This window comes from Meleagris gallopavo, chromosome 14 (genome assembly GCF_905368555.1).
Source record: "Meleagris gallopavo chromosome 14, MGAL_WU_HG_1.1, whole genome shotgun sequence".
NCBI classification, from domain to species: Eukaryota; Metazoa; Chordata; class Aves; order Galliformes; family Phasianidae; genus Meleagris; species Meleagris gallopavo.
In genome coordinates this window covers 8,976,613-9,204,696 of record NC_139417.1, presented here as the reverse complement: position 1 = coordinate 9,204,696, position 228,084 = coordinate 8,976,613, and the positions used below count along the sequence as shown (strand labels likewise).

The 228,084-nt window shown below is 47.1% G+C and overlaps 6 protein-coding genes and 1 long non-coding RNA gene across 60 annotated transcripts; 3 read left to right on the top strand and 4 right to left on the bottom strand.

Moving 5' to 3' along the window:
* The first annotated feature begins 37,152 nt into the window (after positions 1-37,152).
* On the top strand, positions 37,153-63,759 carry LOC116217170 (uncharacterized). 2 transcript variants are annotated; one of them, XM_085236155.1, is made up of 3 exons: positions 37,153-37,382; positions 62,155-62,456; positions 63,547-63,759. In XM_085236155.1, exons 2-3 carry the CDS (start codon positions 62,181-62,183, stop codon positions 63,637-63,639), a joined length of 369 nt encoding a protein of 122 aa, XP_085092281.1. In that variant the 5' UTR covers positions 37,153-37,382; positions 62,155-62,180; the 3' UTR covers positions 63,640-63,759. The 2 variants fall into 2 exon arrangements, with proteins under 2 accessions (XP_085092281.1, XP_085092282.1); XM_085236156.1 differs by lacking the exon at positions 37,153-37,382 and adding an exon at positions 38,544-38,945.
* On the bottom strand, positions 62,828-67,126 carry LOC146543416 (uncharacterized). Its single transcript, XR_014886433.1, has 3 exons — positions 66,862-67,126; positions 65,237-65,454; positions 62,828-63,611 (listed from the first exon to the last, which is right to left on the bottom strand). It is a non-coding gene; the product is annotated as an uncharacterized LOC146543416 (long non-coding RNA).
* LOC116217168 (uncharacterized) lies at positions 66,660-160,166 on the top strand. Of its 50 annotated transcripts, XM_085236150.1 has the most exons (34): positions 66,661-67,390; positions 67,875-68,028; positions 68,804-68,862; positions 78,398-78,601; positions 80,700-80,781; positions 82,082-82,192; positions 83,569-86,831; positions 87,040-87,123; positions 89,472-89,588; positions 92,072-92,243; positions 94,161-97,743; positions 98,830-98,880; positions 106,008-106,127; positions 107,719-107,803; positions 118,853-118,908; positions 119,056-119,199; positions 119,898-120,051; positions 121,140-121,289; positions 126,902-126,989; positions 129,328-130,197; positions 133,914-134,228; positions 135,322-135,446; positions 135,573-135,668; positions 138,496-138,568; positions 141,184-141,354; positions 142,800-142,870; positions 143,156-143,252; positions 143,850-144,027; positions 146,454-146,510; positions 147,438-147,560; positions 149,322-149,372; positions 151,210-151,345; positions 152,646-159,302; positions 159,979-160,166. In XM_085236150.1, the coding sequence occupies exons 13-17, from the start codon at positions 106,095-106,097 to the stop codon at positions 120,009-120,011; spliced, it is 432 nt and encodes a 143-aa protein (XP_085092276.1). In that variant the 5' UTR covers positions 66,661-67,390; positions 67,875-68,028; positions 68,804-68,862; positions 78,398-78,601; positions 80,700-80,781; positions 82,082-82,192; positions 83,569-86,831; positions 87,040-87,123; positions 89,472-89,588; positions 92,072-92,243; positions 94,161-97,743; positions 98,830-98,880; positions 106,008-106,094; the 3' UTR covers positions 120,012-120,051; positions 121,140-121,289; positions 126,902-126,989; positions 129,328-130,197; positions 133,914-134,228; positions 135,322-135,446; positions 135,573-135,668; positions 138,496-138,568; positions 141,184-141,354; positions 142,800-142,870; positions 143,156-143,252; positions 143,850-144,027; positions 146,454-146,510; positions 147,438-147,560; positions 149,322-149,372; positions 151,210-151,345; positions 152,646-159,302; positions 159,979-160,166. The 50 variants fall into 50 exon arrangements, with proteins under 50 accessions (XP_085092279.1, XP_085092280.1, XP_085092276.1 ...); XM_085236149.1 differs by having other exon boundaries at positions 129,328-134,228; XM_085236151.1 differs by having other exon boundaries at positions 129,161-134,228.
* On the bottom strand, positions 129,222-129,916 carry DNAJB8 (DnaJ heat shock protein family (Hsp40) member B8). The gene has a single exon (XM_019620112.3). It carries the CDS (start codon positions 129,914-129,916, stop codon positions 129,290-129,292), a length of 627 nt encoding a protein of 208 aa, XP_019475657.1. The 3' UTR covers positions 129,222-129,289.
* A 13,893-nt stretch (positions 160,167-174,059) lies between the features above and the next one.
* GATA2 (GATA binding protein 2) lies at positions 174,060-190,561 on the bottom strand. Of its 4 annotated transcripts, none has more exons than XM_085235672.1 (6): positions 190,358-190,561; positions 184,392-184,826; positions 183,164-183,763; positions 180,531-180,709; positions 177,575-177,700; positions 174,060-176,760 (listed from the first exon to the last, which is right to left on the bottom strand). In XM_085235672.1, exons 2-6 carry the CDS (start codon positions 184,618-184,620, stop codon positions 176,461-176,463), a joined length of 1,434 nt encoding a protein of 477 aa, XP_085091798.1. In that variant the 5' UTR covers positions 184,621-184,826; positions 190,358-190,561; the 3' UTR covers positions 174,060-176,460. The 4 variants fall into 4 exon arrangements, with proteins under 4 accessions (XP_085091798.1, XP_085091800.1, XP_085091799.1 ...); XM_085235674.1 differs by having other exon boundaries at positions 180,531-180,676; positions 190,358-190,560; XM_085235673.1 differs by lacking the exon at positions 190,358-190,561 and adding an exon at positions 185,224-185,593.
* On the top strand, positions 188,376-193,946 carry LOC146543415 (uncharacterized). Its single transcript, XM_085236160.1, has 3 exons — positions 188,376-188,429; positions 189,972-192,364; positions 192,811-193,946. The coding sequence occupies exons 1-2, from the start codon at positions 188,376-188,378 to the stop codon at positions 190,980-190,982; spliced, it is 1,065 nt and encodes a 354-aa protein (XP_085092286.1). The 3' UTR covers positions 190,983-192,364; positions 192,811-193,946.
* Positions 193,947-220,528: 26,582 nt separating this feature from the next.
* On the bottom strand, positions 220,529-227,839 carry RPN1 (ribophorin I). The gene is made up of 10 exons (XM_085236022.1): positions 227,551-227,839; positions 227,174-227,238; positions 225,520-225,826; positions 225,102-225,311; positions 223,982-224,174; positions 223,564-223,663; positions 223,178-223,316; positions 222,881-223,000; positions 222,171-222,416; positions 220,529-221,125 (listed from the first exon to the last, which is right to left on the bottom strand). Exons 1-10 carry the CDS (start codon positions 227,776-227,778, stop codon positions 220,943-220,945), a joined length of 1,791 nt encoding a protein of 596 aa, XP_085092148.1. The 5' UTR covers positions 227,779-227,839; the 3' UTR covers positions 220,529-220,942.
* Between the last annotated feature and the right edge of the window lie 245 nt (positions 227,840-228,084).

The following is a 228,084-nucleotide window of genomic DNA, read 5'->3' as shown; positions in this document are numbered from 1 at the left end:
TAACGTGGCTTGTGCTGCCAGCCTTGCTGGAAAATGTGTCCTTCTATAATGAAAAAAAAAATGCGTTTCACACCCCTGTCACCTCTCCTTCCCTATTTCTCTTCTTTTCCCAGACACCCCTAAAGGCAGTCTTTGGAAAGAATATTTTTTGTTATCTTTCTATTAAGCCTTTATCAAATCCTGTTTTGTACCCTGCGCTGTTGCTTCTGCTTAAGATACTGCAGTGATGGAAGCTAGAGAAACAGATGGCATAGAAGGGATGCCATTATTACCATACTATGTTAGCCTAAGAATTACTGGTATCAGAAAACCTCTCTCATTCAATAATTTTTTTTTTTTATAAAGTGAATTATTAGGGGATTTGTTTTTATCTGTATAGATTAACGTCCTTGCCAAATTTTAAATGGGTAAATAAATTCTTCTAGCTCTGCTTAGAGTTTTGGAAAGAAAAGGATGCACATCCTGAAAAGCATCCTGCTGTAGGATATTGTTGGCCGCTCCACAGTTGCTGGTCTTGCCTTACAAATGAAGAAGACAAAGCCCTGTAAGTGTGTTATTGAATAGATCTGGAGAGGAGGCCTGATGTCGGTGTTACAGTGGCACGTGTATTTTTAGAAGGCGTTATCTGATTGTTTTCCCTCTCTATTGCTGACTGCCCTTAGCAGCCTCAGTGAGTCAATCGTTATGGAATTTGATGTGTTTGAAAACTCTTTAGCGCTGCGTACTGACAGCTCTGCAGCTCTCTGCTTGGCTCCTCACCAGTCATCTGGTGTGGAGTGTCCCACAGTTTGTTTGCTTGGGGCACTCCAAGGGAGAGAGCAACAACAGCTTTTGCAGAGCTGTACCTCCATCCCTTTCTCCACTCTTCTGTAATGCGTGTTTTTTAATCTCTACCCCCACCTTTTCTGTCAGCTCCAGTCTAGAACGCTAACTTGGCATCATTGTTCCATCCCCTCAGTCCAAAATCTGCCTTCCTCCCCACTGCTTCTATTTCCAAGCATTTTGCTTCTCCCACTTCTGCCTCTGGAGAAGAAGACAGAAACCCAGGCAGCACGTACCATATAAGCCTCATGTGAGTACATTCACCTGCCACCATTTTCTGCCCCGGCGCTTTGTAATCCTCTGCATAAAGCCCCTCATTTTGCTCCCCCAGCAGAGATTTGTGTAGGATGGAGTGCTGCAGAGATATCTGGTGGAGGCTGTTTTTTTTCCCCCAATTTTGATTCTAAAAGAACTTACATGTGCCTAAGAAACTTTGATTATAATGTGCTGTTACTGCAGATCTCTGGCTGCTGTCCTCAGGCTGTTGGATACACACTCGAAAAAGGGTGAAATGGTGGAACAAAATGATTATGGGAAAATCAAAGCTTTTAAAGACATTTGTAGGATGAACAGATGTTCAAACATTCTTTTATTTGGTTTCCAGACAGACGTAGAGACTTACCTTTCATCCTCGTAATCAGTACATTATGCTGTAATTTGTAAAAATGGCATTAAAAAAATATTAACAGGGTCATATTGTGATCTACTGACACTGTGTCATTAAGCCGTGAAGTTAAGAATGGCAAATGGAACAGGGGTTAAATGTTGCAGAATGTACCGTGTTGTCAGACTGCATTATAATGAACCCAAAATGGAATAAAGATGTAAGGAGGTTATTTTTTTTCATTCTACGAAGGTTGTCAGTGTTGCAAAATTAGAAATTATGGTGGTTGTGCAGATGTTCAGTGAGTAATACATCTGTGGGTTGTGGGGAGAGTAGCAGTGAGAAAAGCTTTGTTTTTCCAAGCCTGTTTTCTGCTTTTCCTCGGGATTCCTTTTGGTCCTGCAGCTTGCCTTGTGATCCTGCCAGAGGTCTCGAGCTGAGAGGTCAGAGCGTGCAATCGTGGTGGCAGGGATTCAGTAGGTGGCATCCTTTGCTTGTGATCAAAACTGAATCTCCCCACCAAGAAACAAGGGTTGTGCTGCCATTGATAATGAAGATTTCAGATTAAAACTTGCAACCCACCTCTCGAAGAACAGTTTCTACTAAGAGCTGCAGGGCATGCGATTACCAGAGTAGAGCCATTAAATGGTTTGTGCCTCTTCTCTTAGCTTCCTGCCACATGTGGCGATTCATCGCCATGCCTGACCGTGAAAGCAACAAGCCACCTACTCTGGCAGACTTATTGAGGTGCATACAGCAAACGTTTGGGTGCTCATTGGGCTGAGCAGCCACGGGGAGGCAGAGCAGGAGGAGATGCTGTGTCCTCGAGCAGCTGTGTTTCACCCCAGGACTGGCTGCACTTCACTGCTGGGAGAGCAGGCTGTGTAGTTACATTTGTAGAGAGCTCTGAGATCTCGTGAAATGGAGGGTGAAAGGCAGCAGAGGGAGTGATAGTTACTAGCAGTTTTTAAAACCTTTGGCATTTTCCTTTTAGTTACAATCCCCAGTGAGCTGAAGAGCTTTTTATTTACTAACACGTGAGTTTTTAACCAACTTATTAACTGAGTACATAAACAGAATAATTTGAAAATAAAGCCTGGCACAGGGAGCTCACCTGCTGAGAGGGGAGCAGGGGGAGAACTGTAGGATTACATGCTGGTGAAGCCAGTCTAGATGATGGGTGTCCAGAAGTAATTCAAGGGTTTGGGAGGTTGGATTTAAGCAAGGTATTGAAGAAAGGGGAGCAGTCTTCTGGGCAGTCCCACAAATTGTCCTACTGTTCTGCACAAAAATAGGTTAAAGATGTTTGAGTAGGATTGTAGCTTCACTACAAACACTATGTATGAGGGGAGTATGAGTATGGTGGTTCCACTTGTTTTTTGTTGCCGGTACCAAAATAGGGCCTGTCCCACATCCACTGTGCATGCAGAGCTGCTTTTATTTCCAGTTGTTAGTGGACTTAGAGTTTGGGATAGAATGTGTTTTCCATTTCTCAGAGTTACAGTTCTTTTATTGCTGTGCAAATGAATGCTTTTCCAGGATCAAGAATGAAACCTTGGTTTCCCTCCATTAAGATGACTGTTGTTTGTCAAAGATGAACACTTAAAGGGATCTCTTTGTCTCAGACTGCTGCACATTTCCACTGTATTTACTATTTTATTTATTTATTTATTTTGTAATGGAAGACCAGAGAGTGGCTCCCATCTCATTCATTCTGAAGGTTATGCTCAGGATCAGCTTTGAAAAGAGCTCATCAGACATCATCAGAAAAAAAAGCAGCAGGATCTTGCTGTCCTGCTCTCTCTCAGCAATCTCACACTCTTTTGCCTGTTGAGGTCTTGCTCAGTCCTGTATTTGTTGCAGTTTCTTAACCAAAAGATAATTTGAGGTCTGGCTTGCAAGCTTCAGAACAAACCTGGTAGTGACTGAGGTGCCCACAAGCAATACTGTGTTGGCATTTTGGCTGAACTGCTGTGATTATTCATAATGCCTGAAGAAATCTGTCTGTTCATCAGCTCTAGAAGGTTCTGTTTAGATCAATTTCTTCTCCTTTTCTTTGACTGAAAGTCCTGCAGTCATTTTCTTGCTTTGGTTGCTCATTCCTAGATTTCTCAAGGGCCTCACTCACATCAATCAGATTCCATTCTCCTTGGACTGCAAAATTGCTTTTAGTAGGCTCTATGTAGCCCTCATGCAGACGTGTAGGAACCAGTTCTTTTATACTACTTTTCTGTGAAAACTGATATTTTAGTGCCCCGAACTTCAGCCTGACAATTAGGAATAATCCATGTCCTCACAGTGAATTCATTCCCAGAATAGCATTCCATAAGGACAAGCTGAAACTAAGACCCCATATGGTGTTTTTGCAGAAATTCCTTTATTTTAAGCAAAACAAGCAATCTATCTAGTTTTTCTTAGATTTGATTACGGAGAAGCTTAAGCTGGACTCTGCACCCTCCATGTGAGAATACTGTCTTGTTACCTGGTAAGACCAAGGTCTTTCAGAAGCTCTTCCAAACAATGTCAGATTACTCAAAGATTATTATCCACATTGGTGCCCACCTGCTAGTTTAGCAAATGTTGCTTGTCTCAGGTTGCTAAAATGGGCAGAAGGGCATTTTGCTTAAAATAATAAGATCTGCGAGAGAGCAACAGAGACCACCTTCAATTTGTGGATAAGGCTTGCTAATTTGCAACATTAGTTTTGGTGGTTAGTGTTTTTTTTTTCCCCCTTTAATTAGAAATTTTAATTACTGCATGCTGTGTATTAAGATGTTAAAGCTTTGAGTGGCAGTTCGGAATTGCAGAAGGATCAGCTGTCTCTGTAGGGCTGCAGCACAGCAGGGATTAGCTTGCACCCTTCTGCCTGCAGGTGTGTTTTGTTTCTTGAGTTAAATCATCAGAAAATGTTCTTCACCATAGCGTTCGTTTTCCTGATCAGGTCTTGTCCAAGGGACTCGGAGATTTAGAGGTTCACTGATCATATATAGGGTGAAAAGAAAGTCTCAAAACTGAATGACAAATAGATGAATTGTTGGACTCTTTCACCGTGGCACTGGATCAGCCTTGCCCATTTCTTTGCTTGCTACCTGTGTAGGGAAGATTCCCTGTCTGTGTCTTGGGAAATCAGTTATTATGTCTGCAGATCTGCAGCTCTCATTTTCAGTCCTGTCCAGTAACGTAGAAAAGAGATGTCTATAGAGTCTTCACCATCTTTCATCTGCTAATGTCAGCTAACACATCATGCACAGCATGTTGCTGAACACGAGGGAGCCTTGAGGGCAGATGTGCTTTGTGTTCTTCAAGCTCCCTTCATTTTTCTCTCTCCCGCTTTAAAGCAGATTCCTAGGAAGATAGGGGTAGATTCTAAAGCATGTAATGTTTCCAGCATCACACTCTTAGAAAGTACAAAAACTTCTGCCATGGGTAATTATGAAATAACCTACTTGCAAGGGAGCTGTTTGCCCAGACTCTCATACTTGGCGGGTATCTCATGTCCTTTAAGCCTGACGATTCGTATGTTTGCTCTGTATAATGTCAGTGTGGCTTTCTCTGTTGTTTTTCTCTGACAAATAACCAATCGTTTAAAAAATTGTTGAAACGCATTTTCCAGGCTATCTTGTGATACTCTAATCCTCAAGCTAATTATGAACCTGCAATTTTAATTTGCTGTTTTCAGTTAATTTTATGTTCTGTTGGAACAGAAGTATGTGATTTTCATTCCTTTCTGCTGGCGTGTTTACCTTTTCCAAATCTCATCTCGCTCATCTGTCTTCAGAAGTGCAAATCTTTGCAGCCTCTGTTGGTATAGAAAGCTATTCGTGCTTCAAATGGATTTATCAAATCAATGTGCTCTTCAGAATGAAGATTGATCAGTGGCATTTTAATAATTTCAGTAATATCTGTCTCTTTTCTAAAGCATCTTAATTCCTGCATCCGCCAGAGTCCTGCTGTGAGAGACCATGTTCTATTAAGCTGTTCACAGTGATGCCCAGATCTTTTATCTCAGATGCTTGTGTAAATGTATCGGTGTCGTTCAATTTTTTCTTTCTTTGTGGTTACTTTTCACTTGTCAATACTCCATTTCAGCCCAGCTTTTGGTGGTACTTAAATTCTTACTCCTTTTCCTCCCTGCTGAATTAGCTGTGGGCTCTTTGCAAATCTCACTAAGATGTTGTTCTTTCCTTTTTGGGGAAGGTCATTGAAGTTAAGCAACAGTGAAGTTAGTGTGGAGGTTATTCTTTCATTAGGTTAAAGCCTGACTTCTGTTTCTATCCTTTTACTGATTTATAACACAGAACATTAAGATAGGAAATGGCCTCTAAAATCATTGATTCCAACCATCCACCTACCACTGATATTGCTCAGTGACCGCGTCCCTCAGTGCCGCATCTCTGAACACCTCCAGGGACAGTGACTCCAGCACTCCCTAGGCAGCGAGTGCCAGTGCATCACCACCCTTCTGAGAAGGGATGTTTCCTGATATTCAACCTGACCCTCCCCTGGTGCTACTTAAAGCCATTACCTCTTGTCCTATCGCTGTTATGTGGGAGAAGAGAATGGTCAACTTCTCATCCTGAGCTACTGGATTTTCTTCTTAAAGTCTTGCAGAGATCTGGAGGTGCCCAATTTTTCTTTGCATTTTTGGTACTGTATCTCAGTCAGCCTGGTTTTGATTTTTGTGTTACTATTTTACCTGGTGCAGAACTAAGCTCATCAGTCTGTAATCCCAGGAGAATTTATAACCTGAGCTTTAGAGAAAGTAGTGATGTTTGGTAGCTGACTATAGTGTAGATAAGTGTTTCTGTTAGCATGTGACTGTCTTAATAGTTTAGTCAGTAATGCAGCTAAGTATTGCAGCACTTGTCTTATGATTGTCCAGTTCATTAGTGGACCACTTTTATGCCAATTGGTAGAAGTGTGTACCCAGCCTGCTTTTAAAACAAACAAAAAACCACTAAAGAGGAAAAAGAATCTTAAAATAGTTTCGAATTGTGCTCCTTTCTGTTTGCTATACGTTGCTACATGAACCTGAATTAGCACTTGGTAATTAGTGGATAGTGGTCTGCTTTGAACAGAGCAGTGCTAGCCCTCAGATAGCTGGCCCAGGCATCAGCACAAATTCTTGTGTTCTTCACCTGCTTGTGAAAGCAGCTTCTGTTTTGTGCTTTGGAAACTGAAGGGCTCATTGTTTGTCTGAACTTGAAGCTAGCACTGTCAGAAAGCACAGTGGAATGAGTTTTTGCTGGAAAGACTTCTATAGGTACCATGTGGAATGAGCCAGGCAGCTTAACACAACCAGCACCCCCTCCTGCACCAGGCTGCTCCAGGCCCCTGCCCCATGCAGCATTTCAGTGCCTTAAAAAGGAAAACTGGGAGAGGCTTTTCACCAAGTAGAAAATGAGCAGTGGTGTAGAAAATATGCCATGATTGAAAAAAGGCTGATTTAATTAAACGTTCATGGCTGGGACACTGATGTAAACAGCCTGTGGCTCCTTGCTTGCAAATTAGGTGTGTCTTTATAGCTAATCTAGCTGTTTGTGCATGCAGGATCAAAGTTTCTAATCACTCTGAACTCAAAATACCGAATCCAGGTAAGCAGCTGTGCACTATGAGGGAGGAGAAAATCCTCACTTAACTGCAGGTGTGCAGCCTTTCCAGGAGGGATGGGGAGCAGCAGCACACAGTGAGTGCAGCTAGTGCAGCAGTTAGTGCAGTGCTGCCTGAGCCATCCTGACGTGTGGCTTTGTGTGTGAAGTGGGAACTCCATTTTTTGGTCACTGGAATCTTAAGGCTTTGTCACATCAACTTAGAGTGCAGCAGTGTTCAAAAGAGAAACGGTTATCTTAAAAAAAAAAAAAAAAAAAAAACTGAGTTGTGGGGGATTGTGTCTGATTTAGGATCAATATAAAAAATTTAAGAAAGCAAATCTTCTTGTTTTATCTGCTAGTAAAGATCTCTTCTGAATCTGTCACAGATAAGTATCTCTTTGTGCTTTTACAGTACAGAGTTGTCACACACTGGATATATAGAATGACAGGGCTGTCACTACTTGAAGTGAATCCAAAGGCTGTCCTGTTCCCACTCATGAGTACTGGCTGAAGGCAGCAGGATTTTAACTTTGGCTTTGTCTCAGGCTATCTTCCAGTTTCAGCTTCCCTGTCTGCTGGTTTTGCAGAGCCAGGGTGATGCCACTGTGGCGATGCTGCTTTACAGGTCTGTTGCACAAGAGTGTTTTTCCATTCTGCACTTACACATTTCTGTGTAATGTATTACTGTGTCCCCTCTTAAATAGCCTCCAATTTTTTCAGGCTACTCACCCAATTTGTCAGGATGACTTAAATCCCAGTCCTTCCCTCCAGCATACTCATTAACACCTGATCAAGCCAGTCATCAAGATCATTAATGAAAGTACTGAATGAGATTATCTTGAAGACAGACCTCTGTGAACCATGCTTCTAATACATCCTCCCAAACAGCATACTGGTGATAACTACTCTTAACACTCTTCCTACAGTGTCACGTTCAGGCAGTCAAAAGTTCTGTACTGACCTGCAAGACTGCCTTCACTGCCCTGACTCCTTCTGTGCTATAGGCACAACCCTAAATCTGAGATGTCCTCAGACACCCAGTACAGTGTCCAAGCCCAGCCTGGGTCCAACCTTGCAGCTTTTCTCTCTCTTCTTAATCGCAGCCAACTGTGGCTGAGAAGCTGCAAAATTTGCAGATGAATTGAACGATAGTTTGGTGGCGAAGATGAATCCTAAGAAGGGTCTTTTTCATGTAGAAATTAAGCAGGGATTTCACTTCAGGTGGGTGTTCTGCCCCATTTCAATAACGTGATATTACCAGGTGCAATTAAAATGTTTTTTCTTAATAATCAAAGAAGACCTTTGATAAGTTTTTCCCCCTTTTCTGGCCTTGTAATACGCATATAATAAATTAATCAGTTAACATCACTAGGAGTTACTGGATTTCAAGCCATGTGAGCATGTAGATATTAGGACACCTTCTGCACCTTTGCATGCAACAAATGAGTTATGATGAATAGCAGCCCAGCTTCACCCATGTGCAGTGTGAGGCAAACAGTTCCTGGCAGAATGTGTTTGCTATGGCCTGAGCTCTGGGAAATGCTCTTTCACTCCATCAGCCTTACTGCACTTGCTCATTTTTTTTCCTCTACGAACTGAAAAAGAGGAGGGAAATGTATCTTTGCAACCACGCAAGCAAGAATTAGCCCAACTGTATTTTACAGGTAAACTAACAAATAAGAGGAATCTGAGCAGCCCCAGGGAACTGAATTTGTTTGCTACTGGGCTGTTCTATCTGCAGCTGGCATCGGCGGAAACCTGAGTGCTCCATTAAAAGTCGACAACCTCTGTTCACTGGGGCACGGGACAAACAGAGCCAGGCTGTTCTGCAGACAGACTGACGGCCTTCTACACCCCCCCACACCGAGCTGGTGATGGGAAATGGTGGGACTGAAACAAAAAGCTTGAAACTAGGACTCTGTACTCTTACCCTGTGGCCATTGTACCAAGGAGGGGTAGCGACACCAGGTTGGTTTTCGGGGCAATGTGGGAAATACGCCGAGTACAGGTGAGGACGGGGGCTCATCTGCAGGTATTAAAAGGAATGAAGAATACATAGCGCTGATATACCCCACATAGTGAACTCAGAGGTGCACATCTGAAACATCAGGAATTGCATGAGACCACTTGAAGACAATGGGAACAATTTGATAAAGCATCCACCTTTCCACTGTGTCCATTGGTTAACGCCTTAGGTAATCACGTACTCCTCTCTCACCTGCTCCAGAATGCCCGGCCTGTGTCCTACAGCATCTCCTTGCAGTAAGCAGGGCTGCTAAAATGATGCATGGATGCTCTTGCAGAAAACTGGAGTGTGTGTGTATATCTATGTCTCTGTGGTAGAACAGGATTAAATTGCACCTCAAACACCTGGCGATAGGGATAATTGACATGAAAATACATTGCTATTTTTGTTTTGTTTTTTGAAGAGACAACATTTCAACTAAAGGACAGTGTAGAAGTGCACAGGAAGTACACTGAGCTTCGATGGTATCGTATTGTGAAGGGAAATGGATGGTACTAACCCAAACACAAGGGAAGTGGTCCTTCCACTCTGAGTTTGCAGATATTTGAATGGTCGGTTCATCGGTTTTCCTGTGCCAGTGCATGTGTCTTTACCTTGTCCTTGCTGCTGTCTGTCCTGTGTTCCATCTCCTGGTTGCATCAACGGAGCTCTTTGGTGCAGTGCTGCGTTGCGTAGCTGTGTGAGTGGCACTAGTGATCTACAGAAGAGTTCTTCATTGCACTGTATGGACATGCCCAGAATTAGGATGTTTTCCTCAGAACTGCAGGGATTGGGCCTTCTATTTATTGGGCGTTCCCTGATGCCAGGATAATTATCTATAAAGCTGTTGAACACAGTGAATGCTGGCATCCCCACAGAGGAGTTAGGAAGGGAGAAGGGCTGGGAAGGGTAACACATGAGCACAGACTATTAAATGCATTTGAATGTTGTGTTTTGGTTATATTTGAAACCTAAGGACAATCCTCTGCAAAAACAGGGCAAGGATGATTCCACAAAAATAAATACTCTTAGCTTGCAGCTTGTGACCTTGCTTTGTGTTAATTTGTCCATGGTGTTGCACTGCACAGGAATAATCCAAAGCTGTTACGTGTTGAATGGATCGGTACAAGATCCTGCTGGAAGGGATTTGTGGTTGTGCTGTACTGGTATGTATTGGCTAATGTAGAAGTCCTGAAATTTTCTGCTTTTCCTGAGGTATGAGGGGATGCTTGAGGTCTTACCTTTTTCATGGAAGTTTCTAGGATCTGCATGAAGAATGTAAGTTAAGGTTTGGGGTGGTGGAGTGGGTGGCAGGAATAGGGTACAGCAAAACCATGCAGGTGTTTTTGTTGGTTTGTAATTAGCTTTTAAGCCCTCTCCCTGCACCATGCATAGGTCCAAGTCTACTGCATGACCTTGTGGATTCTGAGACATCAGAGTCACTGGGGTAGGAAGAAGCCCAATGACCTCAATGTTAACAAGGACCAGGCAGCTGTCTTTCAGGCATGCATGTTGAATGCTGTCTGTTGGGTAAGTGGATGTCTTGTCTTTATGGTCTGAGCTTCAACTATTTGTCTGATCTGAAAATGACAGACACCAAGTTGCAGTGGGTGCCTCGTGGTACCAGGAGAGGCAGCTGGACTTGCTGTTGAACTTGATGGTCTTTGTAGATCCCTTCCAACTGAGTTACTCTGTTCTAATACCGCTTGTCTTCGAGAGTTCTGGAAGATGTGTTTGGTTTGCTCTGTTCTCTGCCTCCTGTTTCATGATCAATTCTCTTTCTCCCATCACTGTTTTCTCTGACATTCTTCAAGAGGTTTTGTGTCTTACGGTGCACAAAGAGCAGAGTTGGAGGCGGAAGCAATGCAAAACTCAGATATGTCCCCATCTCTCTTCAATCTGTTTATCTTCCGCAAAGGCCAGATAGTGAATGACATTCATATAAACAGTGGGTAAAAGACCTGATGTGCACAGTTCAAACATCCTGTCATGATCTGGGCACATGTACTTGGTTGAAAAATAAACACCTAACATGTATAAACATCTGATGTGCACTCCTGGTTAAATTTCATGTCCCTATGCTGTAATTTTCTTTTAAGACTTGCAATTTATTCCTCTATTTCTCCACCATCCATAAAATATAACCTGTTTTTATTTCCTCTTTGTGATGCTGCTTGTGGCTTGGTTTCTGCTGTAGACAAATTTGCCTGAACACAAGTTTTTGTGATGTAACAAAGAGTATTTTAGGGAAATACTTTGCTTTTCTCTTTCTAGCTGTGACCCAATGAAACTTTTTACACAATTTAACCTTGTACAGCCTCTCCCATTCAATACAGTTGAGGGAAAGGACAGTGCTTTAATTTAGAGAGCCAGGTAGGAAGGACCAGGCTATCATTTGAGTTTTACGATCTCTGTTCTTGGAAATTTTTTGAAGACCCAACTGGACAAAGCCAAAAGCTACCTGGTCCAAGGTAAATGTTGACTGTGGTTTCAGCAAAGCTGGTGCTAGATGATCTTCCAGTGACTTCTCCAACCAAAGTGCTTCCAGGAGTTGGTGTTAGATTTGTGCAGCCGTAGTTAAGATCAGATGTTGTCATGCTGGAATTGGTGTAGCCTGGAAGAAAAACAGCAGCTGTCAGTGTTTCCTGGGAACTGTTCAGCATTGTACTCAGTCTCTCACTCTTGTCAGAAAGCAGCTGGGTGTGGGGGCCTTCACAACACATCGTGTTGCTCCTTAAAGGAGCTTGGAAGCAGACCTGGTAATGAAAATCCATCTGTGTAATTCTCAGGCTCTGGAAAAGAGAGGACTGGAAGTTCTGTTTTATTGGGAAAAAGTGATATGAGCCTAAATAATAGATGTGCATGCATGGAAGTAATGCATTGACCAATAGTATGGAAAGCCAAGATGGTGCTCCAGCATGAGATACAATTTCTCTTGCTGTCTTGTCTGCAGTAGGATAAGCAGTAAAAGTTCTGACCCGAAGATCAGTCAGGGACCACATGTGGTGGTCTTGCATGCTCACCTCATTTTGGTAGAGGAACATGACAGCATCCCAGGGCCACGTTTCCAGAAAGAACTCCATTTCAGGGCAAGGGGAAACATGCTCACCCACATTACTCTCAAGGTGCAACTCATGTGGCAAAGTCCCTCAAACCTTTTGCTTTCTCCTACCACTGGGGAAGCAAATGGCAAGCCTGTTTCAGGAGGTGCTGATGTTAGAGGGGATAAGGCTTTGAGCCTGAAGATCTGTACTGGCAACCATTTTAGCTGTAGAAAAGCCTGGTAAAATCTCTACTAGAGGCTGACATTCACAGTTGCCAGTTATGTCCATGAGATGTTTGTTTTTACTACGAGACGCATTGTGCGTGCTGTTCAGCCCTCGCTGTCTCTTTGCCCTCCTGCTATCCTCAACTCTTTTCTGAAAACTTAGATTTATCGCTCTTGGATCGTCTGCCTTGTTCTGGCTTTTAAAAATAAAAGCTTTTCAGAGGGCCTTTGGAACAGGCAATGTTATTTTTGGCTTAGGGTTTAGTCACAGTCGCTGCAGAATTAGAACTTCTAATTAGAAAGCCAAAAAAATGCAAAGAAAGGAGAAAGTGTTGCTGCAGAATTAAGGTGGATATCTTAATTGCCCTGATGACATGTAATTCAGGTCCATTGCACGATTTGCTCTGCTACGAAAGATCAATATAGATATGCTTTCCATATGTAATCTAGAACCTTTTAATTTCAAAACCTCAAGCTAGCATCTCTGCCAAGATGCTCAATTGATGCAAACATCCTAATAAGAACCATTTAAGATTTACACAGTTGATGTGAAAAGAACAAGATACCAGGAGAAAGTAGTAGTTACAAATAGTAAGGGAAAGGTTATAATAAATAGAATGCAATGGAAATATGAATGAAGGTAACCTCTCTGACTTTGGATTAGATATTCTCCCTGGGTCTTGGATTTTTTTGAATGGTTTGTTTCCCCCATGCCAATTTAGTGAAAATGGCATGGCAGTTATCTACCAAAAGGGTCTGAGCTGTAAAGGAAGAAGGCGTGTCTGCAGAAATTCTAATGGGCTCCTTCCCGGTTGGAGTGAGTGCTGTCTGACACTGCTCAGTTTCCCTTTATAGAATCACAGGATCATTAAGGTTGGAAAAGACCTCTAAGATCATTGGGGATTGGAACGTGATGATCTTTGAGGTCTCTTCCAACCCAAGGCAATCTACGATCTAGTCCAACTATGCACCTACCACCCAGTATTGCCCATCCCCACACGTCCCTCAGTGCCACATCTCCATGATTCTTGAACACCTCCAGGGTCAGTGACTCCATCGCTCCCTGGGCAGCCTGTGCCAATGCATCACTACTCTTTTGGAGAAGTTTTTTTTGCTAATATCCAACCCTTATGTGGTTTCACACTTGGCCATGGCCAGACCCTCAGAGTGGGTGTGTGTCTTTCCGTGGTACCCATCACCAGAGAGGGAGGAGAGGGCGTTCCTGTGCTTGATTGCATGCATTTGGTTCTCCTGAACACGTCTGAGTTCCCAGTTGTGCTTTCTGCAAAGCTGCTTTGAGAAGGGTGAAGGAAACAGAGAGAAAAGGAGATGATTGGCAGTAGACCTTTAGATTTCTGTTGTTAATGCACCTGTAATAAGATAAGCCTTATCTTTAAATGTTCATGGAATCGAGACTTTGATGGAAACGGACTTTTGGGTTAATATATTTTTGATAGATAAAACAGTAAAATGGAAAGACCGGGGGAACCTGCAGTATATGGGGAAGGACGTGTTTTTCCTTGAAATCTTTCTCCTCACGTGCTATCTGTGCTTGGCATATGTATATAAATGGTGTATTGGCAAATGTGCACTCTGCATGCGTTTCTTGGGAGAAGGTCCATAAATGGGCATTCCTTCTCTAAGATGCAAAAGCAGGTCTTTCTCTCCTTCTACCTCAAGTTGATCTGACTTTGCCAGGTAGATAGGATGAGAGGTGATGGCCTCCAGTTGCACCAGGGGAGGTTCAGGTTTGAAATTAGGAAACGCTTCTCCAAAGGAGTGGTTGGGCACTGGCACAGGCTGCCCAGGGAGCGGTGGAGTCACCATCCATGGTGATGTGGCTTCGTGGGCAGTATTGGTGGTAGGTGGATGGTTGGACAGATGGCCTTAGAAGACTTTTCCAACCATAATGATTTTATGTTTCTAAATGGGTGCAGGGAAGAGGTTGCAGTGCAGCATGGATTTTTCTTTTCCTGGAAAGGAGCTGTGTGCCACCCCTTGGAGGAGTTTGGAAGCCAAGTTCTGTTGGCTTTGTTGTCCAGGGGAGAGGTTAGACGCTGTGCTCATGCAGTGAACTTGAACTGAAGTACATCTGCTTTAGAGAAAGGCACAGGACAAAGCCAGGTGAGTGTAAACGATCATACCCTCTCCACATACACTTGCAAACCCCCACCCCATCTGACAAAACATGGCCATATATTGCTGCTGGAGCACCATTCTTAACTGCTCATGAATGTGGCTTGGCAGGTGAGAGGTGCATTTGAGAGGAGGGTTCCAAGGTCTTTAGAGGCAGAGAAAAGTGGTCCTAAAAATGCCTAATTCAGATCAACCTGGAAGAGCAAGAGAGACAAGCTTTCATTCGATTTTGCTAAGTCTTCAGTGCCAAATTAGGGTTTTGACTTCTCTTACTGCAGTAAGATTTCTTGAGCTCAGTTTGAGGTTTTGCTTGTTTTTAAGAGGTTATAAATTAATCTCCAAAAATGAGACATAATGCAGCCAAGGCTGGAATCAAAGCCAGGCAAATAATTTTTCAAGAAGTAATTTAGCTCTCTCTTCATGGACCAGGCTACAAATGTAGTAGGGTATAAATTCCTCATTGAATCATTATGGTTGGAAGAGACCTCTGAGATGATCTAGTCCAAGCATCCATCTACCACCAATACTGCCCACTAAAACTCTCATGTATCTTCATGTTTTTACCATGTATTGCAGCCTTTCACTGAGTGCTGATGTCTTGGTTCTGGCTTGGTGCTCACTTCTCCCAGGCTGTAGTCATGCTGGAGGTGTTTCTGCTCTCAGCTGTGCCCACTGGTACTTGTGAGCACCATCCACAGCCACCAGTATTTGCACCATGCTGAATTTAGCTTCCTTTGAGCAGTTTTCAATGGTGAAGTTCTACCATTAGGAACAAAATGCATTGTAGAAACTGGCGTGTGTGCTGGTTGGAATGTATCTGTGTAACTTGTGGACTTCTATTTAATAAATGTAAAACAACTGTCTTGAATCTAAGAAGCTATCTAGTTGCAATTAGTTCTTGTTTGCTAATTAATTACCAATGAATGATTAACGACTTGTTTACTGAGGTTTAGCAGCTATCAAAGACACACATCTAGTACTCGAGGGATTTACTATGCAGTAACTGTATTGTTGAATTAAATTCTTACTGGGGACCTCTAGACTGAAACTGAAGGAAGATGCTGTGCATTTGGGGTTTCTTCCAGCAGCTCGCCTGTGTTTTCCTGGATTGCTGGATTTCAAGGTAAGGAAAAAAAGGTTCTCAGTGCTGCTGTGTTGGTGGAGCAGCTCTGCTCCATGCAGAGTGCTGTCTATAGGCCATCAGACGTGTTTCATCCCGTCTCCTCTCTGCTGCTCATCATGTCTTACTCCAAATAGACTGCTATGAATGGAGTCTTTTTTTCTGTTGAGATTTGTTTGCAGACTGGCTCTTGCTTTTACTTACAGGCTTTTTTTTTTCCTTTGTCCTTTTAACAATTTGAGCGGTTTTGTCGAATTGCTTTAAGTCTGTGGGTTTGTTTGCAGATTTAGTCCCTGTGTTTATGGTCCCCTTGGTCACCAAAACCCGAGTTTCTACTTACCACTTGATGAATGAGAGCAAGATTTATGGTGGTAATTAGTGGTTTTTACGGGTAACCAGCTTAAAGAGGCTTGAGAAAGCGATGCATTGGCTGTCTGCTCACAGCCAAGCTCTCCAGGTGTGTGGAGATGTGCAACCAACGTCACTTGCTGCCTTTGACAGCCTCACCCTGCATGCACTGGGGACAGACAGGAAAATTAAACGCCCAGATTCACGCCAGCTCTTGGTTTACCAGCAGAAAGCTGTTTCCTATAGACTGGTGTTGAACAAAAGCCATTCACACAGATGTTGGTGAACAATAAGGGACAGAAACGTGGTTTGTGAGAGCAGTTCAGAGTATGAAGAGATTTTTTGAAAAACTGTCTTGCAGGATCTTTTGGCCTTTGCTTTGTCTCTGCATTTTGGTTTTATGCCAGTGGGTCACTAAGGCAGGAAAGCAGGCAGGGTGCTGGGAGGTGCTGCACCAAGAGAAGTCTGGTAGGATTTCATGGAATCATTTCACCCCTTCTTTCATTTTCTCTTCTGCTTTCCTTATTATAAGCCTGAGGTTTGGATTGCTTTCCTACCAACCTCTCTCACTAAGCAGAGCTGCCAGGGAAAAAAAAAAAAGAGAGAGAATGAGCAACTGTGGCAGAAAAGTGATTAAAAAGAATAATTAGCATTTGCCCCTGATAAATGAGCAAAGCCATTAATTAGACTGATTTACTCCTGGTTCTTTTTTCCTTCTCCCTTTCCTCTCTGTATTTTTTTTTTCCTCTTTATCAAATGGCAGCGCCGTGACTGCCCCTTTGGTATGTTTTCATCAGCTTTTCAGCAGTTGTCAGAGCTAACACCCTCCTTTCCTGGAGCCCGTGCAGCCTCTTGTAGCTAATGGATATGGAATGCAGCCAGAGCTGATAGCTGCGAGATCTGCGCTGGCTTACAGGTGTTTCCATCATTACTGCCGTATTATCTGCCACCGGGTCCCTTTCCTCCTCCTCTTCTCCTCTTTGCTCTGTTTTCTTCCTTCTTTGCAGTGTTCCAGAAGTAATTACAGTTAAAAAAAAAAAAAAAAAAAAAAATCCTGGCAGATTTTTAAGAATTTTATTTAATGCAACACGATGTCCCGGTGATCAAATCAATTTCTTTTTTTGGCACGGTGACAAGCGGCGATGCTGCTGCTGTCGCCTGTTTGAATGTAATTACCAGGATGAAAGGGAGAATTTTAATTAAGACAATTTCCCCCACACACCTTCTTCCCTCCCCTTTATTCAAATCATGAGCTGGGGGCTGTGTTGTTTTTTTTTATATGTATGCTTTTTTTTTTTTTTTTTTTTTTTTTTTTTTTTTTAAGATATATTAGCAATCATCAGGCTGTTGCATATTATATCACGGGTGTGTCCTCCCCTCTGCTCCCAACCGGGTTCTTCTGAGGGCTGGCAAAGGGCTGTGCAGAATGGGGGAATTATATGCATGTGGCCTCCAGTGGGGGCTTGGCAGTCTGCAAACACAAGCAGAAGTCCTTGCTTTATATCCGAATGGTGCAACGGCGTTTCTGGCTTATTGTGGTGCTCGGAGCCTTTTGTGATGAATTACTGTGTGCATTCTTTAATGCCCAGAGGTAAATTTTTCAAGCAGTTGGTGGGCACTGGAAGCAGAGGCAGACCCAAATCACTGCCCTGGAGCCAAATGCCACAGAAACATTGCCCAATCTGTGTTTAACGTTCACTCCTTAGGGCTGCCTCTGGTTAACGGGATGTTTGAATTGTGAACTGGGGAGCAGGTAATGGAAGGTGCTTCCAAGGTAGGAAGCTGCTGAGAGGTGTGAAGTCAAATGAGAGAGTGCTGGGGTTAAGTGGAAGGAGCTGGTAGGAAGCTGAGAAGAAATAAATGGAAGCTTGGAGATGAAGGTTTTGTGTGGAATGAGTGTGACATTTTCAGGCTGAAGCAAATACAGATGGATGCACCTTTGACACAGAAGTACATTGATGAGAGGTTTTGGAAGTAAAGATTGCGAATTAGACTTCTGTGGGGAGGGTGTTCTTGTTCATTGCAGGGGAGTTGGGCTAGATGACCTTCAAAGGTCACTTCCAACTCAACTGATTCTGTGATTCTATGATGATTCAATGATGTGAGATGCTGGGGAATAGCTAAATTATCCAGCTATTCTGCGGTGTGTTCTTTATCTCCAACTATTTTAAGCTGGGGATTATTTTAAGTGGCTGCTATATGGGAGGGACACGTTACACTGCACTTCCATCATCTCTGCACCTGAATCCCAGCATTGCTCTCAGTACCACACAAGACTCCTCTGGGAATGCACAGCTTGAGGGGAGCTTCTAGGAAAGCAGCACAGAGGGATTTTCGTAAAATCATAGAATCACCAAGATTGGAAAAGACCTCTAAGATCATCCAGTCCAACCATCCACCTATCACCAACATTTCCCACAAAGCCATGTCCCTTAGTACAACATCTAAACGTTTCTTAAACACATTTCCTCATTCCTTTGGAAAAGGCAGGCCTTTCCAGTCCTGTCAAGATTTAATGATGTCTGCTTCCATCCCATTACTTGGAACCATTACTTGGAATTAAAATTAAGTCTTCAAAGGGGACCTTTAGCACTGGAGGGGGCACATCCATTTCCTTGCTGCATTTTTGAAGCATGTCTCATGTCAGCAGAGGGCAATTTAGGCCAATTTAGGCTCTCAGCTTCCCAGAAGTGCTGTGTACAGGTACCAGAGCTGTGCATCCCTGCATGAGTCACGTGGAAGGTAAGCTGCAACACCAAGGTGGGTGGGTGGGCATAGGAGGCCAGAGGGGTTGAGGAGGGGAGCAACACCAAGGACAAGATGCTAGGATAAGGAGGAGAGGATACAGCACTGCGTTTCCAAAAGCCTTGGGGCTCTGCTGGATCTGTCCTGAACCTGACAGCTTGTGGTGAGGTGAGGGTCAGTCTCCCAGGTAACAGAAGCAGGACAAGAGGGAATGCTGGAGGTTGGACATTAGAAATAATGTCTTATCCAAAAGAGTGGTGGCGTGCTGGATCAGACTGCCCAGGGAGAGTGGTGGAGTCACCTTCCTTGGAGTTGTTCAAGAACCGTGGAGATGTGACACTAAGGGACGTGGTCAGTGGGCAATATTGCTGATAGTTGGGTTGGAGTTGGTTGTCTTTGAGGTCTTTTCCAATCTTCAAGATTCTACAGAGGCTGGCAGCGAGCACTACCGATCAGGTCAATACTAACCAGTTGTGTTGGAAGAAGCTGTTTCTCTTGGATGTCAGCCCTTCGGGGTTTGGCAGAGCTCAGATACACTGGGTTAGGGAGAAGGGATTGGTATGTACATCCCAACCACACACAAACAGATGCAGTAATCTGAATTCTTCGTGTGCAACCCAGGTCCCTTGGCTTGCTCAATCCCAGAGTGGAAATTGCGCCTGAGGTTAATGCACTACAAAGAATGTACGGGAAATGTTTCGCATTTTAAACAAATAAAAATCAGTGCGTATTTTTTTAACGCTTGCTGACCAACTCTTCACATCCTGTTAAGCTAAATATTTGCACGGTAGTAGTGCAAAGAAGGCTGAGCAAGGAGCCCGTGCGTTTCATTTGGGTGGCTGTACATTGCGATCAGCTGCTCTTTCCTCTTCTGTCTGTTTTTCTTAGCAGGGTCAGGACGAGTTTCACAGTCCGAACGGTTCACTGCAATTCTCTACAGGATATCCTCATTTTACTTTAATGGGGAGGAAATTAATGAAACATACAGGCCCTGGGGCTTTGAATACTATACATTAATATTATCCCAACGCGTTGTGGTATGTGCGCTCTCTCAGACTAAACTTTACACTGGACAGAGGAAGTTGTGATCAGATTCAGGTGCCTGTGAAATTTAAGTGGTGGGGGGTAGAAAGGAAAAAAAATAAAGGGAAAGAGAAGCTTGAAGCAGTTTCCTTCCGTTTCAGCCCCTGATCAGTGTGAGAACAGGGATGTTCAAATGAGATCAGGTCAATACTAACCAAACAATCCCAGCTCCTAGAGCAGAACTATTTAGCTATATTTGTGTTGAGAAGTTTGTTCTGATTTGTCAGTTTTTGGGGGAGTGAGGCCTTCCTCTCTTCTGTGGGTAAATCAGTAGTGATCTGTGAGGCAGCGGTGATCTTTACAGGTTTGCAAATCTTCCCACCTTCCTTTACTCTAAATGTAAAGCACCAAAAATGCTTTTGAATGCATGCAAGCAGGTGGGCAATAAAGTGGGGAATATCCAAGAAAGTTAAGTTCAGCTTCAATGTTGTTTTTTTTTTGGCGGTAACTGAGAACAATGAGAAAATGGGGCTGAGAGTGAATCCGTTACCCCTTGTGCAGAGCACCTTACGTGAGCAGCAATTCCTGTGCATCGCTGCATGCTGGCTTCGTCCCAGTGCCAGACTTAGGAGCTGGAGGTGCATTGCCCAGCAGTGGCTTTGTAGGCTGTAGGAAGCCTCTCTAGAAGACCAAAAATCTTTTGCTGTAGGTTGGAACAGCTGAAGCTCGGGGCTCTGAGCTGTCATCCCAGTGTTGCTTAAATGCAGCCCCTGCCATGGCAGCTGCTCCTGTGGTTGGAAGGGGATCGTTACCGTTGGGTTGGGCCAGGCCCACTACTCAAAAACCTGCTGACAGTGGATTCTGTTTTTCCTTCTGGGATTTTTGTTTTGTTTTCCTTCCCCTTGTGGTACAATTTTCTCCTCTTACAGCAATTGGCGCTGTCTTTGCATCAAAAGGAACAGTCCTCCGCATTTTTTTTGGTGAAAGAATGTGGAGAAGGGGATCTTGTTTGGGGAAATTGGCTGAATCAAGGAAAAATTAGAAGTTAAAAGGTCATCATGGTTTTAGCCTCTCAGAGGGGTACCGAGGCTTGCTTTCTTTCTTTCTTTCTTAGAAATATGCTAAAATGACAGAAATTTTCTATGGGTTGAAGGAGGAAGTGATCCCCTCCCATTCCCAAACTCCACATCGCCAACTCTGTCCATTTGATTTTAAATGTTGCTGAACCTTTTGCCTGGTGGAGAAAACCACAGCTTGAATATTACCACATTTTGCGAACTGAAGGCTCTGCCTTGGGATATGGGGACAATTTATTAGTGGAAATATCTTTAATTAATTTGTGCACAAGTTCGTGTTTTTCTTTAATTCTTCTCCCCAGGCACTTGACCCATAGTAATGAAATCCGAGAGTCCTTTTCAGAAAATGACTTTCTCAGCATTTTTGTTCCTTTTAAAGTTAAGTGTATCGCATAATGACCATGAAATGTTATCCTTTATTAGGAACACACTTTTCACTGAGAGTCTTCAAATAGACTTTATTACCAAGAACTCTGTGGTAAGCTGCCATCCACTGCCTTCCAGTCATCAGGCCTGGCTTTGAACTCCACACGTAAGTGTCTTCGAGGACAAGTGCCCTGCTCTGATGGCTCCATCAGCGGAAGTATTTGGGTCCTGGTCATGTTCCAGTCTCAAAAGACAGACTGGAAGTAGTTCTGACCTTCAGTAACCAAAAGCAGGTCAGTGGGTACTTGCAAATAATGGATGTCCAAAATGAATGGGCGCTTGAGGGCCTCATGTCTAACTTCCACCGTTGGGTGGCTTTGGGTGCCTCCGAGTATTACTGTTGGAAACACAGACCTTTTTGCTAGGTCTGAGTGGAGAGTATGGCAGGGATAGCTCATGCTGGCCCCGTCCCTGCCAGTGGAATATTGGGGTAATATCACCAAGGCTTTCTTTTCTCTGGGATTTCCCTTAGGGAAAGTTTTCCAGCTCAGAAAATCAGGGCATGCCTCAGGAATTGCTTTGGTGTCTTAGATACACTTTGCTTCTCTCTGCTAACAGTCCTTCAGGACAGAGCAGTTTCCTTTTACACAGAGATGGATCAACAGTCCCCTGTGGTTTGGCATGTGGGAGCATTAACACTGACACAACACACACTGGTGATTGAGGGTTTGTTTGGAGGCAGTGCTGCCAAAGCAGAATGGGATTTTTCAATTTTTTTTTTTTTTGCAACCAAGAAAGATGGGAGGGGGGTTGTTGTGCCTAACAATAACGGGCGATGAGCAGTTCTGATTTATAGCCCATCTGAAAGGCGTTATCTCCTCAGCCCACCTCCTGCCCCTTAACTGCCACTCTCAAAGCCTGGCACTATCTGATGCAACATTTAGGGTGCTGATTCTCAATGGATTCAGAGGACACGGTGTCATTGCTGACTAGCTTAGACTGACATTTCTTAGCAGATCTTTCATTCAGACACTAATTGGGCTTTTACCCTGCTGGGAATATGCTAAGGAAGCCACCATACTAGAACATGACCATGTTCTGGAATGGGACAGAGCTACTCTTTCACATACTCATCTCCAGCTGTAGGTCTGAACCCCCTTTCTGAGAGCAGTAACGCAAGGCATTTGCTGCTCCCACGTGTCTCTAATGCTCACTCCAAGTGGATTCAAACCCCAGGGCTCGGGGTAGGCTCCCTGGAGCCGATTCACATCATGCTTAAGCGATTCATCTTATCGCAAAGACATGGTGGGGGGTTCTGAATGCTCACAAGCAGTAGAAAGGGCTGTTTCACAAAGGGTCTGTCCCTATTGTTTTGAGGTCATCCATCTCCCTGTCCCGGTCCCATTTTCACTCTAATTTGTTTAGACCACAGAATGGGTGTGTGAACAACTCGTTTTATTTTTGTTTTTGATGGGTGACCACAAGAACATTGGCTGCATGTGCTTTTCCTTTGGTTGCAGTTTAACAGCTGTTCCCTTTGAAATAACCCTGTTTCTGCTGGCTTTATTTCTGAGTTGCTCTTACCCAACTTTTCTGACCAGTAAGCGCTCTCCCTCCTCCCCACCCACCTGGCCCCGTTCCCTGCCCTCCCCTCTGCCACCATAGGAACCCTTTTGGTTATTTCAACCTCCGTGATTAAACTGGCCCCCAATTGTTATCAAGAAGATTCAGGAAGGAGGATGAAAAAAGGAAACATAATCTTATCTGAGAATAGAAAATATGATAAGGGCCCCCTATCTGGAGGCTGCAGTGTCCCTCGTGGTGGGGCTGCAGCAGTTCCTTTGAAAATAATCACCGACACCATCTCTGCTAAATCACCTTTCACACAGCTCAGGCCTTTGATACAAAGGCCTCTGGCAAAATTAGAGCAGGATTGTGTAGACCCCAGAGCAAACGCATTAAATGCTCAAGAGATCAGAATTAGGGGCACCCAGCTATAATTGCATAGGATGGACTGTTCTGGGGGAGGATGCCATGCCTCCTGCTTGCGTATGTGTGTGCGTTTGTGCACCCGTCTGACTGCTGCTAGATGATGACTACAAGTTATAAAGGCGTGACATGAGGTGCTAATTAATCACTCTTTGTACCTTTTAATCATCTGCATGGGAGAGGAATTGGGGCTGGACCAAATGCGGTGTATGATTCTGAGTGCTCAGCTCTTACAGGCTTGGGATAAGGCACTGACAGAACAGTCCTGTGTCTGTTATGTGTAACAGTAAGCACAAGCCAGTCTCTTGCTTTTAGGATTGTTTTTTTTTTTTTTCCCCCTGTGTTGTTTTTGTTTCCCTGCCTGCTTTGCTGTCAGAAGCCTCAGGGTTAAACTTCTCTTGTTAATTGCAGCTGAAGTGAATTTCAGAGTCTTGTATGCTAATGGACCTTACTGGGCATGGGAGGGGGGGGGAGGGGGATCAAACCAAACAAAAATAACCAATGCAATACATTGCTCCCAAGATTTCACTTTTTCATGCATAAACCTGATCTGGAAGAGTACTGGTGCAGTGGGAGGAGGTCACTGGAGCTTGGAGAGTGCAAATCCTGCAGGACTAGGACTGGGGTGCATTGGGTGAGTGCAGAGAGTCACAGGAAATACAGATACGGGCCGTAAGTACTACTATGTTCAGAAGGGAAAGCAATCTTCCTTGCAATCTATCTGTCTGTAAAGACTGACGTTGTAAGCAGTGCCTATTGGTTTTGGGTACCCAGTTTATGGCCCAAGGTGCCTTTCAGAAGTTGGCCCTTTCCAAGAAATGAAGTTCTTCTAAAATGTCTGATATTAGTTATCTAAAACAGGTTCCCCTCATCCCAGCAACCTTCTGAAAATCGTGCATTGCTAACTGTGGTTGCCATGTCTCATGACTTTTAGGAACTTAAGCTGAACTGGAAAAATCTCACAAGAACAGCCTCATCTTGCAGGTGTGAGCCATCATCCAAATTACCCATTCCCGAGATCTGAGACAAAACTAAAGGTATGCTTAGAGGGGGAGGAAAAAAAAAAGGCTTCTAAAACCTGCAGCAGCCAGCCAACTCCACTCTTGCAAATATCAGGTTCAGAAGTTTTGCTTGGGGCATAGGAAGTGCTGAAATTGTCACATCTTGTGAAATAATTTAAGTGAAGAATCCAAGCTGAACTTGGCAAAGCTCAAACTGTAACACAGCTCCTTTGTAATGTACTCATCTGGAATTAAATCCCTTTTTCCCATAGAGAAAAATAACTTATTTCTCCTATTTTTGTGGTGGGACACTGGAACACAGAGGGAAGGGCATCAGAGTGTTATCATTGGGCGTCTCAAGGCAAGATGCCAATTCCAGGTCTATTTTAAGGTAAAAAGTTTGAAGTAATAAAATGCCAAGTGTTGGCTTGGAAGCAAATTGCAGCGGTGGGAAATTGGCATGGGGCGTGAGAGATAAGCTCAGAAACCCTTGTCTTTCTGCTGATCTGCTTTTCAGGGGCTGGCACTTGTGAATGCAGCCCATTAAGAATGAGTGCTGTAGCGTGTTGGTTTGTAACAGAAACGTGGTCTGGGTGGGATAGGGCTGTGGGTGACTGGCAGAAACCTTCCAATTTTCTCCAGATACACACAATGTGCCCTTTAGGCCTTTTCCTCCTATTCTTTCCCCTCGACAGTGAGAATTATGGATGGAGGTGCCAGCATCATCTTTGAGTTTCCTGTTGTGTGTTGATTGGTGGGATATTTGTGCAAGTGAAAAGCACAATGATTTAAGGAGCGTTCACAGGGGGTTCAACAGTGACTCTGAACGTAAATCCCACGTTGCCTTTCACAAATGGGCAGAATCCTTTCCTTCACTTCGGTGGCTGTCTCTGAAATGCATCTAAACCAAACCCTAAAATTTTGTTGGCATCTGTGGGGAGCTCAAATCTGAGACTTCCTATTGGGGGCTTTTATAAACCAAAATGTCTGGTTTATAGGGGCTTTTGTTTGTTTTTGCAATTGGACGTAATTACGGACTTGGAGACACTGCTCAGATTCGCTTGCAGTGAATGAAAAGAGGCACAGGCAGGCCATGGTTTCATCTGCAAAACCACTCATTGCCATCATGGTTTGGAGGATTTCCCACCCCTAACTTCTCCCTTGTGATGGTGCCCCTATAGGTTTGTAAGGCTGTACAACAAAACATCTCAGGGAACTGATCTGGTGCACAAGTGGGAGAAATCCTGCTTTAGCCTTGCGTGTTGCACAAGTGCTTCAGTTCTCCTCCGGGTGGGTGCTATGCACCACTGCGGCAGCACTGCAGAGAGGACTGTGTGCTGCAGGGCAGAGATGGATGCAACACAATCCCTGCTCCCCCACTGCTGCTGAACTTGTAGCATCAACAAGTGAGTGCGCAGTTGTGCAGTTAGGGAGACTACAAACTCCTCATTTGTGTTTAACAGCAGCAGGAGGTGTCTGTGGCCGTATGGGGAGAGCCTTCCTATGCAATGTCTGACCTCCATGTCCCTTTCTATGCCACTAAAAGGGGCTTTGTTTTCCTGCTCCAGTTTCAGGCCCTTATTATGGTTGCATCTCTTAGAGAGGGGTTCCCAGGCGTTGCTCAATCTGTAACCTTCATGCACTTCCTGCGGAGCGCGCTCTTATATTATTTTTTATCAAAAAGGCCCAGAAATTTGATAGGGGAGATGAGAAGATGGGCACGAGCAGGGAGGATAATAAAGAAGAACTGTCACTTCCCCGGCTGCAGCTTTGTTGGCCCTCCTGCTTTCTGAGATAAAGACACAGTGGCTGGTCTGGGTTCTATATCAAAAGGCTGATTTGGCTGCTTGATTATATATGAAATATAGATTTAAAGCTTAACTTATGTTCCCAAAAGCGAATCAATCGCAGGGTAAAGCCTGACACATTTGTTATGATCACTAAAGAGCTTTGCTGGGCTTGTTGATGCTCATAGTGGCTGGAGGGGCTTTAAAAAGCTGTTTGGATCCATTTTACTGAAATCTTACCTGTTCAGAATACATTATTTATTAATAACAGCTTGGGGTGGGAATGCTTTTCTCTCTGTTCTGAGTTTCAGAAACCACCTCCAGAGGAAGAGTTTAACCTTACATTACCAGGCAGACAGAAAGAAAGTAAGGCAGGAATGCTTCCAGAGCCATGGTGCAGAGCGCTCTGTTTCTGCAGAAGCTCTGTTTTCTTGTGCAATCCCTGGACCAACAGTTCGTGGGATCTGCTGCTCCAGGTTCTGTTCCTGGAAGGCAGAGTGCATCAACATGAAGGGGACAGGCTCTTTAGCAGTGTCTGTTATGATGGGACAAGGGGAAAGTTTCAAACTAAAAGAGGGAAGAATCAGACTGCGTATAAGGAAGATGATTTTTGCAATAAGGGCAGTGAGGCACTGGCACAGGCTGCCCAGTGAGGTGATGGTGTCCATCCCTGCAGACAGCCAAGGTCAGGCTGGACAGACTCTGAGCACCTCATGGAGCTGTGGGTGCCCCTGTTCATTGCAGGGGGGTTGGACCAGATGGCCTTTAAGAGTCTGTTCCAAGCCACATGATTCTGTAAACATGGAGAAAAGCTGCCCTGCGGTAACACAGCAGCCTGTGGTACCCTGGCAAGCTCCCCCAGAACACCCAGGGGTATCTCTGTGGGTCCTGCAGGTAGAAAGGTCCCTAGAGCTGAGGATGGAGCTCGGGGCCTGCAGCATGTCTATGCCAGAAGCGTGGCTGGAGCTGGCCCGCCTTGGCCGCCAGGCCTCGGAGCCCATCTTGTCGCACACAAATAAAGCCCTGGCAATCTCTTGCTGCTTCCAGGGGGAAAGAGAGCGAAGTAATTTGATGCCTTCATTATCTTCATAACATGAACCAATTTGTCAGCAAACTACTGTGCGGCCTGATTCCTGATTGCAGGGAATAGCAGGCTGAGGAAGAGCACTATTATTTGCAACTAGTTTAAGTGTTGTTCTTTTCAGAGCAATATAAACATACAGCGTAGAGCTGGCTCATTAGACACTTATCCGTTTGTATTTATGGTTTAATTAAATAACTGCACAGAACGACCTTGATTTCTAATCATAATAACAGTAACAATTTTGCCCTCTTCACGGCAGTTTCTGGGGAAGGCTTTGTAAGCACGAGTGCGTTGAATCTGCCAGCTCTCATCCTGGAGGGAAGGAAGGCAGGAGGTGGAATATCTCAGCCCCGTTGTACAGATGGGCTCTGAAGGGTGCTGCTGGGAGTGCTGGTTTTCTGCCTGAATCATGGGTTAGGGTGTTACTGTGAATAGCTGATTGCTCTTTGCTGCTGGAGAGATGGGTGCCCACACTGCTTCATTACAGCCTCTCTGCCCTCCCTCCTTGTTTTGTCACAAATTCCAGGCTGAATCTAGCTTTCCAGCCATCCTGAGTCTTGGTTTTGGATGAATTCTGTCTGAGCTGCAGATATGGAGATGATTTGCTTGTCATGGCTCCAAGCCAGGGTGGGAAGGGTGCCATGTTCTGGGTATGATCCCCCCACAGAGGGGCTTGAGCTGCTGCCCTGTCCTGGAGCAGAAGCCCCAAGGCCCATCACAGCTGAGGCCATGCAGTACAGGAGCAGGAGCTGCCTGCTGCTGGGGGGCTGCTTTAGCAGTTCTGGAGTCTTGTAACCCAAGCTAAGCACCCCTCTGCCTGTCCCTGAAAAGGTTGTCTGCAGACTGGTATCACTGGTGTTGCCTTTGGACCTACTAAACCCTGTAGGCTTCTTGCCATCCCAGATTTCCCATAAAAACAGTTCCATGGGTGATTGACTTTGAGTTTTTGATGTGAGTGAGTCAGTCTCAGCTGAGGGCAGAGGGGTGAATGTCAGCTTACTTCTAGGCCAAGGTGGACTTTGTATCCACATTCTCTATGTCTTCTTGCTGTCTTCCCTGTGTTGTGTGATCTTGAGCTGGGACAAAGGACAAAAAGGTGGTGAGATCTGGTCAGCCATGTGTCTTCAGGCAGTGCTTTGACTTTAAGGCTGAATTTTCTCTTTGAAGAGTCAGGGGAAATCTAAAGGAGCTGCCTGTTGCTTAGGGAATAGAGAGAAGGATGCTTTGACATCATATTTTGTTGCTCCTAATCGTTGCACTAGCTGATGTTTTTATTTTTTAACTCTTCTGTGTTTAATGTGGTCCCTTAAATTGCCTAAGCTTCCTTTTCTTTTCTTCGGCTCAGTTAAATCAGATTCCCCAGTACCCTGAAATATAAAATACATGGAGGTTTTCTCTAAAGCATAGTTTATGCAAATAATTCCCTCTCTGCATTCCTGTGCTAGAGTCAAGCACTGCATATCTGATTGGGCTCTTAATGACTTTTGGGAATCATTTAAATATCTAGCTGACTAGCCCAGTTAATAATCAAAGCTGCAGCTCCTTGAAGCAGGAGTGACTCATGGAAGGAGAAGGAAGCTTCTGGTTATTTCTAAGCCCTGCTCCTGCCCCTTCACCGACGTGCAAACTCTGAAGGGCAGGGCGTTATCAGATGTTCCCAGGCAATGTGCATCCTTTCTCTCTAGCTCCCAATCACACATTCAGGTGATGCAAACTGCCAGCTCGGTTTCTGAACATCTGTTGCCTGTGCGTCCCATTGCAGGCAGATCACTGGAGCTTGCAGATTAAGCAGTTCGGGGCAAATTTAGTGTTTGAATTGCAGATTTTTCTAAGGGGGAAGTTCATAGATGCTGTAGTGGAGATAATGCTTGGGATGTGCCTGTCTTTACTCCTGCATACTTAAGTGTGCCCCGGTGCTGCTAGTGCTATCTGTGAATGAACCAACAAACAGGAGTACAGGAATTTGCCTTTGGAATTACTAATCTAATTCAGGGTGTTCTTTTCTAAATAAAACGTTACTGTATCCTGTTTGTCCCAATTTTATAGTATTTCCAGACCATCTCACCTAATGCTTCCTTAAGTTTCACTGAATTTCTGGAATGATCTCTGTTTTTATCTTCTGCTCTGGAGCACTGTTGTTCTGTGGTGTCACTGCTGGTGGCTTGGCACGCAGACAAAGCTACTCTTTGGTCAAAAATAATAACTGGTATAAGCTTTCCCCTTCTCTTGCCCCCCAGAGTTTCTCTCCCAAGCTCAAATGTGATGTTAGGAGTACCTTTTTGGCATCTCTGTGTCTTCTTTTGTATCCTCAGTGGCAGTATTCACTGAGTGCTGCTGCTCTGATTTATGAATCGAGATATATTCCACTAGAGAGAATGAGAGCCTGGGGGAGGAGAGCAAGGCTTTGATCTTGCTATGCTTTTGAAATATGACTGTAAAATCTGAATTAGATTGTAATCTCTTTGGGGCAGGGACATCTTTGTTTGCCCTGTACAGTGCCTAGCATGCTTTGGGTGCCATGTTATCAACAACAGCAGTTGAGTAATGAGCGATGCTCACAAACTGTATCTACTGACCCTGCAGAGAGCAAGGAGCTGTTCTTTCTTTGTCCTATAATTAATAGCGTGTTTTGATTTCTTTCCTCTGCTTCCCATCTCCATAGCAGCTAGACTTTTCTGAGCTCTCTAACCGTAAGAGCATTGGGATGCCATTGCCTAGGGTTTGGTGCTCTGCTGTGTAGTTCTGGCCTCACGTGTCAGTGGGGAAGAAGAGGGCAGGGAATGCTGAGTGCTGGGCCCTGCCTCTTGTGTGCATCATCTGGTGTTGTATTGCAAAACAGCTCTGAGATAGCTGGTGGCAGGCATTGTGAAACATCTGGTGGTGCTACACCCTGCACTGGGGTGGCCACGCTCAAGAGTTTGGGGACCAGGCGCAGAGTTTCCCCTCCAGAAGTGTGAGCACAGAAGTGGCAGTGCAATACATGCAGGGCTGGTGGAAATGTCTTCGTCTTGGGTGTTCACCTATTGGCAGCTGCTCTTCGAAGAGGGAAAGCAGGATGGGCTCTGGGATTCTTTGAGCTGACTTGGCTGGGAAACACAACCCTTGTGGAAGCTGTTTCAAAGAGGGCTGTTTCCCGGTCTGGTGTGATAAGATGTAGGAGCACGTCTTAGATTTTTGCTCATTCCTTAATGAGTAGATTGTAATTCAGAGAGAAGGAGAGAAAAGACGCCTTTCTGGAGACCCACCAAGCTGCCAGAGTTAAAGCTGATACACTTAGGTGGTGTCTCCAGTTCAGTACTTTCAGTACTGCAAGTACTTTGTAGTGAAATGGCATGTGTTGTATCTCGTTTCACATGGGCTGCCGAGCTGTGTCCTTAAACACTCACCTAACTGTCTTAGTTCTTCAGCTACAAAGATTCCTTAACAAAGGCTGAAATTCCTTGCATCCCCAGCCAGGAACAAAAAGGCAAAGGACTTGTGAAAGACGAAGGGAGAGCTCCAAAGGAGACTTTGCTGGCAGATGACTACAGCGCATCTCACGGCCACATTTAGCGCATTGGTCTCTCCAGACCAGCTGATGGCACATGCAAAATGCAGCGAGTCCTTGGGCTATTGTGTAACTGGGGGGATGCATGCAGCCACTGCTCATAATTAATCATTTAAGCAGCAGTAAAATCAAGTGACTTTACTGACAGTACCCAAACTGCTGACCTCAATGCATTTTAAAAGTTCGCTCGATACTGAACCTCGAATGACCCATGGATGGATCTCGAATAATAATTTTCATAATCCTCAAGTCATTATCTTAAGAGGGAACGTATTGTTCTCCTAATTAAGTTCGTCCACACGCTGTGCATCTTCCCATGCAAATGCACTGTGCATAAACTAATTAAAAGAAATATACAGTCACAAGGACTTAAACTGTCTTTTATGCAATCTCTTTAAATTATACAGAGTCTTCCCTCCTCCCTCTCCACACACAATCTAACAAGGGATTCGGCACCATATTCAGCAGGGAAAACCACTGAGCCCTTTTGGATCAGAATGTGGAATTCCCCACAATTTATTAGAAAGCTTTTGTTTTATGACATTTTTGTGAGGGCCCTGAATGTGTAGAAGACCTTAATTAAGAGAGAGTTATGATCACTTAATGGGATACAGTCCCTGTCCTGAAGAGCTTACAGTCTAAACAGACAAGACAGCCAAAAGCTGGAGGAACCTCATTCTGCAGTTAACAGCCCAGCCATTGAAGAGTTGAATGACTTTTTCAAGGTCATATGTACAGAGCTGGAAACTGCAGTCAGTTCTGCTTCAGCACTGCAAGTACATTCTTTTACCTTTAGCAGTAGACCCGAAAGGTGCAATGCAGAGAAACCTACTTGATGCATCAGCAGCAGAAAGCAGTTTCATGGTGAAACTTGCTTGCAGGTTAGTTGAGAAGTGGCTGCTTGTGCTTGGTTGTAGCAGGAGCATGAGTGAGGCAGGTTGAAGGATACTGCCTGGGTGAGCCTTTTTGTTGCAGTCTACCCGGGAGCTGCTGCTGCCATTGCCTTTGGCTGCTGCTTTGCAGGAGGAGCAGTGGAAGCTCTGGATGTATCACGTGTATTATTTTCACTCCTCTCATCGGTGTGTCAGTATCTGGTGGCCACACATCTGCTGGAGCACTGTGACACCACTACTTGCTCTTCTTCTGTAATAAATCAACAGCAGCTAAGTACTTTGTCCAACATATCATCACAGGCTCCATGAGCATGGGAAGGGTGTCTGTGTACTAACATACTGAATTGCAGGTAGCCTGAAACACTGAGTATCGTAGCAAAATAACCTGGGTTTTTTCTTGCTGAGTTTCTCCTGCAAACTCTTTCCATAACTTCAGGAGTTATGGGATATCCCAGATCATATCCAGGGCCTCTGGGTTGGAGCAGCTATCTTGTGAACTGAGTCTGAGTATAATGTTGGAGCATCAGTGTTTTCTCTGATCTGAATGCTGATGGAAGCTTTGGCATTTGCAAATATCATGTGGATACTTATGAACCAGCTCTGCACAAAGGCAGCGAGAACCAGGTCATGGCAAATGGGCAGACAGCAAAGGAATGGCTTGGCAGCCAGGCTTGCAGAGCCCAAGCTTGCTAGCTGGGGAGAGGCATGTTCTCCCTTGCAGAGGAAGTCTGTTGTTGCAGAAATGGGTACGAGCTGGATTCGGATTATCTTCTGGTATGTACAGCTTTGAGCACTGTCCGAGAATGGCTATCAGACAGACCTTTAACTTGTTTTGGATGGCAGTTTGCACATACATTTTGAGAAAACCGAATTCCTTGTTTTTTTTACTACCTTTTTTTTTTTAAATTATTTTTTTAGCGAGTGTTTAGAACTGCAAAGTGGAAGATGAAGTTTCCTTCGGCTGGTCTTGATTCCTGTCTCATTCTTTGCAAGCGGCAGGTTTTCTGGCAGCATACCTAGCAGTGCAGCAGCCATTGAAGCAGCAGCTGAGAAAGGAGGGTGAGGAAGAGCCTGGCTCTGCCAGCGGGAGGTCCCTGCAGAGCAGCTTCAGAACTGGAGCGAGCAGTTCTTATCTGATGTAGCCCGCAGAGCAGACAGGACTACAGCAGTCAGTATGATGGGAATGTGGTGGGTGGACTCTACCAAGAGAAAAGAAACCCTCCCCTTTATGGATGAGCCTTCATCCCTCCAAGATGCTTCTCCCCTCTCCAGTCCTCATTCCGGCAAGAGGGAGGATCTTTTTCCCCATCCAGCGATGAGATGAAAGAGTGCCCCCCACTTGACACTTCATGAGTTGGCTGAACCCTACAAAATGATCTTCATAAAATCCTGATTCCAAAGCATCAAAGCCTTTTCCTGACTGGTAAAAACCCTAAAAATTCCTGGAAGAATTGCCAAAGGGCAATGGGGCTGATTCTGTCAACTGCCTCTGGTTAGAGCTGGGCTTGGTTATTTACGGGGGCTGAGGGAGGCAAGAACTTTCCAGATGGGCTGTTGAACCAAATATAACAATGATAACAATCAGTGCAGTTATGTGAAGGGAAAAGAATGCCTGTGGTGAAGGGCTGTGTGAGGCACACTTCTCTGTGCTGGAACACCCCCCAGTGCCGTGCTCTCTGTGGCATCCCAGCCCAAGTCCTGTGTACTGCATGGGAATCTCCTGTGTCTGCTGGCATGCGGCTTTTCTGGAGAGAGATCCTAGCTAACATTAATGGTGCCTGACAAGGCTGTGCACTGCTTGAAGAGTAAATACGGCAGATCTGTTCTGAGCCCACGTAAGAAGCCCACAAGTGATTAGCAGCATCGTTTTGGCTTCTTCAGAAAAGTAATTAGTTTAGCATCCAGATCACACTGGGACTTCAAGGAAACTGCCTCTTGTGGAAACCCTGTGGCATTCCCTGTAGCAGATGTGTCTCTTGTCAAATTGTATCTCAGACAGAACTGGGGAGTGTGGGATTGAGGCTGGTACATAAGGTATTAAGTGGTTTGCATGGAAGCCTTTGGATGAGAGTAGAAGATTGAACAGTGAACAGCTCTTGTCTGGAGAAATTTGCTATTGTGATATGATGGTCTGCAGGAACTGAGCAAACGGGGACAGCCTTCAAAGTCATTTGGGTTCTTAAGTCTTCCTGAAGTATTAATTCTGATCACTTAGAGCACTGCTGGTGTGTGAGGCAGTCAGGGCAAAACATTGTCTCTTCTCTAAATGCTTTGCACAAGGGAAAAGAAACTTAAGAAAAGGAAAAACATGTGGAACTAAGACTGATCATTAGGTCTTTGTATGCATCCCAAAATAGAGAATGAAGATTTATTAATTCATTCAAGGAGGAGGCTTGCTTGCCATCTACTTGGAGAGGAAGCATGCTGAGTATCTGCTGTAAATGGGGAGATGGCTTCGAGTCAGGACAGAGTGGGCGAGATTAAATATCTGGCAAGATGGAAGGTTGCTGGAGGGAGTGGGAGTTGGTGACTGCAAAATGCCTTGGGCTGAGCATAGCCTCAGGTTTCCTGTATGGATTTGCACGCTGAATGGTGGTTAATGGCAACACAAATAGCCAATCCAGCCTTCCTAGTGTTGGTCTTTATTTTTGGAGGCATCCTTCAGTGGAAAGTCTTTGATGCTCTCATGGAGAAGTATGCAAAGTCTAAATTCTCCCTTGGGTGACTGCATTTTTTTTTTTTTTGCCAGGTATTTGCCGTTCTTGATCTCATCTGTTGAGCAATGTGTTGACATTGCTGATGGGGGTGGTGAGGCTCAACGTGCTAAGGTTGCTGTAATTCCAGCTCCAGGTAGGTCTAATGAAATTGAGGAACCACTTACCCAATAGGCAGCCTTAGCTAGCTGATTATTTGTTGCTCTTGTTTAGGTCAGGTTCTCCATCCGCATTTGTGCTCCTGCCCTCGGGTCTCCCCAGCCTGCTGCCCTGTGCAGCCACAGCCATCAGTCAGCAAAGGTGCCAGCTCCATTCCTTGCTCCTCACCGATGGGCAATTCAGCAAAGAGGAGGCCAGGATGAGGTGAGTGGTTGCTCACCAGTGAAATGGCAGGACCCTTGGTTCCTGTTCAAGGCACAGAAGATAGGAGATGCTGCTGATGTTCTTGTCATAGACCTTAGGCTGAAATGACACTCTTCATCCACGCTTTCTCCCCAGTTTATTGACAAAAATTTAGCCATTTCTCCCACTGTCTCCAGGCTCTGGAAAGCCCCTAGACAAAAGAATTTTTTCAAACACATAGTTTCCTTTTGTGAATCAAATTCTAACCCCTTAATGTTCAGCAAATAATTTGTTCCAAAGGGACCTTGTTGTATGTGATCGTAATTACATTTGGTTTTTAATAATCATAAACACTCTTGTTTTCTAAGAACCAGCAAAACTGATTTCCAAATCATTTAATTTGAATGGCATGTTTTGTGTTTGTGTAGCATCTTCTCCCCCCATACACACTTCTAAAGAAAAACAAACAATGTATAAAAAAAAGAAAGGCAAGTGTGTTGGGGGAGAACCTTGGAGAACTTTAAAAGACTAAACCTGAAAAGGGAGGGTGGGATCAGCTAATTTGTCCCTCTTTTGTGTGGTTTATTAAGCCTTTTGTTCTGGAACGCATGGGTTCAGTGGGAAAGCGGTTTTTGATATATAATGTATTTACTTTTGCTAATTAATTAAAGCAGTATTCATATGAAAATGCTGACTGATAATGGCTTTCACAGCAACAACTGTGTTTTTTAAAGTAGCAACTTTTAATTACAAATTGACTGGCAGAAATATATAAACCCAAATATTGTTCCACTGATTTCCTTTTAACTGCGTTACTCTTGCTTGATTTATCGGATTAGGGCTTTTCACACATAGTGCGTACAAGATATTGTTTTTAATGAGAAATTAAAAGATTACCAACAATACCCATAAACCATTAAAAACACAAACTCTAGATGAATGGTAATTAGACAGAATGATTTGAGGCTGATAAATTGAAAGCAATTAATGTATTTGTTTGGGATTCTGGAGATAGCTGTGTGTTCCAGAAAGCACTGAAGGGCTCAGATTTGGTGTCGGATTGTGTGCAGAGATACCTGCACTGCTTCAGGTGTCCGGGTCCCAGGAAAACACCAGTGGAGAAGATGCTGAAAGGGCTCCTGGGGCTTCGAGAGGGGGAGACGTGAGAGCTTATGTGAGGGGCTTTGTGGGGAGGGCCGAAGGGGAGGTCACAGCAGGGCGTCAGTGAATCAAGCCTTTCCTGTGGTCTGATGTAAAGGGATATGTGAGGTAGGAGGGGGGAAAGTGCTGAGGACAGGAAAATGTTTCTCATCTGTGCTGTGGTTTATTAGTACTGAGTCTTCTGCTTAACCCGAGCAGTCCTCAGTTGGTGAGCAAGTGTGAGATGCTCCCCTCTGGGACATGAGGGGGATGTGGCTTGTTACCCCAGCAAGATCGCTGCTGCTCATGCTCTTGGCAGAAGCAACTGTTCCAAGATGCTGTGTCTGGAAAGGGAGCACTGTTGGATGTTCCTTGTGCTTGCTTCCAGACCAATGTAAATTCTTCAAATATCAAAATGAGGACTCGCAGCAAACAAAAACCTGAAACCTTTTCCCTGTTTTTCCCTCAAGTCATCAGAATCAAACCCTTCTCACACAATGTTTTGTTTGTGATAATTTGGTGTTTCTGATGGTAGGGAGGGTCTAATAAAAGAAATTCTAGACATGGAATTGTGCAAGTAGAACTCCCTTCTTCTCACCATTGGCTTATCTCTCTATTCCAATCCCTCCTTTAGATGTATTTCTTCCATGAGGCTTTTCAGTGCTTATCCGCTGTAGAAGGAAATGCATTATTTAACAAGGCAAGAGCAAGAAAACAGTGCATGCCCTTCACGTTTAACCATCAGCTGCTGGTATCTTGTTCAGGGAATCAGGTTTTCAAAGGAGCACAAGCTCTTGAAAGGCCTTAGAGGAGCAGATGCTGGCTCTCTTTTGAGAACCTGGCCACCAGGTTCCCAGTGGGAGCTGTTGGACTGAACCAGACTCTCTTGAAGTTTTGCCCTGAAAAATAAAAATGATGTTCTCTATGGAAACTCTGTGGCTTGTCAAATTTAGGGCGCAATTCTTTCAGTTGCTGATTACTTCTGGGAGTGTTGCAGGTGCTCTGAAGCATACACCTGCAGGAGCCCCATGCGATGCTCACAGGGGGATGTTTCTTATGGCTCTCCTCTGTTCCACTCGAATCAAAGCAGGTATGTCAGCAAGGAACATACTGCTTCTGGGGGTGAGGGAGACAAGGCACGGTTAACCCAGAGGGCTTACTCTCTAGGGAACATTTGTTGGGTTGCTGCCACTGCTGTAAAGTAGTGTCCTGGGCATTTCATTAAGTATTCTTCATTCCTTGTTGCACGAATTCAGCCATCAAATTAACAAATAAGGGTCCTGGAGGAGCCACCTGGGGCCTATTGCGAAAGCTGGATGCCAGTAAAATCCAGTTGCATATTGCAAAAGGGAAAAGACCAATAAGGAAACAATAACAGAAAAGCTCTATTAAAAAGGCATATGGATACAATGTTGCTGGCCCAGTTAATGAACCTGTTATATTCAGTAGTGCAATAAAATCCAAAGTAATTGCAAATGAAACTTAATGCCTTGTAAAAGAGTCCAGCTCCTTTTTGAAATGAAGGCCTGATCCAGCAGGAGGTGTATGTGTGCTGCACAGCTTAACTCGTGTTTTAGGAAGCATCTGAATAGCTGTGGATGATGTTGAGGTTGTTTGAAACGTGCCTGCTTTCTTAGCCCAGCCTTCTGCAGGAGGATGTGGAACAGGGCAGCGCATGGAGAATGTGACCTCGACCGTGTGCGTGTGGGATCCTGCATACCCTGCTCTTCCCTCCAGGCTCAGGAGTCACTTCAGACTGATGCAACCAGGAAGTTGTTGAGGTGACGGTAATTTTTTTTCCCCCTTTTCTCAAATACCTTTGTTTCACTATCATTCTAACTGGATTGGAGGCCTCAAAGCCCTGCAAAAGCAGGCAGAGGAGTCCTTCCAGCCTTCCCTGTACACATAGCCTTTCTTCTTTACTTTTTTACTACCTGTCCACTTCAAACAAACTCCATTTGTAGACAGAAAATAGATTAAGAACCCCATGATTTTCCTGTCTATTGAAGACTTTGGATAGTAGCAGTTTCTGTAAGTAGTAGGGATGAATCCTGATCATCTTCATTCAATTCTCAAGCTTACTTTGTGTGAATAAGAAATAGATGTAAGGGAGAGGATGTGCAGCACCACCATTTTCTGGTGAGGCTAGTGATAATTTCTTTGGTGATTTAGTACCTGGTCTGTGGGATTTAAAGAGCTGCGTTGAGAGTTTTAGCTTAATTTTAAAAGCACATTTCTAGTCCTCATGTTTGTGTAAACTCCATCCCCCCACCTAATTCAACTTGGTTATGCCTAAAAGACTTGGGATCCAGAAGGCAGAGAAAAATAACACAAGGCTGGTTGTTATTAGAAACAAACACTACCACCCATTCCCCAAACTGATGGTATTTGAATTCCTGAGTTTGCATTGCTGATTTGGGGCCAAGGGAGCTGAAGGCAGGTAGAGCCTGACCCGCATCAGATTACAAGCTGGAACCTGGTTGTTTTTCTTGACAACAAACTGAGCCTGGTGAAGAACCCACTGCAAAATAATGGGTTGAGCAAGGGCAGAGGGCAATAGGAGCCCTCAGAAAATCCTTCCCACTTTCATCCGTAAAACTTCATTTTTCAGGAGAGATGTTACAGTCCTGCAAAGGATGCCATCCCCCCCCTCCTCCTTACTAATCAGGTTTTCATTTAATTTGCAATGCTTCGTTTCCCCACATGAATTGGCTATAGCTGGTAAATAAAGCTGCGAATGGCCCTTTTAAGTTCAAATGATGGTTCTAGCTGCACATTCCTCAGTTAAAAATGTGCAGCATCTTTCTTTCCTGGCATGCGCTAGCAGAAGTCATGGGGGGCAGTCAGAGGAATAGCCTGTACTTTCTTTATTGTTGTTCTTTCCTTCCTCTGATGGCATGAGTCAGGGATACTGCTGGTCTCTGAAATGGTAGTGTCTCCAATCCAGCAGTTACTCTGCCCATTCCATTGTTTTACTGAGCTCTGGCAGGCTATAAAGTTTATCTTGAGCCTGTGTAGTTGACAATAAGGGACAAATTTCTGAAATTCTAGTGGGAATTCTAGGGAAAGCTCCTTCTCGCTTTCCCCTCTTTGAAAGGAAGCAATCTTCTCCAGCCCAGTTCTTTCCTTACGGGGCTGGGACTGGATTCCTTTATTGGTTTCCTGTGTTAAGCTGGGTTTCACTTGGCTTCTGCCAAAGTTCTTGCTGAAACTGTTCCAACGCTTTATCCTCACAGCCGCACACACTCGTGAATTCCTCTGTGTCATATGTTGGTTTAAATCCATGCAAGTCATGGCACCTCTCAGTCTTCACCCCTGTGAAGTTGTGCAGCATTGAAATGGAGGTAAGTGCAAATAGATTCAAGGTGGGGAGCTTTCCTTCTCCGGAAATAAGAGATGGAGGCAGTGAAGTTCTGTGCAAAGGTGCTAGGGCTTCTCAGTAGTTAGAAATACGACTGTCCCTTAAAGTTGGATGCAAAATCTGCTGAAGTGAATGGAGAGAGTTCTGCTGATGTCAGTGAACCCTGGATCAGTCCCTTCCAAAGCTGCAAGAAATATGGTCCTAATCAGATGATGCAATTGTGGCTAATTACTCATATATTGGCAGCTGGATACTATAGGGGCTAAAAATAGGTCTGAGCATTTATGCAGGACTCTAAATACGAGTTCAGGTCTTTTAGAAGAGCTCGTTAGGAGAGGGACAGATCCTGTACTCAGGAGGGCATGGCAGCAGTGAATATCGTGTGTTTTGGAAACTCAGCCCCTTTGTTTGGTTAAATGAGAACACGGGGTATTTTTGGATCTGGCTCCAGCTGTAGGTGTTGAAAGCTTGAAAGCCTATTTCTGAACAAATTTTAAAGAATGCCTCCCTTTCCATTTCAGAACTGAATTTTGCAAGGTGTTATGTTCCTTCAGCTGCTTTTGATAGCACTGAAATGGCATGGAATATTTTAGGGCCATATGTAGAGATAGTCGAAGGCCTGAGGACCACTGTTGGCTTTGGTTATTTAGATGAAGGATACGAACATTTGAGATCACTTTAGAAACAGCAGGCCAGCCAGCAATTTCACATCTAGATCTTGATTTGAACTGCGAAACCCCAGCAAAGTTGGGATATACGATCCCAAGACTGGGGTTGTCTAAACATGGAAATCGCTCAGAATTCAAGTCAGAAAAAAACAAATGTGAAAACACTGACTAAATGCAGTGGTCCTGGGTAGCTAATGTTCCCACCCAAGAGTTCTGGTATGCTCAGGACACAACCATTATCAGCTGAAATACTACCTGTCTTGTTGCAGCCTGGATTTGGTCTCCTTGCCTGTGGATTAGACGTAAGGAATATAAAACAAAATACATGCACAAAACCCTTGTGTTTCCTTTGCAAATTCAGGCTGTGCACATAGTTAATTCTTTTCATGTTAATCTACACTTACAACCCGATAACAAGTTAGAGCTTTCTTCTAATCAGGCTTGATTAAATTTGGAAGATTTCTTCCCAACAGGAGAACCCTTTCTGCTTTCATGCAGTAAACATGATTTTGTGCTTTCTGTATTTCTCTCTTTTTTTTTTTTTTAATTTTTATTTCAGGAATTCTTTTATTATTATTATTATTATGAATAAGCTAGTTTTAAATCAATTTCAACAGCTGGAATTAATTTTCCTGTTACTGACTCTTCACTTGGGCCTGTCACAGAGCGGGAGGCTTTCTATTAGCATAAACATAACTGAAAGCTCTGGAATTTGCATTAATGTACTTTTAACAAGTTGACAGTCTTTTGGCACGCGCTCCTGAGATCTGAGAAGCAAGGGAAAAAAAGACTGTATTATACCTTACACTGGCTGGATTGTAAGAAACTGTCAGGTAAAACCTCAGGTTTCTTTTCCTACTGCAAAAATATGGGACAAAGTATCCACTCATATCCACTCATAAGCAGGTGCATATATCTGACAATTTTGCAAAGTCCTTGCTGCTCACTCCTGTCCTCTGACAGAGAATGCTCATGACTCAAGCAAGATGTTTTGTTGTTATTTAGTGGATGTGGAACTCGCAGAAGGACTGCGGAGGTGCTGAGGGTGCAAAATATTTCTGCAAAGTTTTTAAGGGGTCTCAGGAAATGTTTAGCTCAGTGAAAAGGGCTGTGGATCCTTTGAAAAGTGGTCCAAACCCTGCTAGAGACATTGGAAAATGTTAAGTGAGCTGGTCCTGCAAGCCCCTTCTTGCCTTGAGGCAGGCAAAGGGCTCAGCATGGCGATTCTGCTCACTTGTGACATGAGACAATGATTTTTTGCCTTTGTTTAAACCAAATAATTTCAGTGAATGACTGAATCACTAAGTTTGGAAAAGACCCCCAAGATCTAGTCCAACCATCAATGCATCACCACCATACCCACTAAACCATGTCCCTAAGTACCGCATCTATTTTCTACAAGATGTCATCTTGTCATCATGTCATCTTCTACAAGAGAAGGCCTTTCTTCAAGGTCTTTTCTTTCCATTTTTTCCAGGTGAGGGTCTTTCCATCTATTTCTGTCTCCTAAGTGGCAATGAGTGGTGTTTTGAATATTTCCCACATTAGTCACAGGACCAGCACTCAATTTCTACATAAATAGAGGCTGACATATTTGTAATTAGGAAAGAAATCACTTTCAGCTATTGCTTACGTTGAAGGTGTTACAATGTTTGTGAAAAATGTACAAGTCTGCATCAAATTTGTGTGTGTTTCTAGTTATATTAGAAAAGTAGGCAGAAAAAGGTATTTGGACCGAAGATCAGACTTGTATCAGTTGCCATGGAAATAAAAGGAACACAGAAAATTGAGGGAATCCTTTAAACTACAGGGTATTCTAGATTGAGTTCTTATTTGACTGTTTATTTAGGCCCTACATTAAGACAAAAATGTGCGTATAGCCAGCTCCTCCTGCTGGATCCAGAGCAACTATTGGAGCTTTAGAGATATGGCTGATGCTGGCCTCAGAACAGAGGAGAGGAGGCTGGGGAGTGCTTGTGATGGTGCTTGGCTGGCTCCCCCCAGTTCCCCTGCTTCATGCTCACACAGCAAGGCCAGAGATTTGGAAGGGCTGTGGTATTTATCTGCTTCAGGCTCTGTTCTTCAGGCTTGCCTCTTGAGTTTGGAATGACCAAAATGGTACCCATTAGGTATGGAAATGACGAACTGATCTGGCTGACACTGGAGTGATATGACACTGCTTACAGGCAGTCATATGGTAATGGTTGTGCTGCTGGGAACAGTCTGCTAACAGCAAAGCGTTTGTAAATAGCTGAAACCTGACTGAATTCCTCTGTCAGCTCAGGACGGAATCCTTCTGCCACTCCTCTTCTTGCCTCTTTGCTCTTGAACCACAGTGAAGTATTCTGTGAGAGTGTCTCCATGCCCACCAAACCCTCAGTGCCACATCTGCATGTCTCTCTTCCCTCTCCCAGGCAATACAAGTTCTTACCTGGCCCCAAGGCCACTTGCTGAGAGCAGGAGCAGCCTGCCCAGCTCCGCTTGGCTGAGATGCTGCTCTCTGTTGCTTCAACTCATGAAAGGCACTTGAGGTGCACCTGCTCAGCTGTGGCAGCCACATGTATTTTCCAAAGCTAGCTTGAAATCTAGGTCTAGGTGTTCCCCTGGCTCACAGAGCTTCATTGGAGAATCACAGGTTGCAGTCGCTGATTAGAGTACAAGGATTGATCCTTGGAGAAGGGCAACGGGCCACTTCTCTCTATCCTCCAGACCAAAAAGTCTTCTAGGAGGTTTGTCTCCAATAAGCCTTTCGAGGAAACCTGTTGTGTTGGTATAAGTAGTTCACAAAGCAGAGAATGGGCTGCAAACACATGAGAGCTTTACCCACCTGTCTGCTTTGTGTCCTCCTTTGATTTAAAAAGCAGGCTTTTTTCTTTCACAAAAAATGAGGTTTCTCCTTACCCCCCCAACTCAAGCCATGCAGCCTTGAATCATCCCAAATGCAAGGGAAGGGATAACTGCCACATTAGTGACCCAGCAATGGGGACCTGGTGCCTCTGCCAGCATTGACCTCACCAGCGTCAGTGGAAAGTAAACATCAGACCCTGGGCAGGCGACGTGTGGGAGCCGTGGGCAGGGGAGTTGAGGGCTGGGAGAGCTTTGCAGTGATGGGAAGAGGAGTGTGAGAAAGGGAAAAGGAAGGGTGTTTTGGTTTAGAGATACTGTTTGCAGCGCTGATTCACCAGGCTAATCGGATCTTGGTGGCATTTCTCTTCTGGTATCTGCTTGGAGAGTCTGTCACTGTTTTTGAGAATTTATCTTTCTCATCAGAGCTTGGGTTATGTTGTTTTTTGTATTTTTTTGGTCTTTTTTTTTTTTTTTTTCCTTCATTCAATGCCTATAAGAGGAAGGCATCTGAAAACAAAATGTCCTTTTCTCATAGCTGAGTAGGCCTGAGGCCCCTTGTGCTGAGGAATGGGGAGCGATGACCAGTGCTGAACCTTCAACTTCTGCAGCATGGAAAGAGGGTTCAGGGATTAGTTATGCCAGCTAAAACGTCTGCTCCAACCCCTGTCGTATCTGTTGAATATCTGTGAGAGGGGGACTGATGGGGGAGCGTCTGATTAAAGAATATTGGCTATGCAGGGATCCTTCAGTGAGACTTCTCCATAAATAGCACTTGTTGCTAACTTAGCCTTGCATGTTTACAGACATTGGTGTTAAAATATGCAAATGAATTGAGGTATTTGAACAACCAGTGAGTATCTATTTCATATTACTGTTGAATGTATGTATTAGAGACCTTTTAGTACAATAGATGAAGGTTACAGCCATCACAACTACATCCCAAACATGGCTGATGTGGATCCAGCCCCAGCCTGTTTCTTAGACAGGTTCCAATGTAGAGATCTAAGTTGTTATTTCCAGATGCCTGACAACTTGCATTTCTACATTTTTTGAGTGTCTACTATCACAGAGTGCCTTATGATGCCTCTGTTCTTGCTGAGTTAACACTGTAGCCTAAGAAGACTCATACTGGTTTCTAAAGCCTGATCTTGGAGTAAAACATGGTTTGTTCTCAGTGTCTTGTCCTAAGTTATTGATCTCATCCTCCCTACTCACTGATCTCTCATGTTCCAGAATTGAGTACGTCTATTCTTTACTCATCTTGTACTTTAGTGAAGTATTTTCAGCAGCATTCAGGATTAATCAGAATCTCCTGAAACCAAAAGGTGTTTTCCCACTGCTTTCAGGGGGAGCTGTTAGAGCAGAGCTTGGTGCTGTTGGGAATCCTATGCTAACTGACTGAGGAGGCAGGGGAAGGGCTCAAAGGATCTGGTATGTTTCATGGCAGAAGCAGTTTTGGAGGACTTCGGATAGAGGATCCCAAACTGAGCCTGGAGTGCATGAGGAGAACACAGAGAGGAAGACACGGTTAACATGACTTCAAGGAAACCTGTTCACATCTTTGGTGATGGCAATGAATGAATGAAAGATTCAGAACGTCCCTGTGATACTGGGGTGGCCATTTATTGCGGTTAACACAAGCGTAAAATTGCCATGAGTAAAAAAAACAAAAACAAAAAACATCCTGTTGTCCAGAAATATAAGACAACAGCATTGGCAAAGAGGGCCCATCCTCCGCAGCCCTTCCCCTCATGACTCCTCCACACTCAGGAAGTGGCAAGGCTGTTCTGTGTGGCCAAAAACAAGGCAGCAAAACTCCGGTGAAAAAGGGAGTTAGAGCTGATCGGTAAGCCATGGGCACTGAACATCTCTCAAAAGATAAGTCTCTGATGCTTGATTCTTTTTAGTCCTTTTGGAGACCGTGATAAGGAGGCGGCAGTTGCTTTGTCAGGGTTGCTCACGCTTTTTTGCACACTGTGTTCAGTTGCTGAACTTGTTCAGATAAGACAAACATCTAAACTCCATTTCCGGAGACACATACCAGTCTTTACACTCAGGCGATGGTTATACCAGGGGTGGGCTCCCGGAGGCAAAACTGATGTCAAAAGCCTGTGAGAAGGATTCTCTATAGCAGCTGGTGCTTTTGCATCTCTTCTGCTCGAAAAGTGGAATCCAGACTTTCCAAAGGCACTGGGGTGTTTGGGAAAATGGACTGCCAGCATCCCACTGGGAGCAGTGGGGAGGATTGCTTTAGGACACACAGGATTCCAGTTACTGCACAGTGACAAATTGGTGTTGACTTGTCCTAAGCAAGGTGCCCAATTTTGCTGTTTTTCTGCACTGAAAATTGAGGTACTTCAAATGCTGTCTAGAAATCCTGCAAGGAGAAAGGCTGCTGAAAATTAGATTCAGTGCCTTCTTTCCTTGCCTCCAACAGATTTCAGCCCTCAAAATATCTGATCCCTAGAATGTGCTCAAAGTGCTGTCACCGCTGCGTCCCTCAGAGATGTTCCTCCCCATGACCCTGCAGAGTGCTCAGCTTAACTCTGGTGGGCAGCAATTGCATCACTTATGCATCTCATCATCTAATCCCATTTATAGCCCAAGATGCCAATAAATTTTAAAAACCTGCAATGGAAAGACCTATTACTATGTCATCTAGGCTACAGTTCTGTCAGTGTAGGGTTATTCAATTAGCTGGGATACAAGTCATTAATATGGCCTTTTTTTTTTTTTTTTTTTAATTGCTACTACCAGAACAGCGATTTAAGGCATTTCTGAATTCCATTGACGTTTCCTTTCCCTGCCAGTTGCACAGGGTCAAATGCTGGGCCTAAAGCATGTGACTTCTTGATGTCTGCAGCAACATCAAATCCTGTCCTGAGATCGTCTTTAGGAGGAGTGGATGCACAGACCCCTCCTTTCATGTGCTGCATTGAATTCTCTGATACTGGTAGCTCAGAAGTGCTGTCTAATGGTGTGGATTCCCAGCTTTTCTGCAGTGGTTTTCTCCACTGCGTGGGAGCTGTTTTGGAAAGCAGTGACCTAGTCACGGTGCCAAGGCCTCGGTGTATTTGTGACCTCGTGCTTCACAGTTTCTTCCTGTGTTCTGCTGATGTGCTGTGGAAATTGGAATAACGTGTTTTGCCTGCAGGCAAAACCTCCCAGCCCTGAAGTCTTACGGCAGTGTTTCCCAGATGGAAACGTTTCTCCTGCTTTATCTGTATACACCTGCCAATGTGTAAGTATACCCCTCTGTGCCCATCCATTCTGGTGCCTTATTCCCCCAGGCTTTCATTTTGCTCTTCCCATTCCAGGCTGCCCGCTTGGAAAAGCTGTGTCTCCCTTCCTATGGGAAGCAGCTCCCAGAGCTGCCTGAGCCCTGAGCAGTGAAACTTTGCTGTTTCAAAGTCACATTGACCCGAGTGCTGCAGCAAATGTGTACAGCGTCTGCTGCCGTTGTTTCGCATGAGGGAGCTGCAGTCAAATATTAAAAAGGCAGCAAGAGCATTAAATTATTCGACAACAGAACATTGTCATTCCTCCATAAAACTATTTTGACCTGTAGTTTTCTATGGAGTCCATTGCTCTTAAATGTGCAATGAGAAAGGAAATTAAAAATTAATCTTTATTTCCATCTCAGAAGAAAACCTTAATTCTCTGCATTGAAATTATACTCGTAATCCAGGGTAATAAATTATAGTTTTTAATTGCAGCCAGTCACAGCCAATCACATGTGGATGTCTCTCTTTCTCTCGCTTGCTTTAACTTTGCTATGCAGAAGAACTCGTGGAGTGCTGGAAAAAATTCATGCACATTGACCAAGGCTCTTATCATGTAGCATAAGCTCACAACAACTGGGCTCTGCTCTTTTCTGGCACCCTAGAGCTGATGACCTGAGAGTACCTTATAGGGCAACGATTGCACCATACTCTCAGCCACAGGCAAACGGGTCTATTCAACCATTTCAACATGGAGGTGGTGGTGCAGCATCTTGTTCAAGGTTACGTGCTGTCAGTCAGTGAGCTAGGAACAAAATCTAGATTTTGTTCAACTGGTTCAACTGCTTCTGACTACCAAACAGCGCTCCCCCAAGCAGATACTGGGAGCCAGGATGTGCTGCTCTGGCCCACTGGCTGACTTGGCTGGCTTTAAGTACCAAAGCTCTGATGTTGTGTCTCTTCTTGGGGGAAATAAAAAAAAAAAAAAAAAGAAAAGACAGTTGAGTAATGCAGAGGTTTATTCTCAGAGCCTAATGAAGGGACCTTTGTGTTCTTTTACAGTAGTTGTGTTTTACTTGTGTTGTAGGCGAATGAAATGTCTATTGGTGTTTGACACTGTTGTATTACATATAATGAGAGCTACCTTGGAGTTGGAGTAGCTGACCTTTTTGGGTCCCTTCCAAGTCAAACGGTTCTATGAAATGAGTTTGCTGAGATATGGCATGCTTTTAAACCATAAAGAGAGGCATTTCTGTTCCCAAATAACTGATGTTTGCATTTGTCAGCTTCTTCCAGTGCTGTCTCACAATGTCTATCTGAGTACTTTCACACCTTCTGCTAGATGATCCTGGCTGGCTGTCATCTCACCACTTGCATGGTGGCACTAAGCCAGGGGTTGTTGTCTCTGAGAGCAGCCCATAAAATTCAAATACCTGGGAAGTGCATCTGAGTTCTTTCTTAGCACCTTTGTCCGAGCAGCTCAGCCTTGACATATTTTTTATATCTTTTTTGCTATGTCATATCCAAACAATGAGCTAGACTTGTATAGAGGATTTTAAAGGTGTCTTAGCATTTCCAAGCTCAGCTAGGAGAAGGGAGAGTCAATGGATGGATTGGATTCTTTGGCTGGAGGCAGTAATAGTGGGGGTAGAAGTCTATAGTTTTGATAACAGTCCCTAAGTCTGTTTCCTAGCTTTTTCTTAACGTACTGATATGTGGAAGAGTGGGCATGAGAGAAGGGGCAACAAAGTGACTAAACATCACAGCAGCTGCTGTGGGAATAGAATGTGGTCCACCTGACATTAAAAAGCCTTCTCCAGTTGCACAGTGTTATCAATATATATATTCACAGTGAAGGTTACTAATCAGGATTAACCTGATTAATCTATAGTCTTTGATTTGGAGAAGGCTGTAAGATTTCTGCAGTGTGTGGCCATTTCTCCTCACGTGCTCAGTGTGACTGGTAGCAATGAGGAGAGTGGTGAAATCCATACTTCAGGATGCATTAAAAAGAACAGACAGTAAATCTAGCAACGTTTTTGACCAAGAGCACTTACGTTCTTGATGAGTAGTCCCCAGATTCCAGATATGAGTTTTATGGAGTCTTATTCTCCATTGGCAATTAAACAGAGAGCTTCAGCTGGGCTAAAAGAAACATTAGCCTTGGCAAAGCATCCCTTGGCTATGGCTGATGTGGAGGCCACTGGGAGTTCTGCTGCCCACCCCATATCACCGATGGCGAGCTGTCTGTGGGAGAGCTCTGAATCCTGTGTAGAAACAACAGCAGTGTGCATCAGCCAGGGCTGCTTCTGTCTGCAGTCGTGGGGATGTGGCTGAGCAGCTTGCCCTGGTGTATTTTTATGTTATGCTGCTAACAGTATGCCTAGATTAAAGGTACCTTATGTACACTTACAAATGCTAATCACACCTGATTTGTTTTATCTGAGCTGCTTTTCCATGCGAATTCTAACCCTTTTCTAGACAGGATTCACCGTGCCATAACGAATTGAATTGCTTGGAGGCTTTTTCTGGTGGTCTAGTTGAATTTTGCAGTTAACTTCCTTTCCCTCTGTTTCTACCAATTAGATTTACTTCTTAATGCTTCTTTTTTTATGTTGTTTTTTTTTTTTTAATTTTTTTATGAGCATTTAATCACGAGTCAAGTCTGGATAGCTTTTCCTCTCCACTGTTTTCCCTCCTGAATTGGTTCCTGCCAGTTTTTGGTGGGTTTTATTTTGCTTTTATTCCCCACTTTGTCTCTTAGATATCTACTGATAATACAGTGTAAAACAATTTTGGAGTCTGTCCTCCTAGCTGCTGAAACTGCAGAAGGGCGTACTTGGCGTGCTGAGGTAAGTGAACATATCCTCTTATGGACCACTAAAGAGATCCTTCAATTTTGAATGAGGCAACTTTGTGTGCCAGGAACACGCTCAGCCCAAACATCTGCTTCCCAACACGGAGCAGTCAGAGCACCCAGCAGACAATAACTTGTGTCTCCATACAAACAAGGCTCCTGGAAATTAAATGGTTTATCTCAAGTTATGAGACTGCTGACTGCTCATTGAGAGGTACTTCAGGGCTGGGGAAATAACTGCAGTCCTGTTTGTCATGTCCAAAGAAAGAGTGATCCTGGAATTTATTGTCCTGTGTGCGTAATTTTTGTATCTAGCAAAATACTGAAAGTAGGATTTATGAACTAAACAAACATGTTTCCGGAAGATGCTGGCAGCTGTGTGCCTTGAGCAGCAGTGGCGGCATGGTGAGTATATCTCCTCTGAAAATCTTCTTGTTTTATAGGACAATAAAATTAGTGAATGAAAGCAAAAAGGGAGATATAATGGATCTGGGTTTTAACTAGCGTATGAATCAATATCTCATGAGATCTTGCCTGGAAAAAAAAAAAAGTACTTCAGGAGCAAGGGCACGAAGAGAACAAGGGAAAAGAATGGGAGGGGTGGTCTAGTGACTGCAGCTGGAGGTCTGAGCAGAACAGGGCCTCAGCCAGTGGCTGTAATTCTGTGCTCTGCCAAAGCTTCCCAAGGCACTTGCTGCTTTTCTCTGCACCTTGGTTTGCCATAGTTAAATGAAGACAGTACCATTAGAGCAATGGTTGCTTGGCTTGTGGGCAAGGTGGCGTTTCAAGTTGAGAGGTTCTCTGATGTGTGGGAGTGGAGACCACGCAACATTGTCAGATTTTCCACCCCACCATATCAGCAATTACAAGAAATTATTGATTTCTCACCATTGCATGCTTCGTGCACAAAGCAGAAGATTTTGGTGCCTATTAAGATAGCAATATTTCATACACATTTTCCATTGGTTGGGCAAAAGTTCTTTATGGTTATGAGCTAACCCTGTCCTCACAAACAGCCATAACTCATCTGTTACAAGTTGCTGATTCTTTCCTTTGACTCGGAAGAGGAAAAAGATGTATTTGGCATTTAGAAACTTCCATAGCAACAACAGGAGAGAATAAACATCTTTGATTTTCCTCAGCCCTGGAGACAGGTCAGAAGAGGTCCTTGATGGGGCTGCAGAGTGGTCCTTCAGGCTTGCAGCCACATCGCTTGGTGCTGCCTTGGGTGGCTGGTGGGGGGGGGGCAATGAGGATTGCCTGCAGGGAGGATGCTGCTTTCCTGGGCCCAGGAGCGTTTGCTCAGCCTCCAAACACGTGTGCTATCCAGAGAGATTGTCTGCAATGAATGCTGAGCGGCTCTTCTGTATCAAACACTTCCCACCTTGAAAACTTCCTTGGTTAACTGCTCATTTCTAAATCATTATTAATGTATTTGCACAGGGATTTTAGAATTTAATTAGCCTCTTTTGAACTGCTCTTAGCGTGTTTGTCTAGAGAAACAGAAAATCCCTCCATGACTTGTTTGCTTTCTTCCTTCGCTGGTTTTCACTGGAAGGGGAAGATACCTCTGGGCTTTGCAGGGTTGCAGCCTCCTACGTTGCACGATCCATGCAGGCACTCAGGTTTCATTTGGAGCCTTCTTTGGAGTGTTTCCCTTTGCAAAGCGAGGCTGGGCAGAGCGGAGCAGGGCTCCTGGTGCTCACGCACACGTGCACTTTCCCTCTTGCAAACCACAGTGGTTCTGACCGCTGCCTCTGGTACTGTTGTGTTGGTCCCAAATTGAGGAAGGATGACTAACTTAATCACTGGATAGTTTTGATTTCTAAAATTAAACAGCCTGCCACATGTGCAACGCTGTTGCTGTATTTATGCTGGCAGTTAGCAGGCAGCACCAGGCAGCGAGAGGGACTTCACAGCTGCAGCTTGTGCCTGCACTGATGTGTGCAAGCAGATGTTCCTTCGTACTTCTCCCAGCTTTGTGGATTTGTCTCCTTGTAAAAACAACAGCACTTGTGCTCAGAGAGCTTTCTGGCCAAGCTCTCAGCCATCACTTTGTAAACGTATGCTGATGAGCCGTGGTGCGACTCAGCTGCAGAGATGGAAGGGCTGAGGGGCTGAGCAAAGCCAGAGTGCAGCAAGGCACTGCCCCAACCCAGTGCTGAAGCAGCTGTGGGCTGCAGGATGGCTTCTCTGCGAAGCTGGGGGGCTCTGCTCCCCAATATCGTCCAGGTGGCTCTGCCCCGAGCTCTTCGGTCAATAGGAATGAGATGCCTTTCTCTCACTGTTTGCTTTATTGCTAGCACCGCACGGATTTATTTGGGTTATTGGAGAGAGGAAATAAGAGCAATAAGCTGTGGATAAAAGCTAAGGTGAAACGCACAGAGGTGGAAGGACTTCATTCTTTGGAGGAGGACGGGCTGAGGAATGAGATGTTAGGTTCTATTTTGGTTCAAGCAGTAGTTCCCTGGTCTTAGATGTGTTACTGAGCTTTGTTTTCTCACAAAAGGCCTGGCGGGAGGATCAAGAGATGGAAGAAATTTTTAGCACTAACCAATGAGGAGTTTTTGGGTGAAGTGAAATATTTTGACGTAATGGATTGGATTTACTGAGTCAGTGACTTAGACGTGCTTTCGTTTGGTGTTAAGCAGGTGTTACTGCAAAGCATCAGGGAGGTGTGTTTTGGTAGAGCTTTGTGTGCGTGTTGAAGAGGTGGCAGGAGAAGGTTTGCTTTTCATTTGCAAAGCTTCTGATTGAAAACAAGTGAATCCTTTGGGATTTCTTCGTGAGCTCTATGGATCTGGCAAGTGTATTTAATGGAAGCAGAGAGTGTTCAAGATAAGGTATTGGATGGGGCGCTGGTCTAATACCAGATCTGGAGGTTGGTGGTCCTGCCTGTGGCAGGGGGGGTTGGAACTTGATGATCTTTGGAGTCCCTTCCAGCCCCAGTCATTCTATGATCTGTCCCTTAGAACAATGTCAAATTAAGTAAACCCTATCAATTATGTCTGGAAAAAAAAATTAGACAAGTTTCATCAGTGCAATGCTGCATGCTCTCCTGTCAGGTTGCATGAATGCTGCTGGGGTACAAGGACACTCTGGAGCACCAAGAGATGATCCAAACTTCACAGCCTTGTGCTCTGACCTGTCACTTGTCATCTTCCAGGCATCATCTTCAGCACCTTCAGTGCAGTTAGATTGTTTTTTGAGTGTCAAAGGTGTGAATTTATGCCTAGGGAATTGCTCTTGGGATGCAAGCATGACTTGTAATTATTTTTTGTTTCCATGAGTTAAATAACTTTAAGTCCATATTTGGATTCATATTTTAATGATAGAACTGCAGCACAAAGGAACTGCTGTTTGTGCCAGCAGGGCACTTGGCTCTCTCATTTTTGCTGCCTCCTGTCTGAAAAGGAACGCAGCATATATTGATCCCAGCTTTTAGAACTCGTTCTATTTATGAACCCAAATTGCAGAATGAAGGTACGAAGAACACTTGAAAAGGGGAAGATCTATACGAGAACGACAAAGGGAATAAATTAAAGCAGCCTCCCCTCTCTAATGGGCTGCCAGCTGCTGTTAGCGAGGGGATGCCCCAGTGCCATCTACCTGAGTGATGCTCCAGCATCAGGGGATTTTCTTGAGCACAGTATTGATTTTTGTTACTACATTAAGCTTTTAACTTTGTCAATGGTATTCTTGGAAATCATTACTGCTGTGATGTGCAGCACAAGAGGTGAAATATCTCTGCTGCTTCTGTGTGGGTGCAGTCTGCGATCGCTTCTCTCTTTCTTCCCTTTGTTGTGGAAGCCCCATTCAGCTGATGCACCTCAAGGAGAGCGAGGAGGAAAGGAAGTAAAATTGCAAGCCAGGATGGCCTTGGAACAGGGTGAGAGAGACTGATTTTTTCAACAAATTGGTGACAACTTTTTAAGCTTTCCTAGTGGCTGTGAATGTGGGGTAGGGGGGTCAGAGCACAGTCCAGGGCTGGTGCTTGGGGTCCACTGGGTGGGTATGTGGATGTGCGCTGCAGGGGCTAAGAGCTACATTCAGCATGCTTGAACAGTGCATCTTAACTGAACTCAGCCCCCGGGTGAGCTCAAACTCTTCCTACTTGAGACTGAAAATAGTTAAATTGGGGAGCAAAAGGACAGGAGTGGAGGACTGTTGTTACTGAGGTTTAGGCTAGATCCTAGGCTCGTTCCCTTTAGGCAGAGATTAACATAGACAGAACACAAAGCTGCACGTCCAAATGGCTGTGGTTGTTTCTAATCCATCCAGCTTCCCGTCAGAAGGGAACTGCTTGCAGACAGGAGCATTTTACTGCAGACTCAGCTGTGCTGTGCTGTTAGAAGCTGTTAATTCCCCATCCTGTCTCCTCCTCCTATTGCTCCCTTCCCAATAGCTGTTCTTGGATCAGACTGGCTGCCTGCTCCTTGGGGTCTGTGTGTGAGCCCTGAGGTGTTCCATTTCAGGACAAAGTAAGGCGATTCCTGCCCTTAGCAATCCTTCACTGCTGTGACCTCCTGAGAGACGTGAAGGTCCCAGAGGAGGGAATACCTCATTAAGGAGAGAGCTGATGTCATAGAATCAATGGAATCATACAATTATCAAATCTGGAAAAGGCCACTAAGATCATCAAGTTCAACCATCAACGCATCGTGTGGTCACAGAAATAAGAAATGGCCAAGTGTTATCTGGCTCCACAGTTATTTTCATGTCAGTTCTTTGCAGGAAAGAGAGGTGTAAGGAACCAGGAGGAACTGTCCCATCCCTTCCACTGCCCCAGGATGGAGCCAACTCACTTAAGGTTTGTTTTGGTGCAGGACAAGAGTGTGGGCTCTACTCTTTGCTTGGACCAGCTCTGTCTGCCCCACTTCCACCAGACCCCTCTGCACAACCCTTTGCAACGAGATCAAATGCTGCTTAGGTAGGAATATGTTGTTCTCTATAGTGTCTCCATGCTGATAGCTCTGATATAGCTCTGATGAGAGGTGGTCCAGCTCGTTGCTAAAAAGCATTCTGCTGACAGAATGTATGCCTGGGAGGGTGATGAGCCTCCACCTTAGCAGAAAGCAGAAAGAATTTTCCTCTTCTGCAGTCTTCCCCCCTCCCCCCGTCCACTACTGTGTCAAAACCTTGAGTTTTGTGTAAAGTTGTTAAATAAGCTTCTGGGCAAAATAAAAGATCAAAAGAGGTCTAATTAGCTGCAGTCTGCTTAGGAATTGTGGATGTTCACCTAGTTTTATAAATTGACACTTTTAACATTAAAACTCAAAGCAAAAAACGATGTAATTATTCCCTTTTTTTTTTTTTTTTTGAAGCTTAGGTTTAATGTCTTTATTGAAAATTGGGTACTTCTATGGCATCTCAAGATGCTTTATTCTATCAAATCTGGAGCAAGTCATTTTTCATTTTGGATTGTAATGTGGTATAAATGATAAGAGCCTGATTCAGAAAGCTTTTTTTTTTTTCCTCCCCACTGGCAGCTTGACGAGAGAGCCTCATACTCACGTCACAATAACCCTGAAGATAATCTATTGTTTGAGTCTTTGTGAAACTGCTTGCTTTTATAAAGGGGAAAAGTGAGATTTTTTGAGCCCATGGTTAGGGTGCCTGAACCTCACTTGCTCTCACAGGATTTCTGCTTCTTTTTAAATTTTATTTCTTTTACCAGACACGGGATACCAAAGTAGAAGTAGATACCTGCTATGATGGTCTGTGCTGTGATCATTTATTGAAGTCTATGTGCAGTCTAATTGAAGCTCAGAATGTAACAGGTAGCTGAATGGAGAACATCTGGTGGTTAGAAAAAAGGAGGAATGAGAGATGCATAGATGAGCTTTGTTATATTTTTTGGGCTTCTTTCCAAACTCTGATCATTTGGATGTACCATGCATGCTTCATGTTCACATCAGGTCTCCCTGAATTTGACCTCAGTATCATAGAGTGGAGTGGACACATGAGAGGAGGGTCACAATGAAGTCATTTTGGAGCTGGACTGTTTACAAGTATTATTTACACTGTGGCAAGACACACAGTCTCCATTTAGAACCAGAGGGTGATGGTGCTGGCTCTTCCCTAGTGCATAGGAAGTCCTGGTGCCTGCCCCGAAGACCTTACCACCCATAAAGAGAAATGGCAAATGCAGGGTTTGTATTTGTGTGAGGGTGACTGCAGAAAAGGGTCAGTCCCCCAGTGAACTTTAAACTTTTTTGGATGTTTATCTAAAAGTTCATGCAAATGGAGGTGGATTTCTTTGATCTGGGGTTCTCATGAGAGCTGTCTTTTGTAATTTCGACTGCTCCCTGGCTTGTGTCAGAAATGCTGTGAGTGGGGTCTGCCCTGGGATTTGGCACAGCCCAGGTTTTAACGGGCTGGAAGGGAAATGGAGCAAGATTCAGACAGCGGAGTAGAGCTTGCAGAAGAGAAATTTTTATTGGCATCTTTTATATCATTCTAATTCAGAAGTTTCAGTTCTTGATGATCATGCTGGGCAGAGGTTCAAGATTTCATTTGCAGTTGGCTCAGCTCAGATGCTGGAGGAAGCTTCTGCGATTGGGAGGAAGGTCCTTTTCCTGCAAGAACAGAATTTCTTATTTGACATTAGGAGTGGGATTAGAGCCTCCTTAGAGATTCCAGTGGGGATTTGCTTGAATTTTTCCAACTCTGCTTCTCTGGCCCAATGTGGCAATTAGAGGAGAGATGTTTGATTGTTGCTGCAAGTGATCTGGCTGCTTGCTCTTGTGGATTTCTTGATAATCAGAGCTCACTGATTTGCTTGCTACAAATGTGGTTATTGATTCATAGAGATTTTACTGAGAATGGAAGCTTGTCCTTTATTACTTTTAATTTGTTTCATTGGCTAGATAGTGAACAGGCATTACTTTCACTCACCAGGACAGCTGCTTTCTGGAAAAGGCTCAATTATTATTCTTTGCACATGCTCTGTATGGGCTGTGCTACCATACAGTGTGTGTACAGTCCAAGCCTTTTCCCATTTGCTGCATAGCAAGATATCCACTGGCTTCTTTGGGAAAGATACTGACAAGAGTATTGGTGCAGGCTGCCCAGGGAGGCGGTGGAGTCACCATCCCTGCAGGTGTTCAAGAACCGTGAGATCTGGTACTGAGGGTTGTGGTCAGTGGGCAAGGTGGGCAAGGTGGGGGTGGGCTGATGGACTGGATGATCTTAGTGGTCTTTTCCAACTTTAATGATCCTGTGAGATAGAGCCTGGGAGCAGCTCTGGAAGCAGATGCAGTGTGATTCCATGAGTTGTTGCTTTGTTAAGGAGTTAATGAGGAGGAGTTTCAATCCCTCTGCCCCATCCAAGAGCAAGAGGAGATGGGTGTCTCCTTGGCTGTATGCTGGGTTGAGGATTTGACCTCCAGTGAACAGCCTGGCGTGGTGGAGCTGCTCCGTGTGTTTGCTGTGCTGCTCAGAGGGTGTGCATCACACGGAGCATCGCTCCTGGGAAGCTGAGCTTGGACAACACAGAGCAGCTTCCATCTGGCTCTCATATAGCCATAATGATCATTAAATAACACTTTAATGTTTTACAGCTTAATGTTTTTGTTTTAATATTAAACAAAGGTTTTCTTTAAGGGAATTTAGTTTAATCATCTGGTTGCATGGCTGACCTGAGGAGGAGCACTGAAAGCCTACAAAATTCCCCAGATGCAGCAGAGAATGAAAGCCCTTACAATTTAATAAACTATCCAAGATGAAGTAACTGGACTAATAAGTTTGTGACCTGTACCTGCGGGATGTGAATGCATGCATATATCGGAGGAAGGAAAACGCCACTTCCATCAAACACAGCTGGTACTTAAGGCTAAATGCATAAATTGTTTTTTTATTTTAATTCTTTCATCTTTCCTATGTTTCTTGTGCCAACCTGCCTATTGGAAGTACTTCAATTGCAAGTATGTGAAATTGCCATTTTTTCTGCTCAAGAACATGCAAGTCTTGTAGATCCCAGTTATCATTTCATCTTTTAGAAAGTTACCTGAGTTGACAGATGAACCATGCGGATGCCCATCAAATCTGCTCCACCACTTCAAGCTAGTGCCTTGTGTTTTAGTGCCCATCCAAAAATTCCAAATGGGCACATCACCATTTAGGTAATAAATGAAATAAATTCTTATCTAAACACAGGGTTATGACCACACATTTAAGAGATGGGTTGCCGTAAGTAGTTATAACTTGTAAGTTATAAGCTGTCGTGGGTTCTGATGTCTCTCCTCCTCTCAGAGAAATCTTGTTCTTAAAGCTCATTTTCAATGCTTTTGGCTCTTAAGAATTTGCTAGGTGTTTTCAAGCCTCTTGAGAGCCACACATCAACCTACAGGAAAACATACATTTGTAAAATGATATTAACTTCTATAATTTCTTGTCATTTATAAACTTCATTCAAATGACTCTTGACCATTTTGATTTCAGAAGCATTCAATAGAGTGCTGAATTTTCATTTCCCTTTAACAGAGAGATTCTGGAAACAAAAAATGTGCTTTTCTGCTTGCTGCTGGACAAGGCTTATGGGTAGAGATAATATCTTAGACAAACTGGGATGGCTGGAGAGCTAGGTAAACTTGGAAGCATTGAGTCCTTCTTCAAGCCTGAAACAGAAGCTTGTAATGCTGAATTAGCAGCTGCTCAGCGTTCAGACAGACAGTCGTCACTTAGAACTTTGGAGGAAAAAATGTAGTAAGTATTGGTGTATTCTGGTTTATTTGAGACACAGGAAGGATGACAGCTTCTGTATCTTAAGTATAGGACAGATTTGTTTCTCTTGAGTGGCCCATAAGAGCATATGATCATGTAAACTCCTACTATATGCTTAGGGGACTGTGCATCCCCAAGAAATGACTCACGTGCTTCCCTGTTTTCTTCCCTTTTTAAATCTCTGCAGGCTGTCTGGAACCCGGGAATTTGGCTTTTACATTTGCAGCTTTTTTTGCTTTAACACAGAACAATCTTTCAGGTGGAAGCTGAAACCTTGTCCCTGGGGTGGCGAGGCCAAGCAGAAGGTCACAAATGGCTGACAGTGCCGAGCTGGTGAGATCTGCTCTTCTGGTTTTGTCAATGATTATCCCGGCCTGACAAAGGCTCTACCATGAGCATTGTGGTAACTTCTAAAAGTTGATTGGAAGCTATTAAGGAGTGATAAAAATCAGGTATTTCTGACCATGGTGATCAAAGGAGGAATTCAGTGATACTACAATAGGTGCTTGGAGTTCTCCGGGCATTGCCATTGGTATTGTTTAATGACCCAAATGCTATGGCTGTGTTGGGCAAATAGCAGCACTGGCAGCCACGTAGAAGTTCTCAGGAGACAGGGATTTCAGAGCGACAACATAACTCATTGCAAGCTGTCTGCTTCCCCTGAATGCTGGCAGTTGTCATATTGTGACTGTCAGCCCGGAGGTTGACCCCACTTCCAGAATCCTGATTTATTCAGAAACCTGCAGATTTCCTCTCTCGGATTTCAAGCATGTTGCTTGTGGTCTAAAGGCAACAGTTCCACCAGCTGAGCTGTTGAAGGTTTCTTTCTGGCTGAGGTTACAGGACACGTGTTAAAAGCTGGTGTCAAGTGAATGCAGCCTAATAGGATTATGAAGTTTTCCTCCCCCTGTAAGAATGAGGGTAACTTGATGCTCCCGGCCTACCTAAAGGAATATGCTGTTTGGGGAATGGATCCTCCACTCTGCCATGCTGAAAGGTTGCTAAGATGTCAGGAGGCTCAGAGCACGAAAAGCATTATGCTGAGAGCTCAGTGAGAGCAGCACTAAGTCCCCTGGCAACCCAGAATGACCTTTCCCCAGATGTCTCCCACAAAAAACTTATTGCACATCCCTTCCCTGTTGGTGTCTTTAGCAATGGCTGGCGGGAGTTTGGCTGTTTGCAATGTAGGCCTTTCATGCACGAGTCCCCAAACTGCCGGAGCCCATTGCACTGGGGAACTCTGTGAATCTCCTTGCTCCTACTGACCGACAGCCAGCAGTTTCCCAGGCATCGAGCATGTGTGTGAGTGTAGTAATGAGTCATTTCTTTGGGGCTATTGTTTAAGTCTTCAAACCATGGAAGGAAACCAGGAGCCTGTTATATGTCTCTAAAGGTCACTGGCTATTTTTACAGATTACATTAAAGAACACCAAAACTGCACAAAAAGAATATTCAGGTTACAAAACTGGAACTTTGAAAAATATTTTCACTGTTAAACTATCACAAATGACTCTGGTGTGTATGCAAACTGTCATTTTTCAGGGACTCACAGCTTGGCCAAAGGTGTGTTGCTCCCCATGGACTATAAGAATATTATTCTCTAGCACCATTGTGAACTTCCTTCCAAAATGAAAGCAGTGTTGCAAACTATCGTGCTGAGACTGTTTGACCAAATGTTTGGAAGAGATAGCAGTTTATTTCTTTTTAACTTGGGTTAAAAGTTTTTCTCCATTGGATAAACTGTATTAACTGAAACTTTCACCCAAATCCCAGCTGGGGCAGACAAGCAGCATGGAAAGCTTTAATTTGAAAGATTAAAGTGAAATTCTAAGCAACTGGAGCCTTATAATTCTGTACAACGTGGTCAGCCTATCAATGGGAAATCATTTTTTTCCGTCTGTTCTGCTTTTAATGCCATTCTATCAAACATTTAATTGGGAGACACAGCATTAGCTTCAAACTCATTTTGAAGCAATGAGCATTAGTCAGACATAAACAAATGGGCTGGGGGCGAACGACACAGCTGCCAAGTGGTGGGGGAGATTTTAACAAGGGCCTCGCGAGCCGATACCCCCAAGAGAAGGAAATTAGGATGGATAGAAGGAAAAGGTTTTTGCACTAAGTGTGGTGAGGCACTGGCACTGGCTGCCCAGAGAGGTGGTGGTGCCCCATCCCTGCAGACAGCCAAGGTCAGGCTGGGCAGGCTCTGAGCACCTGATGGAGCTGTGGGTGTCCCTGTTCAGTGCAGGGGGGGTTGGACCACATGACCTTTAAGGGTCCGTTCTGACCCAAACAATTCTATGAAATTGCCACAGAGCAGAGGACAGAGCTCTGAGGAGAGGAAGCAGAGGTTGTGCAGCAAATAGGAGGTGCTGGAATTGCATAATCCTGAGCAAGGCATGAGAGTGCTCGGGTTGGGAATGAAGCCCTGGTGTTGGAGCGCTCCAGGCAGGGAGTGGGCTTCAGTGATGTGCTGTGATCTGAGAGCCACCTGTGCTCCTGGGGACATGGGGTAATCTGGTGGTTCAGGGGCAATTTGTGAGGTTAAACTGGAGGTTGTGAGGTTGAATTAGTCCCCATGCAAATGTGGGTCAAAATGCTAATGTATACTTAAAGAAAAACTGTGCAGGCAGCAAGCTCCTTGAAATATCATCCTTGTGGTGACCAGACCTCAGGGAGCACATAATAGGGAGCAACCTTTGCTAATTCTCAGCCGTGGCTGCAGCAGAGCACTGTGGATGAGGGGCCCAGGACAGAGGCAGATGTGACTTCTTTGAGGTCATATCTCAAGTCAGAGCGCAGTTCACTCCTGGGTTTGTGGTCTTGCTGCTGGAGCAGGCTGCCCAGAGTTGCTGGGAATATGTTTGCTTTTGATCTCTGAGCTGTTCTACTTGCTGAAGTGCCTGGAATTTGTCTCAAAAATATCTTGGAGGGGAAATGCAATCATAAAGCTGGATCTTTGGGCTATGCATGCTTCGTTTCAGAGCCATAATATCTTTGATGGGGGTGAGTGTTGCTAACCTGCCTCCTTTGTTTTCTGACAAGGAGAGTAATTTTAAAAATAACATTTTAATCCCTTACACTGCATCCATGTCAGCGTTAGCTTAACTCAGCCCACATTTCAGGAACTCTGAGAGGTGTTTCACTTTCACTCAAGTAGATTTAGGTCTTTTAATACTTTCATGACACTACTGCTAACTGGGACCAGAGCCTGGTGCGTGCAGCAGGCAGCAAAGTCCTACTCCCAGCAAAGTTCCTGTTAGTTCCTTGTGCAAAGCCCTGTGCTTCCTCTCCAGCATCTCTGGAGCCTCATAATACCTTTCCTCTTCCCAGCACAACTCAAGCTCGTCCCATCCCTGCTCTTGGAGCTAGTCGTGTTTTTCCTGATCGAAAGGAAGAGGTTCCCAATCTCTGCAGATGCCATCCAACCATCCCAGCCAGCTCATTTCTGCCCTGCTGAGAGATGCCCACAGGGGTAGCGCAGGCATTGTGCCGGCCTTCCACTGCCAATGGGAAGGGGCAGGGACAAAGGTAAGGCTGGCAGCATGAAAAGGCTGCTTGTTGCAGCGTTTCATGGCCAGTGAGCGTGACCAGCCTTCAGGGCTAATTACCAGAGGAGAGAGAAGTATGTTCTTGTCAGCAGGCCTACGGGGTTACTAGTTAATGAAGCAGATATGCAGGTAGCTTGTTCGGTGGCAAGAGTGAGTGACTGCCTTGTGTCCTCAGGGATGTGGGCAAACCCTGGTGTTGTGCTGGCAGGCTTACAGTGTGAATGTGTCTCTATGCTGCAGGAATCCCTTTGTATTGCTGGGTCGTCATGTGCCCAAAAGCTAGTTGTCTGCTGTCCCAGTGCTGTGCTGGTCTCCATGCAAAAGAAGGGAAAGAGCACAGGGGAGTAAACAAAGTGTGAAGTCTTTGCCCAATCTGGTGTGTGTGGACAAACCTGGTGGCTATTTCTGGCTCTTGATTTCATGCTCTCAGTTCATGAAATTTATTCCATCTCGTGTCCCTCTTTGGCTTGTCCTGGAGTAGGTACTGCTAATGAGAGGCAGTGGTATGAGACTCCCCCAAGTCTGTTGTGGTAACTGCTACTTGCTAGCATCGTTGTTACCTGCCTTTTAACCCATCAATGGGGTGATATTTGACAACGGATCTCTGTAATACAAAAAAGCTGACTTATGTATCAGACGACGTTATGCATCTCCTCTGCCACTGCTCCTTGTGTATGTACCAGAAATGATCCTTTCATTGTCAAAATGTCACCTGAGCTGATGGTTGGCCTGTGGAACTGGATGAACATCCCAATGCAAGACTTGTGAACCAGTATCACAGCAGAATGGCCTGGCTGCACATGGGGAGCACAGAATGCAGCCCTGAAGATGCTGCAGCTCAGAAGTGAGACATGTTGATGCAGAAATCTGGGACAAGGTGCACTATGCCTGGCTGGAGCCTGCTGTTGCCCACCTGTTTGTTTCTCCACTTCTGGTAGAGAAAACACCTTTTTTTTTTTTTTTTTTTTTTTTTTTTTTCCCTGGGATTTTAAGCAAACATATCTTGGGAAAGAGCCAGCCTCCTTTTAGTCTCTGACTGCTACACAATCCACCTGATAAGAGGCAATGAAGATGTTTTGGGGTACAGTTGTGTCTTTGGCCTCCATTCAGGCTACAGAAATGTCTGCCACCCCCAGGAGAGCACGAAACAGGGATGTGAGACCATAGCTGCGCTGCTGCACAGTGCTCTGCATCCCAGCATCCGCATAGTGCAAACAGCTGCTGAGAGGCAGCTCCTGCAGCTCCAGGTCTCGACACCAACATCTTTTAATGGCTCTGGGCTTGTTTATAGTCATGCTGCTTCACTCTGTATTTCTACCAACAGGTTCCAGGCTCTGTGCATCCCCTGGGATGGATATCGTTGCTGCCCTTTCTGCTGGGGACTGTGCAGGGGGCACAGAAACGCTGCTGCCAAGAGGTGCAGAAACGGATGTGACAGCATCACCAGCCTTAGAAGAAACAGCAGCAGCGAGAGAGGTGGAAAGTCTGGACGTGGCCGACCCTGATGAAGCAGTACTGGAAGCATCAGAAAACCCAGAGACAGAAGGAGTTGCTGAAATTATCCGAGCAGCAGAACGAATAGCAAAATCTGAAGTGGCCAAGGTGCTGCAGTCAGCAATAGCTGAGGTAGAGGCCCTGAAGCAGTGGTGCCCACTTGGTGCCCCTTGGGTTAGGCTCATGCAGCCAGGGCAAAACCTGGCCTTGCAATCCTGCCCTCTGAATGCCTCAGGTGGATGACACTTCTCCTGGAGCTATGGGAGAGTGTGTTATTTTGGGAAAATTGAGAATGATTTAGAAAAAAAAGAAAAAAGGAAACAAAAATCCTTAAAAATCTCCACTGAGGGCTTGCGCTCTTTTCCCATCTGGTTTCCCTCTGTCTTTCAGATGAACTTTTTTTCCACAATAGCGGGCACTTCATCAGCCCTGGCAGAGCTAAGGATACAGAGCGCTCTCCATTACAGCCCCGCTGGCCACATGCTCATCCTGTTCTGAAGCATTCATATTTGGGGATCAAAAAGGGTCCACGCACAGTGTTTACTCGGCCGAGAATTTTTATTTGACATTTGAGCAATTATGCCTTGTGTTGTCCGTGAGTTTGCCGAGTGTGATAAATGTGCTTTTCCCATTTGAAAAAACCCGTCTTTTAACATTGATGATGTGGCGACAGATTTTCAGCAGGGCTGGGTGCAGGATTTGCCAGGGCTCGGTGCCCGTTCTCAGAGCCAGATTGTCAGATGTTCAGCAACCAGCAGCTCCCTGTTGGGTGTGAGGCTTTTGACATGTTTGTTTCCATGTGCGGAGCTCATTTGTTGCCTGTGCACCACTGAGCATCCACCTTCAGCTCTAAGGACTGCGCGCAGGAAAATCTGGATCTCATCTCCCCGGGCTCTGATTTCATTTTGAGTTTGCAGGGTCAGCTTGCTGCCGTCACCATTTCCTGGGCCCCAGCGCTGCCCTGAGTGCATGTCTTTTCTGGAGGACATCTTCCTTTAATTTACCCCTGGTTCTGGAAGTAGCTTCGCTCAGGATGGGCACTTTGGCGTGTGTTTCAGTGTGCTTTCATGTCTCATGGAGATCAGCTGGACTTAGGCACATGCTGAAACAATTCCTTAAATCAGAATGTACAGAGGGGCCTTTATTTATAATTTATAAATATCTGTGGTGTGTTTTCCTATGATGTTTCTGATGTTTCATGTATTTACTCTTGACTTTTCAGCTCACGGAGATGAGGAGGAGCGCATGGTTAAAGCCAAAGAACACCACCCAACAGGAGGAGGAGGACTGGGAGAAGAAGAGAGAGGTGATGTGAGGGGAAGGTTGGTTCATACCCAAAGTAAGGCTCATACCCTGAGCATTCCCATTACATCCCCTTTGTAAGTGCCCACGCTATTAAAAAATAAAGATGTGCCACATTCCACGTGCAATATCATTCATGGGTTTGAAGGCTCTTGTCTTCTGGCTTTGTAAAATGACAGCTCCACACCAGCTCTTTCATGATGAGGGAGGGGAAGGAGCTGATTGTGATGGAAAATGTGTTGCTGGCAGAAATGGTATAAAAAAGGAAATAATTTTAAATGTCAGGTCCAGTTGCCATGCCCTGTAGGCCAAGACATGATCTGCAGGAGGACTGCTAATGTAAATTAGTTTCACATCCCAGCAGAGCAGGTGCAGTTGCTAGCAGCCTCTCCAGCATGCTCCAGCTCTGAAGCATTTCTTGTCTGAGTACGACAGGTAAGTATGATCACTTTCCTGTTTTGTTTTTCAAATTTTGGTTACTTATCTGGTGAAAGTAATGGGGAAGACCTCTCCATCCAGACTGATGATAGTGAAAAGAAAGAAAAAGTCCACAAGAAAGTCAAGAAATTGGAATCAATTGGTAAATTGGAAATCAAAATGGTATTGTCACCATGAATGGCATGCTCCCCAGGCAGTGCAGATTGTCGTTAGATCTGGCGTCACGATTTTGAGAGGCGAATATGGTTTCTTCTAAGGTTATTATCTCAGCCTGTGAGGTGAGGGTAAGTTTGGGTGATGAAGCAGTCACCACAGGAAGCAAACTGCTGACAAGATGGTATGGAGTGTGGGATCGGAACCAAGAAAGGCTTGGTGCACATCTCCCAGATTCTCCCATGAAGGATGATCGCAGTGCGATGCCTGCAATGAAGTGGGCAATGCACCCTTCTCCTGCAGTGACGTCAAAGGGGTTTCAGTGCCCTTCCCAGTGCACCCAGCACCGGTGCTGCCTTCGCTCTGGGGCAGTGACAGCCAGGGAGGGGAGAACAGCAACCTCTGATCAGAGCTCAGCCCCCTGGCCCTAGATCTGAGGAGACAGAGCCCGCCCTCCCTTCCCTTACAATAATTTTATTTTATTACAAAAAGAGCCCATATTAAAAAAGCTCATGATTATGTTTTCTGTTCACCAAGACTTTTCCTGTATTCGACCTTTGGATAACCTCCAAGGCTTGCAAACATTTGAAAGGAGTAAAGGAGCTCGTTTTATTGCAGGGCCTCAGCATACATTCTTTCCAGCCTATCTTTAACATCAGTTGACAAGAATTATATAATTGCAGTCTGTGATCCCTTTAAGGCTAAAACGTATTCGTTTTCCCTCAAAGAACACTTCAGGTTTCAGAGTTAAATGTATACATTTTTTTCCATCTGGGCTATTCTGTAAAAAGCTGCTTTCTCTTCAGCTGGCAAGTCCCATTCTAACAAGTTGCATGGATTTATTTTTTACTGCGGTTTTCAGCTCACATGTTAACAAGTAGAAGAAAGAGCCTCCAAATCCCGACCTGTGTTTCCCATTGCATTGCAAAATTAGTGGGTTCCAAAGACCACGCAGGGGGAATTATCCTCCTTAGGTGGAACCAAATAAAATTTCAGCTTGCTGATTTTAATCAAATTACCGTCTAATGCTAATTGATAGGCAGCCTGGAGACGGGCAGGTAGCTGGACTGGATCTGATCTTGCATTTCAGAGGCATGATGTAACCCTCTGGGTCAGGAAGGAATTGCTGTTCTCTATCAGAATGGCATCTGCCACCACGTCGTAGGAAAGCCGTGGACATCAGATACTCGGGTAGGAGCTGGGGAACGATGCCAAGAGAGAAATCTGAAGATATTACCTAGAATTTAAAAGAATGAATTGGCTGCAGCCACGATGACACTGTTTGCACGTTCCCTATAGTTCAGGTTTTCACTGCGTTGAGAATAGCAGCACTCGGACTGTCCTCAGCGAGATGCCCCAGCGCTGAGCGCAGTGAGCAACAAACTGAAAGTCTGCAGAAAGGAAAAAACAACAGAAAAAGCCCTCCCTCTTAGTACTTCCCAACAATGAGAAATGGAGGGAGCCGCAGCCTGGTCATGGGTATCTGCATGCAGGAAGGGAAGTTGCATTTATCTGGTAAATGAGCTATTAGGAGCGATTAAGCTGTTTGAAGCTGGGGCTCAATGGGCCGATTGTCCGCCCTGGTGCAGCTGAGGGGCTGGCGGTCCAAGTGGGGGCTGAGGGGTGGAAGTGGTTTAAGTTGTGGATCCCCACTTTGCTGACCCCAAACCTCCGCGTCCTTACCTGTTGGGTGGTGGTAGCCAGTGTGCTTTTGTCTGAGTACTTTAGGAAGTGCAAACTTTTATTCTAAGTGGCGTTTGCCTGTAAAAATGGTTCCCTACTTCAAATATTTAGTTACTGTAATGGTGATTGCCCCCGCACCCCTTAGGGGTGGGGACAGGGGCAGCATTCCAGGTTTTATGGAGGGGGCAGGTTTGGAAGGGCTGTAAATGCAATAATCTGTGAGAGAGGAGCGTAACAGAATCCCTCTAATGAACTACAAGCCCACAGTTTATAAACTTGGATGTAGATTAGGATCCTGCCTACTGTATAAAAATAACTGTGTTTGGATTTCTTTCTGGCCAAAGACCTCATAACCTGTTAAGTTCTCACCACCCATTTTTCCAATGGAAATGGGGCCGTGTAATACCCCGTGTCTCACTGAAAAGAAAATCTCGGCTCCGTTAAGCTGTTTCCTGCTTTTGGTAGCCTCTCTGTATCAGGATTCCCATTCTTGTTTCTGTTTCAAGCAGGAGACTAGTTTACAAGGCAAGTTTCTCCTTGGAGATCACAAGAGGCTTTCTTTCCCCTTTCTTTTTCTAAGAGGAAGGATTAGGTCACCAGTAATACCATTTGCTTTTTATTTTTTTCTGCTTTGGCTAATCTGCTCTCCAAGATGTCCATGTTACAAGAGAAATAAAAGGCTCTAAGCGGCGGTGTGATATTCCCCCCTCACCTCAGCTCTCCAGCCGAGGAGGGCGACTTACAGAAATCACCTCGTGCAAAAGCCTTAAACCAGAATTTCAGATGCTTGTAAGACAAAGCAGAGAGACAGCAGAGCGTCAGGTGCTGGCGATTACCAGCATGTCCAGCTCTACTGGCAGTATGGCTTTGTACGGAGAGCTGCCGCAGCCGCTCACCTGCAACCAGCAGGCTTATCGCTATGCCGAGACCTTCCTGTTCTATTGTCTCTGTGCATTTTTACCTGGGAATGGTAGGGCAGCAGTGCTGAGCTGTGCTGGCAGAGCCTGGCACGCTGTGTGCGATGCGCCTGGCTTCACCCAGGGAAGGGCGCGCGCTGTGTGCGGAAAGTTTCGGGGCTCTGAGCAAAATGGGTTCGGTCAGAGAATAGCGAGCACCAGCAGATGATTGCTTTTGTCTCGTCTGAATACCGAGCGCTGGTTTGTGCTGGAGCCATAAACGTCGTGCTGCAATAAATAAGAGTCTGCATTGGTAGTTTGTACCTAGCGCAGTACAGTGTGTTCGTGCTGGTTACGTTACTTTTGGCAACCTCTGTTAAAGGGCCAGGTAGGACTGGATCTACATCAGTGCAGCTCTGCTGAGATCCGTGCCAGCCCCCAGCAGCCAGAGCTCTGCCTCTCGCATGTTTTCAGCTGCCTTTTTTCAGCCCTTTCTTTCCAAAGACTTTTAAAAACACAATTAAATGGACAGGACCACTCAGCAGCTGAGCATAAAAAGCCGTTTATCTGAGGATATCAAAGTGCTTGACAAAGGTGGGTAATTCTCTCTGTGCCCTTCTCGCAGGGCGGGATGCTGGCATGCAGAGACAGCGAGTGGTTATCTGAGTAACGGAGTCGGTAGCAGAGGCAGTAATTAAAACTCCGGTCTCATGACACCCAACTCTGTACTGTAACCACTAGACAAACTGCCTCCCCGAACCGTATCTCATCTCTATCTCCCTCCATATGCACAATAAAGCTTTTGTAGTATATGCTGTACGCTTGCTATTGATAGTTGTATCAGCTGAAAGATAATGCTTGCTCTTCTAACTGGCTGCAAGTGCACTCTGTACAACCTCAATTATCTGAGCATAATGGGGGAGCGGTGGAGAATTTTGGGTAATCGAGGTTTTGGTGTAATGAACGGACATGGTGGGACACGGCATCGTTTGGAGAGCAGGTTGGGAGAGCTGGGGTTGAGCAGTCAGTTCACAAGCAATGAGCTGCAGCTTGGGATATGGTGTTCTTAAATTTACAGAATCATTTGAGTTGGAAGAAACCCTTAAAAGCCATCTGGTCCAACCCCCTCGCAATGAACAGGGACACCCACAGCTCCATCAGGTGTTCAGAGCCCATCCAGCCTGACCTTGGCTGTCTGCAGGGACGAGGCATCACCCCTCTCGCTTCTGCAGGTACCCCTCTAAGATCAGTGAAGGCCAACAGCAGTTTTTAATGGAAAACGTCTATGTGGCAGCTCAGAACACCGCTCAATAGGAGCACACGGGGCTACGTGGGTGGCTTCCACTGTTTGCAGAGAAGCAGGGCCAGAGAGCGTCCGAAAAATAATTTCCCCTGCACATGCTGTAAATTCTAGGTTTTGAGTACGACCCAGCTGTTAATGAGCTCCATACGGGCGGAGCAGTGCAGTGTCTGTAGAGATGTATTTGTTTACGAAGTTAAAGGCAGGAGCTGGGAGCTATGTATTCTGGCTGTTACCTGCAAACTGGGACACACTGATATGTGTGAGCTGATGTCTGACGTTGCTGAAGCAGCCCACTCTTTAAATTGCTTTAAATTCCAGTCTGTGCTGCTCCTCTGGAAGTTGCAGTGGCTGCTAGTTGTATTCTCAGCAGCCACTTCAAATGCCTGGAAAAATAAAATGGGTTTTCTTGTGTGCTGCAGCACTTACCCCAATCTGCATGTTTGTGCAAGGAGAACGTGCGTATTTGTGATCTTTAATACAGTCTGGATACACACACGTATGCATGTAATTCCCTTTATTTTCAGACACCAATCTGTGTATGTGTATTTATGAGGGCTTGACACAGACTTCAGTAGAAGCAGTACTGACCTCAACATTTTGTACATTATTAAGAGGAACAACAGTTCACCCTTTAAAATGCCTATATTTGGAAATCTGATTCTAAACTCGCGCTGGTTTAGCTTAATTTTGTGGCGTTTCTCCAGATTTTCATCACCAGAGGAGATGAAGACAGGACCGAGAGCAATCCTCATGCTCCACAGAGGTGAGCACCCATTTCAGAAGCCATAAAGGTACGGGACGAGTCCTACTGCAAGGAAGTAGCTGCACCGGTGCTGTGATTTGGTGCCTTTCCTCCTGCCCTACTCTTTTCGTTCCAACCTTTTTGATTGTTACAAGCCCTAGCTCTTTTATTTGATTGGTTTCCAATATCTGGTCAGCAGCTCCTATGGGAACCCCACACTCCTTTTGCTTTTCCTTGGGTCCTCCTAATCACTTTGGGGGATCACTTTGGGCACAGAAAGCAGCGTGATAAGGCACAAAAGGCCTTGATGGAGCCCGAGTTTTGTTTAACAGTTCAGATAGTGAAAGTTTACAAGAGCCGTACTGGGAAAGCTATGCTGTGAATAGAGCTATTATTGCCATTATCACATTGTTTAGACTGGTGGGCCAAAACACAGGCATTTCGTATTTGTTTAACAGCTTCATCAAGCTGTATATTTGTATTGTCCTTTGGGCTGTGTTGTCAGAGGGTTGCAAGCGACATAAGAAGAAGTATCAGCCGTTCCTTGGGGGATTTGTCGGTCCAAGAAGTCATTAATTACAGAGCAGCGGAGCCGAGGCAGAGGCAGGGTTTGGCGCTCCCGAACTCGAAGGAGCGGCGGGGCCGATAGAGGGCAGCAGGCGCCTGCGGCTGCGGGGCGCCCGGTCTGCGGCTGTCCGGTGTCGGGGCGGGGGGTCCTGGTGAACTTCCCCTTCGTGTCGGAAGATTAAAAAAAAAAAAAGAAAAAAGGAAAAAAATAATTAAAAAAAGAGACCCCCCCCCCAAAAAAAAAAAACTTGGGAAAAAAAAAAGGAAAAACACGCAGAAACCACAAAATCTACAAAGCAATCCTTATGCTGCAAAACGTCCCCCCTAAAGAATGTCCCGATAAATGCGTGTATCGTGTCTGTAGGTTCCTGTGAAAGCAGCTTTCTGTGTTCTGTTTCTGTATGAAACCCAAGATGATCTATCGTGTTCTGCTCGGGTCTCTGTTTCACGATAAAGCTGTGGGTAGGTTGCACGACTCATTCTTTCACTTATTTCAGCACTTATTCTCCCGTTTCAGTACAGGCGGTTCAGCACTAAAAGCAGGTTATCACTTTTTCCCCCTCTTTGTCGCAAAGCAAAACCAAATCCCTTCCAGATCCGCCGTGGATTTGTTGCTCTGCTGTCGGTCCCGGTGCCGGGCTCTGGGTTTACGGGCAGGGAGAAGGGGAGCAAATCGTTAGGAGTGTTTGCGCTCAAGGAGTGCAGCAGAGAGCACAGAGCCACCGCTTACAGACAGACTCTGCTCCTCAGCTTTCTGCTTGTCTTTAGTGCACTTTATTACACCTTTTCTGCAGTTCATTCCAAGGACGCTCACACTCATAATCCCTCTCTGACACAGAGGAATCCCCTTTGGCTCTCAGCATGCAGCCATGGCTGCATTCTGCTGCTTGGTTTGTTGTCTTTGATCGTTTCTAATTACTATTTGCATCAGTTCTTGTTCGAGTTGCTGGTGCTGCTCACTTCTGACCGCGATCTGAGACCAAGTGCTGTAACGTTGTCTCGGCGTTTTCTATTGCTGCGTTGTTTTGGGGGCTGATGATGGGGTCAGCCATCAGCTCAGGGTGAAGAGCTCCTGAGAGTCGAGGTGTGTGCATGCTGGGGCTCCAGATGTGGGCACAGTGCGCTGCTGGCGTTGGTTTTGATCAGCGGTGCTCTGAAAGCAGTGTGTGCTTTTTTTTTTTTTTTTTTTTTTTTCTGATGACAGCTCAAACTATCCCTCAAACCGAAAGTAGTGCTCCTCCTGTATTTTCATATACAGAAGCCCTTCCTGTATTTACAAAATCAGTGCATTGCATTCAGGCTGAGCAGCGAGCAGGATTCTGTTTGAAGTCCCTTGATACAGTAAGTTAAGATGTTCTATGTGTTAAAAACAGGATCAGCAATTCCTCACAGCCCAGGACTGTTGGGATCAGCACTGTTTTTAAGTTCCCATGAAGCAGTGAAGTCTTTGCTCGGGCATGGAGCAGTACTGGTTGGTTACAGCCAATGAAAGAAGTGTGCTGGAGGCAGGGCTGATGGGACTGGGGTAGAAGTGGGGAGTGCACATAAGTATTTGGTGCTTGGTTTTTATTAGCTTCCTTTTTGGGTAAAATATTGTCACTTGGAACAAGTAATTTGTTATTATTTATTATTATTATAAATCTAAAAGGGATCTGGCCACGAAAAATTTAGTGCTGAACCCCGATCCTACAACAGACATCAGCCCATCAGCCTGACTGACCCCGTGCAGAGAGCGAAGGCCACTGGAGAAATCCCACACAGGGAAACATCTTTGCCCTATAAACTTTATCTGATCCGATCCCAGGTGTAGGCAGAGGGCTCACTCACTCTTGGAGCACTGAGCACTGCCTCTCCCCCTCCAGTGGAGTTTTGCCTGGACAGACATGGAGATGCAACCACTATTGAGCTGCTGTCTGTTGCTCTGCATTATCTGTGGCACTGTGTTGTTCTAGAAACTTTTTTTTTCTTGCCTGGAACGTTTTGCTTCTGCAAATGAAGAAGGGGGGAAAAAATAATGAAGAGACCTTCATTTGGTGGCATAGAAAATTTGCATAAAATATCGCTCTAAGCATTGAAGGATCTTATTACATAGCGTTTTGATGATAATCTTTGTTGAAATAATATTTAACACATGCTGCACTTTTAATTAAGTATCTGAATAATCTCAAATTAATACCAGAGGTTTAAAAATAAGTTTTCATTTTAGTGAACTGTAACATAATAGCAAGCTGCACCGCAGCCCCCTCCTTTACCCTTTGATTTAATTAAATGCCCTTCTGCGCTTCTTCTCACTTCAGATACGAGCAGAAAGAAGTCAGCCCTCGATGTTTTACTTAGGATTGCACCACTTTTCCTTTCCGTACATCATCTCCATGCTCTCAGAGGGGGGCTGTGGGGACGGTGGCTGTATGGGACAGGCTGTGGTGCTGGGAAGCGCTGCGTTGTGCACTGGGGGTGGCTCCGCTCCCAGAGTTTGGTTGTAAAGCAATAGAGGTTTAGCAGTGTAATGGTTTCAGAGCGCAATCAACCCACTGCAAATAAATTCACGTTGATTCTATTTATTTTTTCAAATTAAAAAGGCCTGATCCAGCCAATTTGTTTGCCTTGCAGTGAGGCGCGGGTGACAATCACCGCTTCATTATTCCATCTTAAGAAATTCCATTAACCAAAGGAGGAAGAGAAAAAAAAAAAAACAACCCAAGACCTCACTTAGATGCGTGTCGGCGAAATTGTTTTGCTGCGCCCGGCCGGAGCGGTGCATGGGGGGGAGGCTGCATGCTGCCATCAGGAACGCGCAGTTTGGAGGGTGTGAGGCAGGCTGAAGGCTTTCTGTCAGATCTCCCCTTTATCCCTCACCATCTATCATTGTAAAGGAGATATATATGCCCGCCGCGCTTTGTATATTAAGGGAGCTGCCTGCTTTTTTCCCTTCGCGGAGATAATGACGCCCAGGGTTGTTGACTGCCGTTATCTCCGATGACAGCCTTATCTGCATGGCTCCGATTCCTGCTCCCGGAGTCGCGGATCTGCAGCCCTCCATGCAATGACCACTGCTCCGATTGTGGCACGGAGCTGCCGGCGGTGAGGTGAACGCTCAGCAGCAGTGTGACATCTGCATTCCCTTCCTACCCTTCAGTGTAAAGCACTGGAGTGAAATGCTGAGGGTAAGGTAGGATGGGAGCCTTTAAAGGTCACGTCCCAAGGAAGTGCTCCAATGGGGGACAGGAGGGCGATGAGCAGTGCTGGATGGTGCCCCAGGTTGGAGCACCCCTTGCTGGTGCACCCAGCTATGCTGTTTGCAGAGCACAGGAGGGACCATTGCACCCTCCTGCCTGCATCGAGTAGGAATCCGAGAGTTTATTTTAACTCCTCTAAACATAATAATCTGCAGTTAATTGGAGAACATTCACCGTGCCTCGAAGGTGCGGCGCGCTGCAGTTGTTTGGCAGGCTGGATTCCCATCCCTTGGAGATCTCAGAGCAAATTTCAAATATTTATGAATTTAGCCTCTTAGCGCTCTTGAGAAGCAGCCGTGCTTTACTGCTGCAGAGAGGGAGATGGGGAGATAGTGCATGTGTTTGGCCAGGCTCGCCCAGAGCCCACGGTGCTGCATCAGACCCAGCCACGTGCCCACAGTTGATCCCATGAGCCTTAAAAATAACCAACAGAACCCCCTCTCCCCAACGTGGACATCTGTGAATCCTGCCTGCGGCCACAAAACTGCAACTTACACGCAGCCCTCGCTCTGTGCACGCAGCTGGATTTTTCCTTGCACGTTTGTCTGCTCTTTCTCAAATTCAGGCTTTTATTCTCCCTGTCATATCGTGTAATGTATGCTTCCATCCGAACACTCAGAGCATTTTCTCTGGGAGCTGATCCTGCCCGGCTCTCCTGAGTTGCACCTCTGATGTCAGTGCTCAGCTGCGGTTTGAGGCTGCCCCGGTTGGAACTGCACAGCCTTAATGAAAATGAAGTATGCTTTTTTTTTTCCCCCATTAAAAAAAAAATGGAAACTGTAGCAGGGGGAGGCAATTCATTTTGCCCTAGAAGCTTAAAGAGAGGTTTGTTTTTCCAGTGCTCCAGAAGGCGGCACAGACAGACCCTTTTCTTGGTGGTGAAGAACCAATTATTGATTAAACTCCTTATTTTGTCCTGAAAAATTGCTTAAATGAGACGCAGTGATGCATAACAGAAAGGTTTCTCTTTGAAAAGCATTTGGGTCTAAAAAGCCATTTTTATTGGGTAAGAAGTTTGCCCACGAGGACTCAGAACTGCTCCGGTGCCTGGCTATGGGGCTGCTCCAAGTAACCCAGCACCAATCTCCCATCAGTGATCATTTCAGATTGCAGACAAACTGTTTAGGATGCTGTTTGGGAAATTCAGTTGCAGACCACAGCACGCAATGTTCTCACATGTTCTAAGAGCAGTTTGAGTATAGAGAACTTGTCTGTTTTCCCCCTCCTGTGCTCACACCGTGTCTAACAGGAGCTGTACATGAAGACAGAGCAGGTTGCATGCAGAACTCTTCTTTTCCAGACATATGCTGAGCTGAAAGGGGCTGAGTTGGGCAGTGCTGCCTCACTGTGCAGTGGCCATACCACTCCTATAGCATTCTCCATCCCAAATTCTCAAAGCGTGACACAAGCATTAGTGCTGGCAGCATCCCCTTGGGCACAGTTATCACCCAGTGGAAGACAGGGAAGCCTGGAGAGACAGATTTTGTAGCAAGCTGGGTGCAGAATTGGGGTTACATGCTGATGTGTGACATCTCTTTCCATCTGGGTCTGTCTATCAGACACAGCTCTGCTGGGTTATGTAGTCTCAGCACACAGACAGAATAGAAATTTCACCATTGGTGCACCATTATTTTGCCCACCACAAGGATGGGTAAATTCGTGTATCCTTTGCAGGATAGAAACTTCCATTTAAACTTTGGGAGGATTTCATGCTCTGGCCTGGCAGTGTTTATCTGCTCCAAGTGTGAATGGGAATTGGAAAAGAGGAAAGAGAGAATGGCTGCTGTTTAAAAAGCTAATTTAAAAGCAGGTGCAGTCTTCTGTAAAGATGATTCTGATTGTCCAGAGCTCTTTTAAAGGGACAAGGTTAAATGCATTTGTATTGAGAATGTGGGATTAGGTGCGGACGCAAAATGAACAACATCTTCTTTATTTATTTCATACTTAAATGGCCAAGAGTGTCAGTCAGTCAATTCCTGATGATTCAGGAATGCAAGGGGATTTTCTGTATTGTTTTGGTGTTTTTTTTTCATATAGCTTTTTATCTCCAGCTTTGTATATTAGCTATTTCTGCAGTGCCACCGAGCTTCTCTTCTGTCCACTCTTCTCCTGTAACCAAAGGGGTTGAAATAAGCGCCGTCTGTAAATGGTTCAGCAGATTGGAAGCTACAGGTAAGGACTCGAGTCTATTCCCCAGTGCCCCAGCTGAACAGTGCACAACTGCCTCGTGTGGGAGAAGGAGGCTCAGGTTGGATATTAGGAAAAAATTCTTCTCAGAAAGAGTGGTGATGCACTGGCACTGCTGCACAGGGAGGTGGGGGAGTCACCATCCCTAGAGGTGTTTGAGAATTGTGGAGACATGGCACTGAGGGACGTGGTTATGGGCATGGTGGGGTGGGTTGGGGTTGGACACGATCATCTTAGAGGTCTTTCCAACCTTAATGATTCTATGATGATCTGATAGCTGCTGTTCTGCATCCAATCCAAAATGACCAAAGGTTTAAAACAACCCCACAAAGCAGGGAATTGCAGAATTATTTACAAAGTGCTGATGCTTTGGCAAACAATAACAACAAAGAAAACAACACAAACATAAGCAGACCCAGTTTAAAGTGTTTACAGCCCCTACTCAGTACTGTCTGGTGTGGGAGCGCCTTTTTTTGTAGATTTTTACTCTGTGATTTTAATCTTGGTTGTGTGTTCATTGCCATTATAAAAGGAAGAAATCCTAACAACTAAAAGAAAAAGGCTGATGAGAGGAAGTGGGAATTTCTTTATTGTCAGCTATATAGTTGGGGAAACTGAGGCACGGAGAGGTCTTAGGTGAAGCGAGCTGGCAAAAAGCAGTGCAGGAACCAGGGGTAAACCCAAGACTCCAAGCATGGCAGGCGGCATTCCTTGTGCCAAGTGTTCTGGGAGAGAACCAAAGGACCTCCAGCCAATGGAACTTGCCTGGGGAGCCAAGGGCTGAGGCAGGCCATGTGCTCCGCAAGCTGAGGTTTGGTAGGATAAGCTCTGGTGTGGCAGCAACAGGAGATGCTGTCTGCTTTCAGAAAATCTGTTTGGAAGCAGCTCAGCTTATAGCTCTTTTTGGGTGAGCGCAGCCAAAGGGTTCCAAGGGTCCTTTGTGTGGGTACCATGGAAGGGAGCTCTGGCCTCGAGCTGTGCAGCGCTGTCCAGATATTTTCCCATCAGTGGAGCCTCTTCCTTAAAAAATAAAATATATGTGTATATTAATTCCAGCTTGTCACACGCTGTCTGCCTTCTCTCAGCTGTCTGGCTTCGCCCTCCCACCCGAGCTTTGGTGGGATCTCTCTAGATCCTATCTTACCTTTCTGGAGCCAGCACAGCCTCCTCCTTGTATAGACTGGGCCAGAAAAGCTGCATGTCACTGCTCAAATGCACTCTGTTGGGTCATGGCAGCTGGAGATACCACTGGTTGGAATTATTGCTGAGAAAAGACCAAGAGTGAATACCCAGCACAAGGACGGGTCTGTCTGATGTGCCCTGTAGGCTTAATTAGCGCTTGGATTTTGTTCACCACTAGTTCTTCAAACCAAACCCACTAGCAAACAGATGACGTCAAGGAGAAGGACAGGAATGCTGTGTTTGTGGCTTATTACTGTTTATATAGCACCAAAGTTGAGTAAGGCACTTGAAAAACAGGCAGGATGGCATGAAATACTGGCCTTTATTAAGGCAGACAGGGTTTGGGTGTTGATCTTTTTTGATTGTGATGGAATCAGGATTGCTCTTTCCCAGGAAGTTCCAGTTTTTGAGAGTAAATCTCAGGACCAGTTTGGGTCTGCTGGGTAGGACTGGAGGCTGGAGGAACCCCAAACAGTGAGGGTGAGCCCCCAAAGGCTGCAGAGCTGTGCTGTTTGGGGACCTCTCCATTCAGCAGAGGGATGTCCCAATGGACCTCTGACTCTTCAAACACGCTTGTAAATCAGTTCTTATTTATACAGATGGAAATATCATAATACAAATGGTTTCCTGCAACCAGGACCTAAATTCTCTGTACATTCCTACTCATTTCTTTGTTCCAGGTTTATTCTTGGCAGTGAATATCCCTGGATTCCTGTTCGGAGTAGAGTGGACTATGCTTTCTCCTAAACCTTGCTCTGAATCACAAAAAAAATGTGTTATTTCCTTGCAATGGTGTTGTCCAAGATTTAGAGGTCATGATCCAATACATCAGCCAAAAGGATGACCTTGGCTTGGAAATGAGGTCTGTTGAAAGGTTCTTTGAATTGTTGGAGGTTTTTGCCTTCTTTCTGTTTCTGAAACCATTTGGACACTTTTATATTACGTTGTCAGGCTTTTCCCAGAGCTCTGAAGGTTAGATGCTCACTTTTCCAGCTGAGGAATATGGGACAATTTGTGCTGCCTACCTTTAAGGCACCTGTTTTTGGTCCTGAAGCGACAAAGCTCCTCCTCCAAACTTCTGTGCTTCCTCTGGAATGAGCTCTTAGCATCCAACCTCCCAGAACTGGGCACGTAGATCAGCATATGTGAGCACCCTTCACTTCCATCATCTCACCAATAGTATTTGGGAGCTAAAATTGAAGCAGTAGGGGAAAAAAAAAGTTGTATACTGTAGGCATCATGATAACAACAGGAGCTGGCAGCACAGTAAGCTTGTGCTGTCAAGCCAGCTGTTAAAACGTAGGTGTGGGAGAGAGGGCCCAGCTGAGCTGTTTCCTGGAATGTGGAAAATAGGGCAGCAAAGTGTTCTAGGATTGGAATCAGATTTTTTTACATCAACCCCTTTGGCTGCATTCTTGCCTTTGTCTGGTCGCTGTGCCTGTCTGTGCCAGAAGGTTTCACTGGCGTGTGCTGCTCATGCCAAGCAGATTTGATGTGGGTGCCCATTCCCTGCATACCCCAAAACTGGGAGAGAGTGCTGCCCATTGGCTGAGGAGCTGCTCCATGCACCTGTGTTGCCCCCAGGCTCAGGTAGGCAGCATAGCGATATCCACAGAGAATAGGAAGAAGCCTTAAATAAATCTGAGGAAGTCACAATTTGCTCATAGATGCTCCTTAGCCATAAAAGGTGGTGAGAGCTGTGGAACCAGTTACTCCTCCCAGGCTGTTCAATCTGCTCCTATACACTACAACCAGAACAAATGCACTGCATGTTTGAGGATGCAGATCTCACTATCAGCATCTGCATTCTGTGCTCATGTGCTATGGGTCAGACCAACTCAAAGTGAGATCCAGCACCCTAAATCCGTGCAGCACAAGAAAACCAGGACACAGAAACAGCAAAGCCAAAGGGACCAACAGGCTGACAGGGGTATTTTTGGGGTTGGGGAAACCCTAATGAATAGATTTTATGGTGTACAAATCCCCCCTTTTTTTTTTTTCCTTTTTTTTTTTTTTAGCATTGATGTTTCTTTCTGCCTCTCCCTTCCAGAACTGAAATGCCATCTCATGGAGCACAGTGACCTCCCTGGAGGTGTGTCTCCAGGCTGTGGCTTCATGCCTCCCTGTCTCATGGGAGACACGGGATTTCCTTCCTAGCCTGTCTCCCACACAGTGCTTTCTTTGGAGCATTTATGTTTCTGTAGCACAGGACTGAGCTGAGAGGCAGCTCAGAGCACATGTGGGAAGGTGTCCTGTGCAAAGGCTGCCCTTAAGCATCGCTCTCCAGCCCCAGCTTGGCCATTTACGGTGTGTTGTGTTTGCCAAACATAAATTGAAATAGTCCTTGAACAATTGCATTGGCATGTGTGTGTCTTTTTCTCCAGCCAAGCAGTGAAGGCACCATGGCTCCTGTTGCAGAGCATGCCAATACTTGGAACATGCTCCTGCCAATATCCCACATAAATCACGCCTTATCCAGCCCTCCTCAGTCCTTCTGGAGATTCCTACTTCATTGCAAGCGATACACGATGGATCTGTGCTTCCTCGGAGCATCACATTGCAGGCAGATCTCAATATGTGTATTTACGGTAAGTCTGAAGTTGTAGAACTGTTCTCCTTTCTACTGTCAAGTGTGTGCTTCAGCCCAGCATGGGATGTTTGAGAGGGGATTACAACTTGTTGAACACCACAGAACACTTTTAGCCCTCTAAGCATTTGGGTTTGAAGAGCTGATCTTCCTGCAAAGCTAAAGCTAAATCTAACGCTGTAAGGTGGATGGGATTTTGGTGAACATCCACACTTCAGCAGGAAAAACTTGACCAAGTCTCCTTGCCTGTTTGGGTATAAGTCTACAGTTATACGTAAGTTAGTTTGATTGAGGACCTTCATTATACCATCCAGATTTGGCAACCCTGCCCATGGCAGGAGGTTGTAGCTTGATGATCTTTAAGATCTCTTCCAACCTAAGCCATTCTATGATCTTTGCTTAGTTTGACTTTCTCTAATCAGCAAGGTGCTACATACCAGAAAGGACCATTTGGATGACTTGGGAGTGTCAGCGTGGAGCCTAGAACACGTTTGGCAGAGCCAAAATACCAAAACCCAGCAGAAGGGGACAGGTTTCCATGTGAATGTTAGGAAAGAGGCTCACACTCCTCATTGTCTGAGGAGATGGAAGCGGGGTGGTGGCAGGGGCCAGGTCCCATTGGGAATGTGAGTACCCAGCCCCACTGCCAGCCCTCTGCCATGCGTCCCAACTCGCTTTGAAGCCCTGAGCTGTGGGAGGGATGCTCGCTGTGCACCTTGCCTGCTGATGATCCCTAAATTAAGAAATGCAAATCTATTCAGGGCCAATTCCTTTTCCAAAGGCAACTTTCCTCTGTTGCTAATTCCCCGCGTGGCTTCTATACAGACCCCTCACAAACACCTGCAGCTCTTTTTTTTTTTTTTTTCCCTCTTTCCTCTCCCCCTTTTCCAGGGAGGGGGTGGCGATGGGGAGTTTATTGAAAATCTTTGTTTTCTCTGGTGCGATGAAACTTGGTTTGCTCTTTTGCCTCCTTTTCTTTCCCCTTTTCACAGAATAAATACAGCTGATCCATCCCCAGCCCCTCTGCACGTGCCTGAAGAATAAATCGCCCGCCTCCCCCCCAGCCCCCTCCGTTAATTCTTTCCCCCGCTGCTGTGTTTGCTTTTTTTCACTGCAGCTGTAGCGCTGGTCGCGAGCGTGAGCTGACCTATTGCTGGTTTGTTTGGCACCCCCAGAAAAGACTTTGAAAGCAACCCTAGAGCCTTTAGTAGTCTTCTCCCTCCCCTCCCCAACCCCCCCTTCTTATTATCACAGCACTCTCCTTTTGTTGCAGCGCAATGCAAACATACACGCGTGCAGCCCAGGGAGCAAAGCGTTGGGGACCGGAGCCCCAGAAATATTGCACTGTCCAAAGTCCACGGGTTAAAACAAACATCAACACTGCGTCAAATAGTTTGCCCGTAAGAGTCTTTTGTTATGAAGATAAGCTTGTTATCTCTTTCATTCAGATTTTAATCTGACAGGTCATTTGCATACTGCCAGCCGACTTCAGGGTGTGCATTAGATCCACTTTGCATTTAAATCCTCTGTCACTCAGGCAAATAAAAAAGGGAGGGGAGGTGGGGGGACAGCGAAGGACCTCTTTCAGATCCTCCCAGTTACTGCCGTTACTTTTAGTTGGTCCTATTGATGTATGAAAAGTTGTCCCAGCTCTTGGTGCTTTGCTTGGTTTTGGGACATCAGACACCCACCAGGCTGTGAGCTGCATGGATCAGGTCTGCTCCAATGACCCCTGGACCCTTCCTTATTCAAATCCTTCTTCAGACCCCATTTGTGTGGGCCCCTTCCCGAAAGTGACCCCTGTGGCCAAGTAATAAACCCCAGAGCTGCTCAGTGGTCCTCAATAAGGTTGAGCCTCTGTGGGGCTGCACGAGATAGGTTCAAGCTGTGCTAACAGGACAAGGAACATTAAATGGCCTGGGCACAGTGCAGCTACCAAATCACCTATTTGTCAGCTTACGTGTCAACGTGCCTCTTTGCTTGGTTATTCTGCTTGCCTAATCACGGAATTGTAGAACAGCTTAGGTTGGAAGGGACCTCGAAGATGGCTTCTCTGTATCTTATGTGTATATATGTCTTCTCTTCTTCTCTGTATGCAGCCTGAGCCTGACCTCGACTCCTTGGGTTGCATTGTGTATGTGTAGTGATCCCATGGCCAAGACTACTCACACAGCTATGGAGGTGAGTTGTAAAACAGCACCCGTGGGACACAAATCAACCATGGATGATGGAATAGTGTTTCTCTGTGGGCATCGAGAGATGCAATGGTTTCTGGTGTCCATGAGGTAATGTTGGAATTACAAATAATCACAACAAAAGCCTCCCTGGCCGTGCTTCCCACACCTCCCCACCATGTCAGAACAATGACCGGGGACAAGATTAAACCTGGCACCATTCTCCTCCTGCACACGGAGGTGGAACTGCAGCTCTGCTGAAGACCGCAGGAATTACCCCAGGGTGAGTGAAAGGTGAAACTGCTGAGTCTCCCTCCTCAAATACAATGGGGAGCCCTCGAGATAAGGCTGCAGTCCCCCTGCAGAGAGCAGGACTGTGGCCACAGGGATTGTGTCCCAAACCACCGCACACCGAGCCCCAGGAGAATGCTTTCTTCATCCCCAATGGGGTTAAAGATTGGATCTGGGGCAATTAGTGTATCCAAAAGTAGACCAGTGAATAGTGGCAGGGCATTTATTCAGCTCTAATGTGACAAGTTTAATTCCTCTGCTGAGAGCCAGTTATTTTCTTACATATATCAATTATTTGAAATAATTCTCTGAATAACATCTAGAAATAATTCAGGCAATATATCTTGATAATGAACCCATTGCTACTGAATGGCTGAAATCTCAGCTGTGCTGGTGACTTTGGCTGGGGCGAATGTTCACACGGCATTGTTTCTTCTCTTGAACAGTGGTACGTGACTTTCAGAACCAGATTCTGGTCTGAATTGCCATGTTTAGGAGGTCTCTATTATTCGCCATTTCTATAAATGTTCCCGGTAGTAAATACCTTTTGTTAGAATATTCTTGGTAAAGCAAACATAAAAAGCATATGAATTAAACTAGAGCAAATTTAAAGTGTTTATTTGAATGGACAATTAGGAGGAAAATATTTTCCATGATAGGTGGCCACCTCTAAGCCTTTCCTATCCAAATTCCACACCGCTTCGCCAAGGCTGGAGTGGAAGGGGATGGCAGAGAGATCTGTATGCAAACAGGGAAGAGTTCCTTTTGCAATCCAGTTTCTCACTCGTGCCCTTAAACTGACAACACTTAAGACCCCCAGACTAAGGGCAATGAATGCAAAATGAGAGCTCTGCAAAATCCTCTGGTTCCGGGCCAGTTCTCTTGCTTTGCTTTGCTGCTCCTTGGCATCAGTCTTTCAGCCAAGTGAGCAAATCAATGGCTAGCTTCATTGCCAAAAAATCTTCCTCACTGTTTCCCATATAACTAATGAGAATGCAAATGTGCTGCTTTTCCAGGCTGGCTTGCAACCTCCGCTGCATCCTTTCTGTGCATGGTAACGAGGAGCTTTTCTTCTGCCATGAGACCTACACGTGTCACACTGGCTTGTGGGATTGTCCTCGCTGCAGGTGAGGACCAGAGAGCTTGGGTGGCAGAGCTGGGAAGCCTGCAGCAAAGGGGGAATTGAAGCCTTCCAGACTGTTCTTCCAAGTGCAGAAGGACATGGAAGAGTAGTTTAGAATTAGAAAAGCAAGAAAGAAGCGGGTTTCTATTTGAGTTAAGACACTGCGTCAGAGCAGAAAACACAAGAATTCTGTTTGCACCTTTTGCTGTACTTCCATGTGAAAGACCCAGACCCTCCTGCCTGGGCTCTGCCTGAGGATAATAACATGTCATTACATAAGCAAGCAGCCCTGGGTGTGTTCCAGCTAGCAGAGCCTGGCCAGAACCCAGCCACAGTGTCCCCAGCCCTGGCTCCCAGGGACACAGCCCTTGCCTGTCTCCCTTTCTGGGGATGTTGGATCCAAGATGAGAGCTCAGTAGCTTATGGGCATTGTCACATCATCTGTCTCGATGGGCACTCTGGGCTCTTTGGGGACCACAGGACAATTCAATAAAGGGATGCAGTGCAAGAATTTTTCCCACAAAAACGTGTGCTCTCCATTCCCAGACAATGAACGAGTGATGCAGAGCAGGATGGAGCCTCCTGAGCAATGCCCTTTTCTCCACTCACGTCTGCTGTATGTCTTGGGGTTTGCCTCGAGTCTTCCAGGGAGCCCAGGTTCCTTGGGCTGTGCCTTCCCACCAAAGGCACTGGAGAACTCATTATTTTCAAAAGCAGCGTGACATCTTTCCTTTGTTCCTGGCTTTCCACTAGGATTTTCCATGATGCAATCCTGTATGGGGTTCCTGGCACGGAGCTGTTAAAAATCAGTAGCTGTGCCTGGAGCAAACCCATTGTTCTGCCAACACAGAGCCCTTCATGCTGCTGACTCCTGTATGGCACTGCTCCTACTGCTGAGGCTACCAGTGCCAACACAGCCATAGCTAGACACAGGCACAGCCACCAAGTTGTCACACCAAGGTGATATCAGACCTGGGCACAGCTGCAAGCTGGGACTCATTTCATTTGCAGTCCTCTGCTCCGGCAAAGAAGGGTTACTTTGGAGTGGGAAATTGAGAGGCTGTAGCTTTTATCCTGTTGGAGGAGCAATTTGCAAGGAAAACAATGCAGGATTCTCTTGGAATAAGAAGCATTAGCTGCATCATCTTTTAAAAATAATTCAGTGAAGGGAATGTTGGCTGGGGATTAGCACCCTTGCAGGCACTTGGGTTGTGGTGAGGGGATGTTGGTGAGATTTATTGATGTTGGGGATTGTTTCAAATGCATAGGTGACATCTAATGCCAGAGCGACTCCGGGGCTCACTAATAAGTCAAAGGCTCAAAGTTTTCAGCAGTACAGTTATTAACCCTGAGATTATGATACCCTTTGTGTTTTTCCAGTGTGTCTTGCCAAGGTTTTGCCTTAAGCAGAGGAAGGATGAAAAATGGAGGGCCAGAGATTTTCTTACAGCTGAAAACCGCTGTCTGCTGCGCTGCTCCTCAGGACAGCACTGAACAGGGAAACGCCTCTGCCACCCAGCAGTCATTTTCTTCATAGTGGAACAAGTGCAGAATCGTGAAGGGGAAACTCAGATGATGGTCCTGTCCAGGAAGATGCAGTCTTCCCACCCTCCTCTGCTTTGATGCCTGAACTTGAAGGACTGGTAAAACTCAAATTTCAAAAGGGCTTTTTCAATAGTTTATATAAATGCATCTGTTCCCAGGTAACATCTTCCAAGCAGATCTTATCAGGAATTATTTTTGTGGTAGCAATGAGGTGATCATCATAGAATCATTAAGATTGGAAAAGACCTCTAAGATTATCTGGTCCAACTGTCCACCCGTGACCAATATTGACCACTAAACCATCATCTCTGCTCTAAGTGGTTAATCTTAACTGAAGCTAGCACACCTGAAAAGAGACAGCTGTAGCATTTCTCCAGGTTTGGAGATGGCAAAAAACTCTCAGCTAAAACATTTGTAGCAAATAAATGAATGCAGTTACAGTGATGTTTAAGCTTAGTGACTTCATCTGAATGTGGCTGAATTATTGCACTTTGTATTTTCTGTCCCTCTCCCACACAACACGAAACATTTGCTCCCTAGAAATTTCCTTTGGTTTTATTTAAGCCATTAAAAGTAAAACAAATAGTACCTCCCTCAAGAAATAGCTGAGTTGAGCTAAACTTCTTGCTCTGCTCCAAATTTTTGAGAAATACTGATTATATCAAAATGAAAACCAATGTGTTTTGGGTGTTTGAAGGAGAATTCTTGTTTCCTTTTATTATCTGTAGTTCCTCAACGAAAAAACTACTTCCAATTGAGCCACCTGGACAATGATTTGCAGATTAAAAACAAAGAAACAGAATCTCAAGGTTAAAGAGGTTCCAGTACTGGGACAGGTGTTGAGAATTGCTCTAGATTCCATTTGGAGAGCAGAAGGAACCAACAGCAGTGACTCGGGTATAAGCTAGTGAATTACTTCCAACTTTCAAGGAAAAAAAACAAATAGCAGTGATAGCAAGATAATATCCACTGTTACTGCTAGAAGCCATACTTCAGTCTCAACTACATACTGAACAAACAGCTTTGGCCTCTTTTGCAATGATCTGAGTACTACGTATCTTTTATTTGCTTGAGAAAAAAAGACTCCTGACTATTTCTAGGCTTTGTCCTTGGAGAGGTGAGCGGGAGTGGAGGTGGTGCCTAAGACAAGAGCAGCTCATCTGCTCTCCCAGCCCTCTGGAAGAAGGAAAGCCCTAAAAAGGACCACAACTGTGTCATAGTGGTCCTCATAACTGTGCCTGTGCTCAGCTCCAACTTTGGGTTTTGTGAGATGCTGCTCCCAAAGCACACACACTCTGAGGCCAAGGATGAGTCAGAGGGACGCCGTGAGTGGTGTGCTGGGTGGTACAAGTAAGTCCTTGTTTGTGGGAGTCCATTAAAGAAGAAAAATTGTAATTAATGCCAATCAGCATGAGTTCATGGAAAATAGAATGTGATGTCTCTCTTTGGTTTTGTTGATAAAAGTGATAGTAGTGTACAAGGGTTCTGTGAGACGTTTGACTGGGTACCACATGACATTTTGATTAAGGATCTAGAGCAGTATAAAATCAAGAGGGTGTGCGTTAAATGGATTAAAACCTGGCTCCCTGACAGGTCTCCAAATGTAACTGTAAATCATCCGCCAGCTGTGTTTGTAGCGAGGTCCCTCCAGTATTCTTGCAGTTAATATCTTTATCAATGACATGGAAGAAAATGTAAAATCACCACTGATCTGGTCTACTGATGGTGTAACGAGACAGGAAGCGATAAATAATGAGGAGGAGAGGTCATGGAGGAATATGGATCGCATGGGGAGCCAGGCTCCAGCAAACAACAAATATGGTGATACAGGTGAACGCAAGAACCAAGGTTAAAGCTGCTTTTCTAGGACAAGTGCTCCAGGATGCTGAAGAAACACCTGGGGTGTGGGCAAAAGTCATCTGCGAGCTTTGGCTAGGCTTGGTAATGTATGGTCTGCCTCCTTACAGAGCATCTCAGCAGGGCTGATCCAGTACAGATTGGTGACTGGCATCTACATGTAGGGAAAAGCTGAAGTCCTGCTCACAGTGGGGTCAGTATCAAAAATCCCAGTGGTTTGGAGGAGGTGGAACTTCCATGAATGTTCTTAGGAACATTTTACCCTGGGCTATGCACAATGGTGAAACAAGCCAGAAGTTATTTTTAAACCAATGTATTACATGTTCCTGGATGAAAGCTTCAAAATTAATTTAGAACTACTGCAGGGTGTGTCGCTTGCAACTCCAGGGCTCTAGAAAGAGGTTCAATCTGCAGCAGCTGTGCTAGCTGACACATTACCTTACTCACGGGTTTCCAGTGGTATGTGATATCCCATCTTGACTTGGAAAGGCTTATATCCACCAGAAAGGTGGCAACGTACATCTTGTGGTCAGAGCAGCATCTAGCACAGCACAATCTAGAGGAGAGGGATGTTCACAATCCCTGTATTTTCAGCATGAATGTGCTCTTAGGATTGAGTTAAGCATGTTTAAGTTGGTGTTTCTTTGTGTTAGTGTTGCTTGATAAATAATATTGAGAACAGTTCAAGATTTGGTGAGATGAACAGGCTCTTGCCAGAACCTCCCATGGGGCAACTAGAGGTCATTCCCTCCCATCCTGTCATATGTCAAATCCCCCTACACACAGAAAAACAGGTTAACAGCATGCTTGTGATGCCTTAATGAGCTGAGCTACTCGGGAAAGCAGTATGCTGGTAGCCAGGTTACATATGAGCAGAGTTAGGCTAAGCAAAGACAACAAGTCTAAACTGAAACCACACCTCACAGTGCTGCACGGGGTGGAAAGTCACTGCTATAGGCATAGCTGCAATTCAGCTATCAGTCTGGTCCACGGTGACGCTGGAAGAGCCATCATTTGCCTCTTCAATAATCAGTCACCCATCACTGCTGCCTGCAGCAGGGGAAGTTTAATTTCCTGTGAATCATTTGCAAGCTTTAATTTTACATTTTTCCAAGCTTCTGTTGACAAAATAGTTGAGAACAAGCCTGGTTTGGTGGCTGCTGTTGGAAGTTGTCCTCTGGTCAGCACTATCTCCATCATCTCCAGGGTCACCTGTTGGCTGGGCTCCGGCAGCATCCCAGGTTGGTGGACTGGAGATGCTGGGAGAAAAGTTATTTGAGTTAAACACGAGTGTCTGATGTCAGGGGATTCCTGCCAGTCATTGTTCTGCTGCCTGCTTGGAAACAGGCTGAACTCTGTGGTTTTTCTATGTAGCATTCTTATGTAGCTGGCTGAGTTGACAACATGATAAATGCAATTATTTTTTCCAATTGTTATTTTTGCCCAAAGCATGCAATTGACTCTGAAATCTGCTGGACAGAGAAGGAATGCAGCATCCGCTCACAGCCCCGCAGTGGCACAATGATACTGAAGGTAGGAGTAGCAATGGTGGGAAGCAAGTGCTGCCAGATGGCAATGGTTAGGGACAGGCACCAGCCCATGCCCCCTTTATCCCACCCATGGGTTCTGGTGGTTGGGAACAACCTGCTTTCTTGTTGTGGGGAAGGATGAAGCACAGGATCAGGCAACCCTGATTTTTTTTTTTCTCTGGAAAAAAGATGTCTTGGGGTGACTTGGGCCGTTGGCATCCAGTGCTGCGTGTCGCAACATGGCATTGAGTGACAGGGTCTAGAATGGTTACAGACATAGGTTGATGGTTGAACTAGATGGTCTAAGTGATTTTTTCCAACCTTTATGATTGTATGAGTGAGCATGGTGGGGATGGGTTGGTGGTTGGGCTAGAAGTTCTTCATGGTCTTTCCAGCTTTTATGATTCTATGACACCCAGCCAAGCAAAAGGACAGGCTGCCTGAGCTCTCATCGTGGTGGTTACAGTTTGTTTTAGCCATCTTATCTAATCTCCCTCCTAACTTTTGCTGGGGGAAAACATTTATTGCTTATACAGTGTTATTCCACGAGCACTCGCTGGCTGGGGCTCTTTGCGTGTGTGTGTATGTAGATGTGAAGACCGATAACTTCAGGCCCCACAGTTTTATGGGTCAGTCAATCCCAACTGCTTACAGCGACAGATGTGGGGATGTGCTGCCTTCTTACCTGTGGGCCGTGCACTATCAGGGCGTAAATCAGTAAAGCAGGGCTCTGTTTATGCACATAAATTGCCCCAATATGACAGCTTAATACCCTTTTGACTTTTTACCCTCTGCGGGGGAGAGCCTGCAATGTCTTATGGCCCTGCTCGCCCCAGTGGTGATGCAGCCCAGCTAAAAAGGCATGGAGCACACTCTGCTCCTTAGCCTTCAGGCTTGGCCGCACAGCCACCAGCACCCCGGAGGGGATTGGCCCTTCAGCAGACTAGTCCAGCAGGAAATTATCTACTCTCCCTCTGCTAAATGACCTGCTGGGCGGCCGGTCACAGGGGCCTGAAAATGCCAGCTCCAGCTATTCCCCTGTGGACATGATTCCTAGGCACGCAAAAGCAGTAGCTTGGTCACCGGAGGGCAAAGCCACCCATCTGTGTCCTCAGCAGCACCTTGCGCAAGGCTGAGGCTCTGCTCCGCATGGCCCTGCCCAGCTGAAGGTCAGCAAGGGGAATTTTCCCTGAGCAGTGTCATGGGAAAACCTGCTGGGCTGCCTTCAAGGTGTTGGTTTGCTCCAGGAGAACTCTGGGTTTTGTTTCGTGTTTTGGCAGGGTGAGAGATGAGATAGCAAGGGGTTGGTGAGAAGGGATGAGGAGATGCCAGGACATTGCAGTGAAATGGATGGTTGAGGTGTTTTCTATAGATTCCCAAATTTAAATGATGTGAGAGTGGGAGTAAGACTTTGAAGCAGAGATATTGCTTTTGAAATATACTTTTTAATTCTTACTCCTCTGTCTGTTTCATCGACTTGGACAATAGGCGCTCATTGCCCGTCCAAACCCTCGGTAGCTCTCTTGGATTTTTTTTCCTTCATTGATTACATCCAGCATTGAACTCAACCTGAAAAAAAAGACTTCTGACCGAATTTTTGCATGTGCTGGCAGTGACTGGCCCTGGGGAGGCTGCTAACTCAGCCATTGTGCTCTCTCCCCAGCCAGAAGCATCCCCACACTGTTACATAGGAAAGTAACACTGGCAGCTGACCATTCCCAACCTGGTTTTAAAGTATAGGTCAGGGCTGAAAATTGATGTTTCTGATGCCAGTGCTACCCTATGGCTGCAAACACCTCTTTTTACCCAGCTGGGACAGCTTTTCTTGCTGATCCCACTCTATTTACTGATATTTCTCAGGAAGAGGGGATATCAAATCTGCTGTTTCTATGGAGCACTGAGCTCAGCTTCCTGCAGAGAAGTATACGAGACAGCTCAAGGTTGGATGCTCTGATGTTTTGTATCAAGCAAGCACATGCTGCAGCCTTTCTCCCAGCCTGGGTTTGCCTTTCTCTCATCTGCCTGGCCCTGGGAAGGCTCATAAGCAGTCAAGTTCTTCGAGGACTCTGCCCTTCTGGCAAACTTGGTTGAAATTGGCCAGCGAGTTCACAAGGTTTATTAGGGACAGACAGACACACCCATGGCACGGACACAAAAGAGTTGTTTCTTTAGGAAACCAGGCTGGGAAAAAAGAGATTGTTTAAGTAAGCAAATATATTTCTTGGAGACAGCAGGGCAGAGAGTGGTAAGGGAAGCACTTTGTTTATGCACCTATTGGCCTAATGTCTTTTTAAGCATTGGAGTTTCATGACTGAAATCCCTTTGTCTGTGTTTATGCCTGTTTTGTTGCAGTTCTCAGTACTCGCTCTGCACTTTGCCTCCCAACCTCCTGTTTTGCTGCAGGACCCCATGGAGCACAGCCCTGAAATCAGCCTTGCACATACAAACAGTGAACCCATGGGGAGGAAGGTGAGCATGGATGTGAAACATTGGTAGCTAAAGCTGTCCTCTAAAGCTCCTGTTTTGGGATTTGCAAACTCCCCATCTCCGAAGCACCAGAGCTGCTCATTCCAGAGTGGTAAAAGCCCTTTTGGTCTGAGCTGTCAGCCCAAAATCCAAGAGCTTGCGAGGCACTCTAAGTGTGCCAGAAACTGGTGCAGCACTCAGGTGTCCCTTTGATGCGCTCCTGTTTATTTACAGAGGGCCCAAAAGGTCCCATTCCCCCTCAAGGTGGCAGGAAACAGATGAGGACAGAGCCGGTGCCCCGTCCTTCCTGCCAGGGCTGACCCCATTCCCCTATGTCCCACCCCTGGGTGCACATGTGGGTCCCCGTGTCTCCATTTCATTTTTCTCCTGGCAAATTCAACGCAGGAAATCAGGCTGATTAAAAACTTTTTTTTCTAAAAAAAAAAAAAAAGAGGGGGAAAAAAAAAGAAAAAATGTATTTCTTTAATTTTTCCCCCCTTCTCTTCTTAACGATCATTTTAATTAGGTTTGAAAAACTTACTGCTGAGCTGACAGCCAACTGACAGGGCTCCCTTTCACTGGATCACCCAGCTCAGGGCTTTTCATCTCGCATGCAGAATATTTTGACATTCGTGCTTTCTTGGCTCCGCGCGTAGAGCCCAGTGGAACCTGCAGCCTAATTAAATGTAACAATTCCTGAAAATGAGGGTTGTTATTTTTTTCCTTGGGATAAGAATAGAGGTTTTATTTTTAAAAAGAGCTAATCTATTTACTCTGGGCTGCCTGCTTCCTGACCTGGCCTCTGCACCTGAGGGGACAGGAACAGAACAGATTAGGCACTGGAAAAGATGATGGTGTTGGTGCATGCATGTGTCCCATGTGCTCAGAATGTTGAGAGGCAGGAGGTTAGGAGGCCATGATTTTCCCCTGACTTTTTCCCTTACTTAGAATCATAGAATTATAGACCCATAGAATTGTTTGAGTTAGAAGGGACCGTTATAGGTCATCTGGTATGACACCTCTGCAATGAACAGGGACACCTACAGCTCCATCAGGTGCTCAGAGCATGTCCAGCCTGACCCTGAGCGTCTCCAAGGATGGGGCACGAGCATCTCTCTGAGCTGTTCAGTGCTGGTTTTTCGGCACTGCTGTATCTATATGACTCCAGGGACCCACCTGTTCCTCCTCGACCACCTGCTTGCAGGGATGGGGAGCTGATCATTTGCAAACAGGCCCACACAAGCCAATGAGTGATGATAGAGCCACTGTATCAAGAGCTTCATGACACAAGACAGCAAAAGGTAGTCAAGGTTTGGGTCTGCCCAACTGTATGCCAGCAATCTGCAGCTCTGGGTGCCCAGAGCCTTCCTTCCAGAGCATTTATCACATTATTTCATTTTGACTGTACTTCTGGACCCTTTAGCAAAACCCTTATCCCCATCACCAACAAAGCATGGCTGCGCTCCAGGAAAAAGCGGAGTTGGCACCCAACTTCCTTTCCATGCCCTACCCAAAGGTGCAGATGTAGGACATGAGCAATGCGAGCCACTCAGGCTCTCCCTCTCCCCATGTTCTCCTCCCCATCTCAACCCGCTGTCCTCCAGCACCAGAAATGGAAGCCTGCAGGCTGTGTGCTCCATCTGGACATAGCGGGCTCACCAATGGTGTCCAGAGCCTTTCCCAGACTGCAGCCTGATGGCAGCAATGAATCAACAGCCAGTGGACTTGTCAAAGGCATTCCTCCACTTTAATCCTATTGACAGGGACTACTGCCTGGAACAGGAACTGCGGGGTGAGCCATGTCAACAGTAGATTCTTATTACAGATAATATTGATGGGGCCTTTACTTGAATAATGAAGGGAAGAGCCCTTTGCTTTGACGTTTGTCTCCAAAACCTAGAATTACTAAGAGTTTAACCATCGGAGGGGAGCTTAAGATAGTTGCATCTTAAAGGATCTGCTTTCTTGTCGCATTCAAGGCTGGGGAAAGGAGTTTAGCCCATACACTGAGAGCTCTGCACTGACCTTTTCACTGCTCTTAATAAATGTTACAGTTAAATAAAGTCGGATGGATTTTTCTATCTACTGTAGCATGTTATCCACTTTCTGGGAGAAGGAAAAAAAAAGGTAAAAAAAAAAAATAACCCAAATCCCTGTTTAATATCACTGTTACTCATTATCTTTGGAAGCTGCAGGGTGAAAGGCAAGTAGGAAGGGCAGGGGCAAGACAATCCAGGCTGAATTATCAGGGTAATTCCTACCATCACACATGATTATGTGTCTCTCTTTCTAAATACGGTTGAATCATGGCTGTGTAAATTGGTTGTGATCTTACGGTTAAAGCTCAAACAAGAGTCAAGAGCTCTGGACATGTCTGGGAAAAGGTTTTTTTGCCTTTTTTTTAACTATCATTTTTATTATTATCTTATTCTATTTTCCACTCTTCAAAAAGAGCTGCAGGGTCTGTATTTCTTGGTTCCCTACAGGAGTGGAGACGCCAGAGCTGCAGGGGAGAGGCTGCCTGGGAAGTCAAATGAGGGCAGAAGGCATCAGCCTTTCCAGGAAAGAACCTGTCCTTGCACATTTCCTCGTGTCTGGGCTTCGATATCGTGATTAGGAGCACGTGCTGAGAAAAGGGATGGAAGATGGGGCTAAGAGGTGGGATGCCCACTCCTGGATTTTTAAATGCAAGCAGGAGCTCCAAAGTGTCCCTCTGAAGCCCTGTTGTAGAGCCCTTTATAAGTAGGGGTTGGACCTCTGGCTCCTATTTGGACAGATGAGGAAGACAGCAGGCAAAGTTGGCCTTCGGCCACACTTATACCTCCCAGATCCTAGCGCTGGCCCAGGACTGAACCGGCAGGTGGTTTAAGTTAGAGCAGCCCCGTGGCTGCTCTAACTTAAGCCAGCTGGAATCTCTTCTGGGGCCGGTTCTACCAGCCAAGGTTTGCTGGATTACAGCAGGGCCCCGAAAGGCTCCAGCCCACCCCTACATGGCCTACACAAGAGGTCCAGGGAGCAGATGACATGAAAATGTCAGGGCAAGTCCCAGCTGGTGCTTTAGGACAGCTTTAATTCCTTCACGCTGCTGCAGAAAATTGGTGTCTGGTCCAAGGGAGTCTGTTTTCGTGATATTTTTAGTCTGATTTTGAGGACCCTAGGAGTTTTGGATTGTCCTTAAGTCTGAATTTTATATTTTCTGACTTGAGCTATCAAATATTTTCCATATATAAACAGCAGCCACAACATTTCAGGTTGGATGAGTTGTGTTTTAGAAATAAAATTGAAAAAAAAAAAGAAGAAAAGTGAAAACACCAACTGGTTCAAAATTACTGTCCTTAGCTGAGCATACCTTGCTTTGCAAGGTTTTCCACACTGGAAGAGGCTTGCAGCAAGAGGATAGGCATGTCCCCTCACGGCACTGATTTAACAGCTAGATCTGTCCCAGTGCCCTCATGCTTTCTGTCTCAACCAGGTGTCCATGAGATCCCACAGCAGACATCCTTCAGTGCCAGGGAGAAGCCCTGGTCAGGCAGTGGAAGGTGGTGGTGCTTGTGAGCTCAGGACACGAAGGGATCAGCAGCGTCAAGTTGCCCTTGAGCCTCTGAGAGCTGTGGCATGGCTAGACTATAGAATCATAGAATGTTAAGGTTGGAAATACCTCTAAGATTATCTAATCCATCCACCAACCCACCCTCAGCATGCCCACGGCCACATCCCTCAGTGCCACATCTCCACAGTTCTTGAACACCTCCAGGGACTGTGACTCCACCACTCCCTGTGCAGCCCGTGTCAATGCATCACCACTCTTTCTGAGAAAAAATGTTTCCTAACACCTGACCCGAACCTCTCCTGGCACAACTTGAGGCTATCACCTCTCATTCTATTGTTGTTACCTGTGAGCAAAGGCCAATCTCCACCTCACAACCTCCTTTCAGGGTATTGCAGAGAGTGATAAGGTCTTCCCTGAGCCTTCTCTTCTCCAGACCATCGCAGTTCCCTCGGCTGTTCCCCATCAGATGTGTTCCAGATCCTTCACAGATATTTGTGGCCCTGCACTGGTGTGTATGAGCAGAACAGTGTGTGGCTGTGGAAGTACTGGGGCAATGCCATTCTCATCTTCATGTAGTTTCACTGGGAGCTGAAATCTGGCCAACGTGGGCCACAGGTGGTACCCATGGAATTATCTGAGACTTCATGTAACTCAATTGGGCCCTTCAGGACATGGGAATAGATGAAAACCATGAGATATTTTTTCCTTTAAGAAAAGGAAGAAGAAAATAAGAAATCTTTTAAAAAGAAAAAAAAAAAGTTGTTTCCACAGTACTTGATTTCAGAGTTGAGGAGGTGCTTTAAAGTTTACTGGGCTTGCATTTCTCAGCCTTTCTCTAGAACCTGGAGGCTTGTGAATTGCCTGTTCCTTTTTCTTTTCTTTTTAAAATGAATTGTGAGATTTTTGCATATTTCACCAGAGCATGGAGCTGGGGAGGGGGTGAAGAAAAACATTAAGTACTGTGGGACTGAAATTGCAAGAGTTGGCAATGCTGATTTTTTTGTTTTTTCTTTCCTTTTTTCCAGAGAAAAAGAAAACACCCCCCATTTTGCTAGCCCCAGCAGGGTGAACAGAGGGAAAAGGTGCTCCAGGGCAGGAAGAAACTGTGAAGAAATAGGTTTGCAAACTCCATTTATATTAGATTGTTTAAAAATTGTCCTGAGAGCTGCCTTCTGGGGACAGCTGTCCTACTCTGAAGGAAGAAGAGCAGAGATGTGTGTGGGGAGAAGCTGTGTGTGGGACTCGGGGCTGGGACGGGACTCAGGTTGCAATTGTCTCTGGTTGCTCTCAGGCCTGGGGAAGGCAGGGAGAGGCTTGGGCACATGGAAGAAAGGCTCCGAAAAACCCTTCGTCCTGTAGGAGTGACATCTCCCTCTGCAACAGGAGAGGTCTCAGTTGGCCATAAGCAGCCCTGTCAAGTAGAGAGTTGAGAAAGGCAACTGAATCATAGAATCCTTTGAGATAGAAGGGACTCTTAAAAAGACATCTGGTCCAACCCCTCCGCAATAATCAGGGACACCTACAGCTCCATCAAGCGCTCACAGCCTGTCCATCCTGACCTTAGGTGTCCCCAGGGACCTATCGTCTCCAGGTCCCCTCCCTGCCAGCCATCTGAAGTCATGGCAATGCTGCAAATGCCTCGATGCTCAGGTAGGACATGCAGAAAAAGCTGAGCTGCCCTGGAGATTCGCATGGGCTGGTGGTACCCAACCTGCAGCCACAGCAATGGATAAAAGGAGGCTCAGCATTGCATTGCATTAATGTGCTGCATCCCAAGAAATGTTTCCTCAGGGTGGAGGAATACCAGTAAGGGTCTCTACTAACGCACCCAAAGTCAGTATCTGGTCTGGACTGCTCAACAGCAGAAATGAATGCATCCATCTTGCTTTGGCTGCACATGGCATGCACAGGGGGACTGTTCCTTATTAGCACTCGCAGCCATTGGCAAGAGCTGCTGGAACAGAGGTTGAGCTCCAACTGCTATTCCTGCCTCTCCTCCTTCACTTGTGCTTGTGTCTTTCTCAAACTCATTCCTTTTGGAATTTTCCATGCTTCATCCAAGCTCAGTGACAAGTTTTTGCTCTGAAGGTATGGACTGTGCTGGTTGGAGTCCCCTTTGTGAAGCTCCTCACCAACGGTGAAAGTTCATCTTTCATGCCCAAGGAGATGTCAAGCTGAAGAAAAACTTTAGATGATGTATTCTGATTTATTTACTTGTTTATTAGTTTTGAAAAGTGACTTAAAAGTTTACATTTCCATCAACTGGAACATAAAAGGAAATCAATTATTTAGATCTCCCCAAGTGGAAAGCTGCAAAGGTCTGGCAAAATTGAAGTTTTTCCATGGAACATTCAGATTTTGTGAAAATCATGCTTTCTGTTGGGGGGAAAAAAAAAAAACAAAAAAAAAACCTGATCATTAGTCTTTGATCTGCTCTACTTTTAAAGGACGAACAAAAATATAAGGGCAAATATCTCCACTTCTAGCATCTAATATATCAAGACTTTTTTAGCGTGATTTCAATTCCATCCCCTTAGTGAAGAGGCTAAAAAAATTTCTCAGGTTCAGGAAAAGTATTTTATCAGTTAAAAAGTTGTGGAAATTTAAAATGGTATCTTAGTGCGCGTACTGGATTTGCAGCTTGCCTTTCTTCCTATCTGGATTGAGGATGCTGGTCTTAAAAGCCCAGTGTTAACTCAGTTATGAGTATCCCTGGTAGGAGGCTTTTGGTTTGCTAGCATTTTCTTTTTTAATTTTATTTCTTAAAAAAAGAAAAGAAAAGAAAAGAAAAGAAAAGAAAAGAAAAGAAAAGAAAAGAAAAGAAAAGAAAAGAAAAGAAAAGAAAAGAAAAGAAAAGAAAAGAAAAAGAAAGAAAAAGAAAGAAATAAAGAAAGGGCAAGTCAAACACAGAAAAATCTGTTCAGAACTGAAGAAGCAAAAATTACATCTTGGCACTGAGAAACCTCCATTCATTATGTTTCTGTAGCAGTGATTCTAGGGTTGAATTTATTATTGACAGGAATTTTGTGGTTTAATGCACATTTTTCTTTGGATTTTCAAATTTAAAGATTGTTTTCCTTTGACAGCCTTCTTTTTCTTAGAAAGTCAGGATAACCAAATAGTAAGCCTGACTAATTAAATCTTCAAAAGCTAGCGAGTTCCAGTCCAAGGATTTGTGGCATTACAAAGTTAACACAAGGTCATCGCACAAATGTAGAATTTTCTCCACTCCCTTCTCTACCCCATCATATCAGGACAACTTCCTGAATGTCTGGAAATTGTCTCCACAAGCGTATGAATGTAAATATTAATTTGGTACTTCCAGACGCACACACACACATATGAAATTGGCGTACTCTGTGTACTGAGCACGCATGAAGTAGTTCCTTGAATGCTGCACAGTGCCTTTGCAAAATGCTCAGAATGTATCATGGTGGATGGCTTGATTTGAAACATAAGATAGGTGATAAGAAATTCTTGCTCTAAAATCATTTATGTATGTTTCAAACGACTCACTTAAAGGGGAAAAATATTTTATAATTAACATGACAGATAAGAGTAACTGTGACACTTTAAATAAATGCAGTGTATTTGATTTTGAAGTAGGGTTTAAGATTCTGGAGATGTGTTCAAGAGAGAAGGAAGATGCACTCAGAGTTGAAAATGAAGAAGTACTGTATATCATCTTAAGAAATTAAGTGACCTCACATGGATCCTTATTCCTAATTGCCTTTCACTTGGAGCTCCTAAGAGATGGGAACAGGGCTAATTAAAACAGAGCTGGCAAAAAGAAGACCCTACAAGGGAACTTGGGCTTCTTTTCCATGCCGACAGCCATGCAAGGAGAGGGCATTCAAAGATCTAGCCATGGTGGAAGTAACTGGGGAAAAGCTACCTCTACAGATTTTAAGGGAAAATACAGGGTGTACGGTACTGTAAATGTTAGACACAGCAGGTGTGGTATTGGAGAGCCGGTGACCAGTTCAGTGGGCGGTTTTGCTTAGTTTGAGCATGTGTGATCTTAGGCCCTGTGCTGGGCCATGTTCCTACAACCTTTCTGCAGCTAAATGGGCAGCAGCTAGAGGTGGACAGCTGCATGGCAGAAAGGGAAATGGGTGTTTCCCGACAGCACGTTTCTCTGCAGAGTCCATCATCAGGATGAATTAAAAAAATACCCTGATTTCCATGGCACTTTCTTCTCATTTCTTAACTGCTGCTCAGGCAAAGCTGTTATTAATTCAGGAGGAGTCTGCCTGAGCAAGAAGTCTCCAGAGTCCAAAATATTTTGCAGAGTAAATATAAGAATTTTTCACCTACCACAGAACAGCATCAGCCTCTGGGTTGAACGCAGGAGCTGTTTAACAATGCACAGAAACATTTCCCCACAGGTTTGGACAGGAGTTGAAGGTTTATATGCCCAACTGAGCCTACAACTGAAAGCAGTGAGCTGGACGGACACTCTCGGTATGGGATGGGCTTGGAGGGTGAGTGCTACCTGCCTGAGTACCACACCGCTTCCTTTAGGACACTGGGAGACTTGCTGGAGCTCGCCCATCTGACCCAATCCTCCACATGAGATCTGGCAAGATAATCACTCCAAGCGTCTGGGTAAGTACTGCAAAATGCTTCAAATAAATGAATAGAAATCATCTGCTTCATAGATGCCAAGGGCTTTCAACATGTCGTTTCTTGGTAAACAAAGAATTTCAGCACGACAATATCTTAGGATGTTATTGGCCATATTTGTTCCCTCGTGCATATTGAAGTGAATGCGAATGAAGTTGCACAGCTTTCCTTTACGTTCTCCTCTGGCTTGGAGATTTTCTTCCCGCTGTAGTGGAGATGAGGGGGCTGCTCTGGCTACACCTAAACAGATCCATCTGCCCCTATACCCCCAAGGTCTTATTTCTGTGATGGCAAAGGGCAGGTGGAAGTTCTGCTCGTGCTTGGTGTTGCATGAAGTGCCATACACTCCAAGTAGAAAACAAAACAAAATACATCTTTTTTTGGTGGACATTAGAATGCAATAAAAACGTGTGTGCTCCCCCCCCAACCCCAGCTAAATTGATTACATCTGGTGGCATGAAAAAAATAGCCAAAATGTCAGACTGAGTCACACAGCCCCCTTGGGTGGTTATATTTATTTCAGGGTTGGAGCACTCATCAAAACAATTTATCCTTGGCTCTCCTTCTCTGCCTTCCCATCTCTGTGCTTACAAACTCATCTGTGTTCCCTGACACTTACGTTTAGCCCCAAGCTCGCTCCTTCCCTGGACGTTCCCTTCTCCCTCTTTTTTCTCCCTCTCTAGCTCTGGCTCCATTCCCTCTCTCCTTTCCCTTTGCTAAATCAACCCCACCAAACCCTGTAGCTGCAACTTTCCACTGGGGATAGCAGAGGAAGCTGGAGCACAGACTGTTTCTAAGACTGTGTCACCTATTTAGTATCTTGTTTCACATTACTTGAGGTGAAGGGACTTGATAAAAATGAGTGAGTGAACTCCCTGCTGTTGTTTCCATCATCTCTGCCACCAGTGGAGCAGCCAGTGTAGGACTATCTTGTTTGGACTGCCATGGCTCCATCCCCAGCCTCACTTGTTCTCCCTTGGCTGTGACAGAGGTAGATCTGCCAAGTCTCTTTTGGTGGATTCTTTGTCGGGCTCATCTCACTTGTGTCCTATGTTTTCTCTCTGGCAGGGAGCATCACTAGAAGCAAGTTCAGGGTAAAGAGAGAGTGTGATGCAGCAGGTGAGGAGAACTTCATCACCAAGAACATAAAACCTCATTTTCACCCCTCTTCCAAAACCTCATCCTTCTATCCAAATCACAAATGGCCACATCCTACCTGAGGATACCCTATATATCTTGGTTCATAAATCCCTTTGCAATTTGCTGCTAGGTTGAGTCTGACTTAGGATGAGAAGGAATGGCTTCAAGTTGTGCCAGGGGAGGTTCAGGTTGGACGTTAGGAAAATCTTCTTCTCCAAAGGAGTGGTCAGGCACTGACACAGGCTGCCCAGGGAGTGGTGGAGTCGCCATCCCTGAAGATGTTCAAGAAATGTGGAGATGTGGTATTGAGGGACGTGGTTAGTAGGCAACATTAGAGGACAATTGGACTGGATGATCCTGGTGGTCTTTTTCAACCTTAACAACTCTATGATTCTATGCTCTCATATATTGTGCCAACCACAGTTGTTTAGAATCCTTGTGGACTGGAATGGCTGCAGAAATCATAGAATTATAAGTTCATTTAGGTTGGAAGGGACCCTTAAAGGCTTCCCAGTCCAACTCCCCTGCAATGAACAAGAACACCTACAGCTCCATCAGGTGCTCAGAGCCCATCCAGCCTGACCTTGAGTGTCTCCAGGGATGGGGCATCTGTCACATCTCTAGACAGCCTGTGCCAGTGCCTTACTGTCCTTATTGTAAAAAACTTGTTCCTTATATGCAATCTAAATCTTCCCTCTTTTAGTTTGAAACCATTTTCCCTTGTCCTGTCACAATAGACCCTGCTAAAGAGTCTGTCCCCTTCTTTCTTACAGTCTCCCTTTAGATACTGAAACGCCGCTCACAAATCTCCCAGGAGCCTTTTCTTGGGACTCAAACTCTTGATTACTCTTGCTTTGGGGCTGAAGGATTGCCCAGCACACTGCTTTTCCTCTAACAGAAAGAACCCCTTGCTTCCTCCACTGCTCCTGAGGAACCAATGGCAGATGATGGAGAGAGTGGCTCACTGCTCTCATGGCTGGAGAAGTGGTAGGAAGCTCTTGGCACCATAACATCTGAGTTAACATACTCTGCTCTGCCTGTTGTGCCTCCTTGCTCCCAGCATGGGCATGGGCTCCTGTTATGCAGTGTGCCACATTTTTTTCCTGCGGTAAGTCAGAGCCCCCTGGGATCTGGTATTGTGCTTTTTTCCCCCCCCAGGTATTTTTGTCTGTGAACCACAGAAAGCTGAATAGCAGGAAATGAAGTGCAGATTGAGAACATGGTTGAGTGCACTTGCTAAAATAAAACATTGGGGGGAGGAGGGAGAGATTCTTTTATAAATAGAAAATGAAGTGTGTTTATTTTTTATTGATGAAGTATTTAATTGCTGTGAGGATTTGAGAGATGTTTGTAGCTGTGCATTGACTAGAAAAGCTGCTTGGTCTTTGGTGCAATCACCCTGCTCAATCAAATCACCTGCTTCACAGCTGGGAAGGGCACGGGGATGTCAGGATTTCTTGAAGTTCTCTGATTTGCCACAATTGTGCCAGCAGTTTTGGAGAAATTGCTGGTTTCTTCTCACTACATCCTAGGAAGACGCAAAGACTAGATGAGAGGATGTGTTCAGCAGCAGAAGAGAAAGTCTCTGGCCAGCACACTTGCACTTTGGCCAGGCTGGCTTACCCAAGCAGTGATTCTGGTCAACACACGTAAGTGAAGGGTGTGGAGATAAGGCTGTGACCTTTTAGTTTATTTTGTTCCTCTCCCACAAATGCTGGATGGGTCCAGCCAGGCAGCTGAGTTCTTTTGTGAGGCTAAATTAATCTCATTAATTCAAATGTCTAAAATTAGCAACCTTTAGTAATCAGTGACCTGGACTGCTTTCTTCTGGCATGGTGGTGGGTTAAATCTCTTCAGGCTATCTCTTGTCTCTGGAGCTGTTCTGCTCTCCCTGTGTCTCTGAATTACCGCCTGAAAGATTGCACTTTTAAGCTGTTTACCCCAGTCAAGGATTATGGGGCTGCAAATGCAGAGATCAGTGTGCTTGGAGTCTCCATGACAGGTCTGGGCACCTTCATAGAAATCATGGGTGTAACCAAGAGATGTATTAAAAGAAAAAGGGGGGGCTGCTTTTGTTTGAGGTTTTGTATAGTCTTAACTTAGTAAAGTGTCCAGGGAAGCTTTGAGGCACATGCTGAAGTCAGTGAGTTAACCGTCTTTATCAAAGCTTACTTGAATTAGATCCCCAATGTACTGAAATTGGACACACTAATTGCATTTCAGAGGGACCAGTCATTCATCAGCCACGTGCCTGCGGAGCAAAACCATCGTGAAGGAACTCAGGGTCACTGTTTCAGCTTGCTTTCACCCCAGCTGTTCCCATGCAGGAAAAGACATCATTCCCTTTGGCCATAAGAGGCTGTATAGGTGATCCAAGCCCTTTTGCCTCATCTATCTTACCCATTTATACTAAGCCTCTACTTCTGAAAGTCTCGCCTTGACCTTGCCTTAACAGAACTCCTGTCTTGACATTGCCATCACAGAGGAAAATGTCCAGTTATTCAGCCTCTGGACTAAACAGCCACCAGCGCAATGGAGACTACCTCATCTGTGAGTAAACTGCAAGTTCGTTTGCCTTTCTTGGAGACGAAAACCTCTCAGCAGCTCATGAGCTCTCACAAGAAGGTCTGAATCCCTCTACATGGGAGTGGGTAGTCCCTCTGCTGACTGATGTTCCAGTGGAAAGCAGAAAGGGGATTCAGCAGAGGAGAAATTCTAGAGGGGAGAATAGATGCAAGAAATTCCGAGGAATGTCACAGAAACCAACATCCCCCCCTCCGCTCCTTCCAAACCAACCCACCTAAAAAATGCCATTCTGTGGGCTATTTTGGAAAGGAGTCCATGCCTGGGGAATTTTTGGCTGATGCTTATGGCTTTTAGAAGTTTCTGGGAGATCACACGAATAGAAACAGGAACCAGATGGGACTTCTAGCTGCTGGAAAGAAAGGGAGAAAGAAAGGAAAAAAATAATAATCCATCTCTTGTTTAAAATCTGAAGAGCACTTGTTCACTTTTGGGGAGTTTCCCCTTCACCCTGGTTTTCTTACTTTAAAGTAATTTAGCACAGTTCCATTATATTCTCATAGGACGTTTCTCTCTTTTGTTGTTGCTGCTAGGAATTTTTCTTTCTTTTGCAATAAAAACCAGTTTATTCTTAGGAGAATTTAAGCCTTTGCCTTACTAGATAAAAAGAAAGACAGCTGTTGGTTTTGTTCTCACAGCAACCTCAACATCCCTTGGCCATTTACTCACTGAGTTTATCTCTTTGTGACTGCAAAATACAAAATAAGATGGTGGCAGGGAAGAGTAGAGCAAGGTCAGAGACGGCTCTGAGCTAGCAAAACTGAGTGCGTGTAATTTCCATTTTATGTAAGTGACCAAAAAAGGGAAAGTTGCACTATACTGAAATGTGAGGCGCACTCAAACATGGATTGCAGATGCCTGGTGCCCTCAATGACCCAACTTGTCGGGTACAGCATTGGATCTGTAGAATCCTGACTGTTGGGTTTTGGGGGTTATGGATTAAAAAAAAGAAAAATAGCCTGGTCCAGTCCCAGGCTCCATTTTATCAGACCTTGGCTCTGGAGCTGGTTCATTTCTGGAATATATCCCAGAGACTGAATAAGGGCCAAGGAGCATTTTCCAGCTCCTGTGTCCAAGCTGGACTCCGTGCTGGGAGTCACAGTCCAGCTGAGATCTGACACCATGCTGGAACTGGGCTTAGTTGTGCATCATCCCCGTAGTCTTTTCTTTCCATATTGATGGGCCAGAGGGAACCAGTGCCATACATCACATCGTGCCCCCACTCTACTCAGGAAAAACATGAGATCTTATTCCCTGGCTGGTGGGAAGAATGGAAAATAGATAGCAGCTCATAGGTGAAGGTGATAACTGGCTATTACCGTACTTAGAAGCTTTGCCAATTGTCTTCTTTTAGGCATTCTGCTTTTAAGGAATTCTTTTAGTGGTTAATGTGTCTTCCAATTTTCCAGATATTTACTGCTTCCTGGAAAAAAATGCACTCTTCCCAGGATCCTATCTTGTTTTACGGTCTTCCTCTCTGAACATCATTTCGTATTATTTCTTGTGCTCTCTAATCTGCAGCCATTCCCAAGACAGGGTCATCAACACAATGCAATGATCCCTGATAAACTTTCACCCATGGTTTGTGTGTCAATATGAGAGGAAATCCGTCCTTGGGACTTAATAAATGTGTATTTCTAGGGATTGGATGTTTCACAAACAGCACTTAGACTATACTCCGTGTTATGATACTTACTAGTGGTGATGCACAAAGTCAACAGTAGGTATTTTAAGACATGATAGTTGATGCAAATGTGCATGCGCTTGAACACATGGCTTTGGTTCTAAGGTTTGTCACAGACAGACCTAACTACGCCAGCTGCTTGAACCCTCTGTTATGGTGACCAATTGATTAGATTAGTTTAAATGAAAAAAATGCCCCCAAATGTAAGGCATTGGTTTTGTACATCCCATTTGAGCTCTGACTTTATGGCTTGCTTTTTTCTTTTGGCTCTAACTGGTCAGGCAGGATGTCCCGTGTTAGAATGCTGCTCAGTTGTTGTTGTTCTTTGTGGTTCCAGTGAGCTGTTTTTTCAGAAATGTCTGGAAGGAAAGAGACAGAGGGGACTTGGTTCACAGGTTTTGTACAAAAGCTTTTATTTTCCCTTTTTTCCCCCTCTTTTTTACTTCCCATGGATCTGATGTGCCTGTGCTCTCAGGAGTGACATGCTCAGATTTTAAAGCGAAGCACTTATCACATGACTCAGGTGGCTGCTGTTGCGGTTGAAGCAGTATCATCCTAGGAATTTTGTTTGAATTTAGCTGCCAACTCAAACAAAAGTCATCTGAGTAGGCAAGCTTTTACTGGTTTCACTTTGGCTTCCCACGTCGGTTTAATTTGGCCCATGCTTGCTCAAAATGTCTCCAGCTGTCTAGAAACTTGTTCCTAGCGTTCTGGAACACTCACAATCCTTTTGGCCAGTGTGACCTTAGTTGTAAAGGCTGGATGTTGTTTATTTCAGATCATTTTTACTAGCTCTATTATATATAAGGCAGCTTGCATAATCATAAGAGACAGATGTGTTGGTTGCTGTCCTTCTGTTCACAGGTTCTAAGTTACTGTTGTCCACAATGCTTAGGGATGAGATTTCCCAGAGAACACCACCTCATTTTGTTCCATGGGAGTTTTTGCTAGTATTTTCTTTTATATTATCACTCTCATTGTTTCTCTGTTGGAAACTTTCCATGCACTTCACATTGAGGACCAAAGTGTCAGAAGATTAAAAGAATGTCTTTTTTGCCCAACTAACATGAATTGGGTGCTGAACTAGGCACAACTATGCACTACTCAGAAAAAGAAATGCCTTCTAAAGAAGTGGCTGGAAGGAGGCAGTGAAAATCCATCAGATTTGCATGACTAATTAGCTTATCCACAAGTTATTATCCTTGTGTTTACTTGTAATGAGAATCTTCAAAGATTATTCTATATTGGATATGTAGCTGACTTTTTGCTTACATAATTCTTTCTGTTCCCAGATATTGCTGTGATGGTTGTTCTACTTCAGCAAATCTAATTTGCTCTTTAGATCAGGTGCAAGTCACGGAGGCCATAAGAAGGAAGAGGAAAGACTCTTCAGCAGGGTCTGTTGTAATAGGACAAGGGGAAATGGTTTCAAAATAAAAGTAGGGAAATTTGGGCTGGATGTAAGAAGTTTTTTTACAACTAGGGTAGTGAGGCATAGGTTGCCCAGATGGGTATTGGGTGCTCCATCCTTGAAGACAGCCAAGGTCAGACTGAACAAGCTCTGAGCATCTGATGGAGCTGTGGGTGTCCCTATTCATTGCAGGGGAGTTGAACCAGGTGGCATTTAAGGGTCCCTTCCAACTCAAACAATTCTATCATCTTCCTTACTCATAAATGTTGAGAGGATATGAGTTGTCATTAAAAAAAAAAAAAAAGTCACCTTTAAATACCTACTAGTGTTTCTGTATATCCCACAACTAATTAAACTTACTGCTGGGGAAGGGATTAATTTTCACATGCTCAAAGCAGGGTGCAGGAAGCATGTTACCTTGGTGTTTTGAAACGTGGCTGAAAAGTAAAAATTTGAGGTGGGTTTTTTTTTTTGCTTTGTTTTTGTTTTGAAGTGTCTGCTAGGTAGTTCTCTTAGAAAGACTAGTAGAACTGAAAAAGAAGACTGATAAAATAAAACTGCCTTTTGACAAATAATTCCAAAGAGCTGAATTCAGCACTGTTCTCTTTCTAAGCATCACAACCAAACAGGTCAGTATCGTTTCCTCTTTTCTGACATTCACAGACTTCCACTGGATACATAAAACTTTACATTTACCACAAAAAGTCATCCAATTTTAATAGCAACAACAACAAAAACAGTAAATATTAAAAGTACTTTCAACCTGATGAGGCCTTTATGTATGAAAAAAAATCTGTGTTTGTTACCTAACCCATCAGCTTCCTCTTAAGAAATCTTATGATTCTAGAATCATTGGAAGAGAGAATCTTAAAGGCCATCTAGTCCAATTCCCATATCTGAGCCTTCTGTAAGTGAGGAAGCTTAATTTTCCAGCTCAGTTGTATTTATTTTTTTGTATAAGAGTTTTCAAAATCAGAGACAGGTCCTATGGGGGCATGCCAGGTGTGTTTTGCCCAAAATCAAAGTTCCTGATGTTTGGGCTCTTACCTTCACCTACTCCTCTTCTTTCAATGAGAGTGAAAGAGAAGCGGCAATTGATATTCTCTCCAAGCATTCACCCATAATTTCTGTACGTTTTTTATAGGGCTTCTAAGAAATATTAAGTGTGTGTTGTCTGGAGCATGAAGTGGTTGATATCCCTACAGACAGCCAAGGTCAGGCTGGATGGGCTCTGAGCACCTGATGGAGCTGTAGGTGTTCTTGTTCATTGCAGGGAGTTGGACCAGATGGCCTTAAGGTCCCTTCCAACTCAAATGATTCTATGTTCAAAGCATCTGCCCTCTGCTGCCTGGACAGTGGAAAGAGGGACATTGCATCCTTGGAATTGTCTGAATTTCTGCAGTGCTCTCCATGCTTTGGGTCTCCTAGGTTCCGTAGGCTGGCATTTCACAACAAGGACATCCCCAGAGCAGCTTGGGACCTCCACAGTGTGCATCCTCCAAAGAAAATCGAGAAATGAAGATGAAAATGGGTCTGGCTTTGCCCTGGGTGAGTCTGGCTGGGCCTGATTCAGAAAAGCCCACCCGTGTTTCCCTCTGAGCACACAAATTGCTGGGACGAGACGTGTCCCCTCGGCGAGCACTTAAGTGCTTCGCTGAACCGGGGCCAAGGTCCGGCCTGGAGCCACCCCGCTCCGCCGGCTCTGTCTTTGGCGCCGCACCGTGGAGTTGGCCCTCCTCTTGGGCTGGAGAACGTTACGAAATCCTGGCCCTGACAGAGAGCAGATGCATTATTGGGAAGCCCTCGGGTCATGAGAGGGCTAATAGTCACATTCCTGGCTGGGATGGCGAAAGATTTACGCTGGGCGCTTGCTCGCCTCGCCCTGCACCAGGCCGGCTCCCTGCTTCACCAGCCCCCTCGGCTTTAATTGTTGTGTTAATGGCCCTTTTATTTGAAGCAGATCCCCTGGCTTACAGAGGAGAATGTCATTATGTCGTATTTTAGATGTATTTACATTCTCCTTGCCACAGGGATAACGTTCTAATTATTTTCTATAGCTGACAGCACCAGCGTCTCTGGTATTAGGGACCCCTTAGACCTGATTACGTGGTCTGTTTTTCTTCAAATCACCCACAAATGACAGCGTGGAGCAGGTTTATTATCAATTGACGTACCTTTGCTTAACGCAACTTGCTCCCAAAACAAATGTCCTGAACAGATAATACATGTTAAGAGCATGTCTTTCTGCCTGCGCGAAGGCAGATGGGCTTAGGAGGTCAAGCCAACGGTTGACCTCTCCTGACTCCTCGGCACAGTGCTGGGCCATGTTTCCTATGCAAATCCTATCCAAAGGCCATTGGAAAGGACTGCTGTAAATTATACAGCTACCGTGTCAAACGATTGCATGGGAAGGGAGAAATGGGTGCTAGGCTGGTTTTGCAGTGAGGTGTAGGGAGGCACCAGGCTCTGGTGTAGATGGTGGGGCTGTGCTTGTGTGAGAAGTTTCTTTCTAAGGGGAGAAGAGGAATGGGGAGCTGAAAGGAGCCAAGTCTCCTTGCTGGATAGAGCTTACAACGCACATTGGCCTTGATGGAAAGGGTGGTGAGAGGAGATGCCTGGCAGCTGGGGGGGCTGTGGAGGGAGGTTGGGAACTGCATGGAGAAAAGTTGCAATGGAAGACAAGCCAGGAGAAGCCTAACAGCTTTGTGGGAAGAGCTGGGTCAGGGACTACCATAGCCAAGCACTGGAGACAGGGGTGGAGAGGGTGGCTGCAAAGAAGGGTTGAAGCCCTGAAGTTGGCCATGCAGGTATGGGGGCATGCAGAATTAGGGACAGCAATCAAGATGAGGAGAGTGAAAGAAACAGTTGTTAGAACAGAATGATTTGATTTATCCCAAGTAATTTATTCACCAAATTTTCCCCCTGAGATCTTAAACAGACTGAAGTGGTTTCAAACGTCATTATTTAGGACAATTCAACAAAATATTTGTTACTTTGAAAAGAAAGGAGAGGCGGGGGGGTGGAGAAATGAAAGAAAGAAAGGAAAAATAAAAGTCTGGATAGTCTGGTTTGCCACATTTGAATTTTATTGCCAAATTGGGATGGGTCAAGAAAATCACTCTTTCTCTTCTCTGAACAGGGGAGTTTCACTTACAAAGACCCTTCTGATGTGAATGCTTACGCAAGCCCAGATGCAGTCTCCTTGTGTATTCAAACAACAAAAGGCAAGTATTTGTTCTAGTGAAACCCTGTCGAGGAAAAGTTTGTGCACCGGGACATCTCAACATGAAGACAATTTCATTACAAAACTCAGGCGCGTCTTAGTGGAGACTTTTCTCCTTGCAGCACCAGAGATTATTTTTTCCTCGTAGCTGCTGGGCATGCAGGGCATTTTAAAAGCAAATAGAAAAGCAAAGATGCTGCCCCAAGGGGAGTTACAATTTAAGTCAGACTAAAGCAGAATGAAAATGCTGGCTGCCTGGTATTAAAAGCCAGAAGATGGGCACTTTTACTTGGAAAGCCAAGACTTCCATTAAGCTATTTAGATTTTCTTGTCTGTACGCGTGGCTTCTGTAGCCATTTTTAACTTCTCCTTAAAAGAAATAGGTCTCACTGCTTCCTGCAGTAACTTCAGAGCCTATCTGCAAGGTTCAATGAAAGGTGGCAGTGGGGTGGATGTCTTACGTTTGTTGAAAATAAAAAGCCAGGTAGAAGAGAGACAAACCATTTATTTCAACTGAAGTAAAAGCTTGTCGTTGTGCAGAAGCAGTATTACTAATCTTCAAAAAATCTGAGAGGGAGACAAGAGGGATAGATGTTTTCTTGCAGTCATTGCAGCTGCAGCCAACTGGAGAAAATTTCCATCACAGCATGTACACGAGAGTTGTATCCTTTAAGATGCAGGATAATTCAACCATGGGAACACAAAGTCCGGGAAAACAGGATCTGTGCTTCCACCTCTCTTAAAGTTACTACTTCAATTTTAATTTTATTTTAATTTGTTCATATGAATTTGGTGGACAGCAGTTTGGGGATTCTTCTTTTAGCTCAAAGAATGTGAATAAGCACCGCATCCTCCGCCTCTGCGGGAGAGCATTTTGCGGTGGAGGTGCCAATGGGTCATCATCCAGTTGGCCACAGTGTTAACAGGAGGAGAGAGGATGAGCTGTAATTTTCCTACCACTTTTCTTATGTTGGACTGAGTAATAGAATTGAATATCTGTTGCCCCGGCTTGATTTGATTATCCGTAGGTCTTAGTATAGGATGAGGATTGACTATGTGCCACTGGGTTTGTACCAGTGTCCATTTGTAGAGTTTCCCTTGAAAATACTGGCATATGTGTGTCTTTTGAATAGTTGACTTGTAATTAATACTCGTGGAAAGCAAAGGTTTAATTAGTTCTGCTGTTTCCATACTTTCTTAAAGTGCACTTCAAATCATATATTTCATTGTGAAATCAGTCATCACTGCTGTATTTAATAGTTACAGAAGTTGGGTGTTTTTTCTTAGCGTTTCTTCCACAAGAGACCCTGATCACTTGGCTTAATTTTCAGAATGCAGCACAAAAGAATAAATTGCAAGTTTTCATTGCAAGTACTCTGTGAATTATTAAAGAAAATATTATGGATAACTTGGAAGAGGAAATGTGTGCAGGAATTTAATGTCATGCTGGCTAATTGTCCAGTAACAAAAGGGAAAAGAAAGACTAACTCCATTAGCTCAGATTATTTTTTAGAAGTTGTTTGCTGATAACTTTTGGGTAGCAGTGCTTGGCAAACCAAATGTTAGTATAAAGGTCATTCCAGAGATCTGAGGCTTTGATTTATTTATTTTTTAAACAAAAATGATTGGATCGTTCCACCAACTGATGGAAAAACTTTGTATGCTTCTGTGAGGCTTTTCTCTAAGGGTGACTCCCAAGCTGTACTGATACAGTGCTCTTCCAGAGTGGTCAATATGTAGCACTACAGGCAGATAAGAGGGGCTGCCGTTTAGCCGGAAGCACTGAAAAACTCTGGACATGCATACTGAACATGCTGGAGCAAAACTCCAGAAAAGTTTAGGGTCTATAAATCACTGCTGGTGGAGCCCAAGAGTGACAGTTGTAGCATGGACAGACTTAGGATACTACACCTCTGCTGCATAACAAATGGTCTTGTACACTGTAGGCACCACCATTGTTATCTCAGGTCCAGTTGGGTCTTGCTAGTGAAGATTGACGGGTCACACTTCTGCATGGAGCTCACTTTATCTTCATCAGGAGGTTGTAGGGCTGAGTCAGCCCTGCTGGGATTTGCACCGGTGGTTCCAGGATGTCTGGGTATTTCAAACCTAAGGCTTAGACCTCTAATCATCCTCTTATCTAAACTGCCTAACATCTGAGTCTGCAAAATTGGGTTGGAAATCTCACACAAACATGCTTTACCCAGTAGCACTTCTGTGTTTATTTGCCAGTGGAGCTTGGGACTACTGATGGGCACAGAAGATTCAGCTTGGAAGCCAAAGGTTTAATCAAAGTATTGCTTGAAAGGTCCAGTCCTTGACTGATAGATGGCTTGCTTGCTGACAGCTGGAATGGTTCATTCTTTGGGACAGAAAGCCAGCGGCAGCACTCAGTGAGGCAAGTGTTGACCTTTCCTGGGCCATAAGACTAAAGGAACCCAGTTATTTTATATTAAGTTTTGAATCCACTGAGGATGGAAGGAAGAGTTGGTTGCTTCCTTGTACCTTACAAAGAAATAGCCTCATCCCCTCCCAGTCCCTATTGCTTGGTGCATGCGGAAATTGTTCAAATTAACCAATGTTGTTGGTGTCGTTTTTTTTTTCCCAACCAAAAATCCAAAGACAAGTAGTATGAGGTCCTACAGCAGCCCAGCATCTCTCTGAATCCTTCCTCAAGCAACTCTTTCGACAGCACTTGGCCACAAAGTCTACAGAGCTCAGATACGAAATTCTTACAGGTTTTATGAGAAGATGGTTGAATGGAGATGACAGACTAAATTAGCACCTCTATTGCAAAGAGTAGTGTTGTAGTGTTAATTAATTCCTTAACAAACAGCAGAGGATCCTCAGCAGAGGCTGGGTCAAGGGGAGCCAAAGGGCTTTCTGATCTTCCCCAGCTGTGGAGAAGCTCCAATTAAAACTCTCACTTTATCAGCCATCTCATTGTGCAGTAGCACCTTGGAAAACAAACAAACTGGTTTTATTTGTTCCCTGTCTCTCAGAACTTCTTGCTTATGTGACATCTTCATTGATATCTTATGTACATATGGAAGCTGTATCTCCTCTTTAGTCCCATTTCTGAAGGAAAGGAATATCCCCTGGCTTAGAGCCACATTGGATGGGGTGATACAACAGAAAGGAAACTTTCCAGTTTTGTCCTCTAGTCAAGAAAGAAGGCTGGTGTAAATAATTCCTCACAAATGAGTGCTTTGATATGTTTGGCTTCTTTCAGACTATCTGGGAGTAGATGCATGATAAATTTCTCATTTTACTGATGTAGCAAATCTCTGGAGAAACCAACTGCTGTTTGCTGCACATCTATAGTAGTTAGCCAGATTCCTCTGTTCTGATTTGTCAGATAGAGTGACAGATGATGTTTGTAAATGTAAATTTTAAGTTTCCTCAAATTCTAGTGTGTAGAGCTTCAAAACAGTCATTTTCTATAAACACTGTTGCTTGAAAAAGTCCTGCCACTTGAATATCTGGTGAAGATGAATGCTCATTGCATGCAGAGTTGGCAGCGAAGCACCCATCTATAAACATAGAGTTACTATTCATGGAGATTTCTTTTATCCTCTTTCCAGTTGTACAAACACACCACAGCCACCACCCCCGGCAATATTGCATTGTAAATTACCCTCATTTTAAAAGCCCTCTCCCCTTAGTGCTTTTCATTCAAGAGATGGGAGACAGCCTTGGGCTTGCTGTCTTCAGATCAAATACAAGCTGCAGACTGAGTATTCACCTGAATTATATGAACTTCTGCCGTGGCTATTTACTTGTTGTGATACATTTCCTTTTCTTGATTAACTAAGCTCTGAGAGGACACATCTGCTTCAGCATTGCCCCCTCAAGGCAGTCCATCAGCCCTCTGTCACATCTTTTTCTCCCACCTTTTCCTTGCCTGATCCTCTATGGTCTGCTACAGTTTTTTGTCATATGTTCGTGATCAACAACAAGGGAGTCCTGGGATAGCGAGTATGTTGTGGTGATTGCCCATGAAGGTCTCCTATCATGCAATGGACATGAGAAACGTTTAGGGAGACAGAGTGCTGCAATCTATTCTAAGTAGTTATGTAGTGCCTCTCAATAGCATCCTATGATGCTCCAAGGTCTGATTGAGCAGTTTGCTCTCTTGACTTCACTGGTGTTCATTCAGCATCTTGGATACCAGGTCCAGGCCGGTCTGGTCCTTGGATACTAATGTGCCAAAGTCCTTTAACATCTTAAATATATATGTGTATATGTTGGACACTGCAACAGGCTGCCCAGAGGGGTGGTGGAGTCACCTTCCCTGGAGGTTTTTAAGAATCGTGAAGATGTGGTACTTATAGACATGGTTTAGTGGGCAATGTTGGTGATAGGTGAATGGTCGGGCTAGATTATCTTAGAGGTCTTTTCCAATCTTAACAATTCTGTGATTCTGTGTTCATTGCTATTTTGTTAGAAATTGAACAGGACCGCGATTTGTGGTTAAAGTAAATACAAAGCAATTTATTAGAACACAGTCTTGGAGTCTCAGCCTCTGCAAGACATTTTCCTCCACTATACTATCCAAGTACTGGAGGTGTTTACTGTATGGTTTACTACGTGTCATCCAAAACCCCTCCATAAACAGCTGTTGATTTGCACATAGGAACCATGCAGGGGAGAAAGAAGAGCAGGAGCCTTAGGCTGAGGCTTTGATCAGGGCCTTGGGAGAGCAGCATGCCCCCACCGCCCAGCAGACCTCATGCCATTGCCACATCCCATGCCCTGCAGTCCTCGCCTAGCGGTGCTGCTATCTGCCACTGTGTTCTGCTCCCCGGCCTCTCTCACCCTTTGAAGATTCCCCATTGTTTGGGCTATTAACATACTTTCGGGGTGGATGTTTATCTTTTTTGAAACTTTTACAGCAGGCGCATTGTTAGAGCAAACTCCTCGAAGCCCCTTGCAGGCAAGCACCACCAGCGCCCTTCAGTGAGCGCAGTGCAGCTCTTCTCTTTATTTGATCAGCTTCTAATACCTAACAGTTCTGTAAGTAAACATTTATAGATCAAATCAAAAGCTCGCAGAAGGAAGCACTCTCGATAGATTAGAAGCTAAACTGATCTAAATTAGAAGAGATGCAGAGATAACCTTGCCTGGCTAAAAAGCATATACTATCGGTTGCACGCAGATAATTAAATGAATGAGCCCTTTTCTATTGAACAACTGATGTGCAATTGATAAACTTAATTAATAATTAACTTTTTAATTAAATATCAATTTAAAACAAGTGTGGTAATGTGCTGCTTGCATTTAATTTTGCTGCCTTTTCTTCATTAAAGAAACGTCATTAGGGTTACAGGTATCTGTTTAAGATGCCTCTGTGCACTGCTCAGGGAATAAATGTGTCCACTGGGCACTTGCCAGTGAGAAGATGGCTGTAAACAACAGCACCCAGAGACAAAGCCAGCATGCAACTTCTGAGAGGCAGCAGGAACTGCAGATAAAAGGCATGTACATCTCCATCCGTAACTTTCTCAGCAGCAGAAGGCCTACCTGCTGTATGCCCTTGTTTGTATAAGAGAGGCTACAGTGGGTATAGAGGAGCTGAGTCCCTGTAGCAGCCCGTTGGGAAGAAGGTCCCTCTCCAGCTTTATGAATGGAGTGGCTTGGTGAAGGCAAGGCTAAATATCCAGAACCACCAGATATTGCCTTGTTTAGGAAAACAATCCCTAATAAGCACGGGAAAGCTGCAATCTTTTTGCACGCTCTTCTCACATGATGCCTTAGTGCAATTCCTATTAGTGCTAATGGGGTAATTGGCTCCCCTCAATGTGAACTCGCTATAATGCATCCACATAACTTGATTTGAGAGTGTAAATCCCATTAGCCTGAATGGCGATCTTCTCTGCCTCTCATTTACCCATTTGATCCTGCAAGCACTAACAGCCGATCGTCTCCCTTTGAAAGCGATAAATAGTCATCCAACTTCCGCTAAATGGCTCTCAGACACCTTCCAGATCGTTCCTTCCACTATCCTGCATACAGCAAGGAGCAAGGCAATGTGCAGAAGGCAGGAAATTGGGTTTGCAAACTGGGGAAAAAAAGGTGAAAGGCTGCAAGAAATATTTCCACCAACCCTGCGCCTGCTAGCAACAGGAGAAATATTTGAGCGCCTCGCTGAGGATGTAAGAAAATCTTTCCACTGCGGTGAAGGAGGATCTGGATGAAGATTAAGGGTTGCTATTTTTTTTTCTGTTAATGACTTGATTTGTTTCCAGCTGAAAGAAGTTGGATGGAGGATAAGCCAATGGGCCCTACATTGTCTGTCTGCAATGTGGGGCTTGAAGCCAATTGGAAATGACTCTTCAGAAGGTACCATCTTGGACACAGCACCAGACACCTATCCGGTCGGAATACACCGCCAATGAAAGGATGATTTCTTTTCCTGCTTTGCCTCATAATAGGATATTCTTGCTTCTCCACATGTGAAGGGAAGATGGGTCCCTCCCGTGGGGAATGTTACTGCTGGCCACCACTTCCTTTCTGAAAGCCCCATTTGAAAAGGAGGAAATAGTTGGTGAAGGAAGTTCCTGAAAAGGAATCTTTCAAATCCTTATTTTTGTCAGTTTTTTTTTCTTTCAGGGGACACCCAATACGATGGAAATAATTGGCGTGGCTGCCTCAAGTGATGGAAAAATTACAGAAAACTGCAAGGGGTGTGACAGCAAGAAAACCGGCTTCTTCTCCATTTATTGTACAATATTTATCATCAACCCGTTTTGTATATTTTGCTTTCTTTTGTGTAATCTTATCATCACTGGGGTTGAAAACGATGTGATTTTTCTCCTTTGAGTAGTTGCCAAAAAAGCACTTACGTCGGAGTATTAGTGTATCATTTGGCTAGCACATCACATAATGGTTTTTTTACAGCAACTATTTAACCATGTTTTCATCCTGTGGGAAAGAATGATGGGTCTGTTTTGTAAAAATAAGACCTTGTGGCAATGTGGACATGCAAGAGATAGAAACATAATGCAACAAATTAGTTTCAACACACAGAAATGAGGTAGTCCAGGCTCCATATACATTCAGCAGCGCTGGTTTTTCTCTCTCTCCTTTGTCTCTACTTTTGTCTCTTATTTTGAAATGCATTGTCTGATCTTATGGAAAAAACTTTGCAAGCAGGACCTGTTAGAATTCAACCAGCCACCTACCTGGTTTGGGTACGCAAGCATATGTTCTTTGCATATATGTAGGTAAAACAGTGTTTGTGAGAACATGTGAGAGAGGGAATAGTTAGGAGTGCCGTGCAGATATGATCAATTCATCCATTTTGTGTGATTCGATGCAAGCTCATGGTGTTGTATCAAGAAGCAAATTAGCTTTATTACAGGCTGAGAAGATGCTTTGGTTTTTAGTGACAGTGAAGTACGAGAAATTTGATCATTCTAATGTCATCACAGAAAATGGAGACCTGAAGAAAAAAATAATTTGTCTTTAGGTACTTCAGAAATAATCAAACGTTCGTCGTTACAGTTTCAAGTGATCCCATCAACTCTTTTCCAAATAGCAGCTAAGTGAATCTCTATTATAACCTGAAACCCGCCATTAACTTGAAAACCATTCATGCTGTGATCCACATCTTTCCAATCTGTGTGTTTTATAACCTGCCCAGAGTAACAGTCATGCTCACCTCCATCAAGAGGGGGAAAAAATATGTTTAGAAATGGGAGAACTTTATTCTTTTTAGTAAAATATCCCAGTGAGCTATGACTTTCTTTTCCTTCGTATGTAAAAATTCATCGGGCTCTCTCTCCGTTTTCATAAAGTAACTGTATAATCTGTTTGATGTCCACCTTCCCTCTTCCTACCAGCTGCTTATCCTTTTCTGCAGTTACATGCACATTCGTATTTTGTCATGTCTGAATTCAGACCTGCAGTCTGGAAATGCCATGTACGTGCCTAAATGTACTTATGTGAGAAGTGGATTTAAGCATATGGCTACATGATTTCTATGTTAAAAAAAAAAAATGCCATTCAGTAAATTTATTAGGGCTTTATAATGAGTTATCATCAGTAGTTGCACTAAAATACAACTCAGAAAAAAAAAATCCATTGCAAAGGCTTTGTGGCAGAGTGGGCCTTTTGTGTGTCTTTTATTTGCTTGCTAATTTACAACATTCCATAATTCTGGCCCTTCTAAAAACATCTACGAATTGTTCTCCGAAAGCCTTTCATCCTGGAAGGTGCTGGACAGGCACAGAGCCTAATGTGAGGCAGGGTGCTTGGATCCTGCCCTTCGGGTGTGCGAGTCACTCCTTGGAATCATCGGGTTTTATGGCAGTAGGAGCACACCTAAGGAGGGTTTCTCTAGGCTGCTTCAGTACTTCGGGACATGGACTGTCCTGTTTTGAAAAACAGGAAAGCCCCTGTTGCATAATGCTGTCCTGTTGTACTACAATAACAAGTCATTAGAAAATAGAGGTGGCAGAGGGAGATGAAGGCTGTCCTGTTGTGTCTACAGTCCGGCTAAGGAGGATGCACCCAGTGGCACAGCAGAATTTTTCTAACCAGTTTGCTCTCCTAACCAATTTTGCTCTCATCGCAAGTAGAGCTTCACCTTTCTTGTGCTGTAGCAAGAGTGATTAAAGGCAGCTGAGAGAAGGTGAGTCAACAGTGACTAAAGACCGTGCATAAATTCCTAACGAATGGCTAGCAGGGGTGATAAACAGCAGAAACATGAAGCAGCTTTAGTATACTTTGAGTAATGCTTTATCTTCATGGAAACGCCACCACTGTGTTACATCATTTCCTCTCCAGATATGGCAGTGGAAGTGCAAGACCTTCCCATAATGGGGCATAAGGTGATTGGGATGTTTTTCATGGCTGCCCAGGGAGTGCCATCAGCCATAACAGAGCAAGTACTTGGGGCAAGGAGAAGAGCTAATAAATGACCTTTGCAATAGGGTGATCAAGTCAAGCCCACCAAAAAATGATAGGTGAGGCAAGAGTTTGCTCAGGAGCTGTGTCCTTCCCGCAGGGCATAACCGGGCAGTCAGCTAGATAGGAACAAACTTGCAACACTGGATTTTTTTGGAGGGCTTGTGTTATCCTTGATAAAAATCTCTTTGGTATTTGGGGCAGAATGGCTCTGCTGGATGCTCCATCCAGCTCTTTCCCATTACCTTTACAAGTATTTTCGTTGCCAATCTGCCAAAATCATGGTGTTTACTAATCCTTGCTTCAAATAAAATGCTTTGGTCTAAATGAATCTCCTTGAACTTGGGGGTGTCCTCCTCTTCTGCAGGGTTGGATCCTGCACAAACACACATGGCACAAATTCAGCAGTGAGCATTGCCGCAGGGCTGCACACATCTAGCATTCCTTGTAAAAGACTCAGAAGTAGATGTCTTGAGCAGAAAAAAAGTTTAAATAAAACTTAAGCTTCTAGAAAATCTTTTTATTTTTCTTGGAGAAAGAAAATCTCCCCTCCCATGATGAATTCTAATTAATTTTTGGGAAATATGTTTTTTTGCAAGGTCTTACGATATGACAGGAACCAAAGGATTACACAAAGCCTTATGTCAAAATCAGAAATTTAACAGAAAGATTTGTTTTCTTGTTTAATGTGACTTTGAGCTTAAGGATTTGAATGTTCCATTTCTCGTATTTATTTTTTTTTTCCCTTAAAAAGTTTATCTTACTGTCTGAAATATTTTGTGAACCTTGCTTTTTTACTGCTGTAGGGGGTATCTTTCAGGTAAGTTCTTGTTTCTTGTATTTTCTATTTTACAGTTTGGGGATGTAAGAGAGGGAACATGCGTTTTCATGGAATAATCATCTGACATGAACTTATGGTAAATGTATTTGCTCTGCCTGTTTCCTGTTTGTATTGACTTTCCATGAATTTCCTGGCACACATACAGATGAGTATATATGGGAATATGGCTGGCAACAGATACATGCAACTAATGGTAGAAAATGGTTGGAGTGGGGGTCAGTTTCAAGCTCTCTTTAGTGTCTTTCTCTAAAATTTTGATCGACTAACAAGGTATACACAGTCATCTGACAGGTACGTTCACTTAAAGCTAGATGAAAGATGTAATTTCTGTTTTTCCGATGACAGATGCTGCAATGAGTGATGCCAATAACAAAAATTAGTTGCAGAAAATTAAAAAAAAAAAAAAAAAAAGATATCCAAAGCCATTGCAAAGTCCTTACAAGCTGTTTGCAGGGTGAAAACAAAATTCATTAAATAAATAATTTGATCCAAATGATTAGTCTGGTTGTTGGTGGGGCTAACAGGATGTCTGGGCTTGTCTAGCAGTTTGGTTAGAATTAGAGATGAGGAATGTGATGCAGAAATACATTTTTTTTTAGAAAGCTGCTCTTTTCTTGGCTGGGAAGGAAGCACTAGTGCTGTATCATGAGACCTTTCCCAGTCCAGACTTCAAATGCAACCATTCAGTTAGAAGAAAATGGTACTAATAAGGAGGTGGGCCAATGCGTCTTGTTGTTGATCCCATCACTAGAATACTGAAGCACAAAATTGGAACACTACTTGTAGGAATGGTTGAGGAGCATTTCCATGTAGCTTGGATAAACTGTGTTCATCTTTGGCCCCACTCTATAACATGGAAATCAGAGTGGTTTTGGAATATGCATTTGGAAAACCAGGTGCAGCATGGATCCAGTTTTGGTTTCATCCAAATGAGTGGATCTTAGAGAGTATAGATTTAACAGAAATGGGTTTGGCCATGAGAGCAGTCCAGTAAATTCCACCAGTACCAACAAACGTCCCTGGCCTTACATATAGTTCAGAACTATCTCCAAACTCAGGGACCCCCTTGGCTATGGGTTTTATGTGTCACAAAGGCTGGCTCTGACAAACATTTTTAGAATCACCATCTGTCAGCTTTTCCTTCAGGGATCCCCATTTACAATAGCTTGTATCCAGGCCATGTGCAAATCCCACTGGGCTGAAACTTGGCCCCATACTAGGTTGGCCTGGATGCAATTAACAAACACAAAATTTATTCAATTTAGTTTGGCCAAAAATATAAGATTCTTTTGTTTGCAGATGCTGAAGTTGAGATGCCTTTCCAAACTTATCAAGGACAAGGGAACCGTTTTGGAGTAAGTAACAGCCAACCCCAAAGTCATCCTAAAATTCAAATTGAACTGCAAACCTAAGCTCCAAATCATTTGTGAAGCTCAGAATTTGAGTTCATTTTTTTTTATTTCTTTAATTTTCATTGCTGTCTCTGAAATTCATTGTTGTAGTTGGGCTCTAGACAGAAACATTGGAAGAGGACACCCAGCACTCGCAACATCCAGCAGGAGCAGCAGGAAGAATCAGATATTGTCAGGGAATTCTTCAGTTCCAGAAGTTTTGAAGAAACTTCTGATCCAAATTCTGGAGTAGAGGTTAGAACTCATGGCAGCACCTCTACATAGCTTCGGTCTGGAGATCTTGTAAGATCAGGATCTTTCCCTCTTGATTGTTCATCCAAGCCTTCCATTTTTCAGGTCTTATCTGTCCAACTTGAGCATGATAAACCTCATGGTGCCCGATTAATCTGTCTCAGAAAGATGAAGGGCTGAGTCAATCCTTCTGCATTCACATCTTTGTTTCCCAGCTCCCACAGAGGCACCAGACCGCTTAATTTATTCCCATTATCTGTGCAGGTACTCTGTGATTATAAAACAAAATTCATGTCTAGGACATGGACTTTCTTTGAGCACTTTTAACCCTTCACCACCCATCTATCACAGTGAGCTCTGGAGTCATAGAATCATTAAAGTTGGAAAAGACCTCTAAGATCATCCAATCCAACTGTCCATCTTCCACCAATATTGCCCACTAAACCATGTCCCAAACCATTAGCCCTGATCCAGGGATGTGCTATGCCTCTACCTGAGTTGAGCATGGGATGAGAAGATAAAGGTGAGATCCTCTGCACATACCTAGCAGCAAGGAGGCCTGAGGTTAATGCAGTGCAGGAAAGAGTTCACATAGGCACTGATCAACGTGGTATAAAATACTTGCAGATGTTGCCTCCCCCAGATTACTTTACTCTGAGAACTCACACTAGAACATTATATATTTTTTTTTACTAATTAAGGGGGAGCTGCCCCCAACATCTCCAATAGTGCGAAGACCCAGAGGTACTGCTGATGTTGGGTCACCCCTTCTCCATGTCTCCCAGCCATCCTCGCTGCTGGTGGATAGGAGCTGATGGAGTGCAATGAAGCCACCAGCACCCTCCACTGCTGCAGGTTAGTTAGTATGCTGGGGCTGTGCGGTTCCTCTGCCATCTTCATTCACCTTAGAAATGTGGAGTTTGAATGGTTTATCTCTATTAATCACCAGCTCAAAAAGCTTTGTGCACCAAGGGCCACAGATAATTAACTTCACTATACTGCTTGTCTTATCAGTATCAACCTCTTGTCCTCCTGTGAAATAGTTAAAACCATCAGCCCCTTTTTACTTTTCCATTTAACTCTAATGCTTTAACACTGATGTTCTAAATGGCCCTGCGATTCATACTTATTAGACAAACCTTTCTTTCTGCATCTCTTATATTTTTTGATAATTGGCCATGTACGTTTCTAAGGGGCTCAACAGCTTTTCATGCCACTATACTAATAATTAAAGGTTTCTCACAGCCTTTCAGATTTCTCTTTACCTTCTCTTCTTTGATAAGTATAATTTGCTGTTTAATTTAGGGGCGGGGTGGGGGTGAGGAAAAGTAGTGAGAGGCTGACTGAATAGGAAAATATTTTGTTTAACAAAATTCGCTAATTTTAAACAAATCTCCATTGCTTCCTCATTTTTGTCACTCCTCTTGCTGAAGACACCCTCCCTCCTGCAAAGAGAGAAGTGGGGATGAGGCTCCATTCTTGCTGTTCTGCTTGGTGTAGCCCTTTGCTGTGCTGGTGTCCTCATCCCCATTGCTCCTGTCACTCCAAGGAGCTGATCTGTGACCAAGCCCTCGTGCAGTGGAGCTGGGTTCCGGCTTTTCATCTCCCAGGTTGCGTTCAAAGGAATATTCCTCCCAGAGGCTTTCTTAGCTCCATCAATCTGCCATTCGGTTCCCCCATCCTATTTACTGTGGGCTACATCGGGGTGTTTGTGCAACTGATGCTTATGCCGTTCAGAAGTTTTGCTCCATTTCCGGCCTGTCTCTCACTGTTCTTCAGGGCTTTCTTCCTTCTCCCATTTGCATTACTTGAGTTTTTCCCTTTTATTTCACTTGGGTTGTGTATGCTTGTTTTAATCCAAATTCTCCAGTTCTCAAACTAGTATCTTCTCTGTTCTGTCTTTAAAGTTCTTTCATTTAATTTCTTCTATTGTTCCTGCACAGGGGACCTGCTGGGGAGAGTGACGTGTCTGGACTTATCCTTGTCCCAAGCAATAGAGCCATCCCATGTGGAGAACAACCTCAGGGGCATGATCCTGCACCCATGGAGAATGCAAGGACAAAGAGGTTTTGGATCTCTTAGCACCACCCTAGGTGAGTACCACCACACCAATGGAGGGAAGGCACAGAGTCTGGGGAAACCCTGTTACTGTTTGTCATCTCTGCTTGCCCAGATGTTGCCTACTTTGAGAGAGGTATTTAAGGGCTCCTGGAAACAGAGGCATTAGGGAAGACTGGGTCTAGTGCAGTGATAATGCTGCTGTCTCTGTTCACACAGGTGAGGCCACCTGAGCTCAGAAGACCCAATGACTTTAGTCTTCAATAAAACTACTCTGAAAAATAGTACTCAACAGCTCCCATTCTATTTTTTAAATGAACTCACCCTAACTCCCTAGCTCTTTCCATGCACGTAGGTTCCACAAGCATTGATGCTCATGTAGGACGTGTGCTTTGAGTGACATGGTTTAATGGGCACAGTGGGGTTGGGTTAATGGATGATCTTAGTGGTCGTTTCCAACCTTGATGATTCGATGATTCCATAGTGTACACTCTTAAACCCCTGTTCCTGGAATCATGCAATGGCAGGTTCTTTAGCTTTCCTTCAAAAGAAAACATTTACACAGTTTTGCAGAGAAGGATGCACGTGTGACCCCAGTGCTCTGAAGTACTTACACAAACATCCAATGCAGTTTTTTAAGGCTTGTGATTTTTACACCACCTCTTAAAGTGAGGAGGAGGTGGGAGCAGAGGGAAGAGCCGATCATAAATTTTTCCTGTTGGAGATGGGCAGCGTGGTGTTGTGCTCCTACAGTTAACACACAGCAACCGTTTCTTATCAGCTCTGGAGCTGAATTGCAAAACAAGTTCATGCAGAAGTCATTCCATTTGCTTTTTTTTTTTTTTTTTTTTTTTTGAGCAAAGAATTCACATAACCTGTGATCTGTTCTGGGTTTATTCTCTAGTAGGGGAGAAGAAAAAGACTGGTGATGCCTCTGTAGTGAATAATTCATCCCATCCTCCTTGCTGGGTGCTAAGTGACCCCTTTGCTTAGCTCCCGCTCAGGCTGGGGAGGAGAGCAGGACGTCTCCCGTATCTCCTTTAGCTGCTGGGGGTTAATAGGGGCATTCAACACACACATGCAGGCTCTAAACAGGGTCAGGGGGCAGCTAGCACATTGCGACCTGAAATCTGACAGCTTTTACTCATTCCAGGTTAGGTGACCCCATTTCTCTCTGGGTAGCAGCCTTGCCCAGTGCCCAGCGTGGGCATCTTACACAGCACACTGTCTCGAGGTGTTTCTTCTCCTTCCCCATTTCCACTTGTCTGTCTCCCTCCACCACTTTGTCACCCTGATGCTGGTGAGTCCCTACTTTCCTCCTCCTTCTCCCTAGTTGGTCCATTCATTGTTTTCTCTCAGTAGTCCATCCTCCTTTCTCTCTGACTTCTTCTGTCTCTTGTTTTTCCCTCCTTTCTCTCTCTTTCGTTTTTCCCCCCTAGTGTCGGAACTTCTTTCTTTGATTCCCCCCCTCCACCTCCCACCCTTTATAGTGCTGTTATCTGTGATTTTGGCAAAGAGCACATTTATTGGGGAGGAATATCCCCATGGCAACGCAGCAGATGGTGACTTTTGATTAGCTTGGCTTTTTTTTTTTCCCCCGACTGCCAAATCACAATCCGTCTTTGAAATTAAATCAGGCTGTGATAGCATCAGTTGTTCTGGAGAGGGGACGAGAGAGAAACAAGACTGAAGTATTACAGCGGGAGCCAGGATGTAATGCAAATTCGTGTTTTTTAACCCCAGCAATAAAACCCCCTGTTCATTCTGGGAGCAGAAGGAACCACAAGAGAGGGAATAATAAAACTTAAAAAAATATAGAAGATTTTATTTTTTTTTTTAATGTTATCACCCCACATGGGCTCCTCACTCTGACCACAGTGGTGTGTTTGTCTCTGTAACACTGATGTCACCAGAGCTGCTGGGCCTAATCCTGTGGCTGTTTAAACACTGTTGAGAATTTTCCTCTTGTCATGGGTGGTGGGGACAAGCCGGGTTCTCAGCTGGAGAGCCACTGGAGCAACTATTTATTAATGGGGTGCGGCATCCTAAGTGGGGAGAAAAGCATTAGCAAGCAGCTCCTGGAGGGCAGTGGAGGAGGGAGGCGAGGGGAATTCAGGATAACACAGGGAAGTGGAGCAGCTGGAGAGGGCGGATGGCATCGGTGAGCCAAGATGTTGAGTGATCAAGGGCATGGGAAAGTGAGGAGCTGTCTGAAATGGCACCAGGGAGGTCTGAGCCTGGGGAGGGAAGGGTGCAAAGCTGTTGCCAGCCACGAAGAGAAAGTTATAGGGCATAGCTCCATGGAAGATGGGAAAGCAGATACCAGAGTCAAACAGTAAGGAACTTTCTTGAACGCTTCAGAAGTGGGTGGTATTCAAGACCCGTGAGCTCTTTTGCTTAGTGCCTTCTGGAGGGTGACCAAAGGTGAACGCAATTGAGTGCTAATCATAGCCAAAGATAAAGGAGGGCTTGAAAATGAAAGCTGCAAAGAGGAGATGACTAATGGCCCAGCCATTTCATGGGAACTGACGCGGTGTCTCGGGCTGTGAGTCGCCGGGCTGCTATCTCCAATTACCCACGCAGGAGTTTAGAAAGCAGTTGTCTGGTCTCAATGCTGGCTCTTGTGGAGGAAGGGAGTTTAGTAGTAATGACTAAAGGTAAATAAAGGGCCACGTCCAGTCTTGGAGGAGTTTCATCAGAAACAAAGTGCTTTTTCTTCTGGGGTTTACAGCATGCACATTTTCTGGTACTGTGGAGAGCAGCCACACATGAGCAAAAGATGCATCTTTGGAAGAAATCTGATCTTAATGTAGGATTCAAATCTGTGCCCTTCTGATCTGCAGAATCTCTGCATATATGGGACTATCCTGTTAAGAGAAATAATTGAGGTCTTCCCACTTCTTCCTGATAAGTACTCCATGCTCTCCTGCTTGCTAGGAGCTCTGGGCCACCACCACATCCCTCCCACTGCTTTTTCAGTCCAACCAGTGCCTTTTCCTGCTGTGCTTCAGGGGACTCTGCAGGCTGTCTTAAGTTCTTCCAGGATAAGCCTGGTGGCCAACAGATAAAATTTTGCTGCAGATGTTGCTTCTGCTGGAGAGCTCAATTCAGGAACATTTTGTGTATGCCTTGAATTACATCTGATGTTCTCTGGGGAGCAGATAAGATTTGGGTGTAGGAGATAAGTCAGGTAGAGATGCTGCTGCACCTTAATTGCCAGGAGATATCTCAGGGCCGGATCCTTCCCTGTGAGATGCAGGCACAGGGGAGAGCTCCAGCCTGAAGGGGCTCACATGTTGGCGGAGAGCATGGGAGAAGTGTTTCACGAGCAGAGTGAGATCTAAACCTCTTACTAAATCTCAGGGGATGCTCAACCTAAGTTCCATTTTGTTTAGAAGTTAATCCTACATTAGATGAAAGTTTGTGGAAGCTGGGCATTGCTTCTTGCATTGGTCAGACAGCCACCACCCAAATGGCTGGACTTCTTGCCGCGGGCTTACCTTGCTAGTGAATGTCAGCCCTCAAATCCCTTTCCCTTGTCCATCCCCCATTGCCCTGCACAGGTACTTTGCAACCACACTCTTCCTCCCTGGTTGGCACCTGTAGGAACCACTCTGCCCCACGGCACTGCTGTGCCTGAGTTGCTGATCCCCAATAGTTGCAAGAGGGCTGAGAGTCAGCGCTGCTCTACATCCTGCCCACAGAGCCCATCCCATCAGCATGGCGTGCGTGTCCCCAGCGGTCCCAGCACGAGCCTGGCATCTGCAAGGCTGCAATCCAGGCTCGTGGAGCTGCACAAAACAAACCGGCTGTGACACCACCGCAGTGCGCTCGAGCCTCTCCAGCTTGACACCGCATCATTATATATTGATGCCATGACACCAGTGCTCAAAATAGCATCAGGACAATTTGATTTCCTGCAGATCTCAGGATGGGGTCATAAAAACGGAGACTGTTCTGGAGAAATAGGATAGGGTGGAAATGTTTGTAGTGACATCACAGCCGCTTCCATGCCAATGGCCTCCTACTGCTGCAAACATGTGATTGTGATTTTGTTGCACGCTCCATCAGAAGAGAGCCAGGCTGGCCAGGGAGGGAGGAGAAGGGACGGAAATATTCGGTTCTTGTATCTTGATTCAAATATCTGACAATAGCTTTGTAGCCCTGGGGTGCTGAGTGATCAGGAGTGGGGCCACAGAGCTGCTGCCAGATCAGGGGGCCGCAGAATATAACTGGAGGCTGAATATGGACCTTTGGCTTTGTGGTGGAGGATGCTGCTCTGCATTGGGGTGCTTTGTTGGAGAGTTGGGTGGTCTCATACTCACTCTTCTCTACTGGTCCCTGTTTTGTCTAACGTCACTCTTCTTGGCAAGAACCAAAAATATGGCTGCAAAAGCCTCTGCATAGGAGTTGTCTTTAGGGGTTCCTGTTATGGAGAAGAAAAGCAAGAAACAGCAGCAAGGGGATTTAAGTAGCTGAGAATAAGAGGAGGGAAGAAGGGAGAAAAGAGACAGGGAGAGGAGAGAAGCAGAAGTCAGCCCAGGAGACAAAACCTTGCAGAAGAAAAACTCATTTGGTGACCCCACAAAAGGCTCTGACGGCTGCAGAGCCCAGCTCAGAGCTGGGGGCATATGAGAGTGAAGGGATCCAGCTAATGCACCCGTCCATCAGATTAGGCTGTCGGAAAACCCAACCACTTCCATCACTGTCTGAGGAGAGAGACTCACTCCCCGTTTAATGTGATCGCAGTCCTGTTGTTGCCACTCCAGGGAGAGGGGCCACCGCCACCGCAGTGTGCAGCAGGCTGTGAGTTTAAAATCCTATTAGGCAGAGACTAACAGTTGCAAAAAGAAAGCAGGTATCCCCTAGTGGGGATTTAAAGATGTTTAGACATAATTGGATTTTCCAAGCAGATGTCATTATTGTTAAACAGTTGCCCACTTGATATGTTCAAGTTGTTGGCTGTAATTGCTAAAATTAGCAGGTCTGCATAGAGCAAAGGTCAGTTGGTTAATATTGTGATTTAGTATTTTATGAAGTAATTCCAAATGCTTTTATGTATGTTTTTGTTTTTGCAGTCTAAGCCCACATTAAAGTAGTTGTGGGGCCTGCTAATAAAATAATGACTCAGCCTCTCCGAGCCGGCTGCTGGCCGGGCTTGAGCTGCCTCTGCTATGTGCTCTTCCCATTGCTCCAGCCCTACTGCAGGAGACTGCAAACTGCCCCCATACGCTGCGTTCGAGTAGAGCTCGTTCTCAACCAGCCCATTACCAGCTGAGCTCTGCTGTCACAGCTTGTGGTCCTCCTTGTGGACCAGCTGTGTGTGCAAGCTCACCAGGGAGAGTCCCAAAACATGGCTTTTTACAGGGACAATGCAGTTCTGGGAGAACCTGTCCCTTGCACAAGCAAATCGTTTATTTCAAGGCCATATTGGCAACACTGGCTGAGATTTATTTTGGGAACACAGGCACAACCCATTTCCATGGGTGATTTGGGCACACCTGGCAGATTTCTCACTACTGCAGCAATGTGGGCCATTGCAAGTGCAGACCGACCTGCTTTCTTACCACCTACCATTTATGGCTGTCTCTCTTTGTTTTTCCTTTCTTTTATCATTTTTTTTTAATCTCCACTCTTTTACTTGCAGGAAGTGCTGAGAGCTGCTTTTGTGGCCTGCAGTGCACAAGGAGTTGTGGAAGAAGATCTGCATTCCTCCTGGACCCAGCATTTATTGGGTGAGCAAAGTGGGTCTTTTCCCAATCCATGTTCCCATAATCCAAAGAGCAAGTTTGCCAGAGCTGCTACAGGAGCTCTCTGCTGCTGCAAGAGGTGATAGAAATGTTCTGAGTGCGGGATGAGAAAAAGAAGGGCTCTCTCTTGGATGCTGTCTTAAGTAGCGATACAAACATCCCAAGCAGACTGGGTCTAGGATAGGTATTGATTGATCACAGATCAAAACATCTTGATGGAAATGCACAAAAATATCAGACTGGGGACAAGACTGAAGCAAAGTTTTAGCCCAGCAAGCTGAAAATGTTAGGTGCTGGGAATTCAACTCTGGTCCAGATTTAAAAATATGCTATTTTGATCAAAGACCATTTCAGTTTCTGATCCAAAATGTGTTTTTTTTTTAATAAACCCTTGAACTTCCTCCAAAGTAACATAAGGTAAATTCAAATGGCCATCTCACGTAGTGAGCACAGAGAATATTGGTAGAAATACGTAATTGTGTTTGCTCTGCCCAAAATAATAACCTTTGCCAATTTGTAAAACCGACAAATTCTTTGCAATCCCCAGGGCTCCAGTGCCTGCAGGGCTCCTTCTGGCTCCCAAACCATGGAGGAACAGCAGATGGGGATTGTACCACTGGCTGTCCCTACTGCCATCACTGCTGGCTTCCTTCTACAAACCCAGAAAGTCCTTAGGCATCCACTTGCCTCTCAGTGCTTTGTCCTTTTCTTATGGGACAGGGACTCTCACAGGAACTTAAAAGGCCTTAACACAGCAAATTCAGTTTTGTTCTGTTTCTTTTCCAAGCTGGGCCTGGCATCAGTTTGCAAAGGATAGCAATTTGTGCTGTGTTTTTCCTTTCAGAAGTAAAAGGTTTCTGTTAAGTGGCTGCAGTTTTCTGGCTAATTTAACTTAGTGCTGGGAGACCTTTATGTATATCACTGCTTTGCAGTCTCCTCCAAAGCACAGGAGCCTGTTATTCCCATTTCACTGCAGAGGAAACAGATGCAAAGACCTGCCCAAATGCAGGCAGCAATTGCAATCTGGATTAGAGTGAAAATGTCCCTGAAAACCAGTTCCACCCTCCAGGGAGACATCAGTGGGCAGGGCAAGCTGGGAAACTCAAGGGGATGTAGTGTAGGACTGAAAATAAAGTGTGTGAGATTTTAAATGCCTAAGGTGATCTGGCCAAGCAAGAAACAAGGCTCTGTGGTTCATGTCAGCACAAGGGGAGGGCAGAAACATGGGGAGTGCGTTCCTCAGCTCAGTGGAGGACGAAAGCAGCATGCTGCCAGGCTGTGCAAGAAATGCATTGTGAGCTGGCTCTAGCAGCTGTGAGCAAGACAATGAGGATGGTAAAGCACCATCAAGCTCCCCATGTTCAGCTTTGCACAAAGAGGGAGCTAAATTCAGCCCCCTGGATTCTGTTTGCTCATGGTTTGAATTTAACTGGCTTTGTCTGAACAACTCCAAGCAGAAAGGAACTGTAGATTGTTCCAGTTCAAGACCCAAATTCACCTTCTGCCTGCTTGTTTTCAGCCCCCAAACTACGCAGGGATCTCCAGATACAGTTTTCAGGGCATTTTAAAGGAATACCCTATTTTCTTTTATGAAACAGCTTTTTCTTCCTTCTTTTCCTCACCAAAATCTCCCTTTGTTTTTTCCTATGGCAGTCCCTCTCCTTACTACATATTGGGCTACAGCTCAATACATCCTCACTAGATAAGGAGGGGGGAGAGGGTTCTTCATTGTCCCTGGACCTCCCCTACTTTCTTGTGAGTGTACAAAAAATGTTTCAATGAATATATCTTGTATTCCAGCGCCTAAAGGCAGGACACCCTTCACTCAACCCCAGGACTGTGTATGACAGTCAGACAAGAGCCTTTATTCTTCTGGCTAGCAGGCTTGGACATTTAAAAAGGGTTAATCTCAGGGAGTGGGAAGAGAGCCTCCAGCTTGTCATAGAGCCCCCATAGCTGTTCATCAACCACCTTTTTGCTGTACTAACTAACTTGGTCTCTGACAAACAAGCAAGGTAGTTCTTGTGTGTATTTACTGTATATTTACTATGTATTTCCAGAACAAACGCTATGTATCACCTTACACAGAATCAGTATAGTTCCCCTCCTTAATTTGGCATAACTCCTTATCTCTACCTGTCAATAATTTGTTCCAGGCTGTTAAGAAGCTGGCATCAGTTGTGCCACGAACTCAGCTTTTATTAACGCTGCTCACAGTAGATTCCATTCGTTGAGCAATGAGAGCACGTCCCACAGCTTGCATCTGATGTGTGTGCTGGGGGACGTTAGAGCTTCAGGTGGTCTTTTCCATTTATTGACACAGACCTCAACCGGCCGTCTTCTTCAATTTCTATCTTCTCCTGCCCATTTTCAATGATCTTCCGAGTGGTGATCCTCTTGCCATTGATCACTTCAGTAGAGGTTAAGACTGATCTGAAACTGCACGGCCCAGCTGTTTCCTCAACGAAGGAGAAGATGGTCTGCCCATTGTGACCGAATGAAGTAAATGGCATAAAGGACTGCATCAATCCAGAAAACAAACTGGAGCTGCTTCCTCTTCCACTGTTTCTGATGTTGTTGAAGAGATCCATCCCTCCAAAGACTTCCCTAAAGATATTTTCGGGGTCTTGGAATATGTAAGCGATATCAAAGAAGTTGTTATGGTCCCCCGTGGCACTTCTTCCTATATGGGATTGGCTCTCCTTGACAGATCTGTCGTAGAGTGATCGTTTCTGAGGGTCAGACAAAATTTTGTATGCCTCAGTGACAGCTTTGAATTTATTTTCGGCTTCCTCCTTGTTGGTGAGATTCTTATCAGGATGCCATTTTAGTGCCAGTCTGTGGTAGGATTTCCTGATATCATCCTGGGAGGCACTTTTTTGCAGTTCAAGGACTTTGTAATAATCCACCATCTCAGGAGAGAGCTGAGACTGCTTGGAAGTAGCCTGGCACTTCTCTCTCACCACAGATATGAAGCCTGGAGATGTCCAGCACCCAGAGGCTCCTGGTCACCCGCTGCCACTGCACTGCTTAGGGATAGGCTCAGTTCATCCCTTGCTCTGCTTTGTCTTTCAGTGTTACATGACCACATGGGAAGCTGAGTCCTGTGTTACAAGATTGTTTCTTTTGAAGCCTGCTGTTCCCAGATCGTGAGATTGTGACCTCAGAGTGGGTTCAGCCAATTGTTGCTCAGGTGATCAAACCACATTCTGGGGCGGAGTTGGTTGTCATTGGCCTTACGTTGCCATTGGCCTTATGTTCTCAAATGTTGGTTGTGTACATGATGTAGTTGTCCAACGTAGCTGTAACATCCTATCTCTGATGTACGGCTTTGTCAGATCAGTTTTTGGGTTGCCTGCCCAAAAGTGGGATTCTTAGATACTGAGTGTAGATCTATGTGCAGTCCAGAGAAGTGTAATGTCCTCAGGTCATGTTAATTCTATAGGACATATTACCCTACAGCAGCAGCTACAGGAAAGCTGTTTGTAGTTCAGCCACTCACAGTTCAGGGAGAGTGCTGATAAGTTGGAGAAGGCACAGGAAAGAGCCCTGAGATGTGATCAGGGGTTTGGAAAACACACTCTGGAGTGAAATACTCAGGGAAATTTTCTCGATATTAAGAGGAAGTTCAACATCAGCTTCATTGTATCCTGTAAGAACCTGCATGGAAACAGAGATTTGATGGTACAGAGGTCTTCAGACTCTCAGGAAAAGCAGTTGGAAGGTGGCAGTAACAAGTTAAAACTCCAAATGTGTTGCATATCCTATCACTATCCTGAAGGTAGTGAATTACTAGAACCTCCTTGTGTGTCCATTTTTAAACCCAAAGTGGACCTTTTACCTAAAATAATGATTAGATGACCATAATGTAAATTTATGCCCAAACCTAATGCCTCTACAAGAATTTAGCTCCCATGATAGCACCAAAATAAATGTCCAGAATGAAGCTCATTAACAATCTTAGCTTCTTTTCTATGTGCTCTTTGCGATAGTTGGCCTAGGTACAATAGGGATGCTGCATAAACTCAATACTGACAAGTTCAGTCTGAGGAGCCGAACTCCCTGATCCAGTGTGAGGTTATCCTGCATCTGTTTCTATTCCCTGGTTTTGTCATTCCTGTGGGAAATGCAATATCTTAGCAGGGAATCATTGCATGAAGGAGGTCTCCAAGGAAGTGCCAACAATGAGAACTCAGCTGTCTGTAACCCTGTCATAAACACCTACTAATGGCAGTGTGGGTTGCAGATCACTGCCCTCATTTCCATTATCCCACACTTTGGGAAGGAGTAAACAGCTGATCATACCAAAGAGTGTATGCACAGCACATGAGCCCACTGCTGCTCTAACACACATTGTAAATGTGGAGCAATGAAGTCAAGAAGAAGCCATGTCAGCCTGTAGAAAGCAGTATGGTGGAGGAGGGAAGGAAAGTGTTGGAAATGATGGCCTCTGAGGAAGGGCTTTATTGGGCTGGTTTCCTGTTTGGTCAGTGATGAGGCAGCACTATGGAGGTACCCACTGTATTCTGGCCCTGTGATAGAGGCTGCCATTAGGCAGTGCAGTGCTGGTCTGGTGGCCGACTGTACGCTGGACTAGAGGAGATCCAAGCTTCCCACCCACAAGCCACCAAAAGGTGCAGCATTCTCCTATCCTCTGCCACTGTGATCTCTTTGTAGATGCTTGGCAGAAACTTCAGGAGCAATTGCTGTTCCTGCTCTCTGCTACCCAGAAGTGAAAATGGGATGTCAAAAACAGGTGAAAGAGCCCTATTGGAAGCTCCCAGGCTTGTTATCTGCTGCGCACGGAAGGAAGGAGGTGGCCCTGCCTTGGGCTGTCTCTGCAAAGCATCTCCTCCAGGACTTGCTTTCACTGCAGAGTGCCTATCACAGACTTGCTGGCGCAGTGGATTATCTGTCCTGGATTTAGTGTGCCCTACCCATCTAAAACATAGGGAGTGTTTTTCTCCTGTCATCCTGTAGCGGGGGACACTCACTGCCTATTTGTCTGCTGCCTGCAGCAGGCATCAGAGATTAAGCAGCCATTCAACAGAGGCCACTGTTGTGAGCCAGAAGGGTTTGCAAGGAAAAAAGAAAGGGTCGAGGAGAGATGGGGAGAAAGGAAAATGGGAGAGGCATGCACACTTCAAGAAACTAGACCCAAACTAGCCTGGCAGCCCCATCCCTAGAAACCAAGGCTTTGAAATGAGAAATGTTTTTCGTATCTCAAATCTCAAGTACAAACAATAAAAACCAGCCCAGACTGTGTTCTTTGAAGAGAAAGTACGAGTGACCTGAACAGTGGTTATCAGCAGCGTCATTAAGATAAACCCTTAACATGATTTAAAGCATCCGAAACTGAAGGCAGCACTTTCAGATACTAACAAAATGGTCTGACATTGGGGATGGAAATCAATAGTAATCTGATGTCACTAAAAATACTCAAAAGTGTCCCATGGCTGATGGAGGTGAGATTAGTGTAAATATTTGTATTCTAATCAGTGGCACGCGAGGGCTGGAGGCGGCCTTTCTGTCTATTTAATTAATGGAGTGGCTTTTTAAAAGGATCCTAATCATATGTGATTGTATCTGCTTATCAACATTTTTGCTAATTAGATGATATGGAGGCAGTCACTCTGCTAATTCCCTCATCCAAACAGCATATCCTGCACAGATAAAGTACAGTCTCTTTTTAATAAGAAACAATCATGAGACAGACTAACCTTAATGGTGCTTATTATCCGAGGATCTTTGGGATTTTCTCTTTTACCCACCCCCTCCTTCCTTTTCCTTCAGTCTCTGCTTCAGTATGCCAGATGGATGTGGATGCGGCAGTCCCTGTCCCCTTGGCACCACCATGTCCCACTCTTACCTCCCAGCCAAGCAGCAGTGGTGGGTCAGGTGGGAGATGAGGAGCAAAACACCCCAAGATTTTGGTTCATGGACCACAGGTGACCCCAGATTTGTAGCTCCTATCACTGATCTTTCTTCTGGCATCCCAAAAATGTCCCGGTTCAGAAAGAAGTGAGCATCTCTGAGATGTGAAAACTTTCTTCTGTTGTTATTATTCCTTTTATTATAGTTGATTCTATTATAAAAGGGTCTGGGGGCCAAGGGATTCTTGATAAGCATTTTCTCACCATCCCCCCTGGTACATTGACAAGTCTGGGTTCCTTTTATCTAAAACATGAGCCACAGACATTTGTTCCAAGTCCTTTGGCTATCTAAACAAACACGCATCACACTTTGTCCTACCACTCAAGCTGTCATCGGATGCTTCCCCTTAAGGCATCTGTGCTTGTCCTCTGCTTGCTCCCCAAGCCGTGATCCCAAAGACAACTACAGATGAGCATGTAAGTCTGACCTCTTGTTGGATGGCAGAGTGTCCTGCCTGCCTTCAGCATGAGGATTGAAAATAAGTGGAAAATTTGTCCCCTCGATGCAGATGCTTATGGTGGGATGGGAGATAGAAGATAGAGCTGGAGTAGGTCCTGGAGAGCTGTGTCTAGATTCAGTTTTCTGAGCCTTGAGGCCAAACCATGGTTCAGGCAAGAGGGCACTCGGCTTCTGGGTGTTGGCAAGGGACAGGACCTCTAAAGAAATACTAATTTTTTTGAGGTATGAAGCGAAAGAGAAGGTCTGGTCCTGCTTACTGGAGTCAAGGGGCCTGGCATGTTTTTTATGTTAGATCATGCCCAGGGCAAGACCTTGCTCCAGTCTTGGAAAGCACAAATGGTGATGTAACTTCTCTCCATGGACTCTGATCCCAGGAGAATTCAGAGCACTCCAGTTTCATTGCCTGGGTCATCTCCACGTGTCATCTGCAACATCCTCACCCAGGCATGGCTCTGCTGAGGCTGTACTCAGCAATACAGTTGGCTGATCCTTCTCTGTTCCTGCTCTCTGGCACAGACCTGGACCCTTCTTCCTCTTCATTCTACATACAAGGATTAATTCAATGTTGACCGCGTTCCCAGAGCGCCGTCCCATTGCCAGTTCCGTGACTGAGGTCTACGACTTGAAAAGAGGAGGAACATCTGGGCCAAGGATTGCTCTGCAAGCGGTTGAGACCCGGGGCTTAATGAGGCGCTGCTTATCAACAGAGCGTGCTTATCTGGAGCCTGCTGCCGGTGTACCTGCTCCAGCCCCATCGTGAGTGAACATGTTTTACCACCCAGTCGCAGGGAGCTGGCAGCATGTGCGCGGTCAGGCAGCGCGGCTCAGCCGGTGCGTGGTAACTCGTGAAGCCACAGCAACTTTATCACTTTGCAACATCCATACATAGCTACAGCCTTGAATCTTCTCAGGGGAAGAAAGGATGAGTTACTGTCCTGGGATTTTTGCTCTGTCTCCAGTCAGTGGGAAGTGGCATGTGGAGCATTCATTTAATAAACCAGAGGGGAAAAGCTGTAGATCAGCTTCTCATTATTTCAGAGCTGGCTCACGCCATCGCTTGGGTTTGTGCCTGACAGTTCAGTGTGTTATTTGAGGCCACTGAAGCATTCTGCAGAAATGATGCCACCCTCTTCTGAAAGCATGGGGTTCGTGAAAGCAGGGAGGGCCTGCCTCCCTTAGTAGCTTTACCATTAGCTTTGCCAATTTCATCTCAATTTTAGGTTTGCAGAGGAGATGCCCACTTTGGAGACCGGTTCCTGTCAAAAGCCACTACTCCAGCAGGAAACCTTCTGAAGATGGTTCTTCTGCTGAAGTAAAGCAACTCCAAGAGAGTAAAAATGCCCCTCTGAGGCTGGTTTGCAGGGGATGGCAAGGTCCAGAATCCTGCAATATTTAGATAGCTGTGTGCACGTAGAACTGGTGCACGTCATTAAGGGAAGCATCCTCCTCCTCTAGAAGGCAGGAGAGATCATAGGGGATCATTGCTAGCATTCACCCCACAGTATTTGCCAATGTGTTGTAACTGTTTCTAGGAGTGGGAAACTGGAATTGACCCCACAATGAAGACAAGGAGACAAGTTTTGGTTCTGGTCCTGCCTGTGGACTCATAAACAAGGCTGAAATTTCCACACTGCCTCAGCAAAGGTTTAGTCCAAGTTTATTGCTGAGATTGAAAGACTGGAGAATATAAATTGTAAATGTGATGACTTAAGAGCTCATAAATTCAGTATACAACCCCATTTCAGACAGCCAGTAAGCAGTGCAGCCATGCTGCCTTGGGCTCATAAGCTGCCCTGTTCTCAAACCCAAGTTCTTTAAAGAGTCCTTCTGGAAGGATAGTCACACCTCCCTGGAATCTATTGAAGCAGCATTACCTGTTTGAGCTGCCAGAGTGGGAAAGATGGATGTTTCTACTAATCCACAGGTTCTTCCACCAGTTTTTTGCTTATTCTACTTGTGTTCCCCTTCATGGAGCTGGGTGACCCCTGAGAGCAGAGGGATGAGGAGGGCTTAGTGGAGGAGTGGTGAACTTGCCACACTTCTTTTGGGGTGAGTTGTGATGGGGTTTCTACAGCTGGGTCGTGATTGTCATTGAATTTGTCCAGTACAGATTTCCTTTAATAACTTGTTTAGGTGTTAACACTTGGCCATTATGTCTTTTCCTTGTTTTTCCAGGAATGATGGAGACTTAGAAACCATTCTGCCTGTAGAATCAGTCTGGTCCATACCAGGGATGCAGATACTGGGCTGTGAGCTGTAATGGAATCAGAGGTAAGAATGCAGTATTCAGTGCCAACCTTGCTATCCTGCTGGGAGCAGAGTTTGTGACCACAGTGTGAACAAGAAGAGACAGACAACGTCAGGTGAACCGGACAGCATGCAGTAAGTGCAGAGGGGATGGACTCAGTGCTCCTTCCCTGGCTGAAGTCAGTCTGGCAGTGTTTGGGTTTGGGACCTTCTCTTTTTGCTTTCTTCCATCCAAACTCTTGAAAACTTCAGATTCACCCCAAATATTCATCATCCCTCATTGCTGCAGTGCCGGTTTGTGTAACTAACAGCAACTGCTGTTTCCTGGGCCTCGATTCTAACGAGGAGCAGAAATAACATTTAACAGGCAAGAGCAGATGAGAAGGAGATAAAGGAATAAGGAGGGGGGGGAAGAAGGGAGAATTGAGGGAGGGGAAGAGGAATGCAGAGGTATGTGGCTGCATGTTGTGCTGTGTTTATGCACAAACAGGCACGCTTATCAATACCCAGATGGGAGCATGTCTGCATAGCTGTATCTCTGAAGGCAGCGGGTGCCCCTGGGCTGGGCAGCACGGCTGCAGCTGCCCCTTGGGATGCTGCTGCGTTATCAGGTTGCAGCAGGCAACCCTTGATCCCCTTCTCGTTGGGATCACAGCCTTTGCGCCTGTGGAGCTCTCAAAGCCTCTCCCACAGCCTCCCTGGGTGGAAGGACAAGAGGGGATACAGATGTCACTCACTGGGGCGTGGGAGCTGGCGTTGTCCCCACGCTTTGGTGGGACAACAGTAGGGTGAGCAGAGGACCTGGAGAGAGCACTTCCTTGGGTCAATGTGGGCAGTGCAGGATGGGCCAAAACAGTCATTTCACCCCATAAATTGGGCTGTCCAGATTGGATCTGTGCACAGGGCGCTGGGGAGACAGCCATGAAGTCTCTTTTTTTATTTTCTCTGTGTTTTTAAAGAGGAGCAAAAAAAGCGTTTTTACAACCTTCCTCCTCCCTTCCCAGCACCAGTCACAATGACCACTAATCTTACGTGGCTCATAACTGCAAATAGCTCAGGAACTAATTAATTTGACTGTGTCGCGCTTGCCTGCCTTTTTCACCAAAAATCAATTAAGGAAGAACACATTTTCCCTTGCCCTCCCTCCCCACTCCATTTTGCGGAGGGGAGATGGGGCAGCGTGGACCAGCACTGCGTTCCCAGGGCTCCCAGGGGTCGGGGTGCAGCGGAGGGGGATTAGCAAGGTGGAGAGACGTGGCTTCTGCCAACGGGAGAGGGGCTGCTCCCCAGGGACATGCAGCGGTGGGAAAGCTTGATTGCCACATGCAGCCACGCAGCACCATGCTCCTCCCTCCCGCTGTCCCTGCTCCCCAAAGACCCCCATGAATTGTGTGTGTGTGCTGGGAGGGGATCGGCTGTCGGAGTGTTATTTATTTGCATGGGTAATGAGCCCCTCCAGAAGGGGCTGCGAAGGAGAGATGGGTGGGAACTGTGGTGCTGCTTCCCTGCCAAGTGAGGGTAGAGGTGTTGGTTATAAAGGAGTAAGCGAGGAATTCAGGATGGTGAATTTTGTGTTTTGTGGGAGATAGTAGTAGGAATTGGAGTGGAGTCTAATGTGGATTTGGAGGCCTTGAAGGTGGGGCTCCTCCACCGCCCCAAAAGCGCAGCAAGAACGGTACTCCTCGACACACATCTCCCCTCCACACTTGCTCTTCTGGCTCTGCTGCATCCCTGGATGCATTCAAGGCCAGGCTGGATGTGGCTCTGGGCAGCATGGTCTAGTGGCTGGTGACCCTGCCTGTGGCAGGGGGGTTGAAACTAGATGATCGTTGTGGTCCATTTCAACCTAGGCCATTTTATGAAGCCCCCAAAAACACTTTTCCTGAGAACAGGAGATGGCCCTCCTCAGGACATGGTGCTAAGACGTCTGGGCACATCAGGTAAAACCTCCTGAGCATTATTTCTGTAAATGCCTCCATTTGGTCCATATCATCTCCTCAGATCTCTATTGAAATGCCCTTCTATTAATAAATAACTCCATTCTCCATTACCCCACATCCACTGCTCACACTGAACTAACTGTGAATTCGGGTTTGGTTTTTATAGACATCAGAAATAGATTTTATCTTCAGCGAGGGCTCTCCCTCCACCTCTCCACCTTTGTCCCATTGCACCAAGCACAGCAGTGGCTGGGAGCATCTCTCATTGGTGTTGGGAAGGATGGGTTGACAAGGGTTGAATCCTTCCCTCTGTGCTAGTGAGCTGTGTGTACACAGCACTTGAGAAAAAAGGGAAGAAATTTTTAATGAAGTATCTGTGTATCCAAAATAGTTGATTCTCAAGGCTTTTTGTTTCATTTTGTTTTCTTTGAGAGAGGAGTAGTCTGGCTTGGGGAATACCTATCAGGAATCTTCCTTGAATACAGCTATGATACTGAGCCACTGCATGAATGTGGGGAAGATTTTCTTTTTTTAGACTGTGGGTTGCAAACATTCCCTGGAAAATATTTGAGTTTTGAAGAGCATCAGTTGGTCGTGATTGGGCAAGGAAGTCACAGGGTGATGTTTCTATCCCTGGGTTGGATGGAAGCATGCTTTCTGGCAGGGAAATCAGTGCATGTGAATTAGACTTGTGGTTTCCATGAATACTATCATATATGGATTTGAAGTTGATTTTCCAAGAACAGTCATGCCAGGAAAACTTGCACTCTCACATTGTCCCAGGCAGCAATCGCAAGTGACACAAGTACGGCGAGGGCGAGTTCATTTACAGCAGTGACTGTTAAAGAAAAGAAAAGGAAAAAAAAAAAAGTATTATGTGTAAAATCTGCCTTCTCTGCTCTCCCTCCCAGATACACGAGCTCCGAGGGCTGGCACTGCCAGTACAGCACGCGGGGACCGGCGCTGGCGCACACCTGGGCGCAGGTAAGGCTGCATTGGGGTGGGACTGGATTCCTTCCAGGCTCCATTCGGCAAACAGCTCCTGCCCCGCAGCCCTGCGTGCCTTTGCCCTTATCTCCCTATGTGAGGCGAAGCGATAAGTGTTATTGGCCGTGGAGCTATGCATCCCTCCAAAGGTGCGCATATGCTACATGTGTTTCTTGCTAGAAATGGGAGCTTTCTTCATCTAAGAGCTCAATGATTTTATTTCATTTTTAAGAAATAAAAACCTGATTTATTGCTTGATCCAGCAGTAGGCAACTCTGCCTGCGGCAGGGGGGTTGGAACTAAATGAGCTTTGAGGTCCCCTCCAACCCAAACCATTCTATGATTAAATGTCTAAGAAAGTAAAACTATATTAATAAATAGCACTATTAATAGTGGTAGATGTGTGGACCTCATCTGTGTTAGTGCAGACAAACAACCATGGTATTTCTCAAGAGGTAAATACAATCTTGGTCTGGAAGTGACCAAACCAAACTGCACAGCAAAGACCTGTCTGGTCCATGCAGTTGACAGTAAAGGAAATAACCAGGAGGTGACCTGCATGCTGGGGCATGCAGTTTGTACCATGGGGACATTCCAGCCCCTTGCCCCCTCACGCCCTGGCAGGATATGGTGCTTGTCCAACCCAGCTGCTGTCAGTTGGGATCAGGTTTTCAGAGCTCAGAAGGTGCCACTGCCTTCTGCTGGGAGTTCATTGCATTAATTCTGGTTCATGACTGCCGTCATTTTAACCCATCTCTTTTCAAGGAATGAGTCAGCTCCAGAAAGGCAAGCAGTTATTTTATTGCCCGTGCTCACAAGGAGAATCTGATGGTATATAAAGGAATAGTAGCTCCTTTGTCTCTCCCTGACCCCAGGGCTGGAAGAAGCAGCTCCCATCTGTGTCATGTCTGTTTTGTGAGGCATATGAACGGGTCAGCTCGCTGTTCTCCTTCCATGCTCTCTCTTGGCAGTTCAGATTGCCCTGCCAAGCATGCACCAGCAGACCTAGAAACCTCCATGCCCAGGCAGCAGCTTTCCATCGCTGTGCCATGTCTCTGCCCTTCTGTGGGGGACACACAAGGGCTGAACGGGCACGGGGGTTTTTTGGGGAAACAAACCCCAGCTTCTGTCCCGCATTTCAACTTCCGTGGCCGACATCAAACGCGTCGCTGCAGCCCGAGCCCCCACGGGTCTGACAGAGGAGCAAAAAGAGAGGGCTGGAGGCAGCAGATCCTAATCTTTATTAAATAAGAACAAAGCTTATGCCGGCTAATGAGAAAAACAAACTGATGAAAGATCCGGCAAGCTCCTCAGAAGGACACAAAGAAATTCTCTCTGAACGAGACCATGCTAAAAATATGCCCGAATATTTATTTTGCTGGCAGTGGCTTCACAGGCTCCAGATTCGATGCTGTCTATTTGGGGACTGGCAGAGTGATCTGGGAGCAGGGTGCTCCAAATTGTGCCACATCCAGAGCTGTGGCAGTGCCAGGAGGCAGCCACTGGGTCTATGTGCTCTTGGACATCCATGCTGCCAAGCCTGTGTGCCACCAGGTCTATGAGGACATAGGGGCACTTTGCTGTCTTTTGGGTGCCCCATTCCTGGAGATGTTCAAGGCCAGGATGGATGGAGCCCTGGGCAACCTGGTCTTGTGTATGATTTAGTGCTTGGCAACCTTGCCCGTAGCACAAGGTTGGAACTGGGTGATCTTTGTGGTCCTTTCCAACCCAACCTTCTGTGATCGTTTTGTGTTCGCTGTCTGGTGGTCTCATCCAGGCAGAGCCCATGCCATAAGAAATTGCCACATAACACAGCAGGGGGCTGTTCTGAAATCCCCTCCCCGGCTCCCAGCCAGCTCCACCTGAACCCCACCTCAGCTTTGCCCAATGCTGAACGTGATTAAAAACGTCACTTCTACAGGCAAAAGCGATGCAGTTCCTCCTCCACCTCCGCTGACCATGAAACCTCAGCCTCTACTCTTTTAATGTCCTGTGCCTGAACTTGCTGCCAGCAGGTCAAGGGGAACATAATTTAGTCAGGCTTTGATGCATTTGATACAGGTTGGGGTGAGAGGCGGGGGGGAGGGAGGTTGCCCAGGATGGGTTGGAAGGTGCCAGAGCCCTCTGCTAACCACAAGGTGCTGCCTGGGGGGGCTCCTCGCAGCGGGTGGGAGGCAGCAGGCGTTTGTCTGCAGGCCCTTCTTATCTCCCGCTCTGATGAGGAGATTGGGAAGGAGGGGAGGCTCTGCCCGTGCTCTGCGCTGCCTGGAGAGGTTTCTGAGTTCTCAGGCTACAGACCCCAGAATCCTGTGCCTCCCCACTCCTGTCCCTCTTGCTCCTCCAGCGACTGCCCTTAGCCATGTGCTGCTCAGTGTAGGACTTTCTGTAGGTACAGGAGCTGCATCCCATCCTGAAGCAAAGTGAGAGCTGACACATTTTGCAGACAGCCCCTCCCAATGACAGTGCTTTTGGATTACATCCTGCACCTCGATATGAGCACTGGGCCAAAGGCTGATGCTTCCCAGCGCAGGTTGATCTCCCTCCCGCCCCGCACCTCCCTTTTATTTTTTTTAATTATTATTATTTGGGAGTTTCTTTTGTTTTGTTTTCAGGGAGAGGAAACTGAGGAAAAAAACAACACCCCCAGTGAGAAGAGGTGCCCAGGCTCTGCCCTGACCCACTGCTGTTCAGCAGGAGGAAGCAGAGTGGTGTGACTGCTGCGGTTTCGGTTCTCACTCCACCTCGCTGCCCAGGAGCCAGGACAGTGGCTTAGGAGAGGAAAGGTCCTCTGAGCAAAGCTGCTTTTGGGGGGGCTCCCTCAACCCTACAGAAGGGCTGGAAACATGAGGGGGGCCTGGAAAAGCAGGACACCCCTGCAAACCCCACTCCGCTGTATTGATATTCAGTGCAGAGTGAGGGGTGTAAATTCAGTGCTATCTCCTCACCGCTCACCGTTTATGCCGTTCATTTCACATAGATGTCACTACTGCCTTATAAGCACTCCTCTGAGCCAGCCGCTTAAATGGACCCAGTGCATTATAGTAATGGAGTAACTGTATAAAAACAATGAAATCCAATCTCTTTAAACTGATTTGATGTCTGCCTGAACCACAACATTTCCTGCTAATGGCTTCCTTCATTTTGTAACCGTGATCTCCACCTGATCAGATTACAGCTGTTTTTAATTACAAAGCTAATAGAGTTTGTAGGCAGTGTCGGGAGGATGGCGCATGCCCCGGGCAGAGAGGAGCTGGTGGGGGCTTGCAGTGGCTGTGCTGACACTCAGCCTATGAGCAGACTGTCATAACACTAGGATGGGGACAGAATAGGGATGTTGGTGCCATCTGACTGCTGCAGCTGATGGGGCAGGAAAAAGCACTGAGGATGACTGATAGTGGAAAATGTCCTCAAGATTGATGTCTTTCTTATGGGATAGCGCAGCCAGCTGCAGGGTTGGATTCTTCCACCTCAGCCTGGATGGTGGAGCCCTGGGGAGCATCTGCACAGCTCATCCTGGTCCCCAAGGGCCTCGTTTTGTCCAGCAGTTGGTTTGTTTGCTGATTGCTCTATTGCTATGGGTTAGGAGCACAGAGCAGAGTAACTGTGGGGAGAGAAGCAGTTTGAAATATGTTCCCAAATGGTGATGGCCAGGGATGTTTGATGCCCAGAAAACACTGTGGTGTGTTAGAGATGCTTCTCAGTAGCCCATACTGGTGTTTAGGATTGAGCTAATGTTAGGTTCAGCTGAAAAATGTCAGCAGCAAAGGAGAGCAGCATTTCCAGGTTGAAGCCATGTCCTGCTGTGAAAATCTCCCATTTGGGGTGCTGGAGTTGCTCATGTGCCCACCAAGGCACAGTGGTGTGCAATCCAGTTCCAGCAGCTGGGGCAAGGGGAGGACAAGGCAGGAAGAACCCCAGAGCCCCATGGGGAAGTTCATGCTGTTGAGACTTGCTTTGGATCTGCTCTCACTGCCTGCTTCATCACATTGCTGAGGATGTTCATCCTCCACTGCCTTGGTGCAGGAGTTGCTTGTGCCAGGTGAGGCTTTGTAAATGATTTAGGGTCCACATCAAGAGCACATCAGTTACCTACCCTGAGACTTAATTATTTCACTTGACAGAAGTCTCTTTACTTAATTTCATTGTCTTCTCAGTCTCCCCTTTCACAACAGAGCTGTGGATGACCTGCTGGGCAGTGTGTCTCATTGTGTTTTCTTCTCCTTCCCAGTACTGCCCAAACTCAGCTGCTACTTCTTTCCATTAGCAAAAAATGAGCCCTGGACACAGTGCTGAGACCAGGTGAGAACTGGGGTGTGTTCCCAGAGTGTGGGCTTTGGGAGGCTCTGGGGACGTGCTGTAGTGAGCTGGAATGCATTTGTGCCTTACAGAGCCCTTTTCACTGCCTGGTTGCCCATCAGCAGCCTGGCACAGGATGATGCTGAAAGCCCTCATCAGCTACACCAGAGCTTTTCCTCTTCTCCTTACACCTCTTCCCTCATCTGAACTTTTAAACCCTGTGTCTGGTGAAGCTTTTTGCAGTAACTCAAGCCTTGGAGAATCATTAATAACGTGCTGTTTTCACAGTGACACCAACATGAGCTGCCAAAACACCAAACGCCAACAGCCAGTCCTGCTCAGAAGAGCGGAGCGTGGGGACGCACCATCTCCTCCCCATAACTTGGTATGTCTTTAAGCGTGTTTATTTTTCAAGCCTTAAAACTACCCTTTCCTAAAATAAATAAATGGAACTAATACCAGGAGCCTAGGATTTTAAAGCAACCCTGCAAAAACAAAGCAGTGCGTGCAGATCAGTTGTCACCAGCAACCGTGCAATAACAAAATAACACACACAACCCCATGCAATGCTGGAGCAACCACTGTGTGCTTGCAAGAGGAGAAATATATGGAGAGAGTATGTAGGAACCACATTGAGCAGTGCAGCTTCAGTGTCGGGCACAAGGCAGGGGGTAAAAGACCATGCATTCAATGCCACTTCATTGGCACAGTTTCAGTAGCCTGACAGAGCAAAAGGACACGAGGTTTTGTGGTGAAACAGGAAGCTCCCTCAAATCTTGGAGCCTATGAAGAATTGTCAGTGGAATGAGAAGCTGAAACTGCTCCAGGTTGTGGGGCAGGAGGGGCAGGGGAGCATGGGTGGGAGGCTCCAAGCACAGAACTCCCCAACTCCCACATTCTGCTCTTTGTTCCCCTTTTATATATCTATATTTTTTTCAATTATTTGAGGCTTTCTCATTGCTTGTTTTTTTCCAATGCACAGGCACTCTGAGGTTATGAGAGCGTTCTCAGAGTAAACCCCATCCTACACGAGCCGTTGCTGGTAAGACCCACCTGCGTGCACCGTGCTGCAGAGCAGGATCAGCACTGCCATCCAGACTCTGCCTGTGCCTGATGCACAAAACCATGTGTTTGAGGAAGTACTTCTGGAGTTTGAAAAGGTCTGGTTACCTTCTTCTTCTTCTTTTTTTTTTTTTTTTTTTTTTTTTAATACTTATTTTATAATTTATTTCTGCGCCTTCTATTTTTCACACACAGCACTTCTGTGTGGCTGCAGGAGCTGCTGAGCAAAGCCTCTGCTCCTGGGTCAGCTAAGAGTCACCCGAGACAATTCCTTTAGCGATTTCTGAGCCATTATTCTACATCTGAAACACAAATGTGCTGAAAAAATGTGGTTTGGTGGTTTAGCTGTTACTAGAGGGAATCTGGAGGCCACAAAGTTACTGCACAGAGGCTGGTGAGGGCTGAGTCTTCATGCGGCCTGTGCTTTTCAGTTGTTTCCAGCCCATGGCTCCCTTGCGTGGCCATCAAAGAGACTGGATGGGAGACCTGGACCGGCTGAAGACAGTACTGTGGGGATGCCTCTGGGCAGCAGGGGATGAGGCTCCAAGGCAAGCCCAAGGCAGCTCCAAGGGAAATGGGATCTGTCCTTCCCCAGCCCACAATGGGCTGCCTGTCCCTAGCAGGGGGCCCTTCCCCGTGCCCAGAAATGGCAGAGGAGCACTCAGCCATGGGGCTGACGAAGGGAGCCCAAGGGAAGAGCCAAGAGGCTGTCATGACACCGTGCTCTCCTCCGTGCTAATTGTACACTTGGGACCAAATTTAGCCTGGTGGAACTTTGCTGAAGTCACCAGGGATTAATTTGGCCTCTGGTGGCTCCATTGTTTTAGCTAAATGAGTCAGAAGAAGCAGCCTATTCTTATCTGTGCACAGTGGGGCAGTGACAGTAATGGCTCGGCAAGGCAGACCCCAAAAGCAATGCAGCTCAGACCTGGGGTCAGGGCTACCATGAGCAAAACGGGGCTGCAGGAGGAAATGTTTTGACGTTTGGGTTACAGATGGAGGCAGGCTCGGTGTGGGCGTGCTGTCAGCGCTCACCGCCACTGCGGGTGGAAGGGAAGGGGGCTGCCAGGTTCCCTGAATATTTGGCGGTGCCGTTGGAGTTCCTCAATTCTTTGTCGGACGGAGAGGGAAGCTGTGGCTCTGGAAGGGGCATGTGGTGTCGGAGGGGACTTCACACCCGGTGAGAAAGGGAGCCATGGGTTGGAAACAGCTGAAAAGCACCGGCTGCATCCCTTGCAGGGCTCGCACAGGGCTGGAGGTGTCCTAGGGAAAAGGTTTAGTGTGTTGAGTTTCCCAACTTCTGGGAAATTTGGTATAAGTTGAGTCACTGTGATCTTCCAACGCAGGTTGGGTCGGAGCCATTAGCAAGCAGAGAGGAGATGGCTGGATGGGCCATGGTAGCCTGGTAGCCTTGTGTCTTGGCCAGCTGGCACTCAGGAGGGTTTAGAATGCAAAGCTGGCACTGAGCAGGCCATAGAGATGGGACTGCTGTCCCTTTTCCTGCACCCAGCCTCCCCTTTCCATTCCCTTGGCAGATCAGCAGAAAGCCTTTGGTCCTCAGGCTGCCACCCAGCGCTTTCACTGTGGCCAAACGCATTTTAAATGAACCCGAAAGAAAGGTTTGAGATGAGGCCGGGCGGACGCGGGGTGCCCCGATGGGCACATCCCAGTTGGGCAGGGAATGGGGCCACAACGCTGAGCTCTGACCCTACCGAGGTAACTACATAATGAGCCTCTTGGAATCCCTCCGTCCCTGCCAAAGGGGTGGGATCGGGGGACGCTTTTGTTTGCCGTAATGAACCTGTAATTATGCTGCTTTTCTTGGGTTTAACCGCATTTTTTTGCGTGTGCGTCGTTCTCTTTGTATTGACAGATTTATGGCTGGGATACCCCGCTGCAGCCCGGCCGTGCAGCACGCAGGGCCGACAGCTGCCGGCTCAGCGAGCTGCGGGGCGGGGATGGGGGCTTTGCATTTCCCCGGCTCCAAAAGGGTTAAAGAAAGACATGGAAATTTATGCACACGCAGAGGTGCCGCCTCTCCAAAATCCGCTGCTTTTGGCGCAGTTTAAAAAAAAAAATATATATATATATATATTTTTTTTTTTTTTTTTTGAGGTCCAGGTGAATTAAAGAAGAGAGAAAGGAAGAAGGAAAAAAAAAAAAAAAAAAAGTAGGGACCGATTAAGCGGCATAAATAAATAAATAACACACACCAGATTTCAGCTCCAAGGCGCTCAATAAAATTACACTTTGAAATGCAAGGATTAAGCAGGGTAGGTGACAAGGTAACTTTGTTAACAGGCTAATCTCTCGCCTTAACAGAGACAGGGGATTTACATGTGACTGCACAGAACTGTTTTATGGCCTTTTTTTTTTTTTTTTTTTTTTTCTCCAGCTGGAGACGGTAGGAAGGGGCAGGATGAGGTGGGACAGGGCTGGATGTTTTAAAGCCATTTGTAAAACGAGTTTAAACTGTTGGGTTGTTTTTTAAAGGTTGTTTTTGTGTTTGTTCGATTGTTTTTAGTGAGCAGGACTGTAAGAAAATGTGTAGCCAACAACTGGCTGTCTCCAAACAGTCCAGGTAGGCAATGCTGAAGATGTCACAGATGATGAATAACTGGGGAAGCATTGGTTGTGCCATCTTGTCCCAGGTGGCTTTATCTGCCTTCTTATACAAAGCCAGCCAGCAGCACATGCTGTTCGAAATGTTATGTCTGCGTTTCTTTTGCCCTGAGTCTTCCCCCTGAGTTTCAGTATTTCTTCATCCAGAAATGTATAAAATGAAATTCTGGGTAAAAAGAAAAAAGTGCTTCATTTCTTGGTAGGATGAGAGGTAACGGCCTGAAGTTGTGCAGGGGAGGTTCAGGCTAGATGTTAGCGAAAATTTCCTCTCAGATGAGTGGTGAAGTACTGGAACGGGCTGCCCAGGGGGTGGTGGGGACGCCGTCCTTAGAGGTTTTGAAGGGTAGATGTCACGGTGAGCAATGTGATTTAGAAGTATGGTGGTGATGGGTTGATGGTTGGACTAGATGATCTTAGTGGTCTTTCCAACCTTAATTATTCTGACTCTGAGATTCCATTCTATGATTTCTTTACTTTTCTGTCCATTACTAAAATGTGACAGTGGCAGGAGGATGAGCCTGAAATGAGACCTGGATCCACCTGCGTGGCTTTGTTCACCCAAACCACACGCTGCCCACCCTGCTGTGTTGGGGTTCCACCGCTCCCTGCCTTCCCTCTGCCACGCAGTGAGCTACTCGCTCAGCCCTGCAGCTCTCTGAGCATGGTTGAGCTGCTGAACCACCCATGGCAAAGCAGGGGAGATGCAGGGAGCCAGCAGAAGTTCAGGCCTTCTCCAGGCTTCTTTGTTTCTGGATAAAAACGACAGTGCAAAAGCCATCTCCTCCAAAATCTTCATTCGAAATCCTACAGAAAGCAGCGGGGTGAACATGTTCTCTGGTTTTAAATAGCACTGGTGACAGTATTTATCACTCTATTTTCATTGCAGCATTGCTGGGGTTTGAGCTGGCTGCGGGTGGAAAGACTGAGCCTGGAAGGAAACCCCGTGTGAAATCCCCAGCCTGCTTTGCAGATGTTGGGCTGCTTCTGGGTGAGATTTCAGCTTTTGCAGGTGGGTGAAGGTGAGCTTACCCAGGAGCTGAGGTCAGGGAGAGATGCTTTTCCCTGTGCACGAATGTACACAGGGCAGGAGATAAGATGTATTCCTGCAGGAGGGCTATGCTACATCAGCTGAGTGTGACTTTTTAAACACCTCCTAACCATCAAAACCGAATAGACTTCTAACAGTGAAAAAAATGATGTGGCCAAGCATGGCCTCTCAGCCTCCAGACTTCGGGTTTATGGCTCCAAGCTGCCTTTGCAGGAAGGCATATGCAAAGCTTGGCAGCACATCTCCTCCAGACAGCCCTCTGTGCCGCTTTCTCAGGCACGAACACCCACTTTAAACAGCGGGCAGAACCTCAGCTCTGAAGTTTCTCCATCATTTGGGCGCTAAAACCTATTCAAACTGAGCAGCAGACGCTTATTCTGTGCAGGAATTCGGCCAATTGTTTCTCTTCCCTCTCTCCTTATACCTTAAATCATTTTGACCTTTAATTGGCCCTAATTTGCCCACAGACGGCCCTGGGACCCTTCAACGCATTTGCTTGTAATTGGGTCTCTTTGTTATTTTTCCAGCGAGCCGCTCGCTGCTTGTTTCTTTTTGAAAACATTGCGGCGTGTCATTGAGAGCGGAGCCGCTTTTAAATGAGCCCTGCTGGGGGCCAGGAGAGCCCTGTGAAAAGCCCAGCAGAGAGAGACAGGGCTATCTAAACGCAATTATCATATCACTGCGAAAACGTGAAACCAGCCCCGGCTTAAGCAAACACCGCACGCCCCTGGGCTGGCGGCTGAGCGGCGGGTGGGCGAGGCGTGGGGTGGGAGAGGTTTGTGCTGGGAGAGCTGGGCGATGGGAAAGGGCTTCTGCCATCCCAGCTCCACGCGGGGATGCTGTGAGCATCGCTGCTTCGTGTTCGGTGCGAGCGTCGCTTGGCGATCCCTCGGCCACGCGTTGACTTAGGGGGTTGTGCATAAATCCGCCTCGTTTCGGTGTGCCGGTTGCGAGTTTGGCTACGGGGAGGAACAGGGAAGTTCGGGAGCAAAGCAGCACTCGCTTTGTTTTGAGCAAAGGTATCAGCCCTGTGCACGCTATTAATCTGGCTGCGGCCGCGGTTTGCCCCTAGCCCCACTCATAATGTCATCAAGATCTTAACTGTCCAAAGTGAAGTTGTAACAGTGAGGGATAATACCACGGCCAGATAGCATCTGCGCTGCCTCCTGCGCTAATGGACAGTTGTTCTGTAACAGAGCCTCCCAGCTCCGCTCGCCCTGCAGCACGGAGACCTCGTGTTGGTATTCGCTCCGTGCGGACCTTAAACTGAGTGAAGTCACAGTGCTGTCAGCCCCCTGAGCGGGGCTGCGGTGCCGGTGTTGGCCCTCGTCCCGCCAGCTGGGATCGGAGCATCCACGCAGGCAGCACCCGCAGGCTGGGTTGGCAAATTGCACCTTGTGTTGTACAGAAAATCGAGAGAACGTGGCTGGCGAAGCTATGGCTGCACTTCTGCCCTGCTGATGGGAGCTCTGTGACAATGGGTCTGCGTGCAGCTCCAGCAAGGCAACGACACCATCCTCATGAGTGTGTTCAGATACACGATCCTTCCCCTTCAGCTCGAGTGCCCAGGATTCTTGCATACATAAATGTTTGCAGAGTCAGGGCTCTGTTTGTATTGCCTGTTCACTAATCTAAGTTTATATTTAAGCTTCTGATGTTCAGTTCATTTTTTTAAACCCATCTATTGCATTAAGGAAAGGTATTTGTTTTGTTTTCGGGCAGATGTCTGAAACATTCCTAGTGGGCTCGGTGCCTCGCTGCAGTAAATACAGGGTGAGTCCAATGGTTTGGGTTGGGGGCTCCAGTTTTGAGCAGTGATGGAGAATGAGAACTATGCTGCACACAGATTGTCAGACCGTTGTACAGCTCTGTGCTCCATGCTGGCTCAGCAGGCTTCCAACAGGACAAGCATAAGGCACACCTGCATCTCACAGCAACTCCTCCAAACCCAAATACTTCCCAGAGACTCATCCTGGAGATGCCCATGTCGTGTAAGTCCTCTGATAGTGCTGCCTTGGTCTGATATGGTTATTCCTCGCTGGTAGGGCATGGCATAAAAGGGATTTTGCTCTCCATGCTCTGACTACTGTGCACAGAGCTGCGGGGCTGTTTGTCCAGCAGTAAAAAAAACACTTTTTAACAATGCTCTTTTTTTTTAATTAAAACAAACAAACAAAAAGACTGAACAACCAGGCAGGAAGAAGTCCTCTTTTTCCAAAATAATCAGTGGTGAATTTGGGAAAGCTGGAGGGAGGCCAAGGAGCTGCAGCAGAGTGAAAGTTAGGTGACTTTCCCAGCAGTGGGCAGGGACACGTCCACAGCATCCCCCCACTGCCACAGGAGCATCGAGCCCTGGCGGGCAGCGCAGCCTCTGCCTCCTTCCCTTGCTACCAGATAAAGAGGACAGGCTCTCCTTTTTCAGCCCATTCTGCTCACACAATGGGAGAAGGGGATCAGCGCCAACATTACAAGTGTGAGCCCTTAATGCACCAGGTTGAACAATGGGCTTCAGAGGCGTCTGCCTTGTACAGCGAGTTCTGACTACCCAGCGCCATGGAAAGAAACCTCATTGTGCTGGCGAAATGCTCACCAGAATGAAAACAGCCTCCTCCTCCTTTCTTCAGCTTCCTAATGGGAAGCAAAATAACAAACCGGGCCCACAATTAAACAAACATGCCACTAACCGAGCAGAGCTCAAGTGGAACAGATGTTGCTGCAGTTGCACCAGGCTGGGGGCCGGGAGCAGCCGTGCTGGCTGTGCTTCCCAGGACGCTGTGCCACTCACCTCCTCCTTCCCACCCATCTCTCGTCCCTTTTCTCCAGTGCACCCTGTCCTCTCTCTCCCCCTCAGTTTTCAAGTCAAAAACCCTCCTAGTTTGCTAAGGTTGGTTTTGCTGGGCTAAGGAGTTCTCCTTCCAAAATGTGGCATCTCTGCAATACAAGAGATGTAGTGTTGCAGAGGTGAGAGAGATGGCTGAAGAGTGGAAACCAAAAGTGAAGCTGTCTGAATCCATCTTTTCTGTACAGTCCATGATGGGGTCTTATTACTCTGAGGATTAAGGCCCCTAAGTCCCCACCTGTCACCAACTGATGCTCCCTCAGCTTTACAGGGATCTGTTCCCTCCATCTCCATGGCAAAGGGAACAAAATAATTTGGCACGTCCTGGAACAGGAGGCTGGATGGCCTTGCTTGCTCCCTGCAAAGCTGTGTCAGGGCCATTTGCTGCTGGAGGAGCCAGAGGGACTTGGGGTCAGAGAAAGCCCAGCAGCCCTACAGGATTGGGTGCAGCCTGGTCAGGTCTTGGGGTCCTTCCTTGGGGCAGAATCATTGAGTCCAGAGATACTGACCACGGCAGGTTCCAGGCTCCCTCTCATCAGGAAGCCACATTCACCAGCACCTCACTTGTTTGGAAAAGGCACACAGGGCTGTGATATGGAGCACCTGTATGTACACAGTTATGACTCTTCTTGTTTTCTACCTGCTCTTGCCAGCGAGGGACCTGTGCAGCAGAGCTTCACTTTGCCATGGGCTGTTGTAGCACGGCAACTTCTGCAACTATTATTAGAATCCTGAAGACGAAAGAAAAGTTACTTCTCTTTCTCCTTCAAGCAGGGGGAGTTGGAAGAAGTGGGGAGAGCCCTGACATCTTCCAGGAGCTGTCTCAGGAAAGGGACTGGAGCAGCCTGAAGGCCACAAGAGCCAAAGTCCAGCAGCACAGCTAGGGACACAAGCATCCCACACACAGGTAAGAAGCTCAGTGGAAGCCTCAATTGGGTCAGGTTTACCCAATTTTCTGGTGAGACCTGCTCTGTGAGCACTCACTGCTGGATATCCTGGGGACACTGGTGATTGATGTTCAGCCAGTGGCACCTCTCACTGCTCTGCTTTGGTAAAAGGCAGCCAAATACATGGTTGCTATGGACCACGTCTGCTTGTTCACCATCTCGGTGGCCAGAATGGCCACGGCCAATGCTAGCCAAAACTGGCTCTTGTATGCCCCCAGTGCTGAGCGATATTCCCACTCACCTGGCAAACCTGCAAACAAACAACTTGGGCACCTTAGCAAAAAAGCACCCCTGCTGCCAAAACCCCAGTTCAAAACAAAACATCCAGGTATTCCAGAGCACACTGGCACCAAGGGTAAATCACAGCAAACCAACCAGCCACATTATCGGATTACCTTTCCCCTAAGATTTGCTTCTTTTATCTTACTTAGCGAGGCAAAACACCTCAGATGGAAAATTTGATTGGAGTATTGGTTTTGACTTCCTTTTTCACAGTCAATGCACACAATGTATGCACGTATGTGACTGCACATTTGATAAATTCAGCAGCAGCTTTACAGAGTTGGCTCTATTAGAACACCTGATGACATGAGCTAAAATGACCGGGAATTAACATCCAGAAGTGGATGTAAAATTATCAGACTTCAAGAAACTCAAGAGAAATCCTGTCCCATAAAACAGTGGTGCATTGTTCCTAAAAGGCATCTCTTTTCTCATCACCCTTCATTCTTCACCCCACCCCCTTCTTTCTCTCATTTGAAACTCAAATTTACCTCTGTTCAATTCCTGCTCTGTTGCCCGCAGCATCTTTTATTTTCATAGTAGCTTGGTGATGCAGATTTTGAGACTAAGACCTCAAAAGACACACACCTTGTTATAACGTTTTATTTGGGTTTTGGCTTGCATGGGTGCTGCACTGAGCCAGCTCGGGATACTCAGCAGCAAATAATAACATGAATAATAATAAAAAAAGTCATTTATAAAGTCATTTTTGGTTGGGTTAGATTTATGCCAGCCCAACAGATGGAGGCAATTCTCTAGCGGCTAAGATGAAGAAATAGGATAGAAAGTGGGGATAATGGAGGACAGTTTGTTAATGTTGGTGTATGTATCTCATTTGTGTTTTTGTGCTGATTCTTGCTCAAGGCATTGACCTGACTGTGCTGGTTAACAACAGCTCTTCATTTAGTCCTATCCTAGCAAAGACTTATGTGGCTTTGATATTTTAAAGACAATTTAATTCAGATCTTCTCTAAGCAGGACTATTTCGATGGAGCCAGAGAAGTGATGACACAAATAGCTGATGACACAAATAGCTCTGATGGCAGAGCAGCAGAGGTGGCAACCTCTGGATGGGATCCATGAGCAGCAGCTGCAGACAGGCACCTCTTCATGGAGCTGGAACAGGATGTACGGCCCAGGGCTCCTGTCACCATCCCTGCAGGTCAGTGGAAGGGACTGGAGCAAGTGAAAACTATTCTGAATGTCTGCTCATAAAACCAAAGGGAGGAATGATTATTATTATTATTATTATTATTATTATTATTATTATTACTGCAGTTTGAAAATATTTGCCTCATCTTCTGCCATTCTGTAATTTCTGTTGTCAATCTAGCGCCTGGTTCAATTCCCATCCCAGACAAAAGCAGAAATGTCAGGATACCACAAGTTGCTGTTGGTCTCTGTAGCTTTTCAGGCCAGGTAGAAGCAGAAGTAGTGGGGATTTCTCATGAATTATCCACCCTATTTCTAAAAGTGTGTCTGTACAGTTGCTCGAGTACCTCAGCCTCAGATACTGCAAGGCACCAGCAGCAGCAGCGGTTCTGGCTGTGATTTTGCTGCAGTGTCGCAGATGCCTCAGATACCATGAGCTCTTGAGGGATGAAGCCTGAATGCATTACTCCGGGTCCAACTGAGCATTTACTGGAAAAGCGAAGGCGAAGCAAAGGGGGAGCGCCCGATGTGACTCAGGGCTGAGCGAGGCCAAGCGGTGCTGCGTGACAGTAATTCCCAGCCATTATTGTAGCCCTCAGGAGAGCTGCTGCAAACTGGAATAGTTTGTAACAGCCCTGAGGGACCAGGGCCAGAGCAAGGGAGATAGCAGCCAGCTTTGTCCCCCTCACAGGCCTGAAGCTCAGCATGACTTGGAAAGCAGAGGATTTGTGTTCTTCTCTCTGGGAAATGGGAATCCAAGGATGCCAACAGATTGGAACTCTTCTGTTGAAAAGTGCAAAATAGGAGCACTGCACAGCTCGGCTATCTGTTGCCCTTAATCCAGCAGTTGTTTCTGATCCTTCTTCTTCTGCCCCTCCCGAATGGTCTCCTCACTTTTGTAGAGTAATGGTGTTGTGATGGTGTTTTTGTGCAGGGCTGCAGGGGCAGGAGAGAAACGCAGCCACCCACCTACCCCTGCAACCATGCAGAGCCATCTCTTTGATGCAAAGCCCCTTTGGCCCTGTGCTCCCATGTGAGGCAGCTCCCCGCTTTTTGCATTTCAATCACATGCATCTAAATCCAGTCATCTGGGAATCTTATCGGAACTCACGCAAAGGAGTCCTCTCTGCTGTGTAATTACAGGGCCCCACGAACGGGTCCTTAAACGCTTTGTGAGTCAGCTGATGGGGACGTGGCCTCAGGTACCCAACCCTCCAGCAATGAAGGCCATCATCATTAGCTAACCTCCTCCAGGGCCGGTATGTGGCAAGCGCTGGAATTCACCACTTTTCTTTGTCAGCCTTTGACAACTACTTGCTTGATATAATTACTTTCAGTGTTATTTAAGGCTCTGACTAATCGCATGGCAATGGCCAGGTTTATAATGCAACAGTGTGTAGCCTGGAGCAAATTCTGACATAATTACACTGTATAAATTCCCCCATTAGAAATGACACTGCATTGGCATTGTGTACAAAGCAGCCATGGTCCAGTCAACTGGCTCTGTGAAAATCTGTCTGACAATTGTTTACCCTGTTGGTATCTTATTGACACTTCGTACAATGATGAAACTGTTACATGACAGCAAATGGGAGCCAGAGACCTGGATGAATCTCTCATTTCCTCTCTCTTCCTTCAAGTATGGTCGTTTTCTTGCCTGGCTTACTCAGGATGATGGTTTGCTGGCTTCTGATGGCTCTGAAACAGAAAGAAAAGCCAATGGTTGCAGCACAAATCACAAAAGCCTATAGAAATCTGCTCAGGGTTGCATCATCTGCCCAGAGGAGTCTTTGGAGGATGACTATGGCCAAATTCAGCCCCATGGCACAGCACATTGTGGTAGGGTTGTTTGCAAAAACAAAGGCTTGAAGCATGCTGCAAAGACAGCTTTGTCACCTGCCTGAGCCAAGCACAGTGTGCAACTTAAACTAGGAAGGACATGCCAAAAACATGTCTTTAAACAGCGGGTCTGCAAGTGGCAGAGTAAAGGAAATGTTGATACAGCGTGGGGTTGGAGGAGGAGGTTTCCAGTCTCCCTATGGCCTGGGACACCTGAGAGCATTTGAAGTGCTGGGAATGGAATCCAGAGCCTTTCTAGATCTTTAGTTTCAAGCTGGCTCCAGAGACCTCCAACATGGGCAGACTTAGAGAAGCCAAAAATGGAGTTTTGAGTTAGAGATGAGAAAGAGGGAGAGGTTGAATACCTGTGTCTCTATCAGTGTGCCTCGCAGTATGTTGTCTATACCAGTCGATTTATGAAACCCCAAGAGTTTGAATGTCTTTATTTCCCCACGGAATAGACTGTTCTTTAAAGGAACTACTGTCCATTTGGAAACCATTTGGTGTTTGTGCAATATAAGCAATATTGGAAGCATCTGTCCATTTTCACCAGGTAAGAGTCAAACCCATTAACCAAACCTGGAGCGATAACCCACGTCTTTCTTTTGTTTTCAGTATCACCAGAAAAGCTGTGATCCAGATGAGCCACAGCCTCCTTCCTGAGCAATAAGTAATGCCCTAAGAAAAAGAGTTTCTTGATTGCACACAAAGGCTGGAGCAAAGCCCTGAGATGCTGCTGTACGTATGGGGACAGTGGCAAGGTCCCTACTTATGATTGCCCCCTCCCAGGGCTGCATGTCCTTGTCAGGGCGAGGAGCAGCATGGAACAAGTGAGCACTGCCATGGCAAACTGAGCTGTGGCTGAAGGTTTTTTCTGATATCCTGGGCTGCCAATTCAGAACTTGCCTGAAACCCGCAGTAAAATTCGCCTTCGATTCCTTTTTAGGAAAAGAAGGCTGTAGTATAAAGTTCCATTTTCTAGGCATTAAATTTTACAGTCTGCACCATTAAAAGCAGCATTCTGTGTCAAACTTAATGTTTGGTCTTCAGGAACAGCTCAGAGGAAAAGAGAAGGTTCCCTGTTTGTTCTACAAAACAGGAAAGCGGTTGCTTTCTATACTGTAAATATGCATTAGGGAAGCTCTTATAGACTCGTGCTGGGGATTTGATGTTTTTAACTGACTACATTCCTTACATTTTTGTATAACTGCCAAGAAAGCTGAATAAAATGGCTTTTTTAGTGTTTTCTCTAAGAATAGCCCCGCTTCTTTGTAAATATAGCAAAGGAATTGTTGATAATAATTCTTTGGGAGAATAACTGGTGTTATTGATGTTAAAAGGAGAAAGATTGCTGTTTCTCTGTCTCAGAAATACAGCTATCCAAGTGGGCTGGGACTTCAGAAAGCCTGAGCATTCCTCAGCCAGTGACTGAGATTAGACTGGTTTCATTCCTATGCCAAAAGGTGTAGAAATCAGAAAGAGAAGACTGGCACTGACGTTCAAAATAAAAATTAAAAAAAAAAGGAAAAAAAAAAAAAAACAACCAACCAAGATTTGCATTTTCTTTCAGGATGCAAAACTGAACTTTTTTCCTCCTTGTTTGCATTTCTCAGTTTGTAGATAATTCTGCCTTCTGCCAGCTTGCCCTGAAAAGCTTCAGGTTCATCTGCTCAGCCTGACTCAAACGTGCACAGCTGGGCACCCCTACACTCCTGCAGTGTTAGGTCAGGCCCCACACTCCTGAGGTTCAAGGAGGTGAAAGTCATTCATTCTCATCTCCGGGTTGGAGAGCAGAGCCAAATTTTGACTACTGAGCCATAGCTGTTGCTGGTTTGAAGATCTTGGCTGGTCCTAGCAGAGCCATATGATTTAATAGTGGTAGAAGCAACTGTTGCATGAAAAACTGAACTAGCCTATGCCACACTGACTGCTGAACATTTCTGCCATTCAGGATAATACTGGGAAAAGAGTTAACCCATCACTCGTGTCCTGAAAGATGGTCCACTTCTCAGTGAGACTTTGTGCCAGATGGCATTTGGGGCCAAGCATCTTGGCATCTTTCAGCCAAAGGAATTGCTCTGCACTTCACCTTCAAGCCTGTGCTTGTGCCACAGCTTTGGCATTGCTTTCTGCTCAATGCTCCAATACCTAGAATGGCAGTGAAACGCATGGAGCCTAAAAGGGAGAAGCATCTCATCGTCTGTGTGAGTGACTTGGGGATGTAAGGTGAAGGAGGTGGAGGGCTGAGTTCCCACCCAGAAAGGATTTTCAAGATTTGAAAAATCAAAACAGCCCCCAGTGTTCCCCTTATCTATCAATTAAAATCAAACTAGTTTCTTTTTATCAAGATTGAGAGATGCCACACAAGCTGACTGCAGTATTAGTGAGGTTATCTGTGGTATAGGAAATCCAGATTCAAATACTTCATGTGCCATCACCAGTGCACATCTGGGCTGTTGGCTGCTGTGTTTGTGTTCCTAGATCTCATGTTGTCACTGTTAGTTCTAAGCTTGTATTGAACCTCAAGCAGGTCAGACCTCGTTGGTCTGTGATGAGACACAGCGTTTGTGCATGACAGCACAGCTTTTATATTGCACAGGCTCCTAAAGAGCTTGTCCTAGTGATGGGATAAAACAACTGCTGCCTCCCTGAATCACTCCGTGTGCTGAAGGCAGGGGGATGCGAGTGAGGGCTGTTCCCAGGGTGGGTGCTGGGAGCACAGTGTGAGAGCGTGCAATGCTGTGCAGAAACACAGCTTAAGGTCAGACTCAGCTCTAAAGCTTCCCCAAAATCCCAAATCCTCTTTTTATATGAGTTCTACCAAACACAAACAATTAAAGAATTTCATCTTCTCCTACTATGGTGGAAAAGCCTGAATGCTTCTCTAAACTTTATTAAAAAGCCCCAGCACGTTCCCTAGGTGAGAGTCCTGCTTGGCTTTTGAGAGCCCATATCTTTGTGTTTGGTGCAAATGAATCAGTCACTGATGCCAGTTGGCAGTGGGGAAGAGAAATAACACAGCCCATTGCAAAGAGGAAAAAAAGCAGCTATAAGCCTCGTGTCTGCCATTTGACAAGAACCCCAGTCAATGGCAGCTTTACAGAGACCTCCACGAGGGCTATTGCACATCCCTGCTATCTGCCTCCACTTATGTTCCTCTCCTAGGGATTACCCCAGTGCCAGGTTTCGAGCCTAAGCACCATACGTTCCAGTGCCAGCCTAGAGTGCAGGGAGAAGCATTTTGTAGCTTTAGTTTTGGAATGTACCCCACTGGTAGCAATAGGCTGGTGGGACGGGCAGGAACCTTCCCCTGGGCCAGGTCTCTCTGGCGGGCAGCAGCTCTCTCATCACCAGCGGTTTGTCAAAGCGTGCGGTATGCTAACATCCTGCCAGCTCACCTTTCGTAAGCTGAGTCGAAAGCATTATTCCCACCAGTGCAAACACAGCGTCTGCCACATGTCTGCTGGTTTCTCCCCGCTGCACGGAGGCAAAGCAGCCCTTCCTTGTCAGTCATTGACCAAAAGCTGTTGATTCTGGAACGACTGACTGCACTGGTTGTAAGGGATGCCAAAACCCTCTGAAAGCTGGGAGGCAAAGGTGTTTTCTTTTTAAATGAATTAGGCTGTAGAAGGAATTTCCCTGAGAGCTTGTTTGATATCTGGAATAGAAATGGCTTTCCGTCTCCATCTCCACCTAGTCAGCACTCAGAGCCACATCCAGAGAGCCTGCAGACACATCTGCCCTCTCCTCTGTGTCGGAGTTCCTCTGCATCTTGTTGACAGCTGACAAACATTCCAGGTGGGTCTGCCTCCAGTGTGCTCACTGGGTCACTGTAAAGCTTAGCTTAGGGAGAATACTGCCTAGGGAGAACACAGTTGTTGTAGAATTCATTTTCTGTTGTATCAGTATCAGGCATTTCTGGCAGGGCTGAGCTGGAGTTTGGTCCAGTTTGTTTAAACCACGGCCTGTTCCGCAGCCATCCACTAGCACTCAGGCCTGGCACATCCCACATTACGGACATGCTCTGTGCTTTCCCCAGAGGGAAGCAGGCAGCTCCCCGCTTCCTTCTGAGCCTGCATGCAGAAGCACGGTGCAGGCACACAGGAGAGCAAACCCACAGTATGAGCAACGTTTATAAACAAGCCTTTGTCAAGACGTAAAGCAGCTCTGCATGTACCTAAAGGCACAGGTAACACCTGGTGGCACCAATAAAGCACTGGCACTGTGAGCCTAATGCTCCATGGTTCCCGTAGGAAACAGGACCTGTACCAGCAGCTGTAAATAAATATCCCACTGTGCCTTTAGACACTTAAATACCTTTCCAAACCTGGCTGCTTGCCTGTTTCCCATGCTCTGCTGTTGCTGCTTTACTTTTGCACGGCAGCGGGAGTAAGGAGCTCAGCTGCATGGAGGCTGTGTTGTGCCAAGCACAGTGCAGGCACCAAACAAAAGCCCTCTGACCGCTTCCCAGCATCTAGCTGCTGTTATTTTAAAAACAACTCTCCTTGGCTATTTTCTTTTGCCTTTTATTCATTGTTTTCTTGCTTCCTTTATATGTCTGCTGCCTCCCAGCTAGAATACCTTTGCTGAGCTCCTGGGTGGAAAAAAAGGAGGATTTACCTGAGTCCAACCCATCTGCACGTGGTAAGTGATGCAAGGGCTGAAATGAGGGTGGTAGGAATGCAGAGCTACAGACACAGTGTTCCAAGCTTCCCACTGGGATTAGGGAACATAAGCACTGCTGGGGATAAAGAAAATGGGAGAATTCAGATCATGAAGAACGGAGCAGATGCAAACATGTGACACACAACTGAGAAGCAGTGCTCCAAGAGAGGCAAATTTCCCCCAGCTGTGCCTGGAGTGGGTGGGTTATACTTTTCCTGTGCCTGAGCTAGTTGACAGCAGCTGCCACAATGGGATTTCCTTCATCTTTGTGTTAAGGAGCTTCTCTTTGTGCACCTTGAAGTTTATCTAGGTAAAAGTGATTTTATTAACAAACAGCTGACCTTGAGTTCAAGCTCTGAGTGACAATTTGAATCTCTCCCAGAGTGAAATCGAAGTCACCGCATTTGAAGTAAAAAGTTGCCAAGCTGCTCTTTGTTGTGAAATTCCAACAGGAGAAATGTGTTTTTGAGGGACTCTGATGCACTTCAGGTTCACTTTGGGGCTCGGTATTTCATGGCAGCTGGTTCTCTGATTATTTTCTATTAAGGACCAACTTCCAGTAACATCAGTGGGAGCAGGATTTCAGCTCTAAATCTATTATTAACTAATACAGCACAACAATGCCTGGCTTTTGTTCTGTTTTGTTTTCTCCCAGGGTCGGAACGTGTGTGTATCCCATTAACTCTGTCCTCGCTGCTCTCAAGATGTCCCACACAAATGATTTTATTTTTTTGGTAAGAAAATATATTTTACTAGGCAGTTTTATGAGAGCTGACAAAATGCCTCATAAATAACCCAGCAGGAAATATGGGGTAAATAAAATTTTTACAACTTTATCATAAACCTGAGAAGTCTTTGGTTCCTTTTCGAATGGAATGAGCGAGGTATTTCATTAAAGGAAAAGACATGCTCTCTAAAGCCCAACAATTACAAACACAATGCCTTTTTAACCTGCAATTCAGTCAAACAGGTTTGGTGGCAGTGGAAAATGTAAAAGGTGCTGTTTTGACACTTTGGGTCATGCTCCCCATGGGTCAGTTTGTGCTGTGGGTTCCTTGCACAGCAGAGCCAGAGAGCTGGTGCGTGCCTGACCTGCCCCGAATTACCCAGGACCTCTAAGGAACCACATATCTGGGGAACGTGCTTAGGGCGGGCTGCAGTTTTGCACAGGCAGATGCAATCAGGGCCCTGAGTGCAGGGGGAATACAAACAAATATGGTCCTCAGGTCTTCGGCACAAGCCTGAAGTGCAATGAGTTGGTCAAAGACCAAGTGTCTGAAATAGAAACACTTGGAACAATCCTCAGTCCCCGAACTTTGCGTGAAGGGGGAATTCATCTCTCAGCAGGAGCATCTTTGACACGTGATATTTTGGTACTGTGGGAAGATGGGAGGGGGTGCCACTTTTATGTCCTTTGCACTTGTGAGAATTCTTACTGACAGCTATGACTGCTTTCTTCTTAATGGTGAAAACAGAAATCTGGCAAAATACATCCTGGGTTGTATGTATGCATGTATAAGAAGTATGGAAACTGCCTTCTAAAGGAAGTAATGAAATGCCACTGTATGCCCACTTGATCTGATGAGAAAATGATCTGGAGTGAAGGAAGGCCTTTACCCTTTCTCACACTTCTGGTCTACCTCACTTGTGTTTCTGTGTCAGCTGAGGATCAGCAAAACTGGAACTGTTCAGAACCACACATTACCTTCCGTGAGCCGTGAGCGGAGCTCTCAGGCTCATCAGAGGAAGACCAGAATTAACTCCACCGCCGTGGCCTCACCTTGCTGGTACTGCAGGTTGTACCACTATGACCCCCCACCTCTCCTCCAGGGCTCGATTGCATAAAGCCCACCACCCTCCCTCCCAGGCACTCTTGCATTCCCCTGTGCTCCCATCCCTCCAGGCTTACCCTCCCACCCTCAGATCACACGGGTCCTTAGGACATCTACAGCAACTTCCTACAGGCATGTCACATCAGGAAGATACTTAAAGCCTTTGTAGATCTAATGCTTTCTAAATAGGAGGTAAGCTCACCCCACACTACCGCTCCAGAGTGCTTTTGATGCCGATTTCTTTTATGAGCACTTTGGGAATGGGGCACTTTGGGGATAGCTGTTCCCTGCACTAACAGGTCTGCAGTCCCCTGCCTGATCATACACCGTGCTGAGTGCTCAGAGCTGACAATGCAGCCAAGTCAGGGTGTCCCTGGGAGCTTTGCCTGTATAAGGGCTCCAGGCTCTGGCACGTTGTCTGGAAAGCACTGTATAAATAGGAGAGACAATTGCTGCAACCCTTTCCCAAAAGGAAATTCCATATTGGCACCGAACGGGGCGTTGTATGGCAGAGCACAGCCCTGACGGAGCAAGCTGCCCTGGCAGCAACTGACAGCACACTGAGGGAAATTGGCTTTTTGGTGGGACATGTGGTTTAGTGAAAGCCCATATGTTACAGAGTTATCTGCTGTGAATCCCCCAGCATTATCCCCACGCCTCTGTCACCTCCCCCCTGCTTCTGCCCTCCCCCCGGGCCCCCACCTCGACGCAGAGGTTAAATAAAATATCATTTCCTCCTGATCTAGCCTTTGTCTTTGGCAATCAAAATGCCCTTCAGGCCCCCATGGAGTCAACCTTGCAGGTCAGGGTAGGACATGGGAAACCCCTTCCCAGGCATTTCACTGCAGATAATGTCATGGCTGATTCATGAGATCACTCCAAGTGCTGCCTTCCGCCACAGCTGCTCCTTTCGGTGCTGAAGCTTCTTGGCTCCTTGCTCCTTTTCCCTCCTGTGACAACACCTCTCCTGCTGACTGGATTTTACAAACCGATTCCTGGGCAGCTGGGAGAGATAGAAGGGGTGCTCAGAAGGAAAAGAGGAATAAAGGGAGTTATTTCTGTGGCAGCATGGCTCTGCGCAGGGCAGGAGCGGGCTAGGAGCCACCAAACTCTGACCCTCCTCCAGCCTCCAGGAGGGACACAGGTGAGGGAACATGTATACTTGCCTATAAATTCAGCATTCAGCATCACCTGTGTGTCACTCCTCAGTTTAGGGTTCAATGCCAAATCACAGAATTGTAGAAACACAGAATGGCTTGGGATGGATAGGACCTCAGTGATGATCTAGTTCCCAATGATGGCATATAACTGTTTTTGTTATAGCTCTTCTGATCTCCTGCTTGGTGACTCTTTGGAGAGTCCCACTAACATAACACCCAATAGAGATCATGTTAGTAAAAGCACAACTGGTGGAAGGGGAAGACCTATAAATGTCAGTATATTCTCTGTCTTTAATTATTGACTGCTGTTATTTTAACCTCGCTTTCCTCCTGTAGTTTTACATACTCGGGTTGAAAGTGCAAAGAGGCAACAGGGAGATGGAGAGTGCTGACTTCATCCTGCAATGCACAACACAGAAAAAATGGAAGGGAGTCAGCAGTGGTTTTGTCATTTGTGGGGACTTGAGTGGATGGGTGTGGAATGAGCCTCCAGTGTCAGTGCCCAGCCTACAGAGCCACATGCTCAGCCCTGTGTAAAACCTGTGTGTTTTGCATGGCTGACCCATGGGCTAAAGCACCCTGTATCTTTGGTGGATGGAGCTGTGGGGAAATGGCTCACAAGAGTTTAGGCTGTCCCGTTTTCCCTTGCAGAAATAGAGTCTTATTTTAAAACGTAGTTTTTATTTTCTACTCATCAGCCTGCTAAATATCTAAAGCACTTAAAAGAAGTGAAAATCAGAGGGATACAGCCAGAGTGGCGGAAGGGAGAGTCAGGAATGGAGGACAAATGGCCCCCGCCCAGCCATGGACACAGCCCCCATTCACACCCAGCTAACATCCCTCCCTTTGGTAAACAGAGACAGGCAGGTTGGCACCTTGTCTCCTGCCAGGAAGGCGCTGGCCCTTTGTTTCCTGCCTGGCAGATGGGGGCTGGAGGATGCCTGAGGGGTCTGGTTTGGGGAAAGCCTCCAGCAGCCCGCAGGCAAGACAGCTATGAGCTCCCCCCTATGAAAGAGCTGGGCAAAATAGTTTCTATCCTCTGATGTGTTGTTGTGTTTTTTTTTTTTTAACTTTTACAAAATATAAATACTCTGTCGTTTTCCTAGCTGAGCCTCTTGTTTATATAGGAACTGAGAGGGAAACCTGGGATTTGGAGCCAAATTTTATTTCTGGAGTGGGAGAAAGCCAAAATCCTGATGGCAGGAATGTGTGCATATCTGAAATGCTTCAAATCCTTGCGCAAACTTTCTTAAAAGGTTAGAATTTGGCTCATGAGTCAGTGAAATGCAAGTTTTACAGAGTCCTAATACGTGCCAATCTCTGCTTCCAGCCCTAAGGGATTTGCTGGGTGTTACCCTTGGTTGCTGTCTGTGGGGCTGACCAAGGCAGACAAAGAAGAAATAACCTAGCTAAAGCAACACAAGTCAAAGAAAGGCCCATAGATACTTGGACATGTTTTAGCTAGGTCTTCTTCTGAAGCCACTGCACCACATACATGGATAACCTTAACTCTTTCAGCCTCCTACACTGCAAAAATCCAGGCTGTTTCTCCTCCATCAGCCCCTGCTGTTTTATTGTATGAGCCTGCCTTAACTGAGGCAGTTACATCACTGAAAATATTCATCTTGATTTCTTCAGGGAAGGTGTCAGTTGTTGCACAGAGCTTCATGGCACATCTCCATACCCAGCTCAGATGTGTCCTCGTGGATGAGAGTCTCTGGGTTGAACCCTACCTCAGTTATGGAGGTCCCAGGCTGTCTGGTAGCAGGAAGATGCCCACATAGCTCTTGGCATGATTTGTCCCCTTGTTTCATTATTTTCCTTCCCTAGTCTGACCTATTATTAACAGACCCACCTTCTACCTAGTGCTTCTGTTTCCCCTGATATATTTGTAAAAGGCCTCTTATTCTCCTTAATCCCTTTGGCTATAATTAACTCATTCTGCATTTTTGCTGCCCTTATCTTTTCCCTGCAAGCTTTAACTGACTGAATATTCTTGTTTGGTTGCCTCCCTGTTTTCCATTTCTACTAAAGGTTTTCTTTTTAGTCCTTAGATCTCTGAGTGGGCTTTTGCACGCTCTCATTTCTTGCCTTCTTTACTTACTCCTTTTTCCTATCTTTTATGTTTTTGTGCCACATAAGGACTCCATCTTCCTCACACCAAAGTAGAGTTCAGGATAACCTCAGGTGACACCTCAATTTCTTAATTCCTTTCAATGCATTGTTCTATTTTTCTTTTTCCTTTGGCACTACACTTTTTTTTTTTTTTTTTTTTGGTGCAGTGTTCACTTCCACCCTTCCACTCTGTAGATTCCCACGTTCCCTTCTTTCATCCAATACCTTTTGTTATACAGAAAATGTGCAAAGTAAAAAATTGTCTTGTTTTACTTTGTGTAGGGTTTATTTTTGATTCAGTAGTGCCCCAAAATTAGAAGAGCTGAATGTGCTCTATCAAGCAGATCTCCAACATCGTTGCCAAAACTGCCTTTAGAGTTTGGGCCTTTATAACTTTCCAGCATTTCTTCCTCAACGGGAGGAGGAAATTTGCAGCACATGATGCAGATCCAGTATATTTCCCTCAGGGAAAGGTGCTGGGGTGGTGAGAGCTTGTGTGGGGATGGCGGAGGGCTGTCCGCCATCACGGGGCTGAGGCCTGTCCCGACCGCCATTTTAGGCTGCAGATGGGGGGGGTCAGGCCACCGTCTCGCTGCTTGGCCCACTGCTATCAGGAAGCATGGCAAGAGGAGAACTTTGCTGCTAACAAAGAGCAGTAAACAGAAGTGAGGGCTCCAGCCATGCTTCCCCCCTCCCTGCCCGATGTGGTGGGTAGGAATGGTGACACACCTTTTTTTTGTCCCCGTTATAACGGAAATAGGCTAACAGAGGCCTGATGGAGTGATACTGGTTGGAGGAGAGTTGCAGCTGAAGCTGTCCCCTAGGAGGCTCTCATCCAAGCCTCCATCTTCTCTTCAGCCTCATAGCCCATGCAGCTCACCCAGGGAGAAGACAACAACCTAGCCATGCTTTGGAGAGGGAAGAAAGAAAACCAAACTGTTTTTATCCTACCATCAGCTCATTTTACCTTTCCTGCCATGCTCCCCCAGGCCTGAGCCTTCACAGAGGCAGGGGCTGTGCTACTAGAGCAGTGGGATGGCAGCAGGGAGAAGGGAGCTGGATGATGGCTGGCGGTGGCTGCCTCCTTCACTCTCCTCCAGCATCAGGTTCTGCCGCTCTGGTGCTGCGGTTCAACAGGGTGGGGTGGGGAGGGAAGGAGGAAGGAGTGGGGGGAGCTGAAAAAAAAGAAGAAGAAAAAAAAAAAAAAAGAGAGAGAAAAGGCAGTCATTTGGGGCCTGGGCATGGTGGTGGTTTCACCGCTTCCGCTGCCTGATCCACCTTTTCAGACACGCATGAGGAGATTTCTGAGAAATGGCCCTGGGCCGGCCCCAAGCACTTCAGCATAACTGTGCACACACGTGTGTGTGTGAGCACGCAGCCCTGCACACATGCTTGCACGCTGGAATCCTTCCCACGAGGCCGGGCTGCTCCCAGCACACACTCTCATTGCACACCTACTTCCCTCCTTCCACAAAAGAGGTCTCTTTCATTTCCCACGAGAGGAGGAGGTGGAAGAGAGGAAACTAGAAGGCTGCAAATTGCTCAGCCTCATATCTCACCTCCTCTCCATCAGGCTACAAGTAGGCAAGGCTGGACAAATGTGCATTTTACCTTGAGACAACTTTCTGTCGCTTCGTAGAGTGATTTTTTTTTGTTGTTTTGTTTGTTTGGTTTTTGTTTTTTGGGGGTTTTTGTTGTTGTTGTTGTTGTTCTTTTCAGTGCTTTGCCTCTCAGAGAAACCTTAACACTGTTCTAACTCTGCAGGGCTAAGCTGCTGTTTGGTTATGAAGAGTGTGCCTTGTGCTGTGCTTGTAGCATTTTCTTTCCCTAAGTTATCCCCTCCTTGCTGCCAGCCAGCCCCAGGAGGCTTGTCTTCATGCATATTGCCAATTACCTTGTGCTAGAGCAAGGCTTTTCCAAACCCTTAGCAAATCTGATATTTCAAAGGGATATTGCTGTCAAGCGCCCAGCTTGTCACAGAACTGTGAGCTGAAGCCAGTAAAGCAGCAGGTGGTACCCAGGTGTGTTAGGTTAATCCTCAACTCTTTTAAGCCAGTTACTTTCTCTTGTGAGTAACTAGGACTAGCACAAGGGAGGCAGAGGGTGTAGCCTTCATTGTTTCACGGTTGTTTAGTGCTTGTAGGCTCTCCCTTATTTCTACAAGGTAGTTGGTATTGCTTCTTTCATGTCATGCATAAAGACATTTAAGGCAGTGGCTAACGTCTTATTCTTTGCAGAGCTGTGGCAAAGCAGCTTACATCAGGTAGCCAGGGCTTCTGTGGCTGTGAGGTGGTGTTTCTGAGCCTGTTCAGAGCATCCTGGTATTGTGCTGTGGCTCACATAGAGCAGATGATGTAGGAGGGAGTCTAGCTGGCACTCTTGTTTCTTTGCCTGATACTGCAGTTATAAAGAACTAGTATCAATCAGAAGCTCTGCCTGAAAGGCAAGTAGGCGTTGTCTCCATTTTTAATAGGGGAAATCCTGTGCACAGAGATTTCAGGACCTGGTGGCTGGAGTGCAGAACACATGGAGAGAAAGCTCGCTTTTGCAGAACACTTCCCAAGGCATCCAAGGACTCCTGCAAACCCACAAAGCTTGCCTCTAAACCACAGCTGCAACAAAAGAGGAAGACTCCACAGCAGAACTTGGAGCATATTAAACCTTTAAAATAGGTCTCTTTTTGTGGTGGGGTGTATTTGTATAAATACATACATATGCGTACATGAAGAGAAGAGCTGGGTTTGTTCAGCATTGGAACTAAAAGTGAAAGCAGGCTGTAGGAACGCCAGCAGGGCAGTGATGTCAGGCAGAGCTATAGCATTGACAGGGATGGATCACACAGTGGCATGCAGCAATGGCATCACGAGGAGAATGGCTGGTCTTCCCAGGCCCAATAGACACTAATGGAGCAGAAGTAAAGGAACATGGCTGGTTTGTGAGCCACAAAGGTAAATTCTGCAAGGGTGTAAATGTGAGAGACATTGGAAAGAGAGCTCCGAGAAAGAGGGTGCAGGTGAAAAGATGCACAACTGGTGCAGAGAGCTTAGGCCAAAGAAGCACAGTCTTTGTGGGGTACTAAGGAATAACACAGTGGGGGGGGAAAAAGTGAAATGAGATTTAAAATGGGAGCATCTGGTCCCATGCTGGTCCCATGTCAGTTCCTGCTGATCCTCACGCAACATAATGTGGTTGCTGTTGAGTTCAGAGTTGTATGGGCTCCCATGAAGGCAGTGTGGTGCTCAAGGCTGGCTCTGGTGGGACTCCATCTGAGGTGGCTGCATTCCTGTGCATTGAGTCTGGAGCTCACGGTTAACTCTTTAAAGGGTTCAGGACCCTTGCTGAGGAGGCATGGGTCCCTTGTGGACAGCTTTGCTGGAGCTGGAATGACACTGACCAAAGGAGTCTCACCACAGACAGAAAATTAAAAGAGCCTGTGACTGAACAGTGTTGGTAAGAGAATCTCCTTTATTGGACAAACCTGGTGTATATTTTGTGAACGTGCCTATGGCATGGTTTGCAGTCACAGCTGCATTCTTTAGCTGCAGCAATTGTCAGCTTTATGCATTCATTCTTTAATGCATTGTTGCAATGCTTTGTGAGGTGGTAAATCCTACCTTAACAGAGTGAGCAGAGGCACTATGCCACCTGGATCAGATGGCATAGAGCTCATTATAGATTTCTAGAATCCATATTTCTGGATAGATTGCCTCCTGGATCACTTTGGAAAGACACTTGGAAAGTACTGGAGATCCCTGCTAGTATTATCTCAGTCCTTTTGAGTGCAAGGTCAGTAGAGGAAAAGTTGCTCCCTGCTATGTCCGGACTGCAGGCAGACAGGCTCTGCTGGGCAGGTCACAACCATTGCTCCCTGGTCAGCCAGGCTAGGGGTGTGCCTGGAGCTCCCTAACCTCTTTTAGCCTGCACACCCGATCCCAAGGAGTCAGGTCAGAGCTGCTGCAACCATCAACATGAAAGAACCAAAGGCTGGCTGAGTCCAAGGGTTACAGTAAGTATTGTTTCCTTCCCTGAGATTATCTGCATCTCACCTTCCATTGGAGCAAAATTCGCTTCCTGGTGTGAAAGTGGTGGAGAAAGAGATTAAAGCGAGCAGATAATGCAGTGGGAAAGCATTTCTTTGCATCTTTCCTGGATAGAAGCGCTGTCTCCGTTCCCATCACTTGCAGGACCAGCTGTGGTTTCTGGCAATGGCAGACACAGACATTGCCCTCCAGGTTCCTTTCCCTTTCATTACCCCTCTGGAGAAAAGGACTCTTGTTAAAAGCCATGGATGTATCACTGGGAGCCAGCTCTATTATGCACCAGCCAGTGAAGCAAGATAGGCATACTCTCCCACAATTTAGGGATGCCCCTGCTGATCTGTTACCAATGGGAATATCTTTAGTCGGATCAGAGGCTGCCCTTTTCCATGTCCCAGTGGGACAACACCTGCCCACCAAAGGACAAAGAGGAAACCTGTTGCGATGGGAAAAAAGACAGAGTTCTCCCCAGAGAGGCTGTTTAATTAAGAGCATCTTTCTGCTAGCCAGCTGGTTTGTTAGCAAAGCATCTAACTAAGCTTCATCTCTGTGCAAGAGAGAAAGTCTCTGTGAAGCAAATGCCATGAATCCAGTTTTACTCTCTCCTATAAACCATAAGAAATCTGGTGAAGTCATTGTGGAAAAAAGCCTGTAGGATAAACAGGCTCCAAAGGGTCAGAAGAAAGCTATCTATGGGCCAGGGGCTGCTCTGTGTCACACAGTCCATTGGCCCTGTCCAGAGCTAGGGTGGAAGAGCTGAGGCATGGCTGGATGTGTTTGTGTACACTGGTTTTTGGAGTTTGGGGGATTCTGGCAGAAGTGTAAATGTGAGCAAAGCTTTATATCACTGGATGCAGCACGTAACAAGAAGTTCACCTTCAGTTAGAAAGGATATTAATATGACCTTCCTTTTTTTTTTTTTTTCCTTTAAAGTAAAAAAGGGGACATTGTTTTGAGTTGTTAAACAGCTGCTGTGTTCCACCCCAGTAATGGTTGCAATTGAGTAGTGAATAATATAACACTTAGATAAACAACCGGTAAAATAATTTGGGATCTTTCCTTAGGGGGCAAAGCAGGCAAGTTACTCTACAAAAATAAATCATTATTCGCTCTGCCTAGGAAATGAAGTGTTCTCCCTTCCATCACCAAGTGGCTGTCACGCATCTCCTCCTTCCTTCTGTGCTGGAAGTGTTTGCAATACTCTTACCACCTTCAGCTTCCGAGGAGGTTTGGATTCTTATGTCTTTCCACCCTTGGCTTTTTCTCCATCTCATCCCCAATCTCCTTAAAAACAACCCTCCCAGCTGCCCATCTGCTGTCCTACACCATCTTCTCATTCAAAGTGGCTGCAAATTGACCATATTAGAAGTTTGGCTGAGCTGCTCCTCCCGCATTGCGCCGTGTCGCTCAGCACCGCCGTGCTGCCTCTGCAGGGCAGGACCGAGGAGCGCCAGGCCTTGGGTCTTGGCCTCCATCGGATGAACAATTTCCCGTTGAAGGTTACTCACTTCCTGTTTTCTGTATTTAGACAATCTGGGCCTATAGGGAGGCTTTGATTTGTTGTAAACTTCAGCTGGTTTAAGCGTTAAGTAGCAAGAGAGCACGGCGGGCGGAGGAGGGGAAAGGCCTGGAGACAAATTAGTTTCATACGGTGACTGTGTTCTCTTGCAGTTTTCTAGTGACCATCAGAGCATGTGAAAGGAAGGCCAGCAGCTAACAGCATAGGAGATGGAGACAGCGTGGCTTCACAATGGACTGGCTGTGTGCAGCACGGGGAGCACGCGGGCAGCACAGAGCAATGACTAATTCCTCTGATGTGTCACTTTTGCCCTGCACGCAGCTGCATGGAGGGGACAGGGAGGAGCCTCTAACCTGGAGAGAGGAGTGCTGTGCCCTTCCTCGATGCCTAGCAGCACACACCACACGCCGAGCTTTGTTCCGACTTGCCCAGAAGTCTGCTGGGATGAGCGAGTCAGCACTCGCAGGCAGCTGATAGGGCAGGTTGTGTCTTTGAGATGCCTGTTTCGCAGAGGGGAAACTGAGGCACGGAGTCGTGCACCTTTGCTCGTTATCAGAAAGTGAGCGTGGGAGGATCGCGGTGAGCCCTGGCGCCAGGAGGGCAGTGCTCTGTCTCCTGGGATGCGTCGTCACCAGGAACGTGTTCCCTGTGCTGGATCTGTGCTCAGCTGGAGAGCTGCAGTGTCACAGGATGCCTGTGGGCACAGAGGTTACCTGAGTGATGTGGGTCTGTCTGCTCCCTTCTCTTCTAACAGGTCAACTGTCAAAATGGGGTACTTTTACTTGGGGCTACAAAAAGTGAGGGGGGAAGGGGGGAAAGAAAAAGATTACAGAAAGAACTGAATTACAGTAGGAGGTGGTAAATGAATGTAAATTTTACAGTAAAATCCTTTAGGAGTTTCCAGAGACACCCAAAAATCCCTCCAGCAGTATAACCTGCTACCAAAATGCCACAGTGGGTAGGTGGGAGTGAATGGAAGATAATCATAATCAAAACAGTCAACATAAATGTTCTTTTACTCTTGTGTCCCAAGCAAAGAAATCTGCTGCATCCTCTCTTGTGATGGAGGGTGGGCACAAGGAGTCGAGCTCTAGAGGAAAACAAAGCAACTAAGGAAGACTTTGGTGAAGCACAGAAGTGTTTGGAAGAAACAAGTCCATGCTCACACTCTACATTGACAGGCTCAACTTCAAGTGATTTATGGATGCCATTGGCCCTCATGAACCAGAGCCAGCTTTCCTGCAAGTAACTCCCTGCAGCTGAGGGTGCAGAACCATATGGGCGTGGGAGCAGGATGTAGGCAGGTAGCTGGTTTCTCCTTGGCATTGCCATATAGGCTGGGTTAACATTATACTTCCCTGATGCAGTTTTTATAGACCAAACAGTAGCAGTTCCCTCCCTCCGCAGTGTGTAGAAACCTTTCCTTGCAGGAGGGGTTGATTCTCTATTGTGTTACCTGGTGGCTAATTTTATTCTCTTTTTTTTTTTTTTTTTTTTTCATCTGAAAGTGACACTCAGACTGAACCAAGAATCGCTGCAGAGAATTGCACCCAGTGCCATTCAACCAAAGGGTGTTTCTGAATCGGCACCAGCCGGCTGCTGAGGTTTGATCTGTTAGATCCAGAGCAGCCTGGTTTGCACTCAGATCACCATGCTTAAAGAACAGTCACTTAATCTCACTTAGAAATGTTTACTTGCGAGGACCAGATGGCCCAGGGAGTTGGGCTAAATGAAACGTTTTACTTCTAGGTCATGTGTTCTAATCCAGCCCAGGTTGGTAATAAATGAACATATTCACCTGATAGCCACTTTTGGCTCTGTTTTTGGTATTTTTTAGGCTGGTTTCCAAGTGGAGATGTCGCACCACAAAATCTCCTTCTGTGCCATGCCATTGTCAGTACTGCTTTGACCATCTCAGTGGAGAAGTCAAGGATGAAGTGCTCCACAGCGCCTGACTGTTTTCTTTTTCAGCCTGTAGGTAAGGGGAAGTTGTGCTGTGTTGTGCCTCTGCCATGGGCAGCATTTCAGTTTGCAAGGCTGCAGTCGAATCCCTCCACCAACGTGAAATTCATTTAAAAAAATTGGGAAATGTTTAATTGCAGTTGACATATAGGCACTTTCTGCTATGAACTTTACACACAATCACAGATAACAGCATCAGAATTAATGCCTGCTTCCCACTTGTCCTGCTATAAGCAATAAACGTTTGGCAAGTCAGTAAATAACAAAATTCTCATGTGGCCATCTACAGGTCACCAGGATACTTAAGAAGTTTGCGTTAATTATACCATGTTTGCCATCAAAGGGGGGGCTATTAACCCTTTGAGCTGTTGCAGGAAAGCGGTGGAGTTGTTTGGAAGCAAATGAAGTATTGCCACTAAAGAAGTGCAACCTTTGCAAAAATAAATTAATTAATTAAAAAAAAAAAAAATTGAGGCAAAAACCTCACTAGACATCATGGAAAATAGGTACCTTTTCTGCTTTCCTTTTATTTATTTTGTATTTTGACATCAAACACTCCCTGTAACCTAATCTTCTCGGCTTTTGATGTGGCTGTGGAGACATGACAATTAAGCACAGCTTAAAACAATAATCCCTACAACAGGAACCAAAGGCAAGTGATGTCAGGGTTCCCTCCTCACAACAAGCCTGTCCCGTAGTATTTGGCAATAGTGAAAGGACCATCAGTCCCAATTTGTTGTTTCTGTACCAGCTCTGTGCTTCCACTTTGCATTGAACTTTACACGCTTGCTCCATTTCCATTCCCTGCTGTTTGTTTTCCTTCTGCTTTGCAAAATGTTTGGAGACAAACACGACATACATGTTGCGGAGGGGTGGTTTGATCTTTTGCTGCTTAGTGGCACCTAATGAACGTGGCACTGTTTATTACTTGTGTTGCAGGAATCGGGTCTATCCCAACACGGGGATGGAGCACGGCCCAGTGCTGCCAGCAGATAGCACAGACCCCATGAGATGCCTACAGAGAGGCAACATCGAGGTGAATCTTCATCAAAGCCTGGGCTTGGGTGTGTGATGTGCAACAAAAGCAAGTGGTTGGATTATTCCAAGTTTTTTTTTTTTTTTTAAATGATGTGGTTGGTGCTGCTCCTGTTCTCTCCTTCTGAGAGTGTGTCTGGCATTCAAATATGGAGCAAGGGTGGGTGACTTTACTTATAACCCCATTTTAAACCCGTTTGAGGATGAACGTGTTTCTTCGTAAATGAAGCTTGCATGGTATGCCATAAATTGCTGTTTTTTTTTTAATGGGTGTTTGCACTAAGCCTCGCTAAACAAGTTTAGAGAGATGATTAACTTGTCTGAAATGGCACAGGAAGGCCTTGTCCTGGCTGTGTGGGCTTTGTGCAGCACATCCAGAGCTGCTGTGGCCCCGTGTCATCCGCTTGCTAGCTGGGCCTCCAAACGGGGCCAGGGAGGAGGCTGCGCCGCTAAGAAGCAGTGATATGAAAGGTTGGAATTTGCACATGGTCACTGAAAAAGGAACTGGTGTTTTTTTTTTCTTTTCTTAATAAGCAAGGAGTTATCCCAGGCTGGCTTCCACAGAAGTGATCTGCAACTCCCAGGGGGTCAAAGGAGGAAACCCAAAGTTCATTAGCAGTTTTCTTGCAAACATTGTTTTAGTGGCAGCAGCACTCACCCCTGCGCATCGCAGGGACACTCGCAGGGCTTTGTTTTGCTTTGTACGGCCCCAAGAGTTCCTCGTGTGGGTCAGACCAGAGCATGTGATGAAAGCACCACAAGTGTTGGCCATGGGAAAGCTGTCCGGTGGTGAACCCTCATCCCCAGAGCACAGACAGCAGAGGGGCTCCGGGCTGGCTGTCTCCCCTTGCTCCTTTCATGCCATGCATGACACCAAATGGTAAGAAACAGATTTCTGTGTTTGTGGTGTTGCCTGTCACACCAGAGTGGGAGCCTTCAGCGAGCTGTGCCTGGTCTAACAAAGGCTCTGCCCTGAAACCCATTGGGATGTTCTTCCACATCTATACTGCAACTTTGCCAACTTAACATTTCCTTGCTGAAAGCAGCCTGTGTGACAGAAAACTGGGCACAGGTCATTTCACAAAAAAGGTATTTTATTATTCTTAGCAATATTCACCTTGAAGGAATATGAGGAAAGCATACGCTTTTTACAGACAATATATAAACATGTTGTACATAATTAACAATAACTTAGTTCACTAATCCAAAAATAAGCAAAATAAAAAAATTAAAATAAAAACAGAAAATACTGCAGATTTTTTTTAATATGCTGATACAAGTACAAAATAATTTAAATCTCAACTGCCATTGTCTATGCTGCAGTGACCGACAATATATTGCACTTTGTCAACTGTATCAATAATCCCTGTCTTCCACCCACGTCCCTTCCCCACCCCCTGCACAAATCCTACCGAAATTTGAGTCGGGTACAAATAATGTACAACTGTACCATTGTAAAAGGTAGAAAGTAAAAAGGATCCGATTCTTTTTTTCCCTCAGTAGATTAAGAAGGTTTGTGATTTCTCCCAACTGCTTTTGTTTTCCCGTTCGTTTCCACTTCTTTACAAAGTGCACCTATATGCCTACGCAGACCAGGAAAAGGATGCAAGCAGGATTTTCCATGTCTGCCTGGTTCTTAATTCATTACCAAATTTTCAAGTTACATGGTTAGAAAAAGAAAATTACATCTGTTTTTATTTGTTTTGTTGTGTTTTTTCTTTCTTTAAAGCAGGACTGTTGCAGTAAAGATACAATTGGCTTGATCCAAAACAAAAACAAACAAACAAAAAAAAAAAAACAACAACCCCATCAACAACAAAAGTTAAAAGTTAAAAAAAAAAAAAAAAAGAAAAGAAAGAAGCTTGTCACAGAGTTAAGCTTACATGGTTTACATTATCAAACCCCTCTGCTCACTGGGGCATTTTCATCAGAAGTATAGCTAAATATGTACACTGTATGTTATACTGGAGCTTGTGTTCACGAGAGGCATCAGATCATAACAATCAATAGAATACACTTCACATTGGCAATAGCTTTGTTTTCGATCATTTACGTACAACGTGGTTTAATAATGGGAGCTCTAAATTTTTTTTTCTTTTTTTTCTTTTTTTTCCTTCTTTCTTACAAAACCCACTACGGAAGGCGGCCGTACGGCGCTTTCCCTCATCTCATCAGCTGTCGCTGCGTCTGGGATTTGACGGATGTGTGAAGCTCAAACTGATTGTCTCTCCCTTTCCCCTCTCCAGTGATCTCAACCTCATTTCTGCCCTTCCTCCCTGCGAAGTCCATGGGGGCTGGATGCCTGAGACAGCACACGCTGCCTTGCTGCGTGCGGACCCGCTGCCGCGCTGCCCTAAGTTTACCCAAGGAGCTGAGCTGCATTTTTTAAGCAACAGCTGCCAACACAACAGAACAAAATGCTGCAACCTCTGCAGTCTGTGAGTTGGATGGGTTTATGCCCTGCCATTTTTTTCTGTTGTTTTGCTGCATGTTAGCTGCAGCGATTTGGTATTTTACCCCTCGCTAGTGCAGGACTGCCTTCCGGGAGTGTCTTCCCACCAGTTAGTCTGATGGAGCTGTCTGGTTCAAGGAATAATATGATAGCAGGGAGGGGGGCCGTTGTGTGGGTTTTTTTTGTTGTTGTAGTTTAAATTAAGTCATTCTTTTCCCTAACATGAAAGAAGAAATTGTGTCAAAAATAATCATCGTCTTGGGCGCTTTGAAATCCCATGCTGCGGCTACAGTTCTTGCTTTGCCCACCCTCTCTTTCTTCCCTTCCTAGGAGATATTTTGGTATGGAAGATAGATGGAGCAAATTCAGGAGGGACACTGAATTTTGTCCCTCCCCATATTTACGAAGGCAGATTTTCATACAGGGTAGCCATTGCAACCAACAGCACAAAAACATGCACTCAGAGGGGTTGAGGCTTTTTGTGGAAAACAAGAGCAAAATAAATATGACTTTGTGTCTGATTTCATTTTAAAAATTAAGTTTTTATAAAGACATCCTTTTTTTTTTTTTTCTTTTTCCTTCCCCCTCCCCAAACAGAGTCCACAATAGAAATCCAGCATGTGTGGCTTCCAGTGAGCCGATTCCATCCTGGGAGGCTGCTTATATCTCTTCACAATATTCACAGTAATAACAAAGAGAGAAAGGAAAGCCAGTTCCAGCCTCTTCTTTCTGCTTCTGCCACCTTTTGCTTTCTGCTAGACAACTGAATATTGACCAGGTGAGTTCTTCTTTTCCTTATACCTGAGGGGGCAAAGTGCATTACAGGCACCACTACACGATTCTGCAGAAGACCCATCTCTTTCAAGGCTTTAGTCCAGCATGAAGAGTTAAACCACACGGGAGCAGAGATCCCCTTTTTTGCCATCCCTACATTCTCCTCTTGGCAGAACATTTTCTTACTTGGTGTCGTCTTAGGTAAAGCCCCATGTTCTCAATCTCTGGGTGGGTCTCTTGGTCGTCAGGTTTTATCCCATGGCTGTAACCATGCTGGATGGGTGCGGATGTCCAAATGAGATGCTGGAAGATGGGTGGATGGGGGTAGGTGTTGGTAGGATGTGTCCAGAGTGGCTGAAAGGTGGCAAATGCCCCATAGGTGCCATGTGACTAGCAAGGGCAGCAGCACTGAAAGGAGACGATTTCTCTTGCATGCACTTGGACAGTTCCTCAAAACACTCGGAGCCTTTCTTGCTTTTCTTTGATTTGTTGGACATTTTCCTATTCCTGGTCTGAATTCCTTCCTTTTTCATGGTCAGAGGCCTGTTCACCTGCAAGAAATGAGAAAATCAGGCTCATGCCGACAAAATGACTTTATTGTGCAAAAATGAAAATATTTGGACAGTCCCCATGTGTTTTTCCTGGATGGAGACCTTTTTCTGGCCAAAAAAAAAAGAAAAAAAAAAAATGGTGTTTCTCTCTGCAGAACTTGTTTATATTGGTTTGTTTAATAAAACCACACACACAAAAAAACCCTAGACATGAAAAACAAATTGAATTGAATTTGGCAGCCGATGACTCTCTTTCCCGTAGGCTTGCCCTCAGTCATTCATTTCCTAAGAGAATGAGATCAAACCAGGAGGCACACGTTGACCTAAATTCAGACCTAAGATGTGAACAACCCAAGAGCAATAACCTCAGTTACCTGTAGTTTAAATAACTTTGCAACAAAGATAAGTGATTCCTGCTTAGAACAAATTTCTTTTTAAGAAAATGACAGTAACGCAAAGCCTTAGATGCATTATTATTTTGAAATCAAAACGAAGATGCTCCATTGGGATCAATTCTTGCACAGAGCCTATTTCCAATGGCCAAAAGATGCACAAAACACGCTTAGTTAAAACCAAGTGTCATGCTCAATTTTGCCTGCTTTGCCCAAGCGTTAGAAGCCAAGCTCATACATTGTAATGTCACTGAACTTAGCATCACTATGCCGACAAAGAATGGCCGTCACTCCCCAGGGGAACCTTAGAGATGAGGGAAGGAATAAAACAACAACCAAACCCCCCAAAACCAATAAAAGCCCAGTGTACAGCGTGCAGTTAAGACATCAATCCCCGACACATGAGATGAGCAAATACTCACATTGTGCAGTTTATAGTAGAGTCCGCAGGCATTACAAACCGGGTCCCCGTTGGCGTTGCGTCGCCATAAGGTCGTGGTGGTTGTCTGACAGTTGGCACAACACGTCCCTGCTCTCCTGGCCGCTGACTAACCAAAAGAGAGAGAAAATTAAAAATCTATCAGCGGGAGGAGGGGGGGGATCATGAGAAAGGTCAACTTGGGCTCGATATTTAGGTTGGGGAGATCTATACCGAGGTTTTGCAGAGCGTTGGGGCTGAACGAAAGCTCCTGTCAGTTTCGCGTGCTGTGGCCGTTGGGTTTTTGTTTAATGCACGTATTCTCCTATGCAGGCTGCAGCACTGAGCCCCATGGCACCATGTGTGCAAAGGAAACAATGCTTCTCTTCAACTCCCCGAACAAAAAATTTTAGGAGGGGGAAATCGATGTTTGATTTGTTCAAGGTTTCCCTTTGCAGGATTCTAGATTGTGTAAGGAAAATGTATTTTTCTTTCTCCCCCCCTTTTTCTTAACTGACCAACTTAAGTCAGTGCCAGTGTAGGGTTTGAAAAGAGGTAATGATCTTAAAGAATGTGATTTTTTTTTCTCTTCACCTCCTCTGTCCCTTTAAAGATGTCCACAAAAGAAAACCAACCGCATTGCTTAGCTGGGTGCAGTATTTATCAGAGCCATCACTGAAAATTCAGTTTCCATTTACAAGTGAAAGGGAGAAAACAAAACTGGCTCCAACTTTCTTTAAATATTTAGCAAACCAAATTTCATGCCTCGCAGCAATGATTGCGCTGACCCAGCTGCCGCCTCTGTCCCTACTCAGTCTCTGGGCTGACAAGCCCGCAGCCAACCATCTTTAAAAAAATATAAAAGGATCATTTAAACAGCATTGTTCTGCCGAAACCAGGGTGGAGGGGGGGCAAAAATATCCCAAACATTCACCCACCTCCCAAAACACGAGCAGGAAGAACAGACAGCAGGCAGCGGATGATTTCTGGATGGGCCTTTCTCTAGCAGGCCCTACAATAACATGCTGCTCGTTGGTTGGAAGCGCTGTGGACTTGTCAGTGGCACCCCAAATTCTGGGAAATAATTTTATATAAGAAAGCTGCAGCTCTGCTTCCAGAAGCAGGCGAAACACAATTCAATTTGTGCGATTGGATTAAAGGAGAGGACTCGATATTTTTTTTTCTTAAATTAGCGCACTTTGCTTACTAACACACATAAATGGTGTTAATTTCCCCAGGGCCTTGCTCTCTAGGTATTTCTGCAATTAGCCACGAGAACCACGCGGTGAAGCGGCAGCAAGGTTTGCGTTAAGCGCTGAGCACCTCTGCGAGCCGACAGCGGTGTCCCAGCGTTTGGCCTTTCCAGACGAGAACGCTGAGCACTGACCCACCCGGCTCGCAGAGGGGCAGCGCTGGGTTTGTAGGCACTCACTGCTGATTTTACACTCCAGCTCTGTAACTTTCCCAAAGTGATGGACGGCTTAGCAGCTTAAAGCAGGAATCAGCCCTCTGGGACTTGTATATTTCAGCCCCTGCTCACTTGTGAGAACAGGCCGAAGGCAGAGAGAAGGGGTACCCCCTACTGCAAGTACGCTCATGCAACCCAAACACAATTAATGCCAGACCTCCGAGCACTGACATTAATGATGGCTTTGCTATTGCATGTCAGATGAACGCATTCCCAAAGATGGCCATCTCTCTTCTGCAAACAAGCAAACTACAGTGGAAAAAGGGGCAATAAACAAAGCTGTAAATCAATTAAAACAACAACAACAAACAACCAAACGAAGAGAAAAGCTCTCTGGCTGCTTGCAGTGGGGTAAGCACAGAAAACGAAGTGCAACCCTTTCCCAGCACAGGGGAAGGTGGAGCGCTGTGTTTGTGGTTGGGACGCGGCTCACTGATACTGCTCGGCTCTACGGCCTGTCCCATTCAGACTGCAAAGTACTTGAGCCTGGGAGACGATAATGTTACACTGTTGTCTTAACATTTTTCTGTGTGTCAGTCACTAAGCAGCCTGCATAGCTGAAATTCTGACTCACGACAAATCTTCTGCATCTCATCCCAGCGTCAGAGCAGCGGTGCCAATTTTCTGCTCTCCAAACCTCATTGAAACGTGCCCACGAGTAGCTGAGGGACTTAGGCACCATAAATCAAAAAGCTCCAAAAAAATATATTTATTATTCTTAGCATTTTACGCCTTATTTGTGGAATAGAGTGTATTAGAAATTTCAAAACAGCGAGCATGACTGGCAAGGCTCGCCTATAGAAACTCTCTAAAGCTTTTAGAGTCAGGAAACAGATACACAAAGTTTCCTTATCTTTAACGTACAGATATCCGGATAGGAAACTACTACCAGGAGCTCAGAAAGGACATTTTTTTTAAATGGCTCAAATGAAAATACAAAGTATAGGTGACTCCATGGAAAAATAATAGGATCTTTTTTTTTTTTTTTTTAAAACAGTGGGGGATTGTCTGGGGAGGGAACCAATATTAGTATTGCCAGAGAATATAAGAGTGAAAATTACTTCATGGCTTTCATACAAATAATTATTAAGTAGGGAGCAGTAGCTTTGACTCATCTGATTTGTTTTGCTTTTTGGAGCTGGAACTTTTCTTTTTTTTTTTTTTCTCAGCACACGGTGGAGAACATTCACGCTCATAACCCTTTCGCTCCCAAAACGTCCCAAGAGGCCAAATGAATGAGGAATTAAATTAAAAGCTGTCATCTGAGGATAAACGGGGAGACGGATACCCGATCTCCCGCTGGCCTGGCCGCGCAGAAGCTCGGCTGGGGGCTCAGGGCACGTTGGAGGGGTGGGAGGGATCTGCCCCCAGGCACGGCCTGACCCTGCTGTGACTATGGGGCCGAGCACGGTAGGACGCGTCGGGCTCGTGCCTGCGTGTGGTCTCTTTGCCACATGTATCCCCCAACCCAAGGAAAGTCAAAGACACCTACCAGCCTTCGTTTGGGTTTAATGAGAGGTCGGTTTTGACCGTTCATTTTGTGGTAGAGCCCGCAGGCGTTACACAGGTAATGCCCGGTGCCGTCTCTTCTCCAGAGAGGGGTAGCGGTTGCTCCACAGTTCACACACTCTCTGCCTTCTAAATGGAAACACGAAGAAACCGGATTTCTTTCTTTAAAAACAAATTCACAAAAGCTTTTTGCACTGTCCTTTAGGCATTTTCCGAAAGTCAAAACAGAGCGTTAGTTCAAGCACGGGCAGACAGCGGGGACACGCGCAGCGCATGCAGCGGGGACCTCGAGAGCACCGCAAGTAGTGCGTGTCACCAGCAGAGATCAGCTCGTGCTCCCCGTGGGGAGGGAAGGACTGACCCGGTTTGGTGCTGGGAGAACAAGAGCTCCCTCCCGTACCCACAGCACTGCGGTGCTCGGGCTTTGCCTTCTGCCATACACACACACACACACACCTGTGAACACACAGGATGTAAAACAAACAAGCAACAACAACAACAACAACAACAAAGATGAAAAAGAACCAAAGAAATGGGTTTCCTAGAATTAAATCTAAGCAGAAAGACCTCCTCTTCTGGGCTTGCTCTGTTTGCTGCAAACACTACCAGGCAGGAAGGCGAAGCTGAGCAGGTTGGGAATAGACACAGCGTGCCAAAGGCTCGGTTATGAATTTTGTTCTAAAGGCACAATACTGATCGTTTAGAAACTTCAGTTCCAGCACTGACACTGGGAATTATTGTAAAAAAGTCCTTTTCTGTCATTCCCCCCCCCCAGATGTAGTGCGGAACAGCTACCCATGTTACTGCTTTGTGCTTCAGCACAACATGGGAAACACGGCATGGCAGAGCGGCCCTACAGAAGCCCAGCATGCAGCTCCTACGTGTGTCTGTGCCTCGGAAAGCTCTCTGCTAGAAGTTCATTCGCCTCCGACGGTTCGAGGGCAGGTCTGCTTAATATAGAAATCTCTTCATATAGTTTATGCAAATCCTACAGCGTTTAAGCGGAGAGGAAATTCTCCTTTTGCTAATAACTGCAGCAGGCCACGCCGAGTTCAGCAGGGTTGTGCCTCCTTTAATCTAGAGAGTGGGTGGCTTTTAAACAACACGGTGAAAAATGAGGGGAGCTCTCGGTGCTGCGTTTGGAGCTTTTGTCCCTCCTTGGGCAGGAAGCTGCCGGAGTCGCCGTGTCGTGAGCCTGAGCTTTCCTACAAAAACACCGGGTGGTCACGAACTTTCCCCAGTTCCCCCCAGCACGGGGGGCTCCCTTGCAGGAAAAAAAGGAAAAACAAACAACGGAGCCCCAAGCTTCCCCCATTTAATAAAGCTGCCGGCAACCACAGGATAAAATAAAAAGCTCCTCGAGATCCGGTTATCTTCAGAGATGGGGGCCGTGAGTCTGTTTCTAAGTCAGGGGCTCAGGCTGCTAATTGCATCTTCTTACCGTACACTACTAAAAGAATGCATGCACGTAGCAGCAACTGCATTTAAACAGTAGACTGCGGTGTTCCCTTTGGAGGGGCTGTTTGAAATGGAGCTGGTGAGGCTCTAAAGTATCTGATGCTTTTGTTGCAAAACTCCTAAGGGAACACACTGCTGAATTGCTTTAAAAATAATTGCATGTGGTGTATTCAATGATTTTTAAGAACACACACGCAACAGCTTATATAGTCACTAATTTTCAAGGGCTATCTTAATTCAGTACCAATACACCGTATTGAAATACATCATACATCTTTTCCTTCTGATGCTGAGAATTTTAAAGCAGGAAGGTCAGAGTTACAAACATGTCCTTAATTCTATGTCTGGTTGTGCAACTGGGGTCATTTCAAAGCGCGATCAGCATTTCAACCATCGCAGTTTGCTGATTTGGAACTGCACTGCCAGGTAGAAATGCAAGGCAGAGCTGTGGAAAGCTCTGCACTACGGAGCAGAGAGATGTGTGGATCAGGAAAGAAGGAGTGTTTTCTGGTTGGGTTGCAGTAAGTTTGCGATGACTGGACACCTTAGTCTTTAGCACTGGTATGTAAACTATATTTGAACTTTTGCTCCTTTAAATGTGAAGGAAATAGGGCCCGCACGGAGCGGCCGGGGAAGTTTCGCTTTCACCCTGCGCTGGGGCCTTCTCTCTTATTGAAGAGAAGACATGAAAAATTATCAAAGGGGAAATAACTCTGAGCAGAAAGTCCCCACGTGGAACTGAGGGGGGTTAACCACTTGGGGAGAACGTGAGCCCCTCAGGGGCCACAGCCTGCCGGGGGCTGTTTGACATTCTTCCCCATGTAAATCCTTCTTTGTAGTGCGATCTACTGTGCCGCTCAGTGTCCCTCGGCCCCATCCGAGTGCCCCGGGGCTCAGCAGCCCTGCCAGCACGATGGCACCAGGGAAGCCTGGTACAAAATCCATTTAAAAATGCAGCACAGCGAGGCCAAGCAGTCACCTGCCCTTCTGTCCCAAGGAGAGCTAGCACAAACCCCCGGTCCTACAGCCGCCTACGGCTTCAACCGTATACCACAAGCACAGCCAACCACGACACGCACGCATGCAGCACAACGGCCCTAAATTTAGTCCTCCCACCCCAGGGATAGCATCAACGCATGGCAGGGGTGCTCCGCTTACCCGAACAGGATCTGGCCTTGCTTCGTGGCTTGGGGGTGAAACTGGACGCCGGGCCCCCCAGGAAGCTGCCCGGATGGAAGAGGCTGCTGCTGTAGTCGTGAGCAGCCGGCACGTAGGAGGGGTATGTGGGGATGGGGTGGTGAGTGGAGGGCTGGGCCCCCATGCTGGTGAGGCTGCTGCGGAGCGGGCTGGCGCTCTCCATCTTCATCCCTTCCGACAGCGACACTTGGTACTTGATGCTGTCTTTGTCCTCCTGTCGGGCCCCAGCGGAGGACGAAGGGGAAGCAGCGCTGGTGGAGTTGGGGTCTGGAGACACTTCCTTGGGAGGGGTCGGGGGGAAACCGAAGAGGTGGGAGCCCGAGTGCGAGGCCGGGGTGAGCGATGAGACGGAGGCGGTGCTGGACGTGCTGCTGCCGGGGTACACCGAGATGGCCCCGGGTGCTCCGGCCGCAGAGGGGTGCAGGGGGGTCTTGGTGAAGGGGTTGACGGTCCAGGGGTTGTGGTGATGGGCAGACAGTGCCGCCTTGCTGCTGTCCAGCCAAGGGATCCCAGGGCTGTGGATAAGATGAGGCCGGCACATTTGACTCCCGGTCAGGCGGGCTGTAGGGACACAAGAGCGTCAGGGATCAGTGAAATATCCCAACTCCCAGCCCAGAGAGCTGCAGGGGAGCCAGAGCAGGGAGAGATTTCCCAGCACAGAGAGCAGCAGCCATGGTCCGCAAACAGCCCCTTATCTGCATGCCCTCCGAGGGAGACCCCAACCACCCGGGGAAACTCGGAGAAATAAAGCCAGCCGGGGAAGGAGCAAAGGACCCCCGTTTCCACCCCACCCCACCCTACAGCAAGCACCAAACCCCCTTCTGTGCTGTCTTCCGAGCTGCCAAAGCGCTCTCTCTTCAGATTCTACAAACACCCCAGGTAAAATCCATCGCCGAATCGAATCTGTTCGTATTTTGCATCCGGGAAGCACCCGTGTCTGAGAAGTTCGAGCCTCCGCACACACTATTTCCCCTTCCTCTCTCACCCTCCCCTTCTTTCCCTCCCCTCCGCCAATGCCCGGTCATCGCTAGGGTTAAAATTTACCCGTGCCTCCCTTTCTGTTCTATTTCCTTCCATCTCCTTTCCCCCCTGGCCCCGACACACCGAAGCGGCCGCAAGAACATCTCCCCACCCACACGTCGGAACGGACAGAGCTGGGGAAGGGGCCGAGGAGCGGATGCTCATTTACCGTGTGCCTGGCTGTAAGAGACCCGGGCCCGGGCATGGGCAGAGTTGGCGTAGTAAGGGTTGCCCTGGGAATCCAGGTGGTTGAAGAAGACGTCGACTTCGTCCGGAGGTAGGAGCTGCGCTGGTTCCATGTAGTTGTGAGCCAGTCCCGGGTGGTGGCTCTCGGGGTGCTGCCCGTTGAGAACGGCGTGGTGGGTCATCCAGCGAGGCTGGTCTGTGGCCACCTCCATGGCCTCGGGCCTCCCCTCCCGCCCACCCGCGGGGCAGCGGCGAGCGGCGGTCGGGGTCAGCAGTCGGAGGTACCGGGGGTGTTTAGCAGACGGGCGATTGTTTAGGAGAAAGCCGTCGGGTGTCCGGAGATCGCCTTCGGGAGGATGCGGGGTGGGCCCCGGAGTCAGCGCGTCCCTCTGTCCGCGGGTGGGTGGCGGGGCAGCACCTGTAAGAGACACGGGGTGAGCGGGTCCCCCCTAAATGCATAGGGAGGTGGCGGCCGAGCCCCTCCCCCTTCCTAAAATATCTGCTCCCCCGACTCCTCACCCTGCGCCCTCCCGTCACTAAATAAACAGATCTCATTTCGAACTTAAAAAAAAAAAAAAATCCAAAAGCTTCCTTTCCCCCCCCCCCGAGCCCTCTCGCTACAAACGTCAACAGGAGTTTTTCCAGCTGGCTTCAAAAGGGGAGAGGGGGAAGGAAGGACGGCAGATCCCATAGAGTCCCAGCGAGAACTTGGGCTGACACAAAAGGAAAACGAGGGACGGAGGAGAAAAGGATCGGGGACAGAAGGGTGGGACGAGGGGGGAAAGCGGCGATGCCCCCCCGTGCCTCACACTTACCCGGGGCGGGAGGCAGAGAGGCGGCGGGTGCCCGCTCGGAGGCTGCGGGAGAGAGGAGAACGAGAGGGAGAGAGAAGGGGGGAAAAGCCGAGCGAGCGCGGGAGGAGGAGAGCGGGAGGTTGGATGGAGGGTGTTACTCAGATGGCAAAGCCGCGGCTCTGGCCGGCTCGGTCCCATCCCCGCGCATCCTATATGAGCGCTGGCGCCAGCTGGCCGCGGCGCCGCAGACGGGCCGGGGCGCGCAGGGCCGGCGGCCGGGCCAGCCAATCCCGCCGCCCCACACCGCCCCCAACCGCACCCCCGGCCCCAAACGGAGCCGGCCCGGGGGGGCGCGGCGCGGACCCCCTCCTCCGCCCCCTGCCCCCGCCCGCAGCATCCTCGCCCGGCAGCGCCGTGGGGGCTTTCCTCGCTCGGGCTCTGCACGCCCCTGTGGGGCGGGGATCGGCGGAATAGGGGGGTCCCGGCTGGGTGCGTGGGGATGGGGGGGGAGATCGGGGCGGGAAGGGTTCGGCGCCGGGGGGCGGCTCCGCCGGGGTGCCCGGGCGCGGAGCTGCGCTGCTGCCGGGATGCGCGGGGCCGGGGATGAAGGCCGGAACCGGGGAGATGGAGGCGGCACGGCTCCCCCCCCCCCCGAACGGGGCACAGCGGGACGGAGCCCAGCGCGGTCGCTCATGGCATCACGTTAGTTGGAAAACGGCAAAAAGAAACAAACGCGAGGCTCCACTTCGAGCGGGCACGGCCGGATCTCATCCCGCAGCGCTCGGCCGGGCTCGGGGCAGGGCAGCGCTCCCGGGAACGGTCCGCGGCGTGTCCCTCCCGGTGGGGCAGCGGCGCCGCAGCTCTGCCTTTATTTTCCTTCCCCCCTCGGTTCTTTAAACGGTTTGATTATTCGCAGTCACCCCCGTGCTTCGGGCCGTGCGTGCCCGGGAGCTGCCCCGCACAGCGGGAATGCCGCGGCCGCAGCGGGGATCAGCTCCGGGTCTTCCCGAAAAGCGCCTCGGGACCCATCCGCTTTTGGGGCAGAAAAGGAAAACAAAACAGAACAAAACCAACGCAAGACCAAAACCGACGCAGGGAAAGTCGCAGCCAGACGCCCGCTGCGCTATCGGAGCTGCCGCAGGTCCCGATGCACAGACGCTGCCTTCTCGTTCCTCAAACCTCTGCTTTCGGAGGAAAAGGGAAACGAGCGCTGAACTCTCCGAGCGAGGAAATCGTGGAGCACAGCCCGCCGGGCAACGGCAGCGGCTCCGACCCGACGGCGCGACCGACGCGGGGGTGCCTGGAGGAGGCGGCGAGGGGAGCACGGCTCCGAACCCCCCCGGGCAGCGCTGGGAGCCGCGACCCCCCCCGGCCCGACCGCCCCAGTCACTACGACGCCGGGGCTCTGACGTCACCGCCACTGCCAAATTCGCCAGGAAATGAACTTTCTTTTAAAAAATAATAACAATAATAATAATAACGACGGTAATAATAATAAAAACCTCCCTTTCCTCTCTGCGCTGCCCGAGCGAAGCGGGTCTCCCTCGCTCCTGCCTGCTCCCCGCCCGCTGTCCCCTACGAGAGGCCCCCGGGAGGGGCTGCGGAGCACCCCATCCCCGCAGCCCTTCCTCTGCCGCCTCCTGGACCCGAACCGGGCTCGGGGGGCTCCGGGCCGGGCAGGCCGGGAGCGGCCCGCTGGATGGGAGGCGGTAGGGGCTGGGGAGGGCAAAGTGCCCAATGCCCGGAACGCTTGGGGCCGGAGCTGCCAGGGAGGAGGAAAGGGAAACAAAGCAAGGGGAAAATAAAGAAGAAAAAAAAAAAAGAAGAAGAAGAAAAAAAAAAAAGGAAAGTTAAAAGGCAGAGCGAGAACAGAACGAGCTTTCTAAAAGTCCGGCTTCTCCTTCTACGGCCGAAGGTGTTTTCTTTCCACGGGCAGAAATAACTCTACCAAAACCAGATAGATATCCCCAAACCGAGACTTTCCTTCTGTTATTATGACTATTTTCTAAAAAGGGCGAGTAGGAACCAAAGCGGCCGCTCGCAGGTAGGTCTCTGTTCGCAGTACAGCCAGGCCGGGTGCGGGCATCCCCCTGCCCGAGAGGAGCCGCAGCCCCGACCATGCCCAGCGCTCCGATGATGATTATTACGGATGTTTTAATTACTGCCCGCCTGCCATCGGCACGAGGCCGAGTTTTGTGGGTTTTCTTTTTCTTTTCTTTTTCTTTTCTTTTTCTTTTCTTTCTTTCTTTTTTTTTTTTTTTCTTGTTGTTGTTTGGGGAGTGGGGGTCAGGGGGTGGGCTGTTTGTTTTAGGCAGGTGATAAAATCGCAGTTAACGAGCTGATAATTCGTTCGTGTTTGTTTTAAAAGACAAATTGTAAAGATTAATCAGGCGGCTTGATTTATGGCGAGGCAGACCCCGGAGCTGCCCGCCTAGGGCTCTCTCCCCGAAGCCCCCGGCTCGGGTTACCCCGGGGCCGGAGGGAGAAGCACAACAAAAGGGCCGAACGGGCTCCGGCTCCGGCCGCTCTGCCCCGAGCCCGGCCCCGCCCGGGGGGTCCCGCTGCCCCGGCGCCTCCCGAAGCGCCCAAAGCCCCGCATCCCCCTCCCTGAACCCCCCGCAAAACGAATGAGCGCTCCGACGGGGAGAAGCCAGACTTCAACTCAACAGAACAGGGTTCCTCAACAGTGAGGATTCCTACCGAGCGTTCCTTAGAGCATTTTTCATTTCTTATGTTTTATTTTATTTACTCTTTTCCCCTCCTATCTCACATCCCCGGTGCCGGTGAGCGAACTGCGGGCCCGAGGCTGGAAACAGAACGGATGAATGAGTTTCCCCCGGGGAGCGCCGCGCAGGGCAATGCGGGCAGCCGGCTGCGCTCCGCTCCGCAGCCCCTTCCGCGGGCAGCCGAGCCCCGCAGCTCCCGGTTCTCCTTCTTTTCCCTTTTCTCCTTTTTTTCTCTCTCTCTCTTCTTTTTTTCTTTTTTTAAACTGATATCCGGCCTCACTTCTATCAACTTTATTTTCTTATTGCCGTCCCATTATTATTATTTCTTGTTATAAGGGAGATTTCCCAGCGCTGGCTGCACAACTGGTCCTCTGGATGTGATTGACAAGTGATGTCACATCGCTCCGGGGGGGGGCAGACGGCGCCGTGTTTTAGCAACAGTTAGCGATGGAGCTGACACCTTTGCCCGGGCAGACACGAAGCCAGAAAACAAATATCGCAGTATTTATTTACGCACCCGGATTGGGGCTCTTACCTCCTCCTTCCCCCCCCCAGCCCCCCCCTTCTCCCCCTTCTATTTTATGTTTTTCTTTTCTGGGAGGTGAGGCGGGGTGGGGGATTATTCTCTTTCCGCCTTTTTTTTTTTTTTTTTTTAATTTTTCGATGTTTTTTCCCTCCGCTTTTCCTTTTTATCTCTACCCCCCCACACACCCCCGTCCCGTGTGCATTACCAGCACATATTAATGGCTGCTAATAGGGTTATAAAATGACACAGTTACCTCTTAACCACAAGACCCAATTTAAGCTTCATTAAAAAAAAAAAAAAAAAAAAAAAAAAAAAAAAAAAGGCTCGGGGAATAAACCACGAAATAATCTCTTTTGCTTTTTTCTCCCCCCCTTTTTTCCCCCTTAATCTCACAGAAGCCGCCTTGCTGTCCTTCTTACCTCCCCCCCCAACCCCACAAAGGTTTGTCCTCCAGCGTGGGAACCTCGGGTCCCCCCGTGCCCATCCACCCCCGCGCACAACTTCACCTCCTCTCTGCCCGCACTTTCCCCTCACTTTGCCCACGGATAAGGAGCACAGACCCCACCGCCCTCCCCCCGGCGCCGCCTTTTGTGCACGTTCCCAAAGCAGAACGCGTGCGGGGGGCTTCGCACGGACACATTCATCCGGAGAAAGGTATACCAAAAAAATTCAGCCGCTGCCTCGAAAGATTTCGTTCTCAGGAGCCAGCTGGATTTCTCTTTTTTTTTTTTTCCCCCCTTCCTTTTTTTTCCCCCCGCCCCCCTTTTTTTCCTTTTTAAGGTGATTTCGGGCTGAACCGCCATAGGAGGTGCCCCGCAGGTCGCATTGCTTTCCCCGCAGCGCAGCGGGTCCGAAACCGCCCGCGGAGCGCCCGAACCGGGCTGACACTTCCGACTGTTTTTTTCTTCCTTTTTTTTTTTTTTCCTTTCTTTTTTCTTTCTTTCTTTCTTTCTTTTTTTTTTTTTTAATTGCTTTTAATTCATAAAGATGCTCTCGGGGAGAACAATCCCGGACAGAGAATCCCGCACCTCCCTGATGGAAATCGCTTTTCTTATTGAAATTGCCTCAAATCCACGCTCCTGTTGGCTATATCTCTTTTTTTTTTCTTTTTTTTTTCCCCTATTGCCTTCCAGCCTCGGCACCCCAAAGCAAAAGGCGGATAAAGAGGGGGACTTTGCACATGCACAAAAAAAAAAAAAAAAAAAGGAAAGAGAGAGAGCGGTGGAAGAGCAGCAGAGAGGAGCGGGCCGTGCTGGGGTAATTCTAAATCATGCAAAGCCCCATAAAGCTGCCGCACGGGACTGGGCCGGGCGGCTCCCGGCGGGCAGGTGCTCTCTCCGGGCAGAACAACCCTCGCATCTTTGTGTTTGCTGTCCAAATCTGCCAACAATGGGAGCGAGGAGATATAGGATGCGGGGAGGGGGCGAGGGGTTCCGCACACACACACCCTTTGCTCCGGGAAAGTGGCTGCCCTGGGTGAAATGCAAACTTTCAAAGATGGAGATTTAAATAATTAGCGCAGTGATAATAAGAAAAGCTGGGGCGGGCTGGGGGGGGGAGGGAGGAAAAGGGAAAAGAAAAGCGAACGAGGGCGGCCCCGCTCCCCGCAGGGTGCCGAGGAGGGGGGGGGGAAAGAAAAAAAAAAAAAGAAAAAAAAAAAAAAGGAGGAAAAAAAAGGAAAAGAAAAGCGAACGAGGGCGGCCCCGCTCCCCGCAGGGCACCGCCGGGCAGAGCCGCACAGCCCCGCGGCTCTGCGGTGCCTCCAGCCGGGGCTGCGGGAGGAGGAGGCCGGGGAGGGACGCGGGGATTTTTTCGTTCTTTACCAAACCGCCCCGCTCTGTTCCCCGGGGAAAACCGCCCCGGGCGGAGGGACGCGGATCGCTGAGGAGCCGCACGCCCTTACCTTGCCTGCCTCCCGCCGCGGATCGCCGCCCGCTGCCTGCGGAGCGCCCGCTCTCCCCTTCGGGCTGGGGAGGGGGCTCCGGCCGCGGGTCCTCCCCCGCCCGTGGGTGCGCGCAGCCGGCGGAGGGGCTGCCCGAGGAGCGCTCTGCTTCGAACTGGCGGCACTTCTCGAGCTGAGCCCTTTTTTTTTTTTTTTTTTTTGCCTCCCTCCTTCCCCCCTGCCCTTCCTCCCTCCCTCCCTCTCTTTTCCTCTCTCCCTTCTTTCCCTCCCCTTCTCTCTCTCACTCTCCTGCATTCAAGGATGGCACGGCGAGCCACTGTGTATTTATGTACATAATAAGGCAGCTCGTCCCCTCCACTTCATTTGCATCATTACAATATCTGTACAAGCACATCACATTGTCTGTTGCTTGCACCTTTTGTTACGGTTGCTGTCACAGTCTACGCGACTTGACTTTCATATTTTAAATGAATTGATATTATACCAACACAACACACGCTCGCATCCCCGGCGCTGCGAACGGGGCTCCTCTGCCCGCAGCTCCGCGCCGCTCCTCCGCCACCGGACCCCGAGGAAGGTGGGGTGGGCTGGGGGAGCGCTTTGTGATGTCAGTTATGGATATTAAATATTCCTATTAATTTTTCTTCCACCCTTTGGTGCCGGGCTTTTTTTTTTATTTTTTATTTTAATTTTTGGCGTTGACCAGCCTGTTTTTTTGACTAACCTCGTGTCTCTTCTCCCCAGTCTCCCTTCCCAAACTCAGTCTTTCGGGCTGTGCACCTGCAACTAAGAGAGGCGGCAGAGGAGCTGGGAGAGGCGCAAGCCTCAACGAGTCGTTGTTATAGCTAGAAAAGAAACGGTGAAATACAAATTTCGTAGCGCTGGGCGATTCAGTCTGAACGAACGGTTTGGGAAATGTCGCCGCGCCTCAGCCCCCGGCTCGGCACTGCTCACCTGCCGTGCCTTTTGCTCTCGCTGCGTGCCCGTATGCGGGGCTGGGGTCCCCTCGCCGAGCCCCGGAGGCTGCATGGGGTCGGCGGGCGCCGGGGTTGGCCGCGGGGGCAGCGCCGGGAGCGGCGGTGGGGGCAGCGCCGGATCGCCGCGGGGCGCGGGGGGATTTTCCGATGGAGGGTCGGGGAGACCCCCGGAGCGGGCTGCGGGCGAAATGTCCTAATGGAAAGACAAAGGCCGGAGCGTCCGGTGGGGGCCCTGTGGGAGCGGGGGAACGAAATACGTTTCGGGAAGGGAAGGAGAAAAGTTTCGCGAGAGCGGAATTATCATCATAATGGAGGTAAAAATGTGAGCAGGGAAAGGGAGGGGGGAATCCTATTCTGCTGGCATTTTCTGTCTGTCTTTGTGATATGGTTCGGGGGGAAAAGGGTCCTTGATATGCGGGAGATAATTCTTATCAGCTCCACGCAGCCCATTTCTAAAGTAAGTGTTTTAATTACTCCTCCTGTATTACCCTTCATCCTCTGAGAGAAGATACGTTCTCAGATTTATGCAGGAGAAAAAAAAAATACAAAAGAATGCGGTATTAAAATATATACATATATACATATCCCCCTCTTTTTCCCTTGTGCCCAGGACGAGGGAGACGGCACCGCATCCCTGGATCGCCCCTGCACGGAACGACTCCGGAACGGGGGAGCGTCGCCCTGGAGTAAAAACCACATGAAAAGCGGCTTTGGGAGCGTGCAAAACTACTCCGGGCGGGGGCACACGGGGGTGTCCGAAACGGGGGCCGGGGGGGCTGAGAGCCGCAGAGGAACCGCTGCACTCCCGGGGAGATCCGCGGTGCTGTGCCGGGATATCCCGGGCTGTGTGCGGGGTCAGGGCCGCCCCCGAGTACCGCCAGAAGCACTGGGGACATTGGGGGGGACGCGGTGTCCCCCCCGATTCTCCTTGGAAGAGAAGAACGCTTTCCTCTGCTGTTTGCCTTCTGTACTAAAGATGTCATCTGAAAGTCTGGGAGGAAGGAGAGACCGTGCTCAGCTCTCTTCCACGGTAACAATCATATTCTTCATATGGAGAAATATGATAGACAGCGGGGAAGGCTTTTTATTTTTTTTAATTTTTTTTCTTTCTTAAAAATAAAATAAGAAAAGAGGGGGAAAAAAAAAGAAAAAAAAAAAAGAACCAACCTTTTCAATATTGATTCAACAAAAAAAAAAAAAAAAAGAGAGGGAGAGAATTTTAAAAAGAGAAGAAGCAGCAGCAGCAGTGGGGAGAATATAGGCTCAGCAACTCTCCAGGTTCGCTTCCTTATTATTACTATCCAGGGGTAATTTTTCATCTCTGCTAGCTAATCTTTGTTCCTTGTGAAGATAATGAATAGCCCAATCCTTATCTCCTGGGCTCCTGGAGGCTGCTGGAGAATGGGGTTGAACAGGGTTGAAAATTGGTTCCAAAGTGCTGCTGAATAAATGGTGTTCCTTATCTCTCGCTTCCAGATTATCGGAACCCTTTCAAAACTCACACAACAAATACAGCCACCGCATCTAATGCATCATTTACCAGAGCAGATCTCCGCGTTTGATCGGCAGATAGGCAAAATCTATGTATTCCTTGCTGTACTTAGTATGCATGGACGCCGGGCTGCCGTGCACGCGGGGCGCCCCTCCGGGCCGGGACACCCCCGGGGCCGTCAGAAGTGTCCCCTGCCCTTCCCCGACGCGGGGAGCGGGGTGGGAGAGCGAAGCACGACGCAAGGTGGATTCGGCCCCGCTGGGACCCGCGGGGGGGACGCGAGGTGCCCGCCTCGCCCCGCGCATCGCCTCCCGCATCCGCTGCTCTGCGCTGTGGGGCAGCCGGGCAGGACCCCAAAGCCGGGGGTTTCGGCACCTCCGGCTCGGAGCTGAGCGAGACCCTCATCCCGCGGGAGGGCCGGGACACCCAGGGCAGCAAAACCCCATAGAAGGGGAATTCCTCCCGCCTGGAGTCAGCCTGAAGTCTGCCCGCTCGGAGAAGCACCAGGCTCTTTCCTTTCTTCCTTTCCTTTCCTTCCTTCCTTTTTTTTTTTTTTTTTCCTTCTTTTCCCTCTTTCTCCTTTTTTTCCTTTCCTTTTCATATTTTTTCTCCTTCTTTTCAACTTTTAATTTTTTTTTTCTTCCCTTATTTTTATTATTTTTATTTTGGCCACTACCAGCCTAACAACAAACACTTCTCAGCCCTGGCTCCAGAGCAGGTGATTCCACAGCGTTGAGCAGCTCTCATCACCCCCTTCTTTCCCCGGCAGCCTCTGACCTCGTGTTCAGATACCGAACAAGACGGCATTTCGCTCTGCACTCCTGACGTCCCCAGCACTGCCCCATTAAGCACACGGTGTCCGCAGTGCCCCGGTTCCCTTTGCCCGTCCCCTGCAGTGGGAGCCGTCCCCTCGTCCAGGAAAAGGAGAGAAACTTCGTGGGAAGTTGTGGGTGAGCAGCAGCCCTGCCCATGCACAGGAGTTTTGCAAATGTTCAACTTGTACTAATTTTTTTATAGTTGTATTCACAGTTGTTCCCTATAAAAAATGGACCTGTGTTAGTTTATTAATAACCTAAACATTACGTATTAAAGACCTATGAGTGACACGAGATGACAAAAAGCTGTATTTTTCCAATATACACAAGCACACATTTAATAACCTTCTATTGCATCTCAGCTAGGCCTTCTCTCTGATGGTTCCCATGGCAACCGAGATAAAAAAGCAGCCATTTTCCATATCTCTATGAAAGTCTATTATATTGCAGGATTAGTTCATCTTCTGCTAAGGTCAAACACAAAGTCATACAACCTGAAATATTTAGAATCCATGTACATTCATTTTTTTATATGCCCTTTCATTTCCCACAAAAGACGGGGCTCCTCTGAGGTTTTATTCCCCGAGAAAATGCTAAGCAAAGCAATAAAAAAAAATCACGATTAGCGGCTGATGAAAAGTTCAATTGTTTTTTTTTTTTTTTCCTCCCTAAAGTTTTTTTTTTTTTTTCCTCTTAAAAAAAAAAAAAACCCACACACTATTGTTGCGCAGATAGCGCCTTCCCCATTTATCTCTATCAGCAGCCGTGATTGCGGCGATACGGCCGCTAATTGGGGCCGGCAGCGATCTGCGGGCGGACGGCGTCACCTTCTGGCCGAGCCGGGCACCAAACCGAGCATCGCCGAGGGATCGGGCAGAAATCCCGGCCGTTTGAAAAAACACGCGTTAAAACACGAGTGGAGAGGTTGGCTGCCATCCGCTCTACGAAGAGCTGCGGCTCTTTCTTTGTTTTTTGTTGTTGTTGTTGTTGTTGTTTTTCTCTCTTTTTACCCTCGGTCACTCTTGAAAACCCAAGAAGGGAATTTTGTGTGCGTGTTTGAGCACCTGCTCACGGTTCACCATATTCTCCCACCTGTGCACCCATAAAAGCCCACACCTGCGGCTCTGCCTGCTCACTCTCAGGCTCTGACCCTGTAAGAAGGGAGCAGACAGTGGTGTTTTTAGGGCCAATGTGTTTTGTGCTTTTAAATCTTAGGTCCTGGACTACTTGTGTTGCCTTTGGTGTTTGTGTTTCTGGTAACGGGGTTTATAGGAAAGGGCAGAGGGCCAAAAGCACACCCTGAGCTGCAACTCTGAAGAGGAGCACAGAGCGTCCCCAAACGTAGGTGGTTTTCTTTTTTTAAGCCTTGTGGTTTCTTCCCTTCCCTCCTGCATCCTTCTCATCCTGGCAGCAGCAGATGTGCTGTTTGGGGTCTGCAGCCCTGAAAAACCCTCTAGAAGCATCAGAGGAGCTGCACCCTCTGCCTAAAGCTGCATGTCCCACAGCACACCCATTCCTCAGGGCAGTACTTCTGTTTCCCTTGGGATTCTGCTTGTACCCCGGAGGAAGGGTCTGCCCCCAATCCTGGTTGCTCAAGGATGGCCTTAATGGGCATTTTGCTCCCCTAGCCCCACGAATGTGGCTCTGAGTGGTATGGGATTCGGGGGAGGGTGAAATGCCCCAGGTTGGCCCTGGGCTGTTCTTCTGCCTCTGTGACATCTGGTGCGTTGCTGTGAGTTCCCAGAAAGAGGCCCCGATGGAGGACGTTGGGGTAGGAAGAAAGGAGCTGACCTCGCGATTAAAAGCCAAAGGGAATGGAAATGCTTCAGACAGCTTCCAGCAGACGTCTCTGGGAAGAAAATCTCCTTGTTCTGCTCCATCGGGCTCTGGTGGGCAGCTTTGTCTGCTAATTGCCCGCTTTGTGCCGCGCTAGAGATGCGTGATTTATCCCCGCTCCTGTCGCTGTGCCTGAAAAGATCTTGGGGAGTTGGAGAAGGATTTAAGCCCCGCTGATCCCTCGTGGATTCGTACGTTCGTACGGTCTTATAGCAGTGCCAACAGCCCCGATGGGCTCAGATCAAAGATGCTCATCTCGAGCTGGAGCCTGGAGCTGCCGGGATCCCACCCATCCCAGTGCTCTCAGCGGTGCTCAGATCTCTGCTCCTTGCTCAGAGCAGGGTCCGGTGCAGGGAGGAAACCTTCACACTGCGTGGTGCTCTCTGCGACTGGGGGAGAAGCAGAGTAATTATCTGATTAGCAGCAATAAGCCTTGCTTACAGCTTGAGATAAATGAATGTTTGAAGCCCTCTTGGCTTTTTGGCTGCGATCAAACGTGGCATCAGTTTAACAACTGTATCCTTTATCTGGGGAGGGGAAGGCGAACCTATCTTGACGCGGGGCGTGAACTTGAGCTAAAAGGGCTCTCCTTCAATTTTTTTTTTGCCTGTGCTGTGTGATGCTGCTGGGTGATAGGAGCACGGGGCTGCAGTGCTGGGAGGATGGGGACAGAGTGTGAAGCTGCACAGGATATTTGGAGAACGGTGAGAGGAACACATGCCAGAAGCCCCTTCCCTTTTTTTTTCCCAGCTCTGTTTTTGGAGGTGGCTGGGTGGTACTGGGCAGAAAGCTGCCCAGCCCGCAGAAGCCATAGCAGTTCTTCTATGGGGCTGATAAAAGCAGGATTACTATTTTTATATATATTTTTCTTTCTCTGGAATCCAAGCCAGTCACTTCCATGCCCCAGGCACATGGGGGGGGGGGGGGCAGCCCAGTGTGATGGCTGTGCACCCTGCCCTCAGTGCAGGTGAAACAGGAGCATCCCCACAGGCAGCCCTTTCCTTAAGGCTGAATCCTGAGCCTTGCCTGCTGGGCTCCTAAACAAAGCCCCTTCATTTGTTACTATGGCCACGTTTTTTGGATGAAGGGATGGATTTCTCCATAAATCACTATTTTTCATCAAATTAAGAGGGGAAGAGAAGTGGAGAGGAAGGGGAACACCCCAGCCCTTGTCTTGGTGGCTCGTCATGCTTGCTTTTAATTGACAGAGCCCATTATTAATGTTTTCCAGCCGCCTCTCATCCAGGGCTCAAACCTCCCTTTTAAAGCCCTGTCATGTTCAAAATTGACGTGTGTTGACTTTGGCCTGGGAGAAGCCAGGCCCTGGCTGTAGGTAGGAACTGCATGTGTTTAGTCTGGCATATGTTTTATTTTCCCCTTTCATCAAATTAGTTCAGCTGTATTTTTTTTTTTTTTTCCTAAAGGAAAGAAAAGAAAAACTCTTTGACAATCCAAAGCTCTGGGTTAGAATTGCAGCATGGCGTTAAAACAACAAAAAATAACTCACAAGTATGGGCTGGGCAGGATGAGGATGCAGTCCCTGCAAGGCTCTGCCTCGAGGAGTGGCAGATGCTGGAAGAGAGGAGAGTGGGCATTTAGCTTAATTTGAGCTGCCTATCTCAGCACGTTCACCATTAGTCTCACCCATTCATGTGCCATCTTTTCCTGTGTTGACACTGCCCAAGCAGCTGGGCTGCACCAGGGCATCACCTATAGCATCCACTAGTTCCTGTTATCACAGAATGGCCTGGGTCGAAAAGGACCAAAATGATCATCTAGCTTCAACTTCCTGCTATGTGCAGGGTCACAACCAGCAGACCAGGCTGCCCAGAGCCACATCCAGCCTGGTCTTGAATGCCTCCAGGGATGGGGCATCCACAGCCTCCTGGGGCAACCTGCTCCAGTGCGTCACCACCCTCAATCAGGCTGTGACCTCTCCTTGGCTCAGCCAGAAACTGTGCTGCAAGCCTGGCAGGGTGAACTGTTGGATGTCTGGGAAGCCAAGGAATCATAGAATTGTTAAGGTTGGAAAAGGTCTCTAAGGCCATCAAGTCCAACCAAGAAAACCAAGGCCTTCAGTGACCAGTATCCCCAGGAGGTTTTCCATCAATGAACTAAGTATGATCCTGCTTAGATTCTGAGATGCTGTCGCTTCCCCACTGAGCACCTGGGACCAACAGTGATGTGATGAATCTCACTGGGATGCAGCCCAGACCCAGAGCGCATCCATCAAGGATGCGGTGCCCATAGGTGTGGGCAGAAGCTCCCATGAGTGGGGCAGGAGTGCTGCCTGAGGGTTTTTACCAAAATGGTGGTGCCTTGTTGTGAGAGCTGTCTCCCTACTGTCCCAGTGTTGCCCCAGGTGCTTTGGGGTCAAATGCCCCAGAAATATCAGCGGTGTGCATATAATATAGAGCAAATCAAGCACTTGGCTCCCCGGTGGACATCAAAATCATAGAATAGTTTGAGTTGGAAGGGACCATTAAAGGCCACCTTGTCCCGTTCCACTGCAATGAACAGGGATGCCCACAGCTCCATCAGGTGCTCAGAGCCATCCAGTCTGACCTTGATTGTCTCCAGGAATCCACCACCTCTCCGGGCAGCCTGTGCCAGTGCCTCGCTGTCTTTACTGAGATGAAGTCCTTACACCCAAGGAAGAGTGGGGGAGATGGGGTGCTGCCACTTCTCCCCATGATCCCTCTCCAAAGGGTCTGGCCCCATACAGGGGGGCTGAAATATTTCCTAGCAGCTACTTCTGTAACATTAGTGAAATCAAAGCAAATCGTGTCAAAATTCCCGTTAAGACACATTTGACTTCCCTTGTTTCAAGACAAAGTGTCTTTGCCTGCAGGCAGGTTTTGGGTTCGCCACGGCGGCCGTGGGAGACTATTGGATTACAGGGCAGCTCGGAGCCAGTTTTGCTCTCTTTGGGGTAAGGGCTTTTTCTAATCAGGATCGGTTTAATTCTGTCATCTGAATTATGAGCTTGGCTCTGTTTCTGGCTGGTGCAGGAAGGAGCCGAGGGGAAGGAGTGTGCTGCTGGGGGAGGGCAGCGGGCAAGGGCAGATCCCTGGGACCTGCTCTTTGCACTGCAAGAACTTCATATTCACCTTTCAGATGATGATGGATGGAGGAAGGTGTGAGGCTTCCAAGGGTTTTACAGATACAGACTAAACCTCACCTCCCAACTTGACCACTGATGAGCACTGGACTGATTTCCAGATGGGGAAACTGAGGCAGAAGGTATGCTGCCTCTCTCTTTTGCAGCAGGGAAGGAGGCCAGGGGATGTGGCACTGCTAAAGCTGAGCAAATTCCTCATTAAACAGAGGAGATGGCAAAGTCCCTCCTTTCTGCCTGAGAAAGGCAGTGTCTCCATATCCCGGCTCACGTGTCAGGGGAAGCTGTCTGGCCCTCACCACATCCTTGCTCTGAAAAGGATACTTTTTTTCCCCATTCCTTTTTATTTTATTTTATTTTTATTATTATTATTATTTTTCAAGAGCAGGGCTGGAAATTGAAAAGCTGTGCTTTCCCTGTTATTCTGCAAACTAGCAGGAGGCAATGGAGGAGGCAGAAGTAAGGCAGCAACTGGACCTGTTGCTTGGTGTGAGAGATTTGAGGGGGTCCAGACTCTATCTGAAAAAGGGAATTGCTTCCAGTTGCCTGCAATGAGAGGAGCAGTTGCCAGGAGGAGTTTAGGCAATTGCTGGGTTAGCCACTGGAAAATGCACTGCAACATATCCTCAACTTTGTGCCAACGTGGGAAGTGGCTCCTTGCACGTTTTCTCCTTGTGGAGAGAAGCAATTCAGAGAGACCTTCCACGTCTCATAGCAGTGAGACCCCTCTGTATGATAGGTAACCTCTGCGCCTTGGTTATGCTCAGGCCACAGTTGTTCACAGATCTGGGACCAGGTTGGACTCAGATGTGTTGGCAGAGATGGAGAAAGTAGGTGAGCTGCAGAAGAGCCTTTAGCAGATCTACCATTGGGTCATGTCCTGCTGGGTTTTTTAAAAGGTTTCCTTAGTACCAAAGAGATCTAGTTGGTAATGTGAAGTGTCTTTAACCCATTGGATTTGGGAACAAAGAGCTGTCTGCTCCCGGCTGGGCCAGTCCTTGGCTGGAGCAGGGAAACCCAGAATAGGGCAGTGGGATGGCACAAACGGTGCTGGGTCTGGCTTGTTGGCATTGGCCCTGTGCAGCAGTCAGCTTGCTGCAGGGCTCAGCTAGAAGGGGACAGAGGCTGATGTGATGTTTTTGGCTTGGTTCCTTGCTGGCATAATCAATCTTCCAGAAGAGATGCTCTCTGCTCAGCATCTCTGATGTTATCACATCCCCACTGTCAAGTGCAGGGTGAAAAAATGTCCCAGTGCTTTCATTTCCAGTCACTTAAGCCTTGAGCATCTCTGAAGCCTTGGTTCCATGCTGCTTTCTGCATCCTCACCTCCCTGCTGATGAGTGGCCCTTGCCCAGGGGAGACATCCCACATCAGCGGTGTCCTGCTCTGCAAGGTGCAGCTCTGTTGCAGCAAAATCTCCAGGGGAATTTGGAGTTGGTAATGGGTGCCTGTCTTGGAAGGGCAGAGTTTTGTCTTGCTTTGTGCTCTGATGTGATGGAATATTTGTGCAGAATGCCCTTTCTGACTCTTTGGATGTGGATCATAGACAAGAACCATGGTTTGCATCTTACAGGTGCTGGCTCATCTGATTCCTTTTCCCATGGCCTGGTTTGTTAGTCTGTAGAGACCTTCAAGTCAGAGGATGTCTTTCTTCCTAAACCGGAATCTGATAGCTGCATGCAAGCCCAGGAACTCAGCAATCCTGAAATTCTTTTCTTGGCCTCCTTAATCTGATGAAGTCAACATGACAACTTTTTGATAGGGCCCAAAGATATTACAAAGGTAATATTCTGGGGCTACTACTTTGGGATGTGCTGATTTGTCTGCATTTGGGACTCCGTTGTGTATTTCAAGGTTGCTGAGGACTGAAAGATATGATGATAATTTACGGATTGACGCTGAGAGTCAGTGTTTCCTTATGTCACTGTTGTAGGCTTCTACCACAGAGCTGCTGGAACTGGTGTTTGGGAAACATGAGGTTCTTGTGTGTCTCTTTGAATGTCTTCACCAACATCTGCCAACAAGGAGTCCATATATCCTGGACTCCTTTTTTCTCCCATTTAGAGAGATACACTGAAGGGGCAGTATATGGCGTTGGCTCAGGACATGGAAGGCTGTAACCTCTGGCACGAGCCACCAGGCTGAGGGGGGACAGGGATGGCATTTCCCAGGGCCATAAAGTGGGACAGCTCACAGCCACCCCTACAAGCTCCACTGTGCTTCAGCAGCATGTCTTCTCTGGGAGCCTGGTGCCACCTCAAGCCCTGTCATGCAGCTACGTCTTGGAGAGCCTGGACCATCCCTGCAGCTCCAGCCAGGCATTACAAAGTGCATTGCCACACACCCAGAGGAGAGGGATTTATGCTGGGTGCTGTGCTGGGGCAGAGATGCCTAGAGCTGCTGGGCTGATGCTGGCTCCCCTCACCCCAGAGTGCCCCACCAAAATAGCTGCTATGGAAAGAAGTTTGTTGACTTTTTTCTTTTCCTTTCCTTTTTCTTTCTTTTTTTTTCTTCCTGTGTTCAGACTTCCCCAGGCCTCCTCAGAAACCCCTGGCATATCATCCTACAGATGTGGCATAAAACCCCTGGTTGCAAAATATATCCGTCATGGCAGTTGGTAGTGTTGTGCAATCTCCATCAACTTACGGAAACCACTGTGAGATCCTATTAAAGAGAAACTCCAGCCCCATCCATCACTCCAGCCACAGTCACGTGTCCGGCTGTCAGGCAGGAGGGCACAGGCAGGCTGTAGGCACCAAGAGAGCTTTCCCTTGCAGTGGGTGCTCTATTGCAGGAATGGAGAGGATGAGAGATCTGGATTGGCACCAGCTCCCAGTGTGCACACCAAGGGCTGTGGGGTCACCTTCAGCCACAGGCAGACCTGAGCTGGAGGATGTGGATCTCACCAACCCCAAACATCCCTGTCCTTGGGGCACCTTTCCTCAAGCCCCAGTGTCAGACCTCACAGGGCATTGGGAAGGGACTTAGTGTCGGTATGAGCATCCGCTGCTGATGGACTCCTCTCAACCTGGCAGCTTTATTGCGTGATACCTCTCCCTCTCTGCAGCCACACAATCCCCGAGGGCTGCCCGGCCAAAATTGCTGGTGCTCCATTACTTTGCTGTCAGCATCTGTTTCCCTCGTGAGAATCAGGCTCCACATCAGAAAATAATAAAGGCAATATTATGAGCAGAGGGGAGAGGAGATTAAAAAACCTGTTCAAAGAGCTTGCTGCTCCCTGTGCTGTTTATTGCACGTCGTGGCTTTGCGTTGTTTTTGTTGTCACTGAAGTTGGACTTTTAATTTTCCTCCGATCATGAAGTGACTGGTTTGTAATTTCCCCATAGCTCTGAGGATTCAAAATTCTAAAGTGTTGCTGTGGGTTTTTTTTTTTTTTCAAAGTACCTGTTGCTCCCCAGGATCAACTGGCAACGCTCTCACTGTTCATTGAAGTGCTAATAAAACCCTTTATTCCCTCAGACCTTGACATGCACTGGGCTCAGCCCTGGGGTTAAGCCAAACTCCATGGCAGGGATGGGGCTGTTGGGGTCTTTGTGACCCAGTGCTGGGCTGGCTCTGCTCCCTTTGGGGTCTTGCTGTGATATGTGCCATCATCTAAAACTTTTTTTTTTTTTTTTTCCTTAAAGATATGATTTTTTTTCCAGAATGTTTTGGTCAATTTTCACCCTTAATGCCTTTGGCTAATGAGTCTGCTGAATTTCACAGAATGGTTTTCATGTCTGACACATTTGTGCTGCAGGTTGGCAGCTCTAAAGAGAGAAGGTATTTAAGTCCTGAAGCCAAAAATACTGTCTGCTCAACCCCTGTGCCAAATACTTTATCCGTGATAGTTGGTTTTTTTTTCTCCCTGTTGGTGGTGTTTCTTTAATTAATGGGAGACTTGTGTCAGTGCAGAGCTGGTCAGGTAAATCGTGCAGGGTTGTGCTGGGATGATGCTATAACTGAAGTCTGCTGGCAGAGGATAACTGGTGCTCCATCCCAGCCATGTCCTGCATACCTTTGTGGGTGGGGCTCTATAAATGATAAAATATCTTGAATAGGAAGGGAATCATAAGGATTACTGAGGCCAACTCCTGGTGGCAGAAGAACAGCAGGGCTCTGCCTTGCTCCTGGTCCATCTAGACAGCCAGGTTTAGGGCTGCCCCACCAACGTTTTTCATTGGTACACACACAAAAAAATAAAAGGGGGGGGGAGGGAATAGATAGAAATTAAAAATCCACTTATTTCTGAAAGAAATCTCCCAGCTGAGCTTTCCCAGCTGGTCGGTAGGGGACGGTTGCTTTGTAATCACACCCGGCTTACTGTTGAAAACATTTTGGTCAGATTTTTATCTGTGTCGGAACAGGAGCAGCCTTGAAGGACTGTCTCTGGGGAGATTAGGTGACTGCCAGTGCAGGGCAGGATCCTACTCAACCAGCTGGGACATGCTGCAAGTGACGCTGATTTGTGCCTGCCTAGAGACCGTATCCCCTCTGTGCTGTGGTGAAGCTGGGTGGCTGCTATCTGGCCAGGTGACGTCTGTGGTGGGGACTGGGAGTGGGATTGCCATCTGCCCACGGTACCAGGGAAGCTCAAAAGAGAAGAGAGATGAGTCCTTGTCCTCAGAGTGATGTGGAAGGAGCGAGGAGGCACAGGGCTGCCCTGTGTGGACAGCATCTGTGTTGGCACTGAGTTGCCAAGAGGGAACCCAATGGCAAAACATCTTTGAGGAGCAGGAGACAAGATGAGAGACCAGGTGGTGCGTGAGAAGCTGGAAGTGGTGAGATTTCATGGAATCATAATGATTGGAAAAGACCTCTAAGATTATTTAGTCCAACTAAATAATGCCCAATAAACCACATCCCCAGGCAGCCTGTGCCAACACCTGACCATTCTTTCAAAGAAGAAATGTTTCCTAATATCTGACTTGAACTTCCACGGAGCAACTTAAGACCATCACCTATCGTCCTATTGCTGTTACCTGGGAGAAGAGATCAACGCCCGCCTTGCCACCACCTCTTTTCAGGCAGTTCTACAGAGCAATGAGATCTCCCTTGAGCCTCCTCTTCTCCAGACCGACCATCCCAGTTCCCTCAGCTGCTCTTTGTAAGCCTTGTGCTCCAGACCCTTCACAGCTCCTTTGCCCTACTCTGGACAAGATCCAGGGCCTCAAGGGGCCCAAAACTGAACCCATGCTCAAGGCATAGCCTCACCAGAGCTGATGACAGAGAGGCAATCGCCTCCTGCTCCTGCTGGCTGCACTACTGCTGATACAAGCCAGGATGCCATTGGTCTTCTTGTCCACCTGGGCACACTGCTGGCTCATGTTCAGCCATCTGTCACCTAACACCTCCAGATCCTTTTCCTCCATGCAGCTTGCCAGCCGCGCTGCACCGAGCCTGTAGCAGTGCTGGAAGAAGAGCCCACCACGCAGCCGGTGCTGCCTGGGGAGCCCAAACCCTGCAGGGACAAATCCTCTGCTCACCTTCTGCTCCCCTCTCTGACTTTCATACTCTTACAGAAAGAGAAGAGTCCCAATCCATCAGCAACAGCATGAGCCAGTAGGAAGGAGGACAGCAAGGCAGAGGCTTGCACCAGCCCGGTGACACCTGGAAAATGCTGGTGGCTGCACTGGGCAGTGCTGGGGTTTCCAGTAAACCCTGTGCTGGGGCAGGAAGCGTGCAGCGGGAGGCAGGAAGCTGCTGCTGTGCTGTCCTGCATTCCTGCGTGCTGGAAAGCCGAGTCACGCTTCCTGCAGCCTGCCTGGAGCTCCAACGCCCTAAGCAGTACCCGGCTGGATGTGGCCCTGCTGTTCTGCTTGGGAATGGGAGCAAAGGGATGCCCGGGGGCTCTGATCCACCCTTAGGAGCCTAGACTCTAGTTGGTGATCCTCTGGTGGTTGCAGCATAGCAAGGAGTTGGCTATGCTCAGGGGAGGTGAGGTGCATCTCCTCCATGCCACACAACCTCCTGTTCTCAGATCCCTTCTCCATGCGCATCTCTGCTCTCCTCTTCCTCAGTTTGGATCCTGGAGAAACCTAACCAGCATGCACAGCAACAGCTGGCAATGGACCTGCCTGTACAAGTTGTCTCCCCTCCCCTGCTCACCTACATCAGTGGGGTCATGGCTAACAGGACAGCCCCCTTCTATGCTTCCCTCAGGATGCACCGTTGGGATCTTCTCCTCTTCTGTGCCCATCTTTGGGTTATTTCCTTTAAGATCCTTCTGCTTTAATGCTGGTAAGATCTCACCTGGCTCTTGTAGTTTCTGCTTGTTTTCCTTCTAGATATGGGCAAGTCCCTTTTGCTTGTGGACACAGACTGCTTAATTTATCAACATGCCATTTAGTTGAACCTGGGCAATGCGCCGACTCTACAATGCATCACTGAGAGGTTTTCAGATTTGTTCTCTTCCAACAGTCCATTGGGTGAGCTCAATCTTCTACAAGTTACATACGTCCAAGTTTGCTCATATTATTGTTTCTGTTTCTTTGCTTGTTTATTTTTACTGTATTAGTGATAGTTCAGTTTTGGGGCCCTTGCTACAAGATATCGAGGCCCTGGAGCATCTCCAGAGAAGGGCAGCAGAGTTGTGAAGAATCTGGAGCAAATGTCTATGGCAAGCAGCTGAGAGGACTGAGATTGTTCATTGTGGAGGAGGATCAGAGGAGACCTCATTGCTCTCTGTCCGACAGGAGGTGGCGGTGAGGTGGGGGTTGGCCTCTTCTCCCAAGTAACAGCAATAGAATGAGAGGTGGTGCCCTTAAGGGCATTCAAATATTAGAAAACATTTCTTCTCTGAAAGAGTGGTTAGGCATTGGCACAGGCTGCCCAGGGAGGTGGTGGAGTCCCTGTCCTTGGAAGTGTTCCAGAACTGTGGAGCTGTGGCACTGAGGGATGTGGTTTATTGGGCACAGTGGTGGGTCAGTTGTTGCACTGGAATGTCTTAGTTTTTTTTTCCAACCTTAATGATTCTGTGATTGTCTATTGTTTACCTGGTTGGCTTGCATGGAAAAGCCCATCCGAGGATCACATCCTGGCCTCACTGTTCTGCTGCTGCTCACAACACCTGGCTCTCGAGAGCCCACCTCTACTCATGAGCTTCTCTGCGCCCTTTGAGTGTTGTTGCAGGGTTTGATGGCTCCAAAGCAGCTCACAGCCAACACATGCTAGTGATGCCAATGTCCCTGCCTTGTCCAGCAGCGACCCCAGACTGCACAGAAACCCACCCCATAGGAAGCGGGATCACAGCTGGTGACTGCGGTTTCCCATGCGGCCGCCGTCCCCGCTGCCATCGCCTTGTTGATGGGGCTACATGCACACCACGGGGTGCCGACGTGGGGATGAGTTATCCAGAGCTCTGAGCACAGCAGAGCCGGCGGGGTTCCCAGGGAAGGAAATCCCAGCGCTTCATGAGCTCCAAAGAATGGCAGGCAGCAAGGAGCAGGAAATGCTTGTTAGGAAGGAGCGAGGAAATGGAGCCTCTGCCCCAGCCCAAGCAAACTTTTGAGGACCGGAAAGTGGGAGTAGGAAGGTGTAAAAGTGCTTTGAGCTTTGGCAGAGGATTGCAGAGGGCAAAGGGTGAAGGGAGAGGGACAAACACCGCCACAGAGCTCAAGGAGGGGGCAGCCCGTGTGTGCGTGCCGTGGAGGGAACTTCACGGTGGAGCTGCTAATTAAATAAAGAAAGGCTCGTCGCCATGCCTGTTAGGTTAACTCAGCAGGGATATTGCAAAAGCAAATTCCTCCCAGCAAGTGTAATTAGGGGGCCGGAATTCCTCCAGTTCCTTGTCCTTGCTGTGGATTCTGCTAAAGCCATCAGGTGAGGGGGAACAAGAAAGTCCTATGCAATAACAACCCCCTCCTGGAGAGGCAAGGATTTCACATCAAGGCTTGACACTTTTCTCGCTGATTATTCCAGAGTGGAAAGTAGGCGTCAGACAAAACAGTCAGGGTCGTAGGGCTGCTTCCCCCAGGGCAGCACACTCACATTAGGGGTGGAAAGAAGACAGCGAGAGGTCTGGGCAGGGCACTGTCAGGATTTGGGAGGTGCCCACATGCAGGATCCAGCCTCATCTGCTTGGCTGAGAATGTACATTCAGACTGCTACATCCCCGTGCATCATAGGAAAATTGGGATCCCTGGGCTCATCGTGGTACTCTGTGCTTACATGGGGAGGGAAGATGCTCGTAGGAGTCAGCATGTGAAGACATCTCACCTGGTTCTGGGATGCAACAGAACCTGGTACCTGGGACATGGGGACAAGGCAGACCGCATGGTGTGGGTCAAGGGGAGAGCGTGGGGCTGGGCAGTGGGGATGGAACGCATGGGGTGGGGGGAGAGGAAATGTGGGGGGAGGAGAAAGGGTGAGCCTGGGACCTTAAAGAGCAATTAGTCAAAGCTGAATTGTTTTTCTAAACTCTTAATGAAAACAAAGAGTGGGGCATGGCCCAGATGGTGCCAGGGGATCAAATAAATGTCGCGCTCAGGAAGCAGCTGCTACTGGGAATGTTTCCTGCCAGCCCTGCTGCTGCTCGCAGCCACTTTTATTATTTGTTATTTTTCAGGACTGCAGCTGGGGTTTCCCTCCAGCTGTGTGGAATTACATTTAGAGCTGGTCCACGAAGAGCCCACACGTCCCTGCCTGAGCATCCCTGGGGCATGCAGCATCCCTGCCTGCTGCCCTGACCCCCCCACTGCACAGAGAGGTCTCATCCTCTGACCCAGATGCCTTGTGCCTGTATAGGGGTTTATCCAAGGTGAGCATCCCATTTCCCTGCCCAGCCCCTGCACAGGTCCATGGGGGTTCAGTCTGTGCCTGCTCCAAGCCTGTAGCTGATGTGAATGACCAAAGTTGAGAAATTTGATGAAGATGAATAATTTGGGGTGTTATTTTCACCTGCCTGCTGCTTTTAGGGAGACAGAGAGATATTTATCTGCAATCCCAAGGTCTATGAAGTCTGTGCTTCTATTAAAAAAATATAAACCACAACTGAACAAAACAGCTGACTCCAGCAGCTGAGGATTTATGGAACCCTGTCCCTAGTTAGAAATTTAAGAAACTTGCTGGCCCTTATTATAGCCAGCAGAGACTCCATGTAGGAGCTGTTGTTTTGTGGCACAGAGCAGTAAGAGGCTGGCTTGGTAGGGTGGCTGCTCCCAGAATAATGTGCCCTCAAGGCAGAAGGCCACAATGGGATGGTAGGTGTTAACGGGTTGTACCTTTTCCAAGGGCCATCCAGATATCACTAGGATCCCTCCCAAGGAACTAAGTGCTCATCTCCTGGCCCTTTGCCTTTTATACATGGAAAACCCCACAAGCACAGCAGGGCAAGATTTTTGACATATAACCTTGTCACAGGAGCTCTGCCAGAACCAAACCCCCAGCTGCTGTGGGACTTGGAGGTGCCTACCTGGGGTCTGGTGGTTGCTGCTTCCTGGCTGCGACATCCAGGGCTTGGCAAGCTCCTGCTGGAGGCACTGCTTCCCTGCCCATCATCACGTGCCCCGGGGCTCGCTGTTATGTCCTCAGAACCATTTGATCCACAAAAATCACAGCTGATCAAAGGGGCAGCTTACGGGAACACGCTGCTGGTGACTTCCTCTGGTGGTGCCAGGGGCTGCGCTGCAGAGGCGAGACGCAAGGGAAGAGGTTGTTAACTGCTCAGCCTCTGCTCCCTCTGACAAAACAGCAAAGAGATTTTCCTAAAAAGATTAAAAAAAAAAAAAACAAAAACCTGATGGATGATTTTGAATTTCCCCTTTTCTGCAGAAGCACATTTAAAAAACGTGAATTCCCACAAGACCGTGATGAGCTCCTTGGGTTTGTGCTTTGCACATCTGTTGGGGAAGAAGTGATAGTAAAAACAGGGACCCCTGCCAGCCAGGAACAATTCCCCATTCCTCCCGTGTTTCTTTCTATGAATGTTTTGGTTGTTACTGTGCAATGTAACTGTTTTTCCTTGGACAAGGGAAGAAAAATTTAAGAGTGTCTGTCCTGCAGCAGCAGCCACACATGAAGCTCTCCTGTTGGTGCACAGGGAGTGCCACCAGTGTGGGAAGAGATCACCTCAGGTGAGTGCTGCTAGGCTGGGCTGCACCCACAGGAGAAGTTCAGGTTGGATGTTAGGAAAAAATTCTTTTCAGAAAGTGTATGATGCAGTGGCAGAGGCTGCCCAGGGAGTGCTGCAGTCACCGTCCCTGGAGGTGTTCAAGAAAGATGGAGATGTGGCACTGAGGGACGTGGTTATGGGCACGGTGGGCATGGGTTGAGGTTGGACCAGATGATCTTAGTGGTCTTTTGCAGCCCTTATGATTCTACAGGTCCCTGTGCTGCCTCACCCTGGGCTGATGACATCCAAAACTTCCTAAGGTGTTTTTCACTCCTTCTAGTGAACCAGGTTTGCTTGCAAAGAAGGCCAATGTTGGGCTTTGTTTCTGGAAGCTGGACCATCCCCAGGGATAACATCCAAACGGAGGGACCGTGCAGGGATAACCGCTGATCTGAACTGAGCTTGTGACTGGGACCTTCCTGTGCTGAGCCAAAGCATCAAACTGCTGAGACCTGAACTGGTCCAGTGGCACAGGGCAGGAGTGGGCTGGCAGAGCAGAAAGTCAGCGGGCAGTGGGAAACATCACAGAGGCAGGGCAGACATGTGGTGATCCCACCCTGTGCACTGGAAAGAGGCCGCTCCCAGGTAGAGGGGGAAGCTGGTGGTGATGACACATTCCAGATGACACCATGAAATCAGAGGGGCTATTTATAGGTGGCTAATTGATTAGGGCGGCAACAGCAGGAGGAAATGACTTTCAGGAGTGCCAGCCAGCTTCGGAGAGGTGTCAGGGAGAGCAGAAAATCCCCAGATGATCAAAAGGTTTGAGAAAGAGATGTTTCTGTGTGTTGTTCCTGACTTGGGTATGGCCTGAAGAGAAATCATGTCTGTGCTGCTCACAGAGCCCGTTGGTGGGACAGAGCTGCCACCATCAAATATTGGTGGCTGTGCATGATGCTAGGGCAGGAGACAGCTCTTGGATCTTCATAGCTGACCTTGTGGGTCTTTCTGTCTTTTCTGAGCTCCACTTAGAAGCTTGAATTTCTCATTTTTAATTCATTAAAGGCTTCAGAGAATGCCCTAAAATCTGCTCAATATCTTCCTAGGTGGGATGATTTTATTCTACAGCTTCTTGAGCAGAACCCATTCCCTCCAGCCCACGGGTTCATAGAATAATTAAGGTTGGAAAGATCACTAAGATCATCTAGTCCAACTATCAACCCATGTCTCTGATTACTCTAGGCCATCTCACTCAATGTGATTTCTACCCTTTTAGTGAGCATCTCCAGGGATGGTGACTCCACCAGCTCCTTGGGCAGCCTGCTCCAATGCATTACCACACTTTCAGAGAAATGTTTCCTAACTTCCAACCTGAACCTTCCCTGTAGGTACAACTTAAGGCCTTTAACTCTTGTCCTGTCAACAAGGTTGACGTTGCTGTTGGCCGTTGGGCTACCCAAGTCAGCATCTCAGAGCAATGGCAGTTCTCCCTTGCAGCCTGAAAGACACAGAGGTGACCTCCAGAATAAACCTGTGCAACATCACATGCCTGTGGCAAGGAGGAGGCCACTGAGGAAGTCAGAAGGCAGTATCTCTGCTGGCATGGATGTGGTTCACAGGGAGGTGGTGCCAGCCGTGCCCGAGGGAGTGTGCAAAGCAATGTGAGCAGCAGTCGTGCACTGTCTCAGAGTCTGCTCACTTGGAAATGGTGCTCTTTTCAACGGTTCTGTTATCAGATGGAGCATTTCCTTCATCAGTGTTAATATCCATGTAGTGAAACAATGAAAGGGCTTCCTATCAGTTCCAAATAGGACGTGAAAAGCTCTCAGCGTTAAGAGTAGAGGATGCTGGAATAGGGCAATGGGAAACGCCTGAGTCACTGAAATGCCTCTTTGATTCCATTAGGCTGATATGTTCAAAAGGGAAGAAGAAAAAAAAAAAGAGAGAGAGCGAGAGTGGAGCTAGTTAATGATCTGAGAGACAGAGGGCAGGAAGGGCCAGCACTCAGCGTGATCCCTGCAGAGGAGGGAAGGCACGGAGGGATGTGCTGGCACGGGCTTTGGAAAGTGGTGAGCACAGCAGGGGGCTGTGTGCAGGGAACCACACGGTTTGTTTTTGGAGAGAGGGGAGGCTCGGTGGGGGAATGGAGAAAGCTTTAACCCTGTGCACTTCGTCCTGCTGCCTCTTGGCTGCTGTGGTGTAGTGTTGTTCCCCCTGCCTGAGCGGTGCTCTGTCCGTGGTCTGTATCAGTGTAGGGCTGTGCAGTGATGTGCAGCACAGGACAAGGAAAAAGCACAGGGAAAACAAAAGGGTTGAATATGATTTAAAGGTCCCTCCAAGTGCTGCAGGCTCAGGAGGGGAGGGAAAAACCTGTTTGCCAAGCATCCAAGGCCAATAGCCAGAGCAGGAGCAGTGCACCTGCCCATCACCCCATCTGGGAGGGCACAGGGCCACTTGTGCTGGAACTGTGGGCACTAGTGAGGGATCTGCCAAGGCTGGGGGCACCTGCAGCCTGGGGCACAGCAAGCAGGATTTCCCGACTGGAGTGGGGCAGGCAGCCAGGACCATGCGGTCACTGGCTGATGCTCTGCAGTGTTTGAAGGGCTCACTGCCCATCCTGCCGGCCAGGTGTCAATCCCAAGGCTGCTGTACAAACATGCAGGCTTTGACACATGGCCAGGTCAGGGGCTGTGAGCAGATTCTTTTTACTTTTTATTTGCTATTGTAGGAAGAGCTGCAAAGAGAAGGATATGGCAGATCTCTGCAGAGGGTGACCAAGCTCTGCGTTCCCAAACCCCTCCTTTCTTGGCTACGTGACCCATTAAAGCTCTCCAGACAGGTGACCCACTCCCCATTTCTCCCCATCCTTTACAGGGGAGATGCTCTGGGCTCTCAGGGACAGGGCTGCCCTTTGTGGCAGTGAGATGGGAGGTGCTGAAAAGTTGGGGAGCTGTGCCAGCTCGGCTGAAAACCTGCCCTGTGGAACGGGTGGCCGTGAGGCTGGCACACAAAGGGCCGTCCTGTCCTCACACCTGCGGGGAGGCCGGGTGCTGACAGCTGGGAGACGGTGCCCCTGGCGGGGGGGAAGGTGATCACTGCGCCTGGGGATGATGCTGTGCGGAGGGGATGAGGAACACAGGTAGTTCTCTCTCCCATCTCTCTAGCACTCAAACCAGGCATCCAGGTGGTGCTTGCTGGGATGCACCTTGGCCAATCTGTTTTCTGCCACTGCAGGAGAAACTGGTGCCATCGCTGAACTTCAACGGGCGAAGCTTGGCCGATGGTGCCCTCCCGCGGCACAGCAGTCCTGCTACGAGCCGCCTCCATGAGCGGAGCTGCATCCGGGCCGGGATGCTCGCAGAGCCCAGGAGAGGAGGCGGCTCTGGGGCTCTGAGGTCAGCCCCACCCGCGTCCCGTGGGCTGCGCTCGTGCTGGGTACCCGCCGGGACCCCGGGGCTGGTAGGTGACAAAGAGGTTCGGGGAGCTTCAGGTGGAGCACGAAGGGATTGGGGTGGTCCCAGAGGAGCCTCTCGGGATGGACAGCCTGCGGTGGGTTATGCTCGGTGCTCATACACCCCTGCTGTTCGTGCCCTGAGCAGGGACGGAGCGTCTCTTTCCTGTCCCAGCTGGGAAGGGCTGGGTCCCTGCCAGCTTTCCTGTTTGTGTTCCATCCTGCCGCTCCCCAGCAGCCAGGCCCTTGCAGATCCCAACCCTGCGAGCCCCCACCTGCACTGTGGGATGATGCTGGGCCATGCAGGCGGTTTGGTCCCTGCTCCACATGTCCTCGGGGGCTGTGCAGGTCACTGGGCAGGAGGGAGAATACTGATCATCAACCAGCTCCTGTTGGAGTCTGAGCAACACTTATAAGCCTCTAAGTCACAGCCTTTGGAGCTGCAGGGATGTAAAGGGCAGCTCCTTGTTTTGCTGGGGTAGGGGAAGGAGATGGGCTCCCTCCAGCTGGCTGTGCCAGCCTGTCCACAGGCACACAGCGGTGAGAGATGCCTCCTGGAACTGTCAGGACATGAAGACAGAGGTTCCAGCCCTGCCTTGCAGATGGGCTGAGGCAGAGCTGCTATCAAAGCAAAGCCTGGAAGCTCCCAGGATTAGGAAATTAAGGGCTTGTATTGTTTTCCCCAGTCCAGATGGGGTGGATACCGGGCAGGATTAGTCTGGCAAAGCTTCCCAATGTTCTGCAAGGGGCACAATAGGACCTTGAAGAGAAGAAGCTGCACTGATGACAGGTGAAAGGCACATCTCTCAGCAGCCTCTGCCTTCTGACGCACACGGGATGCACTCACTGCAGGTGCTGCTGCTTTGTGTTCCACTCTGCCAGGGAACACTTCCCCATGTATCCCAGCACCACTGTGCTGCAGGGTGGGCTCAGAGGCACCTGCCCTTTTAGGGCATGGGGAGAGGAAAGGTAGGCCGTGGTGGGGAAGAATGGGAGCAATGCCTGGGAAAATGGGGGTGTGCAGGTAAACAGGTAATACATGCATGGGAGTGATAATTTGTAATTAGCAAGTAAAACCTAGGGGCCTGGAAAGAGGTGACAAAGACTCTGCCTTGCTATGTGGCTCTGCTTCCCAGAGTTCCCCCGCATCCTGGGACCTGCATCAGCTCCTCTGGTGCAGCTGTACAGAGTGAGGAGCAGCCAGCTGCTAGGTGGCACCTCCTGCACAAATAGATGTCCTCCTTGGGCATGGATGGTGGGCCCAGGCCTCCCAGGCTGGAGGACAGCTGCTTCTTCAGGGTGCAGGGTGATGCTCCGAGTCCTGTGTGCCTTACATGGGATTTTCCCAGAGTTTGGTGCCTGGGCTCAGTCTCTTGGCACAGGAGAATGATGCCTGTGCTACAGACAGCACTTCTGTATGAGGATGCGCCTCCCACTCTGCAGCTGGTTCCTGCACATAGGTTGTGCTGTGGGTGTCTGAAATTGGTTTGAGGTTGTTTCTGTAAAGAGGAAAAGGGGAAGGAGGGAGAAGCCCTTTCATGTCTCTTCAGTCCCTACAGCAGCAATGCTCCTGCTTCTGAGTTTTGCTGAAACCTGTATTGCTAAGAGCCAAATATAACTGAATAAAGAGATGCACCCAAGCTGTTGCAGAGGATAGAGAGCCAGGGGTGTTCACTGCAGCCTGGGGAGCTGCCACGCCAGTGAGCTGCAGTGATTGCCCAGGTCCTAGCTGAAACCACAGCTTTACCCTATGGCACGCAACAACAGCCTCTGTTCCCCTGTGATAACTTCTGAGCTGTGATAGAGAATGAAGCCATGGGGAACACAAGTGCATATCATCACTCAGCTCTTCTACTCTGGGTAACCAATGGGCTTGGAGCTGGCCTGTGCATGGCTGTGCCCGGTGTAGCAGTGTTGTGCTGGGTTATGGGTGCACACAGGCTGCTGGGGGAAAGTAGAGACTCACTGCTTACCCCGCTGCCAGAGCTGCAGTGCTGCAATCCAGGTTGGGAGTTGGAGAGATACAGCACACCTCAGGCATCCAGCAGCAGCACCTCTGGTTCTGGGGAGCCTGGGGGGCGTCTCGCTGCTGTTGTGGTCCCACAGAGCATCCGGAACATCGGTTGGGCTGTAGGGCCAGGCCCCAGTGCACCCTGGCTGGCACACCGTGTTTGTGAAACCCCCCGTGCTTGCGGTTGACCAGAAGGCTGAAATAAGCCTGTCCGGAATTGGTTGCAGGGCTCTGTATCCTGATGTGGTGAGGAGCTCAGCGGGGTGGCTGCTGGCTGTGAGGATGGTGGGGTTTGGCACAAGGAGCACCTCAGGGCCCCGCCAGCGCCCGGAAAGCTCAGCCTGGCACTAACGGAACTGTGATAAAAATGAACGTGACCAGGACAGCGAGGAGAGGGAGATTAATGTCCGATTGTCAGAGGGGAGGAAACTAAGGCAGACAGTGCTCAAACAGATACTGGAGCACGTGGGGGGCTGATGCTGCTTTTCCCAGTATTGCTGCATCTGTAGGTCTACATCACCCCCTGCAGCCTTCGTGGAGATAGGAGAGGGCAAAGGGTGTGCAGCCAGCCCACGTCCCATCAGTGTCCCACCTCTGCAGGTGGGGGACATGCCCTCCAGACAGGCCTGAGTAATACCATCGGCAGTGCTTGCTGCCTGAAGCATCACATCACTGCACATCTCTGTGGGACTCTGCCTAGGCCAGGCTTGCCCGCTTCCCCAAGGCCCCCGCAGTCCCCAGCCCTTGCGGGTAGGGCGGGGATTTGCTCCATGGATTTGCTCCATCAGTGCCAGTGAGCCCAGCGGTGCTTCTCTCCAACCCTCCTTTCGGCAGGGCGACGGTCACCTCTGCCCGGCCCGATCCCCATCTCTTCCGAATGAGGCAACCCAAGCGTGGGCTTGCAGGGACACCTGGTGGCTGCCAGCCTCACTGCGGGGCAGGAAGGTCCCTGGGGCTGCGTGGGAGCTGCGGGACTGCTCCGCGGGAGCTCGGGGTGGGACTGTTGCAGGGTTTGGTTTATGTGCAGCACCCAGGGCCGGCCGCAAGCAGCCATCCCTGCTGGGCAGCAGTAGCAGCAACAGAGCTTGTGAGCAGGGAAGGGCAAATCCTCCAGGGGCTGACGGAGGTGCTTGCCTGCTCTGCTCCTTTAGCACAGGGAGGTTCCAGGGACAAGGCCACAACGTCCAGCGGGCAGAGCTGGCTCTGGACGTTGGCCAGCCTGTGCCAGCGAAAGCAGAGAACGCTGTGGATGCAGGACTCAGTTAGAGAAGGAGAGCGGGCAACTCAGAATCATTGCCCACAGGACATCCTCCTCCCCTCTGTGTGCTCCCAAGGAGAGAGCTGGCTGCTTCGTGTGCTCTGCCCTCGCTCCCCCTGAGGCAATGCTGTTCCCTTTGCTATGATGCTCCAGGCTGTTGACAGGGATAAAACAAAGAGGATTTTGCATCCAGCTGCCTGCTGGAGATCCATATCCTCACTCAGAGAGGAGAGATTTGTTCTTGTGTGGTAGCAAGTAATTAGTGTCTCCCTTTTCTCAGCTCTGCTCCACTTTATCGGGACAATGCTGAGTCCCTCTGCAGCTCTGTCTTGCCAGTTCCTTTTTTTAGAAGCCATGTTTTATACATCCCAAGCAGCAGCCCCAGCACAGTGAACTCTATTAAGATGCTCACTCTGATTCTCTTATACCCTTTAGCATCAAGATAACTCAGCCCTCAGTGACAGTACTTGCTCCTCCATACCTGAACTCATAGCTTGTCCTTCTTGCCTCCTGCTAACACATGCCATCTGGATTTGCTCTTTCGGTACATCCTCCTCAGCCTGTACGATTTCTCAAAGATGTCAAAGATCACAATAAAAGTATGTTGACTTTACCAAAGAGATGCTGAGCATTCCCTTCCCTCTCCCTGCTCCAAACCACTGTGAGGCTGCTCTGTGAGCAGTGAGCAGGAGACTTTCACCCTGAAAGAACATTTGGGGTGCCACATTCTCTAGCTATGACTCAGCACAGCAGGACTTGGACCCCTCCAGGTTCAGAACCAGAGGGTAAGAAGTGCCTGGAGCCCCATGCCCAGACTGATGTCTGCATCCCTCAATGAAGAAGAATTGATATGACAGGCAGCACTGCTTTCATCACGTGCCCATCACTCCTCTGCTGCCTTCTTGTGTGCTCTGAGAGGTGCCAGCAGGGGATCTCCTCCTTTCGATGTCCCACAGCACACTGAGAGCCACCCCGAGGTCTCTCTTTGCTTTCAGCTCAGCTCTCTGCAGCTGGTGGCCGCAAGCACAGCACAGCCACATCCCTGCTGGCCGGGAGATGCTCTGCACCCGCGGCCCTGCCGCACAGGCTACCAACCAACACAGCCCTCATGTTCCCACGAGGAGGATGTCCCAGTGTCCCCTGGAGCCTCCTGGTACAGCAGTGCCATTGGGTACACTGGGAGACCGGCCGGGCACCACGCAGGGCCGCATAGGGAGCGTTTGCTGGGGAAGTCCCCAAGTTGTAGCCATCAAAGATAGGTTTGTGCCACCATGGCAGGCGAGGCCCACGCCATCCCGCTGAGCCCTGCAGCCTCCATATCCACAGCCACAGCTCCCAGCAGGAGGCAGCGCCTCAAGCACAGCCTGAGGGCCTGGCACCAGGTGCTCATGTGGCTGGTTCAGTAGGCTAAGAGTGACAGGGGGCTTGTGATGGCCCAGGTGAGGTCAGGGCCACTGGGCCAGGCCCGGAGAGCCGGGCAGACCCTGAGGAGCTCCCCATGCCGGGGAAGTTTCCTGTTTGCTGCCCTTGCTGAAGCATCGGCCCTGCAACCGCCGCCGGGCTCGTGCTTCCGGCCGGGGCTCCCGCCCGGAGCCCCCCTGCACTATCAGCTCGCCAGATGCCTTTTTCAGGATACTGTGGTAAAACTGTGCCGGGCAGGCGCTGTCATTTGGGGTTTTCTCTCATGTCAGCCTCGAAGACAAATTGGATAAGGAGGAGCGGGAGGGGAAAGAAAAAATAAAATTGAAAAAAAAAAAAAAAAAAAAAAGAAGAAAGGAAGATGCCTGCTGCCATCCGCCTCAGGGGCTGTGCAGCAATGGCACCACCAAGCTGTGGGGTGAGTTGATGGTGGGATGGGGTGGTTGCCATGGCAGCATGGCCCGCCTGGGCGCTGTCGGCCTCTAGTGGTGGCGATGGCAGCGTGGTGCCATGGCGGTGTTGCTGCGGGTCCCAGCTGCATCACCAGCCTTCTGCCTTCCCTTCTGGTGCTGCTGTTCAGCCTGGATGTAGCCTCCGGGTGCTACCTCTGCCAGGATGTCATCTTCCATTAAGACACCGTTTTAGGTGGTCATCCTCCAACAGCACGTTATCATCTATCAGGACGTTGGTTTCCATCATAACATCATCCTGCGCTGGGACGTGGCCCACACCACGGTGGCAGGGGAGCAGGAGCAGCATGCATTGCCTGTCCTCGTGTAGCACCAGCAGCAGCCAGGCAGGCCACGGTGCCCCAAAGCACTTAGAGTGCTCTCCTGGTCATTGCTCTGCACTGGATGGTGTTGAGCATCCTCTGTACTGGGCACACTGACGGCTGGCTGAGGCAGACTGGGAGAGCAGAGACAAATAGGGAAAATGTATCCTCTGGGATGCAGCAGTGCAGCAGCACCAGCTGTCCTGTAGCAGTGTGAAGGGCAGAGCGGGGATAGCAGGGCCCAGGGGACAGCAGTGCCCAGCATGCAGCATGGGCAGCCCAGTGCCACCCTGCCAGGCAGCGGCTGCGCTGAGCCAGTGACCTGAAATCATGGCCGCTCGCTTTCACTGGCAAATCTTGTGTTTGTGTGGTTTCCTTTTCCTTCTTCAACATACTCTTTTTTCCTTCTCTCTTAGTATTGTTCCCTTTCCTGTGGAGGCAAATAGCAGCCCTTCCAACCTTTTGGTTCCACATTCTGCATAGGACCAAAACTAATCAGAGTCCCAGTGGAGTTCAGCTTTAATTACCCATGAGATCCTAATCTGCTGCAGGGTCTACATGCTCCTTCATCCAAGCTTTCCTTTTCCCTCTGCTGCTCTGCAATTCCTCTGTCACACGTCTCCGATTCCCCATAGCCTCCCCAGGCAATTTGCTCTGAACAAGATCACAAGTGAAATTCCTAGCCCAGAAAAGCTTCTGTGCAGAGTGGCGTAGAAAAAGCCCAGCTCCGCTGCAACAGGACAACGGAGCTCTTCTCCATCAGCCAGAGACTCCACCTGGGACTCCCCATACCTCATGTAAGATGTCTCGAGCACAGCTGAAGGAAAGAATCCCTGGAATCCTCATGCATAAATTCCCTGGATTCTTCCCTGGCAATGCCTTCCTCCCTGCACAGTGCTGACTGAAATGCTTTGGGAACCTTGTTGGCTCCAGCTCTGTGCATTTGATAAGCAGCCAAGCCTGGAAGAAATAAGGGATACCCTTGGAAAACAACAGCTCAGGTGGATTCTGGTGGCAGAGTGGATGATGGCTGTGGCTGAGTTGGCAGCAGTGAAGGACACAGTGGGTGCAGGAGGAAAGCAAGCGCAATCTGAGCCACACAGCAGAGAGATTGGTCTCCTTGATCCCTCTCCTGATGAGGACTGCTTCTTCAGCAGCACCTGAGAAACGTCAGCCACCAGGGGGAGGATCTGCTAGCCAGAAACCCACGTGCAGTGGGGCTTTTGCAGAACAGTTTAATTTTGACCCCACCTTTCAGGCTGGAGGCCTCTCCCTTTAAACATGACAAGCACCTGCAGCCCTAGTTGACCTATTTGCTACCGTCGGGTGCTGCTGCTCCAGCTCTTCTCCAGTCTCTGAGCTCCCAGTAGGGGCTGTTTTATTTTTTCTTTCTCCTTTTCTAGCGTATTGTCAGGAGTAAGTTTGCAGGAATCCAGAAATTGCTCTGATTTCTAGGTCACTCTGCTGCTGAATGACTGTGGGGGATGTTTACAATGTATGTGTTGCTGTAGGCTATGGTCACAGGTTGTGGAAACTTAGCTGTCCTATTTTGTGAGGTTACACACTTTGGGGCACAGGGTGCCTCCGTGCTGTGGGTCCTTAGCAGCCTAGGGGTTACACACACAGCCTAACCCTGGACCACCTGCCTGGGGTCGCCCTTCCCATGTGCAAGAACTGGCTCAAGGAGCAGCACTGGGCTTGCACAGCAGCAGGGGCAGTGGCTTCCCGAGGATGGCAGCAGAACGTAGAACAGCAAAGCATTGCTTGTTCTTGTGGCCACTTTATCCTCAGACACTGGAATTGGGGCAGCTCTCCTCAGGGACCAGAGGCCTTTTTTTCTGGGGCTGTCTGCATTCATCCCTATTTATAGCAGCCATCTCTGCAATCAAAGTTTCCTTTAACACGCGGGATCTGAAGCTACCCAGCAGGCACGAGGGCTGAGCCATGGCAGTGATCAAGCAGAGCTCCTGGGAGAGGGAGGGACAGACACAGTGACACACTGTGTGCCCCCACAGACTTTCGATGTGATGGGTGTGACAGACACTGCAGACTCTCACCAGGGACAAGGATGCTGGGAGGGATCAGGGCAGGAAGAGTGGTACTGCCTTTCTATTCAAAGGGGAAATAAGAAATTAACGATACCTCTCAGGTCAGCAGTTTGATCGTTCTTCTCCATCACCTGGACCTGATTACAACACCTCAGATGCAGCTGGCAGTTCTGTCTGGCTTTAGGAGTTGCTGGTACTTCCCCACACCCTGTATATTTTGGCATTATGGATTAATGATGATTTACTGGGCATTTAGTTGTTTGTCATGCAGTCTGAGAAGCCCTGAGCTGAGCTCACTCCTTGTGCTCGTTCTTGCCTGGGATTCTGAGCCTGGAAAAGCCCCTGGGCAGGATGTGGAGCCATGTGCAATTACCATAGATGTGGTGAAGCTCTCCTTCTCCTTTTCTTCTCCTGTCCAGTGTTTTTTAAAAAGGAAAATAAGTATTCACTAATTGGCACCTTGAAAGCTGGCTGCTTCCTCAGGCACCAGCCCAGGAGTCCTGGGCAACAGCAAGAGCTGAAACTGGAGTTTACTGATGTTTCTGAGGTCTGCCAAAAACATGTGCCCTCCCAGCAGGGAAGAAAAAAAGCTCTGGGAGAGGAAAAGTTGTGTCCGTTTAGCAGAGGACTGCACTTCATCATGGTGAGTGGACCTGTCAGGGAAGCGACAGGCAGTACCAGTAGTCTGGAAGGGCTGGGGTGTGCCCAGCTGCAGAGAGCTGTAGTGTGTTGAATGTTTTTGTTCCCTGTGAGGGTGTAAGTGCGTGCATATCTTTAGGAAAGAAGGGCTTGGCTCTCCTGCCTGTCAGGGCTGTGCAGGGTGGCAGAGCTCTGTGTGTTCCTGGACTACAGGTAGGGATGGAGACACCCAGAACCTCACCCTCCCCTCCCTGTCCCACCATGGAAAGGCAAGGCAGTGGCAGTTTTATCTCAAAGTAGAACAAAGGGTTCTTTTATTCTTTCTGCAGACACATTTCGATTTGCCATGAGCATGTCTGTGCTCAGACTGGCTGGCTGTGTCAGCTTCAGCAGGGCACATCTATACAGGGAAAACTGAAAACGGGAGACTTCTGTCACCAGGCCGAGTCTCACTTCTAGGAAAGAAACCCTGTTACCAGCCAAACAGCATGACACTGTGGTCCCTTGCACAGCAGATGTTGCTGAGCAGACAGGCTTGACAGAACAATCTAAAAATAAAACATACTTGCAGATATTTTTCACATCAACTTTTTTCCTTAATTTTTCTGGGAAGGAGTTTTGGCTCAAAGTGTATCTATTCCCAGGCTTCTCATCTTCTTTCACACCTCTCCCCTTTACCCGACTGCTATACTGGAGAGTTACAGCGCATCGAGGATGTTGTCAATTTTGGTGACCAGATCCTGACGCTTGTTGGAATGCATCTTCTCATTCTCAATGTAGGTATCCTTCTTGAGCTTGCCAGCTACAAGCCGCTCAGCTTCCACCGAGGACTTCAAAACGAGCTCCTTGACTTGGCCATCCAGCTTCTGAATCTCACTTACCTTAGAGGAGTAAAAAACAAAAGGAACACTAGAGAAGACAAAACAAACCCATCTCCTCAACACCCCTATAGTGAAGTTGGAATAGAAGAGATGACTGAGGTACAGCAAATGATGAAGTCAGTGCTAAATAGAAATGTCTCCAATCCCTGCACGTTGCCTCCTGAGCTGTTGCCTCTTCCTGCCAACACATTATGAGGAACATCTCATGAATGGATAATTAACCAGTGCAGATATAAAAGGGCACCAAGGACCCAGGAGCCATACTGGCAGGAGACAGATGCAATGACTGTTAAAGAGTGCTTAATGATGGGGTTTAAAGGCTTTAAGCTGTATCACCACTGTGACAGCTGGAAGATGTGCCCCTGCAGTTAATGTCAATGGTGTGCGAGAAGCAGCTCTATATTGACAGAGCTACCCCTTCAGGTAATAACAGATTAAGAAAAGTGTCTGTTGGTTGAATGGACCTTAGTGATTAAAACATCCCCTGCTTGGGGTTAGGTGGCTGTTCCAGGTAAGTTCTGAAATATAGCAGATGCAGTGAGGTACGCTCTCTGTACTGCAGCTTTCAACATGGTACAGCAAAATACCCCCTGAGGAGCATCATCTTATGAAAAATCTATCAGCATCAAATTTATACATGGAAGAAAACATGAGATTAGGGATATGATATTAGCTTGGCTGGCATCAGCAGTAAAGTCAGAACTGATGTTGGTAGTCTCCATTTTTGCCAATTGTCACTGTAATGAGCAAAGTGAGCATCAAGACTGTGTTACAAAACCACTACCCATTCAGCAGGTTTTAAGGGCTGCTTAAGAAACAGCACAAACAGCTGTTTAACAACGTGGCTGCATAACCAAGATTACTGCAACTGGAAAAAAGGAAAAAAAAAATAAAAATCTTTACCCCCTCTGGCAGGGATCAAGCCAGTTTTTGCAGGGGAGAGGGAAAGATATAAGCTGCAGAAACTAAACACCGCATTAAAAGTCAGCTCGAATATCTGACTGAGCCAAAAGCAGAAGAGCTTCAGAGAATTAACATTTCTTACTTTATCACATAAGTCAGAGCCTTCTGTCTTCAGTTTAGACTGCAGAGCAGCTATTTCACTTGTCAGGGCCTTATGTTCAGTCTCCAAAGACTTCTTGCCACTGTTTAGGGTGGAGATGTCCCGTGACTGTTTGTATTTATTCACTGCTTCATCAAAATGACGATACAGCCCAAGTCTCTTGTTTACTAGAGTAAGCACCTGCTCTGTGATGCAGGCAACTTTCATCCTAGCTTCAGCAGCTGGATCCTGGAAGAAGACAGAAGAAAAGATCAAAGCAGTCCTATCTTTGATCTGCATTAAGCCATACTTGCTATGTGCCACAAGACTGTTACAGCAAAGGCACTCTTTGCAATTAGGTCAACTGACAGCACTAGGAAATGGTTCAAGTACTGACTAGGGCAAGCACCTTTCAGAAATTCAGCACAACCCAACAAAGAACTTCAAAAAAAAAAAAAAAAAAAAAAAAAAAGCAAGCAAAAAAATTGCAGAAAGATTTACAGATGTCCTTGTTTATCAGGGACAAATCATTTTTTTTATCCAGGGGGCAACACTCAGATTAGCCATAGTACACCGAACCCTGCGGAAGTATAAAAATGGGGATCCACTTAAATGTCAAGTGGGAACAGTTGGAGAGAATTACTGGCATGAAAAATCTCTGACCATTGCCTGAGTAAGCCATTAACACTTGCAAAGGATTCTTCATACAGCACCTTAGTGATGGAGAAATCCAGCCTCACATAGATGATCACAGTGAAGAACAAGATGTAAAAGGCTCCAACCACCAACAGGGGTTCTTGCAGCATCAGTATTTTATTGAAGGTGTAATGAACCTATGAGAGAAGTTTGAAATGCTGAGCAGTGACCCACGTTATCAGAGGACAGAACACCTCAGGCAGCAGCAGAACTAGCTGTGCAGTTAAGGAGGTGTTCATTTTTGAAACCAAACATGAATGTTTTGACCATCATGATAAATACAGAGGAGGCCCAACTGGTCAGGCCACGCTCACCACTATGTCTTGGATGTGCTGCTCCACCAGGTTGCTCTTGTGTGCCACAATAACTGGGCGTCCAAAAGTGTCCAGGTATGTGTAGTGAAGCTCATCTGAAGCACGATTGATTTCATAGGGGCTGTCCACATGGATATTCCTGTGGATAAAGCCAGACAGTCCTGTCTGAGTCTATGCTAGAACTTGGCTGGTCAACTGTGGACTCCAGCACAAGGCCGATTATGCAACTTAAATAACACTCTAGAAGGAAGCAGAGCTGTGTTCCAAGGTCTCTACATGTATAATCACCGTGCTGTTTCACTGTCTTCAGGCCATCAGAGCAGCCACACTAACTGCTACCAATACAGCAACTTCTACAGCAATAAACCAGGAGTAATGGCACTTACTTGGCACCTTCTGGCAGTACGATCTTGACAGTCAGAGAATCTGTAACTTGCTCGTCAAACACGTGGTCCACAAATCTCATTTTCAGGGCATACTGATCACCTAGGAGAGTGCAGACCACGGAGTGGTTATGTTTCAAAGAACAAGGAGGAAGCCTGAAGCTCAGCTCCTACTAGAAGCAAAACCAGAATTCAGACAGATGCATCATGCAGCAGGGGGCACTAGCTCACTCAAATACGTTTTAAACAGATGTCTCCAAAAACCTGTAGGAAGCACAGAAAAGAGGGATGGATTTGCATACTCTAGAAATAACTCCTAGCAACAATTGCTAAGGTACGGTATACCATTTGTTACTGTACAGCAACCACCTTTTAAATGCAGAGGAAAAGATTTCTTATTCCCTTCACCCAAACCACCCACCAAGATTGTAGAGGTATTCGTAGCTTGGCAGGTTATAGCCAATGATGTAATGGGTTTTCCATCCTCCAAAAAGTGGGAAACGGGGACGTATCTCCATCTCAACAGAGTCATCCAGGACCAGCAGGTGGCTGGTGGAGATATTTCCGATTTCATCTCTGTAATAGACATCCTGAGCAGCAGCTGGGAGAATGGTCTGTGTGAAGAGAACCAACAGTCAGTTCCTCAACTAAGAGTTAGGTTCCAGTGGAACTGGAACAGCTGTTAAGCATCAGAAAACAGTGCTTCCACGTAAGACAACAAAATGCCATTCAGCACTAAAAGGTAAAATTGTGGTATTCTAAGTGATCAGTCACTGAAGTGACTGCCAGTACTCAATTTACCTGGCCTATAAGTGAATGTGGGAAACCAGGGCTTTCTCCAGCCCAGATTCAAATATTCCAGACAGCAAGGGATTTCACTGCACCTACCAGAACAGCAATTCTCTTTTCACTCCAGCTCGCTGCTCCTAGCTCACTGAGCTTGCTGGTTTATGCACAGCAAAATGAAATTTCTGTTTGGCTGCATCACCTTGCAGAATTACATCAATCAATTCTGGAGACCTCAAGCAGTGAGGAAGGTTTTGGTTCAGATGAAGACATAAAATACTTTCTCATATCTGGCTAGCAGAGCCACAGCTTTAACTTTTGTTAAGTGTTTTACGATCAAGGAATGGATGGGTGAGTTTCCAATTATTGCTCAACATGCTACGATAGAAAAGGCAACTCTGAAAACAGGAGGGTGGGGAAAGGATGAAAGGCCCTTGTATAGTGGAAACAGGAAACTGGAACTGTTAATGCATTTGATTAAGGGGTTTAAGACAGTTTTTGAGACTGGAGGGTTAAGAGTGCAGAGAGACACCACATGCCTGGCATACGCAGTTTCTTTGGCCACCAGATGTAATAAGGCATATAATCTCCAATTTCCATTTCCAAAAGCCACTTTTGGCTTTTTGGAATGACCCTTCTCTGAAAACAGATCAGAGCTTTAATAATCCCTTATTACTCAGAACTGGGTATTTATTTATGTATTTAGGGATGCGAGGAAGAAGCCATGGTATGAACAGGTGATGCAAAATGCCAACCTTGAAAGATTTGACAGAAGAGATTCCGCTGTCTGGTTGTCTCTGGTAGTCATATCTGGAGAAGGGCCCTTTCAGCACTGCTCCCGTGTGCTTTAAATCAACTGTCTCTTCAACCGCAATGTTTCCCCAGTGGGACACCTCAATGACTCGGGTCATACTGGTGATGGTCAGGAACGGACTGTTGTTTTCATAGTGCACCTTCAGAGTGTCCTAGCAGGAAGAGAAAGCAAGTGACTAACCCAAAGTGAGGAGCAACCTCCTCTCCCAATTATGGGTCTCTGTGTCCCCAAGAGAAACTTCCTCAATAAACTCTACAGAGGTAGAAGTTGTTTCTGTATGGGAAGACTTGAGCCACCCCAGCCCAATCTACATAGGATACCAGGTGCCATGGTCACAATCTCTCTGTGCAGGCATTTACCTGGCTGTATGGAGGGATGTCCTTGAAGGGACCATACTCAATCGTGTCTTCTGTGCGGGAAGGGTTCCCCAGCTTGGTGTAACTCTCCACATTCCTTGAGGCCAATTTGACATGAGTTGTTTGGGTCTTGGTGAAGTATGGCGAGTAGAAATAGTGATTTCCTTCAAAGACCACAAACTGCTTCTCGCTCTGGGTAATGTGAGTGGGGTAGGGCTGCAGGACATGCGTGAAAACCATTTCGACAGAGACACGGACCTTGGCCCCAGGTGCCAAAGGAGATGGCAGCTTCACAGAGAAAAACTTCCCACTGCAAAGAAGAAGAGGCAGTGAGATCTCCCCAAGAGAACAATCAGATCCAGTCCTCTGTGAGATCCCCTGTGCATGGAAACACCTAAGATTCTGTATTGGATATATGGTGTGTGACTGGGGACAATGTTGTATTTCCTCCTCAGAGGCCTCATCCAAGAGGGTGAGCTTACTCTGTACCGAGGGCAGAAGGGAAAACATAGGGTGAATTGTGTTCAGGCACAATTATAGCCTCTTTCCCAGATATGTGGGTATCATTTTGGGAATGGAATGGCGTTACACTCCTATCTCTAGTTCTGCATTTATAATGCATGCTTCAGTGGCATTTTCCCATTCTCCAGATGACAAGAATGATATGAATCAGAAACAGCATGTGCAAATGTGCTTGAGATGTCTATAATTTATCTTTTGAACATGTTCCACCAAATTTATCTTTTGAACATGTTCCACCAAAACTTTATTTTCAGCTTTTGCCCACAGGAGCTGAAACCAAGGTACTGTTAGAAAATGAGCACAGTTTTGGAATGGGGTACTACAGAACGGATTGAGGTTTCACCAAACTGCTAAGTATGTACCAGATGGACTGAGGTGATGTGAGCAGCATGTGGACTTCACGCCATGCCTCGTGTCCCACATGCAGAATAACATGGGCCTTCCTGCTATCAGGAACCCTGATCCACCTGACCAATGTAACTGCACAGCTACCATCCCCTCAACATTCATCACCACTGCACTGTTGACCCACTTTTAAAAAGATCGTTTATTTCTCAGCACAGCTTAGAAATCATGCGCTGGCCCTGCCTTACAAACCATGCACAGCATCCCAAAGTTGGCAGAGCAGAGCTCCCAGCACAACACAGTGTCCTCTGTGCCTGCAGCAGGGACTGCAGTACCCCACACACTGTATTACTTTCCACACCACAGACTAAGAACAGTGCTTGGGGACGCAGTCAAAGAGCACTTCTAATTTGTCGTCATTGCTGCCAATCATCTGAGACCCCAAAAGGCATTACTGCAGCTATAATTCTTCCCACCCGCTGTTCTTTAATGAAGGAACAGGATGTTACTTAGGAACGTGGTTGAGCAGGCATACTGGTGATGGGCTGATGGTTTGAATGGATGATCTTAGCAGTCTTTTCCAATGTTAACAATTCTGTGGGCAGCAGGATCTGGGCCTGGCTGCTTGTGTTCTTTAGCCCTGCAGTCAGCACAGAGCACATCTTCTCAGCAACGAGACCACATGGCTCTCCCTGTGCACAGAGCTGTGAAGCACTTCTGTCCCACCCTGAGGACAGCGCTGCAGCCCAGATGCGTAACTGCAGGTCAGTCCTCTGAGGGTGACACTCACCTTTTTCCCTTCACTTTCGTCTCTTTCACTTCCAAGATGTTCTCCTCCTCTTCCTCGCCCTTCACCTGTTCCAGAACACACCGATCAACGCGCTGCCCTTTCAATCACTGAAGGCAGCCGGGTCGGACCCCAGATGTGGCTTTAAGGGGACGTTCCCGCAGAAGCTGACAAGAAGCGACGGCCGCCCTCCCGCTGCCCAGACTCAGCACCTCAGCCCGCTTTGTTCCTCCCGATCGCGGCAGGTCCTCCCGCTGCCGACGTGTCCCGTCCCGGCTGTGCGGCCCGGGGCGCGGCGCTGTGCCGACGTGGCCCTGCAGCCCCGGGCCGTGCCGCGGCTGTCCCGACTCGCGGGGCTCCCCGCGGCTTCCCGCACTCACCTGCACGCCCAGGTAGGCCAGGCGCGGCTCCAGGCCCGGCTCCAGCGCCAGCAAGAAGGAGGAGGCGGCGGGGCCGCCCGGCGCGTTGGCCAGGCTGAGCTCGGCCGACACCTTAGCCAGGTGCGTGCTCAGGTCCACGGTGCGCCGCGCCTCCTCCAGCTGCAGGTCGGCGGCGGCGGCCCACACGGCCGCCAGGCAGAGGAGCAGGCGGCAACGCAGCCCCGCCATGGCCGACGCGTGCACGGGGAGGGCACAAGATGGCGGCGCCCGCGCTGTACGGGGAGGGCACAAGATGGCGGCGCCCAGCGGCACAGGAGACGCGCGATGGCGGCGCCCGGCAGCGCGTGAGGCCCCCGGCGGGGGAGGTAGCCTCGCGAGTGCCTGAATAGAAAGGCGGGGCTGCGGGCGCGGTGCTTTGTGCTGTCCGCGTTGCAGAGAAAAGCGGGGAGCGATGCTGTCTGCCGTGACTGCTGTGGGTGTGGGCCCCGCGGGACAACGGGCCGTGCGTGTTTTCATAACGTGCTTCAGACCCTG

Excerpts from the sequence above, each read along its gene's own strand:
- LOC116217168 (XM_085236133.1), top strand. The coding sequence starts at position 120,021 with ATGAAGCCACCAGCACCCTCCACTGCTGCAG. Across the intron at positions 120,052-121,139 it reads AGCACCCTCCACTGCTGCAG|GGGACCTGCTGGGGAGAGTG; the intron begins GTTAGTTAGTAT and ends GTTCCTGCACAG. Across the intron at positions 126,990-133,913 it reads CTGGACCCAGCATTTATTGG|ACCTGGACCCTTCTTCCTCT; the intron begins GTGAGCAAAGTG and ends TCTCTGGCACAG.
- LOC146543415 (XM_085236160.1), top strand. The coding sequence starts at position 188,376 with ATGGAGCTGACACCTTTGCCCGGGCAGACACGAAGCCAGAAAACAAAT. Across the intron at positions 188,430-189,971 it reads GCCAGAAAACAAATATCGCA|CGCAGTGATAATAAGAAAAG; the intron begins GTATTTATTTAC and ends TTAAATAATTAG.
- GATA2 (XM_085235672.1), bottom strand. The coding sequence starts at position 184,620 with ATGGAGGTGGCCACAGACCAGCCTCGCTGGATGACCCACCACGCCGTT. Across the intron at positions 183,764-184,391 it reads CTCTTACAGCCAGGCACACG|CCCGCCTGACCGGGAGTCAA; the intron begins GTAAATGAGCAT and ends GTGTCCCTACAG. Across the intron at positions 180,710-183,163 it reads CAAGGCCAGATCCTGTTCGG|AAAGAAATCCGGTTTCTTCG; the intron begins GTAAGCGGAGCA and ends TTGTTTTTAAAG.
- RPN1 (XM_085236022.1), bottom strand. The coding sequence starts at position 227,778 with ATGGCGGGGCTGCGTTGCCGCCTGCTCCTCTGCCTGGCGGCCGTGTGG. Across the intron at positions 225,827-227,173 it reads ACGAAAGTGAAGGGAAAAAG|TGGGAAGTTTTTCTCTGTGA; the intron begins GTGAGTGTCACC and ends TCTTCTTTGCAG. Across the intron at positions 223,001-223,177 it reads AGCACATCCAAGACATAGTG|GTTCATTACACCTTCAATAA; the intron begins GTGAGCGTGGCC and ends CTTCTCTCATAG.
- LOC116217170 (XM_085236155.1), top strand. The coding sequence starts at position 62,181 with ATGGATATCGTTGCTGCCCTTTCTGCTGGGGACTGTGCAGGGGGCACA. Across the intron at positions 62,457-63,546 it reads TGCAGTCAGCAATAGCTGAG|CTCACGGAGATGAGGAGGAG; the intron begins GTAGAGGCCCTG and ends TTGACTTTTCAG.
- DNAJB8 (XM_019620112.3), bottom strand. The coding sequence starts at position 129,916 with ATGGTGGATTATTACAAAGTCCTTGAACTGCAAAAAAGTGCCTCCCAG.